At 40.5% G+C, this 288358-nt stretch overlaps 1 protein-coding gene across 1 annotated transcript; it reads right to left on the bottom strand.

Moving 5' to 3' along the window:
- Window positions 1-124096: 124096 nt before the first annotated feature.
- On the bottom strand, window positions 124097-287934 carry CD109 (CD109 molecule; the record flags this gene model as incomplete). Its single annotated transcript, XM_080700077.1, has 36 exons — window positions 124097-124175; window positions 131433-131492; window positions 135676-135710; window positions 136497-136654; window positions 138613-138715; window positions 141637-141784; window positions 145885-146027; window positions 148953-149018; window positions 152564-152719; window positions 153338-153528; window positions 154971-155136; window positions 156699-156927; window positions 158144-158225; window positions 170242-170418; window positions 175959-176103; window positions 176858-177076; window positions 178934-179047; window positions 180814-180931; window positions 181829-181970; window positions 186181-186241; window positions 187182-187256; window positions 190156-190308; window positions 194229-194405; window positions 195724-195786; window positions 195877-195978; window positions 197607-197831; window positions 200504-200613; window positions 201321-201462; window positions 201724-201820; window positions 213416-213500; window positions 216030-216069; window positions 242599-242724; window positions 248497-248727; window positions 260235-260263; window positions 286552-286721; window positions 287711-287934. The coding sequence occupies 36 exons, from the start codon at window positions 287932-287934 to the stop codon at window positions 124097-124099; spliced, it is 4641 nt and encodes a 1546-aa protein (XP_080556203.1).
- Between the last annotated feature and the right edge of the window lie 424 nt (window positions 287935-288358).

Raw genomic sequence — 288358 nt, 5'->3', positions numbered from 1 at the left:
GTTTGCCTTTATTGTTGTTAATTTCTAGGATTTCTAGTTGGAATATTAATATACCTTCAGATATAGCATTTGGAAATATTTTATCCCATTCTATTAGTAACTGTTAACTCTGTTTACATTGTCTTTGGATATACAATATTTTTTTTATTTTTTAGGGAGTTTGTATACTCCTCTGTTGCCTGTACCATTGAAATCATAACCAAGAAATCACTGCCAATTTCAATGTTGTGAGGTTTAATGACCCAGATTTTCTTCTAAAAGTTTATAGTCTTAAGATTTATATTTAGGTCTTTTATCTATTTTGAGTTAATATTTGTATATGGGATTAGGTAAGGGTCCAATTTTATTCTTTTCCATGTAATTATTAACAATATTTAATTAAAAGATTAATATTTCCACCACCAAATGTTCGTGGAAACCTTGTCAAAAATAACTTGACAATATAGGGAAGAATTTAGCTCTAGGCTTGTATTTAACTCCAATGGTTTATATATCTGCCTTTAGAATAGTACTACACTGTTTCAATTATTGTAGCTTTATATGGTTTGAAATCAGAAAATATATATCTTCTAGCTTTGTTCTTTTTCAAGATCGTTTTGGGTACCTAGAGTCCATATTCCATATTAGGATTGATTTTTTTCTGAAAAATAAATATATAAATATATGATAGTTTCACCTAAAAAATAGAAAAAAAAATATTCTCTGGTAAGAAAGAAAGCATAAAGAAATATTGAAATGTTATCTTTCAGTCACGAAAAGCTTGGTATCAGACAAATGAAACTGTTATGTGAGATTATCATTTTTAATTTTAGATAAATTGCCATAATACTAGATGTCAACTACTACGCCAAGCATGGGAGGGAGGGATAGGGAGAGAATGGGGTGGGGATTGGGTGGGGGCTGACTGGGAAAAGTGTGCATGTATGTCTACAAAAGTATGTATCCTACTATAATGTATGAATACAGTGCACCAATAAAAAAAAATAATGGTATGAATGTATACAAAATTGCTCATTTCAATCTCAAAGACTTTGCGGGGAGACAACCTGGTGAGGAAGGCAACAAGTGCATGTATTTTTCTTAGACTCTGTACCCTAATATGATGTAAAATTATAAGGCACCAAATAAAACATAAATAAATCACTTTTAATGCAGATTGATAAAAACATAAGATTTTAAAGGTCCAAAAGAAACTTTAAGATAAACTCTCTGCTACCTGTTAAATTTTCAATCTTAATTTTATAAATACTTTTTATTTATAAAGTTATCTTGCATTGTTATAGTTTGTGAAATGAAGAAAAAAATGCAATCTACTTGTACTAAAGAAAAACATGGAAAAAGTAAGAGCATATGGTAAACTAGATAATCTCACTGAATACATAGTTGGTTCTCACTATTGAATCTGTATTTGTGAATTTTCCAACTCTCTAAAATTCATTTATAATAATGAAATCAATCTTCAGAGCATTTTGTGGTCATTCACATGTGGATATGTGCAGAGAAAAAAAATATTTCACCTGATAAGCATATTCCCAGCTGATGTCACACAAGATAATCCTCTACCTTTGATTTGCAACTCCTATACTGCAAACAAGTGTCCTTCTCACCATCTGCCTGTGACATACTCTTGTAGTGTATGTGTGTAAGGAGAAGGAGGAGGAGGAGGAGGAGGAGGAGGAGGAGGAGGAGGAGGAGGAGGAGGAGGAGGAGGAGTACTGGAGGTTAACCCTGGGCGTGAGGGCTAACCTCGGAGCTATATCCTCAGTCTCTTTTTGTATTTTCTTTAAAAACAGTCTAAATTAACATGTTCTGGCCTCAAACCTGTGATCCTATCTCAAACTCCCAAGTACTGGGATTACATGTGTGCCACTATGTCCAGATAAAAATCACATTATTTCTCCAGACATGGATTCTTTCAGGAGTGGGTATCTTCTTTTTCTATAAAATACAGTTTGAGGTCTAGTGACTCTTTCTTACAACTGCATCTCTGAAGTTTCTTGCCTATGCATATATTGGTTCAGTTTTTTTTATCAGTATTCTTTAAGCCTTATCATGTCCATGACAGATCTTTGAAAGTACCATCTACCGCTACAAATTGAATAGAGATCAGCAGCTCATTCTAAAAGCTTTCAGCTGGAAGTTAGTTTCTACAGATACATCCTTAAAATAGTATCATTTTAAATAAAACTGTTGACAACAATTCAAGAGCAACAATTATTTCAAATTCGTAAGATTAAATTCTTATTTAAACTATGCCAAGGTGTGAGAATGAAATGTATCCAAATATTTATTCAATACCTATATGTATATGGTACACTTTTTTACATTTTTTATTGAACATAAATGGTATACATTTAAACTATACTTGGTGCCCTCTCCCCGCCGCCCCTGTTTTCCCTTTCCTCCTCCCACCAATGATTATCCAGAGTAACCATGCCATATTCATAATTTTACACATATTCGGATATAGACCCTCATTAATCAAGTTCAGTCTTCCTCCTTCCCTATCTTCCCATTCAAGCTTTGCTGGTATTTCCCCTCCATTACCTGGAGTACCACTGGTATCCTCTAGGTTCCCTAGTTTGGGTATATTAGAGGGAACATATGTACCTTCTCCTTCTGTGCTTGGCTAATCTCACTTAACATAATGCTCTCCAGGACTTTCCATCTTCTTACAAATGATATTATTTTGTTCTTCTTTATGGCTGAGTAGAATTCTATTGTGTGTATTTCCCAGAGTTTTGCAATCCATTCATACGATCCAGCTCTACCGCTCCTGGGTATTTTTCCAAAAGGGTTGAATCCAAAGAACTATAGCAACATATGCATACCTATGTTAATAGCAGCACAATTCGTAATAGCCAAAATATGGAACCAACCCAGCAGGTCTTTATCAACAGATGAATGGATTGCAAAACTCTGGGAAATATATGGTACATTTTAAAAGCGACTAAAAATGAAAAATGCATAGATCACGATTCCAGTCTTTAGAGCATTTATAATACAGTTGAAGGCATAAGACTTATGAGAATCCAAATTTCAAGGTGACAAATGAAAATGTTTTAATTGATGAATGTGATAACAATAGAGGTAGGGTTGTGGAGGAAGGGGCATAACTGTGCGCTAAAGTGGCTGAAAAGGTGGTTTGAATAGGGCTTTGAACAATGGGAACAATTTTAGAAGCAGATAAAGTTGAGTTATTCAAAATAAGGAAATTATTTTTAAATGTTAGGACTATAAACTATGTCATGTTCAAGCAGCCATAACAAGACTAATTTCTCCAAAATATAAGTTCAATTTGTAAAAAGTTTTGGAGCACTTAAAAAAGAGACATCACAGCAAAGAGGTTGAAGAAGTCAGAAGAGATCCCACCTCTCATGGAGCCCACAGTCCAGTAAGCAGAGGCAGACATAAACAAACAATAATTTCAGATAATGGTAAGGTCTGCAATAAATATAGAAAAAATAAATAAAAAGTATATAAATAATGTAGGACATCATTAAAAGGTCTTCAGAAGGGAAATGATACACCATCATGGACCACAAAGCGATGTTTTGGTCAACACATATGACAATGGTCCCATAAAATTACATCATCTAATTATGTAGCCTTTTCTTAGTACACTGTGGTGCTTATGCAATGACAAAAAACACCTACAGGTGCATTTTCAGAATGTATCCCTGATATAAAATAGTAATATGTGCCAGGCGTGGTGGCGCACGCTTGTAATCCCCATGCTTGGGAGGCAGAGACAGGATGATCATGCTGGTTTGAAGCCAGCCTCACTGGCTTTATATATATTTATATAAAATAAATATATATAAAATAGGTCTGGGAATGTAGCCCGAGGTAGAAGGGTTTCCAGGAACCTCAGTACCACCAAAAAAAAAAAAAATAGTAATATGTGATTCTGTATGTTTTCAAGATTCTTTTTTTTATTATGGGGAGAGACAAGGGTCTAGTTTTGTTCTCAAAAATTTTCTTAAAATATATTTAAATTTCAGCCAGGCATGGTGGCGTATGCTTGTAATCTTCGCGCTTGCGAGGCGGAGACAGGAGGATCGTGCTGGTTCGGAGCCAGCCTCACTGGCTTAAGAGACCCTGTTTCCAAATTAAAAAAAGTATAAAATAGGTCTGGGAGTGTAGCCCAGAGGTAGAAGGGCTTCCAGGAACCCCAGTACCACAAAAAAAAACTATATATATATATAATTTCAGATCTGAAAATGTGAAGCTACTAGAAGTAAACATGTGGCAGGTTTCAAGACTTTGGTCTAGCCAAAGATTTTGTTGGGCTGTGACTCCAAAAGCACAGGCAACAACAGAAGCAAAAAAGAAAGTTGTCACTTTAAAGCAGCAACGTGTTACAATGATGTTATAATGGTTGAGTTGGTAGGTGTGCCAAAGACAAATAGTAGGCCCAAAAGAGTGCTGAATTTTTGTTGCACCTAGTTCCATCCCCAGTACCACAAAAAAAAAGTATTTTAAGCTTTGTTTTATGGCATTAGGAATCAAACTCATAGTCTCACACATGTAAGGTAAGCACTCTACTGCTGAGCTACACCTGCAGCCCCCAACATGTATTTTTTTTTAATTTCTAAAGTTTCCTTTGTGGAAATTAAGATCATAGGGGGAAGCATGGAAACCAGAACATATTCCAGAGACTGACAGTTATCTGGCAAGAAAAGGCCAACTTAGGCTTAGTGGACCACTCAGGATGTCATAGACAACAGTCTGATTGGCGTGTGTTTAACAGTACCCACCATAGGTGTAATGGGTCAACTATCACAGAGTTCTGAAGAAAACAAAGATTCAAGATGACTTCCGACCTTTGGACCTCATGATGGCTGATGAAGTCATGTACACATGCCCCACAACTTATGATGGGATTATGTCCTTAGACATCCACTGAAAGTTGAAAATGTTTTAAGTCAAAAATTCATTGAATGCCCCCAACCTACTGCACATCACAGCTGAGCAATGTGGTGCCCTGCAGCATAACAATGTTTACCTTGTGATCATGTCATAGGCTATGAGACACAGCCAGCATGGCCAGAGACAGCATGCTGCACAGTGCTAGCCAGTGAGAGGGTCAAAATTCAAAACTTGAAGTAGTTTCTACTGAATTCATAGTACTTCTGCACCATCATAAAGTCAAAAAATTTTAAGTCACACTATTGTTCAATGGAAGATAATCTGCACAGAGATGGGAAAGGCTGGAGGTGGAACAGGTAAGAGAATCAACCATCTTTGTCTTGAATGTGTAATGTGTAATGTTGATCTCAGTCTAGCTATCAGGTAGCCAGTTGGACTTGAAGATGAAGTCCAACTTCATGAAGTACATGGCAAGGTTACATATTCATTAAACACTGTCATAAAGGTGCTATAAAGTTGATGCAAGTTGTGCACAACTGTAATAAATGTTACAAATGTGGCCTTTAATTTGAAGGATTGAGCACCAGTGAGTGTTTCTGTGTAGATAGTGATATGGATGCTTTGGGAAGTTAGGAGGACTGGGGAGTATAGGATTGGAAGGCCAGTGCAGTCTGGGGACAGAACAGCCCAGTAGGAGGCGTCTGAGACCATTCACCCACAGTTAAAAGAATTTTACTTTCCATAGAAAAATAATCTAAACAGAATACTAGCCAAAGAAACAAAAATCTGACTGTGACCTTTAGGAAGCTATATATCTCAGATGTTTTCTGAATATTTTTGAGGCATGTGTTATTATTTTTCAAGTAGACCACAAACATGACACTTTCTATATGCACAGCTTATTTAGCCATTAGGGCAACCAAACTCCATGTAAGACAATCTAAGTCTGTCAAACAACCCATTGTTTCCATCTGTTTTCCCCAGGTTTTACAAGGGGCCCAACGAGGGAGGTGTTTCCATAGTGTTCACCACCCCAGGTGGGAATGAACAGAGAAGTCAGCCCTCATCCAGCTTGCCAGAATGGATGCTGTGGGTCTTCCAGGCTCCTCCACGGTGGCCGAATCCTGAGTGCAGAGCTAGAGATCAGCATGTGCCCTGCCTGCTGTCTACCTAAGCTGGATGTGTTCATCCTTCTCTTTTACATCCTTCTTGTGTTTTCTGTTCACCTTCAAGCTGTGGCCTCTATGCTCTAAGTTTCTAAAGTTGCATAGAAAGGGAAGATAGATTTCTTTCTGAATGGATCACAAATTTATATCAGTGGAGGAATAAAATACCTTAAGTTTTCAGTCATCTGCAAGTGGAACCATGCTCCAACAGATCCATGTGCTTGATTACCTCTAAACATCCACAGCAGAAATATTTCCCAACTCACTCCAACCCAATTCTGGGCCAGGATCACTAAAAAAATACTGATGAGATTCCAAATAACATAGTGTAGTTTCAGTGTATATATGTTGTTTGCTACCTATACTAGTAAGTGACCAAAAGGGAGCCCAAACAAACAATTGAAGTAGAGTTTTTTTTAGACTTTTACAGAACTTCTTGACAAAAAGTCCTAAGTCATACATTTAAAATAATCATGAAAGCCATGTTTCTATCCATATAATACTGTGGACGTCCACTTAGCTCATCTGCAAGATTACTATATTAATTCCTCCTCCACAGGGTTTTTGAGGAGTACTTCTTAGAGTATGTTGTGCTTTGAAAATAACAAAATATCATACAAATATTATGAAATGATAAAGAAAAGTAGATCATTAAATGTGTATTTTTATGTACTCCTTGTAGGATAAACTACCTTCTAAATAAAAATAATGACATATTCAAATTGTTCAACTAAAACAACTATAGTTAAGTCAATAAAACATGCTCTCCTTTGGCAGGCAACTTCTAACAGCTCTCCATGGTGCTTCTGCCCTGCTTCTGCCCTGTGCTGTGTGGCACCTTTCTCTTGTATACGAGCTGGACCTAGTAACTAAGTTCAATAAATAGAACATGACAAAAGTGGTGGGAGGTCACTTCCACAACTAGGTTACCAAAAGGACTTTGGCTTCTGTTCTGTGTACTTTCTCTTGGTCTCTCAATAACTTGCTCTGATAGAAGTCAGCTGCCATGTTGAAATCTGCCCCATGGTGAGTTCCACAAGGAAAACTACTGAGGAAGGCCTCTAACCAAGAACCAGCCAGGAACAGAATCCTGCCCCACTCACACTGAATGACCTCAGAAGTAAATCCTTCCCCAGTCTAGCCTTGAGATGATACAACCCCAGCCAGCACCTTGATCTGCAACCAGTGACAGACACTAAGTTGTGCCTCGATTCTCCACCCCTAAAAACTGAAGGATAATTCGTTGGTTGTTTTAAACCCTGAAGTTGGAGATAATATGTTATGCAGCTAAAGATCACTAATATAATCCACAATTAGCTTTGTCTATGGAATAAAACTGAATAATTAAAGAGATTTCAATACTTGCAATTGATAGCTTATAATGAGTTTATAACTTTCAGGTGGTTTTATGTGAGGATCTATGCCAAATAGAAGCACAAACGCAAACAGAGCTCCATGAGATGGAAACAGATTCTGAATGGACCACCCTGCTTTTGTCAAAGGAAATTTATTACCATCAATTTATTTTATATACAGTAACTCATAAATCTATTTATAGTTTCCAAAAAAGTATTTCTGGAGTCTCAGTTAGTAGACCCTTCTATAAACTTTTGCCAAGACTTTTTCCAACTTGGTACCTCTCACCAAAATGCTATATATGTCCAATAAACCAAGGCTAGCTATTTAATTCCTCTTGAAGAGTCTCCTAATAAAATAAATAGTTCACAATCATATCTTTATTTTTCATTGATATTAGAAAACTTAGAGTTTAGTTAGTATGGAAATATAATAAACTTTTCAATCTATTTCCTTTTTATCTCTAAAGTAGAAGAAGTAGATGTGTTGTACCCTGTGTAGAGCTCCAGGCATATTTTTTAATTACCCAGTTTGTTTTACCAGGGGACAATAAAGTATTTAACCTTCTTTACTTCTTCTAATAATTGGATTATATCTTGTTAAAAATATTTTTAAACAATTTATCTTTCCTCTTTAGTACCAAACAGAGATAATATTTTCAGCCCCTACTTAAAAGGTAAAGCAACTCACTGAAAATGTATGTCAAGTTCAAAAGTATAACTGAGGAACTTTTTTAAAGGACCATACTGATAGTGCTCATGCCTGACACTTGGATCTGCTGTGCTGCCAACACTGGCCTCCCAAACTCCAGTAATCTGGAAACTGGATAGCACCCAGTGATGTGCATGGGACTGTGAGCAGTACAGAAATCAGAAATGAATTCAAGTGACAGCATGTGGAACAAGTCAACATCTGCCTCAGGGAGTATCATACAACCACAGCCACACAACGTCACCCAGAACTATACAACTTCCAAATAATTTCTACAACATTTAAAGTCCCTGGACTTTTCTGGAGAGCACATGTTGATTGAAAGGAACTATCTCCTCATGTAGAGAATAGAGACTATCTAGCGATGGCCTTTTTAATAAGTACTAATCAGGATCCAGCTGGAACCTAGATGCTGACAAAACGTGCCTTTCCCTCCAGGCTTTTCCAATAACTCCCTTACCTCCCACTGCCTGGCACTCCCCTCCTGTCCTAGTTTCTTCAGTATATTTTGGTTTGGGGGTATCCCTGGAGACAGACTCAGATGACAGGTCCCAGTAACACAAGTGATTGCAGTTTGTTCCTCTCTTCATTGCTATGATCAAAAGCTAGACTTGTGAATTAAGTTATGCTGTTAGAAACTATTTGAGATCAAAGTTTGCCCTTATTAATTTGGCAAATGAGAATTCTTGCATTTCAAAGGTTTAAATGTTTAGTCACTGAACAGCCAAGCCTATTTTATTTGCTTTTCAATCTTTTAAGTTCAGCGTACATATAGCATTATCAAATGCTAAAGAAGGAAAAATTATATTGCCCCAAAGGACACATTATTCCTTCTAAAATTATCACACATCCAGAGTTATACATAAATCCCTGCCATTTGAACAGCCTAGCCATATTGATCTTCATGTTGTACAGAGCGTCTGAGGAAGCAGGACCAAGTCATCATAGCATCCTAGCCATCTGGAAAAGCTGCATCCAACACGTGGTGAAAGGATCTGTGAATTTCCTCAAGGTTATATTTGTTTGCTAGGGCTGATGTAACAAAGTACTACAAACCAAGTGGCTCAGACAACAGAAACATATTGTTGCCTAGTTCTAAGAGCTAAACTTTAAAAATCAAGATGTCAGCTGGGCCATGTTCTTTCTGAGGACACCAGGGAAGGATTTCTCCCCGGCCTCTCTCCTGTTTTCTGAATATTTCTTAGCTTGTGGCAGCATCCCTCCAGTCTTCGCACAGTATTCTCTCTGTGTACAAGTCTGTGTCCAGATTCCTCCTTTTTATAAGGACATAGGTCAAGTCACAGAGTTAGGAACCTACCCCGCTCTATTACAACCTCATCCTAACTTATTACATCTGTAATAAATCCAAATAATGTCATATTCCAAAGTACTGGAATTCAATATATGACTCTGCAGGATGACACAATCCAACCCGTAACAACAAGGGCAAATAAGCAAGGGGAAAAAATTACTGATTTTGCCAGCCGGTTACACATGTCATCACTAAGCATTTTTGCTAATAAGCTGGAGAGAATAGCAGACCAGAGTGGCTACCTTGGCAGGGCGATACTGTCAGAAAGCAATTCTGGAAAAGGACCTTGGCCTGTATCCAAAGCAAAAATGAAAGACTAATCAACAGAGACTGATCTCGATGCACCTCTTTAAGCAACTCTGGCAAGCAAACCTATGACTGGCCCCTGAAATGGATCTAGTATTAAGTAAGGCCTAGGAAAATGAGTCAGAAAAGAACAACCAGGTGGCTTATAGGTTCTTGAGAACAAATCTTAGGTTCTCTGATGAAAAACCTGAAGCCAGAAGCTGAAGGGTACACAATCAGTGACAGATCAAGAACTATATCCCAGATCAGCTAATACTCAGTCTAACATCCTTTGCTCTATGCCACAAATATTAGGGCTCCACAGTGAGTCCAAGACAGCCAGTCTCTAAGAAAGTTCCAGCACATAACACAATTACTTATCTATACCTGTCCAAAACTCCAGGAAGAGCAGACAGAAGACACAGTGCCATTGTCCCATGGAGCCCTTCCTGCACAACCTGATGGCTGACTTTTAAGTTAGCACCGCCCTCTAGAGGCCCCACATCAGAGGCCCCATTCCCACATCTGCCTGCCATCAGGACGCCTCTTGGTTTGCCTCAGACTGTAACTCGGTCCCCTAACCAGCCTTTCCTGAGTATAGAACACCAGCCAGAGTTTCTTCCAGCAGCACATTCTGTGCATAATTAAATACACACAGTCCCAAGCAAGAAGACAGAGGCACGTTTTCTCAGCATGTAGGATAGTTATCCATCACTTCACAAAAGTTTTGCTTAATTCATTTGAACTCATTTGGCCTTGTCTCCATAAAGTGAAAGAAAACAAAGCTAACCTCTAAATCCAAAAGAAACAACCATTTTAATTATGCAGGAGGTCAAAATATTAAACCGGGAACACAAGGAACAGGCTACTAAATACTCATCTCAGAGAAGGGCAATAAACTAAAAGGTGGCTAGCAAAGCCACCTTCAAATGTTGCTTCTCAGCTTCATACTCAGAAGTCCATAGAAAAACATGGACAAAAGCAATGTCTCAGCTCATGTTTTTCTCTAATCCTTTTCAGCATACAGCAGAAGGATGACCAAACTGGGATTTAGGGCTCTTAAATTCTACATTCACTTCTACTAGAGATGTGTGACCTTGATAATTTCTTTATCCTTAGAGTCTCGAGTGTGTGTGTGTGTGTGTGTGTGTGTGTGTGTGTGTGTGTGTGTGTTAGTTACTTGGGATCAAACCCAGGGGAATTCTACCTCTGAGCTACCCTCCCAGCCTTATTTTTTATTCTTTATTTTTGAAGCAGGCTCTCATAAAGTTGTTGAGGCTGGCCATGAACCTGTGAACCTTCTGTCTCAGCCTCCCAAGTACTTGGATTACAAGTGTGTGCCACCACTTCAGGCCTCAAGTTCTTCAACTTTAAAACAATGGTCTGGTTTAAATGACTTGAAAGCTATTTGCAGCTTTGACCCTCCAAAACTCTCTGAAATCAATTCTGCTGGACACTGAGTCCTGAAGTCTAGAAAGTTTCCATGGTCTGGAATAGTCCTATTCACACACCATACAGGGGTCTGTATAATAAATAGGGTTTTCTTGGCAAGGGATCAAAGAGCTAGAGCAATCATAAATAATGCCCAACAATGGAACTAAACAGATACTTCACAAAAGAAGAAATACAAATGGCCAATAAATACATGAAAAAAAATGTTCAGCATCATTAGCAGTCAGGGAGATGCAATTCAAAACTACTGAGATTCTATTTAACCCCAAATAGAATGACAACAAGAAGTTAAAAGATAATAAACGGTGGCAAGGATGTAGGAAAACTGAAACTTTTCTATACTGCTAGTGAGATTGCAAATAAGTTTAGCTGCTATGGAGATCAGTATAACGATTCCTCAGAAAACTGGGAATGGATCCACCATATGATCCAGCCATATTACTCCTGGATTAACTTTCCAAAAGGGCTGAAATCAGAGAACTACAGTAATATATGCATATCCATGTACATAGCAGCACAATTCATAATAGCCAAATTATGAAGCCAACCTAGGTATCCAACAACAGATGAGTGGATTACAAAATTATGAGATATGCACACAATGGAATTCTACTCAACAATAAAGAAAAAATTATGTCATTTTCAGGAAAATGGAAGGATCTGGAGAACATTGTGTTAAATGATATTAGCCATTCACCGAAAGTGAAGGGTCATACGTTTCCTCTCATGCAGAAGCTAGAGAGTACTTTGGATACCAGAGGAACTCCAGATCATGGAGGAGAAACCTCAGAGAAGCCAGGGAGGTGGTCTAGGAGAAGAGGAGGGAGAAGAGTGATGATTGTTGAAGGAATTACTACCAGCTACCATCAGCTTTATGTACATAACTAAAAATATAAATGTCAATCACAGTACTCTGTATGGGGAAGGGGGGATGGGATGGGAATCGAGAGAGGGGGACCACCAAGTGCTGTGTGCATGTATATCATTGTCACATGATTTACATTATGATGTGAGACTAAAATGCACCAATAAAATCATACAGCCTCGCCGGGCGTGGTGGCGAACACTTGTAATCCCCGCGCTTGGGAGGCGGAAACAGGAGGATGGCGCAGGTTCGAAGCCAGCCTCGCTGGCTTAAGAGACCCTGTTTCCAAATAAAAATATAAAAATAGGTCTGGGAGTGTAGCCCAGAGGTAGAAGGGTTTCCAGGAACCCCAGTACCACCAAAAAAATACAAAAAACAAACAAAAAAACATACAGCCTCAACTACTTAGTGAAGCTCTCCACAACTTTGTGAGACCCTGTTTCAAAACAGAGAATAAAAAATAGGCTGGGCGTGTAATTCAGAGGTAGAACACCCTGAGTTTAATCCCCAGTACCTCAAAAAAAGAATATAAAAATAAAAATAATATCCAATAATTATTTCAAAGTAAAGAACATTTACTTCAAAAACATCTTATGGTTTTTGCCATACAGTTTTGACCTCACAACAAAGCAGTTGGATAGTAAAATTTCCTTTTTTTTTTTTTTTCAGTACTGAAGATAGAACCCAAGGGCATTCTACCTCTGACTTGTACCCCCAGCCCTATTTTTTTATTCTTTATTTTGAAACAGGGTCTCTCTGAGTTGCAGAGGACCTCACTAAGTAGTTGAGGCTGCCCGTGAACCACGATCTTCCTGTCTCAGCCTCCCAAATGCTGTGATTACAAGCATGTGCCACCACACTAGGCTACGAAACAGTATTTCAATGCTACAAACTTGCCATGTTTGCAATGAGCAACTGTGACCACTAGTGAAAACAAGAAGTTATTTTCTAGTTAAACTCATATTTTCCCCAAAAATTTGAACATAAGACAGAACCTTTATTTTCATCAACTATGCCCAGATTGTTTCTAAACTACTAAATTAGTGTGGTGCTTCCCACCATTGCATCTGCAATACAAAATAGTTAGTAAATCTACTGTGAGGTTCATTTGGGGGATTAATTTTGGACAAATGAAGACACTTATGGATAAATACATATGTTACAAATGGGCAACTGATTAATATCTCCAGTAGCTCTGACAGGGTAATTTGCTGTGCAGTTTTCACCTGTTACAGAAAAAAAGATGCATAAGCATTTTTGTTGATGTGGTCAACTTTAGTCTTAAAGTATTTTGCTCCTAGAAAACTTATATCCTCATATTGCTGGGAGAAAATCAATGACAAACAACGAAGGTACTTGAGAGACTTTTCTGTACAACTTATAAGTGTCACTCACACAAAAGCTGACTTTCCTGCTTATCAAGCTCTATACGGTTCACTGGTAGAAATGCAGATCTCAATGGCCATTCGTAGGAAAGATTGAAGGGTGAGGCCTGAGTTATGAGTCAGGGTGATCTAGAGTCCAAATTGTATAGGAAGAGGACATGGAAACCTTGTGCTCAATAAAAGCTTATGTCCAAATCCCAGGGATCAAAATGGTGGAGGAAGCTGCCAGCAGAAGTCAGTGGGGTGCATTCTGTACTTTTAGTGTCGTAGGAGAAAACATCTTGAGTCCACTGAGACCCATTTCCCATGAAGTCAAATGTCAGGCAGTGACTGGAGGTGTGAGGGTCAGAAGTCAGCATCTGTTACAGCAAAGGAGCAGGGAGCTTAGAGGGAGGAAGTCAAGGTCATCTAAGTAGACAACTAGGCACAGTCGAGACACAAAAAGCCTAAGAATTTAAAGCTGTATCTCAATAAAACATGTTCCCTCTTCATGACCAGTAGGTTCTGGAATTAGCCACCTTTTTCCCCATTCCAGTGTTGGGCATGAAGCTCTTGGTGATGCCTGGCTTGGCGCTCACTGTCTCAGGAACTCCATAGATCTGATACTAGAAGGTAGACCTCCCAACAGGATGGTGGTGGGGCAGCCGGAACTGATACTAATTGTAAATAACCTATTAATAATGTCTTCCTTTCTCACCCCAACTTATAGGTTGCTTTTTCTTCAGTCAAGTTCATCTGATGAGGGAAAGGGAGGAACTTGAGTGTGGAGGACAAAGCAAAGCAGAAATTGAACTCATTTTTCCGAATCATTGAATAAAACTAGTAAGATTCCTAAACTAAGTATTTTTTTAAAAAAATTAAGGAGTCTTGATCATTATCTAAATAAAGAAACCAAAGTACAGAAATGGAATTTACCCATGTTCATATAGCCTCATATTGGTCCCAGAGCCACAAATGGAACAAGGTCTCCTGCCTCTTGTAAGACATTGTCATCATAATTGATGGTGCCCTGGGAATTGTAATAGCCCAGGGACTCATGGCTATTATTAGTGCCACTTGATGATAAATTTATTTGGAGATGACTGTGCTGTTTTCTAATTACTGATATGTCAGAATAACTCAGGGCTTTTAAAAATTATATCAGATCCAGCCAGGCACAGTGGTGTATACCTGTAATCCCAGTACTTAGGAAGCTAAGATAGGAGATAGGAGGATCACAAGTTTGAGGCTACCTTGGGCAACTTAGCAAGACCCTCTCAAAAAATAAAAATGGGGACTGAGGATGGAGCTTAGTGGTAGAGGACACCTGGGTTCATCCACAGTACTATAATATAACAGAATAAAAGCATATCAGGTTCATACAGGCCAATATCCTTGATAAACATACATTCAAAAATTTGCAATGTAATATGAACAAACTAAATTCAATAGCCATTAAACACTCATTCATCACCTTCAAGTGGGCTTTGTCCCATGGATGCAAAGATAGTTCAACACACACAAATCCATAAGTGAGATATATCTCAGATTGACATAATAAAGGACAAAAAACATATGATCACCTCAATAAGTGCACAAGAATTTCTAAAAATTTAACATCTTTTCAAGATAAAGTTTTCAACAAATTAAGTAGTGAAGGATATACCTCAACATAGTAAAAGTATATGACAAACTTACCCACTAACACCACAGTCAAAAGGGAAAGCTGAGAGCTTTTCCTCTAGATCAAAAACAAAACAAAGATGCCTACTCATGTCATTCCTACTCAACATAGTGCTGGAGGTGTTAGCCAGAGCAATTGGGGAAAATAAAAAGTATTCAAGTAGGAAAGGATGAAGTTTAAAAGTCCCTGTTTTCAAACTATATGATTTTTTGTGTGTGTGTGTGGTACTGGGGTTTCTGGAAGCCCTTCTACCTCGGGGCTACACTCCCAGACCTATTTTTACATTTTCATTTTGGAAACAGGGTCTCCTAAGCCAGCGCGCGGCTGGCTTCGAACCTGCACGATCCTCCTGTCTCCGCCTCCCAAGCGCGGGGATTACAAGCGTGAGCCACCACGCCCGGCAAACTATATGATCTTATATAATGAAAACCCTAAAAGTTTCATTAAAAAACTGATCAAACTAATAAATAAATACAGTGAAATTTTAGGATGCAAAAACAACTTATAAAAACCAGTACCCTTTTCACTGGGCATGGTGGTACACGTCTATAGTCCTTGGGAGACTGAACAGGAGGATCACAGGTTTGTGGCCAGCCTCGGCAACTCAGCAAGACCTTGTATCAAAAAAAAAAAATTAAAAGGGATGGGAGTAGCTCAGTTGTAGAGTGCCCCTGGGTTCAATTCCCAATACCACAAAATATAAAATTAGTATACTTTCAATATGCTAACTATCTGAAAAAGAATTTTTAAAATCCTATCTATAATAACTACCAAACACATGTAGTAATAAATTTAGCCAGAAATGTAAAAGACATGTACACTAAAGACTATAAACATTGATAAGATAATGTTTATAGTTTATATACAAATAATGTATGTTAATTAGCTTGATTTAGCTATTCCACAATATATATACTTCAAAACATCATGTTGCACATGATAAATGTATATAAATTATATACATTTACAGGTCAGATGTTAACAATGTTTTTGGAAACTCAGGTCCTAACTCTGCAATTTATCTATACTGTTGAGATTGACAAGCAAAAATAAATCAATAGTAGATAAATTTAGATCTAATTTACCCCTAGGAGGAAAACTGTCAAGTCCTAGAATGAAATGGTATGAAGTCAGTGTAAGCGCTCAAGGCCTCCTTAGCAAGACCTCATCTCAAAATAGAAAATGCAAGGGTGGCAGAGTGCCTGCCTGGCATGCATGAGACCCCAAATTCAATCCCCAGTACTTCAGATGAAGGTGGAGAAGGAAAAGGAGGAATAGGGGGAGGAGGAGGTGGCAGTGGCACCCAGGACGCCTAGACTTACAGGTCAGAGATGGTACATTGCCAGGCATACCCCAGGATATGTCTGGAGCCTAAGAGGCACCTTCTTGAAAACCCTTGTCTAGATGCATTTATCACACATAGCAGTCATAAGGATTTGTTTCTAGAACTAGCTAACATATTTCCAATTCTTAAACATAGACTTAAGAAGAAAAAAAAATAGATGCCAGCAACATATGTTGGAATGGACCTAGGATATTCAGGTCAGTAGGATCCCAGATGGGTCATCACAAGAATCCTAACATAAATGGCCAGATGAAGAGAGGCTTGGTTTCCAGATAAAACACTAGTTTGGAAAGCCAAAATATCCCAGACAGGATATGGCAGGACTCTATAGGTAGAAGGTGGGAAAATGTCTGTTTCTCTTCCCCCTGCCAGGTCTGACTGTGCCGGGTACCCAGTGCACCTGGTGTGTTGGAGGAGATTATTATGCTCCAACTAAGCAAAACGTACATCAACAAGAACCAATTAAAAGTTCTTGGCAAAGTGAGACGATGCTAATTCTCTCCCCTGAATGGCTGTAACTCATGTGCTCTGCAATGATTGTGAGAAAACAGCGTGTTAGCAACATTGATAACTTGAAAGCAAAAATTAGGTAAAGTCTTGTAATGGAGTTGTCGTTGTTTTGTTTTGTTTTGTTGCGGGTCTGGGGATGGAACCCAGGGACATTCGACCTCCGAGCTACACCCTCTGCCCTATTCTTTTTTTAGTTTTTAATTTGAAACCGAGTCTCGCTGAGTTGCAGAGGGCCTCACTTAGTAGCTGAGGCTGTCCGCGAACCGCGATCCTCTGGTCTCAGCCTCCCAAATGCTAGGATTACAAGCGTGCGCCACCACGCCCGGCTGTAATGGAGTTGTTTTAAGGGAGTTTCTTTCCCTGAGGAGCCTAAATGTTTCAGTCATAGAAGTAGCAATACCAAAGGTGCATTTTCTATCTAGGCTGTATATTGTCAAAATACTGAGAAGCAAATTCTGTTAATTCTTTTGATCCCCACTGTTTGAAACAGGGGATACCTAAGAAGGCAGACCCAGCCACAAATGAGAGTCACATAAATAAAAATCAGGTATAGATAGAATACTCACAATATATGTTGCAATATATGCTGGGTAGGGCTTTCTCCAAGCCTGTGGCCAGGGCCGAGTCTCCACTCCCTCCTAAAGTTTGCCACCCTCTACTTACCTTTTTTGCTCAGGCTATGGAGAGTTTCTTCTTTTTTCCTTTTTTAGTTTTTCCTGTCTGCAATTACAACAAGGATAATTTAATTTATTCACTGCTCCAGAGATTACAATCTGCCTCCTGAACTTCACTCCATTCCTGCCAGATTTGTTGGCAATGGAAAAATGTTTAATAGGCCCACAGAAATATACTAGAAGAACCAGGCCTATAATCCCAGCATGTGCCACCACACTTGGAAGACAAACAGAAGGACTGTAGATTCAAGGTCAGCCTCAGCAGCAGAGCGAGACCCTCAGAGATTCAGGGAGACCCTGTTTCAAAATAAAAATCAAGGCTGTGAATATAGCTGGAAGACAGATGCCCCTGCGTTCAATCCTCATTACCACAAAAAAAGAAAATTGCCAGCAGAGATGAAGTGTCACTAATTACTATTTAAAGTTCCTGTTATAAAAGCACTTGATAGTTGAATACCATAAGCTCTCCACGGATTATTCTAAAATGGAGGTGAAGCTGGGTGTGGTGGCGCACACTTGTAATCCCAGTATTCGGGAGGCTGAGACAGGAGGATCGCGGTTCACGGACAGCCTCAGCTATTTAGTGAGGCCCTCTGCAACTCAGTGAGATCCTGTTTCAAAAAAATAAAGGATAAAAAATAGGGCAGGGGGTGTATCTCGGAGGTCAAATGCCTCTGAGTTCCATCCCCAGACCTGCAATGAATAAATAAATAAATAAATAATGGAGATGATTCTTCTAAAACAGTGCTTTTCACACTAGAGTGTCTCAGACTCACCTGAAAAACTTGCTAAGACATAGACATCTAAGTCCTGCCCCCAGTGTTCTGATTCTGCGAGTCTTGGGTAGAAAAAGAGCCTATATTTTGAGATCTACCATTTTATAATATCCTACTAGTTTCTTCAGTTTATAGAAACCAATTCAAAAGAGTTCATGTCTAGACAATGGCTTATGTGTGATAATTACCATAAATTTTTATGCAAGTTATGGTTATAGTATAAGGGCTATTCTAATTTTTAAATGCAATAGATAAACTTAACAAGGTTTCTCTCCTGTGTATTGTATATGTTTAATAGCATTGCATAAATAAGTGTGCTGTGGACTCACATGATATGCTGGCACCCTAGATTTCAGATGTGTAGAACCGAAATCTGGAACTTAAAAGTTTAGGGCAATCCAGTGGTGCCTTAAGGTGCCCTGTGTTCACAATCTGCGGCTCTATTGTGGCTTTCGTTTCACGCCAAGAATCAAATATAGAGGAAAGAGACTCACAAAATGTTTAATAAGGAAAAACCCTATCTTAAGGAAATTGATATTTCCCCTAAATTGGGTAGAATGTCCAAACTGATACTTTCTAGATTTAGAACATAATGGATGCCCTATGGTTTTTTGTTTCAGATCGGTGATTTCTGGATTCTTTAAGTAGAGAAGGGTAATTTTTATTGCCTCAAAGTCTTAGTTTACAGAGGATGTGGTCAGTAAATATTTTTTAACAGCTATTTGTTCTAAATGTTGGATATCTTAGAGAAAGGATCATACAATCCCCCTGCCCACAAGAAGTTTTCAGTCCAGTGGCACACAGAGACAAGTAAATGAATTAGGATTTCAGGCAAAGCTTTATGGACCAAGTCTGTTGCAGGGTAACATCTGAAGAATAAATTAGAAGAAATGGAACTAGTCAGCCAAAGGGTAGGTGTTTCAGAAGGAAGAACAGAGTGCCCAAAGGTCATGATGATTTCATATAAAGGGAACTGAAAGGAATTTGGTACAATTCAAGTGCAAAAGTGCCTTATAAGTAGAGCTACCAAACCAGAACACATGGAAATAGAATGCTATTAACAAATGCATTGAAATAAGAGTGTGGTTACTCTAATTGTGGGCCACATTAAGGAGGCTGAACTTTAAAGATAAGGAGTGGAAATACATGAGAGAATTATAAAGAAAGCATGATGTAATCACATATTCATTTTAGAAAGATACTTCTGGCATCTGAAAAAAGAATAAGTTGGAGGTGCCATACTAGAAGAACAAGAGCAGTTAGAAAAATGTTTCAGTCACTTGACAAAAGATGGTGACTATCCGAAAAAGAAAAATGCCTAAAGAAACAGAGTAATAGATGAATTCAAAGGAAGTTACAGAGTGACTTGAAGTCTACCTGGGAGCTATAGAAACTGGTAATCGAACTTGGAAGAGAGCTAGCATGAAGGTGCTTTCAACTTATTTTGCTTTCAAAATCTGGCAGCCCATTCATAATGATTTTTTATTAAAGAGCTCTGAATCAAATTATAATTTAAATTTAAATTATAATTTAAATAAGTGAAAATTAGTCATGCTATATATTAAAAATAAAAATCATAGTATTATTAGCTCATGAATCCTTTTAGAAATTCAATTTATTCCCAAACTAAAACATGTATTATATGTGAAGATGATTAGCTACCCCAATTCTCTAATATCCATTTTTATTTTATTTAAGTTCCTCCTGGCCAGTCTTGGTTATAAATCAGTTATTTATCCCAGTTTATAGAAATATTTCTATGATATAATAAAATCCTGATTCATAAAAGAAAATTGCTGTTAAATTTCATCTAAATTAAGAACTACGTTTTAATTTTTATTTGTGTACATTTATTGGTGAATTATAGTCTCATTTCACAACGCAGTTCATAGCGATAGTGACGTACGTGCACGCAGCGCTTGGTGAGCTTCCCCCGGCTCCCTCATGCATCTACCTTAAAAGCACTTTGTTAAACAAATGACAAGACAAATGTTTTCATATCACATACATGATTAAAAACTAGTGTTCCAAGTATATCTTCTTAGAGTTTGCAAAACACAAGAAAACAATCCAATAAAAGGACAAATATATGAGAAAGTACATCACCAAAAGTGATAGATGGATGAAAAATAAGGACCCAAAAAGATGTTCAACATCATTAGTTGTAAGAGAAATGCATATTAAAGCCATAAATTAAAACACCTGCATACTTATTAAATGGCTAGAATTCAAAATAAAAGACATCTAGGTGTGATGGCACACACCTGCAATCCTAGTGCTTGGGAGGCTGAGACAGGAGGATCATAGGTTCAAGGAAAACTCAGCAAGTAGCAAGACTCTCGGCAACCTAACAAGATCCTGTTTCAAAAGAAAAAAATAAAATAGGATTGGGGATGTAGCTCAGAGGTAGAATGTCCCTGAGTTCAATCCTTAGTACAACAAATATAAAAAATAAAATAAAAATAAATAGAAAGGACCATATCGAGTATTGGCAAGGATGTAAACAAAGTTTAACTTACATTGCCAAGTTAAAATTGATTTTCAAAATATAAACAAAATAAACAAAGCAGACCTTATCTGTACTTCAAATGAAAAATTTGGATATGAGAAAAGGGGTCAATATTCATTGGAAAGATCAACAGCCATTTTATTGATTCATTCAACACCCACAAAAGGGCCCTATAGTGAAGCAATTAAGGTGACCAATCAGAGGGTATGGAATAGGGGAGGATGGAGCCTCTTTAAAACTCAGGAGGTACATAAACAAATGTATCAAAGTTAATCACCAAACAAGCATGGGATCGAGGGAGGGGGAGGGAGTGGGATGGGGACTGGATGAGGGCTAATTGGATGATGTGTGCTTGTATATCCTCTCAAGTCTTGTATTCCAATGTGATATATAATTACAATGCACCAATAAAAATAAATTTTAAAAAAATAAAAATAAAAAACACCCACAAAGTATCAAGCACTATAGTGGATGCTGGTGATACACACTGGATTGAGCAAGATGAACATTTGTATTGTTGTGAAGCAGACAACCTCTAAAACCTCTAAAACCAACAGGCCAGTTCTAATAGTAAGGTCATTTCTAATGATGTCAAAAAAAAAGTCTGAGACAAGAGCAAAAATCTACTGTAAAAACTTTGAACTCCCTGTTTTACATTTCTTTTCAAGGTACTATCTTGTTTTAGCAATATTATTCATAAGGCAAGCATTTATTAAAGAATAAATCCATTAATTTTCTTTTTTTTTTCTTTTTTTTTTTTTTTTTTGGCAGTACTGGTGATGAAACCCAGGGGCATTCTATCTCCAAGCTACACCCCCAGCCCTATTTTCCATTCTTTATCTTGAAACAGGGTCTCACCAAGCCACAAAGGGCCTCACTAAGTAGCTGAGGCTGTTTGTAAACCGCAATCCTCCTCTCAGCTTCCCAAACGCTGGGATTACAAGCGTGTGTCACCATGCCCGACTTTATTAATTTTCATTCAATGTCTTTTCTCATAGTGGTTTCTTGGGCTAAATTTATTATTTTTGCCAAAGTTCACCTGCTTAGCCAAAGCCTCTAAATTTAGTAGGCCTATCTAAAATACAGTAAGAGCTGCAATCACCTGTGTGCTCTGTCCTACTAAGTATTATAATTACATTGTAGATTTCAAGGCAGGGCAAAGTAAGGACAATTATACAGAGAAGATGAAAAATGGGTATGGTATTAAATGCAAAAAATAAATTTAAATAGTGTTATTTAATGCACAGGCTGGGAGAATGGCAAGCCCAATTTAAAGATCCTGGGCTTTCATCTCTAAATGAGAGAATCAAAATCTTTAACAGCTAAGGATGGCAAGGTACAGGTGCAGCCTCTTAGCAAGCACTTCCTTCAACCCTACGCAGCCACTTCTCATTAACTTCAGGCCAGGAAGGAAACTTAGGTCACAAATATACACCGTGCATGTTGAGTTATCCTTATAATCCTCAAAATTTTCCCAACAAGGACTTTGTGATTACATCAATTTTTCTTAACTCTAAAATTTCAAAAGTCATAGCTCATATTCCAATCTTATTTTCAAGTACACTAGATACAGGTACTTGTATTGAAGGCAACAAATGTAAGCTTATATTCAGCCAATATGCAGTAATATGTGCTCTTAATATAACCTATGTAAACTCTAAGGCACAAGCTTGAATAATATTTAGAGTTGAATAAATAGTCGCCTAAGTCTCACTCTTAATGGTGGGGAACTATATGACTCCAAAGAAGATATGGGAACCAGAACAATTCCCCCATACAGTTTTATTTATTTTGCTTAACTTAATGACACAGTAGGGCACTTCATTTCTTCTGTGAATCTTATTGGCACCTCTAGAAGACTAATCACATATGAAGAGCATAGTAAATAGAAGAATATATGCATAACAAGTAGCCCAGCCAAGTTCATCAAGATGAACACCCACCCATGCTTCCAACTGTCCAGGGAAGCGAGAGCACAGGTTGAAATGGAGAGCACCTGACAGGCTCTGCGGCCATGGCAAGCATTCACAGGAAATGTCAAGCACAAATGCTGACAAACACCTGTTCCGCAGTGAGACGACAAGCACCCAGCTCTCTCAATGTGTCTGCCCTTACGCCCCTGAAGACAACTGTGTTTCACTCCATTGTTTTAAATAATAATAATTCCTAAAACTTGAGCTGCAAGTTTCACATAAATAAAAACTTATGTGGCATTTATATTTCTCTGAATAATGCAATTTTTTCTCATGATAGCTTAATTCCCAAATTAAGTCAGGACAACATTTATGGTTTAAGAAAATTAGGGGGAATTAAAGTTCAGTCTAGGGTTAGATGTGGTAGTGGAAAAATATCTGGCTGATATATTTCATGGAATGTTTTGCAATCACTTTTAAAAATCTCTGGAAAGCTAACGCTGAAAAACTTTATAGAAATTAAGGAGTTATTGGCAAAGCCTGTTGACTGAGAGACAGCTCAGTGGAAAGACACCAATCCTAAAAAAATTGCCACAACTTTGGTTCTCTCTTTCCCAACCATTTTCTGCCATCTAGTGGATATACTGCAGTTTACCCATGAATTGCTTTACTTAAAAACAACCACCAGTATTCTTTGAATAACAATGTTTTTTTGAGTAAGAGCACAAGCTTATACAACCACACATGCAGAAAAATAAACCATACATGGTGAAGACTTCAAAAAAATCATGGTGGGGCTGGGCGCTGTGGAGCACGCTTGTAATCCCTGCACTTGGGAGGCGGAGAAAGGAGGATCACACAGGTTCAAAGCCAGCTTTGCTGGCTTAAGAGACCCTGTTTTCAAATAAAAAATATAACATAGGTCTGAGAGTGTAGCCCAAAGGTAGAAAGGTTCCATTCCCAGTACCACCAAAAAAAAAAAAAAAATCATGGTGGACTCCCTTCTAACCAAGTTTTTTTCAAAAATAGATCATTTTTGTACTTGACTGATCAAAAACCAATTGCCCTCAAATTCAAGCTAAGTCAAATTGAAAGAGAACTGCTACTTTTTATTCTCTTTGCACCTTATTTCTCTGACTAGTCAATCATTTAACTTCAGCATATTATAATTTTAAAGTGTGTGTTTAAAATCACTTAATACTTAGCTATTAAGTGCCTCTAATGAGATGCAAAAGAAAACAAAAAAAGTAAGAGATAGAAGTTCACCTCTTAGACTTTACAATGCAACCATGAAGCAGAAAAAAATATATAACCCAAAAACTATAAACACAACAATTAGGAACCATGCTAACTGACATGGTTACAAAGAGATGGCAGGAATTGGAGTAGCCAAAGAATGAGTGATGGTAGCACTTGAAGGGAGTTTTAAATATCATTTGGATTCAAAGGATCAAATCTGTGGGCCTGGAGGCAGTAGAAATGCTTTTGCGGGGGGTGTGCTTGAATGAAACAGTCTCACAAGATCTTGTAATTTGGTGGTTAGAGTCACTCGATTCACCTGGGGTGAATCAATAGCAATCATTCATTATCACCTGAGCAAGCGCTACCACACTGAAGATCTTTATGGAAGAGTTCACTTACATTGCTACTACCCCTGGAGCTCTCAGAACCTTCTTTATTTGTTCTTGCTTGAACAACTACTGGCTAATTGTCTGTGGAAACAAACTCCTGCAAATCGGACTCTACGAATATTCTCTCGTAAGACTGTCTGCTAACCAGAGAAAAGCTTCTGATTGCCAGGCTCTTAAAATGCCTGGGAAGGAAAACCTAAGCTTCTAGAGCCAGGTGCATTAGTGAATTCCCCACTCATCCCTGCAGGTATTTCCTCTTGCCAAAGGACCAAGCAGGCCTTTGGAGATAGGCTGCTCCCTGGAAAGCCAGTGTGGAGCCCTCGGTTTAACAAGGATCCACCACTGCTCTCCTACCACCGCCCAAACAGCTTTTTGTGACTTTAAACTATTGCTCATCTCTCTTTAACATAAATTTTAGTGCGCTCTATACTTCAAAGCATTTCTTGGTTGTAGAGTTAGTTTTTCTGTTTTCATCTGCAAATTCTCTTTTACTTTGGGGCCCCATTTGCTTGTAGGATCTAAATAATAATTTAAATTACCATTTGTTATATGCCGTGCACTCTTTTTATGCTCTTTTATCTCAGTAAAGTTCTACACGGTAAGAATTGTTATCTCACTTTTTTTTTTTTTTTTTTTTTTTTTTGGTGGTGGTACTGGAGTTCCTGGAAACCCTTCTACCTCCGGGCTACACTCTCAGACCTATTTTTTTATTTTTATTTGGGAACAGGGTGTCTTAAGCCAGCACGGCTGGCTTCAAACCCGCGCGATCCTCCTGTCTCCGCCTCCCAAGCGTGGGGATTACAAGCGCGCGCCACCACGCCTGGCGTTATCTCACTTTTATAGACAAGAAAATTGATAGTCTAGCTGAGCCTGGTGGTGCACGCTTGTAATCTCAGCATTTGGGAGGCGGAGACAGAAGGATCACGGTTCGCGGACAGCCTCAGCTACTTAGTGAGGGTCTCCACAACTTAGTGAGACCCTGTTTCAAAATAAAGAATGAAAATAGGGCAGGGCATGTAGCTCGGAGATCGAATGCCCCTGGGTTCCATCCCCAAACCTGCAAAAAAAAAAAAAAAAAGGAAAAAAGAAAATTGATAGTCTACACAAACTTCCCAATATTACACAGAAAGTAGCAAGATAGAGATTTGATTTTAGCTCTACCTAATTTCAAATCCTGTACCCAGGATTTGAAAATTTCTACTAAGAAGTATATTTTAAAGAAAAACTTGTTTTTCATTTGCCCTTCTTTTACTGAAGTTGTAGTTCTAGATACATTTCCTCACAACTCAGAAACCTTGATTAAATCGAATTAATTAGGTATGGAAAAAGACCTTTTAGGTCAGGGAGTGTACAACATCCTGCCAAGAAAAGGATGTTTCCCTACAAAGCATTTATTGCTCCAAACATGTTTATAATAAATATCACATTTTCCTATTGTACACGCCGTGAAGCCCTCCCACCAATGTTCAAGATGCCATGTACATGCTATCATATATTTTCCATCTCCCCCTTCAGCCTCTCACAGCTGAACTAGTTTCTTACCTTCCAGCTTTTCTGCTTAACAAATGGAAACATTTTCCCGTTTCCACTCCTAGGAACCTTTTCTTCAGTGGCTAGAATTTACTCAACTCAAATCGAGAGACAAGGTCACATTTTTAACAAACACCTGAAGAGGGGTAGGAAGAGTTCCCCCAATCCTCATAGAATAGTACTACTTGGCCTTTTAGAATAGAATACATCAGTGAAGAGTTCCTAGGAAGAGTTCTGGTTCACTTTGGTAGTCTCCCAAACATGAAAAAACTTTCATGAGGCCACAACCACATGAGTTACATTGAGAACCAACTTGCACTTGGTCCAACTAAACTCTACCAAACTGCACATCCTAGAAGCTCAAGGCTCTTCTGGAAACAAAGCTGAAGTCAGAGTCTACCATTGGGCTCTCCTAATTAATCAAGATATTGACAAAAAGAGGCCAGGCATGGTGGTACATGCTTGTAATCCCAGCTTTCGGGAGGCAGAGACTGGAGGATCACAGTTCATGGACAGACTCAGCTAATTAGCGAGGCCCTTCACAACTCAATGAGACCTCATTTCAAAAAATAGAAAAAAAGACTAAAAAATAGAGCTGGGAGTGTAGCTCAGAGGGAGAATACCCCTGGGTCTCATCCCCAGTACCACAAAAAAATAAGAGAGATTGACAAAAAAAATATTAAGAATTAAGAAGATTAGAAGACTTCATTAACACTTGCAGTAATGTTCAACATACACTCCAGTTTATCTCATGAATGATTTTTACTTATTAAACTTCAAAGGGATCCAGAGTCTATGTGGCAACAGCAGAGATGATGGAAATCAGGAGTCAGAATCAGAGCAAGGCTGCTATTTGCTCATCAGTGAGGGGATACTTGAGAAAGCCAAGCACCTTCTCTACTGAGGATCCATTTTGCAATTAACAAAGGTTAAACATTTTTCTGAAACTAAGCTGGGGAATGGGGCAAGAGTGATGTGGAGGGAACCCCCCACTGAAACCTACCGTGCTGAGAATCTGGAAAGACGCAGCTTATCAGTAGGTAAGATCACACAAAATTCAGACAGCTCTGCATCTACATCCTGACCCCGCTACTTATCACCAAGAAGTAACTTGACTTCTCAGAACTTCACTTTCCCAATTTGAAATTTGGACTGTTTTAAGGATTAAATGACTGAGGCCTGGAAGCACTTGACACATTGCCTGAGGCTGTCTATATCCTATAAATAGAATTTCCAGGAGTAAATGGGGACTATCAGCATTGTGGCCATTGCTAATTGTCCACTAGAAAAACAGGAGCAGTGTCTAACAACAGTAAGCTAGTCTAGCAGGGCCCCGCTCTATCTTTACCACCCAGCCACTTCAGTAGATGCTGCTTGATGTCTTCTCATCCACTGCCCCCAGAATCACATGGAGTATGCCATTCCAGTCCATTCGAGGGCACAGCCAACCAAGCATACTAAATTATTAGGATCTAAGGCACCGGAGACCACTGGAGGCCAGCCAGTAGACTGACAAATACAGCTTTAGTAACTCAGATGCAGCAAGGGCAGGCACTCCAGATCAAACAGGGAGTAGCACTCTGCAGGAGGGAAGAAGGAGGCATTCTCTAAAGCTGGAGTTCTGTGAGTGATTCTGAGATGAGTTTAAAGGAATCAAAAACCAGATCTGGACTGTTGTTGTTTCTGAGGCAGTATTAGGAAGAACAAGGATGACTGGGGACTGGATGCTGTCATGAGATAAAGTCAGTTTGGCAATTGGATATCCCCAAGAATGGCTGGGTATTAAAAAGCAAACATGGAGCCAGGCATGGGGTTGAACCTCTGTGATCCCAGCACTTGGGAAGCTGAAGCAGGAGGATCACAAATTTGAGGCCAAACTCAGCAACTTAGCAAGACCTTCAGTAACTTAGTGAAATCCTGTTTCAAAATTAAATAGGTCTGGGGGTGTAGCTCAGAGGAAGAATGCTTCTGAGTTCAATCCCCAGTAAAAAAAAAAAAAAAAAAAAAAAAAAGCAGACTTGGGTGCATCCTTTGTAGGAATAATATCTACTGTTAACTTTGCAGCTGACTTATCCGCATCTGTCCCCCCAGACTGAGGAAGCAGCTTTTCTGTTTCTCAGTCTAAACCACTATCCTCTTTCAGTTCTGTGTAGGTTTTTCTCTTTCAGAATTGGCCTAAAGTCTGCAGGCGAAGAGAAAGGAACTCTGCACCACCCCTGCTATTTTTCTGAGATTCTAAAATAATAGTCTTGGCAGTCCTCTAAATATTATGATTTTTTAACCCTAAGGTTCTTCACCAGAGGAAATCTCCACCTCTACACCCTGCTTACTGATCCCAGCTCCCCACATAGAGTTGGCAATGACCCTCTCAAAGCCAGGCACAGTGTCAAACAGAGCCCTTGTGGTGTGGTTCGACCTTCTAGGTTTGAGCCACCCCTCCATTAGCCTTACTTGCAGCAGGTTGTACTGTTGGCTCATGTTGTATCTATGGAACCCTAAAATCCCCAAAGTCTTTTTCATATAAACTAGGTTCAAGCCAGCAGTTATCTCCACCTTCCTAACCAAGCATAGAACATTACTGGTAATGTTTATCCTGTAAACTTCTCACAGCCAGTGCTAGGGTAGAACAGAAGAAGAACAAGAATCAGAAATTTTGGGTACAAATTCTGGTTCTCCAACAAATTACATAACTTCAGGCAAGTCACTCTACTCGGTAGGGTCTCAGTTCTTTGTAAAATAAATGTACTGCCCTTGGACGGTCTTTTTTTTTTTTTTTCTCAGGTCTGGGGGTGGAACCCAGGGCATCTGACCTCTGAGCTACACCCCCTGCCCTATTTTTTATTCTTTATTTTGAAACCGGGTCTCACTGAGTTGCAGAGGGCCTCACTAAGTAGCTGAGGCTGTCCGCGAACCACGATCCTCCGGTCTCAGCCTCCTAAATGCTGGGATTACAAGCGTGCGCCACCACGCCCGGCTTGGACAGTCTTTAAGATCCCTTCCAGCCCCAAGATCCTATTATCTCTCCTTGTTTTGCTCTCATACTAAGATTTAGCCTATTGTACAGGGTTTTGTCTTAATTTTATTGGTGAAGAAACTTACTCATGGAGGTCAATTAATTTGACCAATGTCATATAGAAAATGCCATCAGGATCTAAAGCCTGTATTTCTTCCCCTCCTCCAAACAGCATCCTCTTGTCTTTTTTCCGTTCTTTGCCACTCTCTCCTCTGCTTCTGCACACAAACCCACCAAGAACCCTCTAAGTCAGGAAAAACACTTTCTGCTACCAGGTAGCCTCCACTAACTAACCGATCTCTTTGCTACACAACTCTCAAAAGCAGGTAAAAGTCCACAGCAGTTTTGAGCGGGAGATCAGAGAGCTAAGAGGCATTTTGCCAATCTCTCATAAAAACACACACAAAAAAATTCTCTTTCCAGCAAGAAAAAGAGCAAGTGATAAAGTGTAAGAGGAGCTCTGGTTACCTAGATGTGTAAATAAATATGGTGTGTTTTAGGGCCAAGAACATTTTTTAAAATCCTTGTCCATTTACGTATCACGGAAACAGCCAAAACAATCCATATGACAGCTCTCAGTGCAGAAAAAAGTGTGCCCTACACACTGCTGAAAGGAAACAGAAACATACCATGGACAAGCAAGCTCAGCAAAACGGAGGACTCAGTGCACAAAAACAAGATGGAAACCCCTCTCCATTCAGAGACACATTTGCAAACGCTTAGTAAATGTCCTTCGATGTTTTGAGAAGCAGATGAAAAATTTGTCTCAAGGATTTAGTAGTGATGGGGAACTGAAGATCAAAAACTAGAAACCCAGAAACCCACCGCCATCACCTCCTCCATCCCCCCAAAATTAGCACACACCTGTAATTCCATTACTTGAGAGGCTGAGATGGGAGGGTCACAGGTTCAGGAAGTTTGGACTAGTTTGGATGTTGTTTGATTAGATTCTTAGGCCAGCCTCAGAAACTTAGTGAGACCCTCATCAACTTAGTGAGACCCTGTTTCAAAATAAAAAAATAAAGAAATAGTGCTGACGAGTCCCAGGGAATACCCCTAGGTTCAATCATGAGTATCAAATAAATAAATAAGTTTCAAAAAAATAACACTAAACTTAGAATTTTTAAAACACATCATTTATTTTATAGCATAATAAAGCTAAAATGTAAATATTTCTGATTTGTCTATAAATTCTTATAAAAATTTTAGACTGTTGTCTGAGGTTCCTTTTATTTACATTGTCAAGAATGTCCACGCCTGTATGAAAACAAAGAATTATTTTAAAATCAGTGCCACATGTTGTAACAGTTAGATAATGAATGGAATATTATGAACAGTTTTATTTTATCTCTCTTCTTGAGTTCATTTTTTCTATGAAAACATGTCCATGTCAAGAGTCCAATTTTAATAAAGAATTTCCGTCACCCTGCTGTGTTGAAAATCCAACCACCCAAAGTGGGCCTTGTGTTTCAGTCATGGGAGTACATTTTGGGAAGTCAAATTGAGGAGAGAGTATTAAGTACTGTCTGTCTATGAAAATATTTGGAAACTAATCAAATACCATCAGACCTAGTAAAATTACAAAATATGACTCTCACCATCTTGGGGAGAGAAAAACTATGAAAGGTGGAAAATTCAGGTCAACAATGTGAGAAAGCTGGAGGTCATGTATTGGGGGGGAGGGGAGGGAGTTGGGGATGCTCACCGTGTGCTGCATGCATGTATGTTCCTACCACTCTGAACTACATTACAGGGTGAGACTATCATGCACCAATAAAAGTATATATAAAAAAAAGAATGTGGGAAAGAATTTGTAATGTATTCAGGAAAAAAGTAGGGAAGAGAACAGATGGGAACGTTCAGACAGTACAAGTTGTCCCTAGTGTCCCTTTTCCCTTTTCTACAGTCATCAGTTTTTAGCTACACACATGGCCACCTAGGATAAACACCACATTTCTAAGAAGTCACATGTGGCTGTGTAACCTTTCAGCACCACCCAATGGGATTGAAGCAGAAGTTCCTGTGACAGTTTTTGGGAAATCTTCCTTAAGAAAGAATTGGTAGCTAGGTGTGGTAGCATATGTGTAATCCCAGTACTTGGGAGGCTGTAACAAAAGGATTGTAGGTTCAAGGTCAGCCTCAGCAATTTAGCAAAGACCTCATTTAAAAAAAAAAAAAAAAAAAAAAAAAACTAGCCGGGCGTGGTGGCGCATGGCACTTGGGAGGCTGAGACAGGAGGATCACACAGGTTCAAAGCCAGCCTCAGCTACTTAGTGAGGCTTTCAGCAACTTAGTGAGACCCTGTTTCCAAACAAAATATTTTTTAAAAGGTCTGGGAGTATAGCCCGGAGATAGAAAGCCTCTGGGTTCCACCCCTAGTACCAAAAAAATAAAAATTAAAAATTAAAAAATAAATTAAATAAAATAAATTTTTTAAAAAAGCTAAGCCAGGTGTGGTGGCACACACTTGTAATCCCAGCATTTGGGAGGCTGAGACCGGAGGATCGCGGTTCGCGGACAGCTTCAGCTACTTAGTGAGGCTCTTCGCAACTCAGTGAGACCCTGTTTCAAAATAAAGAATAAAAAATTAGGCAGGGGGTGTAGCTCGGAGGTCAAATGCCTCTGGGTTCCATCCCCAGACCTTAAAAAAAAAAATAAAACTGGGCATAATAGCACCTGTAATCCTAATACTTAAAAGGCTAAGACAGGAAGAGCCCAGATTAGAGCCTCAGAAAGTAGTGAAACTATCATCAACCCAGTTAAGCCCTAGTTCAAAATAAAAATAAATAAAACATAAGGCTAGGGGTGTAGCTCAGAGGTAGAATACCTCCAATTTTAATTCCCAGTACCACAAAAATAAATAAATGAATAGGGCTAGGGGTGTAGCTCAGAAGGAGAATGTATTGGTATTGGGAAGAGAGTTTAAAATGTATTAATGTATCAATCCTGGAAAAGATGTCCAACCTTGAAACATATCTTCTTTACTAAGAAAGCCAGGGTTAGCTAACATGTCCTTGCATTCCTAAGAACAATTTAACACATTTTGGGGGAGAAGACGAAAGGTAAAAGCCTGTGTTTGGAGACAGAGATGTCTCCCCCTTTAGGCCATAAATTCGGCTGGAGAGATAACAGAAGCAGAGCCGGGGTTGGAGATAAGGGGTAACATGATCTCCAAAAATCAGAGGGACCTGCTGGACTTAGACAGGATAAAAACTCAGTAAACTGGAGTTCTTTGGCATTTTCATTCGAATTGCCCCCCTGTGCCTCGCTCCGGCACAGGGCTGTAACTATCTCTATATTTCTATCTTTTTAATAAACTTCTTTAAATCTGCAGCAGCTGTCCAAGCGATGAATACTTATTCTTAGCTTAGGACAAGAATCCACGGTTTTTCTGTTTGTCTCTGTGTGTCTGGTAGTGGTGGGGGATTATTTCACACCACACACCTTTCCCCCCCCAACCTATCCCCTGCAACAGAGAATGCCTGGGTTCAATCTCCAGCAGCACACAAAAAAAGAAAGAGAAGGGAAGGGAAAGAAATGAAAAGGAATAGAAAAATAGATGAGAAAAGAAAAAAAGGGAAGAGAATTGGCGTCCACCCTTAGCCCTTTCTCCATCCTGCTGTGTGAATACAGACATGATGTCTTGCTCTCCAGCTTGGGCTCCAAGGACCAAGAGCACACTGAGGAATGGCAGAACAAAAGGCCAGCAAGGTCCTCAGTCTTGGAGCGCTTCATGGAGACCAGACCCAGGTTACTGCATTAATTTTCTAGGGCTGTCATAACAAAATTTCCCAAAGAGAGTGGCTTAAAACAACAGAGTAGTCTCTCCCAGTTCTGGAGGTTGAGTTCAGAATCAATGTGTAGGCATGCCCCTGCTGCCTCTGCTGCCCCAGTGGTATGAATCTTCCCTGCTTCGAGTGGTTGCTGGTATTGAGAAAATATAGTTAAATGCAAAAGTCTCCTATTCTGGAAAACCTTTCATCAAAGATGGAGGAAAAAGAAAACAATTTTATTATCAAACAAGCATCAAACTAGAATGTGGAGCCAGGGATGATGGCACACATTCGTAATCTCAATACTTGGGAGGCTAAGACGGGAGGATTGCTGGTTTGAAGATAGCTTTGGCAACTTAGTGAGATGCTCAGCAACTTAACAAGACTGCCTCAAAATAAAAAATAAAAAATAAATACATAAAAAGGGCTGGGGATAAAAATGTGCCTGGGCTCAATCCCCAGTTACCCCCACCCAAAAAGTAAAATTGGAGTTCATCACAGGCAACACACAAAGAAGTTAAATGCAAGGGAGAAAATTCACCCATTCAGAGAATTGAGCCAGCACAACCCACTCCATTTACACTGAGGAAGAACTGGTCTTCAAGCAAGGGGACCTATCAGCTCCATTTGTCGCACATGCTAGCGTCTGTAACTGGGGCGGCCACTTATGTTTGCTAATTGGATTTACCCAAAGGAAAATAAACTCATATCTTCATAACAGGAGGTAATTTTGCAGAAGTTAGGCTCCTATTCAATTAGAGAAAGGGAAAAGGGGCTCTCTCTTCCTTCAGGACTGCATTGCATTCTATTGTGTGTATATACCAAAGTTCTGTGATCCGTTCATCTGTTGACAAACACCTAGGCTGATCCCATCATTTGGCTATTGTAAATTGTGCTGCTATGAACATGGATACGCACATATGATTATAATCTTCTGATTTCATTTCCTTTGGGAAGATGCCCAGGAGCACGATCGCTGGGTCATATGGTAATTCCATTCCAAGTCTTCTGAGAAACCTCCACGGTGATTTCCAAAGCGGCTGTTCTAGTTTGCAGTTCCACCAACAGATTATTATTTGTGTTCTAACTAGAGTTGGGATCACAAGGTAGTTTTAATTTGTATTTTCCTGATTGCTATAGATGTTGAACATTTTTTCATATATTTTCCTCCACCATAAAGAAGACAAAGTTACACCATTTGTAGGAAAGTGGATAGAATTGGAGCATATTATACTAAGTGACTATAGCCAGTCTCAGAAATCAAGTAGGTGTATGTTCTCTCTTATATGTGGGAGCTAGAGATATTTGGAAAGAAGGGCAACATCAGATAGATTAAATCATAAAGAATGCAATAGTAAAAATAATGCTCCGAAAGTATGTAAAATTACCAATTCCAATACCAAAGACATGCAGTGGAAGGGGGATCCCAGTGGGGAAGCACCAAGAGTTGTGTGCACTATTTTCTGACACTCTACACTGCAATATAATGTAAAATCACAATGCACCAAATAAAATAAAAATTGCATACTTAAAATAGAAAAAAAAAGATTGCATTCAAAGACATGGCTCACAGGAACTTGAGAAAGACTTTCCCCAGAAGGCATAAAGCTGGAAAAAGATTCGTTTTCTTTTTAAAATATGTATGTATATTTTAAAGAGTCAGAGGAAGAATTTATAATTGCTAATTTTCTAGATCATTGGGAGAGTTAAGTCTTCTATTTTTTTCATTTGTGTTTATTCTATGCTGGCAACTCTTGGCTTGCAGAGGAATGGCTCTGATCCCCACCTCCTAGTCACACGGTGCATCCCCAGGTATCTATCCAAACCTCCCTCTTACAAAGTCCTTGCAGTAGGGCACACCCCAACCCAGTTAACCTCTTTATAATTTAATAGTCACAAAGACACTATTTCTATGTAAAGTCACATTCACAAGTAAGGGGAGGTGGGGTAGGACACATCTTTTGAGGAAACACAATCCTGTCCACAACAATTACCTCTCAGAAAATTGTATGTAGAAAGCCAGGTGTGGTGGCACATGCCTGTAATCCTAGTACTTGAGAGGCTAAGACAGGAAGATGACAGGTTTAAGGACAGCCCCAGCAATTCAGCAAGGCCATCAGCAATTTAGGAAGATGCTGTTTCAAAATAAAAACAAAAAGGGCTGAAGGTATACCCTGGAGGCAGAATGCCCCTGGGCTCGAAAGAAAAAGAAGAAAAGCAGAAAATATTGTGTATGTAAGAGTAAATTCTAACTTGGCTAAGCTACTATTATTTGGGGATATTTTTTATAGCCAAAGAGTTCTAGGTGCTGGCAGAATCTGATGACATACTAAAGTTTGTTGAACAGAAAATTTAAAACTAACAGGCAGCTTAGTAGAGATTTAACAAGTCTTTATTACAAAATCAATAGAAAATTGAGAAAAAAGAAAAAGCAGCATGCTGGCATGCATGCTGGAGAGCCCGAAAATGGAATCCTCCCCCTTCTAGGACCCCCGCCCTTAAATACATCTTGTATTGGTATCTTCTTATCAGCGTTACCAAGGCAATGAGCTAGTGACATTCCTTAGGCAGGTGGTGCCTCCTAGTCTCCAGACAGTGCACTTACTAAGTGCAGGGGTCAATAATCTACCTGGTCTTTGCCTCTCTTGTATTGGGCAGTATTGGTTGCTCATCAATTATGGGTGCTTTGAAGCAACACACAGAGTTTTCCTTTCTTAAACCCAGGCCAGGTCACAAAGCAGCAGAAGTAAACAGAGGCACTGATTTCCTCTACATATTTTTAGAGTTAAAGACTTTAATTGTATCTAAGGCTTTTACTATAGGTTAATCATTAAAACAAAGGGCCAAGAGAGAACTCTGCATTGTAACAGCTGCCGACCCTCCCTGCCTGAGCACCTGCATAGCACCCAGGCCCTGACTACTTTTTACATTTTGGAAATTAATACCAAAGCAATTTTCCAATACTGGCACATCCAAGAAGCCAGATGAACTTCTCGCCTTAGGGCACAAGGAATTCTGGATAAAATGCCCTGGGCCATCTCTGGTGTCACTTGCTCTTTTTATACCAATCCCCACCCTAGTTAATTTTTTTGTTTTTCTTCCTGGTTCTAGGGACTGAACCCAGGGGGCATTCTACCTCCCCACCCCATTTTTATTTTTTATTTTTAAACAGGATCTCACTAAATTCCTGAGGGTATGCTAAGTCATTGATGCTGGCTTAGAACCTGTGATCCTCCTGTCTCAAGCCCCAAATACTTTCCTAATTGCCCTTAAAGGCACCATATCAGTTGTAACCTTGAGGCATTTACATTTTATTTCCTCACCCAGCTGATACATAATTAAGAGAAAAAAATAAAATATTTTAATTTCTTAATTAAAGCTAAAGGTTCTACTAAACCTATGCCAATGGTGGTGATATTTAAAGTGAATGGGTTTCCTTCAAAATGCAATCAAGCCATCAATCAACAGCTATAAATTACTGGAGTTAAATTCCTTGGCTCTTTTTCTAGGGAGAAGCAAGAGTTGAGAGGAGGAGTTTGTGTTTCAAAGACCACATTCAGAATAATATTAAAGTAAAAAAATCAGTTTTTGAAAAGATAAAATGGAAAATTGATTTAAACTTCTAAAAATATTTAAATTTGCTAAAATCTATTACTAGATCAAGTACCAAAATCCTGAACATGGCATAACAATAATTCTAAAAAGCCCCTTTGTTTTGGCCCGGTGATAATTCCAAACTGCCTGAGGCAGACTTATTCTTCTTCTGTTTTGCTGCTATAAATTTACTGAATAAAATGCATGCCAGGGCAGAGAAGTAAAGCACTCAAAACAAAAGCAGATTTGCAGAGGTAAAAGGTACCTACAAAATTTCTAGGTCTATGGCAAACACTGAGGATGTCCGGGATAAAATCTCTATTGCTTAACAAAAGACTTTCCAAACACCAAATTTCAGAAAAAGAAGTCTTAGATTTCTAGGCTCTAGCTGAGTTGAGCACTAGTTGTGTTAGAATCACGCAGATACAAGGCATTATTAAGTTTGGTAGTGGCTAAAGAAGCCTTACCCTAATTGCTCAGGGACATTAGTCAGTGGCTGTTCAACAACCCATGAGCAATAACACAGAGCGCACAGTTTGGACAGAGAGAGTGACACAGGTTGCACCCCTGTTTCATTCCTGTAAAAGGCCGCCCTTTAATGGTAATAGTGAGAGTAGGTTTATTATTTTCTTGTAAGAAGGCGGTTAACCCTATGATAGTACTTCCCAACCCTTTTGTCTGTTTCTTGTCTTTAGAATTAGGTTTAAAATAGGGGAGAATTAGCAATTAAAGTATTTTCTTCATCAGATCTCCCTGCCTCCCACCCTCCTCCTTCCCGCAGACCCCTCTCATTCATCACTTCACTAACGTTTCTCCTCCTTTGTCTGGAGTCCCTTTTGTATCCTAGTTTTCTGTAGGTTCCCCACAGAAACCCTCTGATGACCTAGAACTCTAGGACCTGAACTCTGAAGACCACGCAGTCTCTTTTAAAACCTTGACTCTCAGCCGGGGTGTGGTAGCACATCTTGTCGTCCCAGTACTTGGGAAGCTGAGACAGGAGGACCACAGGTTTGCAGCTAGCCTCCGCTACCTAGCGAGGCCCTGTTACAAATAAAGAATAAAAATAGGGCTGAGGGTGTAGTTCAAAGTTAGAACGCCCCTGTTCAACTGGTGTGTGCGTGTCTGTCACTGTTACTGTCACATCATAACTACCTTATGATGGGAGACTCTTATGCACCAACAGAAGTATAGAAATAAATAAAAACTTGAGCCCTGGCCTTGAATTTTACTTTTAATTAATAGTGAAATTATTTTAGTTTTTTTTTATCAGAAGGGCTACTCAGGAACCTGGTAATGTGTGAATTAGAACCGTTAAGGTTTGGGAGAGTATGGTTGTGGGGAAACTGTTCCCAGGGACCCCTGTTAGGGTCCCAGACACGATTTCCCTCAAACCACAACAAAACCCAAAACTACCAAAAACAGGAAAAAAAACGCGGGTTCTTGTCCTGAGCTAAGGATAAATATACATAGCCTGGACAGTTGCTGAAGATTTAAAGAAGTTTATTAAAAGATAGAAATACAAAGGATAGGTATAGCTTCATACCAGACTGGCATGGAAGGGTGACTTGAATGAATACACCAAAGGGATCATACATGGTTCGGCCTTTTTTATACCCATGACCTCCATCTTGTTTACATGATTCTGACGTAGTGAATGTCTCTGTAAGGTATCCCCCCTTACACTGTAAGGTACCTCCCCCAGCAAGGTGTGGCAAGGTGTCTCCTTTCATGAAGGTCGACCCCTCCTACCATCTTAGCTAGCTTATCTAATCATGTAGATCTGTCTTTAGATAGAGAAAGGCCTAGTTCTCCTCTCCTACTGACTTGTTAATTACTTTTAGCTAGGTCAATTTACATTGGAATAGTTGCCTGCTTTTAGGCAGAAACCAAGTCCTTGCACAGATTTGCCCTTCACCCAATTTTTGAAATATATTAATTATCATAGCTTTCTCAAATCTTCCTAGGTCATTCCCAATACTGATACAAGAACTGCATTCCCAAACTGCCTTTGGAAGACACACTGGGAAGTTGGTGAAAAGAGTTTCCCAATCATTTGTTTTAAACAAAGCTTACCCAACCATTGACAGCAAAATCAAAAAAGCATACAAATTCCCAATGTTTTTTAGTTTTTTTAATTGGTGTATTTTAGTCATACATCTTAATGGGATAAAAGATGTGGAGACATACATGCACACATCACCCAGTTAGCCCTTATCCAATCCCCATCCCATTCTCTCCCCATCTCTCTTTCCCATGCTTGGCTTAGTGATTGACTTTGATACGTTTGTTTAAGTACATCATGTGCTTTAGAGAGTTTCTCTCTTCCCCGCTCCCATCCCCTCATTTGGTTTTGGTAAAACAAAAACCAAAATGTAGCCAGGCGTGGTGGCACATGCTTGTAATCCCAGTATTTGGGAGGCTGAGGCAGGAGGATCACGGTTTGCAGACAGCCTCAGCTACTTAGTGAGGCCCTTTGCAACTCAGTGAGACCATTTCAAAATAAAGAATAAAAATATAGGGCTGGGGGTATAGCTAGAAAGTGAATGCCCCTGGGTTCAATCCCTAGTATTGCTAAAAAAAAAAAAAAAAAAAAGGAAAAGAAGAAAGAAAACCAAAACATACTAAAATTCCAGGGGAATATGGTATATTCACAAGTTCAAATTCATGAATCATCTTTGGTATCAAAAAAAAAAAATCATCTTAGGCCGGGCGTGGTGGCGCACGCTTGTAATCCCCGCGCTTGGGAGGTGGAGACAGGAGGATCGCGCAGGTTTGAAAGCCACGCTGGCTTAAGAGACCCTGTTTCCAAATGAAATATATAATATAGGTCTGGGAGTGTAGCCCGGAGGCAGAAGGGCTTCCAGGAGCCCCAGTACCACCAAAAAATTCTATCTTAACTAGGTTTTCAGGCTCTTCATTGATATTTGAAGGATGCATAAAGTCATAGAATATCTGTATATTTGCATCACATTAATCTTTTCAAGCAGACATAAATTAAAATTCTGTTTATATATTGGATATGCAATATTAAAATGGCATATAAGGGGACTTCCGGGAAGATGGCGACCGAGAAAAGCGGGGCTTAAGAGCCCCGCTAACAACAAATCTCCATTACCACAAAATCAGCGCCTTTCATAGCCAGAAAACACCATCACCAGTGAAACAAAAAATCACCAGGCTCCAGAGAGAAAGCGGACTGAGAACAGAGCCACAGAGGAGATACACCGGCCTCGCGCCCGAGGACGCGGCAGACACGGCAGCAGCGCCATACTGCCGGAGGCACCGGCGAATTCACCAGACGGCTACAACAAGCCGAGGTGAGCCACTGCGGAACAGCTAGGCGGGATTTCTCCACGCAGAGAGCATCTAAAGCTCCCAGTGGCCGAGCTCAGCACACGCTGCAGGGATTCAGAGTAGAAATCAAAATCAAGAAGAAAAACGCCAGCCGCATAGCCAAGGGAGTAGCAGCGGCGCCATATTGCCACCAGCGGCAGCAGCAGCGAATTCAGCGAGGCCAGTACAGCTACATCTGCGTACTCAAGAACAGTGAGTCAAATTGCAGGACACAGAGGAGAAATCCCAGTACTGTATTCCCTGGGACTTGACCCAGTGGGGGAGGGGCGGTGGCAGAGATATCACACCATAGGAGAACGTGCAACCTGGCACCCCCCACAGTCTAAAGCAGCCTCTATCGACTCTCTGGGTCAGAGACTCTGTGATAAAACACAGTAAAGGAGTAGTGGGGTCCGAGATACTACTGACTCGAGATCCAGAACGCCGTAAGGGAAGTCATAGTGACCCAAGGGAAGAACCCAGAGAAGGCACAAAGATCGGAAATCATGGGAAAGAGGAATAATACTGGAGCAATAAATGCCCACAACCCCACAACATCAGAACCCGATAAAACAGAAAATCAGAGATTTCTAGAAGATCAAATCAGGAAAATAACTGTAGAAATAATAGAGGTGCTTCGAAAAGAACTCAGAGAGAGCCAAAAAGAGATAAAGGATGCAATTAATGAAGTAAAGGCCTCAATTCAAAGCACAAACAACCGATTGGAAAACATGGAGAACAGAATCTCACTCTTAGAAGATGAGCAATCCAAAAATGAACTCATAGTTTCTAATCTAGAAAAAAATATCCGACAACAGGAATCTGATATTGAAGAAATATGGGCCCATTTTAAGAGAGCTAACCTAAGAATAATTGGAATAGAGGAGGGAAAAGAAAGTGAAACCAAAGGGATCAACAATCTCTTCAAAGAAGTAATAGCAGAAAATTTTCCAAACATAGAGCAAGAGGTTGATACACAGATCCAGGAAACTTATAGAACTCCCGTTAGAGAGGATCAGAGAAGAGGATCCCCACGCCACATAATTGTCAAAATGACCAATGTGGAAGCCAAGCAGAGAATCTTAAAGGCAACAAAAACAAAGGGCCAAGTGACATTCAGAGGCAAACCAATTAGAATCACTCCAGACTTCCCAAACCAAGTCATGAGAGCCAGAAGGGCTTGGAGTAACATATTCCAAACTCTGAAAGAAAACAACTTCCAGCCAAAAATTTCCTACCCAGAAAAGCTTTCTATCAAATTAGATGGAAAAATAAAAAGCTTCCATGACAAACAGAAACTGAAGGAATTTATGTCTTCAAAACCAGCACTAGAGAAAATACTCAAAGAGATTAACTACAAAGAAGAAATAGGTAACACACACCAGAACCAGAGAAACAAGAGTTTCCATCCAACAGACAACTAAGATTGGTTATCTGTGGAGACTCATTATTTATGTTAGTCTTTTACCTATCTCTAAAGGGTATTGTTTGCCTTTATTGTTGTTAATTTTTAGGATTTCTAGTTGGAATATTAATATACCTTCAGATATAGCAATTGGAAATATTTTATCCCATTCTATTAGTAACTGTTAACTCTGTTTACATTGTCTTTGGATATACAATATTTTTTATTTTTTTATTTTTTAGGGAGTCTATATACTCCTCTGTTGCCTGTGTCATTGAAATCATAACCAAGAAATCACTGTCAATTTCAATGTTGTGAGTTTTTATGACCCAGATTTTCTCCTAAAAGTTTATAGTCTTAAGATTTGTATTTAGGTCTATTTTCTATTTTGAGTTAATATTTGTATATGGGATTAGGTAAGGGTCCAATTTTATTCTTTTCCATGTAATTATTATTTTTTAACAATATTTAGTTAAAAGATTATCATTTCCACCACCAAATGTTCGTGGAAACCTTGTCAAAAATAATTTGACAATATAGGGAAGAATTTAGCTCTAGGCTTTTATTTAACTCCAATGGTTTATATATCTGCCTTTAGAATAGTACTACACTGTTTCAATTATTGTAGCTTTATATGGTTTGAAATCAGAAAATATATATCTTCTAGCTTTGTTCTTTTTCAAGATCGTTTTGTGTACCTAGACTCTATATTCCATATTAGGATAGATTTTTTTCTGAAAAATAAATATATAAATATATGATAGTTTCACCTAAAAAATAGAAAAAAATATTCTCTGGTAAGAAAGAAAGCAAAAAGAAATATTGAAATGTTATCTTTAAGTCATCAAAAGCTTGGTATCAGACAAATGAAACTGTTATGTGAGATTATCATTTTTAATTTTAGATAAATTGCCATAATACTAGATGTCAATCACTAAGCCAAGCATGGGAGGGAGGGATAGGGAGAGAATGGGGTGGGGATTGGGTGGGGGCTGACTGGGAAAAGTGTGCATGTATGTCTACAAAAGTATGTATCCTACTATGATGTATGAATACAGTGCACCAATAAAATAAAAAAAATTAAAAAATTAAAAACAAAAAAATAAAAAAAATAAAAAAATAAAATAAAATAAAATGGCATATAATAAATTTAAAATTAATCATGGTTTCAATTATATTAATAATACTTGTTACGGATTGGGAGAGTATGGTTGTGGGGAAACCATTCCCCGGGAACCCCTGCTAGTGTCCCGAACACACCTCCAACCCATAACAAAACCCAAAATGACCCCAAATAGAAGAAAAAAACATGGGTTCTTGCCCTAAGCTAAGAATAAATATGCATAGCTTGGACAGTTGCAGAAGATTTAGAAAAGTTTATTAGAAAGATACAAATACAGAAAATAGAAATACAGCCCCATGCCAAAATGGCATGAGGGGGTAACTCAAAATGAATACACCCCAGGGATTACACGTGGACTCGGCCTTTTATACCCAAGACCTCCATCTTGTTTGCATGACTCTGATGTAGTGAACATCCCTGTAAGGTACCTCCACTTAACGCTGAAAGGTACCTCCCCCAGCAAGTTGTGGCAAGGTGTCTTCTTTCATGAAGGGCAAAGTCAAACCCTGCTCCACCCTCCCTAGATCATCATGCAGATCTGTCTTTAGATAAAAGCCTAGTTCTCCTCTTAAGATCTGTCTTTAGATAGAGAATGGCCTAGTTCTCCCCTCCTATTTACTGGTTAGTTATTTTGAGCTAAGTTAATTTACATTGGAATAGCTGCCTGTTTTAGGCAGAAATCAAGTCCTTTCTTTACCCATGTCTGCTGCCATTTTGACACAGCTATTTTGAAATATATCAGTTATTTTCTTTTGAAATATATTAATAATCAGAGCTTTCCCAAATCTTCCTAGGCCATTCCAGTACTGGTACAATACTAATTCTTAAGGACACAAAAACATTGCTGTGATGTAAAATAAGAATAAAAATGTGCATGAATAGGAAAAAAGTTATTTTTACATTCTACAGTTCCATAATTAGCAAAGTATATACAAAGGCACGAGAAAATACTATCATCTTGTAGGGGTGCTGGAAAGCAGGCTGGAAGAAGCGCTTTCCCCCACCCAAGCATGAGAAGTTAACTAGAGAAGTCTTCTCCCATATTAGGATTAGAAATAAGATATTAGAATATAGAGTTAAGATATAGAAGTAAGGTAGGATTAGAAACAGAATAAAGATCCGTAAGCCCAGCTGCCCAGGTTGCAGGATTCAAGGACCAGGGCAGGGGACCCACCAGGTCAAAGCCTCTAATCTCCAGCTTGCCGGCCAAGGTCTTTGAACATGGGCCCCATCCCCATATCTCTGAGCCAGATCAGCAAACAAGGCCATGCTAATCTGCTTTCCAGGCAGAGTCCTCAGCGTAGAGATAAGCCTGGCCCAGCCAAGGTGGGTGGGAAAGGCAGCCCTAGGGAACAAACACATACCATAAGGGAGATAAGCAGTCTTTAGCAGGCTCTGATGTGTGTGGATGCATGTTTTTAAATTATTGGTTGTACTTGTTTGTCCTTGTATCTGATTGGTTGTATTCTAAGGTTGGCGGGCTCAGACTTTTGGTGGGCTCTGACGTTGTAACCACTCCCTCCTGGGGCTATAAATCCAGACTGTGGAGTGAGCCCTTGGTCGAACCTTGACCATTTAGTGTCTTGGTCTCGACCCCTGGCTAGCCAGGACAGAGCTGCAGCACAATAAACCTCGCTTGCATTTTACATCTCTTGTGAGTCCTTCGATATTTGGGTTGGTGGGCGATTCTCATACCCTTCAATTTAGATTCCAAAATATATTAAAAATACAGGATAGGTAAAATTATTTTTGTTCATGATATTTAAAATGTCTTCTGGACTTTAATTTATGGAATATAATTATTAAAATCATATTTATTTAAGGTATCTTTAAAGCACAGATAAACATTTCAACAGATGAAAAAAAACTAACATTCTATTGCAATGTCTCAATCTGTTTCTGTTATGAAAAATCTTTAAATAGAGGAAAATAAAATTTATTATATGAGATACTACAGTAAAAATGGTAAAAATACTATAGAGTACATTTTAATTTATGAAAAGATCTGGTACTATTTTAAGTACATGGCACAACACAGCCAAATAGATGAATGCTGTGTAGACTTGTAGCTAGATTCTCCTTTCCAAGCCCCAATACTTTAAATATAACTTATGTACGAGTATTGGGACTGGCCTAGGAAGATTTTGGAAAGCTCTGATTATTAATATATTTCAAAAGAAAATAATTGATATAGTTCAAAATAGTTGTGTCAAAATGGCAGCAGACATGGGTAAAGAAAGGACTTGATTTCTGCCTAAAACAGACAGCTATTCCAATGTAAGTTAACCTAGCTCAAAGTAATTAACAAGTCAATAGAGGAGAGCTAGGGCTTCTTCTATCTAAAGACAGATATTAAGAGAGGAGAACTAGTTCCGGGATGATGGCGACGGAGCAAAACGGGGCTTACGAGCCCCGCTAACAAGCAATCTCTATTACCACAAAATCAGCGCCTTTCATAGCCAGAAAACACCATCAGCAGAGACACAAAAAAAATGTAATCTTAAGGGACAGAGAAAAAGAGGGCTGGAAAAACGAGACACCAGAAACCAGACCGCAGTGCTGCAGCCAGAGCCGCGGCATGAAGCGGCGGGCACCATTTTGCCTTGTAGCACCAGGCTCCAGAGAAGAAGCTAACTCATAACAGAGCTCAGAAACCAGAGAGGAGATATGCTGGCCTCACGCTTGAGAACGCTGCAGCAGCACCTTACTGCTGGCAGCAGCGGCAAGTTCACCGGACGGCACCAGACCAACACACTCAACAGCCTACCAAGCTCCAGAGAGGAGTGGCGGACAGCGAGCTGAGTTGAGCCACTGCGGAACAGCCAGGTGGGATTCAGCAGATTTCTCGGCACAGGAAGCATCTAAAGCTCCCAGGGGCTGGGCTCAGCGCACCCTGCAGAGACCCAGAGTGGATTTCAAAAACAGAAAAGAAATACGCCAGCCTCACGGCCGAGGGTGCAGCAGCAGCGGCGCCATATTGCTACCGGCAGCAGCAGCAGCAGCGAATTCGCCGAGTCCACGACAGCTCCATCTGTGCACTCAACAGTGAGTCAAATTGGGGCCCCTAGAGGAGAAGTCCCAGTACTGTACTCCCAGGGACTTGACCCAGTGGGGGAGTGTTGGTGGCAGAGATATTACACCATAGGAGAACGCCCAACCTGGCACCCCCCCATGGTCTAAAGCAGCCTTGATTGACCCTCAGGGTCTGAGAATCTGCGATACAACCCAGTAAAGGAGTAGTGGTGACTGAGATACCACAGACTCGAGATCCAGAGCACCTTAAGTGAAGTTGTAGTGACCCAGGGAAGAACTCAGAGAAGGCACAAACTTCCGAAATCATGGGAAAGAGGAATAACAATGGAGCAATAAATGCTCACAACCCCACAACATTAGAACCCAATAAAACAGAAATTCAGAGATTTATAGAAGATCAAATCAGGAAAATAACTGTAGAAATAATAGAGGTGTTTCGAAAAGAATTCAGAGAGAGCCAAAGAGAGATAAAGGATGCAATTAATGAAGTAAAGGCCTCAATTAAAAGTAAAAACAACCGATTAGACCACATGGAGAATAGAATCTCACTCTTAGAAGATGATCATTCAAAAAATGAACGCATAGTTTCTAATCTAGAAAAAAATATCTGACAGCAGGAATCTGACATTGAAGAAATATGGGCCCATTTTAAGAGAGCTAACCTAAGAATAATTGGAATAGAGGAGAGAAAAGAAGGTGAAACCAAAGGGATTAACAATCTTTTCAAGGAAATAATAGCAGAAAATTTTCCAAACATAGAGCAAGAGGTTGATACACAGGTCCAGGAAACTTATAGAACTCCCGTTAGAGAGGATCAGAGAAGAGGATCCCCACGCCACATAATTGTCAAAATGACCAATGTGGAAGCCAAGCAGAGAATCTTAAAGGCAACAAAAACAAAGGGCCAAGTGACATTCAGAGGCAAACCAATTAGAATCACTCCAGACTTCCCAAACCAAGTCATGAGAGCCAGAAGGGCTTGGAGTAACATATTCCAAACTCTGAAAGAAAACAACTTCCAGCCAAAAATTTCCTACCCAGAAAAACGTTCTATCAAATTAGATGGAAAAATAAGAAGTTTCCATGACAAACAGAAACTGAAGGAATTTATGTCTTCAAAACCAGCACTAGAGAAAATACTCAAAGAGATTAACTACAAAGAAGAAATAGGTAACACACACCAGGACCAGAGAAACAAGATTTTCCATCCAACAGACAACTAAGATTGCTTATCTGTGGAGATTCATTATTTATGTTAGTCTTTTACCTATCTCTAAATTGTATTGTTTGCTTTTGTTGTTGCTAATTTTTAGGATTTCTAGTTGGAATATTAATATACCTTCAGATATAGCATTTGGAAATATTTTATCCCATTCTATCAGTAACTTTTAACTCTGTTTACACTGTCTTTGGATATACAATATTTTTTTATTTTTTAGGGAGTTTATTTAACATTTTGTTGCCTGCGCCATTGAAATCATATCCAAGAAATCACTGCCAATTTCAATGTTGTGAGGTTTTATGACCCAGATTTTCTTCTAAAAGTTTATAGTATTAAGATTTATACTTAGGTCTTTTATCTATTTTGAGTTAATATTTGTAAATATGTTATGTAAGGGTCCAATTTTATTATTTTTCATGTAATTATTATTTTTCAACAATATTTAGTTAAAAGATTATTATTTCTTCTACCAAATGTTCGTGGAAACCTTGTCAAAAATAACTTGACAATATATGGAAGAATTTATCTCTAGGCTTTTATTTAACTCCAATGGTTTATATATCTGCCTCTGGAACAGTACTACACTGTTTCAATTATTGTAGCTTTATATGGTTTGAAATCAGAAAATATACATCTTCTAGCTTTGTTCTTCTTTGAGATTGTTTTGGGTATCTAGAGTCCATATTCCATATCAGGATAGATTTTTTCTGAGAAATAAATAAATGAATGATAGCTTGACCTAAAAAAAAAAAAGAAAAAAATATTATCTGGTAAGAAAGAAAGCAAAAAGCAATATTGAACTGTTATCTTTTAGTCATCAAAAACTTGGTATCAGACAAATGAAACTGTTTTGTGAGATTATCATCGTTAATATTGGATAAATTGCTATAAAACTAGATGTCAACCACTAAGCCAAGCACGGAAAGGAGGGATGGGGAGGGAACGGAGTGGGGATCAGGTAGGGGCTAACTGGGCGATGTGTGCATGTATGTCTACAAAAATATTTTCTTTATACCATTATGATGTATGAATACATTGCACCAATAAAAAATATTTTTTGTCAAATTAAAAAAAAAAGAGAGGAGAGCTAGGCCTTTATCTAAAGACAGATCTACATGATGATCTAGAGAGGATGGAGCAGGGTTTGACCTTGCCCTTCATGAAAGAAGACACCTTGCCACACCTTGCTGGGGGAGGTACCTTTCAGGGTTAAGGGGAGGTAGCTTACAGGGATGTTCACTACGGCAGGATTACGTGAACAAGATGGAGGTCATGGGTATAAAAAGTCCGGTCCACATGTCATTCCTTTGGTGTATCCATTTCGAGTCACCCTGAATATATTTCTATTTTCTGTATTTCTATCTTTCTAATAAACTTCTTTAAATCTTCAGCAACTGTCCAAGCTATGCATATTTACTCTTAGCTTAGGACAAGAACCTGCGGTAATTTTCTATTTTTGGTCGTTTTGGGGTTTTGTTATGGGTTGGGGGAAAGTGTGTCTGAGACCCTAGCAAGGGTCCCCAGGGAACAGTTTCCCCACCAAACCATACTCTCCCAAATCCATAACACATACTACTGAATGCCAGTGAGCATTTTACAAATATTTGATGTTTAATCAAATGTTACAACACACAACAAACACAATACTCTAATACACACTGCTACTGAAGTCTATTACTACTATAGGTTTTTCACAACTGAAAGGTAGTGAGATCCCCACCACAGAGCAAGTAAAATGTCTCCTAGACCCAGTCAGTTTGTCTTCTCACATTTCCCTTACCATTTCCACCCCCAAAGGATTGGTCATTGGAAAAACATTTACCAAAAAGAATGACCCAACTGTCAAAAACTTTAAAAGGGCCCAAGGAAATTGCAAGCTAGAGGAACTCAGCCAGGATAAAACAAATTATCAATGAGAGGTCAAGTTGTAGACAATGAAAGTCAGAGAAAGTTAGGTTGAAGTCTGTGAAGGTCAATTGTGAGATTTTTACAGATGGATCAGTATGTTGTACTGAAATAGCATTTGCCTCCTTAAGGAGCTACATGTGCCCAGTCTTCATCTTTGCCCTTAGATTTTTCTACCACCATCCAACTGCAATGCAGACACACTGATGCTTTCCCAGCGGCATCACTTCACAAGTGGTCTTATAGTTCCGTGCTCACTTAAGTTCAGCCAGATGGTCCCGGAAATGCTTCTTCAGTCTGCATTTTTTACAATCCCCAAATCCAGCTGGACTAATTCTCTTTAAATTATCTCCAACCAGATCATACCTTCTTTCTCCATAGAATCCTATGGTCATGAGGCCATTGCTGGCAGCTCTAATTCTGGCTTCTCCACCCAGTTGACTGGGAGTAGAGAGGAGACTGGGCAGAAACCTGCTGATGAGTCCAGGCTAAACACAATGGACACATGGATGGGGAAGTTGAAGAGCATAAGCTACAGAATTCACTTCATGGAAAAGATGAGTTTTGGATGAGTATAGACCTTTTTTATGATTAGATAATGTCATCAATAATGGTGACAATCATGTATATGTAAGCCTGGATCACAAGATTCTTTTGTAAGGAAATCTAACTTCTGCACATTCAAAACAGTAAACATCACTTACTTTTTTTTTATTCCTTTCTTTGGTTGACAGCAAAGAATATCATTTGCTTTGTCTCATATGCAATATAAATAGGTTGCAAGAAACAAACTTGTCTATCATCTCTGGGGCATTTATTCACTCAACAAAGACAAAGTGAGCAGTGATTACATCTCAGGTATTATGTTATACACCAGTGTTTTCAGACATGATAATTCACAATCATATGCTTTGCTGGGCCAGTATTTGGGAAACAGTAGTCTGTATCTTCTGGGTAAGAAACAAGGATGTATGGCATCCATCTGGTCACTATCCAGAAAGAATTCAGCCTTCAGGTAGACCCCACACCTTCCCCTTTCCCTGACTTCCTCTGATCTCCTAACTTCCCTTCCCTCCCACCTTCCTCTTCACTCCCTTGGTGACTGCCCGGCCTCCCTCCTACCTCGCCAGTCCCCAGCCCTGAGATGGTGAATTACAGTTCTGTCCTCTCTCGTCTCTACCTTTTGCTCCATTGCTCTTGAGTGCTCTCTTTTCTACTGAGCTAACTCTTCAGGCTCATTGAGTCCTCTGCTATGGTGTATTTCTCCACTTCATATTTTTCTTCCCTTTTCTTTTCTTCTTTTTCTACTTGCTAAGTAGACCCTTCTGAGACTTGCACTCCCTTGCCACTTGCCATTACATTTTGCTTTTCTAGAAATAGGCCAACTCTGAACCAATCCTTCTGTTTATTTTCTTTGCTCTATATCCAGGTTGCTAAGTGCTAGTGGATGAAAAGATTGTGCAAATGAACTATGAGATGAGAGAATTTGAACTCTAACATATTTGTGATCTGAAACTCCACTCATATTTTCAACACTGGCAGACAACCGTTTGTGTCCTTGAGTGGCTTCTCCTCATGATCCTTCTTGAAGCTGGCCCATATGTGTATGTTGAAGTATTTGGTCCTGCTCCTTCTTCATCCCTTCCTTGCTGGTAGCCTCACCTACCTCACAAGGAAATAAAGATCACCAATACAAGCTGCTGTCTGCGGGTCTTCTGACACTATCCAAGCTGACCCCTGTGAGTAGGAGAAGATGGGGGAAAGTTCTAGTTCCCCACTTTGCTATGCCTGGGCAGGGTTGGGATGAAGATGGTGAAATTCCTCCTATGTCCACCCTCCCATTTTCTCTTTTTATCTCCATGTGACAATTGTTTTTCCTTCTGCTCTAGTCTGTACCCTAAACCCCCTGCTCTTCAGAAACCCATCACACCTAAACAACTTTCTACCTCCCCACTGCCTTCTTTTTCAGCTATCCCCATGAGCAAACTATTCCATGTTTGAGATCCTCCTTTTAATCTCAAATCACCCTTTAGCCAAAGTCAGTCAATTTATTTCCTTTCTTAGACAAGTTTCTTAAAAGATAAAATAGGGGAAATATTTCTAATTTTTTACATTAATGGCAAAAATAATGTTTTCATTTTAGAAACTTTGAAACACAGAGAAAAATTTTAAAATCATCCAGAACCAACTACACAAGAAAACTACTTTATTTTGATAAAGTTCTCATTAGTCTCCTAATTTCCCAACCTCTCATCCTGTGGCTAGGTTGAAATACAGATTTGATGGAAAAATTACCAAATATATGAATAAAGAAAATTTTATTAGTATTGAAAGCAAGTAAAGCTTACAATTCCCTTTGACTACCAGCTGTCACCAGGCTGACAATTACAAGATGAATTTTTGAAATATCCTCAGCTGAGGCCCTCCATGCATCTACTGCTGCCAGGGAGTCAGGGACATCCCCTTGCCCTCTGTCCTAGAGATGGCAGAAGAGAATGCTCCCTAAAGTGTGAGAGCAGTTGGTACAAGGCTGCTTGGGGTATAGTGCAGAACTCACTTCTACAAAAACTTCTCCAAGAGAGCCCTTTAAGGCTACTTGGTATTCATATTATTATCCATAATGGCCCTCAAAAGTAGAGAATGGAAGTCAGCGGATGAAGGAGAATTGAGTGAAACAGAGCATCATCAGGAATTTTTTGTTGGTTTGTGGTTTTGCAATACTGGGGATTGAACCCAGAGGTGCTCTACCTCTGAGCTACATTCTTGCCCTTTTTGTTTTAAAACAGGCCTTCAAAAAGTTGATGAGCCTGGCCTCAAACCTGCAATCCTCCCAAGTACTGGGATTACAGGCTCACACACCAAGCCCAGCTTATCAGGAATCTTGATTGTCACAGAGAAAGATTCACGCTCTTACGGGGAGTCACCATCTTAAGTTTCTTGTCCTGTGTTTCTAAGAGTAATTGAGTAATCACCCATTAAAGACTAAACATTACAAAATTGACATGGAATAGGCTACATGAAGGGTTACTTTGAGCAGACTAAGCTTAACACCTCAAATAGCATCTTCTCCTTCCCCGTTACTACTCCACATAAATACCCCACATAAACAAATAAAGAATCGAGGGTAAGAACACTCAATTTTTTACACTTTATTTTTATATATTTATTGGTGCATTATAATTTCATATCATAATGTAGTTCACAGTGATAGTGGCATACATGAATACAACACTTGGTGGGCCTTCCTCTGGTGCCTCCTCACTTTCTCCTTCCCCATGCAGGGTATTGGGATTGGCACTGGCATTCTCACATATGTACATAATATCAATGGAAGTAATTTCTTCATTGATACTCACTCCCCCACCTCCCCTATCCCGCCTCCTCTCTGGTTCCACTGGAGTTTCTCTTCCATTGTCTGAAGTCTCTCAGGTATCCCCATTACTCCCTTGCTTCTGTATACGAGAGGAAACATATGCCCCTTCACTTTCTGTGACTGGCTAATCTCACTTAACATAATGTTCTCCAGGTCCAGCCATTTTCCCGCAAATGACATAATTCTGTTCTTTTTTATTGCTGAGTAGAATTTCACTGAAGGACACTCAGTTTTAATCTGCTAGTTTCATAGGACACAATGACAGGTGTGAAGCAGGAAAGACCACAGCTTTCATCCCTGTGATTAGAGGAGGAGATATCAAGCAGATGAGAGGAGGCAGTGAAATCTTAGAAGAGTGTAAGAACAGCATGTAGTGTCTGTCCCCTGTTATTCTGATTGTCTCTGTTTCCCACTTTTGATGCTGACGGCAACTGTGGGCTAGACTAGAAGAAGATACAAATGTGCCTTTTTTATAGTCTGGAAGTGGGCAAGGAATAAGGGGGAATCAGTATTCTAAAATGTTTCTACTAAAGTATTTTCCCACATTCAAATCTGTTATAAGAAATCTATACCTTTCTTGTAAATACAGAAGTAACAAGATGAAGAGCCAACATCTCGACAATCCCTTAGGCAGAGTGGTGGGTGCTCCAGCCTTGAAGGTTTGGGCAGCAGGAATGGCTGCCTCTCTGGGTGTTCACTTTTCTCAGGACACCAAACAGAGATTTGAAAGGCAACACTAGACTACTCGATGACCACTGCCTGTACCCTACACTGAACACCACCACCCATGGAGAGAGGGATCTTAATGGATGGTGACACGTGCAGCAAACAACAGCAGAAAAGCAAACACAGGCACTGCAGAGAAGTGACAAGCTTGTGAGACCACATGAAAGCAAACCCTTTGCACTGATAATGTGTGGCCAATCACAAACATTCTTCCTCAGCACAAACTCACACACACACACTTGCCCATACAAACACACCTATTCAGAGTCAACAAATACACCTACACACAAAACACAAGGACATAAACACATACACAGACACACAAACACAAAAACACAACACACACACAAAGATACACAACCCACACACAAACACCTATCTCGCACAGACATATCTCCATCTGACAGCAGATAGGATCAGGAAGAGAGAAAAACAGAGGGGCAGGGAGAGAGAGGAAGAACAAATTTAGATGGATCTCATGAGTTGGACTGTAACTAAGAAAACAATCCTGATTCTGAAGAAAAAGTCACCAGACTGGACTGAATTTACTTGGAAGAATCTGGGCAAGTTTTCCATTATTAGTGAAATTTATTTTAATTTTAATTTTATTTATTGTTTTAATTTTTTATTGGTGCATTGTAGTCATACATCTTAATGAGATACAAGATGGTGGAAACATACATGCACATATTACCCAATTAGCCCTTACCCAATTCCCACGCCATTCCCACCCCCTCCCTTCTTCTCAGTTTTGGCTTAGTGATTGATATTGATATGTTTGTTAAAGTATATCATATGCATTAGAGAATTTCCCTCTTCCTCCCTCCCATTCCCTCAGTTAGGTCACCTTATTTGTTCATCTACAGTATCTCTTTCTTCATCTTGAGTTCCCTCTATGACCCATTTTCTCCCTAGCTTCCACATATTAGGGAGTGCATTCAATTTCTTATTTTTTGTGACAGACTAATCTCACAGCATAATGTCCTCCAGTTCCATCCACTTCCCTGTAAATGACATAATTGTATTTTTCTTTATGGCTGAGTAAAATTCCATTGTGTACATATCCCATATTTTTGTAATCCATTCATCTGTTGATGGACATTTTGTCTGGGTCCATAGTTTGGCAATGGTGAATTGTGCAGCTATGAACATAGTTATGCATGCATTAGTTTGGGTTTCCTTTCTTTTAGGCAGATACCCAGAAATGGTATTGCTGGATCATATGGTAATTTCATTCCCATTCTTCTGAGGATCCTCCATACTGTTTTCCAAAGTGGTTGCAAAAGACTTCTAAAAAGAAAATTATAAAACATTGAAAAAAGCCAGGCGTGGTGGCATACGCTTGTATTCCCCGTGCTTGGGAGATGGAGACAGGAGGATCATGCAGGTTCGAAGCCAGCCTTGCTGGCTTAAGAGACCTGTTTCCAAATAAAAAAAATATAAAAAATAGGTCTGGGAGTATAGCCCAGAGGTAGAAGGGTTTCCAGGAACCCCAGTAACACCAAAAAAAAAAAAAAAAAGATGGAATGATTTTCCATGTTCATGGATAGGCAGAATAAATATCATCAAAATGGACATACTTCCAAAAGTGATCTACAGATTCAATGCAATACCCATTAAATTACCAAGATCATTCCCCAGAGACATAGAAAAATCAGTCGTTAAATTCATTTGGAACAACAAAAAACCCAGAATAGTCAAAGTAGTTCTCAGGAACAAAAACCATGCAGTTCACAATACATGACTTTAAACTATACTACAAAGCCAAAGTAATAAAAACAACATAATATTGGCACAAAAACAGATACATAGACCAATGGAGCAGAATAGAAGACTCAGAAACAAGTCCACACACTTACAGAAAATCAATTTTTGACAAAGGGGCCAAAAACATACACTGGAAAAAAGATAGTTTGTTCAACAAATGGTGTTGGCAAAACTGGTTAACCAGTGCAGAAAATTGGAAATATATCCCACTTTCTCACATGCACAAGAGTCAATTCGAGATGGATCAAAGACTTGGAAATTAGAGCAGAGATTGAGACTCTTTGAAGAGGGCATAGGTCCAACATTGCAACACATAGGCACAGAAAAAATCTTTCTCAACAAGACCTCAAAGGCACAAAAAACTAAAAGGCAAATCAATATGTGGAATTGCATGAAACTGAAGAGTTACTGTACGGCAAAGAAAACTATCAAGAATCTCAACCGAGAGTCAACAGAATGGGAGAATATTCTGCCAACTACTCCTCCAAAAGAGGACTAATATCTAGAATATACAGAAAACTCAAATAACTCAGCACTAAGATAACAAATAACTCGATCAAAAAATAGGTATGTGAACTAAATAGACACTTCACGAAGGAAGAAATTAAAATGGTGAATAAATGCATGAAGAAATGCTCAAAATCATTAGCAATCAAAGAGATGCAAATCAAAACTACCCTGAGATTTCGCCTAATTCCAAGTAGAATGGCAATCATTCAAAACACAAACAACAACCAGTGCTGGTGAGGATGTGGAGAAGTGGGAACTCTAATATATTGTTGATGTGATTGCAAATTAGTGCAACCACTATTAGTGAAAATTTAGGTCAGCATTTAGATACATGCACTCTATAACTTTTATGCCCTCACTGAAAATAGTATATAAGTAAGTTTATACCCATTCAATAAGAAAATTATGAAAAAGAAGAAAATTATGTATCAAATTAAAATTATTTACAAAGGAAACTTAAAAGATAAATAAAAAGCTATGATTCTACTATAATTATACAATCACAATTCCTCACATATATTACTATAACTCTAAATGTATTAAGTTAACAGTTATATTACCAAGATATTTAAAAGCTAATATAATTTTCAATATCAAATTGCAGGAAGAAAACATACAAAAATAGAATGATTTCATTAAAAAGGTTACTCTACTTACCTATGCAGCACATTTACTGGGTTATAAAGTACATTATTCACTGATGGGGGTGAGTAAGATAAAGTCCTAAATTTAAGGAGGTTATATTTCTTCATACATAAGTATGTGTGGAAATTGCAAATAATGATAAACACTGCAGAAGTTAGAGATGAAGAAATTCAGACAAGGGAGAGATTATTAGGTCTGATTAGCAAAGCAAATCATTGTAAAAAAAAAAAAAAAACTTGGGAACCAAACTAACCCTTGCTTATTGATGCATTGTAATATACATCACAGTGTGAGTCAAAGTGATGCAAACAAGCACACACACAGCACGTGGTGTGTTTCCTTCCAAACCCCACTCTATTCCATCCCCCATACATATGAGTGAAGTCCCTGACTCTTGAAGAAGAGTTTTGAGGCAGCCAACACACTCTAGAGAAGGAAGTGGAATTGAGACTCTCTAACTACGTGTGTGTGTGTGTGTGTGTGTGTGTGTGTATGTGGGGGGGGGGGGTACTGGGGATAGAACTCGGGGACATTCTATCTCCGAGCTACACCCCCAGTCCTATTTTTTAGGGTTTTTTTTTTGTGTGTGTGTGGTACTGGAGGTGGAACCCAGAGGCTTTCTACCTCCGGGCTATACTTCCAGACCTATTTTTTTTAATATATTTTTTATTTGGAAACAGGGTCTCACTAAGTTGCTGAGAGCCTCACTAAATAGCTGAGGCTGGCTTCGAACCTATGCAATCCTCCTGTCTCAGCCTCCCAAGAGCTGGGATTACAAGCGTTCGCCACCACGCCCAGCTAGTCTTTTTTTATTTTTGAAATAGGGTCTCACTGAGTGGCAAAGAGCCTTGCTAAGTAGCTGAGGCTGTCGTGAACATCCTCCGGTACGCCTCCCAAATGCTGGGATTACAAGCGTGCACTACCACGCCCGGCTCATCTCACTACTTTTAACTTCACTATGTGGAGCAATTTTCATGTGAATATGTGAAAAACAATAAATAGCATTCAAAATATTCATATTTTGATATTTTACAAAATATTTTTGTACTTATGATGACTCTGAATATGCAATTTAAATAGTTATGAGGTTTTACTTTTAAAAAGCCAAGGAAGAATTAAAAAGCATATATAAGGGGAAAACAGCTACATAGAAGAGAGAAAAGCTTTAAGTCTTAGAGTTTTTTTTTTTTTTTTTTTTTTTTTTTGGTGGTTCTGGGGGTGGAACCCATAGGCTTTCTACCTCTGGGCTATACTCCCAGACCTTTTTTTATATTTTATTTGGAAACAGGGTCTCACTAAGTTGCTGAGAGCCTCACTAAGCAGCTAAGGCTGGCTTCGAACCCGTGTGATCCAAGCGCGGGGATTACAAGCATGTGCCACCACGCCCAGCTAAGTCTTAGAGAATTTAAAGATGAATATTTATTCAATGTAAATTCCTAGAATATGAAAATTCCTAAAATATAAACTAAGTCAAAATGTTACCCTTATGACAGTCAATCTTTAAATTTTTTCTAAAGGTTAAGGAAAGAACATTTTCTTGCATGAGATCTCTTATTCTGTGTGCCATAGTACAGAGGACTCTTAGAAGAGCTAGTGCTTGGAACTTCTTCAATGAACCAAGCTTATCCCTGGCAAATGCACTGTTAGGACAACCCTGGCACTGACTGGAGGACTAAACCAGACGGGGGCTCCTCTCCTTGTCCAATCTGATGAGTCTGTGAAATGGGTGAATCATTTTTTAATTAGCTTTAAAAAATAAGCAATTATAAGAAGAATGGAAGTAGCTGTTATGCTCTTAGAGCGCATCTGAATTGGAATGCACACAAAGGAGAATTGTATTAAAGCAAAAGGCAAGACGCTGTACCTGCGTTATATTAATGATTTGTCCTTTTGTCTGAGAAAGAAGAAAATGGAACTATCTGAAAGCAGTTCTGGTTTACATTTGCAGACACACAAACATTTTAGCTGGGATCAGGCTAGATGTAATGCAGAGCTTGGGGAAGATTAAACCATAAAGAATGTAAAAAACAAAACAAAACAAAAAACACAGAGAATGTTTCCATTGCCAATAAATGTTCCAGATAAGTGGATTTAAAGCAAAGGGAAAGTTCTGAAGCTTGTATGCAAATAAACCTGGTACAATAATTGTGAGTTGGCCTTTTTCATTTGAACCTAGCCTATAGGGGTATAGTCATGATTGAACTATACTAAAAACAGCACTCAACAAGCAGCGGGAATCCTACAGAACAAGGCTCAGGGGATAGTGCAGCACTTACATCCTCGCAGTGACCCTAACACCGAGGTGTTGTTGTTGTTAGTTGGTTTATCTATTACTTGCCTCTTTCTCAGAAAGGTGGTATAAATTATGTGCAGCAATGTGACTTATGAAGCCTAAGTGACAGACCTACCTGTCAGAAACAAGGTAGATGAATTCAACATAAAGGCAACAGGACAGGATAGTAACTGGAATTACACAACCTACAGGAATCTTTGGCATGGCTAAATCAGTGTCCTTAGGAGTAAAAGAGACTGACATCCTGCTAAAATGTTTCCAAATCAATTTCTCCAGAGCATCCTTGAGTGGTAGAGTGGAAAGCCATGGTTCATCCTAATTCAAACCCGAATCAATGTTACAAATCTGATCCCTTTGAGAAATAATCCTTCAGCACTGTGCAAATTTTTTTCCTTTTGTTTTTATTGGTGCATTGTAATAATGCATTGTGTTGAAGTTCAGTGGTAGAGGCATACATGCACACAGCACTCAGTCAGCCCTCCCCCAGCTCCCACCCCACCTCTCTCTTCCCACCTCCCCATGCACGATACTATGATTGGCACTGATAAACGTGTGTGCGCATCACAATAAAATTTTTGCAAATTTTCCTCAAATGAATATATACCATTGATGAGAGTGATTGCCTGAGTGCTTGAGAAAAAGAAACACCTGAGACTTTTCAGGAATTGACTAGACACTGGATGTCACTACACAGTAAAGATGGGAAAAAATTAACAAGAGTATACCCAGTCTCTCCATTTTATGAGTTAAGAATTAAATCCTAAAGAGGTAAAATGATTTGTTCATGGTCAATAAGTGGCAGAGCCAGAACTAAAATCGAGGGCTCACTCCTCACTCACGGCTCTCTCACAGCCACTAAAGCAAATGGAGTAAGCCATTGCTTTAATGGCCACTTTACAGTCTGGAAACTATAATTTACAGCTTAAATTTTTCATCTCCATTAGATAAAAAACTGTGATAAAATGCAGTATAAATTTTTAGATACTTTGAATAAAGATGAATTGATCCCAAAAGACCTCAGTCAATACCTTTATACAATCACCACCCTGTAAAAATGTGAATAAAGGTTAAGGCTTAGAAAAGAATGATTAATTAATAAACAAACCGATTTTAAGAACATAGAAAATGAGACATGCATAGTGGCTCACACTTGTAATCCCATTACTTGGGTGCTAGGACAGGAGGATGGCAGATTCGATGCCAGCCTCGGCTACTTAATGACACCCTGTTTCAAAACAAATAAAAAAGGGCTGGAGGTGTAGCTCAGAAGTAGAATGCCTCTGCGTTCAATCCCCAGTACCACAAATACACACACACACACACACACACACACACACACACGATATCTTTCTTCTTTTCCTTCTTTTCTTTCTATTTCAACTAATTTGCTTTACTAGAGAAGTCACTAGACACATCACCTATCTAATCACTATAGGCTTATTTCACATTCAAGTTTTGTCCTTACACTATCAGAAATAGTCCACTAAGTATACACACATATACTAATAATATTTTAACAATATATAGTTATATATAAAGCATAGTATTACATATAACTGATATAATACACACACACACACACACACACACACACACACACACACACACACACACTGTGGAGATTAGAAGCCAAAGGAACCTTATTTTTTACAATCAACATTGTCATCTAGAGTCTCATGAGAAAGACAAACTACTTCCAGCACAGAAATACTAACTGGATGTTTAGAAAGAGATTGTTGAAAATGCCAAGTGACATAAATAGGAAATATTTCAATGAGAAGATACAGAAGAGGATTTCCAGGTAGAATTTTCATTTTCTTTCTGACCCCCAAATTCCTGACTATGTTTATTCCAATGGAAGACGCCAATTATACATTTTTAAAAGATCACTAAAATAAAGAGGAAAATAAAGAGGCTTATTTTAATGGAGAAATTGGCCAGTAATCAGAAAGCCAAATTGTTTCTATCAAGCATGTAAGTCAGATCTGAAAACAAAGTAGTGCAACATTAATTTTGTTCATTTTCTTCTTATAAATACTTTGGAGTATAGTTTTCCTGTAATTATAGGAAAGCTTAGATATCCAATCAAGTTCACCATGCCTGAATTTAATACTGGCACATTTAATACTGAGATTAAAGCTAATAATATCTTAAAAGATAGCCACAATAAATATAAGCAAGAGTTATGGAAGAATAGCAGAAATTACACACTACTTCTTGGGGATTGCTTCAATCACCTGATTATAGCTGCTGCCCGAAGGTAGAACAGAAGGAGGAATAAAGAAAAAAATGCTAAAAGCCCCTGAATAAACTCAGCTTTAAGCAAACAGAACTTTATTCACATGAATTGTTCGTTTTTTATTCAGAAAAATATCTTAGAAAATGAATTGACACAAGGAGACAACTCTGGAAACACACTCCTTGCGTTCTAATTACAGACCAGGGAATATTAGCTATGTCCACTTGGCCACTCACCTCCACCAGAACCATCTGGACAATGGGAAAAAATGACACCACTCATCTCCTAGGTTGTTGTGGAGATGAAATAATCCATTTAGAACACTTTACATAATGCCTGGCACCTCATAAATATCCAATGGATTTTGGCCATTATTACTAATTCTTTTCCCAGCTTCTTGAACATTAGAAGGAGAATATTAGAAATGAGACCCTGGATTAACAGTAGACATAAATAGTAACCTACAATACAGAAAGAATAAAAAGGAAAAAAACTACTAAATCAGAAACAATAAGTCAATAAGCAGGTCAGTATTACAATATACAGCCCAGTCCACTTTGTAGTCTGATGATAAAAATGGGCTTAGTAAAAGTATACAGGTATTTTAAGAAAACGTTAAGACATTGCCAGAAAATAGTATTTAAGAAAATAATCTTTAATTAAAAGATATTCTATGTCCCTGAATGAGAAGATTCAATACTTTAAAGGTGTCAGTTATTCCTAAATTAATGTATGCATCAGTTCCTATTAAAAGCATAAACAAGATTATTACTCTATTTTGTGAAATGATTCTCTGTCTAAAGACAGTGGATACATATTAAGGAAAAAAGAAGAAAGAGGAAGGACTTCTCCTACCTAATAATGTAATATATTTCAAAAACAAGCTGATTTAGAGGAGGGAAAAAATTAGTTTAGAACAGGGAAGAGAGTAGGCAGATAAACAAAGCAAAAAGTTCAAAATAGACCCTAATTTATATAAAGATTTGGGATTTTGTAAGACAATATAATAGGATAGATAGGGGAAAGAAAGATTCACAAATAGTTCTAGGACAATTGGCTAACTATTTGGCATTAGGGACAGGTTAAATTAAACTACAGTTCTACCTTAAATCATGTACTAAAATAGATTAAACATAAAAATTAAATACCTCATTAACTAGTCAGAGCTTTTGTCACAAAGAACTGCATCCTGGGTGACTTAAATGCCAGAAACCTATTCTCTCCCTGAGCTGGAGGCCAGAAGTCCAAGGTCAAGACACCAACAGATGTGGTTTCTCCTGAAGCCTCTCTCCTTGGCTTGTAGATGGCTTCACAGATGGCCTTCTGTCTTTATAACCTGCACATGGTCTTTCCTCTATGCATATTTGTGTCCTTATTTCCTTTCCTTGTAAGGACACTAGTCATACTGAATTAGGGCCCACCCTAATGGCCTCATTTTAACTTACCTACCTCTTTACAAACCCCTATCTCCGAGCACAGTCACAGTCTGAGGCCCTGGGGTTTAGGCCTTCAACATACTTATTTGGGGAGGGAGACACAAACATCCATAACACTTCACCTTCTCTTTCCTTTGCCTCTCCTTCCCCTACTTATCAGTTCAGTCATAAAGCCCTTAGCTGGCCCACATGGGAGCTGCATTGATGCCATGCTGATTAATTAGTTTCTAGAATGAGGAGCTAGGAATCTTGTTCAAAAGTGGGAAGAATCAGCACATTTATGTTCCCTTTATATTCTCCATTTATTCCTGCTAGAATATGAATATAATATACAGACATAACCAGCTTGGATCCATAAAAATAAAAGTCAGTAAGTAGAAGAGCAGAAACCTAGAAGAAACCTGAGATTGCTGTCCAGCCCATGGTAGCCTCCCTGATAATTCATGTTAGGAGGTTTAAATTAAGCCCCACTCATGTCAGCTACTCAACAGCTAGAGCTTCTGTTACTTAGAAATGAGTGCATCTCTAATACACACACAAATCCACAACAAGCTGGCATGTGTCCATGTAATTCCATGTCACCTTATCCCCCAGTGTCACAACCCAGGTCTGAGTTGAAGGCTTTTTCATTGACTCTGACCATCAGCAGTTGTGCATAACACCATAGGCTGAGTTCCACGGTCTATTACACAAGATCATGATTTTGACTTTTTGGCATCTTCAAGACTGCCAGTAGAATATCAAGTTATATTGAATATGTTAACTCCATTTCTTTTTGCTTAATTGATTTTCATATAAAACAAAGTTATGCAGTCTTTCCTAAAAGACAAGCAAGTCTTTGATACAGATGTATTTTCTACCTGTGTAATAATCTCTTAGGATACATAAAAAGCACAAGTTCTAGCTGGGCATGGTGGTGTACGCTTGTAATCCCCGCGTTTGGGAGGCCGAGACAGGAGGATCGCACGGGTTCGAAGCCAGCCTCAGCTACTTAGTGAGACCCTGTTTCCAAATAAAATACAAAAAAAGGTCTGGGAGTATAGCCCAGAGGTAGAAAGCCTCTGGGTTCCACCCCAAGTACCACCAAAAAAAAAAGCACAAGTTCTTCCACATTTGAAAATTCTGTGATCTATTCTCAGATACTCGGCAATTTCTACTACTTTTCAGTGTGTTGTCCATAGAATGGCATGCACTCTTTGGCAGAGGCAACTTTTATTTAACTGCTATGTTAGAGTATAATCTTTTCTGAAGATGGTTTATGTGATAATTAAGGATCCATATTTAAAACCCAGTCAAGTGTGGAGATAATGATGCCATAAGTATACTGAAGTGGTGATTATGTGAACCAATGACATCTGTGTGCACCATGGCTTTTACATGTATAACAACAACTATGTCATAAGTTTTTCCTACATCTGGCAGACAACTTCTTCCACACTGTACTCCAATTGTAGATATATTAAGAAGGAAATGCACACCTTAAAATGAGCAAATTTGGTATCTCTATGCGTGTGTGTGGTGTCTCTATGCATGTGTGTGTCTCTATGTGTGTTTGGTGTCTCTATGTGTGTGTGTGTGTGTGTGTATATATATAGTATACATATATATATATATGTGTTTATATATAAATATTTTAAACATACACACAATTTCATTACATCATTCTGCAACTTTATTTTTCTTTAATGTCATTTTTATCAGTATACAGAGATCTATGCATTTTTTCTAAAAAGTATTTTATAAAATAAATATACCATTATTACTTAACAATTTCCAAATATATGCACACCCGAGGTATTTGAGGTATCTCTTTTATTGTTTGCTTCAATGATAGATATGTTAAAATGAGCATTCTCACATAAATACTATGGAATACATTTCTAGAATTAAAGTTATTATTTCTTCTTTATTGCTGAGTAGAATTCCATTGTGTGTATTTCTCATAATTTTGTAATGCATTCATCAGTTGATGGACACCCAGGTTGGTTCCATAATTTGGCTATTATGAATTGTGCTATTATGGGCATGGATATGCATGTATGACTGTAGTGCTCTGATTTCTAACCCTTTGGAAAGATACCAGGAGTGGTATAACTAGATCATATGGTGGATCCATTCCCAGCTTTATGAGGAATCTCCACAGCAGATGAACTAGTTTTCAATCCCATCAACAGTGTAGAAGAGTTCCTATTTCCTCACATCCTCAGCAATATTTATTGTTTATTATTTCTTATTGATTGCCATTCTGATTGGTGTTAGTTGGAATTTTGGTGTAGTTTTATTTGTAGTCCCTAATTGCTAATGATGCTGAACATTTTTTCATGTATTTATTGGCCATTTGATTCCCTTCTTTTGTGAAGTGTCTATTCAATTCATTTGCAAGAAAATGGAAGGACCTGGAGAACATTATATTGATTTTAACCAGTCACAGAAGGTTAACGGTCATATGTTTTCTCTAATATGTGCAAGCTAAGGAGTAATTGGAATACCAGAGAGACTCCAGATAATGGAGAAGAAACCTCAGCGGAGGCAGGGAGGGGTTCTAAGGAAAAGGGAAGGAGAAGAGTGAGATTTATTAATAGACTTGCTACCACTGCCTATATGTACATATGTGAATATACCAATGTCAATGTTAGTACTCTGTATTGGGAAGGGGGAAGATGAGGAGACTTGGAAAGGGTCACCAAGTATGTGTGCATGTATATCACTGTCAACATGATTCACATTATGACGTGAGACTATAATGCAACAATAAAAACATTAAAAATTACTGGTTTCAAAGGCATATGTGTTTTTAATGTAATTTGGTACCACCAATTTGCTCACCAAAGATGCTATGTAAATTTACCCTCCCTACAGGTGTTTATGAGAGTGTATGCTTCATAGGCTTCCTAATACCAGTATTATCAACCTTTAAAATGTTTATCACTTTCATAAACAAAAAGTAGTACCTTATTCAAGTTTATCAGATTTGAATTGCCTGTTCATATCTTTCACTTTTTTTTTTTTTTTGGTTGGTACAGGGGATGGAACCCAGGAGCATTCTGCCTTTGTGTTACATTCCCTTCTTTTTTAATTTTTTTTTTGGGGGGGTGTCTGGGAATGGAACCCAGAGGCATTCGACCTCCAAACTACACCCCATGCCCTATTTTTTATTTTTTATTTTTATTTTGAAACAGGGTCTCAATGAGTTATGGAGTGCCTCACTAAGTAGCTGAGGCTGACCACAAACTACGATTCTCTGGTCTAAGCCTCTTGAATGCTAGGATTACAAGCATGCGCCACCACGCCTGGCTCTATTATTATTATTATTTTTTTTTTTTTTGGTGGTACTGGGGATGGAAGCTTCTACTGCTGGACTATACTCCCGGACCTATTTTATATTTTATTTGGAAACAGGATCTCTTAAGCCAGCAAGGCTGGCTTCAAACCTGTGTGATCCTCCTGTCTCCATCTCCCAAGCGCAGGGATTACTAGCATGCACCACCACTCCCAGCTATTTTTTAAATTTTGAAAGAGAGTCTCAGTAAGTTGCCAAGGGCCTCATGAGGTTACTGAGACTGGCTGTGAACCTATGATTCTCCTGTCTCAGCTTTCCAAATACTAGGATTGTGTGTGTGCCACCACATGTGACCTCTTTCATTTATTTTTCAATAATATTGCTGGTCTCTTCCTTATTGGATATATTTATTTATTACATCTTAAGCTTCTATTTTATATGTTGTAAATATGTAAACACTTCTCAATATCAACTGTTGTGTTAATTGCCATATCAGAATTTTAAAATGTTAAGCAATTACATGTGTCAGTGTTTTCCTCTGTGGCATCCAGTTAACTATGGATATGCTATCCATATGTCTTCCTCATGCCAAAATCAAAATACTCATTTCCTAATAAATGCCTTTAAAATGAAATATTTAGACTTCCAGGAAGATAGCAACCAAGAAAAGCAGCATTTACAAGTCCTGCTAAAACTCGATCTCTGTTGCCACAAAATCAGCACTTTTCATAGCCAGAAAACACCATCAGCAGAGAAATAAACAATGTAAACACAAGGGACAGAGAAAAAAAAGACTGGAAGAACAACCAGAGACCAGAAATCAAGCCCACAATGTGGCAGTGGAGCCACACCAGCGCCATCTTTCCTCACAGTACCAGGCTCCAGAGAGGAAAGGTAAACAAGGAGCTGAAGTGAGCAGCTGCGGACCATTCAGGTGTAATTCAGCAGTTCTTTCAGCGCAATGAACATCTAAAACTCCCAGTGGCCAAACTAATCACGCCTTCCAGGGACTCAGAATGGAGCTCAAAACCAGAAAAGAAATACTCCAGCCTCAGGCCGAGGGCATGGCAGTGGTGCCATATTGCCAGCAGTGACAGCAAGTTCACCATGCCCTGCCACAGCTCCAGATCTGCATGCACAATAACCATGAGTAAAATTGCAGCTCCTAAAGGAGAAATCTCTGTACTGCACTCCCAGGGACTTGCACAACTTTGATAATCTCCTTGGTTCGGATATTTTGCAGTCCAACCCAGTGAAGGAGTAGCAGTGGCAGAGATACCACACCCTAGCCATAGCTCCCCATGGGAAAACACCCAGAAAGGCACCCCCACGGTCTCGCGCAGCCTCGATTAACTTCCTGGGTATGAGACTTTGCGATACAAGCCAGTAAAGGAGTAGTGGCAGCTGAGATTACAACAGACTCGAGATACAAAGCACCCTAAGTGAAGTCGTAGTGACTCAGGGAAAGCACAGACTTCTGAAATCATGGGAAAGAGGAACAACAATAGAGCAATAAATGCCCACAACCCCATATTTTCAGAACTTGATAACACAGAAATTCAGAGATCTCCAGAAGATCAAATCTGGAATATAACTGTAGAAATAATACAGGACTTTCGAAAAGAATTTAGAGAGAGTCTAAAAGAAATAAAGGAAGCAATCATTGAGGTAAGGCCTCAATTCAAAGTATAAACAATCAATTAGACCACATGGAGAATAGAATCTTGCTCCTAAAAGATGATCACTCCAAAAACGAATGCATACTTTCTAACTTAGAAAAAAAAATCAGACAGCAGGAATCTGACATTGAAGAAATATGGGCCCATTTTAAGAGAGCTAACCTAAGAATAATTGGAATAGAGGAGGGAAAAGAAGGTGAAATCAAAAGGATCAATAATCTCTTCAAATAAATAATAGCAGAAAATTTTCCAAACATAGAGCAAGAGGTCGATACACAGGTCCAGGAAATGTATAGAACTCCCTTTAGATCCACATAATCGTCAAAATGACCAATGTGGAAGCCAAGCAGAGAATCCTAAAGGCAACAAAAACAAAAGGCCAAGTGACATTCAGAGGCAAACCAATTAGAATCACTCCAGACTTCCCAAACCAAGTCATGAAAGACAGAAGGGCTTGGAGTAACATATTCCAAACTCTGAAAGAAAACAACTTCCAGCCAAAAATTTCCTACCTGGCAAAACTATCTATCAAATTAGATGGGGAAATAAGAAGCTTACATGACAAACAGAAACTGAAGAAATTTATGTCTTCAAAAACAGCGCTAGAGAAAATACTCAAAGAGATTAACTACAAAGAAGAAATAGGTAATATACACCAGAACCAGAGAAACAAGTTTTCCATCCAGCAGACAACTAAGTAAAGAAGAATATATTCATGTATTTATAGGTCAAAATCTTTGGAGAATCATTATTTATTTCAGTCTTTTAACTATTTCTTTGTTTTGTTTTGTTTTGTTTAATTGGTGCATTGTAGTCATATATTGAGAGGATATACAAGCACACATCATCCAATTAGCCCTCATCCAGTCCCCATCCCATTCCCTCCCCCTCCCTCGATCCCATGCTTCTTTGGTGATTAACCTTGATACATTTGTTTATGTACATCTTGCATTTTAAAGAGGCTCCATCCTCCCCTATTCCATACCCTCTGATTGGTCACCTTAGTTGCTTCACTATAGGGTCCTTTCTATAGCTCAACCACTTCTTGTTGCCTCTTTCCTCTTAGTTATTGCTGATAAGGGGAAGCATCTGATTTTTATTTTCTGCGATATTTCTCTGTACATGCCGCGTTGCAAGTACTGATCCCACTCTTGACAGCCCCAGTAGTGGCCTGGCTAGCCGGTGGACTGATCCAGACCTTGCTGGCTCAAGCAGTGGCCTTGCCTCATGGGAGGCCACGATTCTGGTCTCGCTGTCCCTGACACCAGCCTAACCCCTCAGCTGGCTCCGATCCCGGCCTTGGAGGCCCCAGTAGCAGCCTTGCCTCACGGCAGGCTCCGATTCCAGCCATTGGCCCCGGCACTGGCCTAACCCCTCGCCAGGCTCCAATCCCGGCCTCGGAGGCCCCAGCACTGGCCTAGCCTCATGGCAGGCTCCGAACCCAGCCTCGCTGGTCACAGCACCAGCCTAACCCCTCGGCAGACTCCGATCCCTGCCTCGGAGGCCCCAGCACCGGCCTTGCCTCACGGCAGGCTCCAATGACGGCCTCGATGGCCCCAGCCCCGGTCTAACCCCTCGGCAGGCTCCGATCCTGGCCTCAGAGGCCTCAGTAGCGGCCTTGCCTCACGGCAGGCTCCACTGCTGGCCGCTGGCCCCAGCATAGGCCTAACCCCTTGGCAGGCTCCAATCCCAGCCACAGAGGCCCCAGCACCGGCCTTGCCTCATGGCAAACTCGGATGCCAGCTTTGCTGGCCCCAGCACCGGCCTAACCCCTCGGCAGGCTCCGATCCTGACCTCAGAGGCCTCAGTAGCAGCCTTGCCTCACAGAAGGCTCCGATGCCAGCCACGGGCCCCGGTACCGTCCTAAACCCTCTGCAGTCTCCAATCCAGGCCTCGGAGGCCCCAGCCCCAGCCTTTCCTCACAGTGAGCTCCGATCCTGGACTTGCTGGCCCCGGCACCGGCCTAATCCCTCGGCAGGCTCCGATCCTGGCCTCGAAGTCCCCAGCACTGGCCTTGCCTCACGGCAGGCTCCGATCCTGGCCTCACTGGCCCCAGCACCGGCCTAACCCCTTGGCAGGCTCCGATCCCGGCCTCAGAGGCCCCAGTAGTGACCTTGCCTCACAGCAGGCTTCGATTTCAGCCATTGGCCCCGGCACCGGCCTAACCCCTCAGCAGGCTCCAATCACTGTCTCGAAGCTCCAGCACCTGCCTTGCCTCATGGCAGGCTCTAATCCCGGCCTTGCTGGCCCCAGCACTGGCCTAATCCCTCGGCAGGCTCCGATCCTGGCCTCACTGACCCCAGCACTGGCCTAACCCCTCAGCAGGCTCTGATCCCGGCCACGGAGGCTCTAGCACTGGCCTTGCCTCACAGCAGGCTCCAATCCCAGCTTTGCTGTGTCCGTCACCGGCCTCACCCCTCAGCATGCTCCAATCCGAGCACCCTCTTCGCCCAACCAATTTTCCCACGTTCTTGAGGGTGCGTGGTGGTAACATTCTGCCTCTGAGGTTATTATTTCAAAGGTTCCAGGTGTAATGCATCAGATCTCTGCCTCCCCTGAGTACTGGCCATGGCCATTGCCACTGCCTCCACCATTTCAAATCCTTCCCAAGCTCTTTTTCCACTCTGAATGTTGTCCAGTGTTCCTAAGCATGCGTGACAGTAGCATTCGACATTTGGTGTAATTTCTCCAAAAAATAAGGTTGGTCGGATCCGATTTCTGCTTCTCCTGAATACAAGTCTCCACCGCCATTGCAGAGACCACTTTCAACACTGCCTTTCTCCTTGGTCTCCGCTAAACTCTCTCCTTAACAGGTGATATCCAAGATTCTTAACAATATAGAGAAATAGCAGTCCTCCTTCACAGGGAATTTTTCCATAAGTTCCAGTGCATTTGGATAAATTTTTTCTGCATCTCCAGTGTCCTGGCATCCGCCATGGCTTTCTTAACTCCTCTTGGATATTTTTCCTTTTTCATTTTCTTTTTCTTTTCCTTTTTTTTTTTTTTTAATAAGAGAAGACAGTATATGTGGTTTGAGGAGGCAGTGGGATCAGGCACTCAGTAGCACTGTGACCCGGTCGGTTCCCCATGGGTCCAGTGTGCTCTGCACTACTCCACCTGGGGCCCAGAGTCCCGCGACCCGGGCCCCAGTTGGCGTGCCCTGCACGACCCCCGCCTGGGACCCAGGGTACTGGGCCCATTTTCTCCAGGGGTCTGGCATGCTACGCGCGGTCTGGCCTGGGGCCCAGAGTCCCGCGACCCAGGCCCCGGCTGGCGTGCCCCGCACGACCCCCGCCCGGGACCCAGCGTCTTACTGTGCCCGACTTCTCCAGCGGTCTCCAGTCTTTTACCTATTTCTAAATTGTATTTCTTTTTTTTTTTTTTGGTGGTGGTGGTACTGGGGTTCCTGGAAGCCCTTCTACCTCTGGGCTACACTCCCAGACCTATTTTATATTTTTGAAACAGGGTCTCTTACGCCAGCACGGCTGGCTTCGAACCTGCGCGATCCTCCTGTCTCCGCCTCCCAAGCACGGGGATTACAAGCGTGCGCCACCACGCCCGGCGTTTCTAAATTGTATTTCTAAATTGTATTGTTTGCTCTCATTGTTGCTAATATTTAGGATCTCTATTTGGAATATTAATATACCTTCAGATATAGCATTTGGAAATATTTTACCCCATTCTATCAGTAACTTTTAACTCTGTTTACATTGTCTTTGGATGTACAATATTTTTTTATTTTTTTAGGAAGTTAGTTTATTCTTTTGTTGCCTGTGCCTTTGAAATCATATCCAATAAATCACTGCCAATTTCATTGTTGTGAAGTGTTATGACCCAGGTTTTCTTCTAAAAGTTTATAGTCTTAAGATTTACATTTAGGTCTCTTATCTATTTGGAGTTAATATTTGTATATGGTGTTAAGTAAGGGTCCAATTTAATTATTTTTCATGTAATTATTACTTTTCAACAATATTTAGTGAAAAGATTATTATTTCCTTCACCAAATGTTCTTGGAAACTTTGTCAAAAATAACTTGACCATATATGGAAGAATTTATTTAAAAGCTTTTTATTTTACTCCACTGGTTTATATATCTGCCTTTATAGCAGTACTACACTGTTTCAATTACTGTAGCTCTATAAGGTTTGAAATCAGAAAATGTACATCTTCTAGCTTTGTTCTTTTTCGAGATTGTTTTGGGTATTTAGAGTTCATATTTCATGTTAGGATAGATTTTTTTCTGAAAAAAATATAAATGTACAATAGTTTTAACTTAAAAAAAAAGAAAAGAATATCCTCTGGTAAGAAAGAAAGCAAAAAGAAATACTGAAATGTTATCTCTAAGTGATCAAAAGTTTGATATCAAACAAATGAATCTGTTATGTAAGATTATCATTGTTAATTTTGGATAAATTGCTGTAATATTAAATGTCAACCACTAAGCCAAGCATGGGAAGAAGGGATAGGGAGGGAATGGGGTGGGTATTGGGTAGGGGCTAACTGGGTGATGTGTGCATGTATGTCTACACAAGTTTTTATTCCATTATGATGTATGAATACAGTGCACCAATAAAAAACTTTAAAAAATGAAATATTTAATGCTATTTTGGCACTATCTTCTGGTTTTTTTGTAATAAAGTGATCTAATTTTCATCTATTTCCAATAGATAATTATTTTGAGTTTTACTTGACTCTTCAATACAAAAAGGTTTCAGAAGCGTATTTTTAAATTTCCAAGTACATCGGTTGATTTTTTTAAAGTCTGAGGTTGTTTTTGTCAGTTTTTATTTTTCTTTCCATTCATGTGTTCAGAAACCATGTATGTATAGTATGTATTATTTTTACTTTATGGAAATCATTGAGATTTTTGTGCAACCAATATATAATCAAAAATTTTAAATGTCTCATTTAAATTCTAATAGAATAAATATTTATATGGTTGGCAGAGAAAGAAAATATTGTTAATTTTATTTTTAAAACTCCCTACATTTTAATCTGAGCATGGGGGCACATGCCTGTAATCCTAGTACATGGAAGGCTGAGAATGGAGGATCGCCGTTTCAAGCACAGCCTCAGCAACCTTAGCAAGACTCTCAGTAACCTAGTAAGATCCTGTCTCAAAATAAAAAGGGCTAGGGAGTATTTTAGATGTAGAGTCCCCCAAGTTCAGTCTCCAGCACCAAGAGTGGGGGGGGGACCTCTCCCTACCTCCCTATATCTGCTTTATGTTGTCTATTTTATAGGTCAAAACCTGACAGCACCATGTTCAAGTCTCAAACCATGATTGTGGTTTTGTCTACTTCTTTCATTTCTAAGCAATGTGATTTTAAACAAATCTATGTTGCATGGGAGGGTGAGTTGAGGGGAAATGCTGTGTAGAAGTGATTCTTGAGCTGAGGCTTTATATGCAGGTAGAGAAGGTAAACAAGATAAAAGAGGGCTTCCAAGATTGGTAGGACAACTTGTGTAAAGACAGACTGCACAAAAGTAGTGGTAACTTCATTTCATCCTTGCTACATACCCCTAACTTTTAAAAATTCAAAAAGCAACACCCTCCAGGAAGTGAACTCTTCCCCACACAAAGGGAATAAACATAATTGCGAGTGTGCCAAAATCAGCCTAAGGACAAACATTTGAATGACTTATAATAAACAAGACTTATGGGTAAGTCAGCTTAGAGAGCCTCCTTGGAAAAGGAGACTGATAAAAAAAATAATCAAACCCATATGTAAGAATAAATCTATTTCTTCTTATTTGGATATGATTGTGTGAAGCCTGGATCTGGGGATGAACATGAAGCTACAGCTGGGATATATAGAATGCAAATGGGACATTAAATCACCTCTTTCATTGGTGACTTCTTGTGCAGCTGAAGGCTCATCCCTGTCTGCCATTGCACTTCCTATTTTGAGTCATGAATGTTCTTATTGTTTAAGCCATTTTTAGTTCAGGATTCTGTAGCTTGCAACTGAAATGATGATATAAAAGAAAATATATTTCCAGGAAATATCTAGAAATCTAATAGGGTTTGTGTCTGTCAGCATTCTCACAGCCATAATCTAAAGATCTGACCATGTAACTTAGAAGAAAGAAGATTTGTTCACAGTTTAGTCCATAATGTATGCCAAAGGGACTACTGATTGAACCCAACTTCTGGAAATATCAACATGTGTTTGTTGCTTATACTCTTTAGACTTCATCTGGAGTAAAGGTATAGTAAAGAGCTCACTTGGTTGCTTAAGCTGAAAGTTGAGGCACTGAATTCTGTTTCTCATCCTTTTGATTTGCTTTGACATTTGAATATTTTATATCCCTTATCTCATTAAAATTTGACAAAGAGCTTTAGTAGTAGGTTTTTAGTTTTGACATTTTTGCATCCAAATAATTTCTTGTTCAGGACTTAAATTTCTCTTTTGGGGTATAATGCTGTATACATAAATAGATGTCTTAGCTTCAGAATTTTTGTGTTGCTTGGTGTGCTTCAGTAGCAGAAACAAACCAACAAAGCAGCCAGTCACCCACAAGAAACTGAGAACATTAGAGTTTCTCTGACTTTGCCTGTTTGTACCAAGTTGTCAGTGTTCTCAGTCACCATCATGAGAATTGAGAGCTCTGTGGTCCTCATATTGTTATCTGAGCCTTTGCCTGGCCTCGGGCAAAGAGACAGAAGAATTTCATGGGACTATGGGAAAGCATTCAATTTTTTTCCAGTTCAGAGTACTACAATAACTATTTCTTCTTTTCTCTAGTGGCACAAGCCTACAACCTAAAGATACCATCAGCTTGAAAATAAATGGGTGAAAGTGGCTGGGAACTGATTCAGCGACTTGTGCTTAGGTAAACTTAGAAAACATAGGTTCAGTGATAAGTTATCAAATTCATGTTCAGTATCATTTAAAAACAGCATGAGAATGAGTCTTGTGAATTTGACTAGAATTAAGTTGATATCCTCCAGGAAAGACAATAAAGCCATGGTTGGAAGTGAAGAATGTGAAACCAGGGGATGGTGAAGGGTGAGTAGAGAAAGGAGTTTACAGCTTGAGAACAGATGTGTTTCCTAAGTTGAGTTTTTTTTCTCCTTTCTCCCAATTATACTCTCAGCTTTCTATAACAGTCCTGTACTTACTTGTGAGAACAATTGCAGACAGCAACGAAAGTCAATTATCTCTACTTATCATTTGTGATTTGGAATTTTTAAAGTTCTATAACTTCAGAAAGTCTGTAAATACCATGCTGAAAAGCTTGGAAACATATAAAGAATTTTGCTGCACCTATGCTAACAATAGGTAATGACAATAATGAATTTCCTTAAAAATCATCAAAGTGCCTGAAGAAAATTAGTAAGACAAACCATCTAGATGCTCCTAGGACCATGTAGAATATGTTTATATTTGGAAATTAAACATATCTGGAATGTTCCAAGTAATTAAGAAGCATTCATTTTATTTTGATAAGTGAATGAACCCTTTTGAGAAAGCAGACAATTGATACAAATCTACTCGAGATACAGTGAGTAAAAATGCACCCCTGCTTTGAAAATGCCTGACAGAATTCTACCAAATGCACAGAACACTGCAGCTACAGCAGAAAGACCCTCCTGGAGGAAAGTGCATTTCTTGAGTTGGATTTTGGCCAGCAAATCCCTTTTGATAAGTAATTAATCTGTCCACATCAAAGTCTAAAAAAGCCAATATGAGAAAACTGCAAGTCCACAATAATAGTCAGTATTTCTTAAATAGATCTTTCTTGTCAGATGTTTTGTAACAGTTATTTTGATTCCTTCCAACTCTGCACAGTAGGTACTATTATCACAATTTTGTATAAGAAAAAAAAAGGGTTTTAGCAGATTTTATGCCTAACCCAAGCTCAAACAGCTAGACAAATACAGAGCAGAAAATAGAACCTGATTTCTCTAACTCTAAAGCCATGCAATTTCCACTATACCATAGTATTTCTAAAAATTTAAAAGGATGAAACTGTATAAGCAAGTTCATGCTGTGGGTGAGTGCACAATATAACAAGAAATCTGTTCTCCTGGTAAAATTACATTCCACTTGTTTTGAGAGCAAGATTTTTTTAAATAGTTTTTAAATCTGTATCAGGATATTTGTAAAAGGTTATACTTATGCTCTTCCTCTGTTCCCATTTTAATCATAAATGGCTGGAATCACACCAGGCATATTGTTATTATAAATTAAATGAATCTCATAAAACATTTACTCAAATATGTTCTGAGTTTTGTTGTTGTTGGGGGGTGTTTATTTATTTGTTTGTTAGTAGAGGAGTTGTACATGGGATTAAACCCAAGGGCATTCTAACTCTGAGATATTCTCCCAACATGTTTATGTTTTGTTGTTTTTTGTTTTTTGTTTTCAAACAAACTTTTGTTAAGTTGATGAGGGTTTTACTAAGTTGCTAAGGCTGGACTTGAACCTGTGCTCCTCTTATCTTAACCTACAAGTCCTGGGTTATAGGCATGTGCCTCTACACCCAGTTAATCAAATTATTTTTACTATCAAATCACCTGTATTATTTCTTCAGCAAAAACAGTTAATCACATCCCACTCCATAATCCCTTTTGCCCAGCATCAGGTTTCCTATAATTATGTGACATTGTTGAATGCACTCAGTATAGTCAGAAGAATAGTGTTTGAGGCCTCATCTGCCGCAAGTAATTGCACGATATTGGCAAATCACTTAATCCCTTTGAACCTTAGTTTCTTCATCTAAAAATGAGAGAAAAATTAACCTATAATATCAACAATGACAAAATTTAATTATTATATTATTTAATGTGTCCTATATTAAGTAACAACTAAGACTGATCACTGCTAACTGGATAATAATGAAGTCAATCTGCCAAATCAATAATTAAGATTATTTCTTCATTAAGTCAATACAGAAAAGACTGGTGGCTGATTCCTCCTGACTTTGTCAAAGCAACATCCTGTCACTCCTTTAATACATTATTTTCCCAACTGATGACTAAATAGAAAATATACTCACTCTCAACATAAAACACTTCTATAACCAGATGTGGTGCAGGGTGCTTCCCACACCAAGAATTCTTCAACTCATTGTCCCACGTACAGTTCAATTGATTCTGAAGCTCAACAGAGTTAGAGAAGATCCCATATTTCTGCTCAGTCCCATCGGACTGTCCTCTCTCACTTCAGATGCTAGTTAAATGAACTAAGTCTTCAGGTTACCCACAACTTCTATCCAACTTGGCCACAAATTAGAGACTCTTATGATCCCCTTCTTGGATATGATTATTTGCCAGAATGCTCTCAAAGCCCAGGAAAGCAATTAATTATTGCCAATTTATTTTAAAGAATATTGAGCCTAGAAGTCAGCCCATGCATCTATAGCCAACTAATTTTCAAAAAAGGTGCTAAGAATGTACATTGGATAAAGGATAGATGTCAATAAATGGTGATGATAGAATTGGATATCCATATGCAGAAGAATTAAAATAGACCCCTATATTTCTCCAGTTATAAAAATCAACTCAAAATAGATTAAATAGTGTATTAAATATAATACAGAAACTATGAAACTACCAGAATAAAACAGGGGAAATGTTTCAGGATTTTGAAATGAGCAAGATTATTTTTTAACAAGACCCCCAAAACATAAGAAAACAAATAGAAAAATTAGACAAATAGGATCACATCAAACTAAAAATCTTTCTGTACAGCAAAATAAATAGTCAACAGGATGCAGAGACACTCTACAGAACAGAATATATTTGAAAGCTATATCTCTGACAAGGAGTTGGTATCCAGAATATACAAGGAACTTTAAAAGCTCAAAAGCAAAAGACCTTTTTAATGGGCAATAGGTCTAAATAGATATTTCTTAAAGAAAGACATGCAAATGGACAATGGGTGCATGAAAAAAATGCTCAGTAGCACTAATCACAAGGAAATGCAAAGTAAAACACCATAAGATATCTCACCCCAGTAAGAATGGGTATTATCAAGAATATTAACACTTGCTGGTGAGGATGTAGAGACCAGAATATAAATTAGTACAGCCATTAAGGAAAACAGTTATGGAGGTTCCTCAAAAAGTTAAAAATAGAATGACCATATGATCCAGCATCCCACTACAAGATATACATCCAAAGGAAATAAAGTCAGCATATTGAAGAGACATTTGCACACCCATGCTCATTTTGCAGCACTATATCCAAGAGACAGAAACAACCTAAGTTGTTCCAAAATTGAGGACAGAAACTGGAATGTGTAATGAAGTTTAGGTTTGACCCAGCTGCTCCTACATTGTTCATTTGGATGGCTCTTCCTCTGTCTACTCCTCCACTTCCTCACTTGCAACTATAAACCTCCTGGTCTCCATCTGTCCCTGTGTTTCCTCCTGCTTCAGCAAACAAAGCCAAAACTTAATGGTAACACTTTCCAGTCATGAGAAGTAGGCATAGTTCTGACCGAACAGGAAATGCTAACAATTCTAGCAAGTGTTACTCAGATAGTAGAATGAAAGATAGAGCATCAGTTTTATATTTAACTTAAGCTTGAATACCCCATTCAATCCCTTTGTTTTGACAGAATAAATTTATGTAATTTTAGTTTTAAGTATAAGTTATACAAAATGGTTCAAAGTAGTTTTACTGGGCTTCAGTGCCCTGAGCTGTGAGTTTGAGCTCTGCCATAAATTTTGTTGTTGTTGCCGGCGTGGTGGCGCACACTTGTAATCCCCGCGCTTGGGAGGCAGAGACAAGAGGATCGCGCAGGTTCAAAGCCAGCTGTGCGCGCTGGCTTAGGAGACCCTGTTTCCAAATTTTAAAAAATGTAAAAATAGGTCTGGGAGTGTAGCCCAGAGGTAGAAGGGTTTCCAGAAACCCCAGTACCAACAAAAAAAAATTTTTTTGTTGTTGTTGTTTGTTGGCTCCAAATAACTTAAAACTTCAAAACTGGGATATTTCACCAAACTATATTCCAGCTCTAAAAATCCTGATTTTTCTCTGGCATTTCTCAAAGTATATTTGGGACAACACTGGTCCTCAAGATGTTCCTCAAAAATAAAATATATAAGTATGCTATTTCAGTCGCATTCTCACTGCCATGACCCAAAACATCTGACCACCACAACTTAGAGAAAGGAAGATTTATTTATTCACAGTTCTGGAGATTTGGGAAGTTGTAGTCCATGTTAGGCTGAGTGAAGTCTGCAGGGCTCAGGGCATGGTGACAGGAAGCAGAAAAAGAGAAGAGCGCAAAGGCTCTGCTTTCACCTCATGGAGGCCAGAGGTAGAGAAAGAGCAAGAGAAAGGCATCTATGGAGATATGTATAGTCCCCGAGACCACACCCCCCAGTGATGCATCCCCAGCCACACTCAACCTGCCTACATTTCTACCCAGTAAAACCATTGCCATAGATATATCTACTGATGAGATTAGAACCCACATGATTCAGCTCTGTCAATGCTATTTGAATCAAAGGGTATAAGTACATCCAATTGAATCAAGGATTTTAAGTAGATCCTTTGGCAAATATTAGACTATTAATTAAGAACATACTCTCATGAAAGTGAAGGATTTATGAGGAAGAAGGAACATGTTTCTAAGAGAGAATCCTGCTGCATACACTCTAGTATGACTCACTTACATGTAATACCTTCATGCCACCAGAGTCAGATGCAAGTGGCTGATACATGAGCTCTTCAAGGGGCATTCTATATTTAAATAATAACATATGCAAGTAACTTTAGGAGACCCTAAAAATTTCTTTTTTCTTTCCACTTCGTTTTAATCCTTTAGAGATTCCCAATACATAAGAGCACACTAAAGACCATGAGGAATACCACAAGGAAGAGAGAAAGGAAACAATGCTTAGTTTTATTTAATTCACTACATCCAAAATGTATTTGGCCCCAGAAACCTTTCATTACATAGTATCTTCTGACAGTCTACAGAACATGTTTTGAGAGACATTGAACAATGAACTGGCAAATATGGTGGCTTGAAAATTAAGCTCAATAAGTAAAATTTCCTCAATAAAGTAGAAGTTGCTAGATAATGTGCAAGTAAATGGGGGGAAATCTCACATTTTGTGACCCAAAGTCAATGCTAATCAAATCCTTTGATTTTTTTTTTTTTGTACTGGAAATTGAACTCAGGGGCATATTACCTCTGAGCTACATCCCCATCCTGATTTTATTTATTTGGAAACAGGTTCTCACTTAGTTGTGGAGCGCCTCATTAAGTTGCTAAGGCTGGCTTTAAACCTGCAGTCTTCCTGTCTCGGCCTCCCAAGTACTGGGATTACAAGCGTGCACCACCACATCTGGCTGAGTCAAAGGATTTTAAATAGGTCCTCTTGCAAAATATTAGATTATTAATTGGGGTCATTCTTGTGAAACTGAAGGATTGATGAAGAAAGAAAAAATCATTGCCAAGAGATAATCTTGCCACCTTCTACTCTGCAGGTAGCAGCTACCAAGTGTTATGACTGTGTAATAACTGACCTCTCACACATAATACCTTCAGGCCACCAGAGCCAGATGCAGGTGGGCCAGACACTCTCAATCCACTGAAAACCTTCTTAGCTTCTGATGGCTTAATGGCGATCTTTGGAGCTTCATGGCTTGTAGATACCTCGCTCCAATCCTCTGTCTCTACATGGTGCCTCTCCCATATGTCTCTGTCTTCATATGGCCATCTTCTTATAAGGATATTAGTTATATTGAATTAAAGGCCTGCCTACACTAGTATGACCTCATCTTAGCTAAGCATATTTACAATGACCCTGTTTCCAAATGAGATCACATTTTGAGATACTGGGACTATGACTTCAATATATATTTTGAGGGACAAAAGATTGGACTCTGGGACTTGCTCATAGAGTTCCTGCATCTTCTATCTGGAAGGCTTTCCCAAGATCTCCAGTCTTTGGCTATGGAATTTATTACCATCCTCAGGCCTACTTATATATTGCAAGTTACTAACTTTGGACTCATATCTAGAATGCTATACAGCTTAAATTCTACTGATTTTAAGAGCAACTCAGTTTGTCGTTATCTTTTTGTTTAGTTGGCAATGAAGGCTTTCTATATTGACTTTCATCATATGGGAGTTTGGAACAGTCCTGAAGCCCATAATAAAAAAAAGATGGGAGAAGTATTTTGGAGAGCTAACAATGTCCAAATAATTTTTTAAAAAAACAATAAAGGTATTTAAGTAGTTTGATTTTAAAGAAGTAGTGTCTTTGATTTTGCTGTGCACCTGGATAACCATCTTATTAATTATATTCAATAACAGGTGAAGGGAAAGGTTTGTGCTATAAAGCCTCGATAAGAATCCACATAGAACATAAAACTTGAAAGAGCCTTCTAAACCTGTAATTTATGCTTAGTTTCTAGATGTGTACATGTAGCCTACAGTAGTGATATGACTGATTTGGACCACATAAGCCCAGAGCATCAGGATGGGTGTCATGACCGCACAGCAAAGCAGAGCTATCATTGTCCTTTGGCTCTGAACATCCTTTTCCACTTGTATTGGTTTCTTTTTGCTGCATGAAAAGTGACCCAAATTCATCAGCTTAAAATAGCACATGTTTACATGTCATAGTTGCTATAGATCTGAAATCTGGGATGGCATGATACAGTTCTCTGCTCAGAGCCTTGCCACATTGGAATCAGATGTCAGCCAGGGCTTCCATTCTAAACTAGAGCATAAGCCCTTTTCCAGCTCATTAGTTGTTGGCCTAATTCATTTCCTTGTGGTTATAGGACTAAGGTCTCCACTTCCCTGCTAGCTCTCAGCCAGGGAACCATTCATGTAGGGGCCACCTGCAAATTTTTGCCATGTGGCTATCACAAGCAGTTATCAGCTTAGCTGTCTACCTTGTTCTAAGCTATCCAGGGCATTTTTCTATGACTTCTTCAAACAGCCAAACAAAACTGCTTTTAAAGGGTTTACATGATTGGGTTAGGCCCACCCAAAATAAACTTCCTGTTGGGGGGCTGGGGAGTTAGTTACTTGGGATTGAATCCAGGGTTGTTCTACCTCTGAGCTACATTCCCAGCCCTATTTCATTTCTCATTTGGAAGCAGGATCTCATTAATTTGCTTAGGGCCTCGTTAAGTTGCTAAATTGGTGAGGCTGATCTCAAACCTGAGATCCTCTTGCCTCGGCCTCTCAAGTACTGGGATTACAGGCATACACCACCATGCCCAGCTACAAACTTCCTTTTGTCATAAAACATAATAAAATCATGACATTGCCCCACTTTCCACCCACAGTCAAAGGAAAGGAACTATACAAAGATAAGGGTTATTAAAGATCATCTTAGAATTTTGCCTACAATATCATTGAAAGTATCTTTTCGTGTTCCTTGAAAGTTTTATGGTCTTGGCAGCCCTTCATTTTAGAAGTGTGAAAATGGCGTCAGAAGCTACAAATTCATAGGACTGTTCAAAATGCTTCTAAGCCAGGCACAGTGGTGCACGCTTATAATCCCAGCACTCAGGAGGCTGAGACAAGAGGATCACGGACAGCCTCAGCTACTTAGTGAGGCCCTCCGCAACTTAGTGAAACTGTTAGGATAAGCAGCCCAGTCATGCCAAAGATGGCACCTCTCCGGCTTCTCTTCCGGATTGTGCTGATTACCTCATAGCCAACCAAAGGGGGCACGGGATGCCCAACAACCAGTCCCCTGATAACACACTCACTGGGGTATGAACCATCCAATCAGTAAATGCCCATACTTTGTGCGATCTTCCGCTGTGAGTGGAAGCCCCCTCCTTTCAGAAAATCCCCAGCTGCCTGATATAAAAGGGAGCTGGGCTGTCTTAATAAAGCTTTCGCTTGCTTGCTTGCTTGCTTGCTTGCTTATCTCCGACGAATGGCCTTGGGTCTTTCCTGCGCTGACCCCCCTTCATTGGTCCCAAAGACCCCCAGACCCCTTCAGAAACCTTGTTTCAAAATAAAGAATAAAAATAGGGCAGGAGGTGTAGCTCCGAGGTAGAATGCCCCTGGGTTCTATCCCCAGACCCGCAAAAAAAAAAAAAAAAAAAAAAAAAAAAAAAAATGCTTTTAAAAACTAGCATGTTTCACTTGTTGTTCAAAGATATTTTTTTTAAAAGCATATCATTAGGTTACTGCTCTCTTTGTGGGACTTTAGGGGAATATTTTCAGAGAAATAATGTCACTGTCAAGTTATGCACCTCAGACAAAAAAGGGAATAATAAATTAGGAAAATATTTTAAGGTTTCTTTTATTTTTTTTTAATACTGAGTTTTAACTTTTGCATAAGTTTAAATACAGAAGGAAAGCAAATCCCCTCAAAGCCAAGGACATCTGGAACAACAGAAGAAAAGTTAAGTGTGATTGGAATCATTTTTAAGTATACACATACCATACATAGTTTCTTGTGCCCAGTAATTACTGATTCCATACAGTGAGCATCTATACTATCTCTTAATCCAGAAAATCTTCCCTCCTTTTTCAAATATTTGTTGTTTTAGATTCTAGTCCCCTTTCTCTCAATAAATGCCCCAAAAGTCACAAAACTGGGAAATTGAAGGTTTGCCAGTCACAGGACACAGAACCAGTGACTCCAACCCCTAAATGTGGGCTTGAAAACACAAACACCTGGCACTAGACCAAGAAAAAGTATGAGGAGCATCATACCAGCTTATAGAAATACTTTAAATGAATATAAAATTTCTCTTATTAAAAAAGACAATTATAGCAGGGCATGGTGGTGCATACCTATAACCTCAGTACTTGGGAGGCTGAAACAAGAGGATTACAGGTTCAAGACCAGCCTCAGCAATTTAGTGAGACTCTCAGCAACTCTGTCTCAAAATCAAAACATTTTTAAAAGGGCTGGGGGTGTTGCTTGAAGGTAGAAGTCCCCTGGGTTCAATTCCCAGTACCACGAAAAAAATGTTTTGTTATGTTTGAACACTATATTTTGTTTATATTAGTGATTATTATATAAAAACAAAGCTTTGAAACACCATCTGACTTGCATCATTCTAAGACAGAGATCCTGAAACACTGGCCCAAAACATGCTGCCACAAAAGCAGTTCTATCTTTGCCATAATGAGATATCTTGAAGATAAATAAAAGTACAGTGAAAAATTTAACTCATGTACTTGGATTTTCAATGATTAGCTGATGTATTATTTGGTATTACTAAGCATATGAAATCAAGATGGAAATTGGAAGAAACATGCTTTAATTTACTTATTAGACATACTTTGTCTCATTTGGAATATATTCGCCTCGGGCTTACACCATGAGAACATTTACTATGTGCATAACAAGAAGTCCCAAGATGGTCTCAAAGTGAATTCAGCCAGTTAACCAAGTTAACTAAGACTCCATCTCTTCCCACTCCTCCTGCCTGTCATCCCTAGCACAGCATGTCTCCGCCCTCTCCCAGCTCAGCATCATTCACCAGCATCCCAAGCAGGAGGGGGAGGAGAGCCGGTGGCAAGGGCTCCCCAGGCTGCTCTTCTCTTCCAAGGAGAGCTTCCCAGAAGTCCTCAGCAGAGGCTCCTGGACTTCATTCTCTGAATGTAGCTTATATGCTTACTCTAGATCAATTGCACTCCTGCAGAATATTGGCACTTCATTGGGAGCTCCTAATTTGACAATAATTCTGTCCCAGGAGTGTTGAATACCGAAGTTCACTTTTACTTCTTCCACAAATGTTGTTCCTCCATGTGAGTCATGTGAAGGTAACCCCATCAGATGTTCATTTTTCCATGTCATTCAAAGGTAGTCCCATAAACTGAGAGTTTACTGTTACAATCCACTGAAAGCATCTTAACTAATTCACTGAAAGATTCATTAAACACAATATTGAGCCATCCCAGGTATCCAAAACCAGGAAAAATTATCCTGGGAGAATGAATCATAAAATGGAAAGCTGCCTATTATTATTAAACATCTAGACTTAAGTATAAAACAATATAATCTCACTTCTGTGCCACAAAAAAGCATTGTGGATTGGCAGAATAATTCACCCCTGTAATCTCAGTTACTTGGGAGGCTGAAGCAGAAGAGAGAGTTGCAATTTCAAGGCCAGCCTGGGCAACTCTTAATAAGATCTCATCTCAAAATAAAATTAAAAAGGGCTGAGGACATAGTTCAGTGGTAGAGTATCCCTAGGTTCAATCCCCAGTACCACCACACACATACGCACGTACAAACACACACACACACACACACACACACACACACACACACACACACAGGCACAAAAATGTAAGATGTATGCACATGGTGGACAAAGGAAGACAGAAGTTAGATTCTAATATGTCAGCAGTAGATGATGGACTCATCAATGACTTATACTCTTTCCTTGTTTTTCTCTTTCCTTCCTTCCTTCCTTCTTTCCTTCCTTTTTAGTTTCCTTTCTTCCTTCCATCTCCATGTTGTGTTTCCTAAATTTTCTGCAACCAATATATAATAATTCAATAATAGGTAAAATTAAATTCTATATATGCTAAAAGATGAGTTACAAATGCTTAATAGCTATATAAACTCAAATCAATAAAATCATTATCTATTCAATGCATTTAATAACAACAAAAGGAAAATAACTTTCAGCCGGGCGTGGTGGCGCACGCTTGTAATTCCTGCACTTGGGAGGCTGAGACAAGAGGATCGCACAGGTTCGAAGCCAGTCTCAGCTACTTAGTGAGGATCTCAGCAACTTAGTGAGACCCTGTTTCCAAATAAAATAAAAAATAGATCTGGGAATATAGCCTGGAGGTAGAAAGCCTCTGAGTTCTACCCCTAGTACCACCAAAAAAAATTTTTTAAAGGAAAATAATTTTAAACTGGTTTTCTTAAAAGTTTTAAGTATACTTGATAATAAGTAAACTTAATAACACAGTCTATTTGTATACATTGAAAACTATTAATGCAATAAGAGTAAAAATAGTTTCTCTAACCCAACACTAAAATCACTTAAGTTATAAAAACAATAATTATTGTTTGACAAAGAGTGACAATAACTTTATTACTATAACATAGATCAAGCAATTGTGGCTAATGGACAGAGTTCAAACTATTTGAGGAATCCACAAGTAGAGGAAAGGAAAACTACAGGATGCTGGGTGTAAAGTAGTGTTAAAAACTTTAGACAAATTAAATTTATCAGAATTTATTTGAGCAAAGAATGATGCATGAATTGGGCAGCATCTGATTGGCTGCAGTAGGCATGAGTCTCATTTGGGTACGGCGTGATAAGGCATTTCCTTATTTGGTCATAGCCTGATCAGTTGGCTACTTGTGATTGGCTGAGACTTAGCTTTTTTTACTCCTAAATTTCAGTCCTTTTACATACTAACTCAAAGTACAGAAACAGTCTCAGGCCAATGGCCTCTTGCTTATTCAATTTAAAACCTATCAGTATTAAGCAGAGCATTTAAGGTAAAATATTCTAAAACCTAAAAAAAAAATATTTCCTAACTAAGGAAAACCTGAGTTTCTGCACTGTTGACCCGGGAGCCACCCCATGCTCTACAAAGCAAGGCTGGAGAGCTGGGTGCCAGGGCACTCCTCCTTCCCCACGCCAACCAAGCTGCTTCACATCGTCCATTTTAAGTGGGTTCCTACATGTCTCTGAGAAAGTTAAAAGGATTTTGTTGATATTAATTGCCACTGCCAATTGAGGCTTCTTGTTCCTACCAAGAATATGATTAAGGGTTCCCAGTTGCCTAAATGATTTACATTTTACTGAATGAAAACAAGTGAGCCTCTAAAATTTACTTCCAAATATTGCTTCATACTTTGAACAGTATTTAACAAAGGCAGAGCTGTGGGAGGAGAAATCCTAAAACCAAGAGCTTCCTGCCAAGAGTTAATCTAGAACATGCTGCTAGCTCCCTCTTCCCAAATCAACTCTAGAAAACCAAGAGCTAGAATAAAACACAGATTGCAACAATTAAAAACAAAATAAAAAGATAAGAAAATCCCAGAGACCGAAGCCTGCCACACACCACTTCACGTGAGAGCCGGAGGCAGTGCTGAGCGGATGGGTGGGAGGGATGCGCTTTTACAATCCTGCGCTTACTTCATTCCCCTTTAATTAGGACACTCACGTCCTAGCTCTGTTCACATTTGTGATCACAGGGAGTTAATATCAGGGCCATGTGGGTAAAGAGTTTAGAAAATACTGACTACCCATCCTCAACTCTCCAAACCCCAGGACTGTGGCTTATACCCTAGGAAGCTGTCTCCTCTGGTGATCTTCCCAGGTAGTCAGGATCAGTTCCTGACAAGAGAATAATTGAACAGAGTGGCAGCAAGCAAGAATTATCCACTGGGGTTTGTCTTCTGTTCGCCCCTTTTCCCTCTTTGCTAAGAACCAGTTCTTAGCACTTCCTATTACCCATTAACTGCACAAATAACCATTGAAAATCCTCAGGAAGATGAGCACCAAACATGTGGTAGAGACTGATCAGACATGGTCAATTCACATTAAAAGGAATTCCTAAAAAGACTGTAGATGTAACTGACATTATATAGAAATTACCAAAAATAATTCTAAAATGATACTTCTGTTTTTCTAAATTGTCAACTAAAAATGATTTATATGCACAGGTTATCTTTCTAGATTTTAAAGAAAATGAGAAAGTTCTAATATTTTAACTGAAAAAGCATCACTTACATCCTTATTATGCACATCAAACTTGAGTGTATCAATTTAAGAACAATTGTGAGTCTTCTGATTATTACAGTATCTTTACAAGTGTGTAAGAAACCGTGATGAATATAGTCATTAGCAAAGCATTTAAATCAATTGATTATTTTATCATAGTTTTTTATTAAGGCACAAAATAAGCTCTTGTTAAAAATTTGTCTTTATGAATGAATGTAAAATAATTCAATGAGTTGTGAAAAGGATGTTTAAGAAAATATTGACTTTAAGAAGTATCTCTATTAAATGATGTTTTCAAAATGCCATATCATAAAAAACACTTTAGTAGCTATATTCAAATAAGCTATATTTGCCCTGAATTTGAACACATAGATTCTAAATATTTAGCATACTTTGATAGTAAAGGATTTTGTTTCCTTGGGTTTTTGTTTTGTTTTGTTTTGTTCTTGAAATTTTCATTTATGTGGCATTCATTTTTGGAAGTGTATTTTTCTTTATTAAAGTTTTACAGACTTCGAAAAAAGAATATATGTGTATAGATATGGCTAAGAATAATTGAATTCAGCCAGGCGTGGTGGTGTACGCTTGTAATCCCAGCATTTGGGAGGCTGAGACAAGAGGATAGCGGTTCACAGACAACCTTAGCTACTTAGTGAGGCCCTTTGCAACTCAGTGAGACCCTGTTTCAAAATAAAGCATAAAAAAAAATAGGGCTGGGGGTGTAGCTCAGAAATAGAATGCCCCTGGCTTCAATCCCCAATACTGCAAAAAAAAAAGAATAATTAAATTCAGCAAAGTGTCAGGATACAAAATTAATCTTAAAAAAACCCAAAGGCTTTTCTATAAGCCAACCATACATCCACTGAAAAATCTAGAAAACATTTCTACTCACAATAACTTCACAAACAATAAATACTTAAAAATAACCTAACGAAGGAGATAAAAAGACTTCTAAAATGAAAATTACAAAACGTTAAAGAAATTGAAGATCTTAGAAGGTAGAAGGATCTCCCATGCTCTTGGATTGGCAGATAAATATAATCAAAATGGCCACTCTACCAAAAGTGATCTACAGATTCAATGCAATCCACATTAAAATATCATGGTCAATCTAGAAAAATCAGTCCTTAAATTCATATGGAACACAAAAACCACAGAATACTCAAAATAGCTTTCAGCAATAAGAATTATGCAGGAGGTATCACAATACTTGACTTCAAACTATACTACAGAGCCATAGAGGGAACGGGGTGGGGATCGGGTAGGGGCTAACTGGGCGATATGTGCATGTATGTCTACAAAAGTATTTTCTTTATACCACTGTGATGTATGAATACATTGCACCAATAAAAAATAAATTAATAAAAAAAACAGCATGATATCGGCACAAAGCAGACAGACCAGTGTAGCTGAAGTATCATCTTATAATTACTTCATGAACCTTTATAGAGACACTAAATGTCATTCCTATGCCATTTTACAGAGAAGGGAAGTGAATCTCAGAGATATCCTGGGACTGCTAAATGTGAGGACAAACTCAGGCCTTCTTGTTTTGAGTTAGTTCTTTTTACCAGACTGAAAGATGGCTTATTGAAACCTATTTTTCTAGGCAGAATATATGCAGAGTCAACATAACATTTGATAACCTTACAAAACAGCGGTTGAGAGTAAATGGGGAAAATGCATTATAAGATCTAACCAAAAAGAAGAAGGAATGAGACCTCAGAGGCAGGGAAGCAGAGCCGCAGAAAGTGGCAGACAACATCTGTAACTCATAACACAACCTAAAAAAGCCCTGTCTAGGTGGGTTTTATAATATTTCAGATTTACCATAAAGAATCATTGAGCCAAACAACTGCATAAATGGAAGAGTTAGCAAACATAGCTACAGAAAGTAGTGTGATCACTAGCACAACACACATCTGCTCCCAGAGGGTTTCATCATAAAGTGAGGGACCAGAAGTGACCAATTCTGAATTCAATTGTAGTTCCATTACTGCATGATCAATCAGTGTAGCACAACTGAATGCAAGAATGTCCTTTGAAAAGGAGGGTGATGGGTGGGAAGGTAGGTGGGAACTATGTTTTCTAAATGCATTAAATGGACAGGAAGTTGATAAGCTATAGGTGAACCCCAGGAACCTGTAGATGGTGTGATTTCAGGTGATTGGTTTTTTTCTCTTTCTCCTCCTCCTTGCTCTTCATAATTTTATCTGCTTTCTATATTTCCCTAACATGCTTTTATTATTTTACAACACAAAATTCATTTTAAAAAATAAAGACTCAGGTGATGAGTGTGTGGCACTAATGACCCTTAATAATACCTGTTCCGTGTGTTTCACAAAACCCCAGTCACTGAGGGGCCATTCCTACCAGGAAGCATGGTTGTCTCAACTGACACTTTCATACTGGCACTTACTACTTTAAACATTTTAAGCTCTCTGTGTTATTTCTACTCAGACAAATATATGGAAAAATGCAAAATGTCATAAATGGGTAGTAAATTGTTTACATGGATAGCATTAAGTAGAACCATCAAAAGTGATTGGTTGGGGAGGAGTTTGCAGAAGTTGGATGTTGAGCAGCAAGTGTAGTCTAGTCCTGCTGGAAGAAGTCAAGTCAAAGCCCAAGAAGTTGGGCTTTGGATTCTAAAAGCCCAAACACAAACCACACACTCCAAGCAGATCATTTAAACTTGTTTACAAGTGCCTGGTAAGGAACTTAACTTTGAAAGAGCTTTTGATGAAACTTGGCCTGGCTTTCTCAGGTCTGAAAGAGTGGCATCTGGCCTTGTTTACACAGATCAGGATGAGAAGCTATTTACATTTCAAATACATATTTTCTTTTGAAAGAATCAACTTCAGATGGTTTGGAGGCTTTCTGTGGAGACCTAGCCAAAGGCTGTCTTCAACAGGAGAAATACCATCCTCCAGTTTTCAATGTCACAATGTGGTGGTATTTACACAGGCATCTAGCGTCTGAGGGTAACCCAGGAAGCCAGATATCATGCAAGGGACAGTCACAGAGCCACAGGCAACGAGGAATTGTCTCACTCATGTGTCAATGGCCTGTGTAAAACAAACCAGTTGCAAATATCCAAATATGATTCTGTCGCATGAAATATCTAGAGAGGTCAAGTTCACAGAGATCAGAAGAGACTGAGCTTTCCTGGAATGGGGATGAGGTGAGAAGCTATTGTTTCAGGTTTCAAGACAAAAGCAGTTCTAGAGATAGAAAATGGTGATGTAATTAATATCACTGTGTGGATGTAATTAATATCACTGAACTGTGCACCTAAAAAATATTTAAGATGGTAAATTTTGTGTTTTACATTTTTCACAGTTAAAAATAATTTTAAAAGATGAAACATTGCAAAAGCCAGGCATGGCAGGCAGAGCACGCTTGTAATCCCCGCGCTTGGGAGGCGGAGACAAGAGGATCGCGCATGTATGAAGCCAGCTGCGTGTGGGCTGGCTTAAGAGACGCTGTTTCCAAGTAAAAAAGTATAAAAAATAGGTCTGGGAGTGTAGCCCAGAGGTAAAAGGGTTTCCAGGAACCCCAGTACCACAAAAAAAAAAAAGGTTAAACATTGACCCCAATTGAGATATATCAAAATCCCAATCAAATCTTAAACCAGCCACATTGAACCTGAGAGTCAAGGAACAGCCTCCCTTCTCTCACATCATTTAAATCAGCCAGGGATAAAGTTACAGTGGTCAGTTGTAATATGAGCCCCAGGGCCAAGCAGACTAAAGTCCCATGAAAATATAAACAATTCCAAGCTAGTACAGTTCAAATCATCATGCAATATACGAAGAGGCTTTGTTCTGTTGGGGCTAAAAACTCAGAAGACATCTCAGTGGGTTCCAAATGTGTGTGCATGTGAAAGATTTTCTAAGATGTAAGCAGCATATAAATAAGGCATCATACTTATTCAGGACATATCCTCCATCTACCTCTTCAATTAAGACATAACTCCACCACAGATGTCTCAAAGAGCCTTATCTGGTCTAAGTGTCCCAGAACACAATAGTCACTAGATGTGAGGAGGGAAAAATACATCAGTTTTGCATAATGACATGCACTATCAAATCTGGTATTTGGATTATTAGAAATCAGTGAGGAAAATATGATGTGACTGGGGGAATATGAGCATTCATTTTTTCAAACACATACAAACAGATAAATAAATGTATGGGAAAGTGTTTGATTTCATTAGCAGCCAAAAGATGCTAATTAGCCTGGCATGATGGGACACACCTGTAATCTCAGAACTTGGGAGGCTGAGAGACGAGGATCTCAGGTTTGAAGCCAGGAGACTAGAGGTGTAGCATGAAGATAGAATATTCCTGGTTCAATCCCAGTACAAAATGAGGGGGGGGAAGAGGCTAATTAAATAATTAAGATATATAACCTTCTCAGCAAGATTAGAAATGAGTAGACCTTTTTTTTGGTACTGGAAATTTCACCCCAGGAGCTCTATACAGAGCTACACCAACAGCCTTCCATTTTATTTTATTCATGTGTTTATTTGTTTTATTTTATTTTATTTATTTTTTGGTGGTACTGGGGTTCCTGGAGGCCCTTCTACTTCTGGGCTACACTCCCAGACATACATACATATATATATATATATATATATATATATATATATATATATATATAATGTTTTTGTTTTTGTTTTTTAAACAGGGTTTCTTAAGCCAGCAAGGCTGGCTTCGAACCTGTCTCTGCCTCCCAAGCGCGGGGATTACAGGCATGCGCCACCACGCCCAGCTATGTCTTTATTTGTTTTAAAACATGGTCAGTCACTGTGTGCTGGCCTCAAACCTGCCATCCTCCTGTCTCATCCTCCCAAGAACTAGGATTATAGGTGTGTGCTACCACACCCAGCCCTTCCTCTTGCCTTCCTTCAAGAGGGGAAAAAATAAGCTTCTTGACTAAGAAAATCCTTGCTAAGAACTGTCATCTCAGAGATGGTGTTTATATATGAAAGAAATAAACAGAAGAGGAAATATAGAGCCTTTATTGTGCCCACAGTCCCGAAGGTGCATGATCTAGAAACAGATATGAAAAGAACACTACCTTGCATGCAAAGAGAGAAACAGCTTACAAATCACAAGACTAAAAAACAATGTCATGGCATTTAGGAGTTGAACTACATACTTTTTCCAGGGCCTCCACATGCTAAGCAAGTGCTCTGCCATCCAGCAACATCCCAGCATCATGTTTTGAGGAGTCAAGAGACCGTGCAGTGCTGAGAACTGAAGCCTGGCTCTGGAAGGTAGGTGAGCCTTTCAGAGCTTCACAGCGCTGGTGCCGCTTTGTGTGTGTAAAGAGCGAGGCCAGCCGGGGGCTCCTTCACGGGGCTCCACAGAGGCTGCGCAGGTTGGCCACCCTCTGCCACGGAGAGACTCCGTGCCCTTTTGCACGGAGAAGGACCCAAGCCCTTTTGGGGCCACGGAGAGGCTCCAAGCACTTTTGCAGAGAAGCACATGCTTCCTTAACTACTTGCCCTTCGGACTTTGGAGCAAGGTACATTATCTGACCTTCCACTGTCTTTGTTTTAATTCCTCTTACTTTGAATCACCTGGCCCCTTCAATAAAGATAGTTGCAGACACCTGAACAGCTACTTTGGTTGGGAGAGACTAAGGCATGGACTAAGGCTCCCCCATGAGGAGCCTCCACTGAAGCCTGTGGGGTAGGACTGGGGGGCAGCATCCTGACAAGAGGAACACATCCTAAAGTTTCGGCCAATGGCCGTCAGAAAGGAGGCCCACCTGGGAGCACTGGTACATGCCTGTAACCCTCGTACTTGGGAGGCTGAGACAGGAAGATCACGTGTTTGAGGCCAGCCTCAGCAACTTAGTAAGACTGTGCTTTGAAATTAAAAAGTAAAATAGTTCTGTGGATGTAGCTCAGAGGTAGAATGTCCCAATACCACACACAAAAGAGGGAGGAAGAGGAGGAGGTGGAGGGCCCACCTACACCACAAATTTTCTATTGGCAGAAAGTAGAATTTTTATTTTTTAATCTTGTTTTCCATTAAGCCCAATGCCTTATCCATAGCAATGTTCAGTCTTTTCTTGGGCTCATTTTGGTCGTAACTGTTGAGTGGCATTTTTCTTTTTAAAAATGCAAAAACAGATATTTGTTTTCCCTCAGATGTTTTTCTTCTAATTAGAAGTTCAGTAAAAAAAAAAAAAACATTTTATTAACTAAAATATCTCAGTGATGGGTTGCAAATGGCCCTGGGGACAGAAGTGGGAAAATTTCCTGAGACAAAATCTCCTCATCCTCACTTGATCCAGGGTGAATGGCATGGGGCCCGGTTTTAGCCAGGGCACCTCATGTCACTTATGGATTGCAAGGCTGTGTTTCATTAGGAGATCACTGGAAATTTATGCGCATCTGGATTCTGCTCAGGCCTGAGAAGCTAAGTGCTGATGGTGGGTGAGGCAGCTTATGCCCAGCTCTCCTGAAGTGGAGGGAAACATCTGTGTTTGTAGAAAACAGGTGGACATCGTTACAATAGCCAAACAGTCATTGGATAAAAAGTAATTTCTCTCCCTTTACACGAAGAAAGGATATGAATCTCTCAGAAGAATGCTCTTTAAATCAAGGCCTAGAAATTCAGAGGTATTGCAAAATTCTCTTCATTACTCCCAGCTCCCTACGGTCCAGAAGAGTTTTTAACAATGACACATCTAGTGGCTTTAGTGCCATTTGGTTTTGAAAAATAAGTGAAATGTCCTGATACAATGTTTTCCTTTATTTAAAATGCAAGCCATGCATCAGGAGCCCTGGCTCGGTGCCAAGTGTCTAGGACAACCACCAGGACGATCAGGTTTCAGGCAGAAGAGCATCCTTCAACGACCTGAGAGGGAAAAATACACACATTCCAAAGTGCACGTCAGAATGACTCCAGATGTGCCAAGACTCTCCCACAACATCTGTTACAGATGCTCCAGTGTCACCTAATAAAGGTTCCCTGAGAGCCCCTAGGCAATGATGCACCTTTTTCCCAAGAGCCCCAGGGCTGAGAAAAGGAAGGGGAAGGGATTCAGTGAGGATGCTTGCAAAACCTTGCCTCCCGCTGGCTCTGTCATCTAGTCCTTCTAAGTCTGTCTCCAAAAATATCCCCTTTGTCCCAGCCACCTCCCTAACCTGCTGGAATAGCCTCCCCAAATCCCCGTATCCACTCCAAGGTCAACTCCCTTATTCACCACAAATCAACCTGCATACCAACCACATTTGCCTTTATGGCAGAAAAAAAAAGTTATGCAGTTCATTTGACATTCTCCAATTCATGAATGAATGAATGAATGAAATAATTAACTAATTAATAATAATGGAACGTTTCCTGTTAAGTCCAAATGATTCATCACAATATCCAGTCTAGCCCCATATTTCCTATTTTATTTTTTAACTTATCTTTTATTTTTATTTATTTATTTTGTGTGGGGAGTACTAAAGACTGAACCAGGAACATTCCAACTCCAAGCTACACCCCTGGCCCTTTTTAATTTTTGTTTTAAAATAGGGTCTTCTAGATTGATGAGCATCTCGATAAGTTGCTAAGGCTGGCACCAAATCTATAATCCTCCTATCTCAGCCTCCCACGAACTGGGATTACAGATGTGCACCACCATACCCAACTAAGTAAGATATTGCCTTCATTCCTGATAAAGGCTAAATCTGAGATATTGGTTGTGTGAGAGCTGGAAGACTCCTTAATGGATGCCTAGAAAATGAATGGTGTCAATAGGGTTTGCTTCCAGAGGAGAAAAGAATTTATAAATTGAGCCACAGAAAATGTTTGGCATTCATTACATGTTTGTCTACTGAGCATGTACAATTTGCCTTTGTACTATATTCTAAGCACAAAGAATTCAAAGAAGAAAATAAAAGCCTGGCTCTTGAATAGATAACCTTCAAGATGATCTCCAAGGTATTGGCCCCAAATCATTTATTAGAATCACCAGCAGTGATTTGCTAACCATCCAGATGGCCAGGTGACAGGACCCACTGAATCAGAGCCTCCTGGAGTGGACCCAGCAATCACAATATCTCTCTCCTCTCCCTCTCCCTCTTCCTCTCACTCTCACTCTCACTCCCACTCTCACTCTCACTCTCACTCTCCTCTCCCCTCCTCTCCTCTCCTCTCTTCTCCCTTCCCCTCCCTTCCTTTCTCCTCCTCTCCTCTCCTCTCCTCTCCTCTCCTCTCCTCTCCTCTCCTCTTCTCTTCTCTTCTCTTCTCTTCTCTCTCTCTCTCTCTCTCTCTCTCTCTCTCTCTCTCTCTCGTGTGTGTGTGTGTGTGTGTGTGTGCATGCACACAATACTAGGAATTGAACCCAGGGCATTTCTACCTATCAGCTACGCCTCCTTTCACCTCCTCCTCTCCCCTCCTTTCCTCTCCTCCTCTCCTCTCCTCTCTTCCTCTCACCTCCTCTCCTCCTCTCCTCTTCTCCTCTCACCTCTCCTCCTCTCCTCCCCTCCTCTCAGCTCCTCTCCTCCTCTCCTCCCCTCCTCTCACCTCTTCTCCTCTCCTTTCCCCTTGTCTCTCCTCCTCTTCTCTCCTTTCTCCTCTCCTCTCCTCTCCTCTCCTCTTCTCTTCTCTTCTCTTCTCTTCTCTTCTCTTCTCTTCTCTTCTCTCTCTCTCTCTCTCTCTCTCTCTCTCTCTCTCTCTCTCGTGTGTGTGTGTGTGTGTGTGTGTGTGTGTGTGTGTGTTTCTGCATGCACACAATACTAGGAATTGAACCCATGGCATTTCTACCTCTCAGCTACACCTCCAGCCCTATTTTATTTTTTATTTTGAAACAAGGTCTCGCTAAGTTACAGAGGGCCTGTCCAAGTTGCTGAGTCTAGCTATAAAACTATAAAACTATAATTTTCCTGTCTCAGCTTCCCAAATCCCAGCTAATAATTTCTTATTTAATGGTTATTAATTAATCTCTAATTTGATGGTTCTAAGGAACACTGAGATGAACTTCTGAGAAGAAATTCAGAGTCAAGTCAGTGCTATGAACATCTGATTAACGGCACTAATGACCAAGGAAGAGCACCTGGTCTGGGCTAAGTTCTGGAGGAAGCAGAGAAGTTTCTCTAGAGAAAGATGTGGAGGAGAGGCCAATGATGGATGAAGATGGAACCTGTTGGCACAAGTAGGAAGGTAGTCCCAGAAAGCAATGGGGTGTTTATTTTTCATTTGTATCTGAAATAGTTCTTACTCAAAATAGAGTCACCCAACAGGATATTGTGTGGCAGTGATTGTAGAGGTTGTTTTTAATATCTGATATCTGGATAACAGTTTCATTCTCTTAACAGTCTTCAAGACAAGCAGAGCTAATATGCTTAAACGTGGTGAGGATGGGGGGGGGCGGGTATGGGGCTTGGATTCAGGGGCATTCTACCTCCAAGCTACACCCCCAGCCTTATTTTATATTTTTATTTTGAAACAGGATCTCACTAATTTGCAGAGGTCCTGCAGTTTGCTGGCCACAAACCTATGATCCTCTTATCATTGGCCTCCCAAGTACTGGGATTACACTGTGTGCTACCATACTTGGCTTGTTTAAACTTATTATATAGATCAAGAAACTAAGGTAAATAATTTAGACCTGTCATGTTCTTGGGAGAAGTCAAAGCCAGGACCAGAAGAACTAACATGTCCTCATCCTAATACTGGTAGCTTTTATTTCACCATTAATGCTATTTCTTAAAGAATGTATAACAACTTTTATATTCATTAGGCCACCCCATTTCTTCCTAGTAGTTACAGATTAGGAAGAATTTACACATACTAGATTACTTCCAGTACAAAAGCTCCACAGATCTGTGAAAATCTTTAAACCTTGTTAAAATAGACTCTAAAAATCATCACTAACAGATTCATTCATGAGACATTGCCCTTAGTTTGCCAAGTACATGTTTATTTTTAGGCAAAATCCATGGTTAAATTTGGAAAAACCAGCTGGAGAAAACATTCTTAAATTATTGTTATAATTTGAGTTAAGAATACAAAGATAAAAAGAAAAGGCCACCATGACTGACGGCTGTGACATGACATGATGTCATATGAATGGTAGTCAAATGCTAGTAAGTTTTTAAAAGGAAAATGTTAGCTACTCACAGAATTAGTTCTGGTTTTGGAATCATTCAATGGAATTAAGACAGGGCCTTCAGTTTTTATAAGTTAATTCTGACAAATGAATAGTGTGGAAGACACATCCAGGTCTGTCTTTTCAAAGAGCATTGGTGTTTGTTTCAGGTGTAAATATTTTTAATACTTGTACAAGAATAGTCATCTTTAAGATATAAAAATGGGGGGGGGGCAGGATAAAGTGTATCATTTATGCTTTTAACTTAAGAAACCCAAAACTTTGGTTCCATTGATTCAATCAATGAGGAATTTATTATCTCACATAGTAAAAAGTCAAAATATAAAATAGTTCCAAGACTGATTGAGTTAGCAGCTCATGGGCTCTGCTAAAGGATCAAGATTTTTGGGTTGTTTTTGTTTTTTGTGTTTTTTTCTCAGCTGTCTTCAGAAAATTCACTTCATCCTCAAGCAGATGGCAGCACAGTTTGTACATGTCACCTCTTCATGTCAATGTCTAAGGACAAACTGTTTCTTCTCACACATCTCATCATCCCGTGGGTTAAAACTTTCCCAGGGCCACTCTTGCTGACCTTCCTCTTAACTCATTGGTCAGCATTGTGTCAGAAGCCCATGCCTACCCCATTCTCTGGCAAGAGGCAAGGGGTCTTTGTGATTGTCCTACACTGGTAATTTCCAGTGGGACTATAACCGCCCACTCTGATTAAAATCAGAGCAGAAATAAATGAATAGAGAATAAAAATACAATACAAAGGATCAACAAAACAAAAAGATTACTAAGATCAACAATCCTCTGGCCAACCAAACCAAAAGAAAGAGAGAATAAACTCAAATCATTAAAATAAGAAATGCAAAAGGAGACATCACCATAGTCAGTGGGGAAATTCAGAGGATTATCAGAAACTATTTTGAAAATTTATACTCCGATAGACTGAAAAACATGGAAGAAATCAACAGATTTCTAAGCATATATAACTTACCTAAGTTGAACCAAGAGGACGTATTCATTTATTTCTGCTCTGATTTTAATTATTTTCTTCCTTCTGCTGGCTTTGGGATTAGACTCCTATTGATTTTCTAGGTCCTTAAGTTGCTTATTTGACAACTTTCTATTTTTCTTATTTGGGTACTCAATGCTATAAACTTTTCTCTTAACACCTCCTTCAAAGTGTCCCATAGATTTTGGTATGTTGTCTCTATTTTTATTTAATTCCAAGAATTTTTTATTTCCCACTGAGGAGTGGATAAGATATTTTTTATCTTATTCACTCCTCATTCAAAAGTGTATCATTCAATGTCCATTTATTTATATAATTTCTTTTGGTGTTGTTCATTTCTACTTTCATTCCATTGTAATCTGAAAAGATGCCGGAAGTTATATTACATCTTTTGAATTTGCTGGTGATTGCTTTGTGGCCTAGGATCTGATCTATTTTGGAGAAGGTTCCATTGGCACCTGAAAAGAAGGTGTACTCTGCTGTTTCTGGTTGAAATATTCTGTATGTATCTATTAGGTTTATTTGGTTTATAGTTTTCTTTAGTTCTGAAGAGTCTTTACTCATCTTTGCCTTGAAGGTCAATCTAATGGCATGACTGGTGTGTTAAAGTCTCCCAGTATTATTGTACTTGGGTCTATTTAAGACCTGATGTCCTGAAGAGTTGTTGTTGTTGTTGTTGTTGTTGTTGTTGTTGTTGTTGTTGTTGTTTAACAAATATGGGTACACCCATGTTTGGGGCATAAACATCTACTATCATTAGAGCTTCTTGCTGGATTGTTTCCTTTAATAATAGGAAGTGCCCTGCTATTTCTCCCCTGTTGTGTTTTTACTTAAAGTCTGTTTTATTAGATATTAGCGTTGCTACCCCTGCTCATTTTCTCCACTTGCATATCTTTTTTCATCCTTCCACTTTTAGCCTAAGAATATCTTTTGCTACAAGGTGAGTTCCTTGCAAGCAGCATATACCTGGATTATGTTTTTAATACACATTTCCGGTCTATGTGTTTTAATTGGTGAGTTAAGTCCTTTGACATTCTGTTATTATCAAGATATAATTTTTGTTTTCTGTCATTTTGTGTGATTTAGTTTTATTTCTTCTTTGCTTAGTTACCCCACTGATCAAATTCATTTCTTCTCTGGTTCTGAAATTTGCTTCTTTTTTCTTCTTTATGATTTATTTTTTTAAGTATTTTCTCTAGTGCTGGCTTAGTATTCATAAATTTTTTTAGATTCTGCTTATCCTGAAACACTTTTATTTCTCCATCAATTTTAAGTAATAATCTTACTGGATATAGCAGTTTTGGTTGAAAGCTGTGATCTTCCAGGGTCTAGATTACACCATACCAGTCTCTTCTGGCATTTATGACTTCGGTTGTGAAGTCTGGAGTGATTTTTAGTATTATTTTGTCCCTGGACATCACCTGTTTTTTTGTTCTTACTGCTTTTAAGATTCTTTCCTCAGCCTCTATGTTGGCCATTTTGAGTATCACATGGCATGGAGAGGTCCTTCTTTGATCTTGTCTTAACAATATTCTGTATGTCTTCTATATGTGGAGGTCCAAGTCTCTTTCCATGTTTGCAGTCTGTTAAGCATTTCTTTCTATCAGCTGTGGTTAATTTATCTTTAGTGTCTTGTTGTCCTTTCATGTGGATCACCTCTTGGATCCAATCTTAGCCATAGAAATTTAGAGGGGACAGCAGGTTCATGCAAGGGGAAGTAATGTTGTTTTCAATGGTGAGGATTAGGTGAGGGGGGAGGAGCTGGGGTGATGAGTACAGAATAGGGTAAAGTAGAATATGATCAAGTTGAGTAAGTGTTTAGGTATAATAAGGTAGTTATCTGGTTGAGATGAGAGATAGTGAATATATAGTAGGAGTCTTGAAGACAGTGTAGAGTACTTAGGTATATATATACATATTATATATATATATATATATATATATATATATATATATATATATAGTTTGAATATAAAACAAGGAAATATAATGAAAAACAATGAAAATAAAACTTATTGCCAGCTTTTGGACCTACTTTTGAAGTGTCTGCACCCCTCTCTTGTCTCTCTCCACTTTGTGCTCAGGTCTTAGGACAGTGAATATCACTGTAAATGAGTTCCATATAAGCACAGGGTTCTGCACTTTCTGGCTCTGGCCCAGAGCTTCCCTACTCACACTGGTAGAGGGTGTCCAGTGTAATCTCGGAGTGCCCCCACTGTGACCCTGTGCAGATACTGCACCATAGGCACTATGGGCCTCTCCTGTGTCTCTGTAGGTCATAAGCTGACTACCTCAGGGGTGGAACACCAAATCTTAGCCCACCAGCATCCTTATGGATATTCTGTGTGGTCGTCCCCTGAGAAACTCAGTTACCTTACTGTCATGTGGGCCTGGGTCTCTGAAGGGCACAATGCACTGCTACAGGTGCAGGATTCTGGTGAGTGCACAGGCTTTTGCATCTTTTTTTTTCTGTCCCTGAAGTGTGGTGCTGGTCACTTGAATGTCGCAGTTCTGCTGCAGCTTCCTCACTTCAAGTCCTTGGCTTCCTTGCCGGGGATTTTGGGGCTGCAGAGCTGGTAGACACAACTCAGGCAAGTGGCCCAAGATGGGGTGGGCCTCCACAGTAGTGGCTTTCACCAGGCCAGTCTTGCACTCAAACTCTTTGCTATCTTGTGTTCTGACTACTGGATTTTATTCTGTCATGGTTCTCTTTTTTGTGTTTTTGTTTGTACGTATCTTTGCTGCTTTGTTTTTCTTGTCAATATGCTACCTTCTTGATAGTTGATCTTTGTTTGTTACAGCTACTGAGATGTGCTGCATTCCACAGTCACCATTTTCTCAATCTCTAGAATGTCTTGTTCATGTTTTACTGACATTTAAGCAACTTTCCCTGTTATATGACAAATAAGTAACTGGTAATGTGTTAAAAAAAATTCCTTCACAAATTAAACCCAAATTTGGTCTAATATTCTGTCTAGCACAGATTTGGCAAAGCACTCCAAAATCTTCTGAATAACATGCAGTTTCAAACCTCCATCCTTGACCACCTTCAGTAAATTTTGGCTTCTCTTGTCAGTTTTTAAAGGCATTGCCTCATATATTTAAAACACTCCCTTAGAAAATTAAATGTTTTATATTCTATTTACTATAAACATAAGTATACATGGAGATATATGTCTTAAAAAATGAGTAGGTGACTTTTCTTTTTTTTTTTTTTTCTAGTCTTTAACTGCTGCTTTAGATCGTGTGTTCTGTTATGCAAGAACAAAAGGAAGTCGGTCCTAGAATGTTTTGGCTGATGTATTCAGGCATTGTTTTAAGCATTTTTTATGCATTATCTTATTTATTGCTTATGACAAACCTATGAGTTTAAATAATATGCCTTTAGTAAAGTCTTTTATCCTTCTGAAAGATGAATCATAAAGGAATTCGGTAACTTGTTGAAGGTCTCATGGCTAGCAGATTGAGTTTGGACCCAGGCCGACTGGGTTTTTGTTTTGTTTTGTTTTCTATTGGGGATTGAACCCAGTCTACCTCTGAGCCGCACCAAGTCATTTTTATTTTTTACTTTGAAACAGGATCTCTTTAGTTTGCTAAGGGTCTTGCTAAATTGCTGAGGCTAGCCTCACACCTTAGCTCCTCCTGTGTCAGCCTCTCAAGTGCTGGGATTACAGGTATGTGCCACCACGCCCAGCTAGACAGGCTGTTTTGAACCTTACTTGTACTCTTATTCTTTCCTTCTTTTCTTCCTTCCTTCCTTCCTTTCTTTCTTTCTTTCTTTCTTTCTTCTTTCTTCTTTCTTTCTTTCTTACTTGTACTGGGGATTGACATCCCAGGGGTATTCTATATTCAAACTACACTTCCAGACCTATTTTTTTATTTTTTATTTGAAACAGGGTCTCATTAAGTTGTGGAAGGCCTCACTAAGTAGCTGAGGCTGGCCACGGACCTGAAATCCTCCTGTCTCAGCCTCCCAAGTACTGGGATTATAGACATGTGCCACCATACCCGGCTCTTAACCACTTTTCTTTTCTTTTTCTTTAAAAAATTTTTTTTTTTCCGGGTCTGGGGATGGAACCCAGGGCATCGACCTCTGAGGTACACCCCCTTTCCTATTTTTTATTCTTTATTTTGAAACAGGGTCTCACTAAGTTGCGGAGGGCCTCCTGTCTCAGCCGCCCAAATGCCGGGATTACAAGTGTGCGCCACCGTGCCCACCTAACCACTTCTAAACTGTTTACCTGCCAAAATTTTCTAGAATTATCACAGAGCAGTTGTTTTGCCTTTTAAAAAATGCATGTCAAATTATCATGGTAATAAGCATACCTAATATCTCATAGGCCTTTAGAGTTGCAAGTCACATTTGAACTTTATGTTTTGTCTTGTTTTGTTTGGTGCTAAGCATGCACTGCACTGCTGAGCTACATCCAGTCTCTAATGCATATTATTTCTTTTATCTACAAAATATCTCTGTGAGGTTGAAACCACATGTAGGACAAATTAAAGAGGCTTTCAACACTGAGATTGCTGCATCTTTGCTTCTGTGACCTTTTTGCTTCTAACTATGCTAGTCTCTTTTTTCTTTTATTTTTTTTATTTTTTTTTATTTTATTTTATTTTATTTTATTGGTGCACTGTATTCATACATCATAGTGGGATACAAACTTTTGTAGACATACATGCACACATCGCCCAGTCAGCCCCCACCCGATCCCCACCCCATTCTCTCCCCATCCCTCCCTCCCATGCTTGGCTTAGTGGTTGACATCTAGTATTATAGCAATTTATCCAAAATTAAAAATGATAATCTCACATAACAGTTTCATTTGTCTGATACCAAGCTTTTGATGACTTAAAGATAACATTTCAATATTTCTTTTTGCTTTCTTTCTTACCAGAGAATATTTTTTTCTTTTTTTTAGGTGAAACTATCATATATTTATTTTTCAGAAAAAAATCTATCCTGATATGGAATATGGACTCTAGATACCCAAAACAATCTCGAAGCAAAAACAAAGCTAGAAGATGTATATTTTCTGATTTCAAACCATATAAAGCTACAATAATTGAAACAGTGCAGTACTGTTCTAGAGGCAGATATATAGACCATTGGAGTTAAATACAAGCCTAGAGCTAACTTCTTCCCTATATTGTCAAGTTATTTTTGACAAGGTTTCCATGAAGATTTGGTGGTGGAAATAATAATCTTTTAACTAAATATTGTTGAAAAATAATAATTACATGGAAAAGAATAAAATTGGACCCTTACCTAATCCCACATACAAGTATTAACTCAAACTAGATAAAAGACCTAAATATAAATCTTAAGACTATAAACTTTTAGGAGAAAATCTGGGTCATAAAACCTCACAACATTGAAATTGGCAATGATTTCTTGGATATGATTTCAATGGCACAGGCAACAGAAGAATATAAAAACTCCCTAAAAAATAAAAGAAAATATTGTATATCCAAAGACAATGTAAACAGAGTTAAAAGTTACTAATAGAATTGGATAAAATATTTCCAAATGCTATATCTGAAGGTATATTAATATTCCAACTAGAAATCCTAAAAATTAACAACAATAAAGGCAAACAATACAATTTAGAGATAGGTAAAAGACTAACATAAATAATGAATCTCCACAGATAGCCAATCTTAGTTGTCTGTTGGATGGAAAATCTTGTTTCTCTGGTTCTGGTGAGTGTTACCTATTTCTTCTTTGTAGTTAATCTCTTTGAGTATTTTCTCTAGCGCTGGTTTTGAAGACATAAATTCCTTCAGTTTCTGTTTGTCATGGAAGCTTCTTATTTCTCCATCTAATTTGATAGAAAGTTTTGCTGGATAGAAAATTTTTGGCTGGAAGTTGTTTTCTTTCAGAGTTTGGAATATGTTACTCCAAGCCCTTCTGGCTCTCATGACTTGGTTTGGGAAGTCTGGAGTGATTCTAATTGGTTTGCCTCTGAATGTCACTTGGCCCTTTGTTTTTGTTGCCCTTAAGATTCTCTGCTTGGCTTCCACATTGGTCATTTTGACAATTATGTGGCGTGGGGATCCTCTTCTCGGATCCTGTCTAAAGGGAGTTCTATAAGTTTCCTGGATCTGTGTATCAACCTCTTGCTCTATGTTTGGAAAATTTTCTGCTATTACTTCCTTGAAGAGATTGTTGATCCCTTTGGTATCACTTTTTTTTCCCTCCTCTATTCCAATTATTCTTAGGTTAGCTCTCTTAAGATGGGCCCATATTTCTTCAATGTCAGATTCCTGCTGTTGGATATCTTTTTCTAGATTAGAAACTATGCATTCATTTTTGGATTGCTCATCTTCTAAGAGCGAGATTCTGTTCTCCATGTGGTCTAATCGGTTGTTTGTGCTTTGAATTGAGGCCTTTACTTCATTGATTGCATCCTTTATCTCTTTTTGGCTCTCTCTGAGTTCTTTTCGAAGCACCTCTATTATTTCTACAGTTATTTTCCTGATTTGATCTTCTAGAAATCTCTGATTTTCTGTTTTATCAGGTTCTGATGTTGTGGGGTTGTGCACATTCATTACTTCAGTGTTATTCCTCTTTCCCATGATTTCGGAGGTTTGTGCCTTCTCTGGGTTCTTCCCTTGGGTCACTATGGCTTCACTTAAGGTGCTCTGGATCTCGAGTCTGTATTATCTCAGACCCTACTACTCCTTTACTGGGTTGTATCACAGAGTCTCCGACCCAGGGAGTCGATAGAGGCTGCTTTAGACTGGGGGGGGGGGGGTGCCAGGTTGCACGCTCTCCTATGGTGTGATATCTCTGCCACCACCACTCCCTCACTGGGTCAAGTCCCAGGAGGCACAATACTGGGATTTCTCCTCTGTGGCCCGCAATTTGACTCACTGTTCTTGAGTACGTAGATGTAGCTGTACTGGACTCGGTGAATTCACTGCTGCTGCCGCCGCCGGTGGCAATATGGCGCCTCTGCCACGCCCTCGGCCGTGAGGCTGGCGTATTTTTTCTTCTCTGGTTTTGATTTCCACTCTGAATCCCTGCAGCGTGTGCTGAGCTCAGCCACTGGGAGCTTTAAATGCCATCTGCGCCGAAAGATCCCGCCTGGCTGTTCCGCATCGGCTCACCTCGGCTTGCTGTAGCCGTCCGCTGAGTTCGCCGCTGCCGCCGGCAGTATGGCGCTGCTGCCGCGTCCTCGGGCGCGTGTGTCTCCTCTGTGGCCCTGAGCTCTGTTCTCAGTCCGCTTTCTCTCTGGAGCCTGGTGGATTTTTTGTTTTTCTGGTGATGGTGTTTTCTGGCTATGAAAGGCGCTCTTTTTGTGGTAATGGAGATTGGTTGTTAGCGGGACTCTTAAGCCCCGCTTTTCTCAACTTTTCTCCGACTTTTCAGTGCTTCATCTAAAAAATATAAAATTCATGCTTATTGGTGATAGTTTCATAACTTACAAATTTATTTATCCCTTTACAATTTAAGAGGCTAGCTCTTAAATCATATTCTATTTTCTAAGTACTCATACAATTCCAGAAGAAAAAAAAACTGTGTTCAGAAAAAGTAGATGAGATTAATAAGTTACCAAGACCAAGTTACCAAGCTATTTAGACACCATCAGCTATTTGATCAACATACTTACTTATAATAAATATATTTGGTAGCCTCATTGATTTCTAAAATGGCACTTGCCAAAAAAAGTTTCATCAACTTTAATAAACATATTACATAAATATGTTTATTAAAATACTCTTAATGAATTCATAATTAAAAAGACATCTATTCAAGCATGGTAGTGCATGGCTGTAATCCCAGTGCTTAGGAGGCTAAGACAGGAAAATCACAGGTTTAAGACCAGCTTGATTAAGTTGGTGAGGAGAGTAGAATGCCCCTGTGTTTAATTCCCAGTACCAAAAAAAGAAAAAGACAAAATCTAAAGTAAAATAAAATTGCATTGACTCGGTAGATCACTTTTGGTAGAATGGCCATTTTGATAATATTTATTCTGCCTATTCAATAGCAGGAGAGATCTTTCTTTCTTCTAAGATATTCTTGTTACTTTCTTTAGTATCTTATCATTTTCATTATAGAGGTCTTTTACCTCCTTGGTGAGATTTCTAGGTATTTTATTGTTTTTAAGATCACTGTAAATGAAATTGTTTTCTGGATTTCTTTTTCACAGACCTAGGAAAATCAGTCCTGAATTTCATACACAAAAACAAAATACTCAGAATAGCCAAAGAAATTATTAGCAATAAGAACCATGCAGGAGGCATTACAGTTCCTGACTTCAAATTATACTAAAGAGCTATAGTAATAAAAAATAGCATGGTATCGACACAAAAACAGGCACATGGACCAATAGAAGAGAATAGAAGATAAAGAGACAAATCCACACCCTTATAGTTAATTGATTTTTACAAAGGTGCCAAACATATGTTGGAGAAAAGACAGCCTTTTCAACAAAATGGTGTTGGGAAAATGATTATCCATTTACAGAAAAATAACATTAATCTCTACCTCTCACCCTGCACAAGAGTCAACTTGAGATGGATCAAAGACCTGGAAATTTGACAAGAGATTACAAGAGGAAGGCATAGGTCTAATACTCCAACATATAGACATAGGTAGAAACTTTCTCAATAAGACCCCCAAAGCTTAGAAAATTAAAACAAGAATAAATAAAATGAATGAACTTAAACTAAAAAGTTTCTGTTCACTGAAGGAAACCCTCAAGTCTAAAGAGAAAGGATAAAGAATGGGAGAAAATCTTAGCCAGCTATTCTTCTGATAGGGGACTAATGTCTGGAATATAAAATTTTAACACTAAAATATCAAATAACCGAATCAAGACATAGGCAATTGAACTAAATTGATATTTCATGAAAGAAAAATACAAATTACCAATAACTACATTAAAAATGTTCAATCATTAGGTATCAGGGGGATGCAATTCAAAACTTTGGGAATAAGAGAGCTTTATTAGAACTCTGAATGTTGTTTCACTTTAGGCATCTGAAAAAGTGAACTAATCCTCAAGAATCTCAGCTCATTTTCCAAATAAATGTGGCACTTGGTATTTGCATGGTGGCACATACTTTGTAATCCCAGTTCTTGGGGGCTGAGAGAGGAGGATTGCAAGTTTGCAGCCAGCCTCAGCAACTCCATGAGGCCCTCTGCAACTTAATGAGACCCTGTTTCCAAATAGAGAATAAAAAATAGGGTTGGAGGTGTAGCTCAGAGGTACAATGCCTCTAGGCTCAATCCCCAGTTCCACAAAAATAAATAAATAAATAGATATATCATTTGAGAAACAGCAGTGAAAGATTTCCTTCTCTATATAATAGAGATAAGAACATATTTTCTAAAAGTAGAACTTTTAAAGTTTTGACTTATTTTACTGTAGAATTTCTTATAACTAACTAAATAAAATATGTGTAGTTATGCTATTTCTTACTTTTTCCATGTAAAAAGTAGAGAAACTATACAAATTATATGGGTAATAGAGTTTGAATTAAAATGCACTTCAGGCAAAAATTTTATTTTACCTGTATGGAATAGCAATTTCATTCCCATAGTTCCAGTTATCTTGAATAATATTTCTAGTTCTGATATTAGTCACAAGCTCTGGGAGCTAAAGAAACCAAACATAAACTTGACAAAGAATCAAATACATATTTCATATAATAAAAAAGACACCACTGGGAAAAATGAGATCAATTCAAGAAATAAATCATATGAATTTTAAATAATTTAAAAGAATGAAACAACATATTTTACTTAAAGAACAAATGATTTCTCTTTTAATGTTTCTGATATGACTCATTTCTTCATTTGGAAAGTCCATACTGTTTAGTGCCCTAATCTACATAGAAACTGACAACTATGTTTTGCAAATTGTTCTTTTAAAAAAAAACATTTAGGCCACTGAAAATGAAATCCAAAAAACACTTCCACTCAGGATATCCCACAGAAAATAAAATACTTAGGAATGAACTTAGCCAAGGAAGTAAAAGACCTCTATAAATAAAATTATAAAACACTGAAAAAAGAAGTCAAAGAAGACCTTAGAAGATGGAAAGGTCTTCCATGTTCATGGATAGGCAGAATAAATATCATCAAAATGGCTATGCTTCCAAAAGTGATCTATAGATTCAATGCAGTACTCATTAAAGTACCAGGGTCATTCCTTGTAGACATAGAAAAATCAAACAACAACAAAAAAAAAATAGCCAAGGTAGTTCTCAGAAACATAAACCATGCAGGAGGAATCACAATACATGACTTTATACTACAAAGCCATAGTAATAAAAACAGCATGGTACTGGCAAAAAACAGATACATAGACCAATGGAGCAGAATAGAAGACTCAGAAAAAAATCTACACACCTACAGCCAATTGATTTTTGACAAAGGGGCCAAAAACATACACTGGAAAAAAGCCTGTTCAACAAATTGTGTTGGCAAAACTGGTTAACCATATGCAAAAAATGGGAATAAATCCCACTTTCTCACCCTGCACAAGAGTCAATTCAAGATAGATCAAATACTTGGAAATTAGACTAGAGACCTTGAGGCTCCTTGAAGAGGGTATAGGTCCAACACTGCAACACATAGGCACAGATAAAAAACTTTCTCAACAAGACCCCAAAGCACAAAAAACTAAAAGGCAAATCAATATGTGGGATTGTATGAAACTGGAGCTTCTGTACAGCAAAAGAAACGATCAAGAACCTCAACTGAGAGCCAACAGAATGGGTGATTTTTGCCACCTACTCCTCCAACAGAGGACTAATAACTAGAATATACAGAGAACTCAAGAAACTCAGCACTAAGAGAACAAATAACCCAATCAAAAAGTGGACAAGTAAACTAGACACTTCACAAAGGAAGAAATTCAAATGGCCAATAAATGCATGAAGAAATGCTCAAATCATTAGCAGAGATGCAAATCAAAACTACCCTGAGATTTCACCTAACTCCAACTAGGATGGCAATCATTCAAAACACAAAACACAAACAACAACCAGTGCTAGAGAAGATGTGGAAAAGTGGGAACTCTAAGACATTTTTGGTGGGATTGCAAATTAGTGCAAACACTTTGGAAAACAGTATGGAGGCTCCTCAGAAGAATGATAACAAACTTTCCATATGATTTAACAATACCACTTCTGGGTATCTACCCAAAAGAATGGGGAAAAAATCTACCAAACTAATGAATGCATTCATATGTTCATATCTATACAATTCACAATTGCCAAACTATGGAACCAGCCAAGATGTCCATCAACAGATGAATGGATTACAAAATGATTATATATGTACACAATAGAATTTTCTCAGCCATAAAAACACAATTGCATCATTTACAGGGAAATGGATAGAACTGGAGGACATTATGCTAAGTGAGATTAGTCAGTCACAAAAAGTAAGAAAATGGATCCTCTCCCAAATATATGAAAGCTAGGGAAAAAATGGGTCATAGAAGAAACTCTAGATGAAGAAGGAGATACTATAGATAAGCAAATAAGGTGACCTAACTGAAGGGATTAGATGGGGGAAGAGGGAAATTCTCTAATGCACATGATGTACATTAACAAACATAGCAAAGTCAATCACTATGCCAAACATGAGAAGGAGGGAAGGGGTGGGAATGTAGCAGGAACTGGGTAAGGGCTAATTGGGTGATGTGTGCATGTATGCCTTTACCATCTTGTACCACATTAATATGTATGACTACAATGCACCAATAAAAAATTAAAATTAAAAAATATTTAGAAGCCGGGTGTGATTCTGCATGCTTATAATCCCAGTACTTTAAAGGCTGAGATAGGAGGATCATAGGTTTGAGAACAGCCTCAGTAAGTAGTGAGACTCTCATCAACTTAGCAAGACTCTGCTTGAAAATAAAAATAACATAGAGCAGGGGGTGTAACTCAGAGGTAGAATGCCCCGGGGCTCAATCCCCAGTACTACAAAAAAAATTTCAGAGAATATAAAAATTTAAACATATGCACTTTGTTGTTTTCCTACATACCTCTACACACCATCTAAACAAAGCCTACACACCTCTCTTCTTTCCTTAATATATGGGATTGGGAGGCACCTTATTTCTCTCTGGAATGAATCTGCTTTAATATAAAAGAACTACAACCATGTCTAAAGCAGAGCCTTAAAAGGTAAGTATCTGCCAGGCATGGTGGTACATACGTATAATACCAGTACTGGGGAAGTTGATACAGGAGGATCTCAGGTTCAAGGATGGTGTGTGTTAACTTAGCAAAACACTGTTTCAAAATGAAAAGGTAGGTGGGTATAGCTGGGGGTGTAGCTCAGAGGTAGAATGCCCCTGGGTTCAATCCCCAGAAGCACACACACACATACACACAGACATGTGCACCCACACACATACACGCACACACACACACACACACACACACACACACACAATAGATGTAAGTATTTTATTTCTTGTGTGTTGGTAGCTAATCTTTTCATCTTGGTTGAGTAACTTCTATTCTCTGTTGTAATATTAAGCAATCTACATAGCTGAAGATAAGGCCATCTCTATAGGCATTAGCTCATCGGCCTCTTGAATCATCTGCAATCTCACAATTTTATACAAGGCAAAACAAACATCTAAGACTGAGCTGAAGAGCAAAAGGAATCACAAGGAGAAGTGTAAGCAAAGGGCAGGCCCACTGCCTTGAAGAATGTTTTATTGTATGTCCCCCTTCCCCAGAAAGAATCCACTGCCTCTGTGAATGCCTGCCCAATCACTCCCCTTCACCACACTAGTATTACTCATTAATGCATTTTATGGCACACTTTGTCTTATATAATAGTCCTTCAGGTGTCAAATCTAAAATAAACCCTCACCTAAACCTGTCTGCCACACCATCTCCTTAGACTATCCCCTGCCACCCCTCGACTGTCCAAACATTAGTAGTATTTGGACATGTATGTATGTATGTATGTATGTATGTATTTATGTGGTCCTGGGGATTGAATCCAGGGGCATTCTACCTCCCAGATACACCCCCAACACAATTTTATTCTTTATTTGGAAGATGCATGTTGCTAGGTTGCTGAGAGCCTCACTAAACTTCTGAAGTTGGCTTCAAGCCTGCAATCCTCCTGTCTCAGCCTCTCAAGTACTTGGATTACAGGCAAGCACCACCACATCCAGCTTATTTGGACATTTCTGATCTCACATGAAATGCAAAATTCTTCCTTATTCATATCCGATCATATTTGTATCTCTCTTCTTTACTCAATCACAGCAATCTTAGTGGAAATGAAGACTATCTCTATTATCTCTGTCATATTAGAATTACCTGGAAAATCAGACAGCTACTCCTATGCAGGTGCATTTTGTCTGGGATGAGTGAAAGAAAAGAATGGATGAGACAAGTCCAGATAAAGTTCACAGAGAGGATGATGAAAAGCATTTGAAGCAGGACAGAGAAGTAAACATCAAATGACTACACAGTACTAGATTCAAAAAAAGTAGGACGTGGTGGAGCACGCTTGTAATCATTCGGGAGGCTGAGACCGGAGGATCGTGGTTCGCGAACAGCCTCAGCTACTTAGTGAGGTCCTCTGCAACTCAGTGAGACCCGGTTTCAAAATAAAGAATAAAAAATAGGGCAGGGGGTTAGCTCAGAGGTCAAATGCCCCTGGGTTCTATTCCCAGACCCAAAAAAAAAAAAAAAAAAAAACCAGGCTAAAGCAAGCTCCCCGGAGCACCCACAGCTGGACTGTTAAGGGGAATGGCAGCTAGTTCACATCAGTTCTGCATTCCACGTGTTGCCACTCATGTGGATCATCTATGAGTTATCCCAGACATGCAGGTGTCTTTACTTAGCTAGAATTCACCATAAAGAACTTGTTTGGGCTTCTGATATTATCCATTCTCCTCACAATTCTTGCATATGAAAGTCAACTTTCTATGATTGTTACTCCAACTAGCTAAGGTTCTTGCTTCCCAGATTCATTGTTGGAAACTATAGGTTAGTCTCTTTTCTTTCAGAAAATTGCCCCAAAACAACTAGAATAAGAAACAGAAAGCTCAGCTCTATTTGTAATAAAATTCAGAGACATTTATAGTCCCCAAATATAATAAATTAGGATGGATTGCCAAATGCACTAAAGACCAAACAGAGGTATGGGAAGACACCCAGAGAGAAAACACTTGGCCAAAAATCTCAAACAAAGCTGTCTAAGCACAGGTCTCCACGGCTGGTAGAGGGTAGGTTGGATCAAGGAGGAACAGTGAAAGTACATACCCAAAATAATTGAAATCCAGTACTCAAACATATTTATATGCCCATGATCATAGCAATATTGCACACAAAACCCAAAAGGTGGAAACTAAGTGTTTGACAATGAATAAAGGGGTAACAAAATAATTGGATGCATATAATATACGCATCCAATCAAATTTTATTCAGCCTTAAAAAATAAAGTTTGACATATGAATGAACCTTGAAGCTGTCATTCTAAGTGAAAATAGCCAGTCACAAAAAGACAAACACTGTCAAAGTCCACTTGTGAGGTACCTCAAGACCCAGAGCAGAATGGTAGTGGCCAGGGACAGTGGGGAGAGGATAAAGGGAGTTGTTTAATAGGTATGAGGTTTCCATTCATGGAGATTACAGATCTGGAGAAAGATTGTGGTGATGGTTTCACAACAATGTTGAGTGCACTTAATGCCAATAAACTTTTCATTTAAAAATGTTTAAAATGTAAAATATGTTAAAAGTGTAATATGTAAAAGTTACATTTAATGTTAATTTTACCACAATAAAAAGTGGTAAAATAGGAAGTTTAATAAATTACCCTAATTTATGCAAAAGGAAAATACGTCACAAGGCAGAAAAGTCTACCGATGCCAAGGACTCCAAGCAGTCGTAGGGACTGGACTCTATGAGGCAGTGACTAGACACTGAAGGGAACCAAGAAATCCTCCTTCTCATCTTGGCCTCTCATCTGCCTCACTGCTGTCTCACCGAGGCCATGCTTCTCTTTGGTAGAGCAGCAAACTGTCTAGAATGTCTTTATCTCAGCGCTTAATTGGAGAAGGGACATCTCAGCCCACGTTTGTCCAGTCAACATGAGAGAGACATGGATGAACTGGCCATTCCCACAGTAATCATAGGGGATTACAGGAGCAAGGGATGAGAAATTACCAGAGAAGGGAAAACCAGAAACTACACAGATGGTCACCACCATCCCACATATATATTCAGCTTTTCACGCTTTTAAAATCCCTCTTTTTCTCCTTCTGCCACCCATTTCTCCAAAGTTCTCAAACTGACCAAGCTCATTGGTCCACCTTTATGTCTTGATGAAAAAGCTCTGTATTGAGAAGGGATTTACCTGTCCCAAACAGAGGAGATACCTGACCCTTTCACCAAGAATTCTGTTCCACTTTCTACAACTCAAAAGAATTCATTTAGCTATTAAGTTCATACATAAACTTTCTTGTATGACCCTATTTGCATTTACAAAGAATTTTCTAGATATAATACTTTATTTCTCTTTGCCATTGACAAATAATTTAGGGCAAAAACTTTTCTTCACCCCACAAATTTTACTATGTAGTATTTGTGACATTGGCAAGTAAATTTGGGCCAGTTGTGGTGTTTCACAGACAATTCACAAGGGTAAGTAATTCAGATAATAAGGCCAAAAATTTATAAACTTAAAGTTATATAGAGAGAGTTTTATATAATTTTATTAAAGTATCAATTATTGTACTATAATAAATTTCTTTAACATAATGAAAGAATAAGACTTTAAAGTGGTAAAAAAAAACATGCATTATTAAATTAACTTAAAAATGGTTTCCATAGAAAAAGAAACTAAAACAATACAAATTGCATAGAGAAAAGAGTTTGAGCAAATCAAAACCAGATGATAAACACTGAATACTAAAGAAAGAATGGCACACACATGGTTCAAAAGCAGAACAGAAATGGCAAAACAAAATTTAGGAACACAGACACCAAGTTTATACTACTCCAATTCTTTAGGAAATCCAATTGATAGAAAGGATATTTGTTCTGAATCGTAAGACAGCAAGTTAGGATACTACTACAGAATGCAGAATGCAGAATGTTATGAAGAATGTAGGCACTAGAGTCATAGCTTTGGGTTCAAAACTCACTTCTGCCTCTTAAGAAACTCTGTATTATTATGAAATAACTCAGTTACCCTAAGCTCATCTTTACAAAAACAATAGTAGTACTTACTCCATTTTTTCACCATTTAGATTAAGAAGTAAACCCGGGCGTGGATGCTTGTAATCCCAGCATTTGGGAGGCTGAGACTGGAGGATCGCGGTTCACGGACAGACCCGCAATAAAAAATAAATAAAAATAAAAATAAAAAGATAGATTAAGAAGTAAAAAAATAGAAAGCAGTTATAAGTATGAAATAATATTTGAATAAATATTAGCTTTATCATTTGACAATAATATTGAGCCAAATATGGGGAATGATATGCCAGGTCACATTGTTCTTGAAATGACATTGGAGTGATGTTTATGATCTATCTCTAGATTTTTCTGTAGACTGCTTTCCCCAAATTAAACATACATCTTTCTGTTTGTGACCATACCAGAACCTAAGAGATTGTGGATAAATTCTGCCAAGATCTAATCTTGACCAACAGAGTCCCTGGAAGTCAGGTAAATGCTTCCAGGTAGCCAGGTGAGGCGTGGTTGGGAACATATACTCTGGGACCAGACTGCCAGGATTGAGTCCTGGATCTCCACCTACTATCATTGATACATACTTAGCCTCACTTTGTCATCATCTTCATCTGTAAAAGCACACTCACAAGGCATTTGGAAGGATTGCCTGGCACGAAACATGTGATGGGCTTAGAACAGTGTTGAGCGCATTGTAGTCAATGTTAGCTGCTGCCACAAGTGGCACATGGTAGCCTAGAAGAGCTGCCAAATTGGAGAGTAGACCGCGTGGGTATTATGAACAAGCCTCTCACAATGCTCTGATGATTTTCTTTTCTCACTGGCACACAGAGGGTCAATAATCTGTGATTATTAAGCAATTTTCATCAATATCTTGGTATTGCTTTCCAAAGAAATAAGCTTCACTGAGGAGGACAAAATGGAGTACCCATCATTTCCTGATCAATGCTCCTTTGATTTGTCCTGCTTCTTTCATGATTAATAATAGTCAAACTTTTCCCTTTATTATAATAAATGAAGGAAGGGGACAGGGATTCAAAGTCATCCTGGTCCAACCTGACTTTCCCAAAGAGGCAATAAAAAGAGTCACACACACAGACACACAGACACACTCACACCTCTGAAGCACTCACTTGGCACACCCTTGAAGCTTGGCTGTGGATTGCAGGAAGAATTATTCCATGTTTTCCCCTATAACAAGTCACACAGCCCAGGGGCCCAGTGGCCTTGAAGGAACCCCACTTTGAGCACAGGGCTTCTACTTGTGCAATTCATAGCTACTATCAAGAACCTGTAGAAACTTTGACTGTTCTCTGCCTCTTGATAGCTTAGAATTTTTGTCTGGTCACAGTACAGGACCAGGCCAAGAAAGTATAAATAATGCTCTCTGGGGCAGTGTCTAAACAACTTAGCTCAGAAAACCTGTTTTTTAAATCCTGCCCCAACTTTAACCCTGTGACTTATAAACATCACTTCTCTGAACTTTTTTGGTTTGGGCTTCTCACCTGAAAATAGTTGGGCAAGGGAATTATATCTAAGTCATTAATAAATGTAGATGGATGCCTTACTCAACTTTCTCTAGTAATTGAGAGGTTTGAAAGAACTTTGTCAAGAGTGGAATCCTCAGTAGAATTTTGTGTGAGAAGTCTCCACAGTCACCTCCTTCCAGTGTCTTGTTCTGGGTATCTGAGAAAAATATACTACCCATTAAGGTTGCAAAGAGCCAGGCATTTTGGTACATGCCTGTAATCATAGTACTTGAGAGGCTAAGACAAGAGAATCACAGTTTCAAGGCCAGCCGTAACAATTTAGCAAGACCCTGTTTCAAATTTTTAAGAATAAAAATAAAAATAAAAAAGCTGGGGTATAGTTCAGAGGTAGAATGACCCTGGGTTCAATTCCAATGCCAAAAAATTTAAAAGGCGGCCATGTACAAATCTCACCTGAGAAGGGAGAGCTGTGTCTTACTGTCCTGACTTTGACTTTCTAAAGATTTTTTAAGTGCTCCAAGAGATGTGTGCATTTATGTTTTTATCAGTCTATACCTCAGTATGAAGTATAATTACAATGTACCAAATAAAAGTATATAAAAAAGATTTTTATTAATGTATTATGGTATAATAGACTCACCATTACATACTTGTACATGCCATAACATAATTTATTCAATTTCACTTCTTAGTTCCTCCCCTTTCCCTTCTCACTTTAGCTTTTGACCCTCATATTCAAATCTCTGTTTTCAGTGTCTCATCAATTAATGCTTCCACTTCCACACTGCCCTTGACTGGAGGCATGGCTCTCACCTTACGCTCTCCTTGTATTCCAAAACACCTGACCACCAACTTAGAGGAAGTTTGCTAACAGTAATGGAGATTTGCTCACAGCTATGGAGGTTTCAGGGGTCAGTCCATGTTAGGCCTAGTGAAGTCTGAAGAGCGTATGACATGGCAGTGGGAAGCACAGCCAGAAGAGCACACTGGCTGCTCTCACATCACCAGACAATGAGAAAGAGAGAGTGAGAGAGAGAGAGAGAGAGAGAGAGAGAGAGAGAGAAAGAAGAAGAAGAAGAAGAAGAAGAAGAAAAAGAAGAAGAAGAAGAAGAAGAAGAAGAAGAAGAAGAAGAAGAAGAAGAAGAAGAAGAAGAAAGAAAGAAAGAAAGAAAAGGAAAGAGAAGAGAAAAGAAAAGAGAAGAGAACGCAAGGGAAGGAGAGACTATATACAATCCCCAAGGCCACAGCCCAGAGGCCCCTCCTCAGCAGCCAAGCTCTGCCTCCAACATGACCACTCTTGTCTAGGTGAGGTCTAGGGAGACATTCTAAACCCAAACCCTTACACCTTCAGTACAGTTGAAACAGAGCCAAAACTTTCAGAAGTAAATAATACCTAGGAGGAAAAAAATGGGCAACTAGATCATCTGGTTTAGGTGGAATAGTTCATTTTCTGTCTCCCATCTTTCATCTGTACAGCAGGGGCTATCTGAAACTCCTCCAGCCTTGAAACATGTCTAAATAGCCAAGGAAAGGCCTACATTCCCTCTCCCACCTCCTGATTTCCAGCTTCCTGATCCACAGCTTCCTCAGATTACAACTCAGGATTCCTCAAATAACAACCCTTTTAAAGGAGATGCAGCCCCCTCCTCAGGACCTTCCATTCCTCACCAGGACAATCCACAAATGAATATTCACTTGAAGAAAGGAAAGAAGAGAGCAGGTGAGGCCCTGTAGAGGAGAGGTCTCTTCCTTATGGTGTCAAAGCCCTAATAAACTTTCCTGTTAGAGAATTTCTAGATCATCCTCCCAAATGAGAAAGTTTTCCAGATTCTCACGAAACATTTTTATACAGATAAACTAGTTTGTAACAAACATGAACCATGAGGATCTGGTGCTGTACAACAAAACAGTCCTTGAAACACTCAAGTGGCAACCATACCTCTACTAACAATCATCCATTTCGCTGCCTTTTCTTACATTTATTCTTCTCCAGCTATGAGTACAAAGAAAAGGGCATTGAGAAAAAAATACTTCAATTGAAAAGCAAAAGTAGGTGGAAAAAGATAGTAATAAATACTTGTTAGATGATTAATCAAGACTCTGATTCTATTAGGAGATTAAAATTCCACAGATTCTAGGTCAGATTTTACTTGCCATAACTTACTCCCTAACCAAAACAGGCTAAAGGAATGATAGTAAAATTTGTCAATATTACCCCTTTCTAAACTGTCCAAGTTAATGATATCTTTGGTTCTGAAAGAGGATTTGGTTCTAATCAGGATTTACTTTCATAAAGTCAAAAAGTAGCCGGGTGTGGTGGCGCACGCTTGTAATCCCCGCGCTTGGGAGGCTGAGACAGGAGGATCACACGGGCTCGAAGCCAGCCTCAGCTACTTAGTGAGGCTCTCAGCAACCTAGTGAGACCCTGTTTCCAAATAAAGTATAAAATAGGTCTGGGAGTATAGCCCGGAGGTAGAAAGCCTCTGGGTTCCACCCCCAGTACCACCAAAAATAAAATAAATAAATAAATAAATAAAGTCAAAAAGTAACTTCCACTCTGGATATGTTTTTTACTCTAAGAATAACAAATTATTGCATATATATTGCATACAGAGATAAAATGAACCCTAAAATGTTATCATGCTAATAGGAATAAGCAGACTTCAATAACCTCAGCATCTGTTTGCACAAAAATGAGAAAAACCCTCAGATCTCATTTCATGTTTAGTAGACAACAGTAATGGTTTAAGTTGGCAACAGTTTTGGAGGAAGAGCCTTCTTTTCTTAATCCTCTTCTGCCTCCTAGTGGCAACATGCTTTCATATACTACAGAATGACTGCCACTAGGAATATTGGTGGTTGTATTTCTACCACTAGAGCACCTCTATTTTATTTTATGCCTACTATAAGCTATGAAATCAACTTAATAAATACATTTGACTATGTGGTATAACTTTATGATCATTTTGGTACTGATCACGGAAACTTTACCTAAAATATTTTCCCTGGAAAATTCCAAGAGAAATAGTCTAAAGAAAACAAAATTAATGTGGTTGTTTAAAGGCTTGGAAATCACAACATATGATATCCTTCTCTTAGAACTCAAGATATACATTACAATATTAATAATAAATCTACAGCGATGACATTCTATGATTTGTATAAGCTTTGTCATTAAGCGGGGTGTTGTGTTTTACATTAGACCTGGGCATCCTGTTTGTTACTTGCAACTTTGTAATTTGGGCACATAGGCATTATTCCCAATCCCATCTTTTTTCTCCTTATCATGACTAGGAATTTCCTGTGATTCTTCTTCCTTTGTCACGCCTTTTGTTCCCCTTTTATCCAATTTAACTACTCCATTTGAAGACTTTATCTCAGGTTGGCAAGGTGATGTTCCCTCCCCGAGATTCCAGTGAAGGAGCCAAATCAAATCCTTAAAATACCAACTCAGTGGCAAGAGAAGCATCGACACATGCAGCAACGTGGATGTTCTTAAGGGCATTTTCCTCAATGGAAAAAAATTTTTCATTTAGACAACACTCTCAAAATGACAGTTCTCTAGCTGGAGCACAGATAGTTAAGTAGTTGCCAGGGATCAGGTAGCAGGGGAAGAATGTGACAGTGCAAAATGAGAAATTCCTTGGTGGTGAGATAAATCTGTATCTTGATGAGTTGGTGTTCAAATAAATTTGTACAGATGATTAAAATGTCCTAGAATTATAAAAATATATAAATAGCCATGTAAAAATATCACAAAGGCCAAGCAAGGTCTATAGACTAGTTAAGTATGTCATGCCAATCAATGTCCCGTCTTTAATAATGCACTGCAGCTGTTTAAGGTGTTATCACTGGTGGTTGCTGGTGATAGGCAAACAGAACCTCTGTGTATTATTTTAATGTTTTCTGAGTCTATAATTATTTTTAAATTTAAAAATGTAATGAATTCTATGTTCCACACTAATGAGTTCATAATATGAATTTCTTTGGGTTTTCCTATTTCCTCAATAAATTTAATTTTCCTTAAATTACAAAAGAAAAAAACCAGGAGCAGAGACTATATAAGAATAATTATGAAATATGTTGCTATTTTCTATATCAGCAGATTACTCAAGAGTCACAGTATCTATTGCTATTCTTAACTATGGATAGAATGAGATAAAAAGAGCCTGACCCCAAATGCAATTCTTTTTCTGCAGGCTCTTTTTATCTCATTCTATACACACACAGACACACACAAACTCATTCTCCAATATATTTTCTCCATCTCAATAAATTTCTCTCCTCAGTACCTAGTTGGTAAGGCCCCTTTCCTTTTCCTCACTTCCTGTATTCAATCTATTCCAAATCTAACTGATACCTCCAAATACTCAAGTCTGCACTTAAAAAATACAGAGGAGCCGGGCGTGGTGGCGCACGCTTGTAATCCCCGCGCTTGGGAGGCGAGACAGGAGGATCGCGCAGGTTCGAAGCCAGCTGCGCGCGCTGGCTTAGGAGACCCTGTTTCCAAATAAAAATGTGAAAATAGGTCTGGGAGTGTAGCCCGGAGGTAGAAGGGCTCCCAGGAACCCCAGTACCACCAAAAACCAAAGCATAACAAAAAATACAGAGGAAAATGAGGATTTGAAGGAGACTAAGACAGTGAACCAGCAAATAAGAGAGTGTGCAGACACATAAGGCAAGGGAAAAAGAAGATTCAGAGCCATACATGGTGCACATGCCTGTAATCTCAGTACGTGGGAGTCTGAGACAGGAGAATTGCAAGTCTGAGGCCAGCCTCAACAATTTAGCATAACCTGTAGCAACACAGACCCTGCTTCAAGTTTTGTTTTAATTTTTTATTGGTGCACTGTAGCTTAAAGGAGTATAAGATGGTAGAGGCACACATGCACACATCACCCAATTAGCCCTTACCCAATTCCCCCCCATTCTCTCCCCCTCCCTCCTCATGTTTGGCTTAGTGATTGACTTTGATATGTTTGTTAATGTACATTATATATAGTAGAGAATCTCCCTCGTCCTCCCTCCCATTCCCTCAGTTAGGTCACCTTATTTGCTCATCTATAGTATCTCATTTTTAATCTAGAGTTCCTCCTATGACCCATTTTCTCCCTAGCTTCCACATATTAAGGAGAGCATCTGATTTCTTATTTTTTGTGACTAATCTCACTTAGCATAATGTTCTCCAGTTCCATCCATTTCCCTGTAAATGACATAATTGTTTTCTTTATGGCTGAGAAATATTTCATTGTGTACATATCCCATATTTTTGTAGTCCATTTATCTGTTGATGGACATTTTGTATGGTTCCATAGTTTGGCTATAGTGAATTGTGTAGCTATGAACATAGATATGCATGCATTAGTTTAGTAGTTTGGTTTCCTTTCTTTTAGAAAGGTACCCAGAAGTGGTATTGCTGGATCATATAATAGGTTTGTTCCCATTCTTCTGAGGATCCTCCATATTGTTTTCCAAAGTGGTCACATTAATGTGCAATCCCACCAACAATGTCCTAGAGTTCCCACTTCTCCACATCCTCACCAGCATTGGTTGTTGTGTTTTGAATGATTGCCATTCTAGTAGGAGTTAAGTAAAATATCAGTGTAGTTTTTATTTGCATCTCTCTGATTGCTAATGATGTTGAGCATTTTTTCATGTATTTATGGGCCATTTTAATTTCTTTTGTGATCACTTGCCCATTTTTATTAGGTTATTTGTTCTCTTAGTGCTGAATTTCTTGAGTTCTTCGTATATTCTAGATATTAGTCCTCTCTCGAAGGAGTAAGTGGCAAAAACCTTCTCCCATTCTGTTGGCTCTCAGTTGAGGTTCTTGATTGTTTCCTTTGCTGTGCAGAAGCTACAGTTTCATACAATCCCATGTATTTATCTGCCTTTTAGTTTCTTGTGCCTTTGGAGTCTTGTTGAAAAAGTTTTTGTCTGTGCCTCTGTGTTGCAGTGTTGGACCTATACCCTCTTCAAGGAGACTCAAACCCTCTAGTCTGATTTCCAAGTCTTTGATCCATCTTGTATTGACTCTTGTGCAGGGTGAGAAAGTGGGGTTTATTTCCATTTTTCTGCATATGGTTAAACAGTTTTGCCAACACCATTTGTTGAACAAGCTATCTTTATTTCCTTTGTCAAAAATCAATTTTCTGTAAGTGTGTGTGGATTTGTTTCTGAGTCTTCATTGGTCAATGTATCTCTTTTTTTGCCAGTACCATGCTGTTTTTTATTACTATGACTTTGAAGTATAGTTTAAAGTCAGGTATTGTGACTCCTCCTACATGATTTTTTGTTGCTGAGAACTACTTTGGCTATTCTGGGTTTTTTGTTGTTCCAAACGAGTTTAAGAACTAATTTTTCTATGTCTGTAAGAAATGACCTCAGTAATTTCATGGGTATTGCATTGAATCTGTAGATCACTTTTGAGAAAGTATGGCCATTTTGATGATATTTATTCTGCCTATCCATGAACATGAAAGATCTTTCCATCTTCTAAGGTCTTCTTCAACTCTTTTTTCAATATTTTATAATTTTCTTTATAGAAAGGTCTTTTACCTTCTTGGTTATGTTTATTACTAAGTATTTTATTTTTATGTAGGATGTCCAGAGTGTAAGTGTTTTCTGGATTTACATTGGTTTTATAGTTGGGATACAGAAAATTTTACAATTATTTAAGATTGATTTTGTTTCCAGACATTTTGCTGAATTTGTTGACCTGTTCTATAAGCCTTTTGATTGAGTTTGTTGGGTCTTCTAAGTATAGTATAATGTCATCTGCAAATAGGGATGTTTGAGTTCTTTTCCTACTTGTACTCCTTTGATTTCCTTTTCTTGCCTTATTGCTCTGGCTAGAGTCTCAAGTACTATATTGAAAGAAGTGGTGATAATAGACATCCTTGTCTTGTTCCAGTTTTTAGGGGGAATTCTCACAATTTTCTCCCATTTAATATCATGTTGGCTGTGGGCCTATTGTAGGTTTCCTTTATGATATTGAAGTATATTCCTTCTATTCTGATTCTCTGCAGTACTTTTAGCATAAATGGATGTTGGATTTGTCAAAGGCTTTTTCAGCATCTATTGAAATGATCATATGATTTTTGTCTTTGGTTTTTGCTTATGTAATGAATTACATGGATTGATTTTTGTATGTTGAACCAGCCTTGCATCCCAGAGATGAACGCTACCTGGTCATAGTGTATGATTTTCTTGATGTAGTTTGGAATGCATGTTGCTAGTATTTTGTTTAGCAGTTTTGCATCCAAGTTAATCAATAATATAGAGTTTTCATTCCTTGAGCTATCTTTATTTGGTTTTGGTATTAATATGATGTTGCCTTCATAAAATGTATTTAAGAGAGTCTCATTTTTTTATTTTATAAAATAGATTGAAGAGTATTGGCATTAGCTCTTCTATAAAGGTTTTATAAAATTCACTTGGGAAACCATCTGATTCTGGGCTTTTCTTTGATGGTAGGCTCTTTATTGCTGCTTCAATCTCTTTGGCTGCTATTGGTTGGTTTAAATTTTCTATATCTTCTTTACTCAGTTTACGAAGGTAGTTATCTAGAAAATTGTCAATTTCTTCCAGATTTTCCATTATGTTATAGTTTATCAGTTTCTTATAATCCTCTGGATTTCTACACTGTTAGTAGTAATATTTCCTTTTTCACCTTTTATCTTCATAATAATTTGGTTCTTGCTCTCTCTCTCTCTCTCATTAAATTGGCTAGTGGATTATGTTAATTTTTTAAGAAACTAGCTTTTATTCTGTATTTTTTTATTCTCTACTTCATTGATTTCTGCTCTGATTTTAATAATTTTCTTTCTTCTACTGGCTTTGAGGTTAGACTGTTCCTGTTTTTTAAGGTCTTTAAGGTGTGTCATTAGGTTATTTATTTGGTGATTTTTCTATTCTCCTTATGTGGGCACTCACTGCTATGAATTTTCCTCTTAATACTGCCTTCAAAGTGTCCCAGAGGTTTTGATATGTTGTATTTCTATTTTTGTTTGTTTCTAGAAATTTCTTGATTTCACCCCTTACTTCTTCTATGACTCATTCTTTATTCAGCAGTGTGGTGTTCAGTCTCCACATGCTTATGTTGTTTCTCTGGGTCTTCATATAGTTGATTTCTACTTTCATTCCATTATGGCCTGAAAAGACACAGAGAAGTATGCCACATTTTTTAAATTTGCTAGTGCTCACTTTGTGGCCCAGGATATGATCTATTTTGGAGAAGTTTCCATGAGCATTTAAGAAAAATGTGAACTCTGCTGTAACTGGGTGGAATATTCTGTATGTGTCTAATAGGTCCATTTGGTTGATGATTATTATGTCTGAGGCATCTTTAATGACCTTTTGTCTAGAAAATCATTCTAATGGTGTGTGAGTGGTGTTGAAGTCTCCCAGTATTATTGTATTGGGACTTATGTGTGACTTAATGCACAAAGAGTTTGTTTTATGAAAGTAGCTGTGCCTATGTTTGGGGCATAAATATTGACTATTGTTATTTCCTCTTACTGGATTGTTCCTTTTTCCAATAAAAAAAAAATTACCTGCTTTGTCTCTTCTAATAAGCTTGAGCTTGAAGTCTAATTTGTCTGATATCATAGTTGCTACTCCTGTTTGTCTTCAAGTTCCATTGGCATGGATTACCTTGCTCCAGCCCCTTTGCCTTTAGTTTGTTACTGTCTTTACTTGTAGGATGTATTTTTTGCAGGTAGCAGAGAGATGGATTCTGGTTTTTAATCCATTTTGCTACCGTATGTCTTTTTATTGGGGAGTTGAGGCCAATTATGTTTAGTGTGATAATTGAGAAATTATTTTCAATTCCTAGTTGAGTTTTAACATTTGTTTGAGGTAGTGTTAGTTCTTTTTTGCTTAGTTTTTGCTGGATAGAAATTTTTGTTTCTCTGGTTCTGGCATGTATTACTTATTTCTTCTTTGCAGGTAATCTCTGTGCACTGAGGCACAAGCAACACCTCTTTGTACCCAAGGGATAAACTATAACACAGAGTCAGAGAGAGAGAATCTACCACATTGGTGTGAGACTCTGTACCCCTACAGCAGCAGCAGCAGCAAGGCATCCAGGGAACACAGCTTCCCTTTGGCAGTGACAGACCAGGGATAATGCCAAGGTGTCTACAGACTTATTGGTAGCAGTGTATAACAGTCAATTTTTTAAATTTGTGAATTAGTTTTCTATTGATTATCTCACAGCGTTCATGGTCAAGGGACCACGCACTGAGGCTCGCTGTTTAAGGGTCTCATGTGGGTATGATTAGAGCACCGCTGGAGCTGCACCTGCAGAGGATCCACTTTTGTGATCAAAACTCAGTTCCTCACAGATGTGGGACTTTCAGCTTCTTGCCTGTCGTCAGCTGGAGGCCGCCTTCAGTTCCTAAAAGCTGCTCTCCATTTCTTTCCATATGGGGAGGGAACCCAAAGCATTTCAGCTCACCTCCCCAACGTCAGAAGAGGTAGAGACTCCAACAAGAGGGGCGTTACAAAGCTGGACGTGGTGAAGTCCTGGTACTTGGGAGACTGAGACAGAAGGATCACAGGTTCGCGGCCAGCCTCAGTAACTTAGTGAGGCCCTCCACATCTTAGTGAGAGCCTGTTTCAAAAATAAATAAAATGGGGCTTGGGGTGTACCTCAGAGGTAAAATGTTCCTGGGCTCAATTGTCAGTACCAAAAAATGGAGGGACCGCAATCTAATGTACACCCTGTTGCCTTTGCTATATTCTCTTAGCTAAAAGTAAGTTGTAGGTCACACCACCCTCAGGGGATCCACAGTAGCACAAACTTCAGCAGGCAAGGTTCACGGGACCACCCAAAAATCTGTCCACCGCAGCTGGCTTAGAAGTTCCCTCTTGCAAAGGCAATCCAAACATAGGTAATTCAGAGTGGCTCCATCGTAATCAGAGGCCGGCTCCTTCAAGCTCTCCAGCTCACTTAAACTTTTAAGGATCAGCTTTTCTCCCAATGGATCAGAAGGCCGACGGCTTGAGCCAATCGTCCACAATCCAAGGAGCAAGCATCGGCAAAGAGAGAAAAGGAGCCTTAACCAACTTCTTTTTAAGATACTTTTTAAAACTTTTTTTGGACACTGGAATCTGAACCCAGGGGCATTCTACCTTTGCGCTATACCCCCAGGCCTCTTTATTTTTTATTTTAAAACAAGGTCTCGCTAAGTTGATGAGGACCTAAGTTGCTGAGGCTGGCCTCAAACCTGTGATCCTCCTGTCTCGGCCTCTAAGTACTGGGATTACAGGTGTGCGCCACAATGGCCAACTGAAGATACTTCTTGAAAATATCACTCACTTATCTCTCACTGAATAGAATATAACCCAGGACTCAACATAACTACATAGGAAGCTGGGAAATATATCTGCCACTCCAAATAAACTCAGAACCTCAAAACTTAAGGGGAAGGAAGAACGAGGGTAGTGCAGGAAAGGGAAGTGCCATCTCTGCTGCAGTAGACATCAACAAAATGGACCAGACAGGCCCGGGTTGCGGGACTCTGGGCCCCGGCCGAACTGCGCGTAGCACGCCAGACCCCTGGAGAAACCAGGCCCAGTAAGATGCTGGGTTCTGGGCGGGGCACGCCAGCTGGGGCCCGGGTCGCGGGACTCTGGGCCCCGGGCCGAACTGCGAGTAGCACGCCAGACCCCTGGAGAAACCGGGCCCAGAACAGAAAAAGATAAAGAAAAATATCGGAGAGGAGGTAAGAAAGCCATTATGGATGCCAGGACACTGCAGATGCAGACAAAACTTATCTAAATGCACTGGAACTTATGGAAAAATTCGCCGTGAAAGAGGACTGCTATTTCTCTATATTGTTAAGAATCTGACACATCACATATAAGGAGAGAGTTTAGCGGAGACCAAGGAGAAATGCGGTGTTGAAAGAGTTCTCCACGATGGTGGTGGAGACTTGTATTCAGGAGAAGCAGAAACCGGATCTTACCATCTTTATTTTTTTGGAGAAATTACACCAAATGTTGAATGCTACCATCACGCATGCTTAGGAACACTGGCAACATTCAGAGTGGAAAAAGAGCCTGGGAAGGATTTGAAACAGTGGAGGCAGTGGCAATGCCAGTGGCCAATACCCAGGGGAGGCAGAGATCTGATACATTACACCTGGAACCTTTGAAATAATAACCACAGAGACAGTGATCGGAACCTGCTGAGGGGTTAGGCGGGCACCGGGACCAGTGGCCAACATCGGAGCTTGCTGTGAGGCAAGGCCACTACTGAGGCCTCCGTGGGCGGGATTGGAACCTGCAGAGGGGTTAGACCGATGCTGGGGCCAGTGGCCGACATTGGAGCTTGCTGTGAGGCAAGGCCACTACTGAGGCCTCCGTGGCCGGGATTGGAACTTGCTGAGGGGTTAGGCCGGTGCTGGGGTCAGCGAGGCCAGCATCGGAGCCTGCCGTGAGGCAAGGACAGTGCTGGGGCCCCCGAGGACGTGACCAGAGCCTGCTGAGGGGTTAGGCCGGTGCTGCGGCCAGTGAGGCTGGCATTAGAGCCTGCCATGAGGCAAGGCCGGTACTGGGGCCTCCGAGGTCAGGATAAGAGCCTGCCCAGGGGTTAGGCCGGTGCTGGGGCCAGTGTGGCCGGCATCGGAGCCTGTTGTGAGGCAAGGCCAGTGCTGGGGCCTCCGAGGTCAGGATAAGAGCCTGCCGAGGGGTTAGGCCGGTGCTGGGGCCAGCGAGGCCGGCATCGGAGCCTGCCTTGAGGCAAGGCCGGTACTGGGGCCTCCGAGGTCAGGATAAGAGCCTGCCGAGGGGTTAGGCCGGTGCTGGGGCCAGCGAGGCCAGCATCGGAGCCTGCCATGAGGCATGACCAGTGCTGGGGTCTCCGAGGCGGGGATCGGAGCTTGACGAGGGGTTAGGCTGGTGCTGGGGCCAGTGAGGCCGGCATCTGAGCCTGCCTTGAGGCAAGGCCAGTACTGGGGCCTCCGAGGCCAGGATAAGAGCCTGCCGAGGGGTTAGGAAGGTGCTGGGACCAGCGAGGCCGGCATCGGAGCCTGCCGTGAAGTAAGGCCGATACTGGGGCCTCCTAGGCCAGGATAAGAGCCTGCTGAGGGGTTAGGCCGGTGCTGGGGCCAGTGAGGCCGGCATCGCAGCCTGCCGTGAGGCATGGCCGGTGCTGGGACCTCCGAGGCCAGTATTGGAGCCGGCCGAGGGGTTAGGCCGGTGCTGGGGCCAGCAAGGCCGGCACCGGAGCCTGCCATGAGGCAAGGCTGGTACTGGGGCCTCCGAGCCCGGGATTGGAGCCTGCCGAGGGGTGAGGCCGATGCTGGGGCCAGCAAGGCCGGCATTGGAGCCTGCCGTGAGGCAAGGCTGGTGCTGAGTGCTCCAAGGCCGGGATTGGAGCCTGCCTTGAGGCAAGGCCGGTACTGGGGCCTCCGAGGTCAGGATAAGAGCCTGCCGAGGGGTTAGGCCGGTGCTGGGGCCAGCGAGGCCAGCATCGGAGCCTGCCATGAGGCATGACCAGTGCTGGGGTCTCCGAGGCGGGGATCGGAGCTTGACGAGGGGTTAGGCTGGTGCTGGGGCCAGTGAGGCCGGCATCTGAGCCTGCCTTGAGGCAAGGCCAGTACTGGGGCCTCTGAGGCCAGGATAAGAGCCTGCCGAGGGGTTAGGAAGGTGCTGGGACCAGCGAGGCCGGCATCGGAGCCTGCCGTGAAGTAAGGCCGATACTGGGGCCTCCTAGGCCAGGATAAGAGCCTGCTGAGGGGTTAGGCCGGTGCTGGGGCCAGTGAGGCCGGCATCGCAGCCTGCCGTGAGGCATGGCCGGTGCTGGGACCTCCGAGGCCAGTATTGGAGCCGGCCGAGGGGTTAGGCCGGTGCTGGGGCCAGCAAGGCCGGCACCGGAGCCTGCCATGAGGCAAGGCTGGTACTGGGGCCTCCGAGCCCGGGATTGGAGCCTGCCGAGGGGTGAGGCCGATGCTGGGGCCAGCAAGGCCGGCATTGGAGCCTGCCGTGAGGCAAGGCTGGTGCTGAGTGCTCCAAGGCCGGGATTGGAGCCTGCCTTGAGGCAAGGCCGGTACTGGGGCCTCCGAGGTCAGGATAAGAGCCTGCCGAGGGGTTAGGCCGGTGCTGGGGCCAGCGAGGCCAGCATCGGAGCCTGCCATGAGGCATGACCAGTGCTGGGGTCTCCGAGGCGGGGATCGGAGCTTGACGAGGGGTTAGGCTGGTGCTGGGGCCAGTGAGGCCGGCATCTGAGCCTGCCTTGAGGCAAGGCCAGTACTGGGGCCTCCGAGGCCAGGATAAGAGCCTGCCGAGGGGTTAGGAAGGTGCTGGGACCAGCGAGGCCGGCATCGGAGCCTGCCGTGAAGTAAGGCCGATACTGGGGCCTCCTAGGCCAGGATAAGAGCCTGCTGAGGGGTTAGGCCAGTGCTGGAGCCAGTGAGGCCGGCATCGCAGCCTGCCGTGAGGCATGGCCAGTGCTGGGACCTCTGAGGCCAGTATTGGAGCCGGCCGAGGGGTCAGGCCGGTGCTGGGGCCAGCGAGGCCGGCACCGGAGCCTGCCATGAGGCAAGGCTGGTACTGGGGCCTCCGAGCCCGGGATTGGAGCCTGCCGAGGGGTGAGGCCGATGCTGGGGCCAGCAAGGCCGGCATTGGAGCCTGCCGTGAGGCAAGGCTGGTGCTGAGTCCTCCGAGGCCGGGATTGGAGCCAGCCTTGAGGCAAGGCCGGTACTGGGGCCTCCGAGGTCAGGATAAGAGCCTGCCGAGGGGTTAGGCCGGTGCTGGGGCCAGCGAGGCCGGCATCGGAGCCTGCCTTGAGGCAAGGCCGGTACTGGGGCCTCCGAGGTCAGGATAAGAGCCTGCCGAGGGGTTAGGCCGGTGCTGGGGCCAGTGAGGCCGGCTTGGAGCCTACCTTGAGGCAAGGCCGGTACTGGGACATCCGAGGCCAGGATAAGAGCCTGCCGAGGGGTTAGGCCGGTGCTGGGGCCAGCGAGGCCGGCATCGGAGCCTGCCGTGAGGCAAGGCCGGTACTGGGGCTTCCGAGGCCAGGATAACAACCTGCCAAAGGGCTAGACCGGTGCTGGGGCCAGCGAGGCCGGCATCGGAGCCTGCCGTGAGGCGAGGCCAGCATCGTAGCCTGCCGTGAGACATGGCCAGTGCTGGGGCCTCCTAACCCGGGAATGGAACCTGCCGAGGGGTTAGGCCGGTGCTGGGGCCAACGAGGCCGGCATTGGAGCCTGCTGTGAGGCTAGGCCAGTGCTGGGGCCTCCGAGGCCGGGATTGGAATCCTGACAAGGGGTTAGACCGGTGCAGGGGCCAATGGCCAGCATCGGATCCTGGCGTGAGGCAAGTTCACTCCTGCGGCCTCCAAGGCCGGGACCAAAGCCAGCTTAGGGGTTAGACCGGTGCAGGGGCCAGCGAGACCAGAACTGGGGCCTCCCATGAGGCAAGGCCGCTGCTTGAGCCAGCGAGGTCTGGATCAGTCCACTGAGTAACCAGGCCACTACTGGGACCATCAAGAGTGGGATCGGTACTTGCAACGCAGCATGCACAGAGAAATATCGCAGAAAATATAAATCAGACGCTTCTCTTAATCAGCAATAATTAGGAGGAAAAGGGCAACAGGAAGAGGATGAGCTATAGAAAGGGCCCTATAGTGAAGCAACTAATGTGACCAATCAGAGGGTATGTAATACTGGAGGACGGAGCCTCTTTAAAATGCAGGAGGTACATAAACAAATGTATCAAAGTAAATCACCAAAGAAGCGTGCGATGGAGGGAGGGGGAGGGAATGGGATGGGGGCTGGAGGAGGGCTAATTGGATGATGTGTGCTTGTATATCCTCTCAAGTCTTGTACTCCAATGTGATTGATATATTACTACAATGCACCAATTTCAAAAATAAATTAATAAAAAAAAATGGACCAGACAGGAGAGAGAAAGCGAAGACCCATGTGACCGCTCTTAGAATCTTCTGGGAGAGCATTCCTGAAGGCTCCTGGGACTGACTGGGAAGAACTGCTCTGTGGGCTGCAGGCCTACATTATCATTTAGATTGGATGAATGGTGTTATTTTCAGCATCCCAGTCTATACGCAAGCCAGCGAGGTCTGAAAAAATCATCAGCATCAGTGGCTCCCAGACTGAAATAATCATCAGAATCACCTGTTTGCTTAAGAATCGAGATTCAGAACATAAATTAGACTTGCTGAACTAGGATTTCCATAAGTAAGGCCAGGATTTTCTTTTCTTTCTTTTTTTAATTTTTAATGAGATCAAGCTCTCTAGGGAAGTCTGATGATCAATCAAGTTTAGAAACCAACCAAGCCAGGCGTGGTGGTGATGCTTGTGATCCCAGCATTTGGGAGGCTGAGACGGGGGAACTGCGGTTTGAGGACAGCCTCAGCTACTTAGCGAGACCCTTTGCAATTCTGTGAGACACTGCTTCAAAATAAAAATAAAATAAAATAGGGCTGGGGGTGTAGCTCAAAAGTAGAATGCCTCTGCGTTTCATTCCCCATACCACACACACACACACAAAAAGAAACCACCATTGTAGGCATCTTTTTAAAATAACTGTGTCTTTTCCCCAGTCTCCAAGTTATCTATATATTCTCAGCCTGAGATATAGGTGTATTTGTTAATCTTAGTATCAGCTTAGTGATTCTAATAACTCCATTGCTGTATGAATATCTTAGCCCATTTTCTCTTACTATACTCAAGAAGGCATAATGTATAAGGAATGCATGTGTTGGGCTCACGGTTTTGAAGCCCAAGATCAAGTGGCTGCATCTGTAGAGGTCCTTTGGTGGTGGGGACCATGCAGTCACAAGGCAGAGCAGGTCATCGCAGGGCAGGAGTGTCACACAGGAAGAGAGAGGCTAGAGGAGCTGACCCTCTTTATGACAATTTGCTGTCGTTATAACTAACCTGCTCTCACAGGAACAGCATTGGCCCCTTCATGTGGATGGAGCCCCAGTGACCATTTACTCCCTAGAAGTCTCACCTCCTCGACATCACTGCACTGAGGAATTCAACCTCAACATAAGATTTAGTCCAGCCAGGTTGGTAGTGTGGGTCTATATACTAGTATTTGAGAGGAGGTTCGCAGGTTCAAAAACAATCTCAGCAACTTAGTGAGGCCTCCAGAAACCTAATAAAAAATTTTTAAATGGCTATTGGTATAGCTCAGAGGTGGAATAGCCCTGGGTTCAATCCCCAGTACCAAAAGAAAAATGTTTTGGTAGGGACAGTCTATATTAAAGCCATGGTAGGAGGGAGGCATTAATCATGTTAAAGTTACTTGACATTAGGAGGTAAGCTACAAGTACCCAGCATCATTTAGCCAGATGGCTTCGCAACTCAGCATCTGTGTTGTTTGGAGAAGGATAATTCTTTGCTGTAGAAGGCTGTCCTGTGCACTGTGGGTATTTACCGGCTTCCTTGGCCTTTACCTACAAGAAGCCATGTAAGCAGCACCAGCTGTGAGAATTCACTCTCTCCTGACATTGCTACTATGCTATCTTTAGCATCTCACAGAAGCCCTGAAAATTCATGGCAAGAGAAATGTTATAGAACACTGGGTAGGTGGAGAAAGTGTCCCTAAAGAGTCGCACTCTGGATGTGATCATTCACGGCTCCCATTTTCCTATGCATTCTACATTTCCAGATAACTTCCTCAAATACCATGAGTGCTCACCTGACATCAATCAGTTTTTTATTGTGTATCACCTTCTTCTCCACAACCCCACACCAGCACCTAAATCAAAGAATCAGAAGAAAGGTGACGGGAGTTGGTGACCAAATGTCTCCAGCCTCACTAGTGGCAACCCGCTGCCACACTTACGCCCACACTCACCTACCCTCAGACATCTCATTTCTCATAATTAGGTAGGCTTCCTAAGGGAGAGTGCTGTAAACATGCTTTAAACTAGAGTAAAAAAAAAAAAAAACCACAGGTAATAAGTAAATGGAAATTTTAAGTTTTATTGGTAAATCACAATTTCTTATTGAGTACATGGTAGGGTACAATTAACAATGACAATACTCCAACATTTAAAATAAAAACTTTCAGAATCAACTTGACCAATATACAAAACTTTAGTTGCCAGAAAAATGTTTTATTTCAACAATACTCTTCTCATTTGTAAAAGAACTTCTCAAAATAGAGGGTTTTTAGATGAAATATTATAAAGCTTCATGTATACAAGAGATCGCCATGTCAACTGCACCACAGTAAAAGTCCAAAACTAAAGACTTGAAGGACCCTAATCAAGCCACATTCTATTGAAGCTATCAAAATCTTAAAATTTTTAAAATAGAGCATGGAACTACCTTCTACCACCAATTAAATACACTGGGGAGAAGTGTGGAAAATTTTAGCCTCATGGCAACATGAGATAAAGATTCTTAAACAGAGCAACGCGTGTATTAGTATCATCCCTATCACAGAGGAACATACTGCACTGTGTAAGGATTCTTTGAAGTTAGCTCGGAAATCTTTTAAGAAATATTTATTTTGCTGTGTTAAAATTGAAATAGAAATGACGATGAATTTTATGGAATGATGCAATGTGATACTGTGCTTGCTGAGTAGCTTGAAAACAGAACTCACTGCCTAGGGATAGTGTTAAAACAAACCAACTCGCACCGATATATGCTAAATTACAGGTCACATTGCAACTTCATTTCTGGAAGAAAGGATAATAAGTAATGAAAAAAATAACTATACCTCACGTTACTCCCAAAGTAACTCATGATATGTAGTACTAACATAAATGTCATTTGAATAGATGTCAAGAAATGTTTAAGTTCTTAAAAATGCTATGCCTCCCTGGAGTTTGAAAACAAAAGAAAAATACTCTTCTTTGTGTCTAACAGCAGCCAAGAGTGAGGCCACTTACTATAAGTGTCTTAGATTTACAGCATGCAAAAAAAAAATGATGCACCCAAGAATATGTAATCGTTCTTTGACCCACAATAGTCACTTGGCGGACTCAAAACAATTACTAATCTTGTGATGAGAAATCTTGCCAAAGATGTATTTACAGCACATTTTTGTAGAAATGAGCATTCAATTGTTCAATAAAGCAAGTGAGAAAAAGAAGTTATTACAAAAAACTCCAGATTATATGACAGAAGGTTAGTAAAAATAATCTGAGGAAAAGATAAGGAAAAATCATATTCCAGTTTTTTAATGCCATGGAACAGCCAGAAGTGTCAAATTAAACAACTAAATTATGTCAAAATAAAGATAATCAGCAGCATATTGCCAGACTCTTTATAACTATACTTAGAAAAAGCAGAAATAAATTCTAAATATGACTCTTAAAAAATAACTGTACCCAAACTCAAAAGAATAGGGGCAAGGAGCATTGTGCCTGGAATTCTGAAGACTCCTGTGTGTAGGGGACGGTGCTGTATATTTAAGTAACAAACTGCAAAGGAAGGGCTAGTATCTGCTTTCTACATGAGCACAATGTTCCCTCTATTAAAATGAAAGTAAGACACTAAACCCAAGATACTGCTTTTAGGAAATTTTGAAGATCAAAGTGCAGCAGAAAAGCATAATAAAAGGAATCATTTTATTGACTGGGCACATATCAATAGACTTTCTTTTCTTCTTTAGAACTATAACTTAAGATAGCAAATCCAAGTATAAGTTATTCTATCTTAGAATCTTTGGCTACTAGTCATTTACAACATTCAATCTGTGAAACCAGTGGTGAGTGAGATATGCTGGTGTCTTAATAAGGTTCCCAGGTGGAAAAGAAGGGAGGACTTAGGTTCATGCCTGTGAATGAAACTGACACTACGCTTTTTCTTTTCCTTTTTTATTTTCTTTTTGTCAGTACTGGAGATGGAACCCACAGGCATTCTACCTCCGAGCTACACCCCCAGCCATAATTTTTAGTCTTTTTTTTTTTTTAAACAGGGTCTCACTGAGTTGCGAAGGGCCTCCCTAAGTAGCTGAGGCTGTCCGCGACTGCCTTCCGAATGCTGGAATTACAAGCCTGTACAACTACGCCCAGCTGACACTATTTTAATTGGTGAGTTTCAGCATATAGAAGCTTAAATGTAAAATGATTTTTTCAAAGAATACTATTACGTCATGTGAAGAAAAATAATCTACACTAATAATTGTTACTACTGCAGGTATTCCTCTTCTTATGCCTGCAGCCTACTCTCTTCTAAACCAAGCCCACTGTGAGTAGCAGAACACCACCCCACAGTTCTCTAAGAAAGAAAGGTCTTCCTCCTTAAAGGAGGAAGAGGCTAGGACACCCCCACAGGCCTGCAAGCCACATGTCAGTGCTAACTAACCCTCTCTCCTCTTCTGTCTCACTTTTGATTAAGTTCATTTTAAAAATAGATGAGTTACAGAAAACTTTTAACCTGAAAATCAAAAGCACTTCACCAAAAAAAGTATTTGAATTCTGGGTTTTAAAAGATAAGAGTAAAGCCCAAAACAGAGAAAGCCTGTCTTCCAGTGGCCTTTCCATGCTAGCGTTGCCTAATAAATGATGGTAGAAGCTTCATATAAATGATTTACTGCCGCATCTGAGATGCTGGCGGTCAGTACAAGGTTCCCTGGGCAGGTGTCCTTAAAACCACTCCTGCAGCCGGGCGTGGTGGCGCACGCTTGTAATCCCCGAGCTTGGGAGGTGGAGACAGGAGGATCGTGCTGGTTCGAAGCTAGCCCAGCTGGCTTAAGAGACCCTGTTTCCAAAAATAAAAAAGTATAAAATAAGTCTGGGAGTGTAGCCCGGAGGTAGAAGCACTCCCAGAAACCCCAGTACCACCAAAAATAAAAAACCACCCCTGCACTTCACCCCAAGATTTCACCTCTAAAGATGTCCCAAAGTATAATGGTCAAAACCCACCACACGAAGGCCCAAATACAACCAGCGCCACGTTACAACATACTCCTTAGAAGGTTTAACAGAATAAGAAATCTTTTTCTAGTTAAAAATAAATACAAGAAAATTATATATTTGCTATTTAACCACTCTTCATAGACCACTCCCTGAGGATCTGTTTTCTACATATAGGATGCAAGCGTTAAAATACTATGTTGAGCATTCCTACTTTGGTATTCAAAATATCCATAAGCAATGTATGCACATCCGCTCCAAAATAATTTCTTAAAATTCACTAAAATAAGAGCTTTTCAAAAAAAATCTTTAAGAGATATATTTGTATACTTTTCTAGATTTTTTTTTTTTTTTTGCAGTAGTGGGGTTGGAACCCAGAGGCATTCGACCTCCGAACTACACCCCCAGCCCTATTTTTTATTCTTTATTTTAAAACAGGGTCTCATTTGAGTTGCAAAGGGCCTCACTAAGTAGCTGAGGCTGTCCACAAACCCAGATCCTCCTGTCTCAGCCTCCCAAGTACTGGGATTACAAGCGTGTGCCACCATGCCCGGCTTAGATTTATTTTTAAATAGCTAAAAATATTATAAAACCAACTCTTTGGAGCCACAGCAAGTATTTTCCCATGTCCATGGAGTCTAGGAGAAAAATTAAATCACTTCTTAGATTTAGTTTTAAAATGCTTAATTTTTTTACATACATAAAAGACTTCAATATATTTGGAAGGGAGAAATGAAGAAAAGAAAGAAGGAAAAGAGGGAAAAGATTTTTTCTTTAAAATTCTCACCGAGAAAAAATGAGTATTACCCTTCAGAATACAGGGTAACCAATGACCTTTGTGCTCAGAAGTGAGGAATCTGCTTAAAGGTTCACAGCAAGCCTCAGATGTCACTTGACAGCTGGCAGTCTGACACTCAGACTCCTGAGCCTGAAAGAGGTTCTATAGGACCCCTGGCCTGCACTATGATGCTTCAGACTTAGTCCAGACGCTATGGTCCCTGTCAGCCCCATACTTTCCCCCGACCACAAGGACATCAGTGGGCTGCGCCATCACCTGGTCTGAGTCACCTCGGGCACACCTTGCAGTGCTTTTCAACGTTCACCTGAAACAGAGCCAGTGTGGGGGGCAGTTCTCATAGGCTCCTCACCCTCTGTACCAGCACACGGCCCTTCTCATTTTCTCCAGGAGAAAAAAAAAAGAGGAGAGGTAAGGCCCAGGGTATGTGAGCAGATATGGAGTGGAAAAAATGACCACTTAATTTCTTAAAATGTACCACCTACATTCTAAAGAGAAGGAAGTGATGTCCAGTTAAGAAAAAATGGGGAAGGGCTAAATGAGTGATGTGTGCATGTATGCCTCTACCATCTTGTACTCACTCACTAAGATGTATGACTACAATGCACCAATAAAAAAAAAAAAAAATTTAAAGAAAACTATATTGACGCCATGAGGTGCGCAGCAGGATTAAACTGGAGGTGGGGAGGGAACAGAACAAGCTCTTCTGGCTGCTGCCTCCAGGAATCTATCTCTAATAGTAAAGCAAACACTGGTGGGTAATAATGCTTCAGAACCTAGGCTCAGGTCTTTTACAAACTGAGAACAATAATTTTCTAAAATAACACTTTTATTCTGAAGAAAACAAACTCTTGCCAAAAATCCTAAAAGATTTCAAAAGGGGGAAATAAAGATACCTAGACGCAATCATTCTGCTCTTCCACACAAAGGTCAGGTGGGCAGCTCCACCTAGAGATGCTCCCACCCCAGCACTTTGTTATTCAAAATAGTCAAGGGCAATAGTCAATTAGGAAAACAATCACATTGGACTTCAGGAAACATCAATTTTGCTTGGAGTCCTTAAGAAATAAATAACAGGCAACTTTGCAAAGACAAGAGAAGCCAGAAGCGTGAGACAGAAAACAAGGACTGAAGAGTGAGGACGGGAGCTCACATCTCCATTCTGACAGGGCTGGCAGCCCTGGGCGTCTCCGCAGAGGTCACAGGAGGACAGCTTCACTCTGGCATTGTAACTCCTCACTGCCCGTCTCCCTGTTCAAAAAGGCACACATCAGTTTGCATTTCTCCCTTTAGAGACAATTACTGCCAAAATGTAAAAGCATTTCAATACACTTTGGAAAGTTTTCCGTTCTTTGCATAATTTTACTTTTTCTTTGCAAGAAACAACTGAAATGCTCAAGAGAGGCCCAAACTGTAAACCAAATCCAAGAGAGAAACAAGCATTTAGTCCAATCTGTCTATACCAGCTGCTGGCCAACGTTGAGTGAGAGAAAACGAACTGCAAGGGCACATGGCCATCACAGCGTCACTCTGACCTCTCACTGGAATGGCAATGGTTTTAAACTGAGGACCACTTAACCTCCTCAAGATGCTATTTTAGGATGACATTTTCTATCTATTCAGATAAAATTCTAATCACTATAAGTACTGGAAAGAGATCTTGACCTTGATTTTATTTTAAAATATGTAAGTATGAAAAGAAGTCTATCTATATGATGCTTAAATGTTTTAAAACACTGAGCACATACCATCTAAAAACAATTGAATCTAAGTAGTTTTTAAAATAGTAGCTTGCACTATAAATTGTACCCAACCCAAAGTACATAAAGTACCTACAACAATCTATTAATAAACTCATTGCAAAGCAAAACTGAGTTTTATTTTACAATTTATTAAAAAACACATTGTTTTCAAATTTATTTCATTATTTTTCAGAAATAATTTTCTATACAATAAACATATTTGAGTATTTTTAGAAATAGGTTGGTTTTTTAATATTCTTATATTTCCTATAATTTCATTTTTAAAAGGGTTCTCTCTTTTTGCCTTTTGGAACCTGGGATCAAACCCAGAGCGCTGCATCTGCAAAGCAGGCGCTTTGCCACTGAGCTACATCCTGGGCCCTAGAATTTCATTTCAAAATGGACTCTTCAAAAATAAGTTGTTTGCCACAAAAAAATTACATAAACTGAATAAACCTCAAACATCAAGTGTGGGTCGTTGCAACCAGTTTAAATAAAAAGTTTGATGAGGAGGTACTGCCATTGGGTCTCTGCCGTGTATCTCATCCCTCCATCAGAAAAAAATGGTTCTATGCCTGTTTTCTAAGAACTTGAGTATATTCTCTTCCTTGGTTCCAATAGGAAGGTTAAGACAAGAGGAATTGCCTTACAGACGTACCAAAGGGGAGAGAACTGGTTTTGAATACTCTATACAGTACTACCCCAAATGTGAATGAGTTAGCTTTATTTTAACACATAATTGTCTACAACTACTTAACACATGATCTTGTCACACATCATGATGATTCTGAGCCACCATGAGTACTTATTCAGGATAAGACTTATTACAATTAGAAACTTAGCCCAGAAATCACAGTCACAGAAACTAATTCTGTGACAAATTTTATAAGTAATTTGGGGGACTCTCTAGAACAGCTCTATTTTTATATCCTAAATTCCTATCCTTTTATAAAATGAGAAACTACCAGTCAAATCAATTATGTTCAAGTTATCTTCCAAATAGACTATATATGTCCTTAACACATTAAAAAAGCTCTTAGGATACATATGTTTAGCAAAATACCAATCTCCCTCAGTTGAGGAAACAGCTACCCCAGAGGCCACTGTGACCACTGTTCCTGGTCTCTCCTGAGAACTCCCATGGCACCCCAGATGAAACGGGTGCTTGGGACAGAAGCAAAATCTTGGACACTCTCATCACCTTTTCTTTTGCAATTGTAAGTTAAGGCCCAAAACATTATGTGCAAAATTTTCTCTTTAACATTCATATGCTAAGTGTTCTCATGTGATTCTGGTAAATCGTTAATCGTCTATTTGAGTGGAAGCTTGATGCCTGCATCGCCCTCCTACACTCTCCCCTACCGACTGGTCCACAGAACCAGTCCAGTTAGATGGCCACTGCAAGTGAATGGACACGTGAATGCCCATTAAGTTCTAAAATGTGAGGAAGTCCACACCACCACTTACTTGGTTCATAGTAATCCACTATGGACACTGAAGCATCTTGGGTATTTGAAACTTTAAAGTTTCTCACAGCAGGAATATCAACACAAAACTGGGTTTCATTTACCTTTGAAAATACAAAACATTCTTAAGAGCTTGACACACCATGTGTTCATAATAAAGTAAGAGACTTTTCTTGTCATTTTAGGAAAACAGAAACTAACATCTAGGGAGGATGCCTACGTACCAGGCACTGCGCTATGTGCCTTCTATGAATTATCTTTTTTACCATATAAAACAACCCTTACAAGATAAGTACTGGTTTCAGTTCTATTTTACTGAAAGGGATCTTGAGACTTAGAGTTGTTAAGTGAGCAGCCAGCCCGCGGGCACATCCTGCTGGGACCATGGTGGCTCACCCAGATCCCCTGTTCCCAGGAGTACACCCCAACTCTAGCTGCTGCTAATGGCACACAGAAGCCAAAGAATTTCCCTCAGCTGATGCGAGCCACCTCACCAAATAAATGAGGCTTCGAGGTGGGGGATGCACTTCACAAATAATATTGCTTGATATTTGGTTCAAAAGGCCACCCTAGGTAGGGTACGGTGGGGTATGCCTGAAATCCCCAGTGACTTGAGAGGTTGAGGCAGAAGGATCAGAAGTTCAAGGACAGCTGCTGCATCTTAGTGAGTCTGTCTCAAAATACAAAACAAAAAGCAAAAAGGATGGGGATGTAGTTCCGTGGTAGAGTGCCCAATTCTCAGTAGCATGTAAGGAAGTAAGCATGTAAACAAGTAAGGAAGGAAGGAAGGAAATAAATAAATAAAGGCCAGTCCACCCATCTACAAGAAGGACAATTTATGCCAATTTGACAATGCCAGTTAAAGAATCAAAAATTTAGTAAATTCCTTCAAACGTTCATTATTTGCCAATAGCAGTAAATGAAAAGCCAAATTAATCACAAATCAGTAGACACTCAAAGGAAGATATTTAACAAAATATCAGAGATGCAAGACAACTCCACAATCAAAATAAATCAAGTAAATAAAAAAAACCTTATATTTTTCAAGTTCCAAATCAGGTACATGTATTTCAAACGGTATTCAACATAAGAAAATTCCAGAACAGCATAAGAACTAAAGACTGAATTAGTTTTAATAGGACAGTGACCAGAGTGACTTTTTTCTTAAACCAGAGTGATCTTTAAAATGCTAACACAAATAAGAACACTTAGAAACTAGCTTTTTAATGGTAAATATGTAGTAACATATTTCTGACTTACACTTAACAAAACTGGAATAAGAAACATGTGTTCTCCCATATAATATGAAATCCTAAGAATGCTTAGAAATCAATTTCAGTTCACCTTATGTGTTTCATATAGATGATAGACGAAAAGAATGGTGTACATGCCAGCAGCAGTTCAGAGATATAATGAGCAGAGTCTGGGATTCATTTACCTTTGCCTGACTTTTTTTTCCCCAGTACTGGAGATTAAACCCAGGGGCATTCTACCTTGGAGCTACATCACCCTGCCCCCAGTTCTATTTTTTATTCTTCATTTTTAAACAAGTTCCCACTAAGTTACAGAGGGCCTCACTAAGGAGCTGAAGCTGGCCACAAACCCGCCATATTCCTGTCTCAACCTCCCAATTACTGGGAATACAAGCATGCACCACCATGCCTGGCTTGCCTGGCATATTTTTATACCTTATTCTTGGATAAGTAGTATTTATAAAGCAATGGAAAGGGTATACAATATTTCTTTCTTAAAATCAAACCTCTGAAAATATTCTTCTATGATTTAAACCTCTGATTTTTTTTTTTTTTTTGAGGTACTGGGGGTGGAACCCAGGGGCTTTTCTACTTCCGGGCTATACTCCTAGATCTAATTTATATTTTATTTGGAAACAGGGTCTCACTAAGTTGCCGAGAGCCTCACTAAGTAGCTGAGGCTGGCTTTGAACCTGTACGATCCTCCTTTCTCAGCCTCCAAAGCGCTGGGATTACAAGTATGCACCAACACGCCCAGCAAACCCCTGATTTTTTAAGGCAGGAATATTAACCATTTGGAGATTTGTTAAAAGCTTCATGAAAACAATTTAAAACATATAATTATGTTACATCTTCAGCATTTAGGCAAATATGTTTAGCAATTCCCTAAGGAAAATGAGTTCTCAAATTGAGATCTAGACTGACCTCCTGAAGTTATAATATGGCAATATTTTACATTTACCATGTGTTATAGTTTGGAGATAGAATTTCCCCCAGAAGAGCTCATGTGAGCAAAAATGTTCAGAGGTGGTATAACTGAATCATGAGTGTTGTGATCTCATCGGTGGATGAGTCCATTGATGGACTGGTGGATTTACTGGGTGGTAAGAGTTGGGAAGGGTGTGGCTGGAGGAGGAAGTAGCTGGGAGTGTGGTCGTGGAGATCATATCTGTCCCTCACCCTCAGCCCTGGCTTTTCTCTGCTTCCTGCTGACATGCCCTGAGCTCCTGATGGACCCAGCCTGACATGGACTGATACCTCCAGAAATGTGAGTAAATACATCTTCCTTCCTCTAACTTGTGATCATCAGGTATTCTGGACCACAGCAGTGAGAATGCTGATGGACACAGCAAGAAATAAGGATTTCGTATCGAGGTCTTCTTCAGGGTCATCATTAAGAGCAACAGAGACAGCATGGTCACCACATTAAATCAAAGGTGCAAAAAGCCAAAATAAAGCTGAGCATGGTGGCACACACTTGTATTCCAGTAGTTGGGAGGCGGAGACAATAGTATTACAGGTTCGAGGCCAGCCTCAGCTACTTAGTGACTCAGTGAGGCCCTGTTTCAAAATAAAGAATAAAAAATTGGACTGGAGTTGTAGCTTGGAGGTAGAATGCCCCTGGGTTCCATCCCCAGTACCGCAAAAAAATAAAATTAAATTAAATTAAAAATAACCATGGCTTAAAGAAAACCTTAAAGGTAGACTTTTGAACGCAATAAACAGTAACTATCAATAATGACCTTTATAAAAACTTAGGTTTTCCTACTTACGGAATCTAAATAGAGGTTGAGTTTCCCATGATCGTGTTCTACTTTCTTCACTGTCTCGCTCAGAGGAATTGTGTCTGAAGGCACAGTAAAGCCACTGAGAAGGTTAACTTCCATAAGAGCCATGCCACTCCTCTCTTGGCCCAAAAACCTTAGTCAAAGAGGAAGGAAGAAAATCTGTTAGAAAAAACTTACAGCTGTTATAAAATAATCTTCATAAGAAAATTAAAGCTACCAAATGTTATTCCAATTACTATTCAAGTTCAAATAAAATGTACTACAGAGCCGGGTGTGGTGGCGCACGTTTGTAATCCCCGCGCTTGGGAAGCGGAGACAGGAGGATCACGCAGGTTTGAAGCAAGCCACGCTGGCTTAAGAGACCCTGTTCCCAAATAAAAATATATAAAATAGGTCTGGGAGTGCAGCCTGGAGGTAGAAGGGTTTCCAGGAACCCCAGTACCACCAAAAAAAAAAAAAAAAAGTACTATGGAGAATTTTAAACCAGGCCATCCTTTCCTATGTGTATGATACTCTTTCTCTTTTATTGGTGCATTGCAACAATACGTCACACGTGCACACATCACTTGGTGTGTTTCCTGCCACATCCCATTCTGCTTGCCCCTCTGCTTGTTAGCAAGGTTGATACCGATATGTTCATTTGGAATATAGTAGAGCAGTTGGTTCATTGCACAGATAAGATGAAATGTCTGCACTGTAAGACTTGTGTTTGTCGGCTACAGCAGGTACAGTGTACATCTTTTCAACAAATTATAGGGTGTTTTATTAGTGGTGATTCCAAAGTGAACTTCACTTTTCATTTTCTCCAAAGTTGACAGCATTACATTTCTCAGCTGAAACCCAGGACCTAGGAGAAGGCATCGCATGACTACTCACTGGTAGACCAGCCAAGACCTTAGCAACCTCTCCTTCATCGGGTTTATTAAGAGAAGACTAGCAGTGAGCAGCTCTCCCTGTGTTCTCCCAGATATGTGAACACAGTTTGTGTTTTCTTTGGCCACTCTGAGAGAATTACAATCCTTGCAAAGCATTTTGCACCTTGTCCTTCTCTTTTTTTTGGGCGGGGTGCTGCTGCTGGGGATTGAACCCAGCAGCATTCTACCTTCGAGCTACACCTCCAACCCTTTTTATTTATTTATTTTTGTTTGTTTTCAAATAGGGTCTCCCTAGGTTGCTGAGAGTCTAGCTACATTGCTGAGGTTGTCCTCGAACTTGAAATCCTCCTGTCTCAGCCTGCCACGCACTAAGATTACAGGTGTGCACCACCACGCCCAGCACGCCACATCCTCCCTTCACCCTATTGCACACAATGTGGGCATCAAAGAATCTAGGCACCAGTGACATTTTGTCTCCTTTAAAGTAAATATTTTTCTAAGATGAATAGGTGAAAATAGCTTTGCATTTGGAACAAAAAGAGCAGTGTTGCTATGGAAAGAAGTGCGCCTCCAACATGAAAGGATCCTAAGTATTGTTAGGCTACTTCCTGTTGTCCTTTTAGATGGTAAGAGTGAGAAGAACTGTTAGAAAACTTTGCTTTTTGGAACAGCAAGCAGGTGCCTGCCAAACATGACTGACTGCAAAGCCATACAGTGAGCTGCTGACCTCAGCTGGCTCAGGGGGTCCAAAGCAACTGAAGCCAGCTGCTGGGTGATGCACACAGCCAGAGTGGATGCTGTTGAAAACCAGCAACAGGATTGAAACTAGAGGTGTCTGCGTGTAATCAAAGATCACAGATGAGAAAAACAGCCAATCTGCTGAAATACTGAAAGGTACAATGCAGACTGTACTTTGAGTCCATCATCCAAGTGCCTCGGTTGACCAAAGGCTTTTGAAAAATTAACCAGAGCCAGAATTTTTTCAACCACCATTCCACACAGAAAATCTTGTCTGAGGTCAAGTCAAGTTTTGTTCCTGTTGCTGGGAACAAAATGCCTGAAATATCAGGCAATTTTTTATAGGGTGCCACTGGAAAGGATTCATTTATGTCTTGTGTTTAATATAAGATTTTTTTCTCAGAAAACTAATAGTAGCATTCAAAATCCTTTTATAGTGAGACATGGTGTTGCACACGTATAATCCTAGCTACTTGGGAGGCTCAGGCGGGAGGACTGCAAGTTCAAGGACACACTGGGCAATTTAGGAAGACTTTGTCTCAAAATAAAGTAAAGGGGTTGGGAATAGAGCTCAGGAATAGAATGCTTGCCTAGCCCTCAAGGACCTGGGCTCAGTGGGAGAACAGGGACAGGGAGAAGAGGGGAGAAGGAAAAGGAGGCTTTTATAAAACCTCTAGGCTCACTTGGGGATATTCTCTTCTTCAGGTTCTACCTCCAACCACAGTCTATTGCCCATGTGACTCCTGACACTGGGTAAAGACTATTAGGCCTCTTCATGGTCCAAGTCCTAGTTCTTTATTTTTTTGGTGGTTCTGAGGGTGAGGGTAGAGGGGCCTTCTACCTCTGGGCTACACTCCCAGACCTATTTTATACTTTATTTGGAAACAGGTCTCACTAAGTTGCTGAGAACCTCATTAAATAGCTGAGGCTGGCTTCGAACCTGTGTGATCCTCCTGTCTCAGCCTCCCAAGCACTGGGATTACAAGCATGCGCCACCACGCCCGGCTCCGAGCCCTAGTTCTACCTCTTATCCTCCTTTGTTTTCTCACTTGACCTCCCTGAGAAGTAAAAATTTCCCTCTTACAACTTCATAAAGCTTTTCATCTTTGACCTTTTCAAAACTAGAATTTTAGACTTACTTAGAGAAGTTTTTATATTAATTTCTGTCTCCCCCTCCAAACAGTAAATTCCATGGAAACGGCTGCTGCCTGTTTGGGCTCAACATTATGATTAAGTACACAGAGGAGACTTAATGATTCTTAATAAGTAAACGAATGAGTAGATCAAAGAGAAAAGCAGAGCTAAGAAGAGTACTGAACTGCACAGAACTGAGATGCCTATACACATGTTCTGTGCAGTGCCTAGATGTAAGTTTGTGATAATTGTAGGTTATAATTGTTGGCAATGGTAATAACTTGATACTGTTATTCTGGAACAGAGGCCAATTGTAAGCTTAATAATAATAATAATAATAATAATAATAATAGTCTTACTTCCTTCTCAGTTGAAAGCCACTGAAGAGATGCTGGTCCCAAATGCCCAAGAAGGTGAGAAATGGGGCAAGTGTGTGTGACACTTTATCCCAAAATCAAGAGCAAGAAGGTCAAAAGAGAGTGCAGATGGTAGCAATAACAGAGGTGACTGGATTGCGGCAGTGGCTAAGAAGGCTGACCACCTGGATAAACACTCAGAGGTGACCTTGAGAAGCACTTTGGCAGCTCAGGACAGCATCCGTGATGTCCAACCCAACAAGCTAAGTTCAGCCATAATGCTGTGAGGTGTTTGAAAAGAGCAAACAACAGCTCCTCATTGTCAGAGCAGTATTTCTGTAGCTTCCAGCTCAACCCCAAATACTGCAGGTGCAAGAGGGTAGACTGACAAGGAAGAAACTGCAAAGCCTCTGATTCAAAAACTTCTCAAAGCGTTACTCAAAAACTTGCGCGTGTGTTAGAATGACGAGAAAACAACGAGGGCAGCTTCAGAGCCCTCTCGGGAGGTCACCAGGCCTGGGGTAGAACTTCTTTTCCTTGGACTTAACAAGCTCTCCAATGCTTTGGATAACAACCAATACAAGAGTCATCTTAATTAAGCCCATCCAGAAGCTTTCGTTAGCGGGGCTTAATTACCCAAAATGGGGATCTAAACTGAAATATTTCTAGTGTATCTAAAAAACAAAATAATTCTGTTCATTGAATATGCATGCTTCTATGAAGCTTGGGGTCAAAAGTATAAAAGGGAAGGGTAAATCTGAATCTAAAGTGAAATTATTTCAACAGAAAAATAACTCACAAAGAATAATCATTTTGTCTTGTTAAACATGATTAGTTTTGGTCATGAAATACTTTTCCTAAACTACACTTGATTTTTGTTCATTTATACATATATTTCTATTAAAATTTGTTATAAATACAAGAAAAACTTGTAAGCAATTTTGAGGCATTTCTAAGAAATGCTTAAATAACATATAGTCCTTTTGGTTTATAATCTAAAGTGTAATACATAGTTGAATTATTTATTAAGTTTAACTCCTTATAGGTTATAACTTAATAACCACACATAACTAAATCTTCAAATCTATTTTTCTAAAGAAAGAAGAGGAGGGACCTAAAATGATGCCTACCTTGTACACACATTCAAATTGACATGATTGATATCATCTTTATTATCTTTTACATCAACATCTAAATCGAAGGCTTCTTGATTTTGGACAGATCTTCTTCTTCTAAAAGACTCTGAATCTTTCACATTATAAATAACATTGAGCTGAAATAAATAACAAATTGGCATAAATAATAAATTACATATAAAATTCTATCATTATACATTCTAAATATTAGCTAGTGATCTTTTTGGAAACTGAATTTTTAATCTTCACTAGGAAAAATTTAGTTTCACTGGCTAACAATGCATCATTATTACCAAATACTGTAAATGTTTACTAAATTTTTTAAAATTGGCAAAATTCTTAGGTTTTATATTCCAAAGCAAATATCCTAGGAACATTGTGGATAGTAATCATGGGATATTGGTTTTTCAAAAAATATAAAACACACCCTCAAGGGAAAAAGTGAAGCTACTACCAACCTTCTTGAGAGCATCTTCTGACACACAAATGGAGTGATTTTTCACAAACTGGAACCTTAGAAACTCTCACGAAAAAAAATGAAAACTAAAACATCACCTGTTCAACTGCTGAGAATTCTTTTTCATTATACAATGCTTTCCAAGATAATAAAACTAATGATGGGTTCAAGTCAACAGGGTCTTTTCAAGTGTATACTCTGGCCTCACCACTCATAGAAAGGTTCTGGAGGAGCACTGGGGCAGTATGAGACCAGTGTCTTTCCCAAAGGATCCCAATCAGAATCAAAATTTCCTAGGCCAGCCTCATCCCAAAGTGGAAAGGAATCTATTTAAATGTTTGATCTCATCCACTTTTTTGATACTAAGTTTCATATGAAGCTAAATATTGTTAAATAACATATTTTCTTTTCAGCTTAAAATACACATGCATACACACACACACACACACACACACACACACACACACACCCCTAAGAAATAAACACCTACTGCCTTTCTTCTATTTATGCACTTTAAAAAGTCTTCTCACTAAACTACACTTTTCAGATCTAATAGTCCCGATCTTTCCCTTCTGCCACATCCCAAACTCATATAATCTTCCACTCACTTCATCGTCCTGACACTTGTCAATTCTTTCTTAAACCACAAAAATTAATGATTAATTTTAATAATAATCAAAGTAATTCCTGGAGCAGTTGGAGAATGGTTTCATAAAATTGGAAAAATGATCTTTCCTCCCCTTTCCAGTGCCATGTAACGGTCCCTTTAGAGATGGATGTCCTCAAACAGGAACTGGACTATTAGACTTGTGAACTAGGTCTAATTACTACCCATCCGTAACTGTCACAGCTTATATCTGGCCCACAGCAAAGTGCAGCTGCTCACTAGAGAACTCCAAAAGATCTTGCAGTTTGTTTGTTTTGTTCAACAGCCTCGGTTTTATTCCCCAAAACGGGTTAACTTTTACTGCAAACTTGAGTTCTTTGCTCTCTTTTTTTCCAGGGTCCATACAAAAATCTCAACACCCACTTCTGGGTAACCAACTTCTTTGCAATATTTTTCCCTTCACCATGAGAAAAGCCTTTTGGTCCCTCCCTTTCATTTTCTGGATTCTGATACAGACATGGAATAGTGAATATTCTGACCAGTAGGTATGACACCAATCCCAGTCCCCTTCAAAACTTAAGTAACAATCATTTGGTTCGGGTGACTTATATACATTTGGTTTTTCAGAAGTGAATTTCAGTAAGTTTGGTAATTTAAATATACATAATTTTACGGTATGTTAAAATATGCTTCATATTTACTTTTGGATACACTCTGGATCTTGAAAGGCAGCAATGAGAATGAGAACTCCCCAGCTTTTGTGAGTGATCAATATAAACTGTTCACTCTTTTGCCGTCTAGCCTTTCCATCCAATACCATTGCTTTTCACTATGATAATTTTTCCTTGATTTTTTAAAATGTTTACTGTGATCCAGGCGTGGTGGCACATGCTTGTAATCCAGTGCTTGGGAGGCTGAGAAAGGAGGATCACGCAGGTTCAAAGCCAGCCTCAGCTACTGAGTGAGGCTCTCAGCAACTTAGTGAGACCCTGTTTCCAAATAAATTATAAAATCGGTCTGGGAGTATAGCCCAGAGGTAGAAAGCCCCTGGGTTCCATCCCCAGTTCCACAAAAAAAAAAAAAAAATGTTTACTGTGTTTTGAGTACTATGTAAAATATTTAGAAATTATTTAGAAATTTCCTAATTATACCTGCTTAGCAAGGTACACCCACCCTACTTAACAGTGTACCTGTTGACCCAATTAGAATAATTGTACCAGTTTTTCAAAAAGTGCCTCTGTCTGTAATGACCATCCTATTAACTTCTCAGCAACTGTCTCAGGGTTGTTTTTCCAACCCAAGCATATAATCATCTGTAGTTCTATCAAATATTTGGGGTTTCCAATAGGATAAATGTAAAGTCTCCATGCTTTTTAATGTATTTTTAATGTAATGGTTATCTCAAGAAAGTATTTTTCATGCTACTTCTATTTTATTATGTCTCCTACTGTACCATAAAAAGTTTCTTTGGATTTTTTTCCTGTACCAGAACGCTGAACACAATCATTCTCTAATTGTTTTATTTACTACTATATAAGTCTGATTTTTAGAGGACTGCATTTCCTAGCTTCAAGACAATAACTTGTAACACAATGATGATCTTTATGTTAATTATATACGAATATTGAGAATTTTTAAATAAATGTATATTTGTTTTTAAGGTAACAGTAGAAACTCTACCAACATTACAATTTCCGAACTGTAAAATAAAAAGGTTGAAGTTCCTACCTATTCACATAAATCATATTGGGGAATTTTAATCCTCACTTGGAAAGACTTACAATAATCCCCCCCAAATATTTTTCTAATAGATTATCAATACATATAACTTCTCTCTACTCACCAGCTCATAACATCTATAATGCTTTTTATTAGAGTAACATTTTGAATAAGTTATTAAGGATGTAATACAAGCTACATAGTTTAGTTAAAGACTTAGCAATGCTCCCACGACAATACTATTAAATCATAGCTGATTGAAAAATAAACATTACATACCTGACAAACAGCAAATCCAAAACCACTTGCGGAAATATTAACTGCAGTTGGCTGCGCCACAGTGAGCTGAATAAAGGTAAAAAGGAAAGTATTGAGGCTACTTCTCCACGCCTGATCCCTCCATGCCACAAAAGAGATCGGCATTCTCACGCACCGGCACATCGTTTATCCATGTGTGTTGGGGCTCAGGAGACCTGTGATCCTCCTGTCTCAGCCTCCCAAGTGCTGGGATTACAGGTGTGCACCACCACACCCAGCTTCTTTGTTCCATTTTAGAGAAAGAATTCTACGACTGGTGCTAACAACTCTCTTAAAAGGGCATGCCATAGAGATGAAATGAATATGGTCTTGGAATCCTGGGTTCAAACCCTAGCCCTACTGTTAACATTATCACAGTCTTGAGCAGGGCACTAGCTTTGAAGAGGTTGGGAAGATGGAAGAATAGAGGAATCCCGCACCAGATTGCCCCTCCACAGGATGCACACAAAGCAACAGGTGAGTAACTGAAGAGGCGAGTGGCTGTGAGCAACAGTGACCACGGAAAACAAAGAATACACAACCTGAGGAAGTCCAGAGACTGGGAAGAACAGCAAAGCAAGAGAAGCACGGACGCCAGCGCCTGGCCTGGGCAGGCGGCCATCTGCTCCCCAGAGTCAAAGGTCAAAGAATAACCGGGAGGTAGAGAAGGGCACAGAGCAGCGGACATTAGAGAAGGAACTTCACGGCTTCTCTCAGCAAACTCAGAGTTCTGTAGCTAGGACCATCTTTAAAAGGGTGCCATTGTCTGGGCCTCTGCTCTCCAGAATATGTGGAATAATCAGGGTTCTCTTTGCACCCCTGCCTGCTGCAGCCACGGGAGACACTCTTGGCTGGGGGGAGTCTCTGACACAAACCCATGAGAGTTTAATGTCACAGGGAGCGCGGGCTGTGAAGGGGAGAGAAGCAGAGGGCCGGGCTCCAGAGTCAGGGTGTTAGCAACAGGCAGCTGTGCCTGGGAACACCACTGGTCCAGGGTGGCTTCACGCAGGGGCCACGTCTGAAGGCACCGGGTTGGAGGGGAGCCAAGCACTGGGTTGCCACAGCCCCTCCTCCAGCACAGAACTCGGGGTTCAGTTGCTCCCCAACCTTCAGAGGCTTTGCCATTTGCATGCCCCAATATGCGCAGACTAAAAACCTCCAGAAAGAATCTACACTGCCCTCCAAGGCCAACACTCTGCTTAACCTGCTGGGAGAAACAGCTGGCACCAGCGTGGTGAGAGCGGAGAGCAATTGCAACACACTGCAGCTGGGACCACTGCACACACCTGGCAGGTTCAACCCTCAGAGGACCCAGAGGGATTCTGCCAGCATGGCCCTCGCCGGCCACTGCTGCCTGTGTTTCCAAGACCTGCAGCTAAGAATTCTTTGCTCATTTTTTCTCCACCTCGTCTATCTTTCATTATTGTTATGCTTTTTCTTTTTAATTATATATTCTTTTATTTATTTCTTTTCTTTTTTTGGTACTAGAGATTGAACCCAGGGGCATTCTACCTACGAGCTACACCCCCAGTCCTTTTATTTTTATTTTGAAATCGAATCTCATACACAGGCTATACAGGCCAGCGCACAGTAACTCGGCAAGCCTCTTTCAAATTTTTTTAAAAAATTAAAGAGAGCTGGACGTATAGCTCAGATATATAACACCCCTGGGTTCAATCCTAATATCAAAAATAAAATAAAAAAGAACTAAAAAAACTAACAACAAATTCAATTAAGAAATGAACTAAACAGATATTTCAAAAAAGAAGTACAAATTGTCAATAAAGATATAAAAATTACTCAACATCTTTTTTGTTGCTGATGATGGTAGTACCAGGAATAGAATCCAGGATATACATCTGAGCTACACCCCAGCCTTATTTTATTTGATAACAGTATCTCACAAAGTTGCTACACACTGGCCTCAAATCTGCGATCCTCCTGTCTCAGCCTCTCAAGTGCTGCGATTACAGGTGTGCACCACCACGCCCAGCAATCTCAACATCTTTGACTATTAGGGAAATTCAAATCAAAACTACTATGAGATTCAATCTCACTCCAGTTAGAATAGCTACTATAAAAAAAAGGTAGGATATGGAGAAAAAGGAGCCCTTGTACACTGTTGGTGGACATGTATATTATCACAGCCACTATGGTATATACATGCATACGTATGTATATATGGAGGTTTCTAAAAATACTAAAACTACTACTACTACATGATCCAGCTGGGATGACTGCTGGGTATATATCAAAAGGAAATGAAGTCAGCATACACCAGATACCTGCATGCTCAATATTTACTGTGGCACCATTCACAATAGCCAGGATAAAGAATCAGCCTAGGTGCCCATCAACAGATGAATGGATTGACAATACACGGTATGTACAAACAGAGTATTACTCAACCATGAAGAAGCAAAACCCTGTCGCTGGATGAAACCAGAAGATATCATGTTAAACAAAATAAGCCAGACACAGAACAACAAGTATCACATGTTTTCTTACACACACACACACACACACACACACACACACACACACACAAGCTAAAGGAAAAAGGTGACCTAAAAGGTAGAATATAACTATCAGGGATTGGGTGGGCATCAGGGGAGAGGGAGCAGGAGGTGGTAAAAGAAAGGAAGAAAAACATGATCAAAGCTCAGTATATACATACACAGAAATGCCACAGTGAAACCCATTAATTTTCATAATTAATATGTATTAATAATTATAAGTTACTACTCTCTCCCAGGCTCAGTTTTCTCCCATATACTATAGCAATTAAAGTACTTATCTAAGCTGGGAGTGGCAGTGCTCACCTGTAATCCAAGTACTTGGGAGGCTAAGACAGGAGGATTGTAGGTTTGAGGACAGCCTCAGCAAGGAGTGAGACTCTCGTCAACCTAAGGAGACTCTGTTTCAAAATAAAAATAAAATAGGGGCAGGGGTATAGCTCGGAGGGGGTGTAGCTCCCCTTAATTCCTAGTGCCACAAAAAAGTACTTATCTTAGAGTCGGTTTGAAAAGTAAATACAGAGCCCGGCAGTGGCACACAATTGTAATCCCAGCATTCAAGAGGCGGAGACTGGAGGATCGTGGTTCGTAGCCAGCCTCAGCTACTTACCGAGGCCCTTTGCAACTCAGTGAAAGCCTATTTCAAAATAAAGAATAAAAAAATAGGGCTGGGGATGTAGCTCGGAGGTAGAATGCCCTGGGTTCCATCCCCAGTACCAGAAAAAAAAAAAAAAGTAAATACAATAAGGTAACCTAACACAGTGCTTATGAGGAAGTGCTCAAAGTGTATTTATTCTGCCGGGCGTGGTGGCGCACTTGGGAGGCTGAGACAGGAGGATCGCACAGGTTCGAAGCCAGCCTCAGCTACTTAGTGAGGCTCTCAGCAACTTAGTGAGACCCTGTTTCCATATAAAATATAAAATAGGTCTGGGAGTATAGCTTGAACCAAAGGAGGGCACCACACTCCCACCTCTCTGCAGAGGTCTGAGAACAAGTGTTTGTTGAAGTCAGTAGATAATAAAGCAGTATTCCAATATCATCTACACAGACTTTTAAATAACCACCCCTCGTCCACACCTCTGCTGTCTGAAGGACAAAGCGGTTCTGTGTGTCAATCAGGAACTTCACAGGACTCTGTGAGCTCGATCCCGTCACAGTCACTTGAATATTTGTCCTTTCCGTATTCATCATGGCTGCAGACTCAGACAGGGCCTTCAGGGCCACAATGGTGTCCTGTTGAGAGAAGAAAAGTGATTGCGCGTGTAAGCACACAGCAAGGCTGCGAAGGCGTACTGCTGTTGGGGGAGGCCACTGTGCGTTCACCTCCCCTCCTTGAGAGTAGAACTCGCCCAGTTCATTTTTGAATCTCGTGGCTTAAAGCACAGAGAAGCCTCAGAGGATGTTGGCTGCGTGGCACTGAGCGTCTCCTCCTAATCACTTTCCACAGGTGCAAAAAAGCTAAGATGGATGGAAAGCTGACTTACTTCCAATTAAGATCAGATAGAAAAAATTAAAATGAATATAGTTTAATATACTTTTGTGGGTATGCCGCAATCTCACATCATAATGAGGCTGAGAGTGGCAGGAACACACTTCCACATGGCCCGGGTGAGCCTCCCCGGGCTCTTCCTGCACACATGACACTAAAATTGACACTGATAATATGTGCATGGCATCAGTGGAAGTGTCTCCTTCAGCCACTCACCCTAAAATTAGTATCTTAAGCCTCTGACTTAAGTTACTAAGCTTTTCAACTAAGTAATGTTATGAAGTCATGGAAAAAAAGCAACAATACGCTTCCTAAAATATATATGCGTTTAGTTTAAAGATGGCAGACAACTCATCTCTCACCTGGGTAGATGCAAAACCTCCCAAGCTATTTCTTTGTGTGCTTAGCCATCTCATAGTCGGGATGACCTCGGGAAACTGAGACAGCTGGAAGTGTGAAAGCAACACGTAGGCTGCAACTTCAATATCCAGGGAGCGCGGCTGCCAGGACTCAGAAAGCGCGGACCCTGAGGACACCCAGAACTGCATGCCTCCTGGAAAAGAGCAGCAACGCTCAGATCAACTGCCAAAGTGTACACTTTATACCATTCCATATTCCCACACTGGTCCACATCCTACTTGACTAGCATAAAACAATACTTGAATCTATGTATACATGTATGCCAAACATGTTATGTGTGTACTCACACACATTTCTATATGTCACTTTTTAATGATTAAAACTTATAAATTTTCATCCTTTTCCTATTGCTTGTCCTTAAGAATGTTTGGATTAAAATATTTTCCAAGCTGGGCATGTTGGCGCATGCTTGTAATCCCCAAGCTTGGGAGGTAGAGATAGGAGGATTGCGCAGGTTCGAAGTCAGCCGCGCACGCTGGCTTAGGAGACCCTGTTTCCAAATAAAAGTATAAAATAGGTCAGCCTGGAGGTTGAAGGGCTTCCAGGAAGCCCAGTACCACCATATATATATATATATATATATATATATATATATATATATATATATATATATATATATATATATATATAATTTTTTTTTCCAGAGAGAAATTTCAGGTTTGGCTCAAGACTAAACAACTATAAATAAGAGAAAGAACATACTATATTCCAGAAAAATGTATAAAGTTTATCCAATGGGGTGATCCTCAAAATAGTGGAAGATGCATGGAAAACAACTCTGGGATTCTTTCCTGGGAATCTGCCATTGACAGCTCTCACATTCTAGGAAAACTCTCCCTTTCACATTATCTGTACATTGGTGTTATACATTCAAAATCCAGATCTCCAAGGGAAAAAACGAGGGACCCAGTCAACTCATTAATCTTCCCTAGAGCTCATCCTGCTCTAGCCCCTGCAAGACCGCCCTACATAGTGTCTCTTCCCCTCTAGCAACTAGTACTACTTACATGGCGGTTACACTTAGGTTGAATGAGAAATAACATTTGGGTGGTAACTACACCTGTGGGGTTTGTCCTTTTGTAGCCCATAAGCAGTTCTATTTTTTTTTAAAAATCATACAAATAATCCACTTACTGGCAACCTTTTTTTTCAATATCTGTCTTTAGATCACACTTATGAGCACTTGCTCCATCAGGCTCTGCGATTTATCTCATTTAATTATTGTGGCAACCCTAACATAGGTGCCAGTTTATAAGGTAAGTCACAGATTTCAAATTTGAACCCATATCTCTCTAGAATCCACGGCCATTTAATCAGAAATGGTACCAGAAACTAAAACGGTAAGTGATGTCGGGCAGAACCTATCTAAAAGAAGGGGAACTCCTAGAGAACTCCCGGAGAGGTTGGAAGCAACGTCCCCACGTCAGCCCCATCCTGATCTCATTCCATTTTTCATCTCATCCCAAAGATGTAAATGTAATCATCTTCACTCCTGGCTTATAGCACTTTCTCAAATAATTTACAGATCCCATAATGCTTAACAGTCCCACAGCCTCAGTGTGGTCCACGCATTACCTTCTTGTTCTGCACGCTGAGTCAGTATAGCCAAGGCTTCCCTCCCCTTCACACTCCCCACTGATGACAAAGCATGGGCCACAAGAGCGAGAGTGTAGTTGTCTGGAATTCCTCTGCTGAATTCGGACTCCAAAAACTCGATGGAGTCTTGCACATCAATATTAGGCTTGGGAGAAAAGATACATGTTTTACTATTCAAAACAACCCCAGAAGCACACATTAAAACAAAGACTACTTCGAAACAGTCATTCAAAAAGCATTTCAGTGTCTACCTGACTTTATCATAGGCCGTGGGAATCCCATGGTGCTCAACAGCTTTCAAAGATTTGGCATGCATTTTGAAATTATTATCGCTTTCCAGTTGTTATGATTAAATAGACACCTTTCTTTTGAAGGAATAAGAAATAAAAGTAGGCTTTCGCCACTGTTTGTTCTGCTGAGTATCATAAAGGGGAAAACACAACTTAAGAAAAATATTTCTCGTGCTGGGCATGGTGGTGCACGCTTGTAATCCCCGCGCTTGGGAGGCAGAGACAGGAGGATCACGCTGGTTCGGAGCCAGCCACGCTGGCTTAAGAGACCCTGTCTCCAAATAAAAAAGTTAAAAAATAGGTCTGGGAGTGTAGCCTTTGGGAGTGTATCCCGGAGGTAGAAGGGCTTCCAGAAACCCCAGTACCACAAAAAAAAAAAAAGAAAAATATTTCTCATATTTAATCTTAGCTATTGAATCTATAAATTCAGAAGAAAGTTCATTTTCTATATGCTTAGTGCTGGGCTAGGAAAATAGTAGGAGCTTAATATATTAAGAGAACATCTGTTGATCTTGTGAAATGCAGTTAACAGTAATTGATAGCACAATTAAGCTCATGAGCATAGCTCTCCCGGCACACTTGTTCTCATCCAAACAGCATTTCACCCTAAAGCACACAATTAATAGACATTTTGACTGTTCCATGATTTTTATTTTTCGGTACTAGCGATGGAACCCAGGGGCATCTTTCTCCAAGCTACATCCCCAATCCGACTTTTTATTCTTTATTTTGAAAGAGGGTCTCACTAAGTTTTGGAGGGCCTTACTATGTAGCTGAGGCTGGCTGCAAACCTGTGATTCCCCTGTCTCAGCCTCCCAAATACCGGGATTATAAGCATGCACTACTACACCTGGCTTCTTCCATGATATTTTAGAAATAAAAAATTCTTCATCGCCAGGCATCATGGCACATGCTTGTAATCCCAGTTCTTGGGAGGCTAAGGCAGGAGGATCAGAGGTTTGAAACCAGCCTCAACAACACAGTGAATTTCTCAGCAATCTAGTGAGACCCTGTTTCAAAATAAAAAATAATAAGAAAAAGGCCTGGGAGTGTAGATCAGAGGTAGAATACCCCTAGGTTAATTCCCAGTGCCACAAAAAAAAAAAAACCTTCACTACCACAACTTGCTAGAACTCATTCCTAAATTCTAAAGAATATTCTTTGCTCTAACAATATGTACTGACTTCTCTTACTACTAGCAAGTTCAATAGCTATAGAGGAAAATATTTTAGAATCCTCTTACTCTGAGAGAGTAGGTTAAGAGTTTGGTCCTCAGTTTGGGAAAGTGACTACAAAGAGGTACCCAAATTCATATTTTAAGTACAATATAAATTTGTAAATATCTAAGTTTCCAGATATGTCTTTGACTTATCAAGATCTTGGATTTCCCACCTATCATTTACTAGAGACCAAGTACCTGATACTTCCTGTATCCCAGGAGAGAAGTCACAATGTAGGCTGTGAGTGTCACTGGACTTTTATTGCCACCTTGCAGTTCACTGTGAATTACTCTTCCTGGCTCCCAAAATTCACCATTGGATTTCTGATGTCCTTTGAGCCAAGTATATGTTCTATGTAATACATTCGGATCAATATCTATGTACGGATCCGCTTCAAGGAAACATCTTAAGACAAAAGCTGACAGCCTTGGTGAAAAGGGGGGAGGGAAATACATAAAATAAACGTTATAAAGTCTTCCAAGTAACACTGAGCAAGCAAAGCAGCAACATGTTTTCCCATCTGAAAATTCCCCAATAGCAGAAACTCTGAAGAACAGAGAAGAAAGACCACAGAGAAACAACATAAATGACCTTCCTGGCCCGGGGACCTGGTTTCCACTTGAGTGTGGCCAAGCTATTCCAGGCAGAATCACAAACTACCAGACCTGGAAAGGAAATTAGAAATCATCTAACCCAGCCTAATTATTTTTTTTCTTTTTATTGGTGCATTGTAGTCATACATCTTAATGGAGTACAAGATGGCAGAGGCATACATGCACACATCACTCATTCAGCCCTTCCTCGGTTTCCACTCCATTCCCTCCCTCCTCCCTCCTTCTCATGTTTGGCTTAGTGATTGACTCGGATATGTTTGTTAAGGTACATCATGCACATTAGGGAATTTCCCTCTTCCCCCCGCCCATCCCCTCAGTTAGGTCGCCTTATTTGCTCATCTATAGTTTCTCCTTTTTTGACTTAGAGTTCCTCCTATGACCCATTTTCTCCCTAGCCTCCGCATAATAGGGAGAGCATCTGATTTCTTATTTTTTTGTGTGTGACTGACTAATCTCACTTAGCATAATGTTCTCCAGTTCTATCCACTGCCAGCCTAATTATGTTATAAACTGAGATTGGACACTCCAAGAGAGTTAAATAAACCATCCATAGTTACTCATTTTGGGACTGTTCTAGATGTGATCCAAAGATCTTATACACATGTTATTCTACCATAAAGCTACAGATGAAGAATATAAAGTTTACAAGAAAACAGGACACTTGAAATTGAGGGAAATGGATATTTTCTCTTCTCTAGGACTACAGCCTATGGATCAAACCTGCCAGCACCAAGTCTAGCCCTCAAGCCAAGCACAGTGCAAAGTGTGTCTATAGCTGCACCACCCCACCCCTCACCTGCCACCAACACCAACATCTAACAATGCCTTTTAAATAGAGAGGTATTTTTATTGCAGTATTAACTACAAACAAAAGAGAAATGATGATTCAACTTGTCTAAATAAAAAGCATTTGATTTATTCATATTTTTAAATCATGCTTTAAAAAGACAGGCTATGGAAAAGGTTCTTCCCTGTGTATAGATAGCGACATGCCTGTGTATGACCTAGTAATAACACAAGACACTTACCAAGTGCTCCCAGAAGGGTCATTATTCCCAAACGCACTGAAGGAGCCATCATCCCTCTGATAGAGAAGTTCTCTCTGATAACCTGAAGACATAAAAACAGACAGCTACTCAATAAATCAACTTGCCATGAATGAAAATTTTTCATGATGATGTGGTATTGAGAAAGTAGGGCAGAAAAGGGAAAAGAAGAAAATAACAAACCAACATCTAATGTTGAGTGATTTCTATGTTAAATGCTGTAGAGAATTTTAAATGTCAGGATTTTTCAAGAAGAATACAGAAAATAAGAACTGTAATGTTCCCCAAATTAAAGTAAATGCAAAAGAATACTGCCGCATGGACGACACTTTAAAAGCAAGCAAATGGCCACGTATGGTGGCACACGCCTGCAATTCTAGTACTTGGGAGGCTAAGATAGCAAGAATATAGGTTTGAGACAGGCCTCAGCAACTTAGCAAAACCATTTTAAAATGCAAAAATAAAAAGAACTGAGAGTGTAGCTCAGAGGTAGAATGCCTCTGGATTCAATCCCTAGCACCAAAAATAAAGCATATTAGCACAGCCGGGCATGGTGGCGCATGTTTGTAGTCCCAGCGCTTGGGAGGCTGAGACAGGAGGACTGCACAGGTTCGAAGTTAGCCTCAGCTTCTTGGTGAGGCTCTCAGCAACTTAGTGAGACCCTGTTTCCAAATAAAACATAAAATAGGTCTGGGAGTATAGCCCAGAGATAGAAAAGCCCCTGGGTTCTACCCCCAGTACTATCAAAAATAAATAAATAAAGCATATTAGCATTATTAATTTTTTTTTGGTGGTGATACTGGGGTTCCTGGAAGCCCTTCTACCTCTGTGCTACACTCCCAGACCTACTTTATATATTTTTTATTTGGAAACAGGGTCTCTTAAGCCAGCAAGGCTGGCTCCGAACCACCGCGATCCTCCTGTCTCCGCCTCCCAAGCGCTGGGATTACAAGCGTGCACCCCAGCGCATATTAGCATTATTAAAGGTTGTCTTACATTACTCTCTGGTCTCTGTGTTTTCAAAACAAATGGTTAGTCATCTAAAATTATTTACTGCCTAAAGGAAAATACTACCTAAAGTATTATAACTAAAGTTTAAGAGCAAAGCAAAAAGTAAAAATGCCTTCTACTCTTAGACCAGCAGTAGTTAGGGGAGACTACCAAATAATCTAGGCAATATCTCTTAAATTTTTTGGTCATGACCAGCGGAGGCAAACCAAAACACCAACCAGCCTCCCTACCCCACCACTTCCACATTTTCATGAAGAAAAGTACTTGGTGGTGGTAATGAAGTATTACTATAAAAGTAGACTGGGGGTGGGGGTTAAGACTCGTGTGTCTGCCTTAATAAAAGCAGGTGTTTGCAAATAACTTCAAATCAAAACAGTTGTTTAGAAAACAATAAATGCAGGCCTCAAAGTCCAGTGGCTGAGAAGCACAGGCCAGCATGCATGATTCAACAATCCACTCTGACCATTCAGCCCCATGCGTTCCTCCCAGAGGCTTTCCACGAGAACCACTAGCTCTATGACTGATTAATAATGTGTGTATGAAGGAAGCAGATACTATGTTCACAGTAATCTCCAAGACCTACAGAAAAAGATATATGGTTGTTTAAGTGATGGCAGAATCTTGCTTAATTTGAGGGAGGAAACATCAGATTATGATTGTCATGTCTTTAACAGAAACATTATGGTACAGTAATTAAATAAGCAATCTAAGTGTAATGGCACACACTTAGATTTCATTGAACAGGAAGATTGCAGGTTCGAGGATAGTCTCAGCAAGTAGTGAGATTCTCATCAACCAAGTGAGACTCTGTTTCAAAACTAAAAATGAAGGTGTAGCTCAGAGGTAGAGTGCCCCAGGCTTCCATCCCCAGTGCTTCAAAAGAAAAAAGAAAAAAAAGAAAGGCATCTTTCCTTCAATGCTGACAAAGCACTAGAACTGTTCAAGGCCCTTTGGAGGTATTAATGCAGGGAAATCTCACCACAGCTCCATGATATTGATGCTCTTATTATCCCCTTTATGCAGATGATGAGGCAGAAACTCAGAAGATACAAATTCTATATGTAAGATTAGGCAACTGTTAGGTAGTAGATGTAGGATATTAGCAAAGGCCTAATTGGCTCCAAAGCCAAAGAACTCTTTCAGTGATCAAACATAAAACTATATGGAAAGTCCTGAGTGTGCTACCTTTACACGGCAAGCTCTCAATAAACAAGAGGCATTATTTTCTAACATGATCTGTAGGGAAACATTTTTCTAAGCAGATGTGGTAAAATAAAAACTGATATATTTGGGAGGCTGAGACAGAACCACAGGTTCAAGGCCAGCAACTTAGTCCCTTAGCAACTTAGTGAGACCCTGTTTCAAACAAACAAACAACAAAAAAAAAAATTAAATAGAGCTGGGGTATATCTCAAAGATAGAATGATACTGGAATCAATCCCACACCAAAAAAATAAAAAATTTGACCATAAAAAATGTTTTTAAGCTCTTCCATGGCAAAACACATTATAAGTGAAGTTAAAAAATGTTTCCAACTTCCGGGAAGATGGCGACCGAGAAAAGCGGGGCTTAAGAGCCCCGCTAACAACCAATCTCCATTACCACAAAATCAGCGCCTTTCATAGCCAGAAACCACCATCACCAGAGAAACAAAAAAATCACCAGGCTCCAGAGAGAAAGCGGACTGAGAACAGAGCTCAGAGCCACAGAGGAGATACACCGGCCTCACGCCTGAGGACGCGGCAGCAGCGCCATACTGCCGGCGGCAGCAGCGCCATACTGCCGGCGGCAGCAGCGCCATACTGCCGGCGGCAGCTGCGAGTTCACCGGATGGCTACAGCAAGCCGAGGTAGGCTGCTTCAGAACAGCCAGGCGGGATTTTTCAGCGCAGGGAGCATCTAGCTCCCAGTGGCTGAGCTCAGCACACGCTGCAGGGACTCAGAGTGGAACTCAAAACCAAGAAGAAATAAGCCAGCCTCAAGACCGAGGGCGTAGCAGCGGCGCCATATTGCCACCGGCGGCAGCAGCAGCGAATTCACCGAGTCCAGTACAGCTACATCTGCAAACTCAAGAACAGTGAGTCAAATTGTGGACCCCAGAGGAGAAATCCCAGTACTGTACTCCCTGGGACTTGACCCAGTGGGGGAGTGGCGGTGGCAGAGATATCACACCATAGAAGAACGTGCAACCTGGCACCCCCCCATAGTTTAAAGCAGCCTCTATTGACTCCCTGGGTCAGAGACTCTGTGATACAACCCAGTAAAGGAGTAGTGGGGTCTGAGATACAGAGCACCTTAAGTGAAGCCGTAGCGACCCAGGGAAGAACCCAGAGAAGGCACAAACTTCCGAAATCATGGGAAAGAGGAATAACACTGGAGCAATGAATGCTCACAACCCCACAACATCAGAACCCGATAAAACAGAAAATCAGAGATTTCTAGAAGATCAAATCAGGAAAATAACTGTAGAAATAATAGAGGTGGTTCGAAAAGAACTCAGAGAGAGCCAAAAAGAGATAAAGGATGCAATTAATGAATTAAGGCCTCAATTCAAAGAACAAACAACCGATTAGACCACATGGAGAACAGAATCTCGCTCTTAGAAGATGATCATTCCAAAAATGAATGCATAGTTTCTAATCTAGAAAAAAATATCCAACAGCAGGAATCTGACATTGAAGAAATATGGGCCCATTTTAAGAGAGCTAACCTAAGAATAATTGGAATAGAGGAGGGAAAAGAAGGTGAAACCAAAGGGATCAACAATCTCTTCAAGGAAGTAATAGCAGAAAATTTCCCAAACAAGAGCAAGAGGTTGATACACAGATCCAGGAAACTTATAGAACTCCCTTTAGACAGGATCGGAGAAGAGGATCCCCACGCCACATAATTGTCAAAATGACCAATGTGGAAGCCAAGCAGAGAATCTTAAAGGCAACAAAAACAAAGGGCCAAGTGACATTCAGAGGCAAACCAATTAGAATCACTCCAGACTTCCCAAACCAAGTCATGAGAGCCAGAAGGGCTTGGAGTAACATATTCCAAACTCTGAAAGAAAACAACTTCCAGCCAAAAATTTCCTACCCAGCAAAACTTTCTATCAAATTAGATGGAGAAATAAGAAGCTTCCATGACAAACAGAAACTGAAGGAATTTATGTCTTCAAAACCAGCGCTAGAGAAAATACTCAAGGAGATTAACTACAAAGAAGAAATAGGTAACACACACCAGAACCAGAAAAACAAGATTTTCCATCCAACAGACAACTAAGATTGGTTATCTGTGGAGATTCATTATTTATGTTAGTCTTTTACCTATCTCTAAATTGTATTGTTTGCCTTTATTGTTGTTAATTTTTAGGATTTCTAGTTGGAATATTAATATACCTTCAGATATAGCATTTGGAAATATTTTATCCCATTCTATTAGTAACTTTTAACTCTGTTTACATTGTCTTTGGATATACAATATTTTTTATTTTTTAGGGAGTTTGTATACTCTTCTGTTGCCTGTGCCATTGAAATCATATTCAAGAAATCACTGCCAATTTCAATGTTGTGAGGTTTTATGACCCAGATTTTCTTCTAAAAGTTTATAGCCTTAAGATTTATATTTAGGTCTTTTATCTATTTTGAGTTAATACTTGTATATGGGATTAGGTAAGGGTCCAATTTTATTCTTTTCCATGTAATTATTATTTTTTAACAATATTTAGTTAAAAGATTATTATTTCCACCACCAAATGTTCGTGGAAACCTTGTCAAAAATAACTTGACAATATAGGGAAGAATTTAGCTCTAGGCTTTTAACTCCAATGGTTTATATATCTGCCTTTAGAACAGTACTACACTGTTTCAATTATTGTAGCTTTATATGGTTTGAAATCAGAAAATATATATCTTCTAGCTTTGTTCTTTTTCAAGATCATTTTGGGTATCTAGAATCCATATTCCATATTAGGATAGATTTTTTTCTGAAAAATAAATATATAAATATATGATAGTTTCACCTAAAAAAATAGAAAAAAAAATATTCTCTGGTAAGAAAGAAAGCAAAAAGAAATATTGAAATGTTATCTTTAAGTCATCAAAAGCTTGGTATCAGACAAATGAAACTGTTATGTGAGATTATCATTTTTAATTTTGGATAAATTGCTATAATACTAGATGTCAACCACTAAGCCAAGCATGGGAAGGAGGGATGGGGAGAGAATGGGGTGGGGATCGGGTGGGGGCTGACTGGGTGATGTGTGCATGTATGTCTACAAAAGTTTGTATCCCACTATGATGTATGAATACAGTGCACCAATAAATGAAAAAGAAAGAAAGAAAGAAAGAAAGAAAGAAAGAAAGAAAGGAAGAAAGAAAGAAAGGAAAAAATGTTTCCAACATATAAAATGAATAACTAGTATAAGTAATAGTAATATATAAATTTTGCTCGAATATTTATGTTAACATTATGTATACATAAACAAGAATAACAAAAGAAAAGAACAGGCCAGAGACAAAAATATGAAAATAGATTTAAATATGTGAAAATTGTTCAACTTCATAAAGAAGGAATGCAAAAAGTAAGCCTTAAATAAGCTACCATCTCTTATCCACAAATTAGCAAAGATTCAAAAGTTTGACTACTCCTTCCACAGGAAAGACACTAGCGAAAATTCAGAATTGTACAACTACTTGAAGAAGAATGCCTTTATCCTTTAACCCAATAACCTCACTTCCGGGAACCTACCCTAGAGATACATCTTCAATAATACAAAAACAGACATGCAGATGCTTTGTCACAGCATTGTTTGTAATGATAAAATACCATAAAGTACCTAAGTGTTTCCAAGTTAGAGATTGGTTGAATAAATAATCATACATATACACAATGAAGTAATATGCAGCTGTGAAAAAAGAATAAGATAACTCTATGAATGACTACAGGGGTATTTCCTGGATATACAGTTAACTGAAAAGGGCAAAGTCTAAAACAGCATGTAGAGTGCACTACTTTTTGCACAAGAAAAAAGAGGAAATAAGAAACCATATACGTATACATTTATTTTTGCAAAAAGAAAAAAAGATAAACTAGAAACCAATGAAGTGGGTTACCCACAGTCGTAGGAAGAAGAAAAGAAAGGGAAATCATTCAGAATATACTTTTTAAGCCAGACATGGTGGCACCCACTTGTAATCCCAGAACATGGGAGGCTGAGACAAGAGGATTGCAGGTTTGTGGCCATCCTCAGCTACTTAGTGAGGCCCTGTTTCAAAATAAAGAATAAAAGGTAGTGCTGTGCATGTAGCTTGGAAGTAGAATCCCCAGTACTACAGGAAAAAAAATACACACACACACACACACACACACACACACACACACACACACACTATAGCTCGATTTTTGGAATCATGCTAAAATAAGTAAAATAAATAAGAATGAAAAATGATCAGCATTATTATTATTACTATCTTATTCGTTACTTATTACTACCTTATTTATTACTTATTACTACCTCATTATTACTGCCTTGGTTCACCTTATCATATTTTAGTTCTTATATAACCCTAAAGAAAAAAAAACAGCCAATAATCTCTTCATTTTTCAGAGGCAATCGGCGATCACAGAGAAGCAGAACAATTCCTTAATGTTTAAAAGCAAATTAGCAGAAGAGTCTAAGACATCCTCTCTCAATTTCCAGTTCAGAACTAAATCTACCAGATAGCCAGAGTTTAACTGTGAACTCAAACTAAGAGGAAAGCAGAGGGTAAGGAGAAGTCTAGGGCCCTCGGTAACTGCAACAGAGAGGGCTAACCCCAGGGAAAAGCCCATGTGCCTCCAGGCCCCCACATCATATCAACAACTGCAGTTCCAAGTATGAGATATTGTAAAATAGGGCGGAGAGCTGAGATCATGGAGATGAGGTCAATGCTTATGGAAATTACCCCTCGGGGGCTGACCTCCAACATTCCCCCAAAGTATCAACAACTAGCACCATTCTTCCACTAGGGGCAGCCAGCCCAGGAGAAGAGTCACGTAGACCTCCAGCTGTGGAGTGAATGCCTTAGCAATTTAAACCAAACTGAGGCTCCAAACCTCCAGCTCTGCTCCCATGTAAAGATAAAGGAAAGGACCAAGCCCAGGGAGAAGAATTTGCTTGACTCTGTGTGGAAGCCTTCCATAAGGTTTCCTTCCTCATGCTACATCCGTCATTCATTGATGGAGAACCTTCAGTGGTTTGTCCATACCAGCGTCTCAAGCCTAATTTCCACTCCATACACAAAAAAGACATAGCTGATGGATGGGGCTACAGTGTTTGTTGTTAATAAAAACAATCCAATATTCAGTGTGGTCACCTAAATTGGAGACTTTAAATTACAGTAGCTGAGAAAGTAAAACGCATGTTCTTTTCCAAAGAGTTTATGAAGAAATTAAGAGTACTGCTTTTATTTTTTATTTATTTACTTTTTGTATGTGGGTCTGGGGATGGAACTCAGGGGCTTTTGACCTCTAACCTACACCCCCTGCCTTATTTTTTATTCTTTTATTTTGAAACTGGGTCACTGAGTTGCAGAGGGCCTAAGTAGCTGAGGCTGCCCAAGAACCACAATCCTCCAGTCTCAGCCTCCCGAATGCTGGGATTACAAGCGTGCGCCACCATGCCCAGCTAGAGTACTGCTTTTAAATTAGTAGTTTTATAAATAGCTCTTTTTTTTGGGGGGGGGGTACTGGGGATTTAACTCTGGGGCATTCTGCCTCTGAGCTACACCCTCAAACCTTTCATAATTTTATGTTTTGAAACAGAATCTTGCTACATTGCAGAAAGTCTCACTAAGTTGCTGAGGCTAGTCTCCAACCTGTGATCTTACTGTCTCAGCCTCCCAACTACTGGGATCACAAGCACCACCACACCCGATTAGGAATTGTTCTCAAGTTTTCAAAAGTTATAAGTATAACCAAAATTATCAGACACTTCTGGAAACTGAAATACAAAAGAACTCATGAGGCTTTTAGGATAATGCCCCATAAAACTGCTGCTTCCAAAATGCCAGATAAGATACATCCTTTTCAGGGTCATGAATTTTCTTTGAATTAATCACGAATATAAAACTTTCAGAATTTATCATAATAAACATGAAAATATTGTTTATAGAAACATATCCAAAAGTAGCATTCTGGGCCTGGGGGAAGGAGCAGCTCAGGGGTAGAGTGCTCTTGTAGCATGCATGAGGTCCTGGGTTTGATCCCCAGCACCAAAACAAGTAAAATTCCGAACATAATTTCACTTGGTTTACCTCAAGTATCACAGTTTCATGTAAATAAAAGAAGTAAAATTAGTTTCTTATGACTATACAAAGCACTTTCTCTGGCAAAAACTAATAAAATCATTCTTTGTACTAAATGAAAAGTAATCATTACTGACTTCCTTACTTTTCATAATGTGAAGTGGAAACTTTATAGCTTTTTTGCTTTAGTGCCTTCCCTTAGCCTCCAGCCACACTTGTGATGGCTCAGCAAGCAGAATTCTGAGCCTAGCTGGGCACAGTGCACAGCCCTGTAATCCCAGTACTTAGGAGACTGAGACAGGAGGACCATAGATTAAAGGCCAGCCTTAACAACTGTTTCAAAGTAAACAATAAAATAGGGCTGGAGCATAGCTCGAAGGGAGAATGCTCCAGGGGTTCAATCCCTCGTACCAAAAGACAAAAATAAAAGAAGAATTCTAAAGCCAATGTTTTTCCTGTTTTCAAGAGAAAAAAATATGTTTTGAACTAGATTTTGTCTGATGGTCACTTTGAAAGCTGAGCAGCAAGCAGTATGAGTTAAATCTCTGAAAAAACAAATGGTTTAAATTTTCTGTTAACAGGCTCAGGATTTCCAGTCCTTATCAGAAAGGGTTTTCGTGTTACAGTTCTGCTCCTCTTTTTGACAGCAAAGCACACTTCATTCAGTGATGTAGCTATTGTTTTGACTGAAAATAATATCAATGGATTGGGTTACAGGGCGCCTGGGCCAGGCATGATTTAAGGAAAACAATGTACTGTTCATAAATGACATCTAAATAACATAATCATGACTCATACCAAACCCATTTTAATTTCTTAAAAAAGAAAAACAACTACTACTCTGTCTTTAAAGGACTGTGGCAAATGTGATGGCAAAAGAAAAAACAGAGTGTCTGAAACATGACACTGATTTCATAATAAAAAGCATTGGATCAGGCAGCTTTGTCCACGACTCTGAAGCGTACTTAGGGTTTGCATGCAAGATGAGGCACTGTGGACGTTCCATCTCACTCCTTCCTCTGCCACTTTGCCAGCTCAAAGAGGAAGCCACTGCAGCCACTGGTCACATTTCTAGGCTGAGGAGGCATGCCAAGACTATCCTTAGTGTATATAGATAATGACCATACTGTGGAAGCACTTCTGAAACCTCCTAGGTCTGAGCTCCACATTAAAAGCTTCTAGCTTCTGCTCATCAAGGGAAACCATCAAGAGTCTAAAGAGAGCCCACAGAATGAGAGAAGATCTTTGCCAGCTATTCCTCTGATAGAGGTGTAATATAGAGAATATACAAAGTACTTAAAAGACTTAATACTAAAATAAACAACTAAAACCTAATCAAGAAATGGAAAAATGAACCAAACAGAAACTTCACAAAAGAAGAAATACAAATGGCCAATAAATATGTAAAAATAAAAATGTTCAACATCATTAGCAATCAGGGAGAGACAAATTAAAACTACCCTGAGATCCCACCTAACCCCATTTAGAATGGCAATCATCAAGAAGTCAAACAACAATAAATTCTGGTGAGGATATGGAGAAATAGGAACTCTTCTACACTGTTGATGGGATTGCAAATTAGTGCAGCCACTTCGGAGATCCGTGTGGAGAGTCCTCAGAAAGCTGGAAATAGATCCACCATATGATCTAGCTATACAATGCCTGAGTATCTTTCCAAAAAGACTGAAATCAGAAAATTACAGTAATATACGCATACCCGTGTTCATAGGTGTACAATTCACAATAGCTAAATTAGGGAGCCAACCTAAGTGTCCATCAACAGATGAATGGATTACAAAATTATATGAATTCTACTCAGCAATAAAGAACAAAATTATGTCATTAGCAGCCAAGGCCTGCTTCCATCGCTGCTGCCTGCTTCCATCGCTGCTACCTTGTTTTCATGAGAGCCCCGAGGACATTGCAAATCCAAACCATTTACAGCGGACAATTCACTCCTCCATTGGGTATTTACTGAGGTACACCTCTAGCGACACAATGGAGCATAGGTGAAACACCCCACACCTCACCCCAGCACGACGCTTACCCTCCAGGTCCGGGACACAGATGAGCACAAAGAATATTAAGCAGAGGAAATATAGTGATAGATGGAAGAGTCAGTGGGTGGATGGAGAAGGCCACTCTGAGGAAAACACACTGAAAGAATGAAAAGAAGCCAGCCATGGAGAAATCTGGGGGGGAAGCCTTCCAGGAGAAGAAAGAGCGAAGCCCAGACGCACCATGGAGTATTCCAGATGCAGCCAGAAAGGGAACCAGAGAGTGGCTTGAGCTGGGGCTGAAGATGGAGGCCAAGGCCAGTCCACTTTGGACCTCATTGGCCAAGGTCAGGAACCCACAAGCGCAGGGGGTCCAGCAAGAAAACGACATGGTCTAGACATCTTCAAAAGTCCCTTTTATAATAGATGGAGACTGTAGTGCAGAGGAATGAAGGCAAGAGCAGAGGTTACTTAGGAAGCCGCTGGAGTGGTCCAGGCGAGCAGCTGGGCTATCTGAACGGGACTTGCATACTTATATTTACTTATTACATATCATTAAAAATGTTTCACAACTTAATTTTTTCTCCTAGCTATGGAGAAAAACAGCATGAAATCTAAAGCCAGAAATTGGGTTCCAATCCCAGCTCTTCAGAGTGCTTGCTCTACAACCCTGGTCAATTAGTTAACTTTTCGACTTCTCTGTGCCTGCCCTTCATCTTTTAAAACAGGATTATGTTAATACTTGCTGTGGGCATTAAATGAGACTCCTAACATCCAGTGCTTAGAAAACTCACTGCCCGCCACACGGTGAGCACGCGATGACACGTGGCCCAGCCCTCTGAGTCTGTGGACAGATTCCACCTCTCAGGGAGTCTGAGGAGCTAGCAGATCCTCCCCATACAGACATGTCTCTCCTAAGCTCCATCTGCTGAGCATTTTAAATGCCATGAGAAGCTCCTGGCCCCATGGCACCATCTTCTCCACCCACAGTGAATTCCTGGGCAGAGAGGCCCTGACTTCCTGTTTCTCAGCACTGGAACTGCTCCTGGTACTAAGCCACTCCATCAATACAGTGAATAAATGAATGCTCGTTCCTTTAGATGTTCAAAGAGTTTTAAATTTCAGATCCCGTATCACAATACAAGCCTCCCCAGAAACTAAGATCTGGGGGTATTACTAACCCCTTAGCAGCAGCCAGTGGACGCTTGGTACAGGAAGAATGGGGACAGCTTCAAAGTGTCTGACTGCCAGCACCTTCAACAGCATCCAGTCCTGCCATCACATACCAACACAAAGTACAGCTGGGCGCAGTAGCACACACCTGCAACCCCAGTATTTGAGAGGCTGAGACAGGAGGACTGCAGTTTTAAGGTCAGTATGAAACCTAGAAAGACCTTGTTTCAAAATATAAAAAATTAGCTGGGCGTGGTGGCGCACGCTTTTAAATCCTGCGCTTGGGAGGAAGAGACAGGAGGATCACGCAGGTTCGAAGCCAGCCACGCTGGCATAAGAGACCCTGTTTCCAAAAATAAAATAGGTCTGGGAGTGTAGCCTGGAGGTAGAAGGGCTTCCAGGAACCCCAGTACCACCAAAAAAAAAGTAAAAAATTAGGGCTGAGGATGTAGCTCAGAAGAGAATGCCCCATCTCAAACCCCAGTACTAAACAAAATAAAAGTTTTAAAATAACTAAAAACAGCAACAAAATTCACTTACTCTGAAATATAGTCTAGGGCAACCCTTGCCTGAAAAAAAATCAATTTTTTTTTTTACAAATTAAAGTATACTTCTAAAATGCTTACCTTGCCTCATAAATGAAAGGGCTTTTTCTCTTATGTTATCTGTCAGTTGTTTCTTTTTAGTCAGATAATCCAAAACGTAGATATTCGGAGCAAAATTGATCATATTCTGTTCACCACAACCATAAGGCATCCGAATCAATGAGGCTAAGCCGCTGATGGAAGAACCGAGAATATCTCCTGCAAGCACAAGGCACGCAATCCAGTCAGTGAATACTCAGTAACTGCTACCTGCTGGCACCAAGAGTCTCCCACGGATACACAGGCATCTGTCATTGAAGCAATTGCAACGTAAGGCAAAGTTTACATAAATTACCTGGTCAAAAATAATAATGATGCAGTGGAACTAAACTTATAAACTATGTGATAAAGTTAGACACTTTTTAGCTTGGTTAAAGATGTGGCATTTATAGTAACAAAAATAGCATGGTATTGGCATAAAACATAGGCAGATAGGCCAGTGGAACAGAAATAGGCCAGGAGACCCAGAAATAAACCCACCCAACTGATTCTCAACAAAGGTGCAATAACAGCCTCTTCAAAAAGCGTGCTGGAAAAACTGGGCATCCACATGCAGAAGACTGAAACTAGATCTCTGTCTCGCACCCCAAACAAACATCAGCTCAAATGGACCAAAAACATAAAATTTTGAAACTACTAGGGGAGAAACACTTTAAAATATTGACCCAAACGGCCGGCACTGGAGCCTGCCGTGAGGCAAGGCCGGTGCTGGGGCCTCTGAGGCCGAGATCAGAGCCTGCCGAGGGGTAAGGCCATTACCGGGGCCAATGGCCGGCATCAGAGCCTGCCGTGAGGCAAGGCCGGTGCTGGGGCCTCCGAGGCCGGGATCGGAGCCTGCCGAGGGTTTAGGCCAGTGCTGGGGCCAGTGAGGCCGGGATCAGAGCCTGCTGTGAGGCAAAGCCGGTGCTGGGGCCTCTGAGGCTAGGATCAGAGCCTGCCAAGGGGTTAGGCCGGTGCCGGGGCCATCGGCCAGCATCGGACCCTTCTGTGAGGCAAGGCCGCTACTGAGGCCTCCAAGGCCAAGATCGGAGCCTGCCAAGGGGTTAGGCCAGTGCCGGGGCCAACGGCCGGCATCAGAGCCTGCTATGAGGCAAGGCTGGTGCTGGGGCCTCCGAGGCCAGGATTGGAGCCTGCCAAGGGGTTAGGCCGGTGCCGGGGCCAGTGAGACCAGAATAGGGGCCTCCCATGAGGCAAGGCCGCTGCTTGAGCCAGCGAGGTCTGGATCAGTCCACCGGGTAGCCAGGCCACTACTGGGGCCGTCAAGAGTAGGATATGTACTTGCAACACGGCATGCACAGAGAAATATCACAGAAAATAAAAACCAGATGCTTCCCCTAATCAGCAATAACTAGGAAGAAAGGGGCAACAGGAAGAGGTCGAGCTATAGAAAGGGCCCTATAGTGAAGCAATTAAGGTGACCAATCAGAGGGTATGGAATAGGGGAGGATGGAGCCTCTTTAAAACGCAGGAGGTACATAAACAAATGTATCAAAGTTAATCACCAAACAAGCATGGGATCAAGGGAGGGGGAGGGAATGGGATGGGGACTGGATGAGGGCTAATTGGATGATGTGTGCTTGCATATCCTCTCAAGTCTTGTATTCCAATGTGATATATGATTACAATGCACCAATAAAAATAAATTTTAAAATAAAATAAAATAAATAAAAATAAAATAAAATAAAATATTGGCCCAGACAATTATTTCCTGGGTGGGACTCCAATAACTCAGGAAAGAAAAACAAGAATTGACAAATGGGATGACATCCAATTAAAAGGCTTCTGCACGGCAAAGAAAATGATCAACAGAGTGAAGGGACAAACCTACAAAATGGGAGAAAACCTTTGCCAGCCAGTCATCTGATAGGATGTATAATATCTATACTATATTTTTGAAACTCCAAAAAATGACAAAAAAGCCAAGTAACCCAATCAAAATTAGATACATGACCCAATAGACATTTCTCAGAAGCACAAATAACCAATAAATATATGAAAAAAATGCTCAACATCTTTAGCCACCAAGGAAATGCAAATCAAACTACATTGAGATTCCACCTCACCCCAGTCAGAATGGCTCTTATCAAAAAAACAAAAATAAGCTGGACGTGGTGGTGCACGCTTGTAATCCCCGCGCTTGGGAGGCTGAGACAGGAGGATCGCGCAGGTTCAAAGCCAACCTCAGCTACTTAGTGAGGCTCTCAGCAACTTAGTGAGAGCCTGTTTCCAAATAAAATATAAAATAGGTCTGGTAGTATAGCCCGGAGGTAAGAAAGCCTCTGGGTTCCACCCCAGCACCACCAAAAATAAATAAATACATACATACATACATACATACATACATACATACATACATAATGGCAAGGATGTGGGGGGAAAGGAGCCCTTATACACTGTTAGCGGACTGCAAATTACTATAATCACTAAGGAAAACAGGTATGGAGGTTACTCAGAAAACTAAAAATAGAACTACCATACTATTCAGTTCTACCACTGCTGTGTATGTATCTGAAAAACAAGTCCGCATACAATAGAGGTGCCCACATAGGCACATTGATGGCAGTATTATTCCCAAAAGCTATGAGAGGGATTCAGCCCAGGTGCCCATCAATAGATGAATGAATAAAGAAAATGTGGCATATATATGATGGAGTATTAATCAGCCATAAAATCCTGTCATTTGCAGGAATACAGGTGAAACGGGAGGTCACCATGCTAATAGAAGTCAGTCAGACACTGAATGGCAAGTATCCTGTGTTTTCTCTCATGTGGAAACTTAAAAAGAGACCTGAAATTAGAAGATGGGCTATACCGGAGAACGTTATGTTAAGTGAGATTAGCCAGTCACAGAGAATGAAGGGTCATATGTTTCCTTTAATATGTGTAGGATAGGGAATAACTGGGATACAAGAGGGACTCCAGATGATGAGGAGAAACCTCAGGGGAGCCAGGGAGGAGATATAAGGACAGGAGTGGAAGAAGACTTAGGTTCATTAATAGAAATACTACCATAGACTATGTGTATACATGTGAGTACATACTAACCTCAATCTGGGTGGGTACTCTGGATTGGGAGGGAAGGAAACTGGAGGGGGTGCACCAAGAGCGTGTGCATATATATATATATATATATATATATATATATATATATATATATATAATTGTCAACATGATTTACATTATGATGTGAGACAAAAAAGGGGAAAAAATTAAAAAATAGAAGATGGACTATTAGAGCCTGGAAAGGGGGCAAGGGGATGGGAGAGAAAGGTAAAGATGAGATGGACATGATCGGTGGGCAGAAATGTCATAGTGAACTCTGTTAAGTGGTACAATTAATCATGTTAATAAAAATAAAAGAAGATTTAGCATAAATTAGGCAAAAATATATTTTTTAAAATCTAGAATGAAAATGTCAGGAACCAACAATTAGGAATCACCATTCTTATACAGGAAAGAAATGTTTTATTATTAGTATTCTTCACATAGACACAGCTATTTTCTCATTTCTTACTAATCTGTTAAAATACTTGAGAAATGATATTTTTTAAAATAACAAGTATGGTAGTATTTTCCATTGCTTTCTATTTAACAACAAAGTAGAACTAACAAGTATAAATTTTTAATGACTCTCAGGATCAAAAAAAGATTCTGAATACTCTTCAAAGTTAGTCATGTAAAATTAAACAAAACACATGCTTAAAAGAGTCTTCTATCCTAACACCCTCAGGGAAATAAGTAAAAAATTCAGATATACGAAGGTTGAGTTCTTAATTTTGACCCCATACAGCTCAGCTGTACGAAGGAGAATATTCTTCAGTGAGTTTACTTTGAAAACTTAATACCATACCAAGTCCAAATAATTCATAAAAATCTGATCCTTAAAAAAAATACAAAAAAGAAAGGATGACCTCTTTCCTATGAATAGACTGCAGCCTTGCCATTATGTCTTAATTGTCAGATGTTAGCACAGAGAAATAAATAGAAGTCATATCATTACCACTGCAAAGTTACATTTTAATATTCAAAATTAGCCAGGCATGGTGGTACAAGTTTGTAATCCCAGTACTTAGAGATGCCCACATAGGCACATTGACTGCAGTACTAATTCCAAAAGCCAAGAGAGGGAATCAGCCCAGGTACCCATCAACAGATGAATGAATTTAAAAAACTGTAGTCAGAATTTCCCTAAACAGAAAGCTTGTTTAATTGTATTCAAGAATTATATCTAAGGCTCCAAATAAAGTCCTCAGTATAGGAATTAGTGCTTTGAGGTTATCATAAAAAGCATTACACATGCAGATGAGATTTTTTTTTAAAGTCTGAAAAATGCCTTAAGTCCTAACACCTTAAAGACCTAAGAAACTATTTAGGCGTCATTAACTAAAACATTTATTTCAGTTATTTGTAAAGCAAATTATATGAATAAACAATTGTGGTGGTTAACTTTATGTATCAACTTGAGTCAGTCCTGGGGTGTCCAGATTAAACACTGTTTCTTGGTGTGTCTGTGAGGGAGTTTCTGAATGAGACTAGCATTTGAATAGCTAGTCTCATTGACGCACATTTCTCTCAAAAACGTGGGCAGCACCATCCAAAGCAGTGAGGGGCTTGAATAGAACAAAGGGTGGGAGAAGGTCTGAGATGGTGATGCACACTTTTAATCCCAATACTTGGGAGTCTGAGTGGATCACAGGTTCTCAGCCAGCCTCAGCTACTTAGTGAGACCCTATTTCCAAATAAAAAGATGGAGGAAGGAGGAATTCATCCCTCTTCTCCTGACTCATTACTTGAGTTGGAACACCTCGTTCTACCCTTGGACTTCCCTGACCTTCTGACTCATACCATGAATCACACCACTGGCTTTCCTTGGTCTCCAGCTTACAAACAACAGATCAAGGAACTTCTCAGCCTACCAAATCTCATGAGCAAATTCCTCCTCTATATAATCCTGCCTTTATGTATGTCCTATGGGTCTATTTCTCTGGAACCCCAACTAAGACATCATTGTATAAAAGTTATACTTAATTCAAAAACACTTTAGGTTACTAAGATAAGTAGGAGAGAGGAAGCCAGTGGATAGCTTCCCATTGTAAAGGTTACTTGTATCCTGCTTAGAGAACCACTGTAAGCAGTAGTTCCCAGCCCTTGGTTATCAGAATCACAGAACATTTTCAAAGTATACCCATCCTAGCCATGGCCCAAGAAATACCAACTTAATAGTTTTAGAGTAGAGCCCAGATATTTGTGTTTTTATAAAGCTTCATAGAAGATTCTGATCCTCAGCAGTGGCCTAGAGCTATAGAAGCCAGGAGCTCTGCTTCTAGACATAACCCCTCAACCTCCAGCCACAGTAGAGTGGGAACTTGCTGCTCAAGGGGTGGTCTACATAACAGAAGCATCACCATCACCTGGAACCCGTTAAAACTCCAGACTCCCTGCCCTCACACAGACCCACTCAATCAGAATTTGCTTTTAAACAAGATCCCTGCGTGATTCACATTCACAGTGAAGAATGAGAAAAACTAACCTACGATATGTGACTTTTTAACCTTTCTATTATAATCATCAGTTGGGAGCAACTAAAACTCCACATGATCTCATTAGGACTAAATTAGAAAATAAAAAGATACATAAATGAGCAATATACATTATCGTATACAAATACACCAGCAGATGGTGGTGTACTCTGTTCTTACCAATTGTTGTGATCTGAACTCGTTCACTGCCACTGACAGTATCAGGAGGAAATGAGAAACTCAGAGTCTTCAGGGTAGTTTGCAGTTTGTTGTCAGTCAAGTCTAATAGGATGGATTGTGAATATGATTTTTCTACCCCTTCAGCCTATTGAAAAGAAGGAACACAACATGCTCATCTACTTACAGAAAACAGCCTACAGATGTGAAGATAAATATCTGGCCTGTTGTGTCTATAGTTCGTGTATAGCTAAATAAGCACCTACTAGTTCTTGGTCATAACTTCATATCTGTTAAGTGTTTACTTTCTAGTTAAGTTAGACAAAACAGTTAACAGAATGGCAATTCAAATAAGAAGATAAAATGTGAGCCAGTAAGTTCTTTTGTTCTTCAAGGAAAGAAATTATATATCTTATCCAAAATCACATAGAACAGGGTGGAGATTCAAATTGAGAACTATCTCACCCCACAACACAAGTGCTGATCTGCTATGCTGAGTTGTCTTTTTGTGCAAAATATTTTCTCAGAAAAAGTCTAAAAAATCTTCTAACAGCACTACGGAATTCCAGAATTTCAACTGTATTCATGGACTAGACCATGACTTAGTAGTATCCCAACGTAACATAGTTTGTAGATATAAATAATCATAAAATAGACTTTTCTATAGTCATTACGGTCACACTTCTGATTAAATTGAAAGAGGAAATTGGCAGTGATTGCTAAAACATATGTGCTTCTAAAATATCTGTTATATTTTTACATGCAGATTAAGAAAACAATCAGGCATTACCAGGATGACTAAGAGGAAGAGCCACTAAATTTGCCAAGAAATTTTAAAAAAATCTTCTTTTTCCTTTTCCATTACATATTTCCATTTTATTTATTTGACTCCAAATATTTACCTTCACTAAAACCTTCTGGGTGACAGCATCAGAAGCAGTGAATGAAACAGCTGTGACTGTGATAGGAATCTCCCCCAGATGTGCTGGCTTGACAGGGAAAAGCACAGTGGCCCCATCCTCACTGGGAACCAGAACTGTCTGCTGGTGTCCTGTGGCATTGATTTCATTGGAAGCCATTAAAATATCATAACTGTCACTCTTCTCAATGATTAACTTAACCTGGAAGGGAAAAAAGTGCCAAAGGCTTTTTTTTCAATTTATTTTTATTGGTGCATTGTAATCATACATCACATTGGAATACAAGACTTGAGAGGATATACAAACACACATCATCCAATTAGCCCTCATCCAGTCCCCATCCCATTCCCTCCCCCTCCCTCAATCCCATGCTTATTTGGTGGTTAACTTGCTCTCCAGCAAAGTGTCGCCTTATCACCACTTTTAAGTGCTGCTAAATTCCTGAGGCTCCAGTCTTGAAAAAGCTGAGGCAAAGATTCAGCCAAGCAGATAAAAGGGTACCAGGGAAAACTGCATTTATTTCATAGGATGCAGGACATCTAGGGGAAAGGCGCTCTGCAACTCCATTTCTAGTCCTTTCAGTAACATTAAATTCTGTCATTCTGCAAAGCCACCGAATGATGAGGTTGTGAAAAGAACGGCTATTCCATCTATTAGCATCGCCACCAGCCTGACTGAACTGTGTCATCCTCAGAGACCCTGGTTCCATTAGAAAATGGTGAGGCAAACCTAATGAGATGTTATTGCATCCATTGAAAGTCTCCGCAAAAACGATTCCAACAAAAGTGCGATTCACACATTGGTTGCACTTGGTTATAAATTTATCAAGTATGCCAAAGTTGCACATTTCATCAACAATAGCATTTACCTAGGCCTTACATTTTATGATCTGCTTTCCAACTTATTTTCTCACCTACTTCTCAAAGTAATTTTATGCAGATAATAATTATGAGTCCCATCTTAAATTAGACTACAATTAAGGCTGCACACTGAGCCTTCTGACTCTAGATCTTTTGCTTGTTAAGCTGTACCATGCTGACTAAATTAAGAAGTACAATGAAAAACTACAAGCCAGAACTTGGGGTCTAGCTCAATGGTAAAGTGTGTGCTCAGCCTGAACAAGGCCCTGGGTTTGATCCCCAGCATGGGAATAAATAAATAAATAAGCTTTTAACTAAATAAGTAAGCTTATTTATTTATTTATTATTACAAAGTATTTAAAGAAATTATGTCATTTTCATGTAATAAAGTTAACTGCATATCCCTAATTACTCTGGGAGGGAGGGGATACAGGAATCAACCATTTGGTTAACATTAGAGTGAGAACAACACACAAACAGTGGGCCCGATACACATCTGCCTTCCAGCAAACTGACTAGCCACAAGCCACACAACTCAAAATATAAATCGAGTATAATACAGCATAGAACCATGGGGACTATACACATAAGAGAAAGTAAGGCTCCCCCAGAAAGGCACCTAGCTTCAAGCCAAGTCTTTTCTTTTTGAGGGTCTGGGAATGGAACCCGGGGGCATCTGACCTCCAAGCTACATCTCCTGCCCTATTTTTTTATTCTTTATTATGAAACAGGGTCTCACTGAGTTGTGGAGGGCCTAAGTAGCTGAGGCTGCCCATGAACCACTATCCTCTGGTGTCAGCCTCCCAAATGCTGGGATTACAAGCATGCGCCACCACGCCTGGCTTCAAGCCAAGTCTTTAAGGAAATAAATCCTTGCCAACCACAGTGGGCACAGAACGGCAGTGAGAAGTGGCAACACATTCTAGATACGGGGGCCAGGGGGAAACATGGGGAGGCAGGCAAGAGATGGTGCACCTCCAAGATCCTAAGGAAGTACTCTGGCCAGAGGGGAGAGCCTGTGCTGGGAATGAAGGAGAGGATGCAGAGACATGCTGATGGCATCATCCCTAGATGTTAATACAGAGAAGAAATAGCAGTCGAAGTTTATCTCCCAGACTGCTTAGAAGCCCAGATGCCCAAACACTACACAACCTGACCCTGGAAGTGTAAATGATCAACAAAACCTTGAATACATTACCTCAGTGGCATCTTTCAAATAATTGAATATGGTTACTTCCAAAACAAATTCTTCACCTCTGATAACAGAGTAGGGAAGGTTCAAAAAAATAAAAAATGGCTGGAAGGCTTGTAGCTGGAAAGAACAAAGTGAGCACATATTTTTACTCAAATCAGTATGCTCCACAATATATACAACTAAAAGCAATCCTCACAAAGTCCCTGAAGTTTATAACTCCACCTAGAATATCCACCTGCTTATCAAAAAAAAGAAAATAATGTGACCCAAATGAATGATAGCAAATTGAATTATGTTATTTAACATAACAATCACTATATTAAGTGCCTAGTAGGAATCGGGCACTTCATAATTATTTCACTTAATCATTACAACCCTGGGGATGTTATGTTCCTATTTTATAGAAAACTGAAGGTCAGAGATCTGTGTAATTAGTACAAGCTCATATCACTGGCAAAGAGAGGAACCTGAACAGGATCCCAACCTGTCTGATGCCAAAGCAAGTGGCTCTTCTCTGTTTTGCTCCACTGACTCCATCGTCTGCTTTAAAAGCCACTGCCCAAATCAAGCAGTCCCTATTTTAGATGAGTGTGGGAAATTCCAATGTGGCTGGCCCAGTGATGGTCTGCTTCCTCCCTTCTACCTGTATACATATACACGTATGCCCTTCTTGGTGCTGCAGTGCTGAAGTGTTGGCTGAGTGCCTCCCCTGTCTCTGAAGCCAATGGTCTCTTGCTGGTAGCAGTAATTCAATCTAGAGGTTTATCTGGATATTTGTGAAGGTGTCTTTGGTTGTCATAGTGATTGGAGGGTGCAATAGGCACTTAGTACATGAAAGTGTGTAATACTCAGGAAAGTCCAGATGAAGAATTGTTTCATGTTCCTTATGAACTTTTAATGGTTATTTAGAAAATTATGTAGATAAGTCACCTGTTTAAAGTCCCCTGATCTTACAACATAAGCCCAATGTACATATAAACCCAAAGCATTTTTCAATACACACTGAATTTTTCATTAATGCAAATATTTTGTAAATCAAGAAGAGTGAGCCTTGATTTGTTTGTAATTTCACCAAAAATTTTTCACCACATCAGAAATTTACAAGGCCACAGAGAGCACCACTAGAGACTGTGGAGTTGCTGAAACAATACTTCTTTATCAAATTGTATTTGTAGCTATTGCACACAGGGAGACTGCATTTAAGGCACAAACATTTAAGTGTGTCACTATATCCTCTTGTACAACAATGCCTAATCACTAACACACCAAAATATACATATTACATTATTTTATGTTGCTTTCCTTATATTTCTTCTTAGTATTTCACTATTTTTTGTAAACTGTTCAGGTAGGTATGTTATACTTCCTATGAATTTCATTTGGGGATCCCAAAGAGGCAACAAAAAATACATTGTAAGTGGGGAGTGTGTCTGGTAAAATAGTCGTGAGAGGTATTGGTCTAAAACCAGTCATGGTCTTTATTTTCCTGTTAATAACTAGAAACAAGAGCTGTTGCAATTTGACCAAAGAGATGTAATGAAATATTTGCTAGGGGACATCTGAGAAGTTGTGCTCATTCCTGAAGGACACAAGGAAATTCACTCATATTAATTCCCTCTCTTCTCTCTCTCTCCCCCCCCTCCCTCTCCCTCTCTTTCAATTAGAAATTGTTAGGTCAAAAATCTTGATGTGAACCTAACACACTTAGCACTTTAATACAGTTCACATTCTAAAACATAAAACATACAAAAAGCAAAGGCCAGAGATTTGCTAAGCTGTGATAAACATTATAAACAATCACTTTTTAAAAATTTATCAAGTCCCTGGAATGTTCTTAGCTTTCCAGAACTATAGCATTAATGAGCAGCCCTTTAATAAGCTACCTCCACTGGAGCGGTTGTTAATCCAAGACCTAAGTCTTCAGAAATCACAAAAGCAGTAGCCACCCAAGAAGTGATGGAATCAGGCACAGTAACTTCAAAATCTTGGTAAATCTTGGATCTGAAATCAACAAAGAGAATCATGAAACGAAGAACTGACATATTTTAAAATAAGTCAACATTACCTAAGCCATTTTTGGAAGAATGGTAATTTTCTATACCATTTACATATCTAAATTTAAACCCATTTAATATAAGAAAGTAGATCCCAAGTTCCCAAGAAATAAGTCATAAAAAGGTCATAATATTGCATGTTGGTCCATATACCAATGAAACCTTACTACAACATTTGTATCTTCAGGATGACCACAGTATTTTCAGAGATTTTTTTATATAGAATACATATTTTCAATCTTCACTCCAACCTTTTTTTTCTCAACTTGTAGAAAATTTATTTATCCATATCCCTATCAATGCTGCTAGTTTTTCTTTGAGATTTGACTTATGTCTTATTTCAAGGACTGAAACAGATGACTATATATTATTGTATAGAGTCTATCATTTCTTTGCCTAATCACACAGGGTTTATCAGCTAAGCTGAATCCCTTCTACCACCTATGCCCTTTCTCCTTGAGGCACATTTCAGAGGAGTGGGGTTCCAGTTAGCAGCACTGGGACTCATCTGGGAGTGCCTCTCACCCTGTGATAACAAAGGTACTCCCAACCATTTTTGTCCAGTGAAAGCCATGACACTTCAAGGAAGTTAAAATCACCCTTAATTAAAATAAAGGCCTCTCTCCTCCTTGCTGTTATATTTCGGCCACAATTCACATATAGCTCTATTAAGCACTAAGGTTAGATTTAATAAACATCATTCTAAAACAAAAATCTCTTGGTTTGCTTGGTTCTTCATCATATTATTGTTTGTATTAAACATTAGAATAAGGAAAAAACTTATTTAAAACATATGCTAAGCAAAATACTATACATATGAACAAAGAACTTTATAAATTCTTACCCCATATTGGCGTCTAGCCAAATCCAGGTCTCTGGAAAATGCTTTCTGACACGTGGAGTACTAATTGATGAAAAGTCATGAATATTTACCAGATAGTCCTCACTTTCCTCCACAAACCTCTCAGCATACTCTAAACTGTCATCTAAAAATAAACATTGATAGTGTTAGGAAAAATAGTTATTGAACAGGACGAAATGTAAACTTGGAATACAGAATCGTAGCCCCTCTCGCTGAACAGGATTTTAGAGTTTGCCTTGTCCGCCTACTTCATTTTACACATTAAAAACTTCATAGGCAGGGAATTTAAATGATTTTCCAAAACCCACATGGACAATGACCTGAGAGACAGAAATATTTTTTAAGTGTTTCCTGTTCCTAATGACCAATAACTGAAAAACTGCTTACAGTCCATGGCTTAAATTTTTTAATTTGATTTTTAAAGTTAAATCATGTTTTTAAACCACCTTATAAATTTTCTACTCTTCTATTTTTAGCTCCTCAGTGCTGGTTATCATTGGTTGTGCTCACCAAGAGATGCACTACAGTCATCTAATTTATTGAATTTTATGATTAAAAAGCCATTTTTGTGGCCAAACAAACTTTGGATTATCTATCTCCATTTTCCCAATTTTTCTGTAACTCTAGAATTATTTTGTGTTTGTATGTAAAGATAATTACACTGTAGTAAGTGCCAAGGATACAAAGATGAATGCAATGAGTCCATTAATAGTACATGAGTATCACAAGTAGGAAACTATAATGACCATAATACGGATGATAACAGGATGATAATATGGATGTAAAAGGTCTCTGATTCAAATGGTTAACTTTACATGGAATCTGAACGATGAAGAGGGTATGGTGAGGAAATATTTCCATTTTTCACTGAGTTGTCTGAATTCCATTTTTTTAAGTCTCCAGAAAAAAGAACATTCCACACAAGGGGTAAAAAGTGAACCAAGGACAAAGACATATCCAGAATATGCAATGAATAGAAATTAAAAGTGGTACCAATTAGAAGAGGAAGCAGAGTTGGCTTCAGATGTTAAAATATCAAGTATGCAAGGCTGAAGTTATGATAAGGACTTAATTTTTTAAATACTGATGATCTGTTGAAGGTTTTTAAATAAATTTAAAATATGACCTAACCCATATTTTTATCAAGATAGCTCTGAGCCAGGTGTGGTAGTACATGCTTGTAATTCCAATATTTAGGAGTCTGGGATAGGAGGATCACAGGTTCGAAGCCAGCCTCAGCAACTTAGTGAGACCCTCAGTACCTCGCAGTATTCTGCTTCAAAATGAAAAGAGCTTGGGGTGTAGCTCAGTGGTAGAAAGCTTCTGGGTTCAATCCTCAGTACCAAAAAAATAAATACATAAAATAAAGATAACTCTGGTACATATGAACAGTGGCTTAGAGCTGGGACAAAACAGAGACTGGCAAAATGATGAATCAGGAGGCTCCTGCAGTGGTCAAGGAGACCCTGCTGAGAGCCAGGAGCAGCAGAGGTGCCGAAGCAACAGACTGGATGTGGTTCTGCTCCACCTCTGGGCTGGATGCCCACATGTATGCCCATGTCACGGGTAGCGCGCCATCCCAGCCTTAGCGCAGTTTCTATGTGTGTCTCAGTCTACTCCACAGGACCAAGTTAGAATCCCCACTGCCTCACACATGCAGGGTTTGCAATCAGCCTCATTATCTATTGAATAATAAATGAATGATCTGAATCCAAGAGACAGGATCAAAGGAAAACTGCAGGCTTCTAAGTGCCAAACACATGCTAAGCATTTTGAGTTGCTGAAGCAATACATGCCTATGAAACTCTATTTGTAGCTGTTGCAAGCAAAATGATTCTGTGGTTCTGTATCTAATTTCCTAAAATCCTATAGAACATGCAATATTGTTAACTCTCTATTGTAGAGGAATACTGGACGTTGTTTTGAAACAGGGTCATGCTAGGTTGCTAAGAGTATTACTAAGTTGCTGAGGCTGTTCTTGAACCTGAAATCCTCCTATTCCAGCCTCCCAAGTACTGGGATTACAGATGGGCACCACCAAACCCAGCTTCATAAGGTACTCTTAACTGAGGATTGTAGAGCAAGGTTTGAAAATAGTCAAGAAAATCCTGAACTCTATGTACTTATTCACCCTGGCCAGGAGAGAGGCAGAAAACTGAATGCCCTCCACTTTAGAGTGTTTCCAAGGACATAAAAGACTAGTGAGAGTAAAGGTTACAGTGAAAAGGTAAAAGACAAAAACGTTATCAGAAAAGGTAAAGGATACGATACGTACAATCATGCATCTGTATCCGCGAGGACCAATTCCAGGACCCCATGAATACCAAAATCTCTAGATGCTCAAGCTCCTTATATTAGATGGTGTAGGATTTGCAGATAACCTACACACATCCTCCTATACACTTTAAACATTCTAAAGACAGGCATGGTGCCACATGCTTATAATTCTAATACTTGGGGGGCTAAGATAGTAGGATCGGAAGTTCGAAGCCAATCTCGCAACTTAGTGAGGCCCTCCACAACTTATTGAGATCCTGTTTCAAAATTAGAAATAAAATAGGAATGAGGGTTTAGCTCAGAGGTAGAATGTCTCTGGGTTAAATCCCTAGTACCACACACACACATACACACACACACACACACACACACACACACACACACACAGAGCAAATATTCTCTGGATTGCTTATAATACCTACCAATGTAAATGCTATATAAATAGTTGTTATGCTATATTGTTTAAGGAACAATAACAAGAGAAAAATAGATTGTATGTGTTTAGTACAGGCACCATGTTTTTTAAATAATCTCAAACCACAGTTGGTTGAATCCACGGATAAAGAAAGCCACTGCATCACTAATAAAACGAAGACTTGAGCAGCACAGAGCAGGGTTCGAGAAGCAGAAATGGAGATGTGGCAAGCTGAGACTAAAAAGCTGACAGACAGAGGCTCAGACGGTTGTGTAGGACAGAATTAAATGAAGAATGTGAAATGTACCGCATGTTTTTAGTAGACAGAGATCAAAAGAACTTCATAAATCATCTAGACTGTAAAATTATCTTTAAGTCTTCAGGACAGAGGCTCAGGTATCCTTTGGTGGCAAAAACCAGCCCTAAATCAGATGGTCTGAGGCTTAGCACAGAGTAACGAGAAACACCGACAGAAACACACAACTCGAGGATATAAAGTGTGATCCTTCTGAAACCCTTTAACATGATATTAGTATAATTTTACCTAGAAGAAAAAATTTGCACTTTAGTTAATCATTCTTATTTCTTTCTTTTTTGGGGGGTAGAGGGGTCTAGAGATTGAGCTCAGGGGCATTCTACCTCAAAACTACACCCTAGCCCTTTTTTATTTTGAAATGGGATCCTGCTAAATTACTAAGGCTGACCTTGAACCTACAATCTTTCTGTCTCAGTCTCCCAAGAACTGGAATTACAGGTGTGCACCACCACGCCTAGTTTGACTATTCCTTATACATTTCCTTAAATCAAAATAGTTTCTGAAATTCATGAAGGGGGAGATAGCTACTAGAACTATTAATACAGCTAGCAACTTGCAAGACCAATAAACAAGAATCTACTTTTTCTCTACATCAGTTAGAATGACTATAATAAAAAATCAGATAAAAATTAAAAATATATATATTTCCTGACTTGTTCCTAAAAACATGCTTATTCCTGAGTGGCCACATCTATTAATGAGGGTGTGTGTGTGTGCACTGACTACTTTGGGCACCCCGCCCTTTATGGGCAAGCATCAAAAAGCTAGAGAACATAAACGTTTCAATAACATGTTTTTCTTTTTTACTAATTTCAAACCAGAAGCACAATTTGCAATAGAAATTGAGACCACAGAATCTAACAATATGCCTAAAAATATAACCACCTTGAAGAGTTACACAAAGCTAATAGAAAGAATTCATTTCAAAGATAAGAGTTCAGGTGAACATTTTATGTCATGGTTCAGATGAACTTCCAAGTACATTAAATTCCAAACATAGCTGGGCGTGGTGGTGCACACTTGTAATCCCAACATTCGGGAGGCTGAGGCCCGAGGATCGCAGTTCGTGGACAGCCTCAGCTACTTAGTGAGGCCCTCTGCAACTCAGTGAGACCCGGTTTCATAATAAAGAATAAAAAATAGGGCAGGGGGTGTAGCTTGGAGGTCAAATGCCCCTGGGTTCCAACCCCAGACCCAGGAAAAAAAAAATTCCAAACATTTTAGGACACAATATTCATGTTTAACCAGAAACACCTACATAAGTAATGTTAAATATCCTAGGTAAAAGACAAATATTTTGCAAGATTAATATCAGCTTTTACTTACAAACACCATCGATATAATCCTTCACGAGGTTTGCATCTGTCAATACCCAGAGACCACATTCCTATAAAAAAATATTTTAATTTAATTATCTTCTAAAATAAAACTTTAAATGCTCTCTAAGAACAGAAATCTTTCAGACTCTACTCACTCCTGTTTATTTTTGAGAGATTATGTACATATAGTCTCTTTCTCTCTTTATCTCTCTCTCTCCCTCACACACACACACACATACACACACACACACACACACAAACACACAAATAACCATTTCAAAATCAAAGAAAGTAATATAAAGAAAATAAACTAAATGTTTAATGGCAATCCCACTTATCTCTCAGATGATTATTTTTTCCATTTGCTGTGTGTGTGTGTGTGTGTGTGTGTGTGTGTGTGTGTGTGTGTGCTGGGGATTGAACCCAGAGGCATTCCAGCACTGAGCTCCACCCCAGCCTTATTTTTTATTCTTTATTTTGAAACAGGGTCTCACTAAGTTGAGGGCCTCACTAAATAGCTGAGGCTGGTAATGAACCTGTGATCCTCCTTTCTCTGCCTCCCACGTACTGGGATCACAAACATGCACCACCATGCCGGGCTTCCATTTGCTTTTAAAACTGAAAAGATAGCCACGTGTGGTGGTGCAGGCTTCTAATCCCAGCATTTAGGAGGCTGAGACAGGAGGATCACAGTTTGAAGTGTCACGGTTAGTGAGACCCTTTGCAACTCAGTGAGACCTGTTTCAAAATAAAGAATAAAAAATAGGGCTGGGGGTGTAGCTCAGAGGTAGAATGTCCCTGGATTCCATCCTCAGTACCGCAAAACAAACAAACAAACAAAAAAAACTGAAAAGATGACTATCTTTCCTTTCATATTATATGTATGTAACAGTGCACTTCAGTGACATATTTAATATAAGGTTGACATTTCATAATGATCATTGATTCTTAGAGTGTTTGCAATGGTAATAATATATATCTTCAAATTATATATCAAACTAAGCATACCTGAAAGACAGCAAAAGAATTCATGAACATGCCTAAATAATATCCTGTGTTATAAAGTTCCAACTCATGGACCACCTACAAAGAAGATAAAATATACAGGATGAATGGATTCAAATCCTCCAGTCCACCTTCCACAACATTTCTTATTTGTAACTTAGATTAGACATAGCCCTCTTGCTTACTAAACTTGAAAGTGGCACAAGTCAAGGAGTAATGAATATGTAAGTGTTTTTTTTTTCATGATTCATTCTTTCAAAACTGCATTTCTTATTCAAATTTATTTTTACTCTACTCAGCATCCCAGAATCCCTAATAAGTGTAGATTTGAGTTTTGCCCAGGAGGAACTTAAATATCACTCGTTGACAAGATCAACACATAGAGGTGAGCATTAAAAATGATCCATACAAGCCAGGAAAGGTAGCACATGCCTGTAATCCCAGTACTTGAGAGATGGAGACAGGGCTGCAGGTTCGAGGCCAGCCTCAGCAATTTAGTGAGACCCTGTTTCAGAAGTTAAAAAAAAAATAAAGGGAGACAGTGCTGGATGCATAGCTCAGAGGAAGAATGTAGACTACCCCTAAGGTCAATCCCCACTACAATAAACTATGCCACAAAATATGAATACATGATCTGTTTCTGCCACCCTCGGGCATAAACAGATGTAAGTAAGCAAGAAGCAGTATTTATCTCATAAAGAAATCCTCCTTTTCTCACTACCTCAATTCCCAAAAAAAATAAAGGACCACCAAAGATACAGCTCAGGCTAGTGAGGGGAAGGTTCATGCCTACAAATTATTCCTGGAAGATCTAGCACACTTCGATTATTCTAAGGCATTCAAGAGGCTCTTGGCAACACACATAAATTTAGCAAGAAAGAAAAAAGCCACAAATGTCTATTATCCCAGGCTCCTGACTCCCTCCTCATGACCAACTCTGGAGGAACACCATCAAGCAGGGCGCTTGGATGAGCCAGCGTGATGAGAACGCCCCAGGACGAGGGGAGGACGCCTTGAGTTGAGGGAAGGACGCCTTGAGTTGAGGGGAGGACGCCTTGAGTTGGTGCTGGAAGGAAGTGGGCGGCCTCGGTCTGAGGACTGCTGGAGGCAGCAGGAAGGAGACAGGCGGGAGGAAGGCTGTTAATTCTGCCCTTGCTTCTCTCCAGGGAGGTTGCCTCAGGAAAATCAGTCCTGCAGCTAGGCTCTGAAGTGAGCAGCAGCAGCTCAAGCTGCCTGGGCGGGGCTTCATGATAACAGCAAGTCAGCGCTTCTGCCCTTCTGTGAGAGAAAGTGAGGAAATGCTTGGGGGGACCCAGGCCTCAAGGTCCTAACCTACCTTCCCCTCCCACCCTGGGTGGGAAGCCAGAACCTCTTCCTGTGTATTTTTCCCTGAGAATTTAAAGATGACACTCAGCATAGAAGCAGGCAGCAGCAGAGAGGATCAAGAGTAAGTCAACAGTCCATGAATTTCAGCCCCTTTCCCACTTCTCTTTAAACTCTCAGGACTTACACAAAAAGTTGGAACCTAATGTTCAGCCTTCCCCAGTAGACATTATCAGAGGAGGTGCCAAGTCAACTAGATATCCAAAGAGTACAGCTACCATCAGAGAAAGACTGTCACTAACCAATACACAGCATGTGAAGCAGAATTATTGAAAAGGTCTATGCTTATTAAAGGAAGCATAGTGAATATGCGTAAGGACGTAGGGGAAATATTAGCGATATAAAAAGGGAACAAAATTTAAGGCTCATATGAAAATAATAGATATTAAAATATAATAGTTAACAATATAAGACATAACAGAAAAAGAAAAATATAGCTGACCTAAAGGAAAGAAAAAGAATCAAAATAGGATAGACACAGGTGATGATCAGTGAGCAGTAAGAATTAACTGAGGAACCTTCTCAGAGAACTACAGGAAGGACAAAGAGATTCAAACAAACAGAAAGCTAAGCCACGGAGGATGAAAGCACAAAGGCCAATTTCTGGCTAAGAGGAGTCCCAGAAGGAGAGAAAAATAAACTGGGAATGAAGAAATAACAGCCATGAATTTTCAGAATTAAAAACTGAAAGAAGCCAGTCATGATGGCACACACATGTAATCCCACAACTTGGGAGGCTGAGACAGGAGGAGAGAAGGTTCCAGGCCAGCACACAATAAATCAGTGACTCTCTGTCTCGAAATAAAGAATAAAAAGGGGTAGGGGTCCAGCTCAGAGACAGAAACAGTCCTGCAAGAATAACCTGAAATTAAATCTGTACAGTAGCACTGTGGTCTGGCCAGGGCTCATGGAAGAGGATGAGAGAAGGGTAGAGACAGACGACATAAGCACACATCATCTTAGCAAAGATAAAGATGTCGATAACCTTAAGAAATTAGGAAGGATAAATAAATATGGGTATAACCCATGAGTTAAGGGAAACTAACATCAGTAACTAAATTAAAATGTGTACCTTCTCAGCCAGCAAATGATATCTGATCTGGCCCATAAAAAGAAAAAAGAAACCAAAAGAGTAGTCTAAATTTGAAACTATGAAGTAAAATAGAAAAAAGTTCTAATTGGAACAAGAATTATCGTACTTATAAATTAATTAAATAAGCTTGTTAAAGGACATTGACTATCAGATCATAATTAAAAATACGAAAGCAAAATATAGTTACTATTCTATCTAGATATACTTAATAATACATTGCTATTAAAACATATTTAAAACAAAAAGTTGAAAATAAAAAGATGAAGAATACATAAGGCGAATATGAACCAAAAGAAAGCTGGGGTGGCAAGCTTAGTATCTGACCAATTGAATGTCTATTTATTACATTAAATATTTACTAGATAATTGAGTAATTATTAAAATATATAACATATATATAAATGTATAAATATATAATATATAAATATAAAGAGCTAGGGATTTAGAGACAACACAAATATGTGTAGTATTATAATATATATTTTTATAATCTAAACTCACATTTTCCATTGTGATATCATTTGAGGTGTTCATCAGATTTACACTTTTGTCAACAGCCACAATCCCAACAAGCGAGTGAGGCTGTGTTACAGAGATCCTAAGAGAGACTCTCTCGGAAGGTTCCGCATTCACCTTACTCCAGTACAGCTTTATCTAAGAAAGAAAGTAGGATTTGTTTCACTTTTTAGAGACATTGCTTCTATCTTTTGCCAGTAACAGATCAATGACTCAAAATCTAACAAAGACTCTACACTTTGCCTTAACCCGGGCAGAATTCTAAAAACTATACACACCTTTTCTCTAAGAAAAGGAGTTTTAAAAATAATAGTAAAACATACTCCCACCAAGTCATGAAACGTCCCACAGTGATACAAATCTGAATTCTCCCTTCTCTCCTCTACCTTCCCTCTGCTCCTTCTTCTCTCTCCTCCCCCTGAGCCCCAGCCAGTACGGAGCAGCGTCTAGTACACCTCAGGAAGGCCAGGATTCAAGAGGAGAAGCACTGCAGGCACCCACCAACTGGTGACCTGGTTTCAAGAAAGGAAACCCCCTGGGCTCTGGGGATGGTGTGAGAATGAGGGTCCTCACCAAGAAGGGATGGTCACACCAAACACGAGCCAGGCTCTGGGCTCCATGGCTGTCTGACCTGCCTGTCACTCAAAGCACGGTCCCACTAATACTCCTTAGAGACCACTAATTATCTCAGCACTGCTGAGCCCAAGGGCTTAGTCATGTGCCCCTTTCCTGCAGGGGACTCTCATTTCAACCAGATCTCAACATTCCACAGCACCCGTGATTGCACCGCCTGCCCAAGATGGCCTTAGTATTACCCTCGACTTCATTAAACACTGGGCAGGCTTCTTCCTAACTATAGCTCATTTGCAAGTCATAAAATTTCTCGCAGTAGTATAAGTCTGAATTATTCTTTGGTTCTCCACCTTTCTTTTCTTCCTGACTGTCGCTCCCTTTTTGTGGTGCATTTATTTTAGAAAATCTGTAACTGCAGAGTCCTTCTCTGACCTTTTTTTTTTTTTTTTTTGGGGGGGGGGGTTCTGGGGATGGAACCCAGGGGCATTTGACCTCCGAGCTACACCCCGTGCCCTACTTTTTTTTTATTATTCTTTATTTTGAAACTGGGTCTCACTGAGTTGCAGAGGGTCTCACTAAGTAGCTGAGGCTGTCCGCAAACCGTGATCCTCCTGTCTCCGCCTCCAAAATACTGGGATTACAAGCTTGCGCCACTACACCTGGCTTTTCTCTGACCTTTTTTTTGGGGGGGGTGGTACTGGGGTTCCTGGAAGCCCTTCTACCTCCAGGCTACACTCCCAGACCTATTTTTACATTTTTATTTGGAAACAGGGTCTCTTAAGCCAGTGTGCGTGTCTGGCTTCGAACCTGCGCGATCCTCCTGTCCCTGCCTCCCAAGCACGGGGATTACAAGCGTGCGCCACCACGCCCGGCTTCTCTGACCTTTTGAGAAGTAAATCTCCCAGCCTCTTGGCAGTTTGACAACCCAGGAATGTTTTTCTCAAAAACCTGGGAGTCAATCCCTTGAAATGTCATCTTCAAGAAAGATAGAACTCCAGCTGTCTTCCCAGACTTTGTGGGAAGGTAGGAACCTAACTTCAAAAAGTGCCAATTAGCAAAAAAAAAAAAAAAAAAAAAAAAACCCACAGAGGTCCTAATCACTCTGACCATCTTCCCTCCACAAACAGGCCTCCAGGACTTTTTTTTAAACTCTCCCCACTGCTTTTTTAAAACTGGCCTGACTTTCGTTTCAGCAGAATTTAATTCTCTCTCTTCTCTTCCACTGCACAGTCTTAAAGTTTTCCCCTCCTTATCTGGTACAATTTTTTTCTGATATATTTCTCAAAACAGTGTATCAAGTTTACTTTCTTCATCTATACCCTAAATAGGGCAGGAGCACGCTCGCTCAAGACTCAAACTCGACCCTTGGAGTTCACACTCTGTCTCTGCATCCAGCGACCACCAGCCTCCAACTTGAGCTTTCTGTGTGACAAGCTGCTCAACCTGCTTCTTGCCCCTTCTTCATCTCATTCATTCATCCTATAATCACTATGGAACATAAATGAAGACCCGCTATTCTGCTTAAATACATTCTACTTCCATTTATATAGCGTTTGTGTAAATGTGATAATTGGTACATAAAAATAAAGGTAAATCTTTGCAAACAGAACCAAAACTAATTTCCTACCTCATATATTTAAGAAATTTCTTGAAAATAAATATATTCTGCTTGATCTAATAATATACTATTACTAACTCTTTTTTTTTTTTTTTTTTTTTTGGTGGTGGTGGTGGTACTGGGGTTCCTGGAAGCCCTTCTACCTCCGGGCTACACTCCCAGTCCTATTTTTACATTTTATATTTGGAAACAGGGTCTCCTAAGCCAGCGCACGTGGCTGGCTTCGAACCTGAGCGATCCTCCTGTCTCTGCCTCCCAAGCGCGGGGATTGCAAGCGTGCGCCACCACGCCCGGCGTGGCACTGGGTATTGAACACAGGGACATTCTACCTCTGAGCTATACCCTCAGTCCTATTTTATTTATTATTTTGAAATAAGGTCTTGCTAATGCTGGCCTTGAACCTGTGATCTCCCTCTCTCAGCCTCCCAAGTGCCAGGATTACAGATGTGCACCACAGCACCTGGCTTATTACCGGCTTTAGAGCTTGTTCTTGCTTTCAGAAACATATCTCTGATTTTACCTCCATGACTCCTATTTTAAAATTCACCTTTTTCAAGTCATTGTTATGATTACTAGAAGTCAAAAAGTATGCTCTGAAACTAACAAACTCTAATATCTTTATAAAAACCCTTTCATAGTACAAAAAAAAGTAAGTTTATATTTTGACTATCAAAGTCAGGGTTAACAATTCTCAATGAGAAAGAAAGCATAGTCAACTAATACAACTTCTCAAAAATTAAATTTCTTTACTTTGGCAAATTAAAGACAAAGAAATATTAGAAAAACCATACTCTGCAAATCACTGCTTTAAATCAACGGTTATTTCACTTCAGGGGATCAAGGGGCAGCCATTTTCAGTGAGAACAATGGCTCACTGTGATCTATGTAGGATGGTTCAATCACATTTCATTTCAATGTTGGGGTCCAAGGTTGCTCCTCTACAGTTGATTGCTTAGACTTTAAGAAACACTGATATATTTGGAAAACAGACTCCACAACAAGGCAACCAAGCTCATTAAAAATGTGTCCCATGTTGATTTCTAGCTGATGGAATAGATAAACTAAAGCCCCACCCTGCTTCCTCATATCATCTTCAAGGCCTCCCTCTCTCCCTTCATCTCATGGCAGTATCAACACCACACAATTTGACATTGCCACTGGAATTCCCAGAGCTACATCCACTCCACTATATAAAATGTCCTGCCGGGCGTGGTGGCGCACGCTTGTAATCCCCACACTTGGGAGGTGGAGACAGGAGGATCGCGCACTGGCTTAGGAGACCCTGTTTCCAAATAAAAATATAAAAAAAAAAAAATAGGTCTGGGAGTATAGCCCGGAGGTAGAAGGGCTTCCAGGAACCCCAGCACCACCAAGAAAAAATAAAATAAAATGTCCTAAAATGGTTTCATAGATTTGAATTAAAGTCTCAAAGCCAAAACTGTATCTCACAAATATGACCCTGAGGGCCCAATAATTCTGCATGTGAAAATACATATGAAGTAACTAAATCTGAAGAGGGTTAACCATAGTTCTAGAAATTTCTAGCCAGTCTGGCTTAATAATACTTTTGTAAAGAAATCTTATATTTTTGCCGGGCGTGGTGGCGCACGCTTGTAATCCCCGTGCTTGGGAGGCAGAGACAGGAGGATCGCACAGGTTCGAAGCCAGCCGCGGCGCGCTGGTTTAGGAGACCCTGTTTCCAAATAAAAATGTAAAAATAGGTCTGGGAGTGTAGTCCGGAGATAGAAGGGCTTCCAGGAACCCCAGTACCACCAAAAAAAAAAAAAAGAAAGAAAGAAATCTTATATTTTTTAGACTCTGGTAATTAAAGTTTTCTTTTAAGTATCATCATTACCTTAAATCTTACCTTATTTTTAAAATCAAGCTGAACAGGAATTTTTAGGACATCATTTATAATTTCCCCATCATCTTCAACATAATACACAATTATACAGGCCTTTGGTGCCCAAGAATTTTCTGGTGTTAAAGAGAAGGTTGTAGAATTTTGTTTGCCTAAAGCCACCAACTGTCCCCTCGATATGACCTGAAAAAAAAATAGCAGATGAGTTTCATTTTCTACTAAAGCTAGAAAGAGCTCAACAAAAGTTAATTTATCTACCTCTGAGTTATACTCCAGCCCTATTTTATTCTCTTATTTTGAACTAAGGTCTCACTAAGTTGTGAAGGGCCTCACTGGGTTGCTGAGGTAGGCTGGCTGCGAACCTGCGATCCTCCAGTCTCAGCCTCCCAAGTACTGGGATTATAAATGTACACCAATACATCCAGCTCTCAAAGTCTCTTTGGATAATAGAAAATCTACTTGACAAACACAGAGAGTATACACTAAGATAATGATAAAATTAAAGCAATGCTGATTGGATTAACAGTAGTTTCATAATCAAGAACTGATCATTTCCTTAATTTGTGGTTTTTACTTCTGTTTTGGGTTTGTTGTTATTATTGTTGTTTGCATTTGGGACTGAACCAACCCATGGGCACTCTAACTCTGAGCTACATCCCCAGCCCTTTTTTTTAACTTTTTAAAATTTAAAACAGGGTTGCTGAGCTGCTAAGGCTGCCAAGTTGCTGAGGCTGGCCTCAAACCTGCAATCCTCTGTCTCAGACTCCCCATGCTACCATGCTTGGCTTCTTCTTTGCATTTTATTATTTTTAATCAACACAATAATATCTCTGCATATTTATGAGTTACAATATGATTTTTCCTTTTGTGTGTGTGTGTGTGTGTGTGTGTGTGTGTGTGTGTGTGTGTGTGGTACTAGGGATTAAACCCAGGAGCATTCTACCTTAGAGCTACATCCCTAGCCCTTTTTATTTTATTATCTGGAGACAGGGTCTCACTAAGTTGCTGACAGTCTCACTAGACTGCCTAGGATGGCTTTGAACCTACAATCCTCCTGTCTCAGCCTCCCAAGTACTGGAATTACAAGTATATGCCACCTCACCTGGCTCCAGTATGATTTTTCAATATATACATACAACATATAATGAAACATGGTTAAGGTAACTGACATTTCTATCACCTGAAACATCTACCATTACTGTGTGTTAGGAAAGGATCTATTTTTGGTTGAGAGAAATACAGGGCTCCACTGGGATAGTTGAAGTAACAAAATTACAAGGCCATGATGGCATTTTTTATTTTATAATTTATAAATTTCTCTACCATGTACAGGGAGGGAAGAGAGGTAGTGGGGTGAGAGGTGAAAGGAAATACAACAAGAGTAACGGGCACGTATATTTATATCACACTAAACCTCACTGTGAAGTATAATCACAATGCACTAACAATACTATAAATAAAAATAACAGTAGATCTTAAATTTAGATTAAAAAAAGATTACCATATAGCTAAATTCCTTCAATCGCCTGTTGCCACTAACCACCAACTCAAAAGGCGATCCCACCTAGAAAATAATAAGTGTAATTACTATTTACATATCAATGGCAAGAGAGTCCAAACATACTGTAATTATCAAAAGAGTTATAAGTCTTACCTTTATGTTTTCATCCCTTGTTTTTAGCTGGATATATGTCTTACTAGGGGACGTAAACATACCATGAACAGCCATGCTATTTACACTGTCAAGAAAATGAGCCTATAACAAAAGAAAGAGAGCTATAAAATTTCATCTCTAGTAACCCTGAGAAAAGAGGTTACCCGCCACATAATTACTGGAAGCCAAATTCTCTTTCTTTTACTCTTTCTTTCTTTCTTTCCTTCTTTATTTCCTTCTTCCTTTCTTTCCATGCAGAGAAACCACATACAACAGACCTTAGCTCTTCAACATTTCAAAAACAGTTTATCCTTTAAAGACTCTGACAGTTTGAAAACATGGAGCCAGGCATGGTGACTCATGCTTGTAACCCCAGCATTTGGGAGGCTGAGACAGGAAGATCGCAGTTCGTGGACAATCTTGGCTATTTATTGAGGTCCTTTGTAACTCAGTGAGATCCTGTTTTCAAACAAAGAATAATTTTTAAAAAATAGGGGTGGGGGTATAGCTTGGAGGTAGAATGTCCCTGGGTTCCATCCTCAGTACCGCAAAAAAAAAATTTTTTTTTAATACGAAAGAATCTACAACATCATGACCTATAGGGGAAAAAGCACAGCCCTAACATGTCAGAAACAGGGATATTTGTCAAGAAACACTGTGAGGCAAGGCGTGGTGGCGCACGCTTGTAATCCCAGCATTCGGGAGGCTGAGACAGGAGAATCACGGTTCACAGACAGCCTCAGCTACTTAGGAGGCCCTTCGCAACCCAGTGAGAATCTGTTTCAAAAATAAAAAGACTAAAAAATAGGGCTGGGGGTATAGCTCGGAGGTACAATGCCCCGGGTTCCATCCCCAGTACCACAAAATAAAGGGGAGGGGAACACTGTGAGAAGAAAAGAGGAAAAGGAAGAGGAAAAGAAACCATTTCCTTTTCTCCACCAGCAAGAAATCCTGCATGGCATGCAGTCCACCAAGGTCAGAGTGAAAATCAAAGAGCCACAGCTGGGCAGCACCCACTCAGCTGGCTCCTGACTTAGACAGGGCTGAGTAGCCAAAAGAAAATGACTGAGTATTCTCAGCTCAGCCACTTAAGATAGCTCAGTGTGTGTGTGTATAAAAATGGACTCTCTTCTTTATTTCAGGTCCTACCAAAATACTTTATTTTCCTCTTCAGGACAGAGGATTGAACGCAGGACCCCTGCCTGCTAGGCAAGCGCTCCACCACTGACCTACATCCCTAAGTTGCCCAGGCTGGCCTCAAATTTGCACTCCTCCTGCCTCAGCCTCCTGAGTAGCTGGGATTGCCATCACACCTGACCTAAAGTGGGGTGGGACCTGGGGGAAGCTCGCCAAGCCATGTGTGTGCATGTCCCTATCACTCTGAACCTCATTATGAGTCATGGCAGTGCACCAACAAAAGTACATTTTAAAAAAAAGAAAATTTCAAATGATTGAAAATCAACATAGAGAGGGATCTGAGAAGCTTTCCCATCACACCTTCGTATTGATATTTTACTATGCTCTTCCAAACGAAAACCTTCAAGGGAACACCCAGGAAAACCCTCAGCCACTGTCATAAAGTTACTTCTAACACTTTCTCCCATTTTTAAAAAACAGAGACAGGTGTCCAGTTCCCGTGCATCTTGAGCTCTGACAGGCTGGGTGCCTGCAACAAGATTACAATTGTGATGTGGAGCTGCAGGGACTTAATAATGGGAAACAGAAGGCACCTTCAACTGTAGCTCGCTGGAATTTTCCAGGATTGGGAATTCAATCTTAAAGATTCCATTTTGGGGGACAGTGTAATTGATGGTCTGGGCAGCTTCCGGTTCCTGGTTCCCACTGTTCCATCTGACCCACGGATTTGTGTTGTTTCTCTGTGTCACTGCTATGATGACATTATTTCTTCTTTCTTCGGGGGTCAGTTGGTGGCCATCCGAACGGGTTACTTTCACCTAGTTGGCAAAAGGAGATATTTTTAAAACAGATAACAAGAGAAGCAAAGGACTTAAGTTCAACTGACTCCAGTTTCCATCTGTAGTATTTCTATGAAACGGAACCCTCAGCAAGGACTGGCAGCACTCGTTTCCAGATTCAGCAGCCTCTTGCTAGGAGCCACCTGATACCACTGTCACTGCCTTCTTACTGTGGCTTCCTAGCCTTCCGGAGCTGCACCTCAGCCTCTGTCTCATCTCTTTCTTCACCTTCTTGGTGTCCTTTTTGGTTCTTTCCCTCTCTCCTGTGTGCATTCTTCAAAGCAAAATATTCAGATATCCATGTTTCTCCCTTCCTCAAAGGTCTCAGCCCTCCTCTGACTCAGCTTATGTCTCTTTGTGATCATACCCAAATCCAAAATCGCTGTCCTCACCGTGCTCTGGAGCTCAAACCCAACACACCTCCCAATCCCTGCATGGAATCCCTGCTCAGATTCAGCTCTTCTCAAACTGCACGACCATCTCTCCTTTCCTGTCTTCATCAACCCCACAATTCTGCCACTGTACTCTCTCAGCACCTTCACTCCCTCTCCCTACCTCCCAAGTCCAATAAGCACCTAGTCCTATATTTTCTTGACCCTCCTCCACTCATACAGATGTCACCAGGAGGCTCCTTATGGCCTCAGGCCCCCGGTGCAGCCGTCGTCCTGCACGTAGCCTCAACTGATCTTTCCCAAACATGGCTTCCACCATATCCCTCCCACACTCAAAGGCTCCTAGACGTCTTGCTGCCCAGATTATGAAGTTCAAACCCACCTGAGAGGCACCTAGGGTCCTCTACAACTCTCCACATTTGCCTCCAGTTTCATCACCCAGATACACATTCTCAGCTGAAACTACAACCGTCGAGTCCCTGAACAGACCTAAACTTAGTAATCAGAGCTCTTGCTTTGGGTCTCAGCTCCCCATGCTCCCCACCTCCCACCCCTTTAAAACCCTGCTCATCCTTTAACAAGCCATGGAGCTTTCTTTTCCATAAAGCATTCCCTAAGAGCCTCATTCCCATCCCAAAGCCAACCCTCCCTCTCTACTCAACTGGAAATGACTATTTTCAGCCTAGAGCATTTTACTTACCTTTCCAATTGTCTAAATTACTGAGATCATGGAAATCAGGAACTATCTAGAACTCCTCTTCACACATTCAATGAACAGTGACCCTTTCTTTCTTTAAATCAAGGGTGAGCTCACCGCAAGCAGACATACCAATCCAGTATTTTTGTGTTAAAAAAAAAAAAAGTTTTTGTGGGTTTTTTTTGTGTGTGTGAGTGGTACTAAGGATGGAACCCAGGGGCATTCTACCTCTGAGCTATACCTCCAGCCCTATTTTTATTCTTTATTTTGAAACAGGGTCTTCACTGAGTTGCAAATGGCCTAAGTAGCTGAGGCTGTCGGCGAACCACGATCCTCCCGTCTCAACGTTCCAAATACTAGGATTACAAGCATGCGCCACCACACCCAGCAAAAAATGTTTTATTGGAACACGCCCACTCTCACTTGTTTAGAAATTGCCTGTGGCTTCTTACATGCTACACAATGACAGAAGTTGAGTAATCGCAACAGAGCCCACATAGCCCACAAATACTTATTCTGCAATCTTTGCAGGCCAACTCTGCCAAAAATCCCTATAGAAATTAATTCACACAGGGCATGGTGGCACCCGCTTGTAATCCCAGTACTTGGGAAGCTGAGACAAGAGGATCACATGTTCGTGGCCAGCCTCAGCTACTTAGTGAGGCCCTCCTCAAATCAGTGAGACCCTGTTTCAAAATAAGAGAATAAAAATAGGGCTGGGGATTTATCCTGGAAGTAGAATGCCCTTGAGTTCAATCCCTAGTACCACCAAAAAAAAAAAAAAAAAAAAAGAATTTAATTCATGACATAATCTTATGCTGCCTTGAGTTACACTGTTATGCATGTTTTCTTGTCACTACCACAAAAACTGTGAACTCTAGAGTAGGGACTGGGTCTTCTTAACCCCATAATTCTGCCTAGCATCCCATCCTACACGTTGTCAAAGTCCACTCAATAAGTGTTCATTTAACATTCTTTGAAAAAAGAAAGTAGACTTGCTGATTTTTAAAGCTGTATCTTAGCCAGAAATAAAATTAGCCATTATGAAAATCAAATTTAAATTAAGCCAGGCATGGTGGTGCACACTTGTAATCTCAGTACCTAGGAGGCTGAGACAGGAGGATCGCAGGTTCATCACTGGCCTTAGCAACTTAGGCCCTCAGCAACTTAGTGAGACCTTGTTTCCAAATATAAAATAAAAGAGGGCTGAAGGTGTAGTTCAGAGGTAGACTATCCCTGGGCTCAATCCCCAGTACTACAAAAAAAATTTTTAATTAAGAATCTTGACCACCATCTAATTGTTTTAAATAACAGTAACTTCAATGCAACAATCCACATCTAACTAAATTGCTTATTTTTAGGGAAAAAAAAAGTTTTCAGGAAAATATTTTTGTTGTTCAAAACTATTTTTTTACATGTCCCACATATCAAAAGAGTAAAACTATTTTATCTACTTTTTGGCTTAAATTTTTAAAGAAACACTAAATGCGCTGTCACCCATCCCATTTCATTCCATTAAACATGCTGCTATGGACACGTGGTAAACAAATATAGCAACTTACAGTTGCTGTGAAGTTGAGGGATGGCTTCAAAACAGTAGCATAATCATAAAATTCTATGATGTAATCATGTTGCTTGAAAAAGACATTGGAGCTTGCATTTCTTGAGATACCTATATGGGGAATTGCATCATTAAGAATGAAAAAGTAATTTCACCACCAACTTCTATCCACCAAATCCCTCCCTCTAAGCTACTTGCCAAAGAGGCTTAAAACACCAGAGCCCTTAAGCCTCATTTCCACACTGGTTTTGAACACCAAGAGAACCACTTGGTTGTGCTGAGTTCTCTATGGACTCCTGGTAGGCACCTCTACTACCGCCCGCCCTCAGTGGCAAGTAAGCCAGTGGGTTAGCACTTGACAGAACAGCCTTTTGCTCTCCCCGTCATCGGCTAAAGCTGCTGAAACAGTAACAGAATGGTGCAATTAACTTGTTTTAATTTAAAAAAAGAACTGCCTATGAGCAGATGAGATTTCAGACAGTGTTAAGTAATTTTTAAAGAGAGGAAAATAGCCAGCTGAAAATGTAGGTCTTTCTGTGTGGTTTTCAGGCTAAAAAGAAAGAGTAGAAGTGAAAAAAAAGTCTCAAATAGCTATCACATTGTGATTGAAGTACCGCTTTTTATAGAAAATACATTTCATTTTATTATGAAAATATGCTTCAAGTGAGACTACTTCGCAGTCTTGACAATTTAAACATTTAACAAAATCTTTAAAAAGGGAACAAAAATGCCCCCAGATGAAAGTGCTAGTTATCACAAGAGAGATGACAGAGCAGTAGCGCATAAGCAGCTTTACCTTCAAGTCAAACTCTACGAACCTGTAAGTGATTCTGTCACTGTGGCTACAATTTCTACCGGCCCAGGGGTAGACAGGTCCATGTGTTCAAAATGCCCATCTGAAAAATCCATTACCCCTTTCATCTCTTCAGCATTAAAAGAGAAGTTTGCGGATCCATTTATCTGTTTTGTTTAAAAGTTCGATTTTATTTTTCACTTTAGCAATTCAAATTCTAGAAATAAAACTCTTAAGTCACAACAATATGACAGCCCTGGATCTGTCAGGATGGATCACTGTAATGGGCAAATTCTCACTTGTCCAACCTGCAACGCTCTTGATCTCCTACACTCAATTTTTATTTACTCATTACAAAATCTCATTTTTAGGGGAAAAAAACCACATATTTTTCCCATTGCAACTTATAAAATATCTGCAAAAGTTACCTTAAGTTTTTTGGTAATATTTTTCTTCTCTCCCCAAAAAGATAGGGGTAAGAATGTAAGCGTTACATCACCTTTCACTGGCTTTCCATATGTGTACCTGAAAAATCATAAACAAAGGATTTTTTGCATTTTCAACTTGATATTGTCAGAAGAACACAATGAAAATACTGCTGGCATACACTAGCAATCCAACATGGAAGAATTATACTAAAAGCACACCACTACTACAAACCTTTAAAAGGGCTCTACCGCTGGAGCTACTTCTCTAGCCTATTTATTTTATTTTGAGATGATCTTGCTAAGTTACCCAAGCATGCCTCAAACTTATGACCCTCCTGCCTCAGCCTCCTGAGTGGCCAGGATTACAGGTGTGTGCCATCACACCTGGCTTGAAGATTTTTTTAAATGTTGGTTGAAACTACAATCACCATGGCCAATTACTACATGTTGCAATATTAGGCAAGAAGAATTATTAAAACATAGATTCTGGAATACCCAATGTACTCATGACTGCCAATAAATAAATATATATACATCCATATATATATACATATATATTGAAATCAAATTTAAAATAATTATTTTTTATTTCTGCTTTATTTTATTTTTTGCAGAACTGGGGATTGAAGCTTCATCAGGGTTCAATCTCAACTCAAAAAAAGACACAGCATATTTCAAATTAAGAAAAAAATATATATATCCACCATCAATGTACCACCCTTCCAAGCAAAAACAATAAAGTTAGTGGAAACCCTGGTTGAAAACTTAAGCATCAAAATCACTCACTCAAAAGAGTCTTCCAAACCTAATATAGCTTATATTAATCTTATTGAAGATTAAATAAAAGGAAAACTAAGATGTCAATATATTATATTTTAAAGTAGTTATACCACATGACAGTACAGAGACCTTTAAAATAATATTCTCAGATGTAAACAGTTTAAATTTTACTTAAATATAAAGCATATTTAGCTTTCCAATCACCAAGCTGGTTAAATCATTGTAAAACAGAGATGCTCACAATTACACTCCTAAATAGGATCTGTAAGCATTTGGAATAAACTACTCAAAAAATAATAATTTGACATCTGAAAAAGCAAATCAAAGATATTCTGGGGTACTATCATTAACAAGGAATTATTTTTCCTGAAAACAGCTGTAGCACAAAAGATTTATAAAGCAATACTTAAAAGAACGAACACTGTAATTCATGTTCCTCCCCACCACCTTCTTCCATGTAATTTCTAGGACATAAATTTCTTAATAAAATATATTTTAATAACCCTCACTTTAATATTTTCAAAATTCTATATTTCCCGAGTGTTATAGACGAAAACTAGATATATGCTATATTTTCTTCTTCACAATCTTCTAGAATTCGCTGTAGTTACTTACTTACTTAGTACTGGGGATTGAACCCAGGAGAGTTCTACCTCCAAGATATATCCTCTTCAGATCTTTTTTATTTGGGGATTTGTTTTTTTGGTTTTGTTTTGGGGGGGGGTTGTTTTTTGTTTTGTTTGTTTGTTTGTTTGTTGTGGTACTAGGGATGGAACCCAGGGGCATTCTACCTCCAAACTACACCCTCAGCCCTATTTTTTTATTCTTTAATTTTGAAACAGGGTCTCACTAAGTTGGGAAGGGCCTTACTAAGTACCTGAGGCTGGTCATGAACCTGTGATCCCCCTGTCTCAGCCTTGCAAGTATTGGAATTATAAGTGGGTGCCACCATGCCCAGCTTTGAGAGAGAGAGAGAGAGAGAGAGTGTGTGTGTGTGTGTGTGTGTGTGGTAATAGGAATTGAAGCCACAGATATTCTATGTCTGAGCTACACCCTCAAACAAATGCTTTTTTTTTTTTTTTTTTTTTTTGCGGGTCTGGGGATGAAACCCGGGGTATTCAACCTCCAAGCTACACCCCCTGCCCTATTTTTTAATTCTTTATTTTGAAACAGGGTCTCACTAAGTTGCAGAGGACCTCACTAAGTAGTAGCTGAGGCTGTCCGCGAACCGCGCTCCTCCAGTCTCAGCCTCCCAAATGCTGGGATTACAAGTGTGCACCACCACGCCCGGCTGTTATTTCTTATTTGGAAACCAGATCTCACTAGAGTTGCTGAGAGCCTCACTAAATTGCTGAGGCTGTCTTTGAACCTGTGATCCTTTGAACCAGTATCAGCCTGCCAAGTACTAGGGTTACAAGCAGGCACCACCACACCTGGTGTATATTTTGTTTTAAAATAGGGTCTCTCTGAGTTGTTGAGGCTGGCCTTGAACCTGTGACCCCCCTTATGTCAGCCTCCCAAGTACTAGGATTACAGGCATGCACCACTGCTTCGGCTCTTTTATTTATTTTTATTGGAGTGGGAATAATAAGCAGATATTTACATCAAAACTAATAAACAAAGGTATATCATTATTTTTATTCACCTCAGTTAAACATTTCAAAACTGAATGAAACTTGTTAGTCTTCTCTGAGAAGTTTCTAGCAATCATTCACATATTAATTATAGCTTTGCTAGAACAGCTGGCTCCCAGCAAGAGTAACCTAAATTGTTCATCATCTACCCATACAAAGGACTATGATAGCTATTACAAAATAAATATTTACAACATCATCTCTATACCTTATTATCAACCACATTCATAGTAAGTCAACAGAATGCATCTTTTAAAATACAACCAAGGAACAACTTGATTCCAGGCCCTACTCCCTCATTTGGTAATAAGACAAAACATATTGCCCATACAACTCAATTTGGTTCCTTCCAAATCACAGCCTTTTGATCTGGCATGAGGACTTTCGCCGTGCTACATATAAGTTGGAACTGAGAACTTAGAAGTAGTGTTGTTCAGCCATTTGGTCTTTCAACGACTGCCTACTGGATGTCTACGTGCTAGCAAACAGCAACACTGTGAGACCATGCGGTGCAAGGCATGACCATAGAGGACTGGGGCAGGTAGCACCTTGAAACTGGCCAAGTAAAGATCAAAAACAGCCAGGCATGGTGGTGCACACCAGTAATCTCAGTACTGAGATATGAGTACTGCAGGTTCAAAACCAGCCTCAATAACTTAGCAAGGCCCTCAGCAATTTAATGAGATCCTGTTTCAAAATAAAAAATAAAATAGGGCTGAGAGTATAGCTCAGAGGTAAAATGCCCCTGGATTCAATCCCAAATGCTACACACAAAATTGGTCAAAAACAGTGTTTTGCATTCTTGAAAGCACAAATATAATTTGGGGTGGCACAGGAAAACTAGGGGGTAGAGTTTGGGAAAGTAGGCAAGGAGCTGGGTGAAATATTTCAAAAGACATGAAACTCAAAAAGAATTCTACAAGATAGACTAAATTTTAACTCTGCCCTCAAGGCAGAGTTCTGAAAATTTTCATGCAAACAAGTAATTAAAACTAGACTTGCTTTTTAGTAAAAAAAAAAAAAAAAAAAAAAAGCAATGTAGTATAAAGATTGAAAGGAATAAAACTCGTGACAGAAACATTTAAAAGAAAACTACAACATTAACAGAGGAGAGGAGAAAAGCGGGGCTTAAGAGCCCCGCTAAAAACAAATCTCCATTACCACAAAATCAGCGCCTTTCATAGCCAGAAAACACCATCACCAGTGAAACAAAAAATCACCAGGCTCCAGAGAGAAAGCGGTCTGAGAACAGAGCCACAGAGGAGATAACCGGCCTCGCGCCCGAGGATGCGGCAGACGCGGCAGCAGCGCCATACTGCCGGAGGCACCGGCGAATTCACGGGACGGCTACAGCAAGCCGAGGTGAGCCACTGCGGAACAGCCAGGCGGGATTTCTCCGCGCAGAGAGCATCTAAAGCTCCCAGTGCCGAGCTCAGCACACGCTGCAGGAATTCAGAGTAGAAATCAAAATCAAGAAGAAAAACGCCAGCCCCATAGCCGAGGGCGTAGCAGCGGCGCCATATTGCCACCGGCGGCGGCAGCAGCAGCGAATTCAGCGAGGCCAGTACAGCTACATCTGCGTACTCAAGAACAGTGAGTCAAATTGCGGGCCACAGAGGAGAAATCCCAGTACTGTACTCCATGGGACTTGACCCAGTGGGGGAGGGGCGGTGGCAGAGATATCACACCATAGGAGAACGTGCAACCTGGCACCCCTCATAGTCTAAAGCAGCCTCTATCGACTCTCTGGGTCGGAGACTCTGTAATAAAACCCAGTAAAAGAGTAGTGGGGTCCAAGATACTACTGACTCGAGATCCAGAACACCTTAAGGGAAGTCATAGTGACCCAAGGGAAGAACCCAGAGAAGGCACAAACTTCCGAAATCATGGGAAAGAGGAATAATACTGGAGCAATTAATGCCCACAACCCCACAACATCAGAACCCGATAAAACAGAAAATCAGAGATTTCTAGAAGATCAAATCAGGAAAATAACTGTAGAAATAATAGAGGTGCTTCGAAAAGAACTCAGAGAGAGCCAAAAAGAGATAAAGGATGCAATTAATGAAGTAAAGGCCTCAATTCAAAGCACAAACAACCTATTAGAACACATGGAGAACAGAATCTCGCTCTTAGAAGATGAGCAATCCAAAAATGAACTCATAGTTTCTAATCTAGAAAAAAATATCCGACAACAGGAATCTGATATTGAAGAAATATGGGCCCATTTTAAGAGAGCTAACCTAAGAATAATTGGAATAGAGGAGGGAAAAGAAAGTGAAACCAAAGGGATCAACAATCTCTTCAAAGAAGTAATAGCAGAAAATTTTCCAAACATAGAGCAAGAGGTTGATACAAAGGTCCAGGAAACTTATAGAACTCCCTTTAGACAGGATCGGAGAAGAGGATCCCCACGCCACATAATTGTCAAAATGACCAATGTGGAAGCCAAGCAGAGAATCTTAAAGGCAACAAAAACAAATGGCCAAGTGACATTCAGAGGCAAACCAATTAGAATCACTCCAGACTTCCCAAACCAAGTCATGAGAGCCAGAAGGGCTTGGAGTAACATATTCCAAACTCTGAAAGAAAACAACTTCCAGCCAAAAATTTCCTACCCAGCAAAACTTTCTATCAAATTAGATGGAAAAATAAGAAGCTTCCATGACAAAAAGAAACTGAAGGAATTTATGTCTTCAAAACCAGCACTAGAGAAGGTACTCAAAGAAATTAACTACAAAGAAGAAATAGGTAACACACACCAGAACCAGAGAAACAAGAGTTTCCATCCAACAATTAAGATTGGTTATCTGTGGAGATTCATTATTTATGTTAGTCTTTTACCTATCTCTAAAGGGTATTGTTTGCCTTTATTGTTGTTAATTTTTAGGATTTCTAGTTGGAATATTAATATACCTTCAGATATAGCAATTGGAAATATTTTATCCCATTCTATTAGTAACTGTTAACTCTGTTTACATTGTCTTTGGATATACATTTTTATTTTTTTATTTTTTAGGGAGTCTGTATACTCCTCTGTTGCCTGTGCCATTGAAATCATAACCAAGAAATCACTGCCAATTTCAATGTTGTGAGGTTTTATGACCCAGATTTTCTCCTAAAAGTTTATAGTCTTAACATTTATATTTAGGTCTATTATCTATTTTGAGTTAATATTTGTATATGGGATTAGGTAAGGGTCCAATTTTATTCTTTTCCATGTAACTATTTTTTTAACAATATTTAGTTAAAAGATTATCATTTCCACCACCAAATGTTCGTGGAAACCTTGTTAAAAATAACTTGACAATATAGGGAAGAATTTAGGTCTAGGCTTTTATTTAACTCCAATGGTTTATATATCTGCCTTTAGAATAGTACTACACTGTTTCAATTATTGTAGCTTTATATGGTTTGAAATCAGAAAATATATATCTTCTAGCTTTGTTCTTTTTCGAGATCGTTTTGGGTACCTAGAGTCCATATTCCATATTAGGATAGATTTTTTTCTGAAAAATAAATATACAAATATATGATAGTTTCACCAAAAAAATAGGAAAAAATATTCTCTGGTAAGAAAGAAAGCAAAAAGAAATATTGAAATGTTATCTTTAAGTCATCAAAAGCTTGGTATCAGACAAATGAAACTGTTATGTGAGATTATCATTTTTAATTTTAGATAAATTGCCATAATACTAGATGTCAACTACTAAGCCAAGCATGGGAGGGAGGGATGGGGAGAGAATGGGGTGGGGATTGGGTGGGGGCTGACTGGGAAAAGTGTGCATGTATGTCTACAAAAGTATGTATCCTACTATGATGTATGAATACAGTGCACCAATAAAAAAAAAAGAAAAAAGAAAAAAAAAAAACAGAGGAGAGAGATGTTGGCCTAAACTAAGGAAGTGGCAATGGAGGAGAGCTGTGGAGACCGCAGAGAGTCAAAGGCGCTGGCTGGTGATGGACCCAGGGACTGAGGAAATACAGAGACCACAGCCAGCCTGGGCGTCTGAACAGGTGCTGGTGTGCTTCTCCAAAGGATGGGCACAAAGGAAGCACCAGGTTCTGGCAAGGAGATAAGTTTAGCTTAAAGCAGCTGTGAGGCCCTGTGTTGTGGCACACACCTGCGCCACCAGTACTTGGAAAGCTGAGACAGGAGGATCACAGGTAGAAAGGTGGCTTCAGGCCAAGCGTGGTGGCGCACGCTTGTAATCCCCGCGCTTGGGAGGGAGAGACAGGAGGATCGCGCAGGTTCGAAGCCAGCCGCGCGCGCTGGCTTAGGAGACCCTGTTTCCAAATAAAAATGTAAAAATAGGTCTGGGAGTGTAGCCCGGAGGTAGAAGGGCTTCCAGGAACCCCAGTACCACAAAAGAAAAAAGAAAAAAAAGAAAAGAAAAAGAAAGGTAGCTTCAGCAACGCAGTGAACCTTTATAACCCAGTGAGACTTTTTCAAAATAAAAAATTAAATGGACTGGGGGTGTAGCTCAGAGGCAGAATGCCCCTGGGTACAATCCCGAGTAAAACACACACACACACACACACACACACACACACACACACACACACACAGCACCTGTAGGATACTCAGAGCAAGATGTCTAGTGCATACCAAGATTTGAGGGTCTGAACCTCCAGGTAAAAATCAAGGATGGAGATATGGGCTTAGGGGTCATCAAATTATGAGCAGCCGCAGAATCCTGACTCTTGGGAAGGGAAGTTCAGAATAAAAGGGTAAAAAGAGAGTCAGAGATGGAGCTCCAAAGAAAAAGAACTTTTCAAGAGTGGACAGAAGAGAGTAGTCTGCAAAGAGATTCAAAGGAGAAGCCAAAGGCAAAGGAGAAAAACCAGAAAAGAAATGGATAACAATGTTGAATGCTGCAAAAGAAAAAAAAAAGTAAAAATATAAAACTGTGCCTACAAGACTGCACAGGAAGGAGGTCTTTGTGACCCGGATAAAAGCAGCTTCAATGGAGTGGTGAGGGCGAGACTGGCTGTAGGTGACTGAAAAACGAGTGGAATCTGAGAACGTGAGACACAGCTGTAACCTGCCCTGGAGAAGAGGAGGGACACGGGGTGGCAGCCAGAAGAAGACACGGAGGTCAGGAAGGCTTTGTTTCTTTTTAAGCTAAAAATGATTAAAAATAAAGATGCACCAGGCGATGAATGCCTATAAAACCCAGTCCTTGAAGGCAGAGGCCAGCCTCAGCAACTTTGCAAAACCCACAGCAACTTAATGAGACCCTATTTCAAAATTAAAAAATAAAATAAAGTTGGGGTATACCTCAGAGGTAGAATGCCTCTGGGTGTAAGCCCCAGCACCACAGAAAATAAAAATAATAAAAAAATAAGAGTGAAGGTGCCATTAAAGAACAGAAGGTTAAAGATACCACATGGAAAAGTCCAGCCTCGGGCAGGAGCCACTGTGCAGGGTGCACGAGGCCCCAGTGGAGCCCTTTGCCTCAGAGGGAAAGAGATGCTGCTATCATGGTGACCGATGGGGAGGATGAGGACAGTGATGATCATAACCATGTCCACCTTTTTTAAAACACATATTTATAGCCGGGCATGGTGGCACACACTTGTAATCCCAGCGATTGGGAGGCAGAGACAGGAGGATCGCGCAGGTTCGAAGCCAGCCTCACTGGCTTAAGAGACCCTGTTTCCAAATAAAAAAATATAAAATAGGTCTGGGAATGTAGCCCTGAGGTAGAAGGGCTTCCAGAAACCCCAGTACCACACACACACACACACACACACACACACACACACACACACACACACACAAACAGTATTTATAGAGTAAGTCTACACTAATCTCTGTAAACTAATAAAAAAAGACCTTGCTAGTCAAAATATTTTAGTTCACTGCAGTGTTGTACATTATATCATATATCATGTTATATTATGACATTATATTATATTCTCAGCCTGATCCTCCATCCTAAAAGCAAGAGAAAACTCTCCTGAAATTCACTAGAAAGTCCAGATCTCATGAGAGCTACGTGTAGTGGGAATGTTCATAATGGATTCACAAGCCTCTGGTGACAATCTCTCCAAAGTCACACAAAAGATTGAGCCTCCCTGGACTAGAACGACCCCTCTCTGACACCCCCACGGGCATCATCTCCAGGCATCTGAGGCCTGAAATAAACAGGTTTTAATAGAAAGGACAGAATGGCCTGCCATCAGAACCAGGCAGATCAGAGAGCTCTGAATGGAAGCAGAGAGGCTCCTGGTCCACAGCAGCTACACCACGCACACCGATGATCTGCTGAGTGTGACAGTGTCATCAGACTAGTTTCCAATCACTAAACCAAACAGTCTGCTAGGTATCAAAGTGAAGGTTTTGTTTTTTGGGTTTTTGTTTTGTTTTGTTTTGGGGGTTTTTGTTTTTGTTTTTGCAGATCTGGTGATGGAACCCAGGGCCATTCAACCTCCAAGCTACACCCCCTACCCTATTTTTTATTTTTTATCTTGAAACAGGGTCTCACTAAGTTGGGGAGGGCCTCACTACATAACTCAGGCTGTCAACGAACCGCGATTCTCCAGCCTCAGCCTTCTGAATGCTGGGATTACAAGCGTGCACCACCACGCCCGGCTCAAGGTGAAAGTATTTTATAGATGTGGTTTGAGTTTATGATCAGTTGACCATAAGTTAAGGAAATTTATCAACTGTGTGTGCTGGCACAGGGCTATGATCCCAGTACTTGAAGGTTCACAGGTTCAAGGCCAGCCTCAGCAATTTAGTGAGGCTCTCATCAACCCAGAGGAATCCTGTTTTAAAAAATAAATAAGAAGCCAGGCATGGTGGTGCATGCTTGTAATCCCAGCATTTGGGAGGATGAGACAGGAGGATCACGGTTTGAGGACAGCCTCAGCTACTACTTAGTGAGGCTCTTTGCAACTCAGTGAGACCCTGTTTCAAAATAAGGAATGAAAAATAGGGTTGGAGGTGTAGCTTGAAGGTAGAATGTCCCAGGTTCCATCCCCAGTACCATAAATAAATAAATATATAAATAAATAATAAATAAATAAATAAATAAATAAATAAATAAATAAATGGCTGGGGTACAGCTGGGAAGTAGACTGTGTCTGGGTTCAATTCCCAGTACCACCAGAAAGAAAGAAAGAAAGAAAGAAAGAAAGAAAGAAAGAAAGAAAGAAAGAAAGAAAGAAAGAAAGAAAGAAAGAAAGAAAAAAAGAAAAAGAAAGGAAGGAAGGAAGGAAGGAAGGAAGGAAGGAAGGAAGGAAGGAAAGAAGGAAGGAAAGAAAAGCAGGTTATCCTAGACAATGTGGGTGGGCCTGACTCACCAGTTTACAGACCTTATGCTGGGACTGTTCTCAGTTCTGCCTGTGGAAGCAGCTCAGGCCTGGGCCTGAGGACCTCAGCCTCCTCTGCCGTTCCTGACAGCCTGCCCCACGGATTGTGGACGTGCCTAGCCCGCTCCACAATCATATAAACCAACTCCTTGCAATAATGTTCTTAATATGGACCTCCTACTGCTTCTGCTTCTCTGGTAAAACCTTGTACACATACTAAGGAACATGATGAGATCACAATGTGGGGAGAACTAAGGGAATTCTAGGAGCCCATCACACTGTCCTCTCCTCAACCGTGAGCATCTCAAAGAGACTCAACCAATGAGATCCATGAGGGACCACAGGGGCTCCTATAGAGCTGGGGGGGTGCCAGTGGTGAGGGTCCAGAGGATCCATGGCCCCCTAAAGTTGCATGCAAAATTGTAATCCCAATACTTGGAAGTCTGAGACAGGAGGATCACGGGTTCCAAGACCACCTCAGCAAGTAGTGAGACTCTCAGAAACCTAGTGAGACCCTGTTTCAAAATCAAAGGGTTGGGGTATAGCTAAGAAATAGAATGTTCCTGGGTTCACTCCACAGTACCACAATACAAAAGAAAGAAAGAAAGAAAGAAAGAAAGAAAGAAAGAAAGAAAGAAAGAAAGAAAGAAAGAGAAAGAAAGAAAAGAAAGGGATGGGGGGTGGAGGGAGGGCCACTGTTTTAACGGTCTGTATTAAGCCCTTGGCACACCTCTGGAAAACAGAATTGGAAACAAAGAATGTATCCATCCTCCATCCAATTTACGTGGGCACCGACTGTATGGACCCACACACAATGTTTGTGCCGATTTGCACTCGCTGAGTACAATGGTTTGCACAGATTTGTACCAAGTTTTATAAGCACTAGTCAAAGAATTCAAAATAAAACACAAACAGAATGCTTAACCTTTGGCTAAGATCAAGTACAGTACAATTCAGGCATTCATGTGTTTTCTAAACCATAAATTCCATCCACAGTCTCCAAATCATATTGGAAGTTGTCTCTTGGTTGAACACAAGCACGCACTTATTTGGTGCAAATCATAGAAATGCTATTGCCCTTGTGTCATGCATGCTTCATGTGACTTTTTGCCAAACAGGCAAAGACAGGAGTCCTCAAAACATTTCGGTGTGCAGACTAATCTGTGGCCAGTTCTGGCCCCTGCCAGGGACCCTCACCAGGGGAGGGAAACAGCATCCAGACAGGAATGAAGTGAATCTGGTGTTAATAACTCTTAAAAATAAGATTCAGAAGCCAAATGCAGATATTGACACATTAAACATAAAAGCTACAAGAGACCAATCTTCAAACTACTTGAGGGCCATCTTGCCTGCACTTTTGAGAAGCAGGAGTCTGGAACTCTGAGTCCCAAGAGAGTTGAACTCAACTCTGAGTTCCAGCCTTAGCAATCCAAAACGCTGTGCTGCACAGGCCACGGGGTCCAAGTCATGACAGATGTGATGACAGGTGGGGTGACAGTCTCTGTGCCTCCTGCTGAAATGAGTGCAGTAGTCGCTCAACTGCTGATTGCAGTAAGACAACCAACCTGCTCCCCCAACCTCCTCTACCAGTGAGAAAAAAAAGAAAGGATTTAAGGAGAGGAAATTACCTCAACTCCATGTCATCTGAATGGAGAAAAAAGAAAAAAAAATTGTTTTTTAATCTGGCAATCTATAATATAAATCCCTTAGATAGTTTTAGACACTAGTTCATGGGAAATATCTTAGAACTGGATCAGCCTAGAAACAAAGACATAAGTGCAAAGACCTGCAGAAATCTGTCCCATGCTTGATTACTGATTATAGATAGCTGGCTGTTGACTGCTTACAAGGGCATTTTAATAAGCAAAATATTATGCTTAGATTCTGGAGTATATAATGAGCTTTTTGTCAAAAGTTTTCTAATGGTTTAGTCATATCAAGAGAAAAGTGATACTTACTTTGCTGTGACAGTACCATTTAAATTCTTGGAATTCAAAGAACAATATAATGGTGTCTGCAAAGTGACTTCAAATTTTGGTAATACTAGAAAAGAAAAGCAATCTTTTAAACAATCTATTTTACTACCATCTTCAACTGAACAAAAGAATTGTTCTGAAAGAACTGATGATTAGTATTACTTAAACTAGATTCATTAAGATCCAAAAAGGTGTTAACATAAATGAAAATCCATTTGTTTTACACAAAGTTAGATATCATTACTTAGGCCATCTTTATATAGTTAATTTTGAATATTTTATAATTAATTATATTTGGTATAAAGCATTCCACCAGAGTAAAAATTTTGCTCCTTTCTAGTCCATAGAATTTTTTTTTTCTACAACTTCACTGGCCAAAGAAGTAGATCAGAGTTTCGTAACAAGACAGTCCACCATTCAATTAACATAAGACTAAGATCAAAAAGGCCCTTGATCCCAGTACCTGTAAGTCTGAGAAAGGAGGACCACAGGTTCAAGGACAGCCTCAGCAAGTAGTGAGACTCTCATCAACCTAGTGAGACCCTGTTTCCAAATAAGAAAGAAAAAAAACCAGGCTGGGGGTATAGCTCAAAGGTAGAATGCCTCTGAGTTCATTCCCCAGTACCACAAAAAGGGGGGTCCTTGCATCAACAATATAGAGCAGACCTCTAGCTCCAACTGAGGCCCAAGGCCCTCTTAATATGTCTACTCTTGTCCTCTCTGCCAGCCTATGACAGGAGGGCCAGAAAAGTCACATGGTCAACCAATACTCCCCATCTCCAAGAAAATACAAATGCCTCCTCCTCAAACATCTTAAGTTAGGGATCAATTATCTCCTATACTCACTGCACCCCATTTAACAACATGTATCCATCCAGCACCACCACAGTGTGATATAAAAGTAGCTTAGAAACATGTTGATCCCCACCAGGCCTGGGGTGCATTCCTGGAATCCCAATACTTACGAGGCTAAGAAAGGTGGATTTCAGGATAGCCTCACCAAGTACTGAGATTCTCGTCAACCTAGCAAGACCCTGATCCAAAATAAAAATAAAATAGGGCTGAGGGTGTAGGTCAGAGGTAGAGTGCCTCTGGATTCAATCTCCAGTACTATGGTGGGGGAGAGTTGGTCCTCTATGATAACCACTGTCCAAAGAAATAAATTGTGATCCACATGTGTAATTGTTCATTTCAAGTAGTCATATCTGAAAGATAAAATGTGTCAGGCATGGTAGCACATGCTTGTAATCCCAGTACTTGGGAGGCTGAGACAGAAGGATCACTGGTTCAAGTACAGTCTCAGCAAACTAGCAAGACTCAGTTTCCAAACAAAAATTTAACAAGAGCTAGAGTTGTAGCTCAAATTTTTTTTTTTTTTTTTTTGCTTCTGAGTTCAATCCCCAGAAAGACAAAAATAAGTAAATAAATAACTGAGGCCTATGCTTTCCCTCTCATCTCTCCTCCATACCATTCATAAACAGAACAGCTGGACCCACTGGTTTTATCTGTGTGTTTCTCCCCCCCCCCCCCGGTGGTACTGGGCTACACTCCCAGACCTATTTTTTATATATTTTTATTTGGAAACAGAGTCTCGTAAGCCAGCACGGCTGGCTTCGAACCTGCGCAGTCCTCCTGTCTCCGCCTCCCAAGCCCGGGGATTGATTACAAGCGTGCACCACCACGGCCAGCTATCTGTGTGTTTCTATTGTAATGCTGTAAGTACATACAGCATCTGCAAGAACATAATGAACCTACATTAAAGAGATCATCTTTAACAGTGATAATCAAATAAAAATATGGAAAATAACCCACACTAAGTTGGGTGTTTTGTGGTGCTACAAATTAAACCCAGACCTTTGTGTGTGCTCAGCCACTGAACGCACATAGCCCCAAAATTGAGGCTTTTTTTTTTTTTTTTTTTTTTTTGGTAGTACTAGGGGTGGAAATCAGGGGCTATCCTCCCAGACCTATTTTATATTTTATTTGGAAACAGGGTCTCACTAAGTTGCTGAGAGCCTCACTAAGTAGCTGACGCTGACTTCAAACCTATGCGATCCTCCTGTCTCAGCCTCCCAAGCGCGGAAATTACAAGCGTGCGCCACCATGCCCGGCAATGTTGAGTTTTTAAATAGTCAAAATTTTAATATTTTATAATCACAAGTAAAAGAAAGAGAAATTTTGCATAATAAAAAGAAAAGAATAATCAAAACTTGAATAATTTTTTCCTACTTTTTTCTTTATAATGAGATTTTAGAAATTTTACAAAGAAAAAAGATATATTTAGGCTTACAAGGAACACCAGAATTTTATCTCCCTTGGGATTTCTATTTTAAATGGCCTATCTCTTGAAAATTTCTCTTATCTCTGTATAAAGCAATAAGTGTTTTGTTTGGTGGCGCACAGTTGTAATCCTAGTACTTGGGAGACTAACACAGGAGAATCAAAGGTTCTAGAACAGTCTCAACAACTTTGTAAGACCCTAATTCAAAATAAAAAATAAAATCAATGCTGGGGGCATATCTCAGAGGCAGAATACCACTGGGTTCAATTCTTAGTACCAGTAAACAAACAAACAAACAAGCTGAATGAGCCTTACCATATTCTGAGACCTGGAATGATTGATAATATATCTGGTCCTGTTGGGAGAAAGAAGAAGATGAGAAAGTGTCTTGAGTTCTTATTTGTTTTGCTTGCTTACTTACCTGCATATAAAGTTTTAGAAAATTAAATTTTAAATTATATTTATGATGATTTATTAACTGGTTTATTTTGATTTGTGGAAATTCATTTTTAGACAACTGCGACAGTAAACTCATGAGATTTCAGAGTTCTACTTCCCAATTTATGCAGAAAAGGTTTCATTGCAACTCATTTAAAGTTTCATTTGGCTTCTATCATTTTCAAAACAAAAGTTAGATTAAATTAGATAATTCACAAATTTATGAGGCAAGAATAACACATAACAAATTAATAGGAAATGACTTCAAATTTGTTCTGGATATTACACATTTTTATAAATAATTAAGGGTACAAAGTCATCATGAATCAGCATCCTTCCCCTTTCTAATTCCTTGAATCATTTTCTAGTGTAACTCTTAAATCAATATATCCTTTCCTATTTTTTTTTTTTTTTTTGGTGGTACTGGGGTTCCTGGAAGCCCTTCTACCTCCGGGCTACACTCCCAGACCTATTTTTACATTTTTATTTGGAAACAGGGTCTCCTAAGCCAGCGTGCGCAGCTGGCTTCGAACCTATGCAATCCTCCTGTCTCTGCCTCCCAAGCGCGAGGATTACAAGCGTGCGCCACCACGCCCAGCCCATCCTTTCCTATTTTAACAGATATCATTAATTATTTCCTTTTCCAAGATCAGTAAGAAAGCATGGCCTATTATTATATAATTGTTCTAACTCATATTCCTAACATTCTAAAATCATGACACATTAAACAATCTTTTCAAAATAGTTAAGTAAATCTACTAATGATATTTTTATTCTAAATCTGATTCCCTAAATTTATCAAAGCAAGCAAAAGATATAACTACAAAATATTAGTTTCTCTTTAAAAAAAAAATCACCCTTAATTTAAAGTATCTATATACCAAGAAGCATTTTTTTCTTTTTCTTTTTTTCTTTTTTTCTTTTTTTTTTTTTGAGTACTGGGTAGTTGTTGAACTCAGAAGCATTCTAACACTGAGCTACATCCCAGCCCTTATTTTTTTATTTAGACACAGAGTCTCACTAAGTTGCTACAGCTGCAATCATATACCACCAAGCCTGGCCCAAGCAGTAATTTCTTTAATTTTAAAGGAAGGATACAAAAGAGCAGGAATAGCCAAAGCAATCCTGAGCAAAAAGATAACACTGGAGGCCTGACAATACCTGATTCCAAAATGTACTGTAGGGCCACAGTAACGAAGTCAGCCTGGTACTAGCATAGAGACAGACACACAAGCCGGGCCTGGTGGCGCACGCTTGTAATCCCAGCATTCAGGAGGCTGAGACAGGAGGATCACATTTCTCAGTCAGCCTCAGCTACTTAGTGAGGTTCTTTGCAACTCAGTGAGATCCTGTTTCAAGATAAAAGAATTTTTAAAATAGGGCTGAGGGTGTAGCTTGGAGGTAGAATGCCCCTGGGTTCTATCCCCACTACCGCAAAAAAAAAAAAAAAAAAAAAAAAAAAGACATGCAGACCAATGGAATAAAATAGAGGATTCAGAAATAAAGCCACACACCTACAGCCATCTGATTCTCAACAAAAGAGCCAAAAACATATGTTAGAGAAGATACTCACCTTAACAAATGGTGCAGGGAAACCAAGATATCCACATGTAGAAGATTGAAACTAAATCCCTACCTGATCTTTAAAACTACAGGAAGAAAACATAGGGGATTCTCTTCAAGATATTGGTACAGACAACAATTTCCTGAATAGGACTACAATAGCTCAGGCAATAAAAACAAGAATTGGTAAACGGGATTTCATCCGATTAAAAAGCTTTTATCAGGAGACGCGCGTGGTGGTGCACGCCTGTAATCCCTGCCCTGCGCTTGGGAGGCTGAGACAGGAGGATTGCGCAGGTTCAAAGCCAGCCTCCCCTGGCTTAAGAGACCCCGTTTCTAAATAAAAAATATAAAATAGGTCTGGGAGTGTAGCCCGGAAGTAGAAGGTCCCTGGGTTTCATCCCCAGTACCACCAAAAAACAAAACAAAACAAAAAGCTTCTATCAGGAAAAGAATCAATGGAGTGAAGAAACAACCTACAGACAACCTAATGAAGAGTTAAAATCTTTCAGAAATTCATCTGACAGAGGTATAATATCTAGAATATGTAATGAACTCAAAAAAGAACAAAAGTAAGTAATCCCATAAAAAATGAATGAATGAGGGACTTCCGGGAAGATGGTGACCGAGAAAAGCAGGGCTTAAGAACCCCGCTAACAACCAATCTCCATTACCACAAAATCAGCGCCTTTCATAGCCAGAAAACACCATCACCAGAGAAACAAAAAAATCACCAGGCTCCAGAGAGAAGGGGGACTCAGAACGGAGCTCAGAGCCACAGAGGAGATACGCCGGCCATACGGCCGAGGATGCAGCAGCAGCACCTTACTGCCGGCAGCAGCGGCAAATTCACCAGATGGCTACGGCTATAGACCAACGCACTCAACAGCCCACCAGGCTCCAGAGAGAAGCGGCGGACAGCGAGCCGAGGGACTCAGAGTGGAGCTCAAAACCAAAGAAGAAATACGCCAGCCTCACGGCCGAGGGTGTAGCAGCAGCGCTATATTGCCACCGGCAGCAGCAGCAGTGAATTCACTGAGTCACTACGGCTCCATCTGCGCACTCAACAATAGTGAGTCAAATTGTGGGCCCCAGAGGAGAAATCCCAGTACTGTACCCCCAGGGACTTGACCCAGTGGGGGACTGGTGGTGGCAGAGATATCACACCATAGGAGAATGCCCAACCTGACACCCCCCCATAGACTAAAGCAGCCTGTATCGACTCCCTGGGTCTAAGACTCTGTGATACAACCCAGTAAAGGAGTAGTGGGGTCTGAGATACCACAGACTCAAGATCCAGAGCACCTTAAGTGAAGCCGTAGTGACCCAGGGAAGAACCCAGAGAAGGCACAAACTTCCGAAATCATGGGAAAGAGGAATAACAATGGAGGAGTGAATGCCCACAACCCCACAACATCAGAACCCGATAAAACAGAAATTCAGAGATTTCTAGAAGATCAAATCAGGAAAAAAAACTGTAGAAATATTAGAGGTGTTTCGAAAAGAATTCAGAGAGAGCCAAAAAGAGATAAAGGATGCAATTAATGAAGTAAAGGCCTCAATTCAAAGTACAAACAACCAATTAGACCACATGGAGAATAGAATCTCGCTCTTAGAAGATGATCAATCCAAAAATGAACGCATGGTTTCTAATCTAGGAAAAAATATCCGACAACAGGAATCTGACATTGAAGAAATATGGGCCCATTTTAAGAGAGCTAACCTAAGAATAATTGGAATAGAGGAGAAAAAAGGTGAAACCAAAGGGATCAAAAATCTCTTCAAGGAAGTAATAGCAGAAAATTTTCCAAACATAGAGCAAGAGGTCGATACACAGGTCCAGGAAACTTATAGAACTCCCTTTAGACAGGATCGGAGAAGAGGATCCCCACGCCACATAATTGTCAAAAGGACCAATGTGGAAGCCAAGCAGAGAATCTTAAAGGCAACAAAAACAAAGGGCCAAGTGACATTCAGAGGCAAACCAATTAGAATCACTCCAGACTTCCCAAACCAAGTCATGAGAACAAGAAGGGCTTGGAGTAACATATTCCAAACTCTGAAAGAAAACAACATCCAGCCAAAAATTTCCTACCCAGCAAAATTTTCTATCACATTAGATGGGGAAATAAGAAGCTTCCATGACAAACAGAAACTGAAGGAATTTATGTCTTCAAAACCAGCACTAGAGAAAATACTCAAAGAGATTAACTACAAAGAAGAAATAGGTAACACACACCAGAACCAGAGAAACAAGATTTTCCATCCAACAGACAACTAAGATTGGTTATCTGTGGAGATTCATTATTTATGTTAGTCTTTTACCTATCTCTAAATGGTATTGTTTGCCTTTATTGTTGTTAATTTTTAGGATTTCTAGTTGGAATATTAATATACCTTCAGATATAACATTTGGAAATATTTTATCCCATTCTACCAGTAACTTTTAAATCTGTTTACATTGTCTCTGGATATACAATATTTTTTTATTTTTTAGGGAGTTTGTATACTCCTCTGTTGCCTGTGCCATTGAAATCATATCCAAGAAATCACTGCCAATTTCAGTGTTGTAAGGTTTTATGACCCAGATTTTCTTCTAAAAGTTTATAGTTTTAAGATTTATACTTAGGTCTTTTATCTATTTTGAGTTAATACTTGTATATGGGATTAGGTAAGGGTCCAATTTTATTCTTTTTCATGTAATTATTATTTTTCAACAATATTTAGTTAAAAGATTATTATTTCCTCCACCAAATGTTCGTGGAAACCTTGTCAAAAATAACTTGACAATATAGGGAAGAATTTAGCTCTAGGCTTTTACTTAACTCCAATGGTTTATATATCTGCCTTTAGAACAGTACTACACTGTTTCAATTATTGTAGCTTTATATGGTTTGAAATCAGAAAATATATATCTTCTAGCTTTGTTCTCTTTCAAGATCGTTTTGGGTATCTAGAGTCCATATTCCATATTAGGATAGATTTTTTTCTGAAAAATAAATATATATGATAGTTTCACCTAAAAAAAAAGAAAAAAATATTCTCTGGTAAGAAAGAAAGCAAAAAGAAATATTGAAATGTTATCTTTAAGTTATCAAAAGCTTGGTATCAGACAAATGAAACTGTTATGTGAGATTATCATTTTTAATTTTGGATAAATTGCTATAATACTAGATGTCAACCACTAAGCCAAGCATGGGAAGGAGGGATGGGGAGGGAATGGGGTGGGGATCGGGTGGGGGCTGACTGGGCGATGTGTGCATGTATGTCTACAAAAGATTTTTTGTATCTCACTATGATGTATGAATACTGTGCACCAATAAAAAATTTAAAATAATGAATAAATGACCTAATTAAACAGTTTTTAAAAGTACAAATGACCAATAAACCTATAAAAAATGTTCAACATTTTTAATAATCAGGGGAATGCAAATCAAAACAAAAATTAAATTTAATCTTACCCCAGTTAGAATGATTATACCAAAAAAAAAAAAATGTTGGTGAGTGCATGGGGAAAGAAACCCCATACACTGTGCAAATTAGTACAATCAGTACAGAAAACAGTATAGCTATTCCTCAAAAACTAAAAATAGAACTACCATATGATTAACTCTACTACCCCTAAGTATATACCCTAAGGAAATACAATCAGCGTACAAAATAGATGCCTACATCTCCACGTTTATTGTGGCACTACTCACAACAGCCAAGTTATAGAACCAGCCTAGATGCCCATCATCAGATAAAAGATAAAGAGAATGTAGTATGTATACAGGATGGCCTATTACTTCAACCAGAAAGAATAAAACCATGTCACCTAAAGGAAAATTTATGGAACTAGAGAGCATCACGTTACATGAAATAAACCAAGCAAAGAAAGACAAGTGCCACACATCTTTCATATGTGAAAACTAAAAACAAAGAGAAAGAGAGAGATGATCTGAAAGTAGGACTGTTAGAGACAGCAAAGGGTACAGGAAACGGGAAAGAGGGGACTTCAAGAGAAGGTAGCAGGGAGAGCAGATACCATCAAAATACTAAATATGCATGAGTGACAATGTCAGGATCAACCCCACTAATTTAGACAGTTAATATCAGTTACCCAGGTGTGGTGATGCACACCTGTAATCCCAGTACTTGTGAGGCTGAGACAGGAGGATCACAGGCTTGAAAACAGCCTCAACAACGTAGCAAGACTCTTAGCAATTTAGCGAGACCCTGTTTCAAAACAAGAAATAAAAAAAGTGTTAGAATGCCGCAGTACTAAAAATACATATGTAATATATATGTCTATGTGTATATGTTTGTATATGTATATACATGAGTTAATAATAAATTTTTAAAAGCCTTTTTTAATCCTAAGATATGAAAGTGCTCTTTTGTTTTTGCTTTATGTATCATTTTTAAATGGTTCCTTATTAATATTTTATTCTAGAAGACTATAAGGAACAGTGATGTTAATATAAAATGGCGTGGGTTTATCTGGAAAACAAAAATTAAGAATATAGTTCATTTCAAAAATTAAAAGAAATGTTAACTCCTTATGTGCTAACAAAATAGTTGTCTAAAACTTGGTGTCAATATTGTCACTTAGAGAATATCCCAAATAAATTGTGTTGTTTTTATTAATCTTATGAATGCTTATATTTGTAATGTGTAAATTGTTTTCATGTCATTAATAGGAGTGCTATAAATTACATGTATTTGGTTTATTTATAAGTTCACATTTGTCACCCTCAAAAATCAAATCAAGCTGGGCGTGGTGGCGCACACCTGTAATCCCAGTACTTGGGAGGCTGAGACAGGAGGATCGCAGCCTCAGCTAGTGAGGCCCTCCTCAACTTAGTGAAACCCTATTCCAAAATAAAGAATAAAAAATAGGGCAGGAGGTGTAGCTCAAAGGTCGAATGCCCCTGCCTGGGTTCCATCCCCAGTACTGCAAAAAAAATTAAAAAAAAAAAAGAAAGAAATCAAAGCTAGGCTTGGTAGCACACACCTATGATCCCAGAACTTGGAAGTCTGAGACAGAAGGATGGCAGCTTAAAGACCAGCCTTTGCAACTTAGCAAAACTCTGCTTCAAAATAACAATAAATAACAATAAAAAGGACTGGAGCTATATATCAGCAGTAGAATTCCCTTGGGTTCAATCCCCAGTGCCATATTAATAATAATAATAATAATAATAATAATAATAACCACCTCTTGAAAAGGATCAGGCTACCCTGAGGAAGCAAATGACCCAGAGTAACCTGACCTCTGCCCTGTACTTGGAAGGAATGTAAATTCCAAATAGTAGAAGGGGCTGGTCAACAAAAAAAAAGAAAAGAAAAATAATAAATTGAGGGAAAGTACTTTTTTCCATAGTCATTTTTATTCCACAAAATCAGAAATCATCCTTTAACACAGTGCTGACAGCAACTTTGTGTCAGTGCCCCCCCAAGCTGTTTCCAAGTGGTAAAATGCAAGTCAAGGAATAAATTACTTTCCAAAGGGTTTAAAAGCAGAAACAAGTGTTGCAAGGTTCAGTGCACTGTCTCTTAGACACTCAGGTTATACTGATCTTCACTATGAGTTTGGTTATTTTTATAAAGCATGTTAATAAAATATATAATCAAGAATGGAAGAAAATACAAAATATTTAAAGTTAATAATAATCCAGATAATTAGTAGCTTATCCCAAATAAAGCCACAAAAACACTGACACTAAGTACATTCAGTGGTCTAGAAGAGGGATCTGCAAACATCTTCTGTGAAGGGCCATAGAGTAAATACTTTAGGCTGTGCAGGCCACATGGTCTTTGAGTAGTTGCAACTACTCAGCAGTTCCATTATACAAAAGCAAGTAGAGATAATATGTAAAAAAAAAAAAAAAAAAGTGTGACTGTGTTCCGATAAAACTTTATTTACAACAAAAGAAGGTGTCAGGCTAGATTGGGTCATCATGCCAGGGTTTGCTGACTCCTGATCCAAAAAATTTTAATTTCCAAATTGTTCTATGTTAGTTCTAGCTGAACTCAACCTAACTAAATTTACGTAAAAGAATGAAATTTAAATTTCATGAATTTGCCTAAAACCATGAAATTTTTTTCATGTTCAAAAATGCTTTATCATCTATACATCCTATCACATAGGAGATGCCCAGCCAATGCTTAATGAATTGACAATTTACATAAACACATACAACTTTCCTTTCAGTTGACCACTAAAAATCATAGGAAATGGGCATATACCTAATTCATCTTCTGATCCTGCTCAGAGAAAAAAATTTTTTTAATTACATACTTGAGAGGCTGAGACAGGAGGATCATAAATTCAAGGACAGCTAAGTAAGATCCTACTTCAAATTATTTTCTTTTTTATTTCTTTTTTTTTTATTTTTTTATTTTTTTGGTGGTACTGGGGTTCCTTCTACCTCCGGACTACACTCCCAGACCTATTTTATACTCTTTATTTGGAAACAGGGTCTCTTTAAGCCAGCAAGGCTGGCTTCAAAACAGCGAGATCCTCCTGTCTCAGCTTCCCAAGCGCTGGGATTACAAGCGTGCGCCACCACGCCCAACCATTTTTTTTATTTTTATTTTTTATTTTTATGTGGAACATATTGAAAATGGCATACATTCAGACTGTGCTTGGTATCTTCCCTTCTTCCCCTTCCCCACTCTCAACAATGGGTGTCCAGGTCAACCATGCTATATTTATATTTTTACACAAATTCAGATGTAGCTCGTTCATTAATCAACCTCAGCCTTCTTCCTCTCCTATCCTTCCAATCTAGCTTTGATGAGGTTTCTCCTCCATTGTCTGGAGTCCCTCTAATATTGAGCATATTAGAGGAAACATAAGTCCCTTCTCTTTCTGTGTTTGGCCGATTTCACTTAACATAATGTTCTCCAGGTCTTTCCATCTTCTTGCAAGAGAAGGAAATCAAAGGAATTTGAGTAGGAAGAGAAGAATTAAAACTATCCTTATTTGCAGATGACATGATCCTTTATCTAGAAGACCCAATGAACTCAACCAAAAGACTACTGGAGCTGATTAACCAATTCAGCAAAGTAGCAGGATACAAAATCAATCTAAAGAAATCAGTTGCTTTTCTTTATGCCAACAATGAATCCACAATGAGAGAAATAAAGAAAACAATTCCACTCACCAAATATCTAGGAATAAACCTAACCAAAGATGTAAAAGACTTCTACTACAAAAACTATAAAACATTAAAGAAAGAAACTGAAGAAGACCTTGGAAGATAGAAAGATCTCCCTTGCTCATAGATAGGCAGAATAAATATCATCAAAATGGCCATTCTGCCAAAGTGATCTATGGATTCAATGCAATTCCTATTAAAATACCAACAACATTCTTCATAGACCTAAAAAATCAGTCATGAATTTTATATGGAGAAAGAAAAGACTCAGAATAGCCAAAGCAATCCTCAGCAATAAAAACCATGCAGGAGGCATAACAATCATGGACGTCAAATTATACCATAGAGCAATAATAGTAAAATACTCATGGTACTGGCACAACAGGCAGACTGAACAGTGGAATAGAATAGAAGATACAGAAACAAATCCACACACCTATAGTCAATTGACCTTTGACAAAGGGCCCGAACATGTACGCTGGAGAAAAGACAGCCTTTTCAACAAATGGTGCTGGGAGAACTGGCTATCCATTTGTAGAAAGATGGAATTAAATCCTTACCTCTCACCGTGCACAGGAATTAACTCAAGATGGATCAAAGACTCAGAAATTAGACCAGAGACTGTAAAGTTATTAGAGGAGGGCATAGGATCAACATTCCCAACATAAAAGACATAGACAGTAACTTTCTCAACATGACCTCCAAAGCTCAGAAAATTAAAGCAAGAATTAAGTGGGATGGCATCAAACTAAAAAGTTTCTTCTCATCAAAGGAAACCATCAAGAACCTAAAGAGAAAGCCTACAGAATGGGAGAAGATCTTTACCAGCCACCACTCAGATAGAGGGCTAATATCCTAAATATACAAAGAGCTCAAAAGACTCTACACTAGCAAAACAAATAACCCAATCAAGAAATGGGCAAATGACACTTCACAAAAGAAGAGATACAAATGGCCAATAGATACATGAAAAGATGTTCTACATCATTAGCCATCAGGGAGATGCAAATCAAAACTATGCTGAGATTCCATCTAACCCCAGTCAGAGTGGCAAGCATAAAAAAGTCAAATAACAACAAATGCTGGCGAGGATGTGGGGAAAGAGGAACTCTTACACTGTTGGTGGGAGTGCAGAGTAGTTCAGCTGCTACGGAGATCAGTGTGGAGATTCCTTAGAAAACTGGGAATGGATCCACCATATGATCCAGCTTTACCACACCTGGGTATCTTTCCAAAGGGGTTGGAATCAGAGAATTACAGTAACATATGCATACCCATGTTCATAGCAGCACAATTTGTATTAGCCAAAATATGGAACCAACCTAGGTCTCCTTCAACAGATGACTAAATTGCAAGAATATGGGAAATACACACAGTGGAATTCTACTCAGTTATAAAGAAGAATAAAACCATGAATTTTTAAACCATGTCTTTTTTGTCAGGAATGGTGATGCACACTTGTAACCCCAGCATTCAGGAGGCTGAGACAGGAGGATCTTGGTTCACAGACAGCCTCAGCTACTTAGTGAGGCCCTTTGCAACTCAATGAAACCCTGTTTCAAAATTTAAAAAATAGCCGGGCATGGTGGCGCACCCTTGTAATCCCTGTGCTTGGGAGGCAGAGACAGGAGGATCACGCAGGTTCAAAGCCAGACTCACTGGCTTAAGAAACCCTGTTTCCAAGTAAAAAATATAAAATAGGTCTGGGAGTGTAGCCTAGAGGTAGAAGGGTTCCATCCCCAGTACCACCAAAAAAATATATATTTTTTTTTAATAGGGCTGGTAGCATAGCTCAGAGGTAGAATGCCCCTGGGTTCCATCCCCAGTACCGCAGAAAAAAAAGAAAGAAAGAAAAAAGAAGAAATAAACAGAGGTAAGGTGCTGGATAGATTGCTGGTATATGTATGTTCACATGTGATTTCCGTTTTCTGACAGTTTGCTTTGGCATTGATCTCTAGTGTCTGTATTCACTCCCCATACCCCAGTACTGGAGAGGGAAGCCAGGTATCACACAAGCTAAACAAGTGCTTTGCCACAGAGCTACATCCCAGTCCTTCTTTTTATTTTTTCTTTTGAGGTAAGGTCTTGCTAAATTGCCCAAGCTGGCTGTGAACTTGCAATCCTCCTGCCTCAGCCTCCCCAGTAAACTGGAATTACAGGTGTGGGCTATGGTGTCCAGCTGTATTTTCTTTTTATTTAAAGACTAAGGAAGGCATGAATTTTTAAATCTCTACCTAAAACTATATTAAAATGAACTGTTTCAGTTCAGTCTGTGGTAGTGCAAGCCTGTAATCCCAGTAATTGGGTCACTGAAACAGGAGGAAGATCCCATGTTAGAGACCAGCTTCAGAACTTAGACCCTCAGCAACCTAGCAAGATCCTGTCTCAAAACAAACAAACAGCCAGGCGTGGTGGCGCACGCTTGTAATCCCCACGCTTGGGAGGTGGAGACAGGAGGATTGCACAGGTTTAAAGCCAGCCACGCTGGCTTAAAAGACCCTATTTCCAAATAAAAAATATAAAGAATGGGTCTGGGAGTGTAGCCCAGGGAGGGTTTCCAGGAACCCCAGTACCACAAACACAAACAAACAAACAAAAAAGAGGTTAGAGTGTACCTCAGAGATAGAACAACCTTGGGTTCAAGTCCTAGTACACATAAAAAATTTTTTAACTATTTCAGACTCAGTTTTGGCTTTGATCCCCAAGACAACAGATGCCAACTACATCCACACTCCAAGCCAAGTCCACAACTACCGTGCCGGACTCACAAGGAGGTTTCCAAAAACTGGCTTTGAAACTCCTAACCCCTCATCTATGTGGGTCACAATGAAATTAAACCAGAAGAGAATTTTAGAAAACAAGATGCAATGAGGTAGGAGTTGACCCCCCCCCCGGTGGGAGTGGCTTCAACCCTAAGGCAAAGGGCTGCAGTGGGACAGTTCAGGGGGCTGCATGTGTGTCCAGGGCACCCAGAAGCTGTCAGTGAGCGTTGGATTGCAAATGACTAAAAGTATTAATTAACATTTACACTGACCTTTCCTCTCCTTTTTAGGGCCTAAATATCTGTGGTCTGACCTGTCGATGCAATGTCTAGGGGTTTCAGCTCAAATTGAAAGGAACAAGGTCAGCCAGGACTTAATAGAGATACCCAGCATGGATGGGGAGGAAGGGAGGAGGAGCGGGGTGGAGTGCGGAGGGAAATACACCAAGTGGCGTGTGCGAGGAAGTCTGCAGCACTTTGGATTTCATTATACTGTATAATGACATCACACAATGAAAGTATAAAAAGGAAGATGATTCTATTATTTTCCCTATTATCTTGGCATCTCTGTTGAAAGTAAATTAACCATTAAATAAATAAACAAAGAGAAGTGCCTAGTTGCCACCCCAGGCTATTGAATCAGAATCACCAGAGCTAAGGCCTGCGCATAACAGAGGCATCGTTCATCGGCTCCTTCCACAGAGAGGGATCGCGCTTGAGAACCAGGCACTTGAGTGATGGGGTATCCCTGCCCTGTGTGCAGATATTTATCAAACCAGCATGAATACAATTAAGGAAAACACACATCAGTATCTAATTACAAACTAAGACAAGGCTGTGAATTAAACCTATAGAGAATTAAGAGATCTGGAAATGAGGTGGGAAAAGGCAAGTCTGATCAGGAAAGCCTTGTGTCGCCCACGGCAAAGCCTAGGAATTTTATTCTAAGACCAATGAAAAGTGTTTAGAGAGTTTTATGCTGGAAAATAACATGATCTAACCAATGTTTAGATTACTTTTACTACAATGTAGAGAACTGGTTGCAAGGAGGGGGGAATAGATGTAGAGGGTGATTAAGAAACACTGCAAGTACACAAGGCAAATGCCCATGTGGCACTGGAAAAGGAGGTAGAGATGGAAATAAAGAGTGGCAGGTGGGTCTGAAATAAACTTAAGGATGAAAGCTTCAGGTGACAGCCTGGATGTGGAGGGAGAGGCAGCGTGGGATGTCTCCAGGGCACCGGCTTGCTCAGCGGGATGGATGTGGGGCAGTTCAGGAAGATGGAAGCCTCAGTACCCAAACCAGTGACTTGTAAAAGTGGAAGCAGCGAGACTGGAAAACTAGTGGGTTTTTTGTTTGTTTTTTTTGTTTTGTTTTGTTCCGTTTTGTTTTGTTTGGTACTGGGGATGGAACCCTTCTACCTCCGGGCCAAACTCCCAGACCTATTTTTATTTATTTTTTTTTTTTAATTTGGAAACAGGGTCTCTTAAGCCAGCGTGGCTGGTTTTGAACCTGCATGATCCTCCTGTCTCCGCCTCCCAAGCGTGGGGATTACAAGCGTGCACCACCACGCCCGGCTCTAGTGTTCTTTTTAGAAGACAGGCTAGAAAGAAAACATGAAACCACTGGACGGGGACAAAAGGGGACGTGCCCTGCTATCTTCTGAGGGTTTGTTACATAAAAGAATTAGGCATATTAGATTTTTTAGAAATATTCAAAAGAGAAAGGGATCAAGGTTGAAGATCTAGAAGAAATAAGAGATTACCAACACTGCAAATTTTGTGAGAGAGCAGGAGAAGGAGGTCAGGCGGAGGTGGAAGCATGGGACTTAGATATGAAGAATAACATGTCTCTGCAAGAGAAGAAAAGCAGGAGAAGGAGACACAGGCAGGGAGGGGAAGTTAAAGAAATCTCATCTGATGAGGGAAGTAGGGAGGGAGATAATCTACCTGGGATGTGGAGGGAGGAACCTGAACCTCCCTACAAGAGTCCGGAGTCTCTCCGGAGTCCCTCCTCTCATTAGGAATAATTACAAATATTCTGATATCCGTGAAGACTAGAACTACACATCTGAAGAAGTGAAGCTTTCTCTACCTGACAGTTCCTCGTAGTGATAGGACTTGTGGGAAACGTATCGAACCAATAATCAAGGCAAGACCAAGCTCCAGTTAGAAGGGCAGGGCCAGCACCCGGTGCCACGGATACACCCAGTTCCTAAAACGCTTCTCTATCTGCTGTACAAGAGTATTATGCTGTGCAAGAAACATGGGTTCCCTTGCTGGAAAAGCACTAACTAGAAGAATATTCTCTTTAAAAACAAACCAAAGTCATTCATGTAACCTTCTCTGTTCCTACCAGAAGTGGAAAGAATTAAGGTGGGTTTTTTTTGTTTTTTGTTGTTGTTTTTTTTGGTGGTACTGGGGTTCCTGGAAACCCTTCTACTTCCAGGCTACACTCCCAGTCCTTTTTTTTTTTTTTTTTTTTTTTTAAATAGGGTCTCTTAAGCCAGCGTGGCTGGCTTCAAACCTGTGTAGTCCTCCTGTCTCCCCCTCCCAAGAGCAGGGATTACAAGCGTGTGCCACCACACCCGGCAAGTTTGTTTTTTATTTTTTATTTTTTATGTTTTTGGTGGTACTGGGGGTGGAACCCAGGGGCTTTCTACCTCCGGGCTATACTCCCAGACCTATCTTTTATATTTTATTTGGAAACAGGGTCTCGCTAAGTTGCTGAGAGCCTCACTAAGTAGCTGAGGCTGGCTTCGAACCTCCGCGATCCTCCTGTCTCAGCCTCCCAAATGCAGGGATTACAAGCATGTGCCACCACGCCCGGCAAGTTTTGTTTTTTTTTAAAGACATGCAGCCAAGCCCAGCATGATGGCACACACCTATAATGATGGTACTTGGGAGACTGAGACAGGAGGATCACAGGTTCGAGGACAGCCTCCGCAAGTAGGGAGACACTCATCAACCTAGCAAAATCCTGTTTCCAAACAAAAATAAAATGGGGAAAAGAAGTAGCTTGGAGGGAGAATGTACTGGGTTCAATCCCAATATGAATGAATGAATGAATGAATGATGCAATACAACCTGACTGCCTTTAAGCAGAAGCATAACTACAGCTTTGTTCAGGATGAGAAAGTTCCCCAGGAAAAAAAAAAAATCCATTACTGTTCTTTCCTCCTCCTCATATTCTACCCAGAGACTCTCTACTTTCTTTAGTGTCACAGTCTGGTACCAGTGCTGTCGCCTTCATTCAGAGTCCAAAAAGTTACAATTTTCCAAAATTCCATATCATTTAAAATGAATCATCACACAGAACTACATACATATACCCCACTAATGTCAAAATCTTGCTTTTGATGTTACACTAGAATAATGTAAAATATAGCCATCAAATACTCTGTGCAAAGGACACATGAGACCTCTCTGGATGGGCTTTGCATCTTTATGTGAATCTACTTTAAGATAAGTTATGCCGGGCGTGGTGGCGCACGCTTGTAATCCCCGCGCTTGGGAGGCAGAGACAGGAGGATCGCGCAGGTTCGAAGCCAGCCGCACGCGCTGGCTTAGGAGACCCTGTTTCCAAATAAAAATGTAAAAATGGGTCTGGGAGTGTAGCCCGGAGGTAGAAGGGCTTCCAGGAACCCCAGTACCACCAAAAAAAAAAAAAAAACGTTATTTCTTAATCTTCTTATGCTTCATATGGCCAAGGTTATAGAGCTGGGTAGGTGACAGCTAATCCCTAGTAATATACTAACGGATGTTAATGGATAGTGGCTACCAGGCAACCCAAGTCTCCTGGGCTCAAACCCTCAACTTAAAGGCATGGCTGTCATGGCCAGAACCCGAAACAGCTCAGAAACAACCCACGGTGTGAGGAGGTGACCCTGTGGCACTGGAGACACCTGATGGAGGAAGGCATCCTCTCCACAGACACAGATAGCAGGTCCTGAAGACACCCAAGCTCAGGCCAAAAGGGTGACCTTTCTAAAACTCCAGTGGCTGCACATATGAAGTAATGTAACCTAGCTTCTTGTCCAACCCACAGTTACAGTGCATAAGCGTCACCAGGCCCCTCCTTTCACTAAGGTTCTTCCTCCATAAAGTAAGGCGCTGAAGCCGGGGGTCTCTTAGGTCCTCTCCAGAGCTGAAACGCCACAATACGTGCTGGTGGCTTCCTCAGATACTCCCTCCCACTGATGATCATGATATATTCAAGTCTGATCCTAAAGTTTTCTAAAGGATGTACCTTAAAAGAGGGTAGGGATGAGACATTTGAAAGGAAGGCACTTCTGCTGGGCATGGTGGCACATGCTTGTAATCCCAGTAGCTGGGAGGCTGAGACAGGAGGATTGCAGGTTTGCAACTAGCCTCAGCAACTTAGTGAGGCCCTCCAAAACTTAGTGAGACCCTGTTTCAAAACAAAATAACAAGCCGGGCGTGGTGACGCACACTTGTAATCCCAGCATTTGGGAGGCTGAGACCGGAGGATCACGGTTTACAGACAGCCTCAGCTACTTAGTGAGGCCCTTTGCAACTCAGTGAGACCCGGTTTCAAAATAAATAATAAAAAACAGGGCACGGGGTATAGCTCAGAGGTCGAATGCCCCTGGGTTCCATCCCCAGACCCGCAAAAAAACAAAAACAAACAAACAAAAAAAATAACAAATTAGGGCTGAGAATGTAGCTCAGAGGTGGAATACCGCTGTGTTCCATCTGCAGTACCCCAAAATTAAAGGAAGGCACTCTCCTAAGGTAGCTTCTGGAGGGAGAGAACAATACAGAGTACTCCTTGTAAAGTCCAGAAATTAAAATGTACACCATTACCGGGCATAGTGGTGCACACCTATAACCCCAGCATTTGGGAGGCTGAGACGGAGGATTGCAGATTCAGACCCAGCCTCAACAACTTAACAGGGCCCTCCTCAACTTAGTGAGAACCTGTTTCCTAATTTAAAAATCAAATTAAATAGGGCTAGGAGTATAGCTCAGAGGCAGAATGCCCCCAGGTTCAATCTCCAATACCAAAAAAAATAATATTTTTAAATGTGCACCATCAAAGACCAGTAGTTAATCATATGATTAAACAAAGTCACAGAAGTAACAGGCATAAAATTGTGCACAAAAATAACAGGCAAAAAATTATGAGTATAGTTCAAATTTTATGAGGAGTTAGGGTAATCAGCTATTGAATGAAATATTTTTGTAACTTCCAAAATCAGAAAGTCCAGGGCATTCATCTATACGTACTGTTTTTCAACTGGCTAGAGTTCATCAAATACAGCAGCCATATATAATCTCAAAGTGGAAATATGTGACTATATTCTTACTAAGTCACAGCATCGTGAGCATAGTAAAACTGTAAGGCAAGGAACATCTCGAATGATAAAATCAATAGCAAGAGCCTAGGGGAGCCGCCTTAACTCCCTCCGCTCGTCCTTCCACCACACAAGCATAAAGGAGCCCACAATAAGCCAGACGCCATATCAGACAGAGTCGATATGAAAACCCATAAAGCACAACTCCTGTCTTCAAGGAGCTCAAAGCGCAATAAATTTCTCAACTACACTGATGACGGTCTGATGCTTTTTGTCAAGCTACACTGATCCCACCTTGGGAAGATAACATAAGTCCTGGAGCTGCGTGATGACAACAGTGGGACCCCAGCGTAGAGGTTCCGAGCCCCTGAACTCAGAGGTGGTTAGAATGGCAAATTTCATGTGATTTCTACCTTACCACAATAAATTTTTTAAAAGAAACAAACACAGATCAGGAAGTGCTGTTGTAGAGGTGTCTGTACAGGCCCATGAGGGAGGAAGATTGAAGCGCTACATTCTGTCACTTGATGCTTTAAGAAATCACAATACAGCCAAGGCGTGGTGGCACACACTTAAAAGCCTAGCATTTGGGAGGCTGAAGCAGGAGGATCTCCGTTCGCAGATAGCCTCAGCTACTTAGTGAGGCGCTTTGCAACTCAATGAGATCCTGTTTCAAAATAAAGAATAAAAAATAGGGCTGGGGTGTAGCTCAGAGGTAGAATGCCCCTGGGGTTCCATCCCCAGTACTGCAAAAAAAAAAAAAAAAAAAAAAAAAAAAAAACCACAAGACCAACTCCAGCAACTCAGCAAACTGTCAGCAGCTTAGCAAGAACCTGTTTCAAAATGTAAAAAGGCTGGAGGTATACCTCAGAGGTAGAATGCCCCTGGGTACAATCCCAAGACACACACACACACACACACACACACACACACACACATACACACACACAAAAGCATTCTTCTTAGAAGCAGAGGCCAGCAAAAGTATTTTGGAAGTCACGTCAACGTTCCAGAGAAGATGCCACTGTTTTCTGACCTGTCACAGCTGGCTCTGTGCTCTCTCTTGTCATCACTAGCCAGGGGGGGTCACCAGATGCTACTTGGCAGAAGGCTTCAGGAACAAGCTCTGTCCAAACAAAGCTATGCTCGTTTGCAAAGGAAAAAAATGGCTCCAGGGAAACCTGAAAGCAGAAGCAAGCTGACAAGATGACACCAGCAGCAAGACAGGAAAAGAGAAGGAGCATTCCAAACAGCTATAAAAAGCCGCAGACAAGGACCACTCTCGCCTAATCTCCACAAATAACTCAAGATGAAGTAAATGTGACTGTGGTGAGCAAAGGAACAATCTGATGCACATCGGTTCTGAGTTACATAATAACCTGACACCTACAATGTATTATGTAGTCCCCGAAAGAGTGATTTCAAGCCCAGCATGGTGGTGCGCGCCTGTAATCCCAGCACTCAGGAGCCTCAGGCAGGGGGGGTCGCAGGTTCAGGTTCCAGGCCAGCCACAACAGCTTAGCAAGACCCTGTTTCAAAATTAAAAAAAAATAATGATAATCTAAAATAGGCTGAGGGTAGAATGCCCTCGGGTTCCATACTCACTACCAGTAAAAAAAAAAAAAAAAAGTGATTTTAAGCATGGAGCCTGTGGAGTTCTTTGTGTTCCACTTCTCCCCCACTCCCAGAACTGACTGAAGATTAAGACAGGGCTGAGAGCCACAGTGAGTGACAGCTTGAAGAGACCACAGGTCACTGAGTTTAGCGCCTCCCGAACTGGCTGTGCATCCGCAGCACCAGAAAAGCTGTTGTAAGAATATAGTGTCCCCAATATTATGATTTAGTACCTCTAAAAGTGTCAAGGAGCTCCACCAAGCTAGTCACCTAGACAGATAAACAGTGAGGATTCCACCACTAGAAAATTCAAACAGTGCATCAGATGGCCTGTCCCCAGTTCCACACCATGTCCATTACCAACACTACTAAAGACACCTAGCTATGGGCATTTGTCAGTAATTCTCAAAATGTGGTCTCCAAACAAACAGGACTCCCTAGAGGGCTTGTTTAAATTAAAATTCCTATGACCCTCACCAAAATAAGTCAATAGTGACCTGGGGGCTGGGTGGGCCCGAGTATCTTTAACAAATTCCCCCTGCAGTTGCCTGAGACCTGAGATGCATCACAAGCAGGACAGCTGGTAAGTACTAGCAGGAGGGAACCTCGGGCGGCTGGTGGTAAACTCAGTTGACCAAGCTGCTCAGGAAAAGAAAACAGGCTTCCATATGACACCAAGAAAAGGGGCCCAAGATGCAGTTACCAAGTGAGTGGGATCTCTCTGTGGCTCTGGCTCTCCCTCTGGGCTCTCAGAGGAACTTGGGCACCAACACTTGGTGTTCTTGAACAGCAGAATTCTGGGCCAGGGGGCACCCACAACAGAACATGCAGGAAGAGGGACACTGGAGCAAGGTCATTATCCTTTCTTTTAAAGAAGCTTTAAAATTGACTACTAGTAACCTAGAACACAGTTTTTAAAACATAAATGCAAAAACATTTGCACCTACATGTAGAATATCAATACAATGACTATTACTCAGCTTTAAAAAGAAAGGAAGCCAAGCGTGGTAGTGCACGCCCGTAATCCCAATAGTTGGGAGGCTGAGAGAGGATCACAGGTTAAAAAACAGCCTCAGAAAGTAGTGAGACTCTCACCAACCTAGCAGGACTCCATTTCCAAATAAGAAATAAAATCAGGCTGAAGTGTAGCTCAGTTAGAACATCCAACCTAGCAGGACTCCATTTCCAAATAAGAAATAAAATCAGGCTGAAGTGTAGCTCAGTTAGAACATCTCTGGGTTCAATACCAGGTACCCCAAAAAGAGAGGAAAGGAAATTCTCACCATGTTACATGAACCTTAAGAACATTGCTGTACGTTCCTACTACGCTCAGTTTCACTATGATGTGAGATTACAACGCACCAATAAACTACATATTCAGGAGTCATAGACCCAAAAAAAAAGAAAGAGTGATTGCCAAACATTTATTTGATTATACTGACACCTGGTGGCCATTAACAGCTTTTTTTTTTTTTTTTTTTTTTTGCAGTACTGGAGATTGAACTCCAGGGCATTCTAACGCAGAGCTACACCCTACCCATATTTTTTTATTCTGTGTGTGTGTGTGTGTGTGTGTGTGTGTGTGTGTGTGTGTGTTACTGGGATGGAACCCAGGGGCTTTATACCTCTATTCCCCAGACCTATTTTTCTTTTTATATTTTATTTGGAAACGGCCTCACTAAATTGCTGAGAGCCTCACTAAGTAGCTGAGGCTGGCTTCGAACCTGCGTGATCCTCCTGTCTCAGCCTCCCAAGTACTGGGATTACAAGTGTGTGCCACCACACCCAGCTTTGACAGCTTTCTTTAAAGTGGTCTTTTTTTTTCTTAGTTTGAAGCAAATTGATTTTTTATCAATAGGCCCCTTGATCAGTATGCTTGTTTTCAAAAGGACAAAGATGATTTTTAATGTGGAAAAGAGAAAAGTTTATTTAGTTTAGGACAGTTAATAACTACTGACTAGCCAGGCATGGTAGCGCACGCTTGTAATCCCCGTGCTTAGGAGGTGGAGACAGAAGGATCGCTCAGGTTCAAAGCCAGCCTCACTGGCTTAAGAGACCCTGTTTCTACATAAAAATATTTTAAAAATAGGGAGTGTAGCCCGGAGGTAGAAGGGCTCTAGGAACCCCAGTACCAACAAAAAAAGCCTACTGACTTATATGTATTAAGCAAAGCACTATTCTAGGTAACTATTGACTTTTACATATTAAGAAAAGCACTGTGCTAGGTCCAAAGGATTGAGGAGCCAATAAAACAAAGTAATGATTATCCTTATTAAGAGTGCAGTCCATTAGGGAGCACCAACTAAAAGTGATATCAATGGCCGGGAGCAGAGGCACATGCCTATAATCCCAGTACTTGGGAGGCTGAGACAGAAGGATCGCTCAGGTTCAAAGCCAGCCTCACTGGCTTAAGAGACCCTGTTTCTACATAAAAATATTTTAAAAATAGGGAGTGTAGCCCGGAGGTAGAAGGGCTCTAGGAACCCCAGTACCAACAAAAAAAGCCTACTGACTTATATGTATTAAGCAAAGCACTATTCTAGGTAACTATTGACTTTTACATATTAAGAAAAGCACTGTGCTAGGTCCAAAGGATTGAGGAGCCAATAAAACAAAGTAATGATTATCCTTATTAAGAGTGCAGTCCATTAGGGAGCACCAACTAAAAGTGATATCAATGGCCGGGAGCAGAGGCACATGCCTATAATCCCAGTACTTGGGAGGCTGACACAGAAGGATCACAAGTTTGAGGCCAACCTCAACAACTTAGAGAACCCCAGCAATTTAGCAAGATCCTGTTTCAAAATAAAAAATAAAAAGAGCTGGGAGTGTAGCTCAGAGGCAGAATGCCCCTGACTCAATCCCCAGTAACACACACACACACACACACGAATGATGCTAGGGAAAGGTCGGGAGGGGTTTGGCCATTTTAGAGAATGCCTCAAGAGTTAAAGACATAACTAGAATAACTGAAGAAACAGCATTCCAAGCAGAGAGAACCGCAGAGAGAAAGTACTGGAGTGAGACAGACTGCTCCAATTCCCACCGTTCACCACATGTTCCAGGAACACCAGACTTCTCTCAAATTCTCAGACATACAAGGTTCCCTTCCATTTCCCTATCTCCACACCAATCCTTCCCTCTCTTAGTCTCACAAATGCCTGCTCCTTCCTCCTCCTCTAGACGATGCAATGTCCTCTTCCACTAGAATTCATCACACCTGCTCTCGGGCCGTCCTCCTCGAGCGCCTCCCCCTCTGCCCCCCAGCCCTTCACAGGCCCCGCATTCTTCATCTCTATGCAGATAAAAGAGGAAGACCATACTTGGTTTTCTGCTTCTTAGATATAGCTTCATACAATGTGAACTACAAAGAATATACTAAAGAATTTTATACCTCCAGTTTGAGTCAAATCTACAGAACACAGTAATTATAGGCCTGTAAATTTATTAATATTATTAACCTTATTGCTATTATAGAACTTGAGAATCTTTTTTATACTTTTTGTGGTACTGGGGATTGCACCCAGGAGCATTCTACCTCCAAGCTACACCTCCAGCCCTTTTTATTTTTATCTTTTTTATTTTTAATAAAATATATCAAAAATATACTTTGTTTTTTATTTTGGGTTTACAAAGTTTCTGAGAGTCTTAGTATATTCCTGAGGCTGTCCTCAAACCTGTGATCTTCCTGTCTAAGCCTCCATGTACCAGAATTACAGGTACGCACCACCATGCCTGGCTCTTTAATACTTTTATTGGTACATTGTAATTGTGCATCATAGGAAGAGTCAGTGGTGCAAACATACACACTTACAGGACTTGCTGTGTTATCCCACCTCATTCTCCCTTCCTTCCTCCCCATATTTGTTAGTGAGATTGGTAGTAATACCTTTGTATATGGACATAACAACTTAAGAATCTTAAAGCAATGAAGAGAATACAAAGCTGTTAAACTCTTAAAATCATATTCATTACATTATTCTCTACAAGTATGAACTTCTTTTATGACACTGCTTTCTAACAGTCATTAAAACCATACTGTGGCCGGGCATGGTGGCGCACGCTTGTAATCCCAGCACTTGGGAGGCTGAGACAGGAGGATCACACAGATTCGAAGCCAGCCTCAGATACTTAGTGAGGCTCTCAGCAACTTAGTGAGACCCTGTTTCCAACTAAAGTATAAAATAGGTCTGGGAGTATAGTCCAGAGGAAGAAAAGCCCCTGAGTTCCACTCCCAATACTACAAAAATAAAATTAATTAAAAAATAAAACCATACTGTGCATTCAGTAGAGCTTCATTCAGTAAAATCTCATTACTTTAAAAATGCTTAAATTATGATAAAATACATATACAATTTACCATCTTAGCCATTTTTATTTTTATTTTATTTTAATTCTTTTTTTTATTATTTTTTGGTGGTACTGGGGTTCCTGGAAACTCTTCTACCTCCAGGCTACACTCCCAGACCCAATTTTATATTTTTATTTGGAAACATGGTCTCTTAAGCCAGCGCGGCTGGCTTCGAACCTGCGCGCTCCTCCTGTCTCCGCTTCCCAAGTGCGGGGAGTACAAGCGTGCGCCACCACGCCCGGCCATCTTAGCCATTTTTAAATGCACTGTTCAGTATGTTGAGTATATTCACATTCATGTGCAATAAATCTCCACAACTTTTTCACTTTGCAAAACTGGAGCTTTATACTATTAAACGGATCCCCATCCTTCATTCCCAGCCCTGGAAACCACTGTCCTCCTTTCTGTTTCATGATGCTGACCACTCTCAACATCTCACAGAGGTGCAGTCACAGCATTTGTCCTTCTGTGACTGGTCACTGCACTTGCAGTAATATCCTCGAGGTTCATCCATGTTGTAGCATGTGTCAGAATATCCTTCTTTATGGGGCTAAGACTCCATTACTTTTATTTTTTATATGCCTTTATTGGTGTATTGTAGTCTCACATCTTTTGTGTGTGTGTGTGATACTGGGGTGGAACCCAGGGGCTTTCTACCTCCGGGCTATACTCCCAGACCTATGTTTTTATATTTTACTTGGAAACAGGGTCTCACTAAGTTGCTGAGAATCTCACTAAGTAGCTGAGGCTGGCTTTGAACCTGTGCGATCTTCCTGTCTCAGCCTCCAAAGCACAGGGATTACAAGCGTGAGCCACCATGCCCGGCATAGTCTCATATCTTAATGAAGTTCAGTGTCATAGGGACATATATGCACATAGCACTTAGTGTCCATTACTTTTAAATAGAGCAAAAGTAAAATAAATAAATAAAGCAAAAGTGAGAATATAATTCCAAACAAAGAATCAAGATCAGGGATACTAAATGTTTTAATATTTCAAAAATTAAGCTAAGTTTTCCCCCTGGGTTGCTTCTTTCTGAATGTCCCAGAAATTGAGTCACAATTGTCTTTTTTTTTTCCAGAACTGGGAATTAAACACAGGGGCATTCAACCTCCAAGCTACACCCTCAGCCCTATTTTGTATTCTTTATTTTAAAACTTTTGAAACAGGGTCTCACTAAGTTGCAGAAGTCCTCACTAAGTAGCTGAGGCTGGACCCAAACCTGCATTCCTCCTTTCTCAGCCTCCCAATTATTGGAAATACAAGTGTGTGCCACCATACCTGGCTCCCAATTCTATAATGTGATAAGAATAATATATTTCCATTTGACTGCTGAGGCTCCTCTTATCAATAACACACATTTTTACTGGAAGGTTATCTGTTAAGATGAACCATATAAAATTGTTGATATTTGGCGCTTTTGACCTAAAGTGGCAATTTCATATGTCCAACCTAATCATTTATCATTTTTTTTTTAAACTTGTCTAAAAGACACTGCTTTGAAATGCGATAAGAGTTTGCTAATCTTATACCTTCTAACCAGACTCCAGGTATTTCTACCACTGAGGTAGGGTTATGGGTGACAGGGTCCTTTAGGAGTTTGTCTTTGGCTTCAGAGACCTGAGCTCAAGTCTTGCTTCTTTTGCTTTCCAGCTGCAAGCCTCCTGGCAAGTTGTTAAACTTCTCTAGACTTCATTTTCTACATCCAGAAACTGAGTTTAATAAAATCTATTTTCAGGACTATTACTTAATGATCATGGTAATGCATGAAAACTGGAGCACAATTGGTTAATGGCTCAGTGGTAATGCACTTGCCTAGCATGTGAGGCTCGGGGTTCAATCCCAAGCCAAAAAGAAAAAGAAACTAATAATAATACCTAAGAGTGGGGCACATACTAAATACTGGGTCCTCTTATCTAACCTCAGGTCTCATGGTGATGAGTGGTTATCCCTCCTACTGCAGCCATGTTCAATGGAGCAGAGGACGGTTTTCCCACAGGGGGCCTTGGTAATGTCTACAGGTATCTTGGGTTGTCACCACTTTGGGTGAAGGGAAGCTACTACTGACATCCAGTAGGCAAAGGCCAGAGATGCTCTTAAACATCCTGCAATTCACAGGACAGTGCCCCCAACAAAGAATTTTTGTCCAAAATATCAATAGCCCTGGTGAGAACTGCATCTTGTTGTTTTGTTGTTGATGTTACTGTCATTGTCCCTTGTTGTTTGGTTTTTGGTTTTTGTTCTTGTTTTTGGTACTGAGGATGGGACCCAGGGGCATTCTACCTCCAAGCTATACCCCTAGGCTTTCTTATTTTGTATTTAGCCAGGGTGTGACTAGTTGTTGAGTCTCACTAAGTTGCTAAAGCTGGTCTCACACCTGCGACCCTCCTGTCTCAGCCTCTCAAGTACTGGCATTACAGGAGTGCATCAGCACATCTGGCTTAGAACTACCTTTTAAAGCTTTTATTCATAACTTTTTCATTCTAAAGAAAAATGGAAAAACACTGAATGAATCTTCAAGTATCACTTAGTATAATACACAGGAGAAAACCTGCGGCACAGAGAGAGGGCATTTCGGTGCCCCTGCCCTGTAAGTACAGATGCTGGAGAGAAGGAAAGGTGAAAAGACAGAAGTCAACGTGACTGCTGAAAGTCACTGTTTCTTAAAACAAAGACAAAGTATGTTAGTCCAATCATGCACCAGAAATACATACAAGTAATTCTGAAACATAAAACTTGCCAAATAATAGCTAGTATTTATTTCTTAGCTTTAAAATAATGCAGCCAAGCATAGTAGCACACAGCTATAATCCTAGTGTGAGGCTAAACAGGGAGGCTCAGACAGGAGGGTCACAGGTTAGTGGCCAGCCTCAGCAATTTGTGAGGCCCTACACAACTTGGTGAGACTCTGTTTCAAAATACAAAATAAGCCGGGCGTGGTGGCGCACGCTTGTAATCCCAGCATTTGGGAGGCTGAGACTGGAGGATCGTAGTTCGCGGACAGCCTCAGCTACTAAGTGAGGCCCTCCACAACTCAGTGAGACCTGGTTTCAAAATAAAGAATAAAAAATTGGGCAGGGGGTGTGGCTCGGAGGTCAAATACCCCTGGGTTCCATCCCCAAATCCACAAAAAAATAAATAAATAAAAAATAAATAAAACAGGTCTTGGGAGTGTAGCTCAGAGGTAGAATGCCCCTAGTACCATCCCCATTACCACAAAAAAAAGAAAACAATTATAGCTAATATGTTGGAAAATGATTCTAATCTGTTATTAATGATGTTTAAAATGTTAAAAAAGACACTAATATGTCCCCCCCCCCCCGGTGGTACTGGGGTTCCTGGAAGCCCTTCTACCTCTGGGCTACACTCCCAGACCTATTTTTACTTTTTTTTTTTTTTTTTGAAACAGGGTCTCCTAAGCCAGTGCGCGCGGCTGGCTTCGAACCTGCGCGATCCTCCTGTCTCTGCCTCCCAAGCGCGGGGATTACAAGCGTGCGCCACCACGCCCGGCCTACTAATATGTTTTAATGATGGTTAATCCATTTATAAATATAACAAATTAAAATCAAACCATTTAAGTTGTCTGCATGTTCATATTAATTTTTTCTGCTCATGACTTCAGAGATATTTTCCCACCTGAACTACTCAAATCATTTCAATATCCCCCCCCAAAAAAAAATATATTTATACTCACATTTACTTGAGCCTGAATGGACCAGTCGCCAAGGATTGGATGGGAAGATAACTGAAAAGTCTTGGAGACGACGCCAAGATCACTTTGCTGTGACAACCACTGCTGAATCAAATTGGACTTGGGGTCCTAAAACAAAAAGCACATTGTCAGCCGCATAAAGACTGCCCTGGGCATGCATGTCCTGCTTGGCTAGAAATGACGCTTGCAGCACCCCAGACACACCCTGAACTTTCCCCGAAGTACGGCACTAAGATAGCCCTATTAACGTCAGGTCTACCAGAAAGGGCAAAGCAAAATTTCTTTTCTCTAGCCAGGCATGGTGATCTATGCCTGTAATCCCAGCACTTGGGAGGCTGAGACAGGAGGATCCCAGGTCCAGAGGCAGCTCTGGAAATTTAGCGAGGCTCTTAGCAACCTAGTGAGACCCTATTTCCAGATTAGAAATAAAATCGGGCTGGGGGTATAACTTGAAGGTAAAATGCCTCTGGTTCAATCCCCCAGTACCTCCCCCTCATATTTCCCCTGAAATTATATTTTTCTTGGGGACTTAGAGGTACTGGAGATTAAGCCCAGAGGCATTTTACCTCTGAGCTACCCCTAAACCTATTTTATTTTTTATTTGAAAATAGGGTCTTACGAAGAAGCTGAACTGTCCTCAAACCTGCAATCCTTCTGTCTCAGGATCCCTAATACTGGGATTACAACGCTCAGCTCCTCCTGAAATTATCTTGATTCTTCTCCACTTTTAGTTTCCTGCACCATATTTCCTTCATAAACACTAGAGCAAGTACATCACCAAACCTGTGGCAGTGGTGGCGATGGTGGTGGTGTTAAGAGAAAACTTCACTTTTAGAGACAACAGGTCCAATTATTAAAGGCCCCTATGTTAGGCACTCTGACTTCCCCCTGATGGCTATAGTTCTCCTTCAGGGTAGGATTGTCCTCACCTATAGTTAAGAAAACTGAAGCCCAATGAGGTGGGTAATCACTCAACGGTGCATGATGACATAGCCCAATACCATAGCATCAATACGTGAGAGAACTCAGGATGCAAACCCATGTCTGAATATCAACTCAACAAAAGTGTATCAGAGCACTGCTTAACCCAAGGGAAAGGCACCGCAGCCACCCCTGGCTCCGCAGCAGCCATCTCTGTCCTCTGCAGCCACCCCGCTTCCTCTCTTGCATTCCCAGCCCTGCCAACTCTGTCTCACTCTCTCTCTCTCCAATTTGTATCCTTCTTCCCACCTTCACATCCTGCAGGATCTGGATGGGGAACACATAAGATAATCCCTCTGCTTTCCCAAGTCAGTCTTACTGGACCTGGTCTGTCATCAACAAGGAAAGTATTTTTTTTTTTTTTTTGGTGGTACTGGGGTTCCTGGAAGCCCTTCTACCTCCGAAATACACTCCCACGGGCTACACCCCCAGACCTATTTTTTTACTTTTTATGTGGAAACATGGTATCTTAAGCCAGCAAGGCTGGCTCCGAACCAGCGCAATCCTCCTGTCTCCACCTCCCAAATCGGGAGTCGGGAGGGGGTGGGGATTACAAGTGTGCGCCACCACGCCTGGCAACAAGGAAACTATTTAGAAAACATAGAAACCCCAGAAGTCTTTCCAGAGCACCTGGGGGTTTAAAAGGCCATGCACGAAGTGAGATTAGTCGGTCACAAAAAATAAGAAATCAGATGCTTTCCCTAGTATGTGAAAGCTAAGGAGAAAAGGGTCATAGGAGGAACTCTAGATGAAAAAGGAAATCCTAAGGAGGGGATGGGAAGGGGGAAGAAGGAAATTCTCTAAAACACACAATGTACTTAAACATATCGAAGTCAACCACTAAGCTAAGCATGGGAAGGAGGGATGGGGAGGGAATGGGGCGGGAATTGGGTAGGGGTTAAATCAGTGATGTGCACATGTATGTACACACAAGTTTTTTACCCCAATATGATGTATGAACATAATGCACCAATAAAATTTTTTTAAATAAATTAAATAAAAGGCCATGCACAGTGGCATCGCAGCAGAGCCCAGCATCTGCAAGAGGTCATCAGCTGGTATACACACAAGATAACCACATACAAAGTGAACGGTGCCCCTCTATAGCCACCAGGGCTGTGTGCCCAGTAGGGAGCAGTGGCCCCTGGTGCCCTTGAGTCACCTCCAATGGCTATCAGATGCCTCAACCCAGCATAATCTGCTCCAGACTGTCTCCAGCAGTAAATTCCTTGGCTGGAGAGTGTGTCTCCAGGGATTATCTCTGGAGTGCTGGAGTATGGACAAGGTATATGTGTGTCCACCATAGAAAAGTAGAGAGGTAAATCATTCAAAGAAGGCAGCATCCTCCTCTGTCCAAGGCCGCCACAGCTGCTCCAGGCCAGTTTCAGGGCACAGTCATAGGATACATCCTCAAGCCACTGACACCTGTTCTCACACAAGTCCATTCACCCATACCAGAAGCAACAACTTTTGTGGGCTAGGGGTACTGGTGATTAAACCCAGGGACATTCTACCTCTGAGTTATACTTCCAACTCTTTTTATTTTTTAATTTAAAACAGAATCTTACTAAGTTTCTCGGGCTGTCCTTGAGCCTATGATACTCCTTTCTCAGCCTCCCAAATACTGGGATTAGGAATGTGTGCCACCATGCCAGGCTAAGCAACAATTTCTTAAGGAAGAAAGAGATCAGGATAGAAGCCAGCCACGTCACTGCCATCAGTGTCAGAGAACTTATTTCCACAGCGTCAGACCAAACTGCCTGATGAAAGTCAAGTTAGGGCTTTTTGATTGCCCAAACACTTCTGAGTGTTTTTCAGCTCTTCCTGAAAAGGTCAATTATTGGGGCAGGCCAAATGAATCATTCCTAATGGTCACAAAAAAGCACTGTTCATTCGTCACTATGCTGCAGTAGTTAACACTTAGCTACCTCTTACAGCAATTCTTGGCTGGGCAAATTAAACCCCAAAAAGTTGGTCTACTGGCTCGTAAAGGCACTTCTCCACATCAGCCCTCAGCTGGTACTGCCAGAGGAACAACTGTCCCAGTCAGAGTCTCAGTTCCGCCAAGTCCCAAGTTTTTCCTTTTTCTTTTCTTTCTTTTCTTTTTAATTTTTTTTTTAAGTTTTGCCAAGAAACCAATTATCCCACACTGAAAAGTGTAAGAAGCATCACAATCTCCTGTCCCAGGTGTTACTTTCAACTGGAAGAATGCAGCGGTATGGGCACACACCCACCATGCAACCTGAGGTCTGCAAGTCACCAGGAGAGACGAGCCAGACCTGGTCCATCCCCAGCCTCACGGCCCCAGGACAAGAGCAGCATGCCTCCCTCCCCTTGCTCACGGTTCCCCAACACTGAACTTTAATCTGTATTCCTGTCCCTTGGGCAGTGCCTCAGCGCTGGAGCTAGAAGACAGTCTCTCTGAGCCCTGCTGGGGAAGTCAAATGTGGCAGACCAAGTCAGAAACCCAGCAGAAGAGCCCAAAGAGTCCACAGATGGAAAGTTCCAAAGGCAGACAATGGAGCAGAAGCGGAAACTACAGAGATGCAGAGGCCAGCTGACCGGAATCTATAGCATTAGCTGTGAGTAAGGCATAGAACAATTTGCCTACTGCTTCCCCTTCCCCCTTTTTTTAAGTACAGGTGATTGAACTCAGGGGTGTTCTACCTCTGTTTTACTCCCTCAGCCCTTTTTTTTTCTTTTTTTTTTTTTTTTGGCAGGTCTGGGGATGGAACCCAGGAGCATTCTACCTCCGAGCTACACCCTCTGCCCTATTTTTTATTCTTTATTTTGAAACCAGGTCTCACTGAGTTGTGGAGGGCCTCACTAAGTAGCTGAGGCTGTCCGCGAACCACGATCCTCCAGGTCTCAGCCTCCCGAATGCTGGGATTACAAGCGTGCGCCACCATGCCCAGCTAGCTCTTTTTATTTTTTTAACTTAAAGCAAGGTCTCACTCCATTACTGCATGCTCCCAGCCTGGAACCTGCCATCCTCCTGTCCCAACCTCCCAAATACGGGTGTACAGGTGTGTGCCCCCCTACCTGGCTCAGATATTTACCTTTAAATCATCTATCGTAGATAATTAGTTAAGTTCTCAAGACATGTGGGTAAATTATAAAGGATGATATGAATGAAGTCAGTTCAACCCTGCTCAGAAAGTCACATGAACTTAGAAATGCTATTCAGTGTGTCAACTTGCTTTATAAACATGCCATGGTATAGCAAAGGCAGAAACCCACAGAGCTGAAAACTCTAAAATAATACTAGTTCAATTCAAGAAATATGCAAGCCAGGCAGAGTAGTGCACACTTGTAACCTCAGCATTTGGGAGACTCACAGTTCACAGGCAGCCTCAGCTACTTAAGTGATTCAGTGAGACCCTGTTTCAAAATAAAGAATAAAAAATAGGGCTGGAAGTGTAGTTCAGAGGTAGAATGGCCCTGGGTTCCATCCCCAGTACTGCAAAAAGAAAGAAAGAAAGAAAGAAAGAAAGAAAGAAAGAAAGAAAGAAAGAAAGAAAGAAAGAAAGAAAGAAAGAAAGAAGCGTTAAGCACTATGCCAACCCATGTGATATTTGCTGTAGGCATATCTTGGCTTGAAGTTATATGTTCATGTTTGTTTCTTTTTGTTGTCTTTATTAATTAAAAAAAAGAAGGAATGGGAAGAATAGAAAAATGCTGGACTACTGGACTATTTAATCTATTTTCCACACTGTTATTTATTAGATGGTGAGGGCGACCAATGCCACAGGATTGAGGTTGTTCCCAGAACCAAGGACTCGCAGTTTTAAAGTCAGAACATCCCAGGCAAACGGGGATGAGTTGGTCACCCTGTTTTCATGTAATGATCAAATGTCTAGAATTAGCCTCAGCTTAATGTGGAAAACCAGAACCAGCTGGATCCCAACTTGATTCTCACAGAAAAGCACCCAGTCAGCTCCAGACCATCAGCACATTCAAGCAGCAGAAGCCAAATGAATCCCTGCCAGGGGAATAATAGCTGGTGACTAGTGAGCATGTACTATGCTCCATGCAGTTCTAAATGGTTTACTTGAATTACCTAACTGGATCCTCAAAAAAATTTGGTGGAGCATTATTATTACTACACTATTTTTTTGGTGTGGGGGGTACATTAAGTTACAGAGGGCCTCACTGACTTGCTGAGGCTGGATGAAAACCTGCGATCCTCCTGCCTCAGCCTCCCAAGTACTAGGATTACAGGCACAGGCCACCACACTCAGCTGTTACTATACATTTTACAAGTAAGGAAACTTCAGGTCAGGTTAAGTTTCCCAAGGTCACACAGCTATCATCTATTCTTTTTAGAGTTTACAGTGAGGTGTGTGTGTGTGTGTGTGTGTGTGTGTGTGTGCTCGCGCGCACGCGCGCGCGCAAGTTCATGGAGAGCCTCAACCACTTAATGAAGCCCCCTGCAACTTAGTGAGACCCTGATTCAAAATTTAAAAATTTTTAAAAAAGTGCTGGGGGTATAGCGTGAAGGTAGAGTGTCCCTGGGTTTCATCTCCAGCACTGTAAATATATATATATATATATATATACACACACACACATATATACGTATAGATAAACAAACAAACAAACAAACAAACTCAGTGTGAGCGGGGACTTAATCCACTCTCCCCTCTGCCCTGTGCAAAACATCAAGAAATGTTTTGACACTGACAAAGAGGCCAAGTCTGGAGCCTGAGCAGGCTGACTGTGGATCCTGAGTTCGGAACCCAGGTCTCTACCGCCGACACAGAAGAGTCCCATGTCAGGAGGGAAGCTGATCTTGGGTAAAATTCTAAGATAATTCAGGCCAGTCACAGGAGCAGGACTTCCGGAAGGACCCGAATGAAATGGCTCGGACCCCTGGACCCGCGGCTATCTGCCACTTACCTTAATGAGAATGTTTACGGAAGTTCTGCAAGGCTTGAAATCTGAGAAGAGGGTCACCACACGGAACTTCACTTCTTGCTTTGGCTTGTAGAGTGACTTGTCTGTTTGAATGAAGACAGACATCCTCTTGGTCTCAAATGCTAAGCGTGTGCTGTTAGAGAACAGAACCTCGTCCTGGGCACGTCCCGTTACGTGTAGCTCATAGATGGCATCTGCACTGCTCAGAGGTAGCTGGGGAATCAAAGAGATCAGACATATCAAGGTCTCACTTTTCACCTCAAGCATATTTTAATTACAAATTAGAATAAAAATTTAAATACATTGTATTATCAAAAGTAACTATAGAGTTGACAAATGTGCCCTTCCTACTCACTAGTAAAACAATTTGTGTTCTTGTTCTCCCTCTCCCTCTTCTCCTCTTATTTTATTTGGTGGGGGGGGAGACTGGGGATTGAACCCAGGGGGGTTCTACCTATGAGTCACATCCCCAGCCTTATTTATATTCTATTTTTTATTTTGAAACAGACTCCCACTAAGTTGCTGAGGCTGACCTCGAACCCTCAATCTTCCTGTTTCGGCCTCCCAAGTACTGGGATTACAGAGTGCACCGCCACACCTGGCATGTTCTCCCTCTTTTAACATCCTGTAGTTTGCTCTGCACTGGCATCACAAGGTGCCAGGACTGGGGGACCCATGACCCTCCGCTCGCTCTCAACAGCAGTCACCATGCCATTTACAAGGCCAAGTGCAAATTCATCCTCACTAAGGGTTACTGGGCTACAATCCCTGGACACCTACTCCATGCTTGGTGTATCTGAGGCAGTGGACCCATGAAAGGCACTTTTGTACAGGATTCATTTTCTTGCTGGCGCTCAAGTTCTCTAGTGTGTGATTCATTCTCTTCCTGCATCTTTTTTTTTTTTTTTTTTTTTGGTGGTACTGGGGTTCCTGGAAACCCTTCTACCTCTGGGCTACACTCCCAGACCTATTTTTATACTTTTTTATTTTTACTTGGAAACAGGGTCTCTTAAACCAGGGTGGCTGGCTTTGAACCTGCGCGATCCTCCTGTCTCTGCCTCCCAAGCGTGGGGATTACAAGTGTGCACCACTATGCCTGGCTCTTCCTGCATCTTGATTGAGGATGCCGATGTTGCTACATTTACTGCTATCAGTAACAGGAACTAGGGTTTACCTCGCCACAATCCTTCAAGTGCTCATTCTTTTTTTTTTTTTTTTTTTTGGCACTATTTGGGGATGGAACCCAGGGGCATTTGACCTTTGAGCTATACCCCCTGCCCTATTTTTTATACTTTATTTTGAAACAGGGTCTCACTAACTTGCAGAGGGCCTCACTAAGTAGCTGAGGCTCACTAAGTAGCTGAGGCTGTCCGCGAAACGCGATCCTCCTGTCTCAGCCTCCCGAATGCTGTGATTACGAGCGTGCGCCACCACACCCGGCTTCAAGTGCTCATTCTAAAACCATTTCATAAGCAAGGTAACTGGATCTTTGAGGAGTTACAGATACTCCAGATCACTGACTAACCCAGATTAAAACCCAGCATGAGCTACACTACTCTAACAAGAATCTTGATGTGAAAGTAAACTGAAAGAAAAAAGAACTTTAGTGTGGTGATTTTAAAATATGTTCAAAACATCTCTGACATTTCTCCCTTCAAAAGGCAGAATGTAGGGCCTATCACCAGAGCTCAGTGATAGGGCTTGCCTAGCATAAGCAGGCCCTTGATTCAATCCCATCCCCAATACCAAAAAAAAAAAAAAAAAAAAAAAATTAAAAAGGCAGGGGCCTAATTTCCCAAACTTGGTGATTTGCTTTTAAAACTTAGAATGCAGCTGTATAAAAAGAATAGCTTCTATCTGGGCATGGTGGCACATGCCTGTAATCCCAGTACTTGGGTGACGGGAGGATCAACGTTTGAGGCCAGCCTCAGCTACTTAGTGAGGCCCTCTACCACTCAGTGAAAGTCTGTTTCAAAATAAAGAGTAAAAAATAGGGCTGGGAGTATAGCTCAAAGGTAGAAACCCCTTGAATTCCATCCCCAGAATGGCAAAACAAAACCATCAAACAAGCAAAAAACTGGCAGGTTTGAAGTCATCAACTTAGTGAGGCTCTCGGCAACCCAGCAAGATCCTATTCTCAAATACAATAGGGCTGGGGTTATAGCTCAGAGGTAGAATGCCCCTGGGTTCAATCCCCAGCACCAAAAAAAAAAAAAAAAAAGTAGCTTCTGCCTGGTCCCTCTCACTCTTGGACTGCTTGCTCTGGGGAAAGCAGCCATTAAGTTTCAAGGACCCTAGAGAAACTTGTGGAGAGACCCACAGGGTGGCCACTGACTGCGCATACTGAGGCCTCCCATCACTGCCTCCAATACCAAAAGCCAAGAGAATGGACTACTTCACAGAGGACCCTCAGTCCTAACTCACGCCTTGACTGCAGCCTTGTGGAATTCCCAATAAAAACCACCCAAATAAGTTTCCCCAAAATTCCTCACCTGCAGAAACTTGTGAGAAGTAACATAGGTTTATTGTTGTTTGCAGTGAAATTTTTGAGATTGCTCAGCAATAGATAAGTAGTATACCTCTTTTTTTTTTTTTTTTTTTTTTTTTTGGTGGTACTGGGGTTCCTGGAGACCCTTCTATCTCCAGGCTACACTCCCAGACCCATTTTTATATTTTTATTTGGAAACAGGATCTCTTAAGCCAGCGAGGCTGGCTTCGAACCTGCGCGATCCTCCTGTCTCTGCCTCCCAAGCGCGGGGATTACAAGCGTGCGCCACCATGCCCAGCAATAGTATACCTTTTAGTTGACTTAAAAATTAAAACCTGAAACAACACTCTGACTCATTTTTGCATATAAATATGGTCCGCAGATATCTCAGAGGGGATTTTCCAGTAACAGAAATGCCATAAAGCTACCAATATGGTTAACAATATGAAGAAAATGTGTGAAAGCATCATCACCCATAAAATGGTCAGCAAGGAGTGCTTACAGAAAAGAGCACGGTGTCTGCAATTGACTTGTAAATACATTTAAAAGTTAGATCAATCGTCCAGTACCTGGAAAGATGGATACATACATGATAGAGCAAGTATAGTAAAGTGTCAGTGGTACACTATACATGCCGAGTACAGGAAAGCTGTAGAATTCTTTAAAGTTTTCTGTATATGTGAATATTTTATAGCAAAATATTATAAAAGACAACTAGTGATTTCACCCTCAGGGGCATTTTGCCTCCTAGCGACACTCCCAGTCCTATTTTTTTGTTTTGTTTTGTTTTTAAACAGGTTCTCACTGAGTTGCAAAGGGCCTCAGTAAGTAGCTGCAGCTGTCCTCGAATGCTTTTCTTAAATATTTATTGAGCACCTCCTATATACCAGGTTTTCCTAGATATTGGAATACAACATGAGCCAAAGACCAGTGCCTTAATAGAATTGAGAGTCTGGCCTGGAATTTGTATTCTTTTTATTTATTTATTTATTTATTTATTTATTTATCATGGTACTGGAAATTTAACCCAGGGACATTCTACCTCCAAATTATGCCCCAGCCATTACTGTGTGTGTGTGTGTGTGTGTGTGTGTGTGTGTGTGCACACACACACACACATTACTGGAAATAAAGTCCAAGGACATTCTATCTCTGAGCTATACCCCCAGTCCTCTTTTTTTAAAATTTGGAAACAGAGTCCCACTAAGTCACAGAGGGCCTCACTAAGTTGCTGAGGCTGGTTGCAAACCTGTGATCCTCCTGTCTCAGCCTCCAAAATACTGGGATTTTTTTTTTTTTTTTTTTTTTGTGTGTGTGTGTGTGGTACTGGGTTTCCTGGAAGCCCTTCTACCTCTGGGCTACACTCCTAGACCTATTTTTTATATTTTTATTTGGAAACAGGGTCTCTTAAGCCAGTGCGGCTGGCTTCGAACCTGCACAATCCTTCTGTCTCCGCCTCCCAAGCAGGGGGATTACAAGGCGTGCGCAACCTTGCCCGGCCAAATACTGGGATTGTAATTGTGTGCCACTATGCCTGGCTAGCCCTTTTTATTTTGAAACAGTCTCACTAAGCTGCTGAGGGTCTAAGTTGCTGAGGCCACTTTTTTTGTGAGTGTGGTATTGGGGTTCCTGGAAACCTTTCTCTCTCCGGGCTACACTCCCAGACACCTATTTTTTTATATATATTTTTGTTTGGAAACAGGGTCTCTTAAACCAGTGCGGCTGGCTTAGAACCTGCGCAATCCTCCCGTCTCCGCCTCCCAAGCACGGGGATTACAAGCGTGCGCCACCACGCCCAGCCTCTGAGGCCACTTTTGAACCTGAAATCTTCCTGTCTCAGCCTCCCAAGTATTGGAATTACAGTTATATGCTACCATGACCATTTTTATTTTGAAATAGGGCCTCACTAAGTTGCTGGCGGTCTCACCAATTTGTCAAGGCTGGCCTTAAACCTGTGATCCTGTGGTCTCAGACTGCCAAGTACTGGGATTACAGGCCTGTGCCACCACACCTGGCTAGAATTTATGTTCTTATATTCTATTTTCCCAAGTGATACTTCAGTCCTCAGATTCCTTTAATCAAATTCCTTAGTACTATAGACAGGAAAATATCCATTCTTAGAACCAGCATATCATGTTCTTATAGATTTAAAATTTTTCATGTTTAAAAACATTTGATAGGACTTTTTTGTAATTTGGATATTGTTTGATCATTTTGAGTGGCACAGAGGCCCCAGAACAAATGGTAGATTGAGGACTAATTGTTAATGTCTCAGAGGCTCACTAGCCACAGGGAGGCCAGAGAGCCAGAAAATTAGAAGTAACAAAATATACCCCAAAACATTTTATTCTGTATCTTCCTCCATCCTCCTTCAGACTGCTGATCTTGACTACAGGGGGAGAGTTACTGCCCACCCTGCTGCTCCTACAGTTAACTTAACTTTTCATTTTTTATATACTTTTATTGGTGCATTATAGTCTTACATCACACTGCAGTTCATAGTGACGATGACACACATGCACACAGCACTTAGTGGCTTCCCCCTCCCTATTCCTCCCTTCCCCACACAGGGTATTGAGATTGGCATTGGTATTCTCAAGTATGTATACAATGTCAATGGAAGTCATTCCTTCATTGATCATCACCCCCTTCTTCTAGACCACCTCCCTGGCTTCACTGAAGTTACTCCTCCATTATCTGAAGTTGCTCTGGTATCCTGATTATTCCCTAGCTTCTGCGTAAGAGAGAATACATATGGCCCTTCACTTTCCATGACTGGCTAATCTCACTTAACATAATCTCCAGGTCCATCCATTTGCCTGCAAATGACACAATTTTGTTCTTCTTTACTGCTGAGTAGAATTCCATTGTGCGTATATCCCATAATTTGGTAATCCATTCATCTGGTAATAGATACCTACACTGGTTCCATAATTTGGCTATTGTAAACTGCGCTGCTATAAACATGGATATGTGTATATTACTATCATATTCTGATATTAGTCCCTTTGGAAAGCTACCCAGGATCAGATGGTAGATCTATTACCAGTTTTCTGAAGAGTCTCCACGCTGATCTCCATAGTGGCTGAACTAATTTGCACTCCCACCAACAGTGTAGAAGAGTTCCTATTTCCCTACATCCTCACCAGCACTTGTTGTTTGACTTCTTGATGATTACCATCTGATTAGGATTAGATGGAATCTGTGTAGTTTTGATTTGCACCTCCCTGACTGCTAATGACGTTGAACACTTTTCATGTATTTATTGGCCATTTGTATCTCTTTTGTGAAGTGTCTATTCAATTCAGTTGCCCGTTTTTCTTTCTTTTTTTTTTTTTTTTTTTTTTTTTGGTGGTGGTTCTGGAGTTCCTGGAAACCCTTCTACCTCCAGGCTACACTCCTAGACCTATTTTATATTTTTTATTTGGAAACAGGGCCTCTTAAGCCAGCAAGGCTGGCTTCGAACCTGTGTGATCTCCCGTCTCCGCCTCCCAAGCACAGGGATTATAAGAGTGCACCACCACACCCAGCCAGTTGCCCATTTTTTGATTGGGCAATTTTGCTTTTTAAATTTTACTCCATTAGAAACCCTGCCTTCCCATACATAAAATTTAGGCCATTTGGTATTCTCAGCCTCAGCACTAACCCAGCGTGAGAATGTCAGAGATGACAACAGGGGCCTCAGCACTTCCGCAGACCTAGGTTGTCTCTGCAAGGCTGGGGCACCATTACTTCCCTTGGGTGTCACCAGGACTCTGATGCTCCACAGTCCTGAGGAATCAGTAAACTTAGGACCTCACTGGTAACAATGAGGCATATAAGAGGGAAGACTGGAGAAAAGACTGTGGAATTCAAGCAGTTTTAGTCAGTGTTTCTCTGTGCCAGACGTGGGACAGGTTAAAACTGGCTTCCCACAGGGGACTAGACAGCCTAGTCACAGGAACCCCTGCATCCCTGCTGGTCAAGCGCCTTCTACCTCCTTGGGGCCACACTTACTGGAAAAGGCTTCCCAGAGTTAGTAAGACTGCAGTCCTCTGATGAAAAACATCTAGGCCCTCTGCAACTTAGTGAGACCCTGTTTCAAAATAAAAAAAATAAACTAGAACTGAGGGTGTAGCTCAGAGGGAAAAGGCCTCTGAGTTCTATCAAAACTACCACAAAAAGCCGGCGTGGTGGCGCACGCTTGTAATCCCCACACTTGGGAGGCTGAGACAGGAGGATCGCGCAGATTCGAAGCCAGCCTCGCTGACTTAAGAGACCCTGTTTCCAAATAAAATATAAAATAGGTCTGGGAGTATAGCCCGGTGATAGAAGGGTTCCATCCCCAGTACCACCAAAAAAAGAAGAAAAAACGGCCACAAAAAAATTAAATAATTTCTCTCCAGAGATTTGGGACTCCAGTTCCTTGACCTGAAGAGACAGAACAGGGAAAAAGTGTGTCTCCCTCAGCAAGAGACCATACGGGGGCAGGACAAAGCCTGGAGTCAACAATACCCAGAGGCTTTGACCAACAGAACATCAGCCTCCGAGTGGATCATGTTCCTTCTCAATGGTGCTGCTCTGTGTGTGTAAATACAGTCTGCCTGAGTAGACAGTAGCTCTCTGCACAGGGTACACAGGAAGGCACGTCAGAAAGATCCTTGGTGGGCAGTAAATAAGGACTATTTGTTCTAATCTGGGCTGTTTCATCTTCTCTGAAAGGCTCCTTGCTTGAAGGAAACTCAGACAACATAATGATATTTGTCCTCATTTACTTCATAATAAGCCAGTTACTAAAAGTAACAGAAGATAGAATTTTTAAGTAAAATTGAAAAATTTAAGATGAAAATTTCTATCAAAACTATATTAGCAGCTGGGTGTGGTGGAACATGCCTGTAATCCCAGTACTTGGGAGGCTAAAACAGGAGGACTGAAAGTTAGAGGACAGCCTCAGCAACTTAATGAGGGCCCGTTTCAAAATAAAAAGTAAAATATGGCTGGAGGTGTATCTCAGAGGTAGAACACCGCTGGGTTCAGTCCACAGTACATACATACAGACACATATAGAAACTCAGGGTGTAGCTCAGAAGTAGCATGCCCCTTAGGAGGTCAATTCTCAGTTCAAAAAAAAAAAGTTGGATCTACTTCAGTTAAAAATTCATATATACATATATATGTGTGTGTATATATATATAAAACTTAAGTATAGTTAATTATACTTAAAATAAAATTTTAAATTTTTTTCTAATAAAACATGCCCTCTTTCTTCCAGAAAGAAAGGCAGAGAAGAAGGTAGGAAAGAAGGAAGGAAGGAAGGAAGGAAGGAAGGAAGGAAGGAAGGAAGGAAGGAAGGGGCTGGGATATAGCTCAGAGGTAGAATGCCCCTGGGTTCCATCCCCAGTACCACAAAAAAAAAAAAAATGCCTTCATTTTAAAGTAGATTTGTTTGCCAGAAGAATAAAATAAATTTTCTACTATGTTTTACACAAAAATATAATCATAGATTTTATTTTCTTCTTATTAAAGGCTATTTATCAAAATAGAAACAATGGCTAAATCAGGTAAAACATTTTAATGCAATTAAAATATGCATGTTTACCAGTGAAAAGTCATGAAGACCTTAAAAATAATTAAAATGTTATATTCATAAACATCAGAATGCAAGTATACTTTAAAAGTTAGAGCGGGCATGGAGGCACACACCTATAATCCCAGTTCTTGGGAGGCTAAGACAAGAGGATCACAGTTCAAGGGCAGCCTCAGCAACTTAGGGAGGCCCTCAGCAGCTCAGCAAGACCCTATTTAAAAAATATATAGAACTGAGGGGGTAGCTCAGAGGTAGCATGCCCCTCAGGAGTTCAATTCCCAGTACAAAAAAAAAAAAAAGTTGGACCTACTTTAGTTGAAAACTCATGAAAATGCAAAATCTTCTATTTCTGCCACATATTATCAATTTTTTTTCAGAACTGAAGATTGACCCCACATACATCCTACCTCTGAGCCTCATTTCCAGCCCTATTTTTTATTCTTTATTTTGAAACGGGATCTCACTAAGTTGCCAAAGGCCTCACTAAGTAACTGAGGCTGGCCGCGAACCTGTGATCCTCCTGTCTCAGCCTCCTAAGTACTAGGATTACAAGCCTGCGCCACCACGCCCAGCTGACACATTATCAAATCTGCCCAAACATTTTATGACTAAGTCTTTTAAAAATGTGCTTTACTGAAAAGGAATATACTCTAAATATAATCTCTAGTAAAGCTTTCAAAAAATATTTACTATAGCTATATATAATGGAAATGGCATAATATTAAAAACACAAATAGGATGTTGTAATTAGTATTTCATAGACTTAAAAAAGAACGAACGGTAGGAGCCAAACTCCTGGCTGCTGGCCACAGCTGGAAGAGACTGGCCTCCCGCCTGGCTCCCTCCTCCCGCCTTCTGCACTTCTCTGTAGACAAAATGCACGCTCTTGTAGAAACCAAAGAGAAACTGTTCTCTAGGCTGTTCCTGAAGTTAAGTCCCACCTTCCTGCTGGAGGCAGCTGTATTACACAGGATTTACTTTTACCAGGAGAACACTCTTTCAACAAGAGTTATGCACTCGGGTCTGGGCCAGAATCTACTGTTTCGGCTTATATATTAATGCAGTCTAATCCTCTGTCGTCCCAGAGATTGGAGGGAGGGTCCCCATTTCTACCTGCTCGTGCCTTTTTTTTTTTTTTTTTGGGTGGTTCTGGGGGTGGAACCCAGAGGCTTTCTACCGCCAGGCTATACTCCCAGACCTTTTTTATATTTTATTTGGAAACAGGGTCTCACTAACTTGCTGAGAGCCTCATTAAGTAGCCGAGGCTGGCTTCGAACCTGTGCGATCCTCCTGTCTCAGCCTCCCAAGCACGGGGATTACAAGTGTGCGCCACCACGGCCAGCTCTGCTTGTGCCTTTTTTATTCCCTCCACTTTCACTCAACAGTGTGTGTGTATGTGTATGTGTGTGTGTGTGTGTGTGTGTGTGTGTGTGTGTTGTTCTGGATTTAGGGAGGTTGTTTTTGAAGGTACTAGAGATTCAATCCATGATCTCACACATGCTAGACCAGTTCTCTACCTCCCAACTAATATCCAGCCTTTTTTTTTCTTTCTTTCTTTTTCTTTTTTTGAGCTAGGGTCTCTCCAAGTTGCCCAGGCTAGCCTCAAACGTATGATCCTCCTGCCTCAGGCTCCCTCTCAAACAGCTCTAACTATAGGCACTTGCACCTACTATTTCTTTTTTCTTTTCTTTTTTTTTTTTTTTTGTGGTACTGGGGGTGAAACCCAGAGGCTTTTATACCTCTGGGCTATACCCCCAGACCTTTTTTTCTGTACTTTATTTGGAAACAGGGTCTCACTAAGTTGTTGAGAGCCTCACTAAGTAGCAGAGGCTGGCTTTGAACCTGTGAGATCCTCCTGTCTCCACCTCCCAAGCACTGGGATTACAAGCGTGTGTCACCACGCCCAACCCTACTATTTCTTACTAAGGAAAGTACAAACATAATATGTTAGAAACTTAATATATATGACATATTAAGTAATCATATTAAGTAATTTTTAAGCTAGGCATGGTGGTGAACACTTGTAATCCCTGTACTTGGGAGGCTGAGATAGGAGGATCGCAATTTCAAAGCCCTCCACTATTTAGTGAGACCCTATTTCTAAATAAATAAGTAAATAAATAAATAAATAAATAAATAAATAAATAGGGCTGGAGTGTAACTCTGAGGTAAAATGTCCCTGGGTTCGATCCCCAACTATCACAAAAAAATAATAATTTTTATAAAGTACTCTTTGGAACTCAACGTTCTCTAAGACCCCACCACTATGAATGTGGTTTCTGAATGTGCTTCACAAGCAACCTTTAATGGGCAATAAGTGGGCCTGACTCCTGAGGTAACGATGGGCCTACCTAAGTATAACATGTCAGAGCCAAAGTTATTAGTCACTTATTCTCAGAAGAAGCCCATCAAACGGTGCTTCTGACTGGATGCCACTGTCTACTCTGATGCACATTAAACTTGTGAAGCTCCAAGGGAAAGCATAGTAATAAAAACACAAACTTCCAAGTCAAAGCCATGGGAAGTAGAATTAGTTCACAAGCAACATTTACTAATCAGGTTTCATGACTCTCTCAACAAAATAATGACCCCTTTCCATTTCTATAGTAAATTTTACAACCCTTTCACATTTCATTTCACTCCAAGGCATCCCTGCGAGACAAAGATGATATTTTTATTCCCTTTTCTAAAGCCAGGGATAGAGAAGAGTAAGACACTTGTCTCAAGCGCAAAATTCAAGGGGCACAATTAAGTCATCAAGAAAACACTATTTCAACATCACATTTTATTTTGTGGTACTAAGGATTGAGCCCAAGGCCATTTTACCTCTGAACTACAGGCCCAACCCTATTTCTATTTTTTACTTTGAAACAGAATCTCACTAAGTTGCGAAGGGCCTCGCTAAATTGTAGAGGCTAGCCGCAAACCTATAATCCTCCTATCTCAGCCTCCGAAGTACTTGGATTTACAAGCTTGGGAGGCAACCACCTGTGCCACCATGCCCAGCTTAACATCATATCTTAGAATAACAAAAATAATGCAAGAAAATTGTTATGACACAAAAAAGTCAAAACATTAAAGGCTGGACCAGCATTGCTGATTTTTCCTTTTGCCTCAGGTTCCAATATAGCTCAGAATGCCATTGATTTTTTTTTTTTCTTTTAGATACTGGAGATCGATCCCTGGGTCATCCTACCTTTGAGCCACACTCCCAGCCATTTTTATTTTTTATTTAAAAACAGGGTCTCACTAAATTGCAAAGGGCCTAAGATGCTGAGGCTGGCCACAAACCTGCAATCCTCCAGCCTCAGCCTCCCAAATCATGGGAACACCGGGATGTGCCGCCAGGCCCAGCTGGCATTGCTGTTTTCAAAAGCAAAGAAACCAAGGAACAGTGTTGATTACACATTCAAGGCTGTAAGGCTCACTGAGGCAGAAGTGGGCCCAAACTGAGCAAACTTCCCTTTTACAGAAATGAAATTTCTGTTAGGAATCTGAAGAACATAATAATCTCCCTTAAGTAAGATTATTCTTAAATAATCCAAAGTCTGAGTTAAACGCAAACCAAATGTATGAGAACTGTCATCAATATAAAAACCAACAGAATATTATAGTTCACTGATGCAGTATGTTTCTGAAACAATACTTTTGAAAATGAATACTTACTGCCGGAAGAGTGAGTATCTTGAAAGAGCCTAAAAGGAAACAGGGAAGAAAACAGATCTGTCATAATCTGAATATAATGCCAAAAAACAAAATGTACAAAACTCTCCCAATACCCTTTTAGATATGGATGTAATTATAAACTTATTTAGTCAAACCCAAACAATTTTATTCATGTCCAGAATACCTTAGGATTTATTACTTATCCTTGTTCAAAGAAGTCATACATACTTGCACCAATAAAAGTATATTATAAAAAAAAAAATTCATGAACGAGCCCCCAAAACAGGAAGTCGTTCTTCTTGCTGCTTCTTTTTGTTCTCGTTGTTAACTGCTGCTCCTCTTGCTGCTCTGAGTTTACCTATATATTTGAGGAACGCTTGGTAGGGTTCAGAGGGAAGCTGGGTTTGGGGCATTTGGAGAGTTCTTACTGGCTTGGTTTGTGGTTGTTGTTGCTGCTGCAGCTGCTATCATCGTCGTCCTTTGCTTTCTGCAGTGCGAGGGATTGAACCCAGGGCCCCGTGCGTGCTGTGTACATGCTCTGCCGCTAAGCTACACTCCCATGCAGGTGTGTTTTTATGTCTTACGCTCTCCAGATGCAGGAGAAGGGACGTTTTAGGCAGGCCGGGGGTGAGCTGGGACTCACTGCTGACTCCCGAGGGCAGGGGTGGCGCAGGCTTCTTTCCACGCACCGTCCTGAGCATAGGCCTGCCAACCTAATTCATGCCGATCCCACATCAGGTCCCTCTATTTACAGGGGGAAAATGGTCTCAAGAGTATTTATCCAAAGTTCCCATCAGCAGTGATGGCAGGCCCTCCTTCCTCGCATTCATGTAAGAACTCCTTATTAAGGTATAAAATTATCATTTATTAAGGAACATGATTAACCAGACTGACACGATGCCACTTCTCCTGAAAGCCACGTGGGTCTATCGTGTTGGAGCCGAGAGGCGCGGCGTGAGCTGGGGGCCTCGGAAATCAGGCCACGTTGGTTCTGTGAGGAATTTGCCACATTTTATCCCTGCCAGTTCTCCGGCTCAGTGACGTTTTTGTGGGTCTTTTTTTTTTTTCATTTTTTGTTTCGGACTTTGTTTTGTAGTACTGAGGATTGAACCCAGGGGTATTCTACCTCTGAACTACAACCCCCTATTTTTTGTTTTTTATTATTTTGAAACAGAGTCTGGCTAAGTTGCTAAAGGCCTTGCTCAGATGCAGAGGCCTCCAATCCTCCCCGACTCAGCATCCCAAGTGCCGGGACTACAGGTGGGTGCCACCTCACCTGGCCAGCTCAATGTTTTTAATTCATATAATGAGAATGTTAATCGTCATACCAAGGTTGTTAATGTATGTAAAATAAACAGAACAGTGCCTGTGCATAGAAAACATTTGATACATGTTGGCTATTATACAGCCACCAAGTTTGAAGAGTTATGCACAAGATGTCTGCCTGCTTCTACAGCACTCCATCATTAAAAACGCTTAGTACACATCACCGACATCAAACTAGATTCGTGAAATCATATAAATGCACTTTCTCATCCAAAATATCCAATATGAAAAAACCTTCATTTATTAGGGTGTGTGTGTGTGTGTGTGTGTGTGTGTGTGTGTTCCTGGGGATTACAACCTGGGGCATTTTACCTCCAAACTACATCCCCAATCCTTTTTTTTATTATTATTATTTGAAATAAGGTCTCCCTTGGTTGCTGAAGCTGGCCTCAAATCTGTAATCCTCCTATCTCAGCCTCTCAAATACTGTGATTACAGGCATGCACCACCACACCCAGATTCTTAGTTTTGTTCAACAAAATAATAAAAACGAACGCTAACCTATTTTCTACCTTCACCCTTATAAATGGTTTTGTACACCCAGCAAGTGCACACTCACTTCAAACATCACTGCCCCGGCGGGCCTCAAAGAAATACAGATATGCTTTCAGGAACAGATAAGCAATTTGTCATCATCATTTATCACCCTGCACATATCAGTCTATCAAATAACTGTCACCGGAGAAAGCAAAGAGCAGGCTCCTACACAAGGGCTTTGTTGATACAGCAGCAGGAGTACCACCACCACGAGTCCACCAACACAAGGAGGTCACCAGGATCCACCAAGAGCAGCGGAGGTGACGTGAGTACCCACAGCGGTGGAAGTCACCATGAACCGACCCACGCAGAGCCAGTCGGGTGCAGCCCCCAAGCCGGAGGGGCAGGGGGGCCCACCGGGATGAGGCTGGGCCAGACCTGGACAGGGCAGCCCAGGTGGCTCTGTCACTCACATCCTGGTGTAGCACGTGTCCTGGATCTTTCTTTGAACCTTTATAAGAGGTTTCATTTGCATATGACTTAACATTGAAGTTTCTTATTCTTTCATTAACTGACAGGCAAAAAATTGTATATATTCATGGTATAAAACAGGATGCTTCAATATACATACTCGAGCTAATTAACATTTGCATCACCTCACATAGATTTTTCATTTGAGGTGAGAATACTGAAAATCTACTCTCTTAACAATTTTCAAGTATATAAAACATTGTCATTAACTATTATTACCATGATGTACAGTTGATCTTTTGTGGTTTTCTTTTCTTTTTTTATTTTCTTTTCTTGTGGTATTTGGGATTGAACCCAGGGGCATTCTACTTCCGAGCTACACCCCCAAACAGCCTATTTTTTATTCTTTATTTTGAAACAGGGTCTCACTGAGTTGCAAAGGGCCTCACTAAGTAGCTGAGGCTGTCTGAAAAACACGATCCTCCTGTCTCAGCCTCATGAATTCTGGGATTACAAGTGTGTACCACCATGCCCGTCTCCTTATTTTCTATTTTGAAACAGGGTCTCAATAAATTGCAGAGGACCTCACTAGCTGAGGCTGGCTGTGAACTCGCCCTCCTCCTGTCTCAGCCTTCCATGCAATAGGATTAAGAGTATGCGCCACCACCCCCAGCTACAATATATCTTTTGAATTTATTCCTCTTGACTGAAATTTTGTGTCCTTTGACCAACACTTCCCCAATCCCTCCAGCCCCAGCCTTTGATAACCACCTTTTACTGTTTCTATGAATTCAACACTTTTTTTTTTTCTTTTTGGTGTTGGGGATTGAACCCAAGGGCATTCTACCTCCAAGCTACACCTCCAACCTTTTTTCTTTTTTATTTTGAAAGAGTCTTGTTAAGTTGCTGAGGCTGACCTCAAACCAGGAATCATCCTGTCTCAATCTCCCAAATTCTGGGATTACAAGAATGTGCTACCATGTCCATCTGAATTCAACATTTTAATTTCCACATGTGAGATCATGTGGTATTTTTCTGTGCCTGGCTTATTTCACTGAATATAATAACCCTCAGATAATCCCTGTTGTCCCAAATGATCAGATTTCCTTTTTAAGGATGACTAGTATTTCATCATGAATATTACTGGGATACCTGTGAAACATTCCTTCTTCGTTTACTTAATGATGGGCACATAGGTTAATTCTATATTTTAGCTATTATGAATGATGCTGCAATTAACAAAAAGTGCAGATGTCTCTTTGACATACTGATGTAATATCCTTTGGAAATAGACCCGGCTTTTCTTTGGAAATATTTCAACTTACAGGGAAACACCTCTCTTCATGAAGACATATTCTATACTGAATTGAAATTGAAAGGCCCTACCATATTACAGTAACTACACCTGATGAAACCTTCAATAAAACCATGAAAAGACAATTTACTTAAAAAATTTCCTTGTAAAAATTTGTCTTGACAAATTCTGTCTTTCAAAATATTTGTTAGAAGCCGGGCGTGGTGGCGCACGCTTGTAATCCCCGCTCTTGGGAGGCTGAGACAGGAGGATTACGCAGGTTCAAAGCCAGCCTCGGCTGGCTTAAGAGACCCTGTTTCCAAGTAAAATATTAAAAAATAGGTCTGGGAGTATAGCCCGGAGGTAGAAGGTCCCTGGGTTCCACCCCTAGTACCAAAAAATAAAAATAAAAAATTAAAATATTTGTTCGAGCCTGGCATGGTGGCGCACACTTGTAATCCCCGCAACTGGGAGGCGGAGACAGGAGGATCGCGCAGGTTCAAAGTCAGCCTCGGGCATTTTCGTTCAAATTGCCCCCCCCCCCGTGCCCCGCTCCGGCACAGGGCTGTAACTATCTCTATATTTCTATCTTTTTAATAAACTTCTTTAAATCTTCAGCAGCTGTCCAAGTGATGAATACTTATTCTTAGCTTAGGACAAGAATCCACGGTTTTTCTGTTTGTCTCTGTGTGTCTGATGGTGGTGGTGGGGATTACTTCACACCACACACCTCCCCCCCCCAACCAATCCCCTGCAACATATTTGGCACCCACGCGAGACTATCTACAGCGGCAGGTGACTCCAGCCGACGGTGGTTCTAAAGCCACTGCATCTTGAAGGTCAGTAACCTTCCCTAAAATGGGACCAGATCTCAGAGGATGACTGGATTGCCGGCGCCAATGAGCTCTCTGGGACCATGGAGACCCCCCTGCCACGGCCTAGCTACGGCAGAATCTCCAGGGGAAGGGAGAATTTCCCGTTAAATAGTGTAGGGGACGATAGAGGACTGAGAACCTCCTCCCGGCCTACTACAAGGCTTAGTGGCGGCCAGTACGCGATCTGAGATCCGTACCCTACGGGGGTAAGATCTTTGCTGCCTATGCCTACGTAGGGGGTGCAGGGCCAGTGCTTGGTCCTTATTGAGGCTTCTCGGAAACCGCTATTGTCTTGTCAGGCCCAATGAGTGCCCATCTATTATGCCCACATCACGGATGGGACACTGTTAAAATCCCTATACAAAGTTAAATCTAAAATGCCCATGGCCCACCTTGAGAAAGATCTCAGGAAGAGGGCCTTATAGGAGCCAAAGGACCCCCTCTCATGCCCACGGGATCAAACCAGACGAAGGCCCCTCCACCTCAGGGTAGCAACTCTGATATGCGGGAGACCCAGGGGGTGCCCGAGGTTCAGGGGCAAAGAGGGATGTTTCCTCTTGTGACGGTAGGAGGGGGGGAAAACGGGTCGAAGCAAGTCCATCAGCCTTTCTCGCTAGCAAAATTGAAAGAAATTAAAAAGGACTTGGGAAATTATACTACTGACCCTGACCATTACATAAAGGCATTCAAATTACTCAGTTCATTGTATGATCTTACTTGGAGAGATGTTAGATTACTTCTTGAACAAACTCTGACGTCTATAGAAAGAGATAGGGTATATAAAGAGGCTAAAGCAATGGGGAATGATTATTTTGCGGCCTCCACGAATGGGAAATCGGATAATAGATGGAATATTCCCACATGGGAAACAGGCAGTGCCACTCGTAGATCCCAGCCCCTTGCTAGAAAGGAACAACTCGCAAAAGGCAAAAGTTCTTGAGCCTAACCAAGGTAAAGCCAGTGCATTGCAGGTGCAGCTTTAGCAGCCTGGGATCCGCAGGGTCTTAGTGCTACCAGATTAGTTTCCAATTGGTTTTGCCTGCGGGCCTGGACAAAAGAAAGTTCATGGTTCGATCTGTCCACATGCAATTCTTTCATGAGGATTAAATATAAGGCTATAACACCTACTCGAAAGAATAGATGCTAACGTTATTAGTTAATTCTTTACCCAGTAAAAGGGAAGGCCATCCTCGGACAGACTAATACTTCAGGCTGTCAATTTGGTTTAACAGAGACTTGAAAAGGGAAAGATAGATGGACAAAAGCCATTTAAGGATTCTGGTTGCTCGCAAAAACCTAGGCTCAAGTCTGTTTAAGGTGGAAAAGCAAGAGCAACTCTGGAGTAAATGCTCTCAACCAGGAGGCCATAAAGGTCCTCTGAGGCCTGGCTCACAGTGCAAAGGGGGACCATTAAATGGCTGAGCGCCCCCAGTTCCGGAGGGAATTGGGGTCCTCAGACCTACGTTCCCAGTGAGTCCTCCCACTTACCACCACCTGAGTTAACTAAAAGAGCCCTAGGCGATCATGCAGTGAAATCCCGGAGGCCAGATCTGAGGCAGTATCCTTCTTTCCCTGCCCAAGGACCAAATGCTTAGCCAGGGTGCGGAGTCTTTACAGACCACCCCTGAGCCATCTGTTTACTCAGTCTGCAGAGGTGTTTAGAATGACCTTCCATTCTACGTTCTTAGCCACAGCAGAAAATTCAGCTCCTCTGATAACAAAGTGTTTTTTTTTCTTTTCTTTTGCTGGTTGCACTAAAGTTATTGCTCAAAGATATTTTTACCTCAATCAGTCTTAGCTAAAATGGTTACTTCAGAAATTTGTCCAATTAGACTCCTGTGAGAGGTGATTAAATTAAGTTATTTTCTTTGACAAAATCAATGTTTTAAGACACTAGGGATGCTTTTATGATGTGAATTTGTGTGGTAAATTTCATTTCTCATAGGCTGAAAGCTTTCAGACTTCAAATGGTGTTACGGACAGACCCTGACAAGATCATCTATCGGAGTCCTCTGGATGGTCTTAGACACACACCACATGCCAATTCATACATATGTACCCTAAGCTGGGGCCCCATTACATCGCCCCTGTTCAGCTCGAAGCAGCTCGATGAGTCGTCGCCCTGATTCCTTTGCTTGGGGTACATGTATGTATGTAATAATAATGGGGTGACACTGATGAAAACTTAGCTCATGTTAAATGTTTGTAAAATTATGAATGTCAAAATGTATTTTCTGTACCTACCTTTGGCCTGACAGATGTCAGGAAGTTACTAGACAGAGGGGGGAATGTACTGGTATTGGGAAGAGAGTTTAAAATGTATTAATGTGTCAATACTGGGAAAGATGTCCAATCTTGAAATATGTCTTCTTTACTAAGAAAGTCAGGGTTAAGCTAACATGTCCTTGCATTCCTAAGAACAATTTAACACATTTTGGGGGAGAAGACGAAAGGTAAAAGCCTGTGTCTGGAGACAGAGATGCCTCCCCCTCAGGCCATAAATCTGGGCCTGTGTTTGGAGACAGAGATGTCTCCCCCTTTAGGCCATAAATTCGGCTGGAGAGATAACAGAAGCAGAGCCGGGGTTGGAGATAAGGGGTAACATGATCTCCAAAAATCAGAGGGACCTGCTGGACTTAGACAGGATAAAAACTCAGTAAACTGGAGTTCTTTGGCATTTTCGTTCGAATTGCCCCCCTGTGCCCCGCTCCGGCACAGGGCTGTAACTATCTCTATATTTCTTTTTAATAAACTTCTTTAAATCTTCAAAAAATAAAAATAAAAAAATAAAAAAGTCAGCCTCGCTGGTTTAAGAGACCCTGTTTCCAAATAAAAATATAAAATAGGTCTGGGAGTGTAGCCCGGAGGTAGAAGGGTTTCCAGGAACCCCAGTATCACCAAAAAAACAAAAAAACAAAAAAAGAACCAATAAAACAGCCAACTGATCTAACAGAATACAATTTTTCCAAAAGAAAATACTAGTATTTACAGAGCATTCTATGAAAGCACTGCTTATACTATTATAATTTTCACAACAATCCTGCTAAGTACTATTGTGTCTAGTTCACAAACGAGAACCCTGAGCCACAGAGATATGAAGTGACTTACCCAGGGCCACACAGGCAAGAAGTGGGGAGCCACGGTTCCAAGAAGGCAGCCTGGCGCTGGGTCAGAGTCTAAACCACCGCTCCACCCTGATTCTCAGCGCAAGAAGCAGTTATACGCTTGTTCTTTTATGGTGCATCAAAGTCCCCCGGTCTGGATAACTGTTTGTGAATGTCACTACCCCCACTTCTTCTCACATGGGTTTAAAAGTTCACTCATCTTGGCTTCCCATCTCCCCTCAATTCTACGTTCACTGATCACCAGAACCTGGAAGCTAGGGGAGCCATCTCCCTTCGAGCACCAACCTTGGGCCAGTGGCTCTAGCAATGGCCACAGGGGGGCGGCTCTGAGCACAGATGTCCTCCATCTCTGCAGGGGAGTTGGTCCAGCAAGGGAGCCCCAGACACACATGGTGTACAGCGTTGGAATAAAATAGAAAAATAAATAAACTTCAGCAAACTGCCCCTCCACAACAGCACCCTCTGTTGCAGAGGGCACTTACTCTTCCCTACGTAGGCTAAATCAGCAGGGGCTGACTATTTTGTCAGCTGTGACCTGAGGAAACGTTGTATTTCCTTTCTCCTCTGGTCTAACCCACCATCTACCTCCTGCTGCCTGCAAATCCAAAAGACAGTGAGGGGTGGGGAGGAGATAGGAATTTATTTTTATCCAAGTGGCATCGAACAAGGAGAAGTAGAAAAGAGCTGGAAGTCTACAATCCAAATAAATCTGGAGGGGTGATTAATTGGACAGCAAGCATTTTGGCAAATCAAACAAGCTCGCCAGGCTTGAAGCGCAGGAAATCTCATTTCAGAGAACTTTTTTTTTTTTAATGTGGCTTTTAGTTGACTCAAACCTTCGAAGGGTTTTCTCATCGGAGAGAAGTTGAGAGACTTGGTTGATGGCGTGTCTGCATCCCCCAGCACACATGTGACCACATCTGCTCACAGAACCAGGAAAGATACACAGCCAGGAAACAAGCTCTACCCAACAGCAAGGGGGGAGGGCCAGAGTCTCCCCCACCTCTAATTCCTGCTGGATCCAGGGAGCGACTCAGACGATGTGCAGAGCAGCCCAACTGAGGACCTGCACACTGGCCTCATGTGTCCTTATTAAAAGGTCAACTTTAAATAATTGACCTCTTTTTTTTAACTTGTTGTCTTCCCTCTAAATTACAAACACAGCTTGGAATTTCCTGGGTACTTAATAAGTCCTAGCAGAGAACTCACTTGGAAGTTCTAACATTTTAGCAATAATTTATGCCACTGAAACATAAAACCCGGGGCAGTGGGGGTGGAGCAGTGCTGATGAGGAATAAGAATCTCTTTCTCTACTGTTGCTAGGTTGGGAACTAAATAGATAGCATTTGCAAACTGCCGTGAACATTTTTTTCCCCCGTTTTGGCGAGGCTCCACTCAGACATGGAAACCGTCACCATCTTTTGAATGCAGTGATTCCTCTGAAATCACTAAGGACAGCAAGAGGTAACTCCATCAGGTAAAGCTCTTCCCAGTGCCATGCTGGAAAACTCTGATCATTTTCTTGCGTACCCAGAGAAAGTCCACCTCGAAAGCCTTTCAGATGCTTTCTCCGTCCTGCTCCGCCCGAGCCACTCAAAAGGAACCTTGTTTTAAGACTTCGCGCTTGGCACAGCCTGGGAACTGGCCGTTTCATTTACAAATAGAGGAGAAGCTATTTTTAAGTTGTGTAATAAGCAAACACAAAAACTAACCTTCCTTTAACTTTTTAAACACACTCTTGTAGCCGGGCGTGGTGGCGCACGCTTGTAATCCTCGCGCTTGGGAGGCAGAGACAGGAGGATCGCACAGGTTCGAAGCCAGCCGCGTGCGCTGGCTTAGGAGACCCTGTTTCCAAATAAAAATATAAAATAGGTCTGGGAGTGTAGCCCGGAGGTAGAAGGGCTTCCAGGAACCCCAGTACCACAAAAAAACAAACACAGTCTTGTAATAGTATATGCTGCCTCCTCACCAGACTAGTGTGCAACTAGAAATCCAACTAGCTCCAGAAATACTCTCTGAAGAAAAGGGGCTCTCCACTGCGTGCGCCGACAGTACTACAGGTGCTGCCTAATTATCCCTGGTAGGCTTTGCTATTCAGGCACAGGCAGCAGTAACCTGAAGTTTATTATCACTGTTGTTAGCTGAAAGTTTTGAACTCCTCAGCAATTCATTACAGTCTCTCACTATGCAAGCTCTTCTCTCACCTGCATATGGACAAAATGAAAGGAGAGGTTGCCACCAAAAATCTGAGGAAGATAACACCTCAAAATGCAATGTTGATAGCTGGGCATGGTGGCGCACGCCTGTTAATACCAGTACTGGGGAGACTGAGCCAGGAGGATGCAGGTTGGAGGCCAGCCTCAGCAACTTAGCGAGGCCCTCGGCAATTTAGCAAGACTGTTTCAAAATAGAAAAGAAGAAACATATCCATTGCTGCTACATGAATATAGAAAATTATCAATGTCATTCTTAATACAGTGTACAAGGAAAGGCAGGGAGTGGAGTTGGAGCCAGGAGAAGCTCACCTAGTGCCGTGTCCATGAGTGTCCCTGTCACTATGACCTGCATTATGATATATTACAATGCACCATGAAAAGTATATTTAAAAATAAACAAATAAATGAAATATAGCTGGGCATGTAGCCCAGAGGTAGAATGTTCTTGGTTTCAATCCCTAGTGCAGAAATATACATATATACATATAATATATGTACATATATGTAATATGTATATATATATATATATATATATATATACACACACAATGTTTCTGCTTTATAGTTTAATGTTGCTTCAAGGCTAAACAGCTTTTCACTGAATTGAATTATATAGAAAATACAAGTATTTCTTTTTTTTTTTTTTTTTTTTGGTGGTGGTACTGGGGGTAGAACCCAGGGGCTTTCTACCTTCGGGCTATACTCCCAGACCTTTTTTCTATTTTATTTGGCAACAGGGTCTCACTAAGTTGCTGAGAGCCTCACTAAGTAGCTGAGGCTGGCTTCAAACCTGTGCGATCCTCCTGTCTCAGCCTCCCAAGCGCAGGGATTACAAGCGTGCGCCACCACGCCCAGCTGAAATACAAGTATTTCTAAACAAAACAAAACAAAATCTTTTTGGTCTCTTACATACTCCCTTTATTTTTTCCCCTCTCCTACCTCCTCTTGCTTACAAATATCTCAATAAATATGAATTTCATACATATATTTTATTCCATTTAGAGTGATCAGTGAAATCAGATCAAACAAAAACCCACTAAAAGTAAAATAAATTAAATGACACAGCATAAACTAAATGTTAGGTTAAATACAAACAAGAAAACCAAGAGTCAGGCAAGGGTCTTGGCTGTTAAATGTCCACAGCATTTATTATTATAAAACGTATCTGGCCCACACCTATTTAGGTGCAATTCATAAACTCAGAATTATTTTTCAATTTTAAATACTCGAGGGGGAAATGTAAAAGGAATATTTTGCGACAAGTAAAAACAATACAAACTCCAGTTTCTTTTTTTTTTTTTTTTTTTTTTTTTGCGGGCCTGGGGATGGAACCCAGAGGCACTTGACCTCCGAGCTACACCCCGTGCCCTATTTTTTATTCTTTATTTTGAAATCGGGCCTCACTGAGTTGCAGAGGGCCTCGCTAAGTAGCTGAGGCTGTCCAAGAACCGTGATCCTCCAGGTGTCAGCCTCCCAAATCCTGGGATTATAAGAGTGTGCCACCATGCCCGGCTCCAAACTCGTTTCAGCATCCATAAATAAAGATCTGTCGGTGCACAGCCGCGTTCACTTGTTTGCACCATCTGTGACAACTCTCAAGACATAAAGGCGGCACTGAGTGCTGCAGTCGAGACCGGGAGGCCTGCGTGGTGGCCCACACCTGGAATCCCAGTACTTGAGAGGCTGAGACAGGGGGACTGCAGGTTCAGGTTCATGGACAGCCTTGGCAAAGCAAGGCTCTTCAACCCAGCAAGACCCTGTTTCAAAATAAAAATACAGTGGGGCTGGGGGAGCTCAGAGATAGACTGCCTCTGGGTTCACTCCTCAATACCACAAAATATTAATAATAATAATAATAATAACAACAACAACAATAATAATACCATGAGGTCAGTAAAATCTACACTCACCTTTTTTGTGGGAGACTGAGGATTAAACCCAGGAGCATTCTACCTCCAAGCCACACCCAAGCCCTTTTTATTTTGAAACAAAGTTTCTCTAAATTGCTGAGACTGACCTCAACCTTCAATTCACCTGTCTCAGTCTCCCAGGTACTAGGACTACAGGTGTGCACCACCACACCCAGCTCTATTTGCCCTTTTCAGGAAACGTGTGCTACCCCATGGTAAGGTACACTCCTCAGGGATGCTGCCTCCTTTTTCATGGAATAAGGCTGAAGGCCCACTTGAGCCAAATCAGTCATCACAGGTTGGTTTGGATTCAGGTCATAGGCTTGTGCTCAGAGGGAGGCACTGGTATTAATACTGATACTGGCAAGTGCCAGGTAACATATAGCTAATATCACCCAAGTGTTTACTATATGACTGGCACTGTAATGCATGTTCTAAATCAAAGCACTAAAATATAAAATATAAATGGGTAGGCTAGTTTAATAATATTTTGTTTGACCCAATATTTCAAAAATGTTGTCATCAAACATGTAATCAATATGAAAAATTATGAGTTTTGTTGCATTTTTGGTATGAAGTATCCAAAATAGATTCTATACTCCAAGCCCATCTCCATTTGTATGAGTCACATTTCCAGCACTCAAAAAATCACATAACTTGCTGAGCACCGTGGCACACACCCGTAATCCCAGTACTTGGATGAATGAGGTGGGAGGATCTCAGGTTTGAGGCCACCCTCAGCAATTTAACAAGAGTCTCAGAAACCTAGCGAGACCCAGTTTCAAAACAAAATTAAAAAAAAATTTTTTTTTTTTTTTTTGGTGGTACTGGGGGTGGAATCCAGGGGCTTTCTACCTCCGGGCTACACTCCCAGACCTATTTTTTTACATTTTTTTATTTGGAAACAGGGTCTCCTAAGCCAGTGTGCGCGGCTGGCTTCGAACCTGCGCGATCCTCCTGTCTCTGCCTCCCAAGCGTGTGCCACCACGCCCGGCGACCTTTTTTCTATTTTATTTGGCAACAGGGTCTCACTAAGTTGCTGAGAGCCTCACTAAGTAGCTGAGGCTGGCTTCAAACCTGTGCGATCCTCCTGTCTCAGCCTCCCAAGCACGGGGATTACAAGCGTGCTTCACCACACCCGGCTAAAACAAAATTTTTTTAAAAAGGGATGAGGGTGGAGCTCAGGGATAGACAGAGTGCCCCTGGGTTCAATTCCCAGGATCACCATCAAAAAATGAAGTGGGAGCGGGCATGGTGGCGCACGCCTGTAATCCCCAGACTTGGGAGGCGGAGACAGTAGGATCGCGCAAGTTCAAAGCCAGCCTTGCTGGCTTAAAAGATCCTGTTTCCAAATAAAAATATAAAAAATAGGTCTGGGAGTGTAGCCCGGAGGTAGAAGGGTTCTCAGGAGCCCCAGTACCACCAAAAAAAAAAAAAAAAATGAAGTGGGTACCACATTGGATGCTAAAGCGATACCACATTACCTGTTCAACCTTCACAAGAACTTTATCAGGTGGTACAACGGTTCAGTGGCAGGACGCCTCCAGAATTCCATTCTGACCACTGTGCCTCCCACACAGTACAGGACAGACCCAGCTATTCGTTCTGAAATAACAGTCCGGGCATATCCTCACACTCGCTGCCTGCGCCTCCTCCACGGCTCACTGCACTCTTATGTTAGACACACTCACCCTTTCATCTTCCTCTCTTACCCGTATTATTAACTAAACCTCGCAAATGACCATGTAGACAACCAAGCCAACAGAACTGATTGTAGCATCCAACCCCACACTCCCACACACAGCTAATTCCCGTAGCTCTCTGATCCACTAAACCCAACTGGACTTTGACACTGTCAGTGCAGCACTCAGCCCACCTCTGCCATCACCTCGAGCGGGCACGCGAAATGAAGCCTACCTGGCTTCCCTGGGAAGAGCACAGGGACATGATGGCGACAAAATTTTCCTAAAACTGCATTTCAATTTTATTCTTCATCACAACACCTCAAAATATTTCTTTCCTCACATGTCTCTATGTCTTTCTTTCATAAAATAAAAATAGTGCTTCTTTTTTAGGGATAATCCAATCACTTGTGCCCCTGATCCTGGTCCCACCATTACTGACCCACAAGTTCCCACCCTCACTCCTTAGTGGTCTTTGCATTAACCACTAATGCTGTACTAGGGATGGAACCCAGGGCAATCTACCTCTGAGCTACAACCCCAGCCCTTTTATTTTTATTTTCTTTTTCTTTTTCTTTTTTATCTTTATCTTGAAGCAAGATCTCCCTAAGTTGCAGAGGCTGGCCTCAAACTTTTTTTTTTTCAGTACCAGAGATGGAATCCAGGGGCATTCTATCTCTGAGCTACACCCTCAACCCTATTTTTCTTTTGTCTTCTCAATTTTGAAACAGGGTCTCACTGAGTTGCAAAGAGCTTTGCTGAGTAGCGGAGGCCGTCCCCGAACCATGATCCTCTGGTCTCAGCCTCCCGAGTGCTGGGATTACAAGCGTGAGCCACCAAGCCCGGCTGGCCTCAAACTTCTGGTTGTCCTGTCTTAGCCTCCCAAGTCCTGGGATTATAGGTGTACACCACCACACCTGGCTTCTGCTGTGCATGTGTGTGCATGCTTGCTTGTGTTACTGGGAGTTGAACCCAGGAAGGTTCTACCTCTGAGCTATACCCTCAGCCCTATTTTATTTTACTTTCACATAGGCTCTCACCAACTCCCTGTGCTGGCCTCAAACCTGCAATCCTCCTGTCTCAGTCTCCCAAGTACAAGGATTACAGGTGTGTGCCACCATACTCGCCACTGTGCCTTTTAAAAGACCATCCTATCTCCTTCCAACCAAGTGTAGGAACACTTCCTGATTTTATTTTTTTTCCTTTCATTTATTCCTTAAAACTTGCCTTTGCTCCCAACATTCAAATTGAGACCATTCACATACGGGTCATCACGGTTTGTTCTTCAGTTCTTCTTTACCTTCTCAGATGCGCTATGCTCCGTGATACTTTAAAAGCCGCCTTCTAGCCGGGCGTGGTGGCGCACCCTTGTAATGCCAGCATCGGGGAGGCTGAGACACGAGGACCGCGGTTCGAGGACAGCCTCAGCTATTTAGTGAGGCCCTTTGCAACTCAGTGAGACCCTGTTTCAAAATAAAGAATAAAAAACAGGGCTGGTGGTGTAGCTCAGAGGTAGAATGCCCCTGGGTTCCATCCCCAGTACCGCAAAAAAAAAAAAAAAAAAAAAAAAAAAAGCCTTCTTCTCAGAATGTCGTCTCCGATTGGTTCTGAGACACCTCACCACCTCAGTCTCCCGGGCTCTGCCTGCTCGCTGCCTCTGCACTGAGCTGCTCCCTCTGACCTTCGGCCATCTGCCTCGTTCTTCCCACAAGCCCATCTTCCACAAGCACATCTCACGTGTTCTCAGCATTTCGAATGTGTCTATGGCGACGATGCCTTTAAACTCTTTCCCCAGCTACAATTGCAAAGCCACCTGCTGAACCTCTCTTCCCAGACACCTCCCCGACTCGCATTCAGAGCAGAATGGAACACATAAAAACCACTGTCTCCTCATGACTGCCACTCCCAGCCACCAGCTCTCTCCTCCGCACACCCTTCCCTTCTCCAGTATGTGAAATAACGGCTCCCACAGAATACCAAATATGTCAGAAGTGGGACATTTGTGAATGGACATCTGTATCCCTCTGAAAGTAAAAGGTAACAGGACCAGGCACAGAGTCAGACACAAGCAGCACTATTTTGCAAACCACACTGAATTTTTTATACAAACCAAAAATGAAAACTCCTCCAGCCTTCCTTCTGTGCCGTGTGTGTGCGTCTAGCATTTACTTCAGTTTTTCAAGCCAGAAATGTTTTCTAAATTTAACTGATACACAAAAATTGCACATATTTATGGGACACCATTGTGACATTTCGTATATGCATACAAAGTCTAGTTTTTATTTATTTATTTTTGTTTGTGTGGTTGTGCTGTTGGGACTGAGGATTAAACCCAGGGCATTCTACCTTCAAGCTATACCCTAGCCCTTTTATTTTTTGTTTTAAAGCAGGGGTTCACTGGATGGCTGAGAGTCTCCCTAAGTTGTTGAGGCTCGTCACAAACCTGTGATCCTCCTCTCTCAGCCTTCCTCCCAAATACTGTATTACAGACAACACCACATTCGGCTCAGTGTGATGTTTCAGTCAGGTTAAACATATCTCTGTCCCCCAATCATTTCTATATGGTGAAAACTTTTTTTTTTTTTTTTTTTTTTTTTGCAGTACTGGGTTGGAACCCAGGGGCATTCCATCTCTGAGCTACACCCCAACCCTAGTTTTTATTCTTTATTTTTAAACAGTTGCAAAGGGCCTCACTAAGTAGGTGAGGCTCTCAGCGAACCCTGATCCTCCTGTCTCGGCCTCCCAAATGCTGGAATTATAAGCATGTGCCACCAGGCCCCACTGGTGAAAACTTTTATTGTTGTTGTTTTGTGATACTGGGGATTGAACCCAGGGGCATTCTGTCTCTGAGTTACACCCACAGCCCTATTTTTTATTCTTTATTTTAAATAGAGTCTCACTAAGAGTATATGGAGATCCTGAATCCAAAATGTTTGAGAACAGCTGACTAGGTCCCTGGGCCAAGAATCCAGGAGATGATGTGACAAATAGCATTCGACACATCAAAAGAGGGGTCAGGGCAGTCTCAGGTCCCCGGGCAAGGCTGTCAAAATCTCAGGCCCTAGGACCTGTCTGGGGTTGGAGAAACCTCCTGTCTCAGCTTCCCAAGTACAGGGACTAAAAGCATGCACCACCACACCCAACTGAATGATAAAAACTTTCCAAATCTTTTTATCCAGCTTTTCCATGTATAGTTTATTACTATTAGTCACCCCCCAGTGCAATAACCCTATTATTCCTAACTATATTCCTAACTAACTGTAACCTGGACCCCATTGGTCAACCTCTCTTCACTTTTAATAGTACATGTTATCCTTCTGCAACCTCCAATGCTCTCCTTCCTCTTACTCCCACCCCCACTTGTTCACATTTTACATGCAACAAATAATAAATGATAAACAATTAAAGAGAACTGAACTGTCAGTGGAGAAACAGCTTGTTTCAACATTATAAAGCCATTTTAACTGAGCATAAAAGGATCAACTGAGCAAAAAAGACACAGGCGGTATTCGAAATGCATAAAAGTAACCCAGCACACATTTTTACAGGGTCTGATTTCTATTTCCACCACAGCCCTTGGGTGAGTCATGAGGACAGTGACTCACTGGGTGTGAGGAGGCATTTAGGTGCTAGCACGTGTTTAACTTGGAGTTTTCAAAAATTAATCCGTTTACTTTCAACTTCGCCCAATCATTGATTCTTAATCAAACCGATGCATGGTTCTCTGCTGCTGAAATCTGACACCAGTACTCAGGATGGGACTGCTGGAAAGGCAAAATCCAGAGTCTAGGAGGGGCCTTCTCAGCTGCCCTGAGTCACTGCGTGCTTGCAAGGGCATGCCACCAGCTCACTCTCGGGCTTTCCAGTATTTAGTCAAGTAAGTTTGTGAGACACTAAAAGGTTGTTCTCATTTAATGTGGCAAAGAATTGCCTATCGTGGTGGCTGAACATAAAATTTAGATGCCTGTGTCTTACCCATTTCTCCAGTATGGCCATTAATCTGCATTTTGAATAAGTACAGCTCACACTTTGAGAAATATGGCAATGAAATTTGGCTTTTTAAAGATCTCTGATGCTCCTAGCCCAGTCCCCACCCTGCATGCAGCATCACTGGGCCATAAAGAGCAACTCCACCTTGAGATGCAGCGTGACACTTGCATGAATGTACAAGCAACATCTTGTAAAACAGTGAGGCCTCATTTTCTTCCAATCAGAAGAATCGGCATTTGCAAATATATCCTGGGCATACCCAGAGTTCTTCACATGTTAGGAAAGTTTCCTAGAGGACGATGGAATTAGTAATGTCTGAAAACCTACATGGTGATCTGCGATCCGTTTCCAGCTTTGTAACCAATAAGCAACTTAACTGGGCAAGTCCTCAGAAACAATGCTGCCCTTCAGTCTCTTGGGCCATAAATTAAGCTAACTGAGTTGGCTTATCTGTGCCGTCCCTTCCAGCCCCAGAACTCTATGATAATGAATTAAGAGGGGAAAGGTGGGTGTGGAAGAAACCTATAATCCCAGTACTTGGGAGGTTAAAACAGGAAGGTTGCAGGTTCAAGGCCAACCTCCGGAATTTAGCAAGACTATTTCAAAATACAAAATAAAAAGGGTTGGGAGCCAGGCATGGTGGTGCATGCTTATAATCCCAGTACTTGGGAAATTGAGACAGGAGGATCACAGGCTCAGCAACTTAGCGAGCCCCCGTTTTCCAAATAAACAAAATTGGGCTGGGGGTATAACTTGGAGGTAGAATACCTCTGGGTTCAATCCTCAGTAGCAAAAAAAAAAAAAAAAAAATTAAGCCGGGCATGGTGGCGCATACTTGTAATCCCAATACTTGGGAGGCTGAGGCAGGAAGATCACAGGTGAGGCCCTTGCAACTTAGTGAGACTCTATTTCAAAAAAAAAGAATAAAAAATTCGGCTAGGGGTATAGCTCAGAGGTAGAATGCCCCTGTGTTCAATCCCCAGCACCACACAAAAAAATAATAATAACAAAAGGAGAGCTGGGATTTCATCTTGTAATTCTTTAGATCCAATTTAGATTTCACTAGATCCAAGTCTAAACTCTTGTAAGCAAATGTTAAAATTATATTAGAGAAAAATGACTATACAAATGGTATCAATAACCAAACAAAGAAGCAAAAAAGTATTTCACTCTCTTCCAGCCAATAGGAAACCTTATGGTCTCTGGACCTCAGACAGAACTAACTTCAAGTTCAGGCTTCCTAACTTTTTATTAACTTAGGAAAATTGTTAGCCTTACTTTCCTCATTCCAAGATGAAGATAATACTGTAAAGAGTTGTAGAAATTAAATCTTATGAATAAAGTGCCTGGCTCTGTGGAACAACGCAATGTGTTTCTTCCCAACCCCCCTATTGCTATGCCTTTCCTGGAGTTCCTATTTTGAGATCATCCCCATAGGTGATTAATAATTGCCTGTGACATGAATTGTGGCTGTTCTCTTTTAATAACAATAGCTGCCATTTTCTTGAACAATTCCCAAGTGTTAAACACTTTTAGTAATTACCTCATTTAATCCTCACAATAAACATATTAACTGTATAAGGCCAAAACCATTATTTTTCAGATTATAAAACTGAAGCTTAATGAGATCATGGCTGCCCACAGCCACCCAACCTTTAAGTGAAATGGCCAGCATCTGTGTCCAGATCCTGGCTCCAAAGCCCAACACATCTACTACACCACGGTCCTTTGTCTTCAGGCTCCACCTACCTGTTAATATATAGCCCACACAATAGCAAAGACATGTGAATGAACAGCCTACATCCTTTCAAAATAATTCTCACAAAGCTACAGGTTCAGACAGAGTTCCACTGGCAAAGCTGCCTGTGAAAGCCCGCCCTGGGAGATCTGCCCACACACTCCACTAATTAATCTACTTTCATAAGAACCTTGGGGCTGATTTTGATCTATGCAGCACAAAATGCATGTTCAGGAGCTTTGCTTCCACCAGAAAGCAACCCTCACTGAACTGGATGGTTTTTGTTTGAAGTTTTTTATTACTATCTCAGTTTTTTAAAATTTAGGTACTGAGAGTGGAACCCAGAGGAATTTTATTTCAGAGCTACACACCCAGCCCTATTTTTTTATTCTTTATTTTGAAACAAGGTCTCATTAAGTTGCAGGTGGCCTCACTAAGTAGCTGAAAATGTCAGCGAACTTCAAACTTCAGCCCTCCTGTCTCAGCCTCCCAAGTACTGGGGTTACAAGCATGTGCCACCATGCCCAGCTTAAAACAGATTTTTAAATCCTTAAAAAGTAAAACATCGGGAGACGGAGACCAGAGAATCACGGTTCGCTGGACAGCCTCAGCTACTTAGCGAGACCCTTCGCAACTCAGTGTGACCCTGTTTCAAAAAAATAGTAAGACTAAAAAATAGGGCTGGGGGTATAGATCAGAGGTAGAATAGCCCTGGGTTCCATCCCTAGTATCAAAAAAAAAAAAAAAAAAAAAAAGTAGACCATGATTAACAAACACACTCCATTCACTTGACAAAATTTGGGGGCAAAAAAGAAAATGCCAGCCTGGCATGGTGGTGCACTCTTGTAATACCTGTGCTTGGGAGGTGGAGACAGGAGGACCACACAGGTTCGAAGCCAGCCGCGCTGGCTTAAGAGACCCTGTTTCCAAATACAAAGTATAAAATAGTTCTGGGAGTGTAGCCCAGGGGTAGAAAGGCTTCCAGGAACCCCAGTACCACCAAAAAAAAAAAAAAGAAGAAGAAGAAGAGGAGGAGGAGGAGGAGGAGGAGGAGGAGGAGGAGGAGGAGGAGGAGAAAGAAAGAAAGAAAGAAAGAAAGAAAGAAAGAAAGAAAGAAAGAAAGAAAGAAAGGAAGGAAGGAAGAAAGAAAGGAAGGAAGGAAGAAAGAAGCAAGCCAGTTATCAGAAGATATAGACATAGAGAGTGACTCATTCCAACACCTCAGTGAGAAGATAGAAGTGGGCTTGGCAACAGAACCAAAGGGCAGCTCCAGGCCCCCAGGCACTCAGAGGAGATGGTCCTGCAGCATCCCCCAGGTTTCAATTGGAGTTTCCAGTTCAGGTTTTCTTCTTAAATCAAGTTAACGAAACCAATGACAAATGAATTCACTAATGCGGGGGGTGGCTACATTCTTCATTATTTGAGGTAAATTTGTACCAGAAAATTAGGAAAGGTTTATAAATGAAACTTTTAAATTATAGAAAGAAGAATAAAATAGTAGTGATGATTTCAAGGACATTGAAACTATTCAATTCTTTCCTATGCCTTAACAGTGACTTGTGAATTCAAATGTTCTCGTTTATATCTCGTGAATTCAAAAGTTCTTAGCTTATCCAGGCATGGTGGCACCCACTTGTAATCCCAGTGGTTGGGAGGCTGAGACATGAGAATCATACAGGTTCGAAGCCAGCCTCAGCTACTTAGTGAGGCTCTCAGCAACTTAGTGAGACCCTGTTTCCAAATAAAATATAAAATAGGTCTGGGAGAGCAGCCCAGAGGTAAAAAGCCCCTGGGTTCCACCCTCAGTACCACACACACACAAAAAAAGTTCTTAACTTTTTTTTTTTAATCTAACATAGAACCCCAAGGCAACACAGCCGTAGGAAACAGGTAAAAGCGGATAAGGGAAGAGAAAAGGGGACAGACTCACTCTCCACCCAAGAGTACAGGCTGCAGTGATTTCAGACCAAGAGCTGCTCTATCTTCTCTCTTCTGGCATTTAGCATCTGCTTATCTTTTTTCTTTTTTCTGGGGCGGGGGAAGTACTGGGGACTGAACCCAAGTACGTTCTTGGGTTCAAAAATTTTTTTTTGAAACAAGGTCTCTCGTTGAGTTGCTGAGGCTGGCCTGTGATCCTCCTGTCTCAGCTTCCCAAATAGCTGTGATCCTCCTGACTTGGTCTCCCAAGTACTGGGAAAACGCATGCGTCACCATGCCTGGCTGCTAATCTTTTATTATGTTTTGTCAATTGTGTTTAATAAACTAACTCTTTTATAGAAAGGAGACAAGACTATGAACCTAGCTGTACTGACTGTAGAGATGACAGCGATAGTACTGCTGCTGCTGCTGATGGTGGTGGTGGTGGTGGTGGTGGTGTTGGTGCTGGTGGTGCTGGTGGTGCTGGCGGTGGTAGTGAATCTTACCACTGAAGAGGCATTAATATACCTTTACAGAACTTCATAAAGCTTAATAGAAACAGTTTTTCTAAAGAAGTCCCATATAATCAATTTCCAATAGAAATAGGATTAATGTACTTTAAAAAAGAAACAAGTCCACACACTTTCAGCCAATTGATTTTTGACAAAGAGGCCAAAAACATACACTGGAAAAAAGATAGCCTCTTTAACAAATGGTGTTGGCAAAACTGGTTAACCATATGCAGAAAATTGGATGTTAATCCCACTTTTTCACCCTGTACAAAAGTCAACTCACGATGGATCAAAGACTTGGAAATTAAACCAGAGACCTTGAAGCTCCTTGAAGAGGGCATAGGTCCAACACTACAACACATAGGCACAGACAAACATTTCCTCAACAAGACCCCAAAGGCACAAAAAATTAAAAGGAGAATCAATACATGGGATTGCATGAAACTGAAGAGCTTCTGTTCAGCAAAGGAAACTATCAAGAATCTCAATCGAGAGCCAACAGAATGGGAGAAGATTTTTAACACCTACGCCACTGATAGAGGACTAATATCTAGAATATACAGAGAACTCAAGAAACTCAACACTAAGAAAACAAAGCATCCAATAACAAAATGGGCAAATGAACTAAATAGACACTTCACAAAAGAAGAAATTCAAATGGCCAATAAATGCATGAAAAAATGCTCAACATTACTGGCAATCAGAGAGATACAAATCAAAACTACCCTGAGATTTCACCTAACTCCAACTAGAATGGCCATCATTCAAAACACAAATAACAACAGATGCTGGCGAGGATGTGGAGAAGTGGGAACTCTAAGACATTGTTGGTGGGATTGCAAATTAGTGCAACCACTTTGGAAAACAGTATGGAGAATCCTCAGAAGAATGGGAACAAATCTACCATTTGATCCAGCAATACCACTGTTGGGTATCTACCCAAAAGAAAAGAAACCAAACTACCAAACTAATGCATGTGTATCTATGTTCATAGCTGCACAATTCACCATAGCCAAACTATGGAACCAGCCAAGATGTCCATCAACAGATGAATGGATTACAAAACTGTGGGATATGTACACAATGGAATTTTACTCAGCCATCAAAAAAAACTCAATTACATCATTTTCAGGGAAATGGATGGAACTGGAGGACATAGTCAGGCACAAAAAATAAGAAATCAGATGCTTTCCCTAATATGTGAGAGTTAGGGAGAAAAGAGGAGCAAACAAGACAACCTAAAGGAGGAGAAATGAGGGGGGAAGAGGAAAATCTCTAAAGCTCACAATGTACTTAAACATATCAAAGTCAATCACTAAGCCAAGCAAGGGAGGGAGGGACGGGGAGGGAATGGGGTGGGATTTGGGTAGGGGTTAAATCAGCGATGAGTACATGTTTGTACACACAAGTTTTTTACCCCAATAAGTTGTATGAATATAATGCACCAATAAAAAAAAAAAGAATAATTGGCTGGGGTGGTGGCACATACCTGTAATTCCAGTATTTCAGAGGCTGAGATAGGAGGATCTCCGGTTTGAGGCCAACCTCAACAACTTAGCAAAGCCTTCTGCAAGTTAGTGAGACTCTGTTTCAAAATAAGAAATAAAATAGGACTGGATGTAGCTCAAAGGCAGAATGCCCCTGGGTTCAATCCTCAGTACCACAAAAAGAAAAAGAAAAAAAAAAGGAATTATCAGTGCAACAATACTGCTGGCTTTAGTTATAAAAATGTAAATAAAATTCTCCCCATATCCATCAATCAAGTAAGTAAAACTCTTTCCTAAAGAAAAGCCATACTTTTCTGTATTTATTAAAGTATATTGTGCAATCCAATTCTTTAGTGATTACTATTTCTTTTTCTTTTTTTTACAGTATTGGAAATGAAACTCGGGGGCATTCTACCTCCAAGCTACTCCCTTACCCCTATTTTTTATTCTTTATTTTGAAATAAGGTCTAAGTTGCTGAAGGCCTCTCACTAAGTAGCTAAGGCTGTCCAAAAACCACAATTCTCCTGTCTCAGCCTCCCAAATACAGGGATTACAAGTGTACACCACCACACCTGTCTGTGATTGTTTCTAACACAAATTAAACCAGAAAAACATCTTGGTTATGGTGAATCACTCCCCCATCCCACCCCTAGAAATTTCTAATAAAGTCTAAGACTACTAGAAATGAGCCACTGAAAACCAGCCCCTCTCCTTAGCTGTGCTAGAAGATAAAATCTGCAGTAAAAACAACCTTTTCTTGGGAGCCTTTGCAGAAAATTGATGGAGCCATTTGATCTACGCATTTGTTTATGTTGATGTAACAGGAAAAAATACAAACCGTGAACTCAATGGCTACAGATTTGGAAGTCCTCGCTTCTCTACATATTGTTAAACTGGAGGAGTCGGATAAAGCAAAGGATGTGAGGGCACAGAGGGAGGACTGCGTTCATCCTTGAGTCCTAACATTACAGGAAGCAGCTGCGCTGACAACACAGCCTCCGAAAAAATAAGAGTAAGGCCTTTCCTGTGTGTGTGTGTGTGTGTGTGTGTGTGTGTGTGTGTGTGTGTGTGTGTGAGAGAGAGAGAGAGAGAGAGAGAGAGAGAGAGAGAGAGAGAGAGAGAGAGAGAGAGAGAGAGAGAGAGAAAGACGGAGAGCATGCACCCCCAGTGCAGGTATTATTTGCTGCAGAAAAGAGGCTGATAAAGGAGACTTCAAAAAATATAATAACGGGAGAAATTCTAGAATAAAAGTATGTAAGTGTCCAAGTAAAGTCCAAATATTTATCAACACCATCTGTCAATCTGAACCTCTCTGTATTGCAGTGAAACTGTCACACTCTAAGAGCCATAATTATACATTCTTAACAAATAAATAACAAAGTAGAACTACATTCAGTGTTATAACCTTTAATTTGATGCCTCAATATTTTCTCTCACTACTATCCTAACACTAGAGTTCATTGAGAGCCTGACACAGGAGGATCATAGGTTCTAAACCGGCCTGGGCAATTTAGTAAGACCTTTTTCAAAATTTAAAAAAAAAAAAATTAAAAAGCTGAGGGTATAGCTCAGAGGCAGAGTAACCCTGGGTTCAATCCCTATTACCAAAATAAATAGGTAAATAAATAAATAAGATCATTTCAGAAATGACAGTTTAATAATGAAAATTAGGGTCTACCCCCTCATGCAAAAAAAAAGGAAATGAGGCTTTCTGTGTCTTCTTTGGTATTATTACTACTAAAAACATTAGCACTGCCGGGGAAGTCAGTTACATAATCTCTGTTTTACAAATGAGTAGACTGAGGCTCAGAACAATAAAGTAACTTGCCCAAGCGGAGCATGGTGGCACACGCCTATAACCCCAGTACTTGGGAGGCTGAGAAAGGAGGATTGCAGGTTCAAGGCCCGCACCCGGTAATTTGGAGAGAACCTATTTCAAAATTAAAAGGGCTGCAGGTATAGCTCAGTGACAGAATGACCCTGTATTCAATTCCCAGTACCAAAAAATAAAAATAAAAATAAAACCTGCCCACAATCACATAACTAGTATCAGAGTAGTGCTAGAACTCAAACTCAGATTTTAAGAACTAACCTGTACTTCCTCTCCAGGGAAACAAGGCCCCCACCTCCCTGACACTGCTCCTGTAAGCGGCAAAATGTCCTATCCAAACTGTCCTTTCCCTCACACAGACCCTCCATCCTGATTCCTATCCCAACTCTACCCACCCAGCCAGTCAACTTTCAATGTAGAAAAATCCACAGTGGTAGACAAACTTGTACCTCTTTTAATGATGGTGCTAATTTCTCTTCATTGGTAGAGAATATACATTTATATCAAGGATTGTTGCAGAATCCTATCCACCCTTTGTTATGTAACCCTAAATCAATTTTTAAATATAATTCTTAGCATTCAAGGAACTTATGCCTCAGCTTCTGGCCTCTAACAAATACATAAACTACTACTTTTTAGTTAATAATGTTTATATTTGGATGGCAAAATTATGGATGATTTAGGCTTATTTCCTTTTATTTCCAGTTTTTTTTTTTTTTTTTGTAAGAACTGAACATATATAGCTCTTGCAGGTAGACAAAAAAAAAAAAAAAAAAACAAGTGTCTATTCTAATGACAACACAAGTTTTAAGTATTTAAGTATTGGATACCCCCCCCCTCAAATTATCCTTCTCCTAGTATTGAAAAAGAAAACATTCATTGGTCCATTATATTCCTAGGCCAGATTAGAACTCAAACACTTAAGCTGGTTGTAATAACACTATTACAAACAGCTCCCACTTCTACATTATTTTTTCTTTTTTCCTGTTACTTTAAAATGTTTAAAGTATTACATAAAACTAGATTTAACTATAGCTCTTCTGTTCCTTTCCACGTGCTTTATTTAGTAAAATCCCCTGCATCCAATAAACACGGTTTTGTGTGAAAGGCTAGCTTTTGGCACAATACAAGCCACATTTCCCAGCCTCCTCTGCCATCTGAATATGGGTGGTGGGAGTATGACCCATTTGTAGGCCTAGCCCACAAAAACTTCCACGTGAGGAAATCCATGCTCTTGCCAAAGTTTGGGGAATTGCTGTTGATGAAGATAGGGCACAGATGAAAGGCACCTGGATCTTCGCCTCTCCACTTGGAAGGGCTCCCAGGGGCGCCATTTTAGACTGCATGAGTAAGAATTAACTGAGCCCTGAGTCAATGCACATTTGAGTTCCTCTGTTATGCTACCTAACCTATGGCCTTATTCACATATTTCAGTGGTTACTGCAGGGGGTAAGAGCCTACGCACCTTTCTCAAAGACTCCTTCTGCTTCCAGGACAGAGACAGTGCTGTTGGAGATCTTCAGCACCTCGGCCTTCACAGTGACCTGGGAGGGGCTGTGTTCCAGAAGCTCCACCCCCACAGTCACATTTCCTCCAGGCCTGATGATCCCTGGGGCTGTCACCAGAAAACGGGGCCTAAGGAGATCCCAATAAGGAAAAACAACTTATGCTCACATCTCCATTCTTCTGTGACTCTCAAATTTCATGGATAATGAGAAAGACTCCCCAGGTAATGCTACTGCAGTTGTAGCAATACACTTAACACTGCCCACTGCTCTAACAATCAATGCTACTGAAACAACAAGAATTTCCAAATAGTTAGATAGTTAATAGTTAAATGCTACTGAAACAATAATTCCCAAAACAGTTATAACACACTAATTCCCACACCACGACTAGAAAAAGACTTGTACTATTATTTCCATTTTATAAACCACAACAGCACAGGAAGAATCCCGGTGTTTAAGGTTTATACTGGGACATGCAGAAGTTAGGAGCAAAATATAAGTCTGCAAGCTTTTCCTTTACAAGCTAACCAGTGTGATTCTTTCTTTGGCTTTAAAAAAAAGAAGTAGATTTTACCTGTTTCTTATTCAAACTTTTATGCGTGGGCATCCACTCAAGGGGGGAAAAAAATCAAGTAACTGATAGCATTGATTAAAATATAACATGTGAGCGGGTGTGGTGGTGCGTGTCATCCCCGTACTTGGGAGGCTGAGACAGGAAGATCGCTGCTCGGAGATCAGCCTTAGCAACTGAGAGACTCAGCAACCTAGAGGAGCCCTATTTCAAAATAATAATAATAATAATAATAATAATAATAATGATTGGGCATGTAGTTCAGTGGTAGAGTGCTTGCCTAGCATGGCTCAATCCCCAGCATGGCAAAAATTAAATAAATAAATAAGGCTGATCATGTGGCTCAGAGGTAGAATGAGCTACAGCACCACAAAATTAAATTAAATTAAAATAAATAAATAGGCTGGGGGTGTCCCTGAGGGGTAGAATGCCCCTGGGCTCAATCCCTAGTACTACAAAAAGAAATTTAAACACACACACACACACACACACACACACACACACACACACCATCTGAAAATAAACTACCAACTACCAGTGGTGACCTTTCCAGGTATGGCAGAGCATTTGAAAAGTCACTTAGAGCAACACTTTCTCTGCAGAAGCTAAAGGGTAAAGCTCCCACGGCAAAAATCTGTAGGAAGGAGGCACTTTCTGCTCTGAGGACGTTCCTGCTCTCTCTACAACATCTGCACTCGGGCCCAAACTCGAGGTGCCTCGGCCACACTTTAACGAAGTCAAAGCTGAGACGTCTATAAAGATGTCTCATGCACCGCGTCTTGGAGAGAGCGCTCTATTTTGGAGCAAACGGTGGAAAAGCCAAAGGCAGAGCAACGTGGGCTAAAAATAAAATGTTACAAAGTTAAGGCCGGAAAGGACCCCAGGCACCCTCGGTGGGGATGGCTAGTGACTGCGGGGACCGCGGGTGCGCTGCGCTGCGGGACAGGGCAGGACAGGACCGCCCCGCCGCTGACCCGGGCCCCCCGGCCCTCTCCCGGGTCCCCCCCGGGCCCCCCTCCGGCCCCTCCCGGGCCCCCCTGCGCCTACCCGGGGCCGGCGGCCGGCGGGGCTGCGCGCACGCACAGGAGGCGGGCGGCCGCGGGCAGCAGCAGCAGCAGCAGCGGGGCCCGCATCTCCTCGTCTGCAGCCCGGGCTCGGCCGGCTGCTCGCGCCGCCCGCGGGTGTGGCCTCCA

The sequence above is a fragment of the Muscardinus avellanarius genome (genome assembly GCF_963383645.1).
Source record: "Muscardinus avellanarius genome assembly, chromosome: 8".
Taxonomy (NCBI): Eukaryota; Metazoa; Chordata; class Mammalia; order Rodentia; family Gliridae; genus Muscardinus; species Muscardinus avellanarius.
This window is presented reverse-complemented; position numbering and strand designations above follow the sequence as displayed.